The sequence below is a fragment of the Crocodylus siamensis genome, chromosome 5 (assembly GCF_052110815.1).
Source record: "Crocodylus siamensis isolate JL-2025a chromosome 5, ASM5211081v1, whole genome shotgun sequence".
NCBI classification, from domain to species: Eukaryota; Metazoa; Chordata; order Crocodylia; family Crocodylidae; genus Crocodylus; species Crocodylus siamensis.
Genome location: NC_143399.1, coordinates 38,254,872 through 38,529,634, shown reverse-complemented (window position 1 = coordinate 38,529,634; position 274,763 = coordinate 38,254,872). Strand labels below are relative to the sequence as shown.

The following is a 274,763-nucleotide window of genomic DNA, read 5'->3' as shown; positions in this document are numbered from 1 at the left end:
CAGACTTCTTTCATTATCTGTCCAGTAAAATGAGTTCCTCTATCAGAGTTTAGGGATAAAGGAATACCAAACCTTGGAATAAAGTCTCTGAGCAACTTTTTGCTTACAGTTATGGTGTCAGCTTTTGCACATGGGTAGGCTTCTAAACATACATACAATAACAAGAACATATTCATAAGAACAACATTTCTGCATTTGAATAAAATCTAATTGTAAATTTACAAACGGTCTCCAAGGTGGGGGATGTGCTGCCTTCTTTGTTTTTACAGGCTTTAAGGAGGTAGATGCCAAGAGCAAATCATCAACATATTGCACAAACACAAAATTTTCTTAAAATATTATGTCATCTAGATCTTTTTCAGAATTTGAGAAAAAAGAGAAGGGGATTCAGTATAGCCCTGGGGAAATCATGTCTAGGTATACTGAAGTCCTTGATAGGTAAATGCAAAGAGAAACTGGCTATCAGGGTGTATTGGGGTAGAAAAAAATGCAGAACACAAGTTAACAAGCATTAGGAAGATAGTAGCTGGATTTGGTGCAACAGGAAAAGTAGGTAAAACTGCAGAATTTACCGCAGGGAGGTCTTGTACAAAGCGATAGGTATTCTTTCCAGGTTTTTTACAGGAAGAATAGGCGTATTACAAGGGCTCTTAGTTTGGGACAATTATACCTTGCTTTAAAAGGGCAGTTATAACAGGGTGTATCCCTTCTTCAGCTTCTGGACGTAAAGGGTATTGAGCAACTTTGGGTAAAGGTTTAGCTGGGTTTAATCTAATTTTTACAGGCTGGGCAGTATAGATTTGTCCTACTTCATTAGCATGCTGGGACCAGAGAAACAGAGGGACAGCTTTTATGATTTCTTCTTGCAACATAGAAAGATCAGGGAACTCAGGTTCAGGAGGTGAGCTAGCTAAAGTGGCAAGTACTGCTATCTCGTTATCACAAGGGACATCTAAATAAACACCATTAAGAGAACAATAGATAGTACAGCCGAGTTTACAAAGCAAATCTTTGCCTAACAAATTAACAGGCGAACAAGGACTAAGGAGAAAGGCATGTTGATCAGAAGCAGGACCAAGAGAAACATGTAATGGTTGGGAAACAGGATGAGGAACTATTTGATTTGAAATTCCCACAGCATTTACAACAGCAGAAGTGAGGGGAGTTGTGGAAAATTCTTCAGCTTGAAGAGTAGAGCAGCTTGCACCAGTGTCTACTAAACATTTTGTAGAGATGCCATTTATCACACAGGAAACAAAGGGATCATCTTGATTAAGTGGGAGAAGCGGGGCTGTGATGATGTTACTATTTTTCAGGCTGGCCTAACAGGAGGCTCCCTGATTCAGGACAGAGAACTGAGTGAGTGGAGGTGGTGGAGGTTTAAACATCATCCCCGGCTGTCCATGCTGGTGAGGACATTGAGCCTTCCAGTGTCCTGGATGGCCACAATAATGACAACTGTCATTATTTTGGGACTGAAATCCTCCTCATCCCATCCCATGACCACGTCCCCTGCCTCTGAACTGTCCTTGATGGAAACCTCGGCTTCTGCCCCTGCCTAAAGTCTGTAATTGTAATGACATTAGCTTAGTTTCTGTGGATTCCTTTTCTTTTCCTGGCAGGTTGTACAATGATTTGCAATGGTGACTAGTTCTGCAAGTGGCTTAGTCTGCCAACCTACAGCAGTTGTGCACAACTGTTCCTGGACTGTAGAAAGAAGTCCATGGACAAAAGCAGAAGCAACTGCTTCTGAAGCAGTTTCAGCTGCATTTTCAATACCAGAATGTCTTTCAAATACTAGTTTCAAGCAGTCCATGTAGTCTGCTGGGGATTCTCCTTTATTTTGTTTACAGTTATGTATTTTGGCCTAGTCAGTTTTCCTGGGGCAAATTTTAAGCACAGCCTCAAGAAGCCATCTTTGGGCATCTGCTAAGTGATCTCCAATTCTGGGGTCTTGAGTAGGCCAAGTAGCCTGTGTGATGAGGCGGTTGCAGACTTCAGAGGGCAGAACACTTCTCATTAATTGGTTCAAATCTGCCCATGTTGGATCATAACAATGGATTACAGTTTCCAATTCGTCTTTAAATTCCTGGGGCTCCTCTCTGATGTTGGGAAATTGTTTAACAAGGTTTAGGAGATCTCCTGGGGTCCAGGGGACAGGGACTCTGATTGTAGTTTCCCCATTTGGACCTTGCCCTGGAAGTTGGCGTAAAGGCAAAAGCTGAGCCTTCTTAGATTTTAAAGAAGGGGCTGGACCATACTGGGTACCAGACCTTAAACAAGAGAAGGGAGTTGAGATTTCAGGAGACAGACGCCATGTCTTCGGTGGGCATGGGCATGCCCTGGGGGCAGGTGACGATTGTTGAGTGATAGTTTCTTGGTGAGGTGGGATATTCCTGCCAGAAGGGTCTATTTGGTTATTTTGGACTTCTTCAGGTTCAGATTGTGCCTGGACCTGATATGGGGGTGGCACATTAAGAAAATCAGCTATATCTTCTGCAGATTCATTCGCAGTTATTTGTGGATAAAGTTATTTTGGTGCTGATGGTACTATTGATGGGGGGCCCCCTTTTGGTGCACCTTTTTGTTTAATTCCTTTATCTGCAATTTTAGTTTCTCTTGGGAGTCCTTAAGACTCCGAACTTGAGATTCTTGATGTCTTTTGAAAGCTTCTTCATACCAATCAAAAAATGTGTCCCACTGAGTCTGTGGTATATTTCTACCTCTTAACTCAAGGTCTCTGTGGGGATGAACAATTTTACTTAAATCAAATGTTCCCTCCAGGGGAAACTGCCAGCTAAAATCATCTCTGGTATACCAGTTCCATTTGTCTAGAAACTTACAACTTTTATGGCCATAGTGTGTGTACATTTACAATGCTGGAGTCCCTTTTGGCAGAGCCGGTATGTCTTTTAGACTCTCCGCTCCCCATATCTTTAAACTCAATTCACACAGGTCTTTCATACAGGAATGGCTTATTCAGGGTGTCCGGTCAGGTTGTGAGATTTGCTAGCGACACAGAGATGCTGTGGCTGATGTCCAAAGACAAGACTCCACTGCAATAACAGCACACAATGCAGTTACTCACGGTTAGACACAGCTCATTTCTGAGGGTGAGGAAAGGGTAAACCTATCCACTGGGTCACGAGGTTCCAGTTGGGCCCTCTTGCATTCAAAACTGCCCTTCCGGACAGCCTTGGGGCGGCTGAACCCAACCTTAGTCTCAGACCTGGTCAGTGGCTCATATTTCTCAATTCACACTAGGGAATTTCTGCGTTGAGGCACGAGGTTCAAGAGCATTTCTTTAGTCTCAGCCTTGGTCAATGCTTATCGTGGAAAAACATTCACACTCTAAGAGTTTCCACCTTGCACCCTTGCCTTCAAAGAGCGCACAGAACAAATCTGGTGTCTTCAGGGTGGCTGCACAAGGTTTCTACTTCTGGCTTCAGAGAGACCTCACAGTTCTTTACAGAACTTAACTCAATTCATACAGGGAAATACTTTCACTGACAACAGCAACACAGAGTCTTAACTCTTAACCTTGACTCTTAATGTTGACTCTTTCTACTTACAGTTAATACTTACACAGTGGGTCTGACAGTTCTGGCAGCAAAAGTTCGGATAGAGTGAGCCTCAAGCAGTGAATCAGGAAGACACAGAGACAGCCTCTCACTGAAAAGCCCCAATAGAGATTTCAAAAGGTCTCTTACCTTGGTTTGGCGCCAGGGCTTCAGTGCAGAGATGCCTGTGTCCCAACTGATCACTCCGGGTGTCTATCCGAGTCACGGCACAAAGTTGTGGAAGAAATCAAACTTCGCGTTGTGGTTGAATCAGAACTGACAGAGCCAGCTTTTCTTTATTTAAGGCTACACTGTGATCACAGGGAGAATTCCACACAGCAAGGGGAATCACCCACTTGTCTGTTTCAAAGGATTTCTCAGACTTTCTAAGGTTACAAGCTTAAACAACTATCTATGCATAGGGCTATCCCAAGGCATGCAGGAATGTGGATTCCTTATCTCAGAACATTTGAATTAAGCAGTATCAGTACTTCTGGTCTTTGTCTGTTTTTCTAGTCAAGTAAGCCAATTACTTCTACAGTATGTTAATATGTGTCTATAAGTACAGTAATTCAAACAATAAAAATATAATGGCTTAATAGTTTGTGTTATCAATAAACACAGCATACTGCCTTGTTCCCCTGAAAAAGATTCTGCTTATTGTTCTTTATAAAGTGTATGTCCTAGGTGTATAACACCATGGGTGGGAACCCAGGCAGCTGGGGATGCCCTGCAACTTCTGCCTACAGGCATGTGGAAGTGGGAGCCTCCACCTGGAAGGTGGGAGATACCGTTTACACCAGGAAGGTGGCAACAGGGCAGCTCCCTCCCTCCTGCATCTAGATGACAGGGCACAGTGGCCCCCCAGTGCCCCCTGGCCTGTTGCCCCCCTTAGCAAGACACCCTTCTTTTGTCTCCTACCCTGCTGCCTCAACCCCATCTGTGTCCCCACCCCCTCCACCCCAGTCCAGCACTCCCCAGGGGCATCAGCAGGGATCCAGGCAGGTCAGGGTGTTCTGGAGCTGGTGCCAGGCCCCCCACCCAGAACCATGTACTTGCTGCGCCTCATTAACAAAGCAGCTAATTGCAGGTGCTGCCTACTCAGCTCAGGGCTGGGCTCCATCATATTTCACCTGGACGGGCAGGAACATCTTGGAGGCAGCAGGCCTTGCTCTCTGGTACTGGTACCTTTTGGGGAGCTGGAAGGGAGGGGTCATGCTGTGAGGCATACAGTGGGGAGTGTGGTGCTGTGGGGACCCTAGAGCATGTCATGCCATGGGGAGCAGGGTGGAGGGCACTACAGGTGTTGTGCTGTGGGGGCAGGGTGGGGGCACTGGGGGACTGTGCTGTGGGGCAGGGTGGGGGGGAATGCAGACACTACTCTGTGTGGGGCAAGGTGGTGGGCACTCGGTGGATCTGTGCTGTGTGGGGAAGGGTGGGGGCACTAGGGGTGCTGTGCTGTGTGGGGCAGGGTGGAGGGCAGTAGGTGGATCTGTTCTGTGTGGGGCAGGGCAGTGGGCACTAGGGGGCACTGTGCTGTTTGGGGCAGGTTGGGGGGCTCTAGGGGCACTCTCCTGTGTGGGGCATTATGAGGCGCTGTGCTGTGTGGGGCAGGGTGATCTGCTCAGGGTCGGACCAATCACCAAATTTGGGATGAGGAGTGAATTTTCCCCTTTAGTCAGACTGGTATGGACTGTGAGGGTTTTTGTCTTCGTCTATAGTGGGGGACATGGCCTCTACAATGGATCTCTCAGGCATATTTTAACAATCTTGCAGCAGCAGGACATTGACTGCCGTGGTCCCTCTGCTTTATCAGTTCCTCATCCAACTCACAGTTGACATCCCTAATGGAAATTGGGGTGGGAGCTGGTGGATTGGCACTGGTGAGAGCTGGAATATGGGGTCTGGTACCAGTCTCCTAGAACTGGTATTCCAGCTGGAGCAGGCAAAAGAGAGCTGATCTCCTGGGAGGAGCAGGGCTGGGTTGGCTTGGTGAGAGGCAGGAAGAGAGGGGCTCTAAGGCCACCTAGAAACACCCCAGTGAAATGGAGAAGAGGTTCTGGAGCAAAAGGACAACATCAGCTTAGGGATAAATGAGCAAGAGCGCACCGAGCCCAGACAAGCTGAAAGATGAACTTTGCTTCTGAATTGGGATTAGCTGATGGGGACTGGGGGGGGAACAGGGGGCTGGTTGCAATGGCCTTAGGACAGGGGTGCTCAATGCTCAGCACACAGGCTAGATCTGGCCCATGGTACTGTGTCATCTGGCCCACTGGATTCCCCATGGGTCTGGAAATTTGGTAGCAGGACAACTGCCCCAGTTGCCAAATTTCCAGACCAATGGGGAAGCCCAGGCCCTGTGCACTGGATGGGGTACCCAACTCTAGCACACGGGGCTGGAAGAGGATGGCACCAGGCCCCTGAGGCCCAATCCTGGTAGGACAGGGCAGCACTGGACTCTCACACTACAGTGGAAGGCAAAGCCCCTACAGACCGTGCCAGTCTGACTTGGGGGAACAACTGCTTCCTGACCCCCAGGCTGCGACCAGCATGAGCCTCCAGCCAGGAATCTCTAGGATTTCTTAGCACTGGCAGGGACATCAGTGTCCCCCAGTCAAACCTCTTCAGCATGAGCTGCAGCCCGGGTCCTGCTGCTCTGGGGGAAAAGGAAGTTCTTCTCAAAGCCAGCCAGAGCCTCCAGGGAGGGGATCAGCAAGTGCCTACCATGCTATAAAGAAGTGTTCAGACAGGGAAAATCCTAGAAAACAAACCACACTTGAGATTTGAAGGCAATCATATAATCACACCCTCAGCAGTTAGGGGAGGTAAGAGGGAGAGATAAGCACAGGTGCGGACGTGGTGACAGGGAGGGTAGGGATGGGGGCGGGGTGGTGTTTGCAGTGGTGTACTTGTACCAACCTTTGATCCCTGCTCCATGCAAATTCTAAAACCAACTGCCTGGCAGCAGCAGCAGTATGTTCAGTCAGGCAGTGCTGAGGGGGTCAATTGACTTCATGGCTCATTTTCATTTCCCCCTCCAGTCTGCCGTCATTCCACAGGTGTTAATGACCCTCTCTCTTTTCTAATAGTCTTGATAAATCAAGCTACCCTTTGTTTTGCAATGCCACAGTCTTTTTGCTGCTCCTGGAGTAGCTCCCATCTCACAGCACTGCAGATTGTTTTTAAGCCATTCCAATGAAGTTATATTTGTTTTTACTTCAATCTTAAACTGAAAAATAAAGCCCTAGGCCCGTAGCATATTAGTAAAGCTTCTGGTTTATTTTTAACTGGAGAAGAATATGTGCTGTTATATGTGATGAGGCACCTCACTATCTGCAGCCCGCTTTTCAAAATCCTACCTTTGCCCATGGACAAGTGGCGCTCACAGGATAAACTACAAATTCTTCAAAAATACCCCCAGGCCAGCAGACCCATGTCCCAGCCCTGCCCAGTCCTTTTGTTGACATCCTCTCCATTTTCCATCCTTTCTTTCTCATTCCCAGTATGGGCAGTGTCAACAAAGCCTGTAGGCTGTCTTCTCCACCTCCCGACTTTGTGAACAAAGCAGCAGCATTACCACAAGAGCAGGAAGTGCGACTCTGGTCAAGAACACTGGAGGATGTTTCCACAAAAAAACTTCTAAATCAACACAACAGGAGGTTGGGTTGGGCTGGGTGCAGCATCCTGCAGGGAACTGCACCAGTGGAGCTAAATCACTGAGACACACAGGTTGGACTTAAGCTTCTGTATTTGGTGTAACAACTCTCATCTCTGGTGGAGGAACATAGAGAAGGACCCCGGTGGTGGGATACAGCTGCTTCTAGTTTACATATGCAAGGCAGAAAATACATTTAGGATTTTTAAAAAGGCATTCATGTAGGGTTAAGGTTGTGCTAGGTGGTATCTCAGCTCCTTCCCAGATCTCCAGTGCAGCCACACTCAAATCTTTGAGCACCAGGAAGCAAGGGCTAGTTAGGGGGTCCAGAGCAGAGTGCTATAGCTGTTAGGGATCAGAACATGGGTGACTGCTGATCCAAAGCCATGAGCTAGGAGCTGGCTGTGAAAACACAGCGTCTGACTGGATTTTTTTAAAAATTAAATTGTGGAACTTTTTATTTATCCTTTAAAGTTTGGAACTCATTGCCACCAGATGCTGTGGGAGCTGACTGTTTAGCCAGATCCAGAAAAGGGATTAGACAAATTCTTGGACGAAAGGGGCATCAATAGTGATTGAGCATGGGAGTGAGGGGCACAGTCTCTGAATCAGAACTTCCTAGACCTTAAATGCTGGAAGCTGCAAGTGAGAGAGGAACAGTGGGAATGAGAAAAATCCTAGTCACACCCTGTCTGCTCTCTACCCCTGTGTGATGCAGGAGACTGGGCACGATGGACCTATGGTAACGGTTCCCAGCCCCAGGCTGTGACCGAAATGAGGGTGGTGGGGGTGATGCCGGCGGCGCCACACAGAAAAGACAAGCCAATCTGTGTGCTGGGACCTCCCCTGCCCCTGGGCTGTTGCTGCCACTGTACTCCGCTCCCAGCAGCAGAGCATGGAAAAAAAAGGTTGGGAACCACTAACCTATAGGCTGACCCAGTAAATAGTAGTTCTTATGTTCATTGCTCCCGCCAAAGAAGAGCTGGGTAATAGCTAAGGCCACATGGGCTCCTGAGATACCCCCAGCATATGGGGTTGGGGGCAAGTGCCTGGATGCTCCATGGATGAAGGGCTTCAGCGAGCAAGTGAAGCGCAAAGGGGTCAGGACTATATACATGACAGTGGGTTTAGGACTACCAGAAATCGCCCTCAATGCCTGTAGGGGGGCCACTAAGTGCACAGTGACAAATGTCACAAGACCAACACAAGACAAAGCAGGAAAGGGAACAAAGTTTACAAGTTAATAACCAGGGGTTAAGGGACAGCACCCAGGTGAGAAGCAAAGAGATAAAAAACCATAAACCAAACGACAGAAATGAGCAATCAGGATAAAGCCAGAAATGAATAAACAGGACCCAAGGAACATGGAACAAGGAACTGGAACAAGGAACCAGGATCAAGCCTGCTAGGCACTGAAAGAGCTGCCTATAAGCATGCAGTCATGTATGCGCAGGTATCTGCGGGGAGCCAGGTGTCCAAGGAGAGTGGTTGCTCCTCAAGGAGATGATCCTCCAAGCCCAAAGGGAGGTAATCCTAACGAGGATCAAAGGGAGCAGGAGGGCACACAAGCCCTCATGGCTCACCAAAAGCATCCGGGAATGTCTCCTAGCTAAAAGGGAGGCGTACACCCAATGGAAAGGAGGGGACATCACCAGGGATGACTATACTGCAGTTACTCAGGGGTGCAGGGGGGCAGTCAGGAAGGCCAAGGCAGAGCTGGAACTGGGACTAGCTTCCCGGATTAAGGACAATAAGAAGTCCTTCTTTAAATACATAGGGGGTAAAAAGAAGGTTCCGGGTAATGTGAGGCCCCTTGCAGGACACGTTAGGAAATTTGGTCGTCACACCAGACGACAAAGCCAATATATTTAACAATTTCTTTGCCTCCATCTTCTTAAGCAGGGACCGGAACAGCCACCCCCCCGACCCCCCCTCAGGCCCCAGGGGAGGCACACCTGGGCCAAGGGTTAGTGAGGAACTAGTTAGGGAGTTTCTAGAGGGACTGGACGTATTCAAGTCAGCCGGTCCGGACGATCTCCACCCTAGAGTACTAAAGGAATTGGCTGAGGTCATTGCAGGGCCCCTGGCATGGCTTTACAAGCACTCCTGGTGCTCTGGTGTGGTGCCAGAGGACTGGAAGAGGGCCAACGTGGTTCCCATCTTCAAAAAGGGGAAGAAGGAGGACCCAGGAAACTATAGGCCAGTTAGTCTTACTTCGATCCTAGGCAAGCTCTTTGAGAAAATTATGCTGGCACACATCCATGAGGGGCCAGCAGGGAATTTCATGCTTAGGGACAACCAACATGGGTTCATCAGTGGCAGGTCCTGTCAGACCAACCTGGTGGCCTTCTATGATCAGATCACCAAATCATTAGATGCAGGGGTAGCAGTGGACATAGTCTTCCTGGACTTTTGGAAGGCCTTCGACACTGTCTCTCACCCTGTTCTCATTAAGAAACTGGGGGACTGTGGTGTCGACATCCACACAGTCAATTGGGTCGCCAACTGGCTGGAGGGCCGCACCCAGACAGTGGTGGTGGGTAGGTCGTTTTCAGCCTGGAGGGACGTGGGCAGTGGGGTCCCCCAGGGCTCAGTCCTCGGGCCTGCACTGTTCAACATCTTCATCAGCGACTTGGACGAGGGGGTAAACACCCTGTTCAAATTTGCTGATGACACTAAGATGTGGGGGGACGTGGGCACACTGGAAGGGAGCAATAGGCTGCAGTCGGACCTAGACAGGTTACAAGGGTGGGCGGATGAGAACAGGATGGGTTTCAACACTGACAAGTGCAAGGTGATGCACCTGGGGAGGAACAACTGGCTCCATACCTACAGGTTGGGGAACTCCCTTCTTGTCATTGCAGAGGCAGAAAAGGATCTTGGAGTCATCATTGACTCCAAGATGAACATGGGCCGGCAGTGTGGGGATGCAGTCAGGAAGGCCAACTGTACCTTGTCATGCATCCACAGATGCATCTCGAGCAGATCCAAGGAGGTGATACTCCCCCTCTTGCCGCACTGGTCAGGCCACAGCTGGAGTACTGCGTCCAGTTCTGGGTGCCGCACTTCAAGAGGGATGTGGTCAGCATCAAGAGGGTCCAGAAGAGGCCACTCGCATGATCAAGGTGCAGCAGGGCAGGCCCTACGAGGAGAGGCTATGGGACCTGAACCTGTTTAGCCTCCACAAGAGAAGGCTGAGGGGGGATTTAGTGGCCTGTTACAAACTAGTCAGGGGGATCAACAGGCACTGGGGGAGTCCCTGTTCCCCCGAGCACTGCCAGGAGTGACCAGAAATAACGGTCACAAGCTGGCAGAGGGTAGGTTTAGGCTAGATATCAGGAGGCGCTACTTCACTGTCAGGGTGGCTAGGATCTGGAACCAGCTTCCAAGAGAAGTGGTGCTGGCTCCTACCCTGGGGGTGTTTAAGAGGTTAGATGAACACCTTGCTGGGGTCGTTTGACCCCAGTACTCTTTCCTGCCATGGCAGGGGGTCGGACTAGATGATCTACTCAGGTCCCTTCCGACCCTAGAAACTATGAAACTATCTAGGATCAGGCTATTGGCGTCCTAATGATTATTCAGGCCCACCAGGCAGCTTGGGGCAAAGTAGCTTGATTGTTGCTCTCGCTCCTGACAACTTCACCAGGTTATGATTTTGTTACAACAACTATGGAATTCCAGAAACTCCATGGCAACCATGACACACCTGACCACTTGGGGGCATGGGGGAGGATGCTGCACTGTATCATGTGAGACATAGGCAACTGGTAGGAGGGGCACAGGGGGGGCATGTTTCCCCCATAACAGGGCCATCCCCTGCCACTGATGCTGCCGGTGGTTTCTGCAGGTGTTCACCAGACCCATCCCTGATACCAATGCCACTGGTGGCTTCTGCAGGTGCCCCCCAGACTCAGGCGTCACCAGTCACCCATAATGGGAGAGGTAATTCACCCAGAGGGGTTGGACCATAGGAACTAGCAGAGGCCTTTCCTGACTACAGCTTCCTTCAGGCCAAGCTCTGCCACAAGAAATACACTGGAAAAGGTGATTGTTGACCTGTGTAATGAGCATGCTTCTGTTACCTAGATGACAGTTATGGGTAATTGATATAAGAGGCAGAAACAAGTTTACAGTCCAACCTTTAATTTGCTTGCACTTTAAAACATAAAACCAAACATTTATCCCAAAGTCTACCTAGCCACTTGTGACAGCACAACGTTGATTTTCACTTATAGTGGCTGGGGAGAGTCAAGAGGGGAGGAGGGTGGCATGCAGATAGGCAGCAGGTTTTCTTGAATTTTCTAAGTTCTCCAAATTTCCCTCCAGCTTACACCCGATATTTAATAATAACTCCATGTAATACTAACACTGGAAGTTTAGTTCAACCCATAATTAAAGCACATTTTAACAGGTCTCTGTTAGGCTTTGCATTGGCTTTTTGGCTCTACAGGCACTTGTACATGTGATGCCATTACCATGTACACATGATGAAAATGTCACTTTGTGTGGCCTAATGGCATCACACTGTACACATCCAGGAGTTTGGGGGGGTTTAAATGAGTTTGCATTATTGCAAACTAAACCACATCCTGATGTAACTTAGTTTGCAACAATGTGTTCCTTCTCCCTAGCTCCACTGGCTGTCATATATATGATGAAGCTCTGCTTAAATTCCTTTCAGTTTTCTGCAGTGTTCCTAGACAGCTTTAACTCCTCTGGAATTCTGAGATGCTCCATTTTTCTGTCTTTCTTCACACCCACTCCTGGTACCATGTGTTGCTCTCAAAAGGCCAAGGAGTTAAGCTTATAGAACAATAAAGTTTTTTTTTATTCAGAGAGCAGTGCTCAGCCTACAGGTCTGCTGTTCCCTTCAGTTCCCTCCTGCAATTCCTGGGCAAATGTAACAGGTTTATACATAACACTTTTAAAGGTATCCACACAGAGGGTTGGCAACCCTAGGAAAGGCTCTTCTGCTTAGCCACATTTTTGCAGCTTAGCCTAGGCTTCTTGAAAATGGTCAAGGCTGGCAACACTCCAAACATCAATTTTTATTTTTTCAACTAGGAAGTTTACCAGGATGGAACTGTCACTCTGCCACTAGCCCCTCAGAGATTTTCCTGTGCCGTCTTTAATGGTACTCACTATAGGCGGAGTAAGTGGTGAAGCGATTAACTGCTAAATCAGGGGAGCTGGGACAGCAATACAAACAGATTTGGAGCTGAGGTTTTCCCATCCTTCTTTCAGGGGGAAGCCTGAGCACCCCTCCTTCTCTTTCCACTCGTATATGAGCCAAGAAAAGAGGCGTATGTCACCAGGAGGGTGGGCAGGTGGATTGTAGCTGTGTGTACGCAGACTCTCCCTTCCAAAATGCAACTGGGTGTGACTTGAAAGGGGCAAAAAGGTCAGTGAGGGGACAAGTGAGCAGTGGGGTGGCCTTCAGTTCTAGCACAGGGATAGAAACTATGAAGAATGAGACTCCAGATGAGGTCATCAACTCTTGACTAAGATCAAGCTTCATGGCGGGGGAGGGGGAGGCTGTGAATTCCCAGGCCTGTGAGCCCAGGGGTAGATCCAGGGGGATTCAGTGGTGCAGTTGCATTCCTCTTTGATTCCTGTTCCACCCAAGCTTTAAAACCATTTGCTTGGGAGGGGAAGTGGCATTTGTATTCAGGCAGCACTGAGGGAGTCAATTGATTTCATGGCTTATTAGCATCTCTCTGGGTCTTGCTTATCTTTCTACTTCACAGGTGTTAACAACCCCCTTTTCTTTTTAATACTCTTGAGGTCCCACTACTAGGAATGATCCTTTTTCCAGTTTTGTTATCTGTTAGCCATTCCTGGCAATGTCTCTCCTCTGTTTCACAGCTCTGCAGACTGCTTCTTAGTTCAAGCCAAATCCTTAACTCAGGTGTGATCATCCAGCTCTGGTGTAGAAAACACTGACAGTGAAGTATCGGAGGCATGGTCAAGATGCTCAAAAAGACTAGGTTTTGTTTTATGAATTTGAAAGAGAGACGTATGTTCTAATATTATAAACATGAGACACTGATGCCTCCCGAGACTGGGGGGCACCATTTGTAGGTGGCATCATCAGCGGTGAGCGGGGACTGCCTGCAGACACTGGAGGTGGTGTCAGCAGGGGGGGGATAGGGATGGAGAGTGGGGACTGCCTGCAGACGCCAGCAGCAGTGGCAGCAGTAGGGGTAGTGGGGGGTGGCCCCCCCCACATGTCACCTATGATTATATAAAGCCTTAGTTCCTCTGTCTGTAATGCTTTATTTACACTCTGATTGGTTGTCTGAAACAACCAATCAGAGTGCTCCAAGAGCATTCTGGACAGGAGGTGGTGGCAGAGAACCACGATGACAGTGGGGATAGAGCAGCTCCCTCCCGACCCGCCGTACCGGCCCTGAACCTGGAGGTGATGGTGACGGCGGGTAGAGTGGGCCCAGACCCCAAGTTGTGGCGGAGGGTGGTAGGGGAGTGGCTCTTGGCCTGATGCGGTGTGGTAGGGAGGAGAAGGGAGGAGTGGGCCTGGGCCCAACGCAACAGGGGATTGGGGGAGCAAGGCCGAACTCCAAATGGCAGTGGCATAGGCGGGGACGGGGTCCCGATGAGGGGGAGGGAGGGTGTGGACACGGGCTGTCCCTGCCCACCCTACCCACCCCAATCATTCTTGACAGGCAATTTGCTAGTTTAACTATAATGATGACAGGACTTGTGATATAATATCCTTTGACTATTTTTGCCCAGTTTGTTGTGTTAGATATACACGCGCATACTCCAGCAAATTAGTGCACATTCCAATATATTGGCTTTTTTTGTTTTGATCTTAAACTGAATAATATAGTGGTAGCCCCCTAGCCTATTTGTAAAACTTCTAGTTTCTCTTTAATAGGAGAAAAATGTGTTGTGCTATATGTATCCACCATCTGAGCTCCTCTTTCCAAAATCCTAGATCCACCCATGTGTGAACTTGGGGACTTGCATGTAGGACTCCAGCTTAGGAGGACATATATAAGCAGTCGTCAGATTTATGACACAATTGGTTCCTGGAAACTGCCTCTTAAGTTGAAATGTTATAACTTGGAACCAATTTTCCCATAGGAAACAATGTTATAAATGGGGAAATGGTTCCTGCACCAAGGCCTGATACCCAAGTTTCACCAAAAATAACCCAGAATTTTGTACGCCATCAATTATAGATGAGTAATATAGCTACATTAATGTATTTATATTGTAAATAGCAATCATATTGATTAGGAATGACTTCTTTGAGGTGACTTTGCTTGACTTTTTGAAGGGTTCTTGGCTAGAGTCTTCTCAGGAGTCTTGGTTGCAGTTTTTTTCTGGAGTCTTGTCTGTGTTCTTGAAGAAAGTGTTCAAGAAAGTTTGGACAGATGTTCTCCAGGGAGATGGGTAATACAGTGAATTTGTTCGCTGGCCTGGCATCAGATCAAGCATTGTAAAACTGAAACTGATGTCAGAAAGTTGAAACAGGGTGTCAATTTATAAACATTGTAAGTGCAAAATGTTGTAACTCAAAATGTTGTAAGTCAAGGACTGCCTGTATTGAACTTGGATATTGATCTATATGGATATTGACTTTACATATTTTGGTTCTGGAATTCAGTTGGCCATGGTATGTATGTTTTGGATTTAGCACATGGTTGGCTTTGGATTGAAATATACAGATTTAAAAAATCAACTTCTCAAAGGGAAAGTGCGTGTGAGTACAAATCTCTATAGTCAATGCCAGTAGAAGGCTGTTACTCTTTGTAACCAGAAGAGCTTAGTCAGAGTAGCTTAGGATCTAAACCAGTGGTACTCAAGCTTTTGCCCCTGTGGCAGATGAGTGGTGCCAGGCTAGTTTGTGGGCTGGATCGGGCCTTGTGCACTTGGATTGGGTCCCGTGGAGCTTCAACTGGCCCCTATGTGCTGGGATCAGGCCTTGGGGCCTGGCACTGCTCCTGCCCAGCCTCATATGACAGGATTTGGCCCCAGAGCCTTGCACTTCCCCCTTCTAGCTCTGTGCACCAGGGTTAGGCTCTGGGGCCACCCTCACCCAGCTCTATGCCCTGGGATCAGGCTCCTGATTAAGCATGCAGGGCTGGGGGCTCCCCATGGGCAGCAGGAGAGCAAGTCAATCTGGGGAGTTTCACCGTCCTGTGACTCTTGGCCATTCTGAGACACTGGTTTGTGGCTAGAAGTGTGGAGAGTCTGACTCCTCCCTGTACAGCAAACTGGGTGTTGCTTTGCAACTGATGCTGGACCCGATGATCTGTTAGGTCCCTCCCAGCTTCTAACAACTATGAAACCAGCACACATCCCCTTGAGTCCCTGCCCCAACTTGAGCTGCTGCAGAATCCCCTTGTAGAGCCTCTGCCTGTAGGTGCTGCAGTAGGAGTCCCTTGTGGTTCAGTGGTAGACTCCTTGTCTACCACATAGGAGATCTGGGCTTGATTCCCAGACACATATACATACAACTACAGCCATGGAGGCACCAAACATCTGAAGTCAATCTGGTCTCTGGATTCTGTCTCAGTGCCCTAAAGGGAGGATGGAAGGTCTGGGCAGCCTCCACTTCTCCAAAAATTCCTCCCCAGGCATATGCATTGAAGGTCTGGGTGGCCCTCATGCATACACCCTAATCCAGGAGGATTGACAGTTGCCACATCAGGTACTGCAGTGGATATTTCAGGCATGGCAAAACATAGATGCCATGGTTCCTCTTAATAATGCTTCCCATGCTGACTTCCACACTGGGGCAGTGATTAGCTGTGGAGAATAGTGAGCAAGGGAGATGAACCTGGGAACAATCCCAAAGCTGATTTGAGCCCTTGCTGTCTGCAAGAAAACCCAACATCAGTGGAACCTACTGAACTCTGGAAGAGCTGTTTTCCCACCCTCCGGAGGGACCTGTATTTCAGAAACCTCTTTCTCCAGTTACTCCCACATCTAATCCACAAACACCACCCCATGTCCTAAAGGGCAGTATTTTTTTCAAGCTGTACAGATAAGGATGTGGATTTCCTAGCACAGTAGAAGAGTTGAGAAATCACCAAAAAGGTCTTCTCTGCCTTGATCATAGCAGATCTGATGCCCAACTTGCAGCCTCCAATATGTAGACCTTAAAAGATAGGGGCTGCAGGTAAGAGAGGAACAGTGGAAAAAACCCTGGTCATACCCTGCTCACTCTCCCTTCCAGCATCTGCTGTCTGCCCTCCCGAGACACAGGAGACTGGGCAAAATGTATAGTCTGACCCTGTTGATATGGTGCGAGTTCAGCAACAATACTCTGGATTCTGCTGTGTTGAATTAACAGTCGTCTATTTATTATAACTCTCTGGAATCACAGCCATGGTGGATCTTAACAGTTGCATCAGTAGATGTATGCAGATCTTATACCTGCTCTGGCTCTTGACCCAGTCCAGTTCTGTGGAGGGAGAGGAACCAAGAAAGCCTCTGGCTCCCCATGGCAGAAAGCAGTGAGTCCCCAGAGCAGCAAAACTGCCACAAGCAACTGAATGTGCAGTGCTGAGCAGGAGGGCTTTGGCCTTAAAGGGACAGTACTAGGAAAACGCAATAAGACACAACACCAGTTGTGGTGGGCCAGTAGGGAGCGCTCTTGCATTGAACCTCCCACCTCACTGCGCCCAACCACCTTCCGGACTCCAAGTGTCTCTTCAGGGGCGCCTAAGCCCGGGCAGACCCGCTCTCGAGCCCCACCGCAGAGTCCAGGGGTAACGTAAGCTGCCACCACCCCAGGAAGGGACTCTCTTGGCCCTGTGTCCTCGGGGAAACACAGGCCTAATAGTCCTACGGTTACTCGACCCAGTACAGGCACTTGGGGCACTTCCTCAAACTGGGGGCCAAAAAGGAAAGTCTCCCTTAGTCCGCAGACCTAAGGGGCCTCTTAGGCATAATTTAGACCTACCCCTCAAGAAGTCTCCTTCTAGAGGACCCTGGCTTGGAGGACCTCCAGCAGATGACTCAGGAGCAAGAGACTGAGTTCACCCAGAGAAGAGGGAACAGGTGGTCTGGGATAAAGGACTTCTCTATTGGTTGTGGGTACCAAAGAACCATGCCAAGACCTGGGAACCCCATCACCAGATCATAGTACCTCATAAATACAGACAACAATTGCTTTCCATGGCTCATGATTTACCATGTGCTGGTCCCATGGGCAGGGAACAGACACGCCGGTGGCTGTAGGTGAACTTTTATTGGCCCAGAATTGCCCAGAATGTGATGGACTACTGCTGATCTTGCGAGACATGCCAGCGGACAGGCAAAAGTAGGGACAAGAGAAAGGCTCCCCTACAGCCCCTCCCTATCATTGATCAACCCTTCCAAAGAGTGGAAATAGACATTGTGGGCCCTTTGAGGCATAAGACCCATAGAGGGAAGAAATACATCCTGACTCTAGCAGATTTTGCAACTTGGTACTGAGAGGCAGTTGCCTTGACCTCCACCGAGGCACATGTGGTTGCTGATGCCCTAACCTAGATCTTCTTTCAGCTGGTCTTTCCTTCCAAGAACCTGACTGACCGGGGTGGAAACTTCCTGGTGGAGGTGATGAAGTGCCTGTGGGAGTGCTGTGGGTAAAACACCTTAAGACCACAGCCTAGCATCCTCAGACAAATGGGCTAGTAGAGAGGTTCAGTGGGACCTTGAAAGGTATGCTAAAGGCCTATGTGGACTCTAACCCCAATAACTGGGATGAGAAACTTCTGCATTTGCTCTTTGCGTACTGGGAGGCGCCCCAGGAGTCCACGGGGTTCTTGCCATTCGAGTTGATATTTGGGAGGCGAGTTTGAGGTCCTCTCAATTTGGTGAGAGAGGAGTGGGAAGGGAAAATCCCTTCCACAAAAACCTCCGTGGTGGAGTATGTGCTGAACTTTCGTCAGAAACTGACTGACATGTTATCCTGGACAAGCTGAATGATGTGACCTATGCAGTGGCCAGGAGTGGGAAAAAGCCTAAGACTGTTCATGTGAACATGCTTAAACCATACTTTGATAGAGGTGATGCGATGTTCTGGATTTCCTCAGTAGAAGGATCACCTGAGGACCCAGAGGAGCCGGTCTTGTATGGTGACTGGGATGGAGAGGCAGGAATAGAGGAACTCTGCCTGCCGGACCATCTGCCCTCCCAGGACAAGGACAAGCTGCTCGCAGCACTCAAAGACTTTGGGACAGTGTTCTCAAACAAACCAGGTGAAACGGACCTGGCAGTACACTCTATAGACATGGGCAGCTATCACCCTATACACTCCAGACCTTACCCAGTTAACGAGAAGGTAAAGCAAGAAATAATGCGAGAGATCTCAGAGATGGAAGGGTTAGGGGTAATCCGGCCTTCAGTGAGTCCCTGGGCCAGCCTGGTGGTACTCATCCGGAAGCAGGATGGGTCCATCCGGTTCTGTGTGGACTACCGGAAGCTGAACGCTATTACCACTCCTGTCCATCCTGATGCATACCCTATGCCCAGGATGGACGCTTTGCTTGATCGCCTGAGCCCAGCCAAGATTATCTCTACTTCGATTTGTCCAAAGGATTCTGGCAAATGGCACTGGATCCAGATACCATAGCCGAGTCCACCTTTACCACACCTGTGGGACTGTATGAGATTACGGTTTTACCTTTCAGTATGTGCAACTCTCCTGCATCTTTTCAAAGACTGATTAATAACCTGCTACAAGGATGTGAACAGTTTGCCATGGCTTACATCAGTGACATCACCATCTTCAGTCAGGACTCTGAATCACACCTGATTCATCTGGCCACCGTGTTAAGCAAGATCAAGCAAGCTGGTCTTACAATGAAAGCCAAAAAGTGCCAGTGGGCACTATCCAAAGTGGTATATTTGGGACATTGTGTGGGTGGAGGTCATATTGCTCCCTTGTGGGACAAGATCAAGGCCATTAAAGACTGGCCGCCTCCACAAACCAAGAAGCAAATCAGACCCTTCCTTGGCCTGGCTGGATATTACAGATGGTTTGTCCTGGGATTTGGAGTCACGGCAGCTCTCCTACATGAGCTGACCAAGAAGGGCAGCCCTGATCCAGTGGTCTGGAAGCAGGGGTGCCAAGAAGCATTTGACACCCTAAAGGCTGCCCTGGTCAAATAACCGATTCTGAAGGCACTGCTCTATGATAAACCCTTCTATGTAGCCACAGATGCCTCTGACTCAGGGCTAGGAGCTGTACTCTTAAAAGAGCACCAAAAGACACGGCACCCTGTGATGTACATAAGCCAGAAGTTAATCCCTCAGGAGCGGAACTTGTCATCTATCGAGAAGGAGTGTTTGGCAATTATCTGGGAACTGAACAAGCTGAGGCCCTATTTATGGGGGCAGCAGTTCACCGTCCTATCGGACCATGCCCCACTGCAGTGGTTGCAGACAATGCAAAACACCAATGCCAAGCATCAGTGATGGGCCTGGCAGCTTCAAGAGTTCAACTTTACAGTTGAACACATCACGGGAAGCCAGAATGTGATAGCAGATGCCCTGTCATGAAAGGACTTTGGGTAGTGGATTAGTGTGGCAGAAAGCCACCTTGTTTCTCCCCAAAATCTCTGCCCTGTGACACTGTGACTAAAATCTCTGAGCTGCAACCATTTGATTAGGATGGGCCCAGCACACTGGGGACTGCACCCTCGGCCTGTCTATTTAGGTAACCTGAGCTGGCTGCATTCCTGAGGGAGGGGGGAAACCTGCTCCCTCTGCCTACGTGACTGGTAGCAGCTACCTGGGTGAAGGGCATCTACCTAGTGGGCTAGAGTCCACCCAGCAACTAGTGATGTATTTCAAATTGGTTGGCTGACAGCCAACAGGTGCTGGCCTCCATTGGACCAACTGAATGAGATCACAGGGGCTATATAAGTTAACACTGCTCAGGAGGAGGGGGCAGCAGCCATGCGGAGGATTCAGACTTAGAGAGGAGCTTTAGCATTTGAAATGTGCTCTCTCCCCCATAACTCATGAGCTAGGAACAGCCTGCCTCCAGAGGGAATCTCCAACAGCCTCTGGATGATACCTGTGAGTAAGCTACTCAAGAGATCTGGTTAGATATATAGCTGGCAGTAACTCAGATGCGTGATCAAAAGGCTACCTCAGCCAGACTGTTTTGCTCTATGGGATTTCTATGGTATTGCTCTATCCTGTACCCTATTTTCACCCTACCCCCTGTAATCAATAAAGTTCTCCTTTGTGACCGGTGCTTGAACTCCTCTTGCCCAGCTAAGCAACCAGCAGAGAGTTTGGCGGCTCCTGCAGGGAGTGCACCTTCATCCTCAGGGACTTCCTTGGACTCCTCCCTGAGAGTCTCGCCTCCCTCTGCCACTGACAGACTAGACACCTCTCTGGGATTGTCACTGAACCCACCCTCAGGGTCGCTAGTTCCTTCAGGGACTGGTGTGCGATCGCCCTCTGCAGGGGTCTCTCCCACTGCAGGCAATGGTGTGGCTGTCTCTTGGGGAGTTTCTAACCCCTGCGTCTAGCCTTTCTGCTCTGTTGACGAGTCACCTCATTAACACGGTAGGGCTCTAGGTCTAGGACCTGGTCCACCTCCCAGTGCAGGAGTTCTAGATCAATAATATTCCATCCCACCAGGATGGGGACCGGAGCCCCTTCCGGCACACCCAGTTCTATGCACATCGCGCAGCCTCTCCACTCAATGGGTGGACGGGTTACCTATACCTCAAATGGTGGCCCCTTGAATGGTAAGGGTCCTCCCCAAGATTATATCTGCAGGTGAAACAAGGTTGGCATTGATTAATGTCACACTGGACCCCCATGTCCAGTTCCCTAATAAGGGTTCTCCTGTTTACTGTTATCTTGGTCTGGTGGGAGGCCATCACCTTCTCTGGGTTTGTAATCCTGTAGCAACAGGCACACCCCTCAAAGGGGCTCGGGTCTTCTCCCTCACTGCTTACAGCTGTTGCATGTCTGACCAGCTTGGGTTTGTTGCTTAGCTTTGGGCAGTTGGGCTTGATGTGGCCTGGCTCCCCGCAGTTATAGCACCCCCTCTTTTCCAAATTGGGTGTTGTAGTCAAATCAGGGGTCTCCTTACATTCGGTCTGAGATGGCCCCTTTTCACCTTTTGGACCTGGCCCTCCCTTCCTCCCTCTTTGGAACCCTTTCTGTTCCTTCCCAAAGTAGGGAGGTTTTTTGTCTGGCCCCTCATGATTTAGCAACAGCTGACCTGAAATTTCAGTGGCCTCTTGAATGGTTTTCAGGGCCCTGTCCTTGACTAGGGTTTTAATCTCCTTCAGACAGCATTAATAAAATTGGTCCAGCGCCATGAGATGGAGCAGCTTCTTTCTATTGTCAGCCTTGGCTCCATCTGCCCATTTAAGGAGTGCATCCCACACCAGGGCCACAAAATCAGCCATTGTCTTCTTTGGTGGTGGGCGGATATTCTGAAATTTTTTCCCGGAAATAATCTGGTCCTAACTTGAAACTTGAAGACATGGCTTTTTTAAAGGCATCATAGTCATCAGCTGCATCTGAGGGCAGGCTGTTCAGGACCACTGTCATGTTGCCTTCTACCAGAGCAGCCATATGCATCATGAACTCCTTGGGCACCTTCCACCGTTGGGCTTGCCTTTCAAAGATCCTGAGGAATGCGTCAGGATCGTCTCCGACTGGGTAGCGAGAGAAGGCTGGGGAGTTTGGTTTGGGGTGTCCCCCGGGCACTCGCAGAAGGCTTGCCTCTCTCTCTTTGGGCTGCAGATGGAGTACCTCTAGTTCATGCTTGCGCCTGGCCTCTTCACGCTGGGCCTCCAGCTCCATCTTTTTCAACTCCAGCTCATACCTGCACTTGCAGCTAGAAGCTGAGGAATGGGAGAGCATCTGGTACCTCCAGCGCTCCTCTGTAGGGGGTGATCCCTCAGAGGGCTGCAGACTTGGTGTGCAGGGATGTGATTCTGGGGAGGGCTCAGGAGTTGGCGTGCATGGAGGGGGGCTCTGCGGCTGAGTCATTGTCGCACAGGAGTTTAATCAGCTCTTCCTTCTTTAGTCCTTTCTTCACCTGAAGGCCTTTCCCTTTTGCCAACTCTTTTAGTTTGGGCACGGTCATTTGGACAAACTCGTTCACCATCCTGGCTATCTACACTATCCAGTTGACCCGATGCTAAATTAGAAATTGTCTGCTCAAGAGATTTCAGTGATTCTATTCCTCTTCCCAAATTATGCCTCTAATACAGAAGGGTATTCATATCCCACCGCTTCCATCACATGTGGCGGGCCAGTAGGGTGCGCTCCTGTGTTGAGGCTCCCACCTCACTGTGCCCTACCACCTTCCAGACTCCACGTGTCTCTCCAGGGGCGCCTAAGCCTGGGCAGACCCGCTCTCGAGCCCCACTGCAGAGTCCAGGGGTAACGTAAGCTGCCACCACACCAAGAAGGGACTCTTTTGGCCCTGTGTCCTTGGGGAAACCCAGGCCTAATAGTCCTATGGGTACACGACCCAGTACAGGCACTTCGGGTGCTTCCCCAAATCAGGGGCCAAAAAGAAAAGTCTCCCTTAGTCCGCAGACTAAGGGGCTTCTTAGGCATATTTTAGACCCACCACTCAAGAAGTCTCCTACACCGGTCACAAAAGAGAATTTTATTGATTACAGGGGGTAGGGTGAAAATAGGGTACAAAATAGAGCAATATCATAGAAATCCTATAGAGCAAAACAGTCTGGCTGAGGTAGCCTTTTGATCACGCATCTGAGTTACTGCCAGCTATATAGCTAACCAGATCTCTTGAGTAGCTTACTCACAAGTGTCATCCAGAAGCTGTTGGAGATTCCCTCTGGAGGCAGGCTGTTCCTAGCTCGTGAGTTATGGGGGAGAGAGCACATTTCAGATGCTAAAGCTCCTCTCTAAGTCTGAATCCTCCGCATGGCTGCTCCCCCTTCCTCCTGGGCAGTCTTAACTTATATAGCCCCTGTGATCTCATTCACCTGGTCCAATGGAGGCCAGCACCTGTTGACTGTCGGCCAACCAATTGGAAATACATCACTAGTTGCCGGGAAGACTCTAGCCCACGAGGTAGAAGCCCCTCACCCAAGTAGCTGCTACCAGTCACGTAGGCAGAGGGAGCAGGTTTCCCTCCTCCCTCAGGAATGTAGCCAGCTCAGGTTACCGAAAAAGATAGGGTAAAGGTGTGTCTCCTCTGCTGGGCCCATCCTAATCACATTGTCACAGAGCAGAGATTTTTGGGGAGGAACAAAGGTGGCTTCCTGCCACACCAGTAAGCAGCAATTCTTATGTTTTTATGTTCTTAACATCAGGTTGAACATGATGGCTTTGAGGTTTCATAGATTTCATAGACATTAGGGCTGGAAGGAACCTCGGAAGATCATAGAGCCCAGCCCACCACCCAAAGGGCAGGAAATCAGCTGGGGTCATAGGATCCCAGCAAGGTAAGCATCCAGTTTGCTCTTGAAGGTGTTCAATGTAGGTGCTTGAACCACCTCCGGCAGGCTGTTCCAGACCTTGGAGGCTTGGACAGTAAAGAAATTCTTCCTTATGTCCAGCCTGAAATGGTCTCGCAGTAGTTTATGACCGTTCAACCTCGTCATCCCTTGGGGTGCTCTGGTGAACAAACATTTCCCCAGATCCTGGTGGTCACCCTGATAAACTTATAGGTGGCCATCAGATCACCCCTGACCCTGTGCTTTTCCTGGCTAAAGAGTCCCATGACTCTCAGCCAGTCGTTGTAAGGTCTGTTTTCCTGACCTCTGATCAAGCATGTGGCTCTTCTCTGGACTCTCTCAAGCTTCTCCACATCCTTTTTGAATTGTGGAGCCCAAAACTGAACGCAGTACTCCAGCTGCAGCCTCACCAAGGCCGAGTACAAGGGGAGAATGACGTCCCGGGATTTGCTTGAGAAGCATCTATGGATGCAAGCCAGCGTTTTGGTTGTTTTACTAGCCACAGCATCGCATTGCAGGCTCATGTTCATCTTGTGGTCAGTGATGACCCCCAAGTCTCTTTCTTCCGTAGCACTAGCCAGCGTAGCACTGCCGAGCCTATAAGGATGCTGCAGGTTTTTCTTCCCAAGGTGGAGAACCTTGCATTTTTTGGTATTAAACACCATCAGGTTTTCATCCGCCCATTTGCTGAGCTTGTCCAGGTCAGCCTAGATCACCCGCCTTTCATCTGGTGTGGATGCTTTGCCCCAAACTTTGGTGTCATCGGCGAACTTGGCCAGTCTGCTTCTGATTCCAATGTCCACATCATTAATGAAGGTGTTGAACAATATGGGTCCAAGGACAGAGCCTTGGGGGACCCCACTGGTCACAGGACACCATGATGAGTGACTGCCATCAATTACAACCCTCTGGGTCTGACCACGGAGCCAATTTCCCAGCCAGCAGATTGTGGTGGAGCCAAGGCCACAACTGGCCAGTTCCGCCAAGAGGTGATCATGGGATACCAGATCGAAGGCTTTTCTGAAGTCAAGATATATGACATCAAGCTCTTCTCCCTTGTCCAGGTGATAGGTCACCTGATCGTAGAAGGAAATGAGATTGGTCAAGCAAGACCTACCCACAACAAACCTGTGCTGGCTATCCCTCAGGATGTTGGCGTTGGCCAGTCCATTAAGGATGGCCTCTTTAATAAACTTTTCTAAGACCTTCCCCGGGATAGAAGTCAGGCTGATGGGCCTGTAGTTTGCTGGATCCACTTTCCTCCCTTTCTTGAAGACAGGCACCACATTGGCCTTCTTCCAGTCTTGGGGCACTGTGCCAGAGTGCCAGGAGGTCTCAAAGATCTGTGCCAGGGGCTGGGCTATGACGCTCGCCAGCTCCTTGAGTACTGTGGGGTGTATATCATCAGGGCCAGCTGACTTGAAGGTATCCAGCTTCTCAAGATGTTCCTTCATGAGGTCAGTATCTATGGAGGGCAGGGGATCTTCCCCACCTGGACCTCCCTGTCCTGTAGCAGGCATGGGCGTCCCATGGGACACATGAAAGACTGATGCAAAGTACCCATTTAATAGGTTAGCTTTTTCTTGGGCATCAGTTGTCATTTGCCCCATCTGGTTCAGCAGGGGTCCAATGTTGCTCTTGCTTTTCCTCTGGTTCCCCACATATCTGAAAAAGGACTTTTTGTTGTCCTTGATGCTCGAAGCTAGTTGAAGTTCAGTTGCAGCCTTGGCTTTCCTGGTTTTCTCCCTGCAGGACCAGACCAGTGCAGAATAATCCTCCTTGGAGATTAATCCCATCTTCCATCCTTTGTAGGCTTTTCTTTTTAGCCTTAGGAGGCCTGCTAGATCCCTGGAAAGCCAGGGGGGCTGCTGTGCCCTCTTGCTGCCTTTCCTTCAAGATAGAATAGACTTAGCTTGTGCATTAAGGATCGCTCCCTTGAGAAGCAACCACTCTTCTTGAACTCCCCTCCCCCTGGGTTCGTGGTCCCTTAGGGCCAGACTGACAAGCCTCCTGAACTTGTCAAAGTCGGCTTTTCTGAAGTCAAGGACTTCTGTGTTGCTGACTGACTTGCCAGCTTTACGGTGGATGGTGAAGGTGATCAGCTCATGGTCGCTGTCACCCAGCTTCCCATCGATTTACTAGGTCACTGATTAGGTCATCCCCTGTAGCCAGTACCAGGTCGAGCAGTGCTTTGCCTCTTGTTGGCCCATAGACTTCTTGAGTCAGGTAGCGGTCACCCACGCATGAGAGGAAGCTTTGTGACCGCCCGGATTTTGCTGAGTGAACCTCCCACGAGATGTCCGGGTAATTGAAGTCACCCATGACAACCATTGTCCTGGAGCATGCGGCTTCAGCCAGCTCCTGGGCGAACTCCTGGTCAAGCTCAGGACTTTGGGTGGGAGGTCTGTAGTAGACTCCCACTGTTGTGTCCCCTGTGCCTTGTTCCCCACGAATTTTAACCCAGAGGGGACATGTAGCTTTCCTTAACATAGAGAGCTACACCTCCATCACTTTTATCTACATGATCCCTCCTGTACAGAGTATAGCCATCTATACCTGTGGTCCAGTCATGGGTGGAGTCCCACCAGGTCTCCGTTATCCCAGTGACATCATAATTCTTTGCACTGAGCAGGAGGACGAGCTCCTCCTGCTTGTTCCCCAAGCTCCTGGCATTTGTGTACAGGCAGGCAAGTGTCCCCTTGGGGGCTCTTGCCTTGCCCACAGATTGTACCAAGGCTGGGGCAAGGGTGGGCTCCCTTAAGTGCCTTGGTCTGCTGGCTTTGCAAGGGTTGCTCAGTGGGCCAGCAGTGGCAGTATTCCCCCCCATCCCCCAGCGGGCTTAGTTTAAAGCCTGGTGGAGCAGGTCAGCCAGTCTGACTGAGAAGAGCCTCCTCCCCAGTGGAGAGGGATGGAGGCCATTTCTTCCCAGCAGCTCGCTTCCTGTCTTGCCAAAGAGCAGGCTGTGGTCATGGAAGCCGGAGCCTTCCCGGTGACACCAGCGCCGCAGTCTTTGGTTCATTGCGTGGATCCTCCTCTCCCTCCTCAGCTCATATCCTGGTGGCTCCTTCGAACTTCTTAGAACAGCATGGGTGTTGGCAGTTAGATCCAGCATCTAAAATCAGTTGTTTTGTGAGTTCTTTGCATTGGATGTGAGACTGAAAGCCTGGAATTGTCAAAGACACATGCTGGACATAACAGGCCAATGGGATAAGCAGATCATCTAGTCTGACCCCCTGCCATGGCAGGAAAGAGTACTGGGGTCAAATGACCCCAGCAAGATGTTCATCTAACCTCCTCTTAAACACCCCCAGGGTAGAAGCCTGCACCACTTCTCTTGGAAGCTGGTTCCAGATCCTAGCTGCCCTGACCGTGAAGTAGCGCCTCCTGATATCTAACCTAAACCTACCATCTGCCAGCTTGTGACCGTTATTCCTGGTCACTCCTGGCGGTGTTCGGGGGAACAGTGACTCCCCCAATGCCTGCTGACTGGTTTATAACAGGCCACAAGATCCCCCCTCAGCCTTCTCTTTTGGAGGCTGAACAGGTTCAGGTCCTGTAGCCTCTCCTCATAGGGCCTTCCCTGTTGTCCCTTGATCATATGAGTGGCCCTCCTCTGGACCTTCTCCATGCTGTCGACATCCCTCTTGAAGTGTGGCGCCCAGAACTGGGAACAGTACTCCAGCTGCGGCCTGACCAGTGCCGCATAGAGGGGGAGGATCACCTGCCTGAGATGCATCTGTGGATGCATGACAAGGTGCGGTTGGCCTTCCTAACTGCCTCTCCACACTGCCGGCCCATGTTCATCTTGGAGTCAATGATGACCCCCAGATCCCTTTCCGCCTCTGTGCTGACAAGAAGGGAGTTCCCTAACCTGTAGGTATGGTGCCGGTTGTTCCTCCCGAGGTGCATTACCTTGCACTTGTCTGTGTTGAAACTCATCCTATTCTCGTCCGCCCACCCTTGTAACCTGTCTAGGTCTGATTGTAGCCTGTTGCATCCTTCCAGAATGCCCACGTCCCCCCACATCTTAGTGTCATCAGCAAATTTGAACAGGGTGCTTTTTACCCCCTCGTCCAAGTCACTGATGAAGATGTTGAACAGTGTGGGCCCGAGGACCGAGCCCTGCTGAACCCCACTGCCCACGTCCTTCCAGGTTGAGAAGGACCCATCCACTACCACCCTCTGGGTGCGGCCCTCCAGCCAGTTGGCGACCCATTTGACTGTGTGGGTGTCTACACCACAGTCCCCCAGTTTCTTATTGAGAATGGGGTGAGAGACAGTGTCAAAAGCCTTCCGGAAGTCCAGGAAGACTATATCCACTGCTACCCCTGCATCTAATAATCTGGTGATCTGACTGTAAAAGGCCATGAGGTTGATCTGACAGGACCTGCCACTGATGAACCCATGTTGGTTGCCCCTAAGCATGCAGTCCCCTGCTGGCCCCTCCTGGATGTGTGCCAGCATAATTTTCTCAAACAGCTTGTCTAGGTTCGAGGTAAGACTAACCGGCCTATAGTTTTCTGGGTCCTCCTTCCTCCCTTTTTTTGAAGATGGGGACCATGTTGGCCCTCTTCCAGTCCTCCGGTACCTGGAGCATCTGACAACTGACACCCAGGAAAAAGCCAGCCTATTAAATGGGTACTTTGTGTTGGTCTTTTATCAGTCCCATGGGATGCCCATGTCCACCATGGGACAGGGCGGTCCGGGTGAGGGAGATCCCTTGCCCTCCATTAATGCTTAACTTGTGAAGGAACACCTTGAGAAGCTGGATACCTTCAAGTCAGCCAGCCCTGACAATCTACACCACAGGGTACTCAAGGAGCTGGCGAGCGTCATAGCCCAGTCCCTGGCATGGATATTTGAAAACTCCTGGCGCTCTGGTGTAGTGCCCGAAGACTGGAAGAAGGCCAATGTGGTGCCTATCTTCAAGAAAGGGAGGAAAGTGGATCCAGCAAACTACAGGCCCATCAGCCTGACTTCTATCCCGGGGAAGATCTTAGAAAAATTTATTAAAGAGGCCATCCTTAATGGACTGGCCAACGCCAACATCCTGAGGGATAGCCAGCATGAGTTTGTTGTGGGTAGGTCTTGCTTGACCAATCTCATTTCCTTCTACGATCAGGTGACCTATCACCTGGACAAGGGAGAAGAGCTTGATGTCATATATCTTGACTTCAGAAAAGCCTTCGATCTGGTATCCCATGATCACCTCTTGGCGGAACTGGCCAGTTGTGGCCTTGGCTCCACCACAATCTGCTGGCTGGGAAATTGGCTCCGTGGTCAGACCCAGAGGGTTGTAATTGATGGAAGTCACTCATCATGGTGCCCTGTGACCAGTGGGGTCCCCCAAGGCTCTGTCCTTGGACCCATATTGTTCAACACCTTCATTAATGATGTGGACATTGGAATCAGAAGCAGACTGGCCAAGTTTGCCAATGACACCAAACTTTGGGGCAAAGCATCCATACCAGAAGACAGGAGGGCGATCCAGGCTGACCTGGACAGGCTCAGCAAATAGGCGGATGAGAACCTGACAATGTTTAACACTGAAAAATGCAAGGTTCTCCACCTTGGGAAGAAAAACCTGCAGCATCCTTATAGGCTCGGCAGTGCTACGCTGGCTAGTGCTACGGAAGAAAGAGACTTGGGGGTCATCACTGACCACAAGATGAACATGAGCCTGCAATGCGATGCTGTGGCTAGTAAAACAACCAGAACACTGGCTTGCATCCATAGATGTTTCTCAAGCAAATCCCGGGACGTCATTCTCCCCTTGTACTCGGCCTTGGTGAGGCTGCAGCTGGAGTGCTGCGTTCAGTTTTGGGCTCTACAATTCAAAAAGGATGTGGAGAAGCTTGAGAGAGTCCAGAGAAGAGTCACATGCATGATCAGAGATCAGGAAAACAGATCTTACGACGACAGGCTGAGTGCCATGGGGCTCTTTAGCCTGGAAAAGCGCAGGCTCAGGGGTGATCTGATGGCCACCTACAAGTTTATCATGGGTGACCACCAGGATCTGGGGGAACGTTTGTTCACCAGAGCGCCCCAAGAGATGATGAGGTCGAACGGTCATAAACTACTACAAGATCCTTTCAGGCTGGACATAAGGAAGAATTTCTTTACTGTCCGAGCCCCCAAAGTCTGGAACAGTCTGCCATCGGAGGTGGTTCAAGCACCTACATTGAACACCTTCAAGAGCAAATTGCTTATCTTGCTGGGATCCTATGACCCCAGATGACTTCCTGCTCTTTGGGCAGGGGGCTGGACTTGATGATCTTCCAAGGTCCCTTCCAGCCCTAATGTCTATGAAATCTATGAATTACTACCATAGTGGTGGTGAAACAGAGTCAAGGTATCCCGTAAGGTAAAAGTGCCTATGCCATAACTTTTCTGTGGGGGCTGCAGGATTCCATGTTACGGTGAAATCTGATTCCTTGGTGAAACTCCTGGACATGGTTGACTTGCATGAGATTATAGTATAGTCGTGTTCCCCTCCTCTCCCCCATCCCTCTATTGTTAGTCCCTCGCTTGGGCCCTTTGTATTTCCATATCAGCTTTGTCATCTTTTTTCTGGATTCCCAATCCTAAACATCTACTAATAAAAGTCAATCTTTCCTTACCTACAAAGCCAGAACAGCCTCATGTGCTTCAGGAGAAAAGAATTCGGGTGGAGGTGAGGACAGAGGGCAGTTAGAGGGAAACAGGGCATGTACTCCACACCTCTCTCTGCACACAAGGTTTCACAAAGCAGAATGAGTGTCATTTACAGTTCTTTATGCCAAACCAGTCAGGGTGGCCTTCCATGTGGAACAAGAGCATTCAGGCAAAGAAGTAGCTGGGAGAACTCATTATGGTTTCAATTTACACCCAAGCTTTTGTTTGGGCAGTAGCTTGTAATTCAGTGATAAGTTGTTATTGGAATGCAGGTGTTTAATGGGACCAGCTGTAATCTTTCTGCAAACCCTGAGCTAGAGTTTATGATCTGGGATGCATCTTTTAGGGAGGGCTTTCGTGGCATTGATCCAGCCTTGAGGTGTAAGGAGGGGTAAGATGGCTTCTTGAGGTACAGTTTCCAACCTTATTTTCTGTGTTTGAGGATCTTGGTTCTGCCCCTTTGTTCTTTCTTGCATTGTTCTTCATTCTTGCTTGCCATAGCTAGGGTCAAGAAGGAATTTTATCCCCTGGTCAGATTGGTGCAGACTATGGGGGGTTTGCCTTCCTCTGTAGTGGGGGCATGGCCTCTATCTAGGATCTCTTGAGTATATAGTAATAACCTTTTGCAGCAGCAGGACAATGGCTGCTGTGGTCTCCCTGCTTTATCTGTGGCAGGTTTGGGTATGATGTCTTGTGTTGTGTCAGGATTGACTGTACTGTTTGTCTAAGGGTGGTGACAGACGTGCACTCCCCGCTGTAACTCATGGCACTTCGCAGGAAGTGTCATGGGTTACTGCGATCCTCTGGACCCAATGGACATTCACTGTTGGGTCCATGGGGATGGAGGATTGAGCTCCAGTCTGGAGCAGCTGCCTGTCTGCAGTCACTTTCCCCTAGCTCCCTGCCTCACCCTCTCAGCTCTGGTGCTGTCTTCAGACTAGGAGGTGAGGAAGGGAGTGGAGAGAGCTCCATCTGGGGTTTGCCCACCTCCAGCGCAGGCTGGGCAAACCCCAGACAAAACTCTCTCCTCTTCCTTGTCCCCCTTCCATTCTAAAGGTAGCACATGGGAATGGCTGGGTTGTATCAGCTCAGTCCTGTTCCCAGCATGCACTGACACTCTGCTTTGTAGCACCTTCATCTGAACCCTCATGCAATGGGGGTTCAGATTGTTGCATGATTGAGCACTTTTAAAGTTCTCTGGAGCCATCCTCTTTTGTCAGGGTAGGGCTGTAGAGCGCTTCAGGGGCCTGATCGTGTGACAAACTCTCACCTATTTCTGTGCCCTAAGGTGGTGCCCACCCTTTTCATCCCATGGGTAGTGCCAGGTTCATCTGCAGGTTGGATCCGGCCAGTGGGCTAGATGACCTCTGGAGGTCCCTTCCAGCCCTGCTTCTATGTGATGATTCTGTGATGATTCAATGGGAAGAGAAACTATTTGTGTTACATAGATCTCAAAGGCTCATAGTGAGAACTGAGGCCTTCAGCCGTATTCTCTCCTCTCTTTCAGCAAAAAGCCACACTTCCTTTGTCTGACATTTAGTCATGTTTTCTGTCATCTGTTCTAAAATCTCCACATTTTGGAGGGAAGGGACAGATATTTGGAGAAAGTGGGGAGAAGCAGTTCACTTCCAAGAGAGGGGTGCACCATGGTTGAGAACCACTGTTGTGTTGTCTCAGTGTACCACAGTGGCTGTCTGCTAGGAGATGTGGTAGACAGGTTGACCTATCCTGTATGCCACTATTTCTGGGAAGAACATGGGGGGACTGCACCAGGAAGGGCTGTGGCAAGAGCAGGTACTCCTAACTGCTTCTGGTTTGTCAGATAATCCTAATACAGGCAGCAGCATGGGCATATCTCAGCCCATCCCAGTCTGGCTGTTTATAAGGTGCCCAGGGCAGTTTTATCAGGCTGTAGGGGCAGTACCAATGCTGTGGCACTCCTGACAGGGTGCTGTAGTCACCCCAGTTGAGAACCGCTGGTCAAGAGCCAGCTTCTCTCTGGAGTTTGGGGTCAAGACCAAGCTTGTGAGAGTCACCAGTGAAGGCCTGTTAACAGATCAAAGCCAGAGAGTTATTAGCACAACAGGTAAACCCTCAACAGCGTCTGTCATGGCTGAACATAGTCAACCCAGTCCTCCTTGAAGAATCAGAGTCCGTCAGCAGTGATGGGGAAAGCCACAGCTTTGATGCAGCTCTCAGAGCTTTGAAGAGTGACTCTCGTAAGATAGGCTGCCCCTGAAAGGACAGGTCCAGGTCTAATCCATGTTTTAACTCTTGCTTCTTCCTGTGCCCCTAGGCCTCCTCGTCCTTGCCAGCCATACCTCCCTAACCTGAGATGTGCTGTCACCCTTCTCAGCTTAGAACAAAGCTCAGGAATGTTCCCACTACTGCAACAGGTGGCCTGGAGGTCGGGGCAGGGGTGACATCAGGGACCCAGGAATAAGTCCTACCCCCCTCCCCTCTCCCCCCAGGCCTCTTTCACCCACCAGACCTGACTTGCCTCCTGAAGCTGGGGATAAAACCTAGGTGTCCTGGCTCACACTCTGCCCCCTGCTCTAACCCACATATCCTGCTCCTTTCCAGAGCTGGGATGGAACCCAGGAGTCCTGGTTCATGCTGTCCCTGGCAATAATGGAGTCTTGCTAGAAAAGTGTCCCCTGCCAGCCAAGTCCTGGGCTCCCCACTGCTCTGAGGGTGCCCCTCACTCTTGACCCCCTGGGCTATGTTTATCTCCCCTCCAACAGCTGCAGAGTGTCTGGTTTCTCTGACATTTCAGGGCAGGCATCCCAGGAACAATGGGATCTGAGCCCGGCAGTATCTATTCTTTCTCCCTGCCTGCATTCCACCTCCTACCATCCCTGTTACGGATGTCAGATTAGAAGCACTCTTATGGGGAAAGTCCCAGTGTTACAGGGCTGGGGGCACTGCTCTGGGATAGCTCACAGCACATGTGGGATTCCAGATGGGGGTACTGGTAGGGGGAGGTTTGCAAAGTTAGGGGAATCCCTGGCTGGGGGCACTGCTGTGTGGGAAGCTCAGTGTTGAGGGACACTGCTGTAGGGGAAGCTTGCAGCATTGCCCCTCCTTTGCTTCATCTATCCAGCCATCTCCCTCTATGCCTATTAATACGAATATCCCCCATTGGAAGATGCTGTCAGCACCACCCATGTCATACCTCATTTGGCCAATCATACTGGACCGAGTGGGGACAGTATCTGGTTACCCCATAATAAAGACCCTGTCAGAGATAGCAACTCTGCACAGCCCAAGCACCCGGGAGCGGTCTGTCTGGCCACAGGTAGGGGAGTTGGAGTCAGTGCTGGGGAACCTCGGGCAAGGGAGAGGGATGGGGTCGGGGGAGCTGCAGGGCTGGGGTACTTGGGATACTTGGGAGTGGCTGGGGGGCACAGGAGGGATATGGGAGTCCAGCATGGATCTGCCACTGCCTCCCCCTACACTTGCACCTCCATATGGCCTGAGGGCCCTCTAAGCTCACAGAGCCCTCCAGGACTGGTAGGTGATTGAAGCTGGGGAAGTGGGGGAATTCTCTAGCACCAGGCTGGAGAGACAGGGCACAGTGCAGGTGGGGGAGGGATCAGAGGGCAGTGCCAGGCCAGATCTCATTTGGGTCTTCACGAGCTTGCAAAATTCAACCTTGTGGCCCCCAGTGCGGGTGGGGAGAAGTGAGGGGAAGGCTGGAGGGGGGGGGCGGGATTTAGCTGTCATCAGTGGGGGGGACCTGACCCCAGCTGGGGGCATCCATCGCCCGTCACTCTTATTTAGGGACTTGCTAAGAGACAAATGCTGGAGAAGACAATAGCAGCCAGACCCCAAAATAGCTGTGACCTTCCAGCAGCTGCTGGGCAACACCCTGCCTTTCCCCACCACCAACGGCAACTCAGCACCCCCAGCCCTGATCTGGGGCTCCCAGCCATGCTGTTGCCCCTTACTCCTGACCTGCAGCCCCACTGCCAGCCCAAATCTTAAACCAGGTCTAATAGTGCAATGGGATCATGAGGATGCTACTGTAATGCATATAATAAAAGGTGCCTAAAAATTCACCTGACAGCTGAAACCTGTCTCGAGCCCTTTCTCAGTGTAACCCCTCACTCCCCTCATGGCCCCCTGCCACATGGTGATATAGGCCTCTGAAAATAGCCTGTGACAGAAATATTGTCCTAGGAGAATCCCAGCCCCACCCCAAAGTCTTTGTCTTCAGTCATGTCATGACTGGAATCTATGCCCTAAACAGGACAAGGCATGGGGCCTGGACCTGTTCCCAGCTAGGATTTGGGCCCTGGGGGGGTAGAGCTAGGCTGGCAGAGGGCTGTGGGATGGGAGCAAGGGGCACCCACAGGGCTGAGGGAGCTAAGGGGTGGGTTGGTACAGCTGAGGGTCAGGATGAAGGGGTTTTGGGCACCATTATGAATTTTCCCCTTGCAGGAGCAGGAGGGGCTGCTAGAGACTCAAGTGAGTGGGTTAGCATATCTGGGACCTAATTCATTCTTTACTGTTGGCGCCAACTGTGTGTCCTTCCTTCCCAGAATGCTTTAGTCCTGAACCTGCCCCAGCAGCCCCCCAAAGGGCTCACCGCCATGTGTTTTTCCCTCTGCAGGTGACCCCTGCCCACTGCCACCATGTCTGAAGAAGTGGAATATGAGTAAGTAAATGTCTGCCCTCGCCCTGAGCCAGCCAGTGCCCCTGCCTGGGGGTTGTAGTGGGACTTTCACCCCCTAGAGGGGAAAGTTCCAGCTCCATTCCTACCCCCTGAACCAGCCAGTGCTTCCACCATGGGCTGGGTGGTCTGGGCAGCCCTTGGGATCCTAGTCATGGGAAGACTATGGAATGATCCTGCCTCAGGCAGAGGTTGGACTAGATGACCTCTGGAGGTCCCTTCCAGCCAGACTTCTTTATGATTTCTATGAAGATAGGCAACACCTTTGGAATCCAGGCCCTGTGGAGACAGGAGCTAGCTATACTAATGTGCAACAATGACTTCTCTCTCTCACCTTCTCCATGTTGCAGGGAACAGCAGGAAGGTAGGAGACTCTCTCCTCTTTTTGCGTCCTTCTTTGTCCCTCTTTATTAACAAGTCATGATTATCAGTCATTGGGTTTCCATCTCTAACCCCACGGGGAGCATGTCTCTGATGAGAGAAGATCCTCCAGCCCTTTCTTTGCAGGCATTACACATTAATGCTTGACCACAGGTTGCTGTTCTTGAGCAATTAGACTGTAACTGTGTTTTATTCATTGACTAAGAACTGATTAACAAGTTTTAATTGCTCTTTACTCAATGTTGCGTGACAGTTGTGCTGATTATGAAGGAGCCTATTGGGTTATTATGGTGGGCACTTCATGCCAGAGTTCATCACTACGAGTGAGCCACAAGCCCTTTTATTAACAAACCACCTTTAGTAGATATCAGTACATGTTGCTAATCAAGAATCACCCCTCAGTACCCAGGGAGATGGTTTCCTGGAAAGCCATATCTCAGAATTACTGCCTACTGGTTCAGCTCAGACAGCCTGTCATCAGGCACAATGGAAGTGCAGGACAGCTGCATGAAGGGCCCACTTGTGATGGCTATTTGTTAGCTGTTGGCCATTAATCACTGATGGCTAATTACCCACTAGTAGGATGCATGATGGGGAAGGAAGGGTCAGTGCTTTCATCTCCAATAATGTAATTAGCAAGATGATACTAATGATAATAATTATAGTGATAATCTATGATATAATGCAATATGTACTATACCTTACATAGTCACATACTGCATGCACTTTTTTCCTCCCCTAAAATTAGTGATAAAAAATTAGGGTCTATGTCTTACATGAGGAAACTGATTCTGGGCAGTTTGGCTAAAAGGAAATTTTTTTTTCTTCATTCTACCTTCCCAACACTGCATGCTTCTCTTATTTGAGGGTACATGGCATGCGAATAATTATGGTATATGTTATATGCAATATATTACATGACATTTAGAATATAGCATAATAATGCTGTGTGTCATTTAATGTTAGAATATAGCATAATAATGCTGTGTGTCATTTAACGTTGACTAATACTACCTATACACTGTGTTTAAATATTACTTAAATTTGTCTAAAATATTTCTAAGAAATAAAAAAGTGAATGGGATGAAATTATCAATAATAACTGCAAAAATAACAACAGCAACAATAATAATGTTGTTGATGATAATGTAGTAGTAGTAGGATCTGTCTTGTGAGACAGCAGAATTACTTTGAGTGAGACATCAGCTCACTGAACGTAATCCTTGCTTGAAAATAAAGTGAAGCTTGAGTGACCTCTCCAGGGCACAAAAGCCTGGGCAGTACATATGAAGACATTGAACTACATACACACAAGTGTCGCCCTCTTGGCCTTGCTGGTTTAATCCAAAGGAAAGGCAGGTGCTGGTAAGTTTGGAACCACCCTGACTGCAGGAGCTGCTGGAGCAAAGGAGATCATCCAGTATAAAAGAAACCCATGAGTGTCTACTCCAAACCCATGAGCGTCTGCTGCAAACCCAAAGGTTCCCCCCCGTGATTAATCTTGCCCCATGGAAGCCCTGGCCCAAAGGGCCCAAAGCACAGTGATGATGATAATAATACAGTTATGATTGTGAAGATGACAACGACAGCTACTTTGCAGTTTCAGAATATACAGAAAAATAGCTATAATGTGAACCATAAGCAATATTTAAATTTACTTTAATAGCTGCTAAATAGTACTAATGCATTCTTCTTATCATTACAATTATTACCACTATTATTTAGCAACTATTAAAACCAAATTCAGAATTGCTAAAGGTTCAGATTATAATTTTGTTCCCACATATTCTGGAAATGTAGAGCAGTTGTTGCTGGTGATAAGAGAAGATGCAGGCTGGAATCTGCATTTAAGCTATTTTGATAAATACAATCATTTGTTCAATGCATGTTAGGAGGTCTGAAGTGTGGAAGGAGTGGTGGGTCTTCTGTGGGTCCCACCTCACTCTGCTTTGGCCTTGCTTTGAATAATGGTGATGATAATAACTATTAATCCATAACTAATGAACTGGTTTGCTCTGGTTTAACACCCCCCATACCCAATCATCATTTAGGGATCATATTACAGCTGCCTAAGAAGGAGGAGATGATGGAACCATGGGCCGTTGCCTCATGAACTTAAAATGAGATTGTTCCTCACTGTCCATGGGGATGTGTTCAGTCAAGACAAGTTCTCATTCCAAAAGATCAGCTCTCACTCCAACCCTGGGCTGATTTAAAGCAAGGCTGAGGCAGGGTTAGGTGGGAAATGGGAGGGCCCCCACCCCACTTCTGCCCTTCAGACCTGTGGCTCTCCTAACATGTATTTAACAAACAATCATATTTATCAAAATAGCTTAAATACAGAGATTCTAGTCCAGGTCCTCTCTTATCACCACAGATAACTATTCTGCACTTATCCAGAGTACGGGGGAACATAGTTACAATGTGAACCTTAAGCAATTTTTAATTTGGATTTAATACCTGCTAAATAGTAGTAGTAGTAGTAATGCATTAGTAAGGTTCACATTCTAACTATGTTTCTGTATATTCTGAAAATGCAAAGTAGTTATCATCATCATCATCGTAATTATCATCATCATCCCACCCTATCCAGAAAGACTCGGAGGAGCTTTCAAGAGCAAACAACACAAATACATACCAACAGTAGCCTCCCCTAATGACAACCCAAACTTCAAAACTCCATGCCCACACCACGCCCACTTTCCTGCTTATCACCCATGAGAACATTGGCCCAGTCCATCCCAACCATGCTTCCCAACCTTCTCAACTCCATTCACATTTCAGTATGAGAAACATCTTCCTGCTCTGCCCCACGCCCACCCACTCCCACTCACCTGCCTATATACAGCACAATGCAATGCAACACAACACAATGTAATTTAATGTGTGTGTGTGTGTGTGTATGCGTGTGTGTGTGTATATATATATGTGTGTGTATGTATGTATATGTATGTGTGTATGTGTATGTATATGTATAGGTATGTGTATATGTATGTGTATATGTATATGTGTGTATATGTATGTGTGTATATGTATGTATATGTATGTGTATATGTATGTATATATGCACACACACAACACCCCCCCCCACATATATGGGTATATATATGGGGTGTGTGCGTGTATGTGTGTGTGTGTATATATATATATAATATTTGTTTTACAAATATAAGATACAATTATTTTGGATGAAGATATTTATCATACATTGATATTAATGTGCTATTAGTAAATCAGTAATTAAAATAATGGAAATATTATTTTGCATCTGGTATTTTAATAATATTTACTCTATTTGCTACTTGACTATTGTTCATAATTACCTGTCCACCTTGTTTGATATATATATATCAATCAATTATTATCTCACTGGCTATTATTCATTATTGATTCATTGGCTTTTGGATACTAATCGGTATTCACTAATTCAGTATTCAGTCCTTATTGATAACAAGCATGTGCATATTTAATGATCAATTATATAACTATGGGGATTGATCATTCTTAGCAATAATAGGTGGTTAATAAGCATCTGCATCATTTAGCCAATCATTTTCTCCTCCCCCAGTTCCCCTGTAAATGGTCCATTTTGTGTCTTCAGATAAATATTTATAGTCGGACCCCAGGATGATGGGTATATGGGGGCATGTGGGAATGGAGATATATGGGGGTGGAGGGATGGAAGGTGGGATGGATAGGTAATGGTCAGTGTGGGGCTGGCTGGCAGGCTGGACGCATAGGTCTGTGTGGAGGTGGATTATAGATATATGGGTGGATGGAAATTGGTATAGATGGACACAGAGACAGATAGACAGGTGAATGCCGTATGTGTGAGTGGGTGGGCAGATGAATAGGTCAGTGTGAGGCTGGCTGGCTTCTCCATACTGGGCACATCTACATATTTAACTAATGCTATTTGGCCTTACTGTGCAGTACATTTACTGCACAGTAAAGCCAAATAGTATTAAATGCAAATGCGAGTTTAAAATGCAAATTTACTGCACACTAGACTAATTTACTGTGCATTAAGCTCCTGCACATGTTGATGGTGACACTTAACTGAACAGTAGATTAGTCTACTTACAGGAAATCATCCTGTATAGACACGGCCACTGCTTAGACCAACCCCCCATCCCATGATTCCTATGGTCACTGCTGGGGGAAACCAAGCTAGTGATGCTTCTCACCTGTCCATTTGTCTGTCTCTAACATTTTCTTTTTCCCCCCAGAAGAGGAAGCCGGAGGGGAAGGTACAGAACCGCTTAATTCGCTTCCCAGGGCTACTGGCATGTCAGGGCAGTTACCACCTTTAGACCCCATCAGCTGATACCCTGGGTCCTTGAACTCACCCCATACCTCAATCTCCCAACTGACCCCAGTCAGTAAAAATCCCCTCAAAACACCCCCAAATTCACTGACCTCCTGAAACACATTCAGACCCACTGTATGACCCCCCAGAACTCACCCTAGCCCTGGCAAATGACCTCCCCACACTCCCTCCTTCTCCCCCACTCTATGGTCCAATCCCCCATACTACTGCCCCCCAAGATGGTCACTGGACAGTCTTGGCACTCACCCACCTTGTTCTCTCTCTCTCTCTCTCTCTCTCTCTCTCTCTCTCTCTCTCTCTCTCTCCCCCCTGCTCTCTCTGAAGAAGAGGAACAGGCTGAAGAGGAAGGTGAGACAGCAGCATCCCAGCACCCCAAAAGCGGGGACTTCTTCTTTCCTTTAGGTGGTCAGGAACTGAGAGGGCTCTGCCCAGCTGGAATCCAGAAGAACATGATGGGAACAGGGTCTAGTGGGGTAGGAGGGGATGGAGACCTGAAGCCTTGATGGCTGGGTTCTGCCCAGCTTTGGGAAGGGAGTGGAGTCTGGTGAGGTAGACCGGGGGTGGGGAGCCTGGGCACCTGGGTTCTGTCTTCTTTGTGGCTGCTGTCTTGTCCATCCTTGTGTTCTACTCACAGGCTTTCTCCTTTCCAGTTTGTAGATCTTTGGGGCTCTGGCTGCTGGGAAGGGGGCAGGACAGGGACTTCACATGTCCCTCACCTGGATCCCCTACCACAGAGTCACTGTAGGGTCCTGTCTTGCTAGCACCCCACCACCACCACACACACCTCCCTGCCTATTTGGGGTCCCCTTGAGATTCTCTGGGGGTGATGGGTGTGGAGGTGTTGCATCTCTTTTGGGGGGGCTGGGAAGGGAAGGGGGGGGGGCTTCCTCCTCCACTAACCAGACTTAACAGCCCCTAAACTGCCTTGGTCTTACTGCCTCTCCGTTTCTCTCCCGCACTTGCTCCCTGACCTGCCCCTCCTACCCTCCCTCATCAACCCCCTCCCTGCCCATCTCTCCACACCACACACCACCCCATATCTACCCCCTCCCCCACCAACACCTTCCCTGGCCCCTTCAATTTTCCTTCCTCCTTTCCCTCCACCCTTTCCGTGACTCCCTGATCCCTGGCTGTGTGCAGCCCCTGAGGAACCCAAGCCTGTTGAAGAGCCAGGTATTTCCTGCTTCCCTTCCTCCTTGAAGAAATAGCTTGGGAGGGGGGTGGGATTGTACCCCCACTTTCACATGGCTGGATAGGACCCCCCAGGGCAAAGTGCCTTGAAGAAGAAGGCATCCTCTGTCCCAGGTTTCCCAGTACAATCACTTCCCCTTCTAGGCATGCAGATAGAGGGGGAAAAAGAGGGAGAGGGAGAGGGAGAGGGCTAGGGTGCCACGAGATCCTTTGAAGGGTGCCAGGAGGTGTGAGATCAGCAGATAAGCACAAGCTTAGATTTATCCCTGCTTGGCCATTCCTCCACCCCCACTGCTCAACCCCTCTTCAAAGAAGTAGGCACTGTAATACATAAGTTAGTTTTTGAAATTGGGTGTCACTCCATTCCCAAAAGTGATGGACCAGGGAGGGAGACCTTGAATCCAGAACTCAAGCCCAGAAATGTTAAAAACCACTGGGATAGATGGTAGAAGAGAGTTAGAGAGAGGTGTATATAGGGTGGCTGGGTGGATAGGGTTGGATGGATGAATGAATGGTTGAGGTAAATGGGGATGGATAGACAGACAGACAGAGGGGGCCTATAGGGATGGATGGCCAGAGGTTCAGATGGACAGACAGACATTGCTGGTTCTCAACAGGGATTATGGTGTCTTGGGGGCCTGTGGGTGGCAATGCGCTCCCTAGGGCACCTCCTGTTCTGGGAGCACCCTGCTCTGCCAGCCTAGGGCATCCCATGGTGTCTCAGTAGAGCCTGGCAGGGTCCCTGCCTTCCCCTCCACCTTACCCCCAGCTGGGACATACACTGGCTCCCATGACTCCTGTGTGTGGCCTGCGTGTCACATGTCCCGATACATGTGTGGCATGGTGTGTGCTCCCCATGTATCCACAGCTGGGTCATGTGACAGCTCAGGGCCTAGAGGGGCAGAACGTATCTATACGCTCAGCGTATGGGATACCGTTCGGTACCTCCCTGCATGGCTGTGAACTGATATACATTCAACGGGGGCTGAGGGGGCAGTCCAGATCTCAGCCTCCCTACCCCACATCCAAGGACAGGCCAGAGCCACCCCCAACTATGGAGTGAGTAAAGGGGGGGCTCCTATGGGTGCTGAATGTATATGAGCTCTATGCGATCTGTACGTATAGAGGAACCGACTGCCCAGCTTGAACCGCCTAAAACCACTCACAAGCAGCCCAGGGGCAGGGAGCTTGGAGGGGGCAGGGAGGTCTGCTGGCTGTGGGTGGTGGCACTGCAGGGACACACACACACACACACACACACACACACACACACACACACACACACACACACTGTCCCTACAAGGGGCACATATACACTTATACACACACATGCTCACTGTGTCCCTGCAGGATCTCTTACACGTTACGTAAGAGCAAAATCACACTCAAGTACAAGTTGCATAACTGCAAGATGAAACAAGCACACACTGCATTACTCTATCATTGCAGATTTAAATGCACATACTGCAGAGTCACACACATGGATATGGCAGCACTGCAGTATGAAACATGCACACCCTACCTCCTTGCAAAATGGGTAGGTGGTTACATCTCACACATTGAGTTACTGCAGAATTGCGTGCGTGTGCATGCACATACACACATACTGCGTCCTTACAGAATTAAACATCCACACACTGCATAACTTGCCCTTGCACTGAGAGCGCATCCCTGACAAATCACAGGCGTGCACACACACCCACAGTCTCACTGCCAGACCTCCCCCCACACAGTGTGTCATTGGGGGATCACACATACAGTCTCATTGCCAGGCCTCCCCACTACACACATGCAGCCAGTGCAGGATCAGGATCACACACACACAATCTCACTGCCATACTTCCCTCTCTCACAGATGCACACACACATCATTACAGGATCACACACACAGTTTCACTGTCAGGCCTCCCCCCAAAACACACAATCACTGCAGCATCACACAAACACACAAGCTCACTGCCAGACCTCTCCTCACATACACACTGACATGATTAGACATGATCTCTCTCTCTCCCCCACCACAGCCCCTTTCTGGGAGATTTCCTCAACTCCACCCCTCTCTAATCCAGTGTCACCAAGCCTCCCCTCCTGGGACAGGGTCTTTTACTCCCATTATGCCCTCCAAAATCCTCCCGCCCCCCCGCTTTTTATTTCCATCCCCTTCTCTGCCAAACTCCATGAGATGCCAGGGGCACCTGCTTCTGGTGCCCCTCCTCCTCTGGGGCCACCTGACATCCAAGCCTGACGCTTTTCTTTTCTCTTTTTAGGAAAACAATTTATTCTGTTTTTCCCTTTTCCCCTATTTTTTCAGCAGCCAGGACTGGCCCCCCTGAGCCCACGCTGAGGAGGAGCAGAGCCATCCATGGACTCTCTGAGGCCCTCCAAATTCTGCCCCCCCACCCCCCCAGCATGAACATCTGGATTGGGCACAGTGGACAGCTTGGCAGGGGGAGGGGGGGGGTCTTACTACAAGCCAGGTCCTAGGGGGTAGAACTCCATGTGTTTTCCAGCCCCCCCCCCCCCGCAACATGTCTGAGCTACTACTCTCTTTGCATCTGTTAATGGCTTCTCTCTTTTCTTCCTTTTGCAGAGGAAGAGCGCCCCAAGCCCAGGTAAGATGGGGATAGGGAAATCCCACCTTCCAGTCCTCCCACACAGGACGTATCGAGACAGGGCAGGGGCGGGGGCAGCTGTGGCGGGAGCTGGCCCCCCCAGCCCAGGGCTGATTCCACCACAGTGAGGGTCCCTGTATAAATAGCCCCTAACACACTCTACCCCAGAAGCGGTCGCATATCAGGGGCAGGCAAGGAGGCTCTGTGTAACCAGCCCTCAGCAGGGCCCACCCCAGAGATGACTGCAGCTCAGCATGTGGCAAGGACGCCTTATATAAGCTGCTCCTCCAGAATGCTCCACTCCAGACATAGCCACATCTCAGTGCCAGACAAAGGTTTTGAGCCTGTAACAGTCCTCAGCATTTCAAGCTTTGTGGGTATTAAGCCAGCTTCTCTCCCCTGACAGACCAGTGGTACCCCAGCTGGCCCCTCCAAAGATCCCAGAAGGTGAAAGGGTTGATTTTGATGTGAGTTCCTTGTGGGATGTCCTGCTGGTCTGTTGGGGTGGGGGGAGTGGGGCAGGGGCTAAGTGTGGGGGCTCCATGCTGCATGGCTTAGGATGGGGCTGGGCAGGGGGCACTGGACTGCCAGCAGCTAGATTGTGGAGAGCAGGGCAAGAGACACTATCCTGCGGGCAGTGGGGTGGGAGCTGAGCAGGGGGTACTCTTCTGGGAGGTGCAGACTGGATGGGGGGGACAGTCTCCCTGGGTGGGGTTGGCCCCAGTATAATGATGAGTCCCTCCCCTTTGTGGGGGGCTCTTGCTCCAGTGCTCCCTCCCTCCTGCCAAAGCTGCTGGGGTGGCTGCTGGCTGATAGCAGGACATTCTGCAGGACATTCACCGCAAGCGCATGGAGAAAGACCTGCTGGAGCTGCAGGGCCTCATCGATGCCCACTTTGAGCAGCGGAAGAAGGAGGAGGAAGAGCTCGTTGCCCTGATGGAGAGGATCGTGGGTGCCTGGGGCAGAGGATTGTGGGAGGGTCTGTGGGGCAGGTCGTATTGGAGGGGGCAGAGGAGTCAGGGGGTATTTGGGCAGGGAGCACAGGGGGCCTGGATGAGCACAGGAGATGGGGGGCAAATGACCCAGATGCATTGGGGGGGGAGGGGGTGGCAACATGAAGGCTGAGAAATGTAGGGAATTGTGGGAAATAGGGAGCACAGACCTGGGAAAGGTCTTGGGTGTGCAGGGGCAGCAGGGGACTATGGTGCAGCTGGTACCACAGACATGAGGACTGGGGCTGTGGGAAGCAAGGAGGGCTGGGGACCTGGGAAGGCAGAGGGTTGTGGCAAGCAGGAGGCAGGGGGTCATGAGGCACATGGGGGGGATTGTAGGGACCCAGGTAAGTGTGAGGGTGGTGAGAGGTGGCTGGGACTAACTGAGCTGTGAGGCATGGCAGGGCTGGTGGGGGAGGGTGGCAGTCCTTGGCAAGGTTGGGAGCTGGGTTCTGCAGGGATGGGGGTATGGTGCCCACCCCCACCCCCTGCCCTATAGGACCGACGCCGTTCGGAAAGGAACGAGCAGGTGCGAACCCGGACGGAGAAGGAGCGTGAGCGCCAGGCCCGGCTAGCGGTACAGGCCACCCCACCCCCCCTGTCTGTTGCCCCATATCTCAGGCTGGGGGAGGAGGGCAGGATGCTTCCCTGTGCACTGTTCCCCCCCACCTTGTACTTGGAGGCTGATGGATCTGCTTCCCCTGGTGCAGGAGGAGAAGATGCGCAAGGAGGAAGAGGAGGCCAAGAAGCGGGCTGAAGATGATGCCAAGAAGAAGAAGGTGCTCTCCAACATGCCCCACTTTGGGGGCTACCTTGCAAAGGTAAGGGAGGCACAGGAGCTGGGAAGACACCCCCTGGCCTTGCTGAGGGGTATAAACAGCTCCTGATGTGCTCTACCCCAGAGGTGGTTGCATCTCAGCACTGGTCCAGATGAGCAGTCCCTGTATAACCAGCCTCCCAACCAGCTCTACCTCAGAGGTGGCCGCATCCCAGCAGCTCCAGTATTGCTATGAGCCTCCTGTCCTCCTTTTCCCAGGCCGAGCAGAAGCGGGGCAAGCGCCAGACAGGCCGGGAGATGAAGATTCGCATCCTGTCTGAGAGACGGAAACCCCTGAGCATTGAGCACATGAGGGAGGATGAGCTCAGGTGCCTGGGGGTTGGAGGGGGCGGGGTGTGGCATTGAGTGGACTTTGCTTCCCATGATGCTCTACACTGTCATGGGCTCATTGACCACTGCACCCTATTTCCCATCATGCTCTAGGCTTGGCTTCCATTATTCATGATTCCCCAGGCGTAGTGGTGGCTGTTACATTGCACTGCCTCTGCTGCGATGTCCCATGAGGTTCATCGCTGGGATCCCAATGACCAACGGGGCTTAATAGACACCACTACCTAGGACCAGGCCCACACTTCCAGTTCCCACAGTCCTTTGGGCTTCCTTGCACTCTCTCTCTCGGGCTGCCTTGGGTACAGTAGTCACTGCTCCCTCATGCCATCCATGGCTCCATTCCCATTATGTTTTGGGGTCAACAGTCCTTGACTGGATATGGTGTGAAAGGGGAGCAGTGTTAGTCAGCCAGCACCATGACCCTTACAGCATCCCTGTCTGTCCACACAGGACAAAAGCCAAGGAGATGCATGACTGGATTTACCAGCTGGAATCAGAGAAGTTTGACCTCATGGAAAAACTCAGGCGCCAGAAATATGAGGTGAAGGGGATGGGGAATGGGCATGGGGCCTTGCCCCCTTTAGGGGGCACTGGCTCTAATCTGGCCCTGTGAGAAGGGACTGGCTCTGGAGATGGGGCAGGCTCTGTGAGGCAATCCCACGCATCTTGCATTTTTCCCCACTCTGCAGATAAATGTCCTGTACAACCGCATCAGCCATGCTCAGAAATTGTGAGTAGTTGCAATGTAGCTGTTCCCTCTCTATGGGAGAGTATAGAATCATAGAAAATGAGGGTTGGAAAGGACCTCAGGAGCTCATCTAGTCCAACCTCCTGCTCAAAGCAGGACCATCCCCAACTAGATCACCCCAGTAAAGGCTTTGTCTAGCCGGGTCTTAAAAACCTCCAAGTATGGAGTCCACAACCTCTCTGGGTAATCTGTTCCAGTGTTTTACTACCCTCCTAGTGGAAAGTTCTTCCTAATATCTAACCTAAACTTCCCTTGCTACAACTTGAGCCCATTGCTCCTTTTTCTGTCATCTGCCATCACTGAGAACAGTCCAGCTCCATCCTCTTTTGATCCCCCCCTTCAGGTAGTTGAAGGCTACTATTAAATCCCCACTCAGTCTTCTCTTCTCCAGACTAAATAAACACAGTTCCCTCAACCTCTCCTCATATACATGATTTCCCTCAGTCCCTTCACCATTTTTGTCACCCTCCACTGGACTCCCTCCAGTTTGTCCACATCCTTTCTGTAGTAGGGGGCACAAAACTGGACACAGTACTCCAGATGTGGCCTCACCAGTGCTGAACAGAAGGGAAGAATCGCTTCCCTTGATCTCTTGGCTGCTCTTCTCCTAATGCAGCCCAGCATGCTCACAACAAGGACACACTGTTGTGTGTGGGACCACCCAAGCCAGAGACCAACCCCCCCACAAACCCTTTCTCCCATGAGGGAAGGAGGAGATGGGCTGATACTGATGAGCTTGGTGAGGCCAGAGGGTTTAGACAACCAAAACCAGCTTGCTCTGGGGAAGATGCTGAGATCAGCTGGGCCCAGGGTTGGGCTGGGGCAATGGTGTGCTTGGGGAACAGGAATCTGGGGGCCTTGAGGTCTGTTCTAACCCTCCCCTTTCTCTCCATAGCAAAAAGGTGCCTGGCAAGGGTCGTTTTGGAGGCCGCTGGAAATAAATGCCAGACCCTCTGGCAGACCGTCCCTGCCACCCTTCCCTCCTGCATCCAACCAGATGATCCCCTCCTTGACTTTCACCCACCCTGGCCCCTGCTGGCATGGAGATCCTGCCCTGTGTGATCTGGAAAATCAGGCAACTGGTGTGAGCTGTGTCCTGTGTCCAACTACCTGGGCCATGTAATAAAACATCTCCCTTGCCCTTGGTTCATGGATGGAGCCTCGGTCTGGTTTGTGGAGCAAGGGAGGGAGCTGCGTATGCATATTGAGGGGGGAGGTGTGTGTGTGTGTGGCTTCACACAAAACCCCCCTAGGCAGACGGGCCCCTGACACTTAATTCTCTTCTAGGTCGTCGTCCCCCCCCAAAAAATAATTCCCCTCCAAGCCTCTTCTCTGCCACAGGCACATCTTCCCCGCTGTCCATCACACACACATTTCTGCCCCCACACAGACGTAAGCTGCTTCCAGCTGCCCACCTCCCATTGCTCCCCTCCTCCCACTACGCAGCAGGGCCTGTCACCCTAAAATAAGCCCCACCCACTTGGGAGCTGACTGCAGCTTAGTGGCAGATCTCTAGGCTCTAACAACAGGCTAGGAGGGATCAGGTGGGCTCCACAGCCACCCCTCCCTTAGTACATGGAAGTCTGATGCTGTTAGGCAGTTCCTAGGGTCACTAGTTGGAGGGTGGAAGGAAACAAAGGCTTGTGCTGTCCCCAGGGATCCCATAATTGCCACCAGAAGGCAGTGTCAGAGTAAAGGCAGCTCTTCACAGGTCAGCCTCACCTGCCCTCTCCAGCATACTGGCACCGCAGTAACATACAGAGGGATCAGGACTTTGAATAAGCCCCTTGTAAAAATGCACAGGGCTTGACCCAGCTTGCTCAGCAATGGGCCCAGGCTCCCTGTAGATTCAGGCAGGCACTGCATGTCTGTCACCCCCAGGAAGTGGGAAAGGAGTTTTGCTTTGTTTCCCATGAATGCTAAGATCTGGGGGCCAAGGCTGCTGGCAGTAAGAGATGCTGGAAGGGGACAGGAGAGAATGCAGGCTGCTGCCAGTGGGACAGGGATGGTGCACTAGGAATCAGCCTAAAGCAATGTGGAGCCACAAAGCTGCAGCCCACTAAGGTGCCCAAGGATGGGAGGTTTCCTAGGCTCAGACTCCCAGGATGCACTGCAGGAGCTAGCTCAGGGGAGGCTAATTATTTCAGGCGGAGGGCCGCTTACTGAGTTTTGGCAAGCCATTGAGGACCACATGACAGGCAGTCAGGGGCAGATAAATATTAATTTTCTAAATTTTTTAGGGGCCCCGCAAGCCAGATAGAATGGCTTGGTGAGCCACATGTGGCCCATGGGCTGCATTTTGCCCACCTCTGAACTAGCTGGACTCTATTTCCCATGATAATTCTGGGGCGGGGGCCTCTGTTCTCCTGATGCAACAAGCCAGCACACTCCATTCCCCAGGTTGCTTCTGGGTTGGGGGCTCTACACCCACAATACAATGGGGCATCAGAGTGAGGAGAAGTGGCAGTGGACAGTGCTCTGCTACCCTAAGGCCCCATGGCCAAATTGCCTGGGGACTATTTCCAGCATGCTTTGCAAAAGCAAGGGCAGCTCCTGGGGCAGGGGGAAGAGGTAAACTCCATTTTCCAAGATGCCCCATGGGCAGGGTGAGAGAATCCATAACCCATGCCATGCATCTCCTGCACACCCTCTCCTGTGATGCCCCAACAGGTGTGGGGGGGGGGAAGGGATTCCATTTCCCATAATGCCCCACAGTGGTGGGCAAGAAGGGACTCCCTTTCCCATGGTATACAGCTGTGACGTCCAGCTGCTCATTCTCCCATGATGCTCTGGGCAAGTCCCACGCAGTGGATGGACGAGGGGGTAGGACTCTCTTTCCTATCTTGCACAAGTGACTCCCCACACCAATGATGCTCGGTAGCTAGGCAATTACGGACTCCATTTCCCAAGATGCACTGCGTCACACCCCTACTCCCCCTACCCCAGAATTTCACGGATGGGGGGGGCAACTGCATTGCCCATGATGCCCTGAAGCAGGTTGGAAGAGAAGAGAAAGAGAAGTGACTCCCTTTCCCATGATGCACTGCGACGGCGGAATTCATAACTATGGTTACCACATTTCCAGGTCCAAAAATAAAAAAATAGAGCACCTGGGGGAGTGGGGGTATGATGCTGGGGTGGGGGGCAATCCTCCCAACCCCCCGGGCTCTGCCGATGCCCCTCCCTCCCGACTCATATCCCCTGCCAGTACCCTTCACTCCCGACCCGCAGGCCCCTGCCCCCCAGCTGCCCCCGTCCTGACCAGGCCGGAGCGCTGCAGCTGCGGCAGCTCCAACTCTTGCGGGCGATGCGAGGGAGGGGACGCCTGTGGCACCCCGGGCTCAGGCTCCCAAGCGGCGCGGCCGCCCCTGAGCAGCATCTCCTGGCTGTCCCGCTCCTGCGAGCGGGGCCACGCTAACCCCAACCCCCCTGCCCTGCTGTAAACCCAGCGCCCGAAGCCTGCGCCTCACACCCCGTTTCCTCTTTGACCCGCGTTTTTCCGCGGCGAACGAAAACGCTGCTCCGCGGGGGCCGCTGGGAAATGCATTATTTTGTTTGTTTATTGCACCGCTCCTGGAAGTACTGCTATACCAGGCCGATGCATGGAGGGGATGGAGCAAGCTCCAGTTCCACCTCAGTCCCAGCGGCAGAGCCCAGACGTCCGCTTCCAGAGCCTGGACACAGCCCCTGCCCCCTGGGCGGGGCTCTCTGAAGGGCCCCCTCCTGCTGTTCCTGGTCCTTCTTCCTTCCCCAGCCTTAACCCCCACACCGCACCCAGCAACCTCGCACCCTCCCCAGAGCTGGGCCTCCCCACGGGGATCCCACTTGTCACACCACCAATGGCTCACACCTCCACTCCCGTTCTCCCAGCATGCCCCGCGACAGCGGCGCTGTGCAATAGAGAGCAACACCTCCCCTTCCCGTGACGCACTCCTCTCTCCCCCGCTTTCCTAGCATGCCCAGACAGGGACTCGCTTTCCCGTGATGCCCCGCATCTCCCAGCATGCCTCGCGGTCACTTTTCCCGGCCTGCCCCACGCCGGGGGTGGGCCCGCCCGTTTCCATGGCGCTCCGCCCCCCGCTTCCGGCGCCCCCGCTGGCTGCCGAGGCAGGAAGCCGGGCGGGGGCCGGGGGGCGATGGCGGCCGAGGCGGCGGCCGCGGCCCAGGCCCGGCGGCGCGAGCAGCTGCGGCATTGGGAGGCGGCGGCGCCGGCCGGCCCCCCGCGTCCTCCCCGCGCCCGCGCCGTCCGCTTCGAGCGCGCCGCCGAGTTCCTGGCCGCCTGCGCCGCGGGGGAGCTGGCCGAGGCGGCCGCCATGCTGCGTGGGGGGCCCGAGCCCCAGCCCGACGGCCCCGGGCCTGGCCTCATCGACGGCACTAACGCCGACGGCATCAGCGCCCTGCACCAGGTGTGAGGGCGAGGGCAGCTCCCAGGGGCGGGGGGCAGTGGGATTGTTGCTTCCCAGGGAGAGGAAGGCCTAGGGAGGGGGATGAGGTCGTTGCTGGAGGTGGGGGCAAGTCCTAGGGGCTGGGGTAAGTAGGGTTGGAGATGGAAGCATTGGTGGCAGTGGATGGGTGGGGGATTGTGGGATTTCTGCCCTGCAGAGAGAGGAAGGCCTGGGGAGGGGGGCCATTGCTGGGGGTGGGGGCAATTCCTAGAGGACCTGGTGGCAGGGGGGGATGCTGGAGGCAGGGGTGGGGGGAAGCAGCTGGTGCTTTGAGCAGTGGGATACCCGTGGGGAGGGCCAGCTCTGGGGAGGGGTGGGGTAGTTGTTGGCTGGGGTGTGGGGTTGAGGCTGGGAACGGAAGAAGGGCCAGGAGGGGGAGGAGGTCGTTGCTTTGGGGGTTGGGGTCATTGCAGGTGGGTAGGGTGGGAGGAGAGGGTAGTTACTAGAGGATCTGGGGACAGTGGGGTGAGCTGGTGGTGTGAGCAGTGGGATCTTTCTGGTGAGGTCAAGTTATGTGGGTATCATTGCTGGGAGGTTAGGAAGAGGACACAGTTACTAGGAAAGCATGGGACAGTCGTGGTAGGAGGCGGGGTCCTTGGGGTTAGGGTAAGGGGTGTTGGAGGCAGGAGGGGGTGGAAGTAACTGGCGGTGTTAGAACTGGGATTTCCTCTGTGTGATCAAGGCCTGGGAAGGGCAGTGGAGTAGCTACCTGAGGGAGGAAGAGGGAGCTGCTGGGGCAGAAGGGGGATTGGGGGGGCAGTACTGGGGCTAGGAGGAAGAGGCCATTGCTGGGGGTTGAAGGAAGGCTCCTTGGGGTAGGAAGAGGTGACAGTTATTAGGGGAGCTGAGAGCAGTTGGGGTAGGAAGAGGGGGTAGTGCGGGAGCGAAGTGGCTGCTGCTGTCAGCAGTGGGATCCCCTCTGGCGAGCTCAAGCCCTGGAGAGGGGGTTGGGATAGCTGCTGGGGAGGGAGGAGGTGAGGGGCAACAAGGAGGAGGAACAGGCAGTTTTTGGTGGGGGGTGGTAGGAGAAGAAGGGTGTGGAGGGGTAGCTGAGGGCTAGAGGGACAGTACTGGGTTATAGGAGGAGGAGGAGGGGTGGTTGCAGAAGGGGTCCTTGTGGTTGTGGGGGGTAGGGAGCAAGTGGCTGCTGTTGTGAATGGTGGCACCCCACTGCCAAGCTCAAGTCCTGAGGGGAGGGGGATGAGTAGTTGTAGGGAGCTGTTGGGGCAGGGGGTGAGGAGGAGGGGGTAGCCACTTAAGGGGTGGGGAGCATAGGAGGAGGGAGTTGTTGGGGTTGGGGCAGTGGGAGGGAACACCTGACTGCCGCTCCTTGGCAAGCTGAAGCTCTGGTTGTCTCTTGTCCTCTAATCCCTCCAGCTCAGGGGCTGGCAATTGGGTCTAGGCAGAGGGGAGCCTTGGGGGAGGAGTGGAAGGTAGAAAGAGCCCCTGTGGAAAGGGTGCATCTGGGAAGCAAGGGGGTAGGGTTTGGCAGGCTCTTGTCATGCTGGTAGGGAGTCAGGAGCAGGGGGGTGAAGGGGCTACGGTTAGGCAGTTGATGACCAGAGGCAGGGATGGGGAGTTCCAGGTGCTGGAGGGGAGCTATCCTCAGGAGCTGGGAGGTGTGGAGCAGGAGCGGGGCACTTGGAAGGAGGGGTAGTTACAGAAGAGGGTGTATGCTGTGGGTGGTGGGGTGGGAATAAGGAGGGGGAATTGGGTGCCAGGGGCAGGTGCAGATGGAGGGTGGGCAAGGAAGGCTGAGGGGGGCAACTAAGTGGCAGCAGAACTGGGGAGGGAGTCCTGGCGCTGAGGCTTCTGGCAAAGGAAGCAGGGGGGTGAGTATGGTGGGGGCAAGGAGGAGGGAAAGGTAGCGGTGCTGTCTGAGCTGAGGGCACCAAGGCAGCTGGGGCCATTATGCTCTGTATGGGCATGCCCAGCCCTGCACCCTGCTGAGGGGCAGCAGCAGCTCCCCCAGGGTCTGTGCTCCTCAATTCCTCACATCACTAGGGCAGCCTTTGTTTTTGTCTGCCAGAGTCCACCCAGGTGGAACTTGGGGATCAGAGCAGCAGTGGGGAAAACCAGCCAGCAGGTCTGCCTACTGAGAGGGTCAGGATGCCTGGGTTCAAAGCCCAGCTCTGAAAGCGGAGGGGAATCTGCAGTCAGGGTAGACAGCTCATGGAACTGGATGCATTCCTCTTCCAGAGCGGGGATAGAACCCAGGTGTCCTGGCTGCCAGCCTCCCCCATGCAAGGGAAATTTGTTGGAAAGCAGAACCCATCAGTTGCATGCCTGGCATGGCCTGTTAGGGGCAGCTTCTGGCAGGGGCTTTCTCTTCTTCTGGGCACTGACCCCAGGGCTGGGGGCAGGCTTGCTCAGGGGTTAGGGAGTGGGACACGGCTCCTCTTGTGTCAAGCAGTGGAGGGGGGAGTGCCAGCATCAGCTGGCCCCAGCTCAGCCCCATCTCGTGCTCATTTGCTGCTGCATAATGAGGTGGTCAGGTCTCAGTCTGTGGTGGGTGGGTGTGAGGGAGGGGAGTTGTCCCTGTTTTGTACCTGCTATGGGGACACCCCCAAGGTTCAGGTCACCATCTTCCACTGTGTACCTCTGTTGTCCCTTGTCTGGCCTGACTCCAGAGGATGGATTTTCAGGCTGAGGGGCAGGGGGCGGTGGGAGTGCCTGGCAGCTCTGAGCTTTGCTGTCTGGTGTGTTCTGGTGCCAGCCCCCTTCCCAGTCATGCAGAGCTGGCAATAAACAGACCACACTGAGCCTGGCTTGGGTATCCCCTCGCTTCCCCCACACAGCCCTCTGCCCCCACAGGTTTCCTGGTGCCTCTCTCTCACAGTCCCCATCCCACCAGCTCTCCTGGTACCCCTCACTCCCACCCCACAGTCCCCTGTTTCCCTGTAGGTCTGATTCTGTGTGGCACCAATTCAGTGCCCCATGGCAGGAGCCTGGGACTGTGAGGCGGGGGCCGGGCTGCTTTGGTTCCTCTGCTCTTCCCTCCTGCTGCCTTTCCCGTGGCTGAGCCAGGGAATGCCGTAGAGTTTACTCAAGGCCAAAGCTATCTCCAGGCCCTTCTCTGGGATTCTCATCAGAGAATCCAGCTCTCAACACTTTCCCCCCCCACAACTTTCCATGACTTCATTCCCTTCACAGCCTTGGCTTTCTTCCCTGGACCCCAGCCTCCCTCCACCCCCATCTCCTCCCAGCATCAGCTTCCGAGGAGCTGGGAGACAATGAGCCAGGCTCTAATATGGAGATGGCTGAAGTGTGGAGCCTTTTTCTTCAAGGGGGCACCAGCCCCTATCCAGCCCCATGGCAGAGAAAGAGCAGGGGTCTTTCACTCCCCCTCTTACCTTCCGCCACTCAGGAAGCTGCCCAGCTCAGTCCCAATTCACTTTGCCGAGGGCACACCCCCAAACCAGCCAGAGCAACCCTCGCAGGGGGGGAAACAAAGGTGGGCTGAGGGTGGGGAGAGAGTCTGAGTGAATGGGGAGTGGCAGAAGGAGGCTTTTGGGGGTTAAGTGAGGGTGTGAAGCAGGTGAATCGGGGAGGGGGTGGTCTCTGGCAGACTACCCAGGAGCTTTGTGAGCCCACCAATCCCACCTGCCCTGTACTTCCTGGGGTGTGTGCCCTGAGAGAGAGAATTCTGGGATACCTCTGCCTCCTTCCATTCCCAGGAAGAAATGTCAGGACTTGCACACTTCTTAGTGTGAACCTGGAGTTCCAGCATCTCTCTATTATCTGGGGTGTGCTGCATCCATCAACATACATTCCCTCTTGTTCCTGCAGCTTTTGGTTGCATGTGCCCCTGACCCCAGGTTTCAGGGATTCCCCTCTAAGGTGAATGCTGGAATTGCTGTTAATCCTTTCCCTGTGGTGGTTGGCTGTGGGTCTGGGAGGCCCCCAAGGCTCCTTGGGCTTTCTGGGGGAGCCCAGACCTGAGGGGGCATGGCCCCATTTTTCCACCAATTTAAGTCCACCAGGGACCAGTTTACTGCGTCCTTGCAAACAAACTGGAATGATTCAAGTGCTGTTGACTTGGTCCCTGATTCTCCTATCGGCTCTTTTTGGGGCCAGTATAATGCCAGCCCCCAAGCGTCAGCCCCACTCCCCTTGCTTTCCAGCAGGGATGAGTGTGAACAGTGTGTGCACCAGCTGAGAGCTCAGCCCAGGCCATCCTGGAGTCTCCCCTCTGTGGCTTCTCAGTTGCTTCTGGCTTCAGCCTTAGCTCAGCTTTTTCCCTGCTGGGTTCTCCCTGGCTCCTCTTCCTCTAAAGTTGGAATAGGGGAACTCACTGCTTGGTTCTCAGTGTCCTCAACATAGGCAAGGGGCTTCCATGGTGGTAGTTGCACAGCCCAGCCAACTTTGGGGGTGAGGGGGTCAGGCTCTGGCCTGGGTCTCCTTGGTGTTGGGAACCTCCCATTATTCCAGACACTATCCTGGAGGGTCTGAAATTGAAATAGAGGACACATCTGTTATTCAGTGGGATCCCCGCACAGCCCTGCCAGTACCTCTCATTCCTGACCTGTGTTCCCCGCACAAAACCCAGCCTGCCACTGCTCTGCATTCCCAACCCGCAGCTCCCTTCCCCCTTCCAGCTCTACCAGTTCCCCCCACCTAACTCCCAGTCTGCAGGCTCCTTCCTACCAGCCCAGCTGTGGACTCCCGCTCACCCCTTCTGATGCCCCTCTCTCCCAAACTGCCGCATCTAGTTGTGGCTGCGGTGCACAAACACCTTTTTGTGCCCTCTTCTGCCCCCTCCCCCTCTTTGCTATTTATTTGTGGTTGCACCTTGGGAGCTGGTGCTGATGCCAGATCTCATGTTCCCTTTTCTTGTCCCAGAGGGCTGGAGGCCCCATTCCCAACCTGTTGCTTCCCAGACTTAGCCAGTCCCATGAACCCTGGGCCAGGCAGGGATACAGAAGGTTATGTAAAGTACTGGAGTTCAGGACACCTGGACACTTGTCCCTTCTACCCCCCACAGAAGGGAGCAGGGTTTCGTGCATTAGAAGTGGGGGACTGGAAGGCAGGACATATCTGTTCTATTCCTGCTCTAAGAGGGAGGTGGAGTTTGGGGTAGAGCAGCACCCTAGGGCCAGGATTCCTGGATTCTGTCCTGGCTCTGAGAGGGGAATGGGGTCTATCAGACTAGAGCATGTGGGGTGGAAGCCAGGATGCCTGGGTTCCATTCCCAGTTGTGGGGGGGTGGCATTTCTGGGGCCCCAGGCTTGCTGTGTGGGTCTTTGTACAGGGATGCAGCTCAGGAGATCTGCACTGTCATAGCAACTTTCTTGGAACCAGCTGTTATGGGAAAGGCAGAAGTCCTGCATTCCAAGCTTGGGTTATTTATAACAGCAAGTGCAGGGAGGGCAGAGTGGTGGTGGGGGAGGGGAGGGGAGTTGCTGGCTTGGTAGAGGCTGCGTGGGGGCTTGTCCCTCTCCCCCAACCCCCATTCCCTCAGTCTCCTTCCCTGTTGCACAAGCAGGGGGAAGCTGTTCACTCACCTCTGACCCAGCTGATTCATGCAGCAATGCCAGCAACACCTGGAGCACCTGGGTTCTGCCACAGCACAGGGTGGTGGGTGGGAGGCTCTGGGAGCCGGGATGCCTGGGTTCTACTTCCAGTCTGGGAAAATAAGGGGCTCTAGGGGTTGAGCTCCATTCTCCAGGTGCATCAGGGGGCCAATCACTGCCTCCCTGACCATCCCCCATGGCTCTCTTCTTTCCCCTCTTCCCCCACTCCTTAGGCCTGCATTGATGAGAACATGGAGGTGGTACAATTCCTGGTGGAGAACGGTGCCAATGTGAACCAGGCTGACAATGAGGGCTGGACCCCCCTGCATGTCGCTGCTTCCTGCAGCTACAAGGAGATCGCCCAGTGAGTGATCGGGGCTGGGCTCATATGGGCATGGAAGCAGGGCTTGCATTAGTGGGCCTCCAGCCTGGGGCCCTGCCCTTTCCTTCATGGCAGAGCCAGGGCTCTTCCAGCTTAGTGTTTGCCCCTGCCACAGCAAGTGAGGCTAGGCCCAGGTGCCAGGCGAGGGGACTTGTCTGACTGGGCAAGGGGCAGAGGTGCAGGCCCCACTGCTGTGATCAGGGTTACTGAGGTGGTGGTGCTGTATTTAAGGGACTGCTGCATTGGGGCCATGCCAGGGGTGCACTGCAGAGCAGGGGAGGGGCCCAGTGTGACTGTCCTCTGTGCTCCTCCTCACGTCATCAGCTCTGCTTTGCAGCCCCCGTAATCCCTGCTGCCATTAGCCCCATAATCCCCCCGGTGCTAATCCTACTGGGGCTCATGGTGTCTAATCTCCCATCTCCCTCCCTCAAGGGGCTTTGCAGACCTGTCTGCTTCCCGGCTGGGAACCCTGCTGCCCCACCACATCAGCTCTCCAAAACCCTGCTGCCCTACTCCACCCCCATCTGATCCTCCCCACCTCTCAGATAGTGGTAGGAAAGCCCCCCTGCCTTAGAGGATGGGATCATCTCCCAGGCATAATGCCACCCTGGTTCTCTCCTGCAGTTTTAGGGTGCCTTGACACCCTCCTCTACATCCTCCCCCCACAATCCTTGTTAGCCATTCCAATCACACCCCCTCCCTGCCCATCTTGGGCTCCTTTCCCTGCTGCAGCTCCTGGGTTTAGGGGCTTGTGTTCTCTAGTCCTGTCCCCCTTTGCCGATCCTTGTGTCAGGGCTCAGCCCAGAGCCTGGTTATTGTGGGAGGAAGGTTGGAAAGATGTGCAGAGAAATGGGACTGTCAGGATGGGGGGTGCTATTCAGAGTCAAGGGTGGGATGTGCTAATGGTTCCGTTCTGCATGGAAGAGAAATGAGTTAGGTACATTGGGCTAATAAATGGAGGCAAGGAAATACACTGGGCTAGTTTGGATCTTGGGTCTTGTTTGAGGGGGTGGGGAGTGATCAGGCTGGACTAATCCATGGGTCTGGGTTGTGGGGGAAGAGAGGGATGCTAGATTAGTTTGGCCCATGGGTCTGGGTTGGGGGTGGGGAGCCAGGGTGCTAGGCTGGACTGGCCCATGGGTCTGGGATATGGGGGTGGGAGTAGGGGTGTTTGGTTGGACTGGCCCATGGGTCTGGGTTTTGGGAGGGAGCAGGAATGTTGGGTTGGACTGGCCCATGAGTCCAGCCTTGGTGTAGCCCACTCCTCTCCCCAGGTACCTCCTGGACCATGGTGCCAACATCGCAGCGGTGAACAGTGATGGGGACGTGCCTCTGGACATTGCTGAGGACGATGGCATGGAGGCCATGCTGAGTGCCGAGATTGCCAAGCGAGGTGAGCGGGGGGTGGCAGAGGCAGGGCATCAAGGGGCAGGACCTGTAGTGTCTGGCTCACCCTGATGTCCCTGCTACCATTGCAGGGGTGGACGTGGAGGCTGCCAAGCGGGAGGAGGAGGAGATCATGCTGCAGGACACACGCCAGTGGCTGAATGCCGGCAAGATTGATGACACCCGGCACCCCAAGACTGGTGCCAGTGCCCTGCATGTGGCAGCAGCCAAAGGCTACATTGAGGTCATGAGGTGAGAGGGATATACTGAGTCAGCAAGGATCCTGCTTGGAGAAGATCCAAGCCAGTGCTCTTGGGGTGGGGTGGGGAGGGCCTCAGTTCCAGACAGCTCTATTCCATCAGCTTCACACAATATTGGGACATCAGGGCTCTTGGGGCATGAGTCCTTGTCTTGAAATCAGCCCTGCGCCTTTGAGCACCAGGGTAGTCAGGAGATGCCTGTCCCAGTCCCTGCTCCTCTATTCCCATGGGGAAGTGCTGGGACAGCCAGCTGACTCGGAGGCTCCTGGGATCTGTGGGGATAGCATTCCCCACACCCATGCCTGTGGGCTTTGTACTCTGCTCCCTAGCCTCTCCTGGAGAAGCAGGATCAGAACCTGCTCCATTCCCATTGCCAACCCTGGGGTGGAAGTCTCTTCCTTCCCTACTTGCCCAGGGTGGCTTCTCCCACCCATAATGCAAAGAGTTAATCTCAGGACTTTGTCCAGCCTTGGCAGCCCCAGTCCTGCTCTCAAGTAGTGGGTTTTAGGGCGGATGTCATCCCTCTTTCGTAGCCACACTAGTAATGGAACCCAGGAGTCCTGGCTTTTTTTGTCCTGCTCCCTACTCAGAGCTGGACTAGAACCCAGGAGTCCTGGCTTCCTGCTCAACCAGGTCCCACTCCCTTCCCAGAGCTAGGATAGATCTCGGGCATTCTGGTTCCCAAGACTGCCTTGCTCTAACCCATCAGCCTCTGTTCCTCTCCTAGGGCTGAGCTAAAACTCAGGAGTCCTGACTGTCTCCCTTTCTCCCCACCCCCCATCCATGCAGGCTGCTTCTGCAGGCTGGCTATGATCCCAATGTGCAGGACAAGGATGGTTGGACGCCCCTGCATGCTGCCGCGCACTGGGGAGTGGAAGAGGCTTGTCGTCTGCTGGCTGAGCACCTCTGTGACATGAACACTCTCAACAATGTGGTGAGTGGCCTCATAGCTGCATCCCTGGGGTGGAGGTGGCAGAGTTTAGCTGGGAGGGAGGGCCCCAGAGCTGGCATATGAGGGTGAGAGAAGTTGATTGGGGGTGGCAGCTGCTGACCCACAATGGAGAAATCCCAGCCTGGATGATCTTTACCTCCTCCTTGGGAAAGGAGGTGGCAGGGCTGGTGCTCATGGTAGTTAGCAGTGGGGGGATGGGCAGCCTTTCTTAGCCCCTGCCCCTTCCTGCCCCTCCCAGGGTCAGCGGCCATTTGACTTGGCTGATGAGTACACGCTTGGCCTGCTGGAGGAGCTGCAGAAGAAGCAGGAGGATGTGAGTGCCTGCATCCTGCCCCTTGTCACTGTTCCCTGCCTCTGAACCTACCTCCTCACATCCTGTTGATCTCTGTCCCTCCCCATGCCTCATAGCCTCCCCTTTTCCCCCCCAAACGCAGGGATGATGCCAAGCTGCCCTATATTGCATCACTGGGACAGGCAGTGTGCAGGACTGGGGGGGTCTGCTTGCCCCACACTGCCCTTGGCCATGATGAGGTCTGTTCTCCAGGCTTTGTGGAGTCAGGTCCTATCTGCTGTCCCCCATCCTACCACCCAGCTTTGCCATGCAAAGTGATTCCAGCTCTGCCCTCTTCCTCTACATATCTTGTGTTGTCCGGTGGATCCCAGCTGCCTTCCCAGTATTCTCCCTAATCTGGAGCTGCCCAAGGGGGAGGTGGGGAGTGCATAGGCCCAGTAAGAGCTTGCTTCCCTTCCACAGCTGCGCAGCAAAAAGGAAGCCAACCTGAAGCAAGCAGTAATTGACACCAGCATGGAGCAGCAGCCAGCCTACACCAGCAAGCACAGGAGGTGAGTGGGGGTCTGGCTGTATGTGGGGAGTGAGTGGGGGAAGAAGGGAGGGCTTGGGAATGCAGAGCAGAGAAAGTCTCAGAGCCTTTAGGCAACACCTCCTAACTGTGATCTGAGGAACCAGCTGCTGCAGACATAGAAGGTTTGGTGCAAAAGCCACTTGCTAGGCTCCACTCCCCCCTGAGCCAGGATGGAACCCAGGCATCCTGGCTCCCAGCCTCCACATCTCCAACCTGCCAGACCCCACCCTCTTCCCAGAAATGGTGATGGAACCCAGGCATCCTGGCTCAGCTGTAGCTGTAGCTGTAGCTTTCACGGTGGGCCAACTACTTCATCTGTCAGTCCTGGAAAGGGACATTGACTCATGAACAAGGGGCACTGACGGAGCTGTCTGTAGCGGAGGGATTGTAGGTTGGGAGTGGGAGGTGCTAGCAGGGGCTGGGGAGGTGGGGACAGACTGGGCTGGCAATGGGCTGCAGGTTGAGAGTGGGGGGCACCGACAAGGTTTAGGGTGGTGGGAAGACTAGGTGACATTTGCTGGTTCTGTGGTGCCCCCTAGTGGTACAGCCTGGCTGTTTTCCACCCCCATTCTGTCATCTGAGGCCCAGTGGTAGTCCCAAAGTGGGTGGATGACCTAAGGAGGCCAGCTCCCTTCACACACCTCTGCTAATCCCCTTCCCTCTCCCCCAGGAGCTCAGTCTGTCGCATGAGCAGCCGAGAGAAGATCTCAGTCCAGGACCAGTCCAAGGAGCGCAAGACCCTGGGCCCTATCTCTGTTGGGGATGAGGAGAGCGGCTCTGCTTCTGAAGGCGAAGAGCCTGACAAGCCCAGTGGTAGGGGGCAGAATACTAGGCTGGGGCACATGGGGGTTGGCCGGGTGAGTGGGCAGTGAAGAACCTGTGGGCTTGAGCTCATATGAATTCAGCTCCTGTCTCCTCGCTGCAGAGGTGAAGAAGGCAGCACCCTTGCAAGAGAAGAGCACCTTGAATGGGGTCACCATACCTCCCATTGCCTCCACGATATCTGGGCAGAAGGTAAGCCCCCTCTCAGCTGGTGGTGTGTGTAGGCAGGAGGCATCCATCTTTTCTCTGGGCTGGATAGGGCTGGGGCTGGGGAGGGTTCTGGGGCTTGTGAAGGCAGCTCTGGGCTTCTCTTGTTTTCTGCCTACATCCTTTTCAGAGACGCCCGATTCCCAAGTAGGATATAGCTACGCTGGGTTTGGGGCATGGAGCCTTACCATGAAGGCTCCGTCTCCTCTGTAGAGTAGTGCTTAGGGCAGTCCTTCTGGGTTACATCTTCAGTCATAGTTAACAGTGTGGTCTGGGGGCATGTGGAGCTGGGGTGGGGAGCAAGGACTCCTGGGTTCTCTCCCAGTCCTGGGAGGGGAGTGGGGACTTTCTGGTAACAGCAGAACTTATTGGGTCAGACCAATGATCCATCTAGCCCAGTATCCGGTCCTCGACAGTTGGAGCACTTGTTATTAATCTTTGACCTGCACTTCTGTTCCTGTTTTAACATTTGTTGTCTCTCAGAATCGGTTGTAGTGTCTTCAACAGCCTCTCTAAGGCAGGCTCAACATTTTCATGGTGGGCTTATGCTCACCAAATCATGGCACAACAAATATATGTGTCTCTGACAGTGGCAGAAATGGATGCTGTGGAGAGAGAGGTTTGAACCAGATAGGTTTAGCATGATGTAGCCACCTATTCAGTATCTTCCCTGGCCTGTACCAGAAGGGGCTGGGAACCAGGACTTCAGGAGTTCAATTCTAGCTCTGGGGAAGGATTTGGGTTCCTGGGGGGAGGTGAGAGCCAGGACTCCTGGGTTCTGTCCCCAGTCTAGCACACTCCGATGGAGTTGAGGCCTATTCTATGCCATGCTGATACTGACAGCACCATGGCCACCTCCTACCAATGATATCATCACCTGCCTCCCCTCCAGTACAGCTGTCTTTGCATGTTCTACCCATTTCTCCAAGGACTAGTCAGCCACACCCCCGAGAGATGGGGCAGAGCAGTTTGAAGGGGGACTTTGCTCCCAGAGCCCAGCACACCTTCTTTCTGGACCAGAAACTCTCTCCTGAACCCTAAAACTGGGCTAAGCATGAGGCTGGGGGATGGGGCTGAAGGTTGCCAAGCCAGGGGCAGCAGGGCCAGACTAGGACCCTTGCCTCTATCAGCCATGATTTGAGCTCGATGCACCCCCTGCACTCTCACCCCTGCCTGTGTATAACATGGCTGCATCCAGATTCTTTCTGTTCTTCTTTTTAACCCCTTCACCCCCAATTTGATCCTTTTGCTGCTTGGATGGCTTCCCCTCCATCTGCCAATCCCCTCCCCGCCCCCCCCATGCCATTCTGTGCCTCTCACCCTTCTCAGTCTGTGCTAGCATTCATCTCTTCCAACTGTGATCCCCTGGGGCCAACCTTGTGGCGACAGAGGCTGCGCAAAACAGGCATCATCCTGGTAGCACAGGGGGGTCAAAAAGCTGCGGTAAGCCCTGCCTTCCATGCAGGGCTTATTGGGAGTCCTACTACCCAGACCTTTCCTAGTTCCATCATCTTGCCTATGGTAGAGTCAGCTCTGCAAAGGCCACTGGGTTTGGAATCCTGCAGGATGAGTTGGCTAGAATCAGCCTGCTCTCTCAGCTTGGTCAGGAGTGAAAGGTGCTAGCGGAGCTCTGGGAGGTGGTAGGGAATCTCAAGTCTAGGGGAGCAAGGAAGCTGCAAGTCGGGGTTGAAAAACACTGGCAGGGCTGGGGCTATGTCAGCAAGGGGTTGTGGGTTGGGATTGAGGGGCACCAGCAGGGCTGGGGTAGTTTAGTACTTTGCCCATCATCAGCCCAAACTTCTGGCTTGGCTCCAGATGCTCCTAACTGTCTTCATCTATTCCTGGGGACCTTCTAGAAGATGGAGGAGGAAGAAAGGGGGAGGACATCTGTTGTGTTTGAGTGGGGGAAAGAGGATGGGGAATTGGGACTCCTTGGTTCTCTCCCAGCTGCAGGGAGAGGAGAGCTGGTGACTCATGGGAGCTCTGTTGGTGGGTAGACCTGCCTTTTGGCTCTTCTCCCTTCCCCTCTTCGCTCTCTACCTCCTGCATGCCACTCCATGTGCATCGGGGCTGCTGATTTGAAGGCCCCTCATGCTTGGTGCTGTGCTAAGCCAGCCGGGAGCCTGGTGGTGCTGGGTGCCCTGGTGTACGGGCCTTCAATGCTGGAACTGTTGGCTGCTCAGACCCTGTCCCCCTGCTCTAATGTGCCCCAAGCTTGGAACAACACACTGCCAGAACCCTGTTATTCTCATAACCTCTGCCTCAGCCTTGCCTGCTGCCTGCGTGGTCAGAGCCCCTTGCCTTGCCGACAGCTTGTCTTAGCTGTATCTGAAAGCCAAGGGCATCTTTTACCTAGCAGTGTCAGGCTGGGCCATTCTCTGCCTGTATTTTGGGAGATCTTGGAGGATAGTATCTCCCCCATCCCAGCTCCCAACAGTCCTATGCCTTGAAACACATCATGTCCTCTACTGTGAACACACACATATTCCCTCTGCTTGGGTTGGGGGCTTCCTGCCTGACCCAGACAGCCCCTCCAGCAACCTACTGGTTCTGGTCCCAGATTTCCCTACTCTTGAGGGGAGCAGGGGTCATAAGATAAATTTCTTGGGTTTTCTGCCTCTGTTCAGTGTCCTGTGATACTGTTCGAGCCATCAGCACTGCAAATAGCATCCCTGGCTCTGGCTCCTTCCCACGTTCTGTCCTGTCTTCTAGGCTAGGGCTGCTGTCACTCCCTTCTCATGGGGTTTGGGGTGGGAGTAGCACTGCAAATAGATCATCTCTTGCAGTAGTATGTAGATCCTGCAGGAGATATGATAGAACTATTTTTCCCCCTGTCACTGGCACTGGCTCCCAGCTGCTTGCTGGGGTAGGAGGGTGGGCCTGGTGGTGGGGGTGGGGTGTAGAAAAAATCTTCCTCTCAGGGTGATCACTTGCTGTTAAGTGACTTTTGCTTTTTACCTGCACTCAAGGCAGTTCCTTAAGGGTTCTTTCCAATTATAGTCTAAGTGACAGGACTCAGCAGAGACGCTAAAAGCTGGACAGACCCCTGAGGGGATGGGGAGCAGAGAGCTAGCTCTGGAGGCTTTTAAGCATTCCCCAGTCACTCACCCCTTCCATCCACCCCACCTTATGAGATGTTGGGTTTCTTGGGCAGGAGTAATGCTTTACATGATAATGACAGAGCTGAGTGAGGCTTCTCTGTGTTATGCAATCATAGAGAAGCAGGGCTGGATAGGACCTCCAGAGGGCATCTAATCCAACCCTCTGCCTGAGGCAGGATGAGCCCTAGCCAAACCACACTGCACTAATCCAGGACCTAAACTCTACATAGGACAACTCTCAACAGCTGTGGTTGTATGTGGGATGGCGGGGGGGGGGGGGGGGGGGGGCCTAAAACCAAGACAAACCCTGCTTGGTGATTTTTCCCTCCTTACCCCTACCCTATCCAATTCCTTCCAACCAGTCCCTGTCCCCCACCTTGTTTAATAATGTCCAGACCCCAAAGCTCTGTGGGGTGGGGGAGGGCTGTTATCTCCTCCTGCACCCCTGCCCTGCCCATGATCTTCTTCCTTGCCCCTTAATATGGCTCATGGGCATCAGAGGCTGCTGCACTACAAGGGGCTGAGGGTGGAGCTGAGTGGCAGTTGCTCCCATGTCCTGGGGTTGAGGGAGGAAAATGGGGATGGGATCTTGGAGAGGGGCAGATTTAAGTTTTATTGGCAGCTGGTTGAAAGTGAGAGGGTGGAAGAGCAAGGTGGTGGGGGCAGGGTTCAAGAGGTGGGAAATGGAGGTGGTGTGCCATAGGGGAGTGGGAGAGGTGAGGGCCAGGGGCACATGGGATTGGTGCAGAGGTACATGGGGATTGTCAGTGGAGGGTCCTGAGGTAGCAATGGAATTGGGGCCACACAGGCTGGCTGCCACCCCTGCATGGTGTTTGACAGCTTTCTGATCCCCTTCAGATCCTTCCCCCTTGGGGGTCAGTTCCCTTCACCCATCCTGACTCCGCTCCCTTTTCCTCCTCCCCCTTCCCAACTCCTCTCCTCTGTATTTCTGTCTCCCACCCCCACCTGCCACTTCCCCACAGTTCTCTGGAGGGCCCAGCCACACTGCAGAGCCTGAGAAGGTACCCACACCTGCCTGGAGGGCAGGGCTTCGCAAGACTGGCAGCTTTGGGGTCCTGCAGGATGCCCAGCTGGAGGAGGTTGCCCCGAAGGAGGGCGGGATCAAGCGCTCAGCATCCAGTCCCCGGCTGGACACCGATGAGAAGGTGAGATGGGAAGGAAGGGGAGGCAGGAGCAAAGCCTGGCACCCAGCTCCTCTACAGGCATGGGGCGGGGGGTGCATCCAGCTGTCCACATGTAGCAGTCTCCTGCATGTGGGACCCCAGTAGCAGACTGGAACCACTGCAAAACACTGGCCATGTGGGGCTGGCTCCACCAGTATGGGCAAGGCCTGGTTTGTGGGCCTGCCACACAGGATTCTGGGAATGGGCTTTCCCCTGCAAGGCAGGGTCTGTGCCCACTTAGCCTTTCCTTTTGCATCTCAGCAAAGAGGATAATGGGAGGTAAAGATTTCTCCTGTGATGCAAAGCATATGCCCAACTGATATTGCTTGTTATGCTTCAGCAGGGAGGATTATGGGAGGTGAAGACTTTTTCCATAGTACAAAGAGTCTGCCCAGCCAGTATTGCCTGGTATACCTTGGCAGAGAGGAATATGGGAAGTGAAGACTTCTCATAGTGCAAAGCAATTTTCCCATAATGCAAAGTGTGTGTCAAACTGATGCCTATTGTAGTTCAGCAAAGTTCTGGAAGGTAAAGATTTTTTTCCCATACTGCAAAGCACATACCCAGCCAATATAGTCTATTATACCTCAGCAGGGGGGATGAGGGGAGGTGAAGACTTTCCATAGTCCAGTTTTCCTATAATGCAAATTGTATGCCCAACTGCTGCCTATTATGTCTTAGCACAGAGTTCTGAGAAGTAAAGATTTTTCCCATAATGCAAAGCATGTGCGCAAGCAATATTGCCTGCTCTCTCAGCAGAGAGGATTGTGGGAAGTGAAAATTTTCCCACCATGCAAAGCGTGTGCGTTGGTGTATGCAACTGCCTTGCCTGTGTCTGTCTTCTCTCTCTTCCTTTTTCACTAACTTCTCCTGCTTTCCCTCACCCTCAGCCGCAGGACATCTGGGAGCTCCTGCAGAAGTGGAACAGGAATCTGGTTGGTCCAGGGTTAGCCAAAAAGTCCAGCATAGCCTCAGAGGTAGCCAGTCGGGAGGAAGGGAGTGCGCCAGGTGACCTGGTAGGAGACTCCGCCCATAGGGGGTGTGGTCTTTTCCCACCTCACCTTTATTAGCCCATGTGAAGGTAGCCCTAGTGTATTCTGGGAGGCTTGAGGGGCACTGATGCTCTCAGCCAGGGTTAGTTGCTTAGCTAGAGCCCCTTCTTGCCCCCGAGGTTTTGTGGGGGATCATTTAGGATCCCAGTGGACCACACTTTTTACCTTAACTCTGCTCTTACCAGTTTCTTTCTAATTAATGTTTCTTTGCTATTGAACCTCTGTGTTTTAGCCCAGGACTCCTGGGTTCTAGCACTGGGTGTGGGAAATCAGTGAGGACTAATTGTTAAGAGGTGGGGGTGGGGGTTGAGAGCCAGAATGCTTGTGTTCTTTCCCACTTGGAAATAACTTCATCTCTGTCTTAACTGCCCCCATGGCCACTATAAGTGGCTCCCCACCCTATTTGCTGCAGCAAAAACAAATCTCACCCCCTCCTGTATCCAGCTGTCTTGAGTAACCCCCTCTCTCAGTCAGAGCCAGTTGTAGCCCTGCCTGGGCCAGCAAGGGCAAATTCATTCGCGGGTCCGTCTCTTGCTTCCTTTTCAGAACAAGGAACCTCGCCTTGCTCGGGTCCCACCAACCCCCACCCGCCGGATCTTTGCCCTTCCCGAGTCAGAGCCCCACAGAACGTGAGTGTCCTCCTGTGCCCCTGACTGCAGTCACAGTGGTCAGGTGTGGGCAGGATGCCTGGATCTCATCCCCCAATCTGGGGTAGGGGATTTGGGGTTTATGGGGTCTGGGAGTAGAGGGGTCTGGGAGCCAGGATGCCTGGGCTCTGTCCCAGGCATGAACAGTATGTGCCTCCGGCGGCTGGGGGTGCGCAGCTGCACTGGTGGTGGTGGTAAGCTGGGAGCTCCTGCAGATGCCGCCAGCACTGTTGGCAATGGGGGTTGGGGGTGGAGCTGACCAGGGATCAGTGACCACCTGCAGGCGCAGCAGCCAGCAGTGATCATGGACTCCCCATAGATGTTGCTGGCAGTATTGGCAGCTGGGTGGCGAGCGGTGACCGCCTGCAGGCACCACCAATACTATTAGTGGTGTCTTTTTGCAGGGGATGCAGTGTTATGCAGGAGGTGCACGTGTACCTGTGTGCACTCCCTACACATTGCCTCTGATCCCGGTTCTGGGAAAGGAGTGGGGTCCAGCAAGGATGGTTATGCAGCAAGCAGATCATACCCCCTGGATTGATATCTTAATGGCTCTCTCTGCATTACTACTTCAGGAGCTCAGAAGGTGGCTTGCAGATGAAGATTGATGGGGGCTATGCCCCTCCCCAGCCTCCCCCTTCCAGCATCAGCAGTTCCAGCACAGACCCCCGGGACCGCCGACGGTAAGGGGGCAGCAGGGATCCAGCTTTGGTGGCTGCCACCATAGGAATCTGAGCATCCTGAAACTCCTGTGTCTGATTCACAGAGTATGGGCAGGACTCCTGGATTCTTTTTCTAGCTTTGTGAGGAGATGGGTATCTGGGTCACAGCAGGATAGTGCCCTTCTTGGTTGGAAAATAGCTCCTGCAACGATATTTTGTTGCTGTTGACTGTTAGACCCTTGCCCCCACCCCAGAGCTGGCTGCATCTCAGCACCAGGCTTGAAGTTCCTGTATAAACAGCTCCTGTGTTCCACTCCAGAAGTAGCTGCATCATGGTGCCAGGTACCTTACAAACCCCTGCTTCTACTCTTCCTGTTAACCTGCCCATCTTCCCCCCCCCAGGTCCTACCAGACCCCTGTGCGGGATGAGGAGTCTGAGTCCCAGCGCAAAGCCAGGTCACGGCTCATGAGGCAGTCCCGACGGTCCACTCAGGTACATGGAGTGGGGGTGGGGTCTGGTGGTTAGAGGTGGGGCTGGGAGGTAGGACAACTGAGTTCTTTCCTAGCTTTTGGAGGGTCTAGTGGGTTAGAGCTCCAGGGAGGGCTGGGAGTCTGGACTTCTGGGTTCTTTTCCCACCTGCTACTGACTGTATTAGCTCGGTGACACTATTCTGTGGTTTGGGCTGTCACCTCAGCAGTTGCACCCCAGCTGCCATCCACCCCTTTCCCAGGTTATAGTAGAAGCCTTGTTTGCTCTGCTTTGACCAGCTTCCCCCAACCCTCCTCCCTGCTTTCCAGGGTGTTACTCTCACTGACCTGAAGGAAGCAGAGAAGACCATTGGCCGAACTGTGGACACTAAGGTCTCAGAGCAGCGAATCAGGGAAGATGAGAAGCGGGACCGGGGAGAAGGGGAGCAGCCTCTGGAGACTGCGGTGAGTGAATGGGGGGGTTCATAGGTATGCAGGGAGAGAGCAGGATGCTAGGTTTAAATGGGACTGATCGGGAGTGGGGAGGAGGTGGGGATACCAGGCCAAGTGGGGCTGAACCAGTGGTCACTCCATCTTCAAGATTTGGAAGCTGTTCCCCAGGATGGGGTTGCAGGGTGCAGCCTGTAGTCTGTTCTCAGGGCATTGCTGGGCGTGCTGGCATGTTCAGCTTGCAGAAAAGGCACTTAGGAGGCCTGACATGATAGCAGCCTTCAAATACTTGAAGGGCTGCTGTTAAGAAGAGGAGGAGAGCACCTCTTTTCTCTTGCTGCAGAGTAGGACGCAGACCAATGTCTTGAAGTTGCAACAAAATAGGTTTAGATTGGATATCACGAAAACCTTTTTCATTGTTAGAGCTGTGAGGCAGTGGAACAGACTGCCTAGGGATGCTGTGCACTCTCCATCACTGGAGGGGTTCAAGAAAAGCTTTGACAGGCCTTGGTCAGGGATGATCTAGATGTAGCTCTGTGTTTGTTCTGCTGTGGGTATTTGCCAGGCTTCTGGGGTTTGTGGGTTGCTGCATGGGGCTGAGAGGGAATTCCCCCCCCCTTCTTTCTTTTTTAAGCCTTCCTTAGGGGTATTGGATGTTGGCCGCAGCTAAGGCTGGGGATTGGGACTGGGCTGTGCCAAGGCTTCTTCTGGGACTTAAACCTGGAGGTCCCTGGCTAGAGGATCTTGCCTCCTGCTTGGGGTCAGACTGATTGCCATATTGGGGTCAGGAAGGAATTTTCCCCCCTAGTCAGATTGGTGTAGACTGGGGGTATGGGGAGAATTGTCTTCCTCTGTAGCCACGGCATGGCCTTTACCTAAGATCTGTTGAACATATATTAATAACCTCTTACAGCAGCAGGACTTCAGCTGCTGTGTTCCCCCTGATTTACCTGTGGCAGGTTCAGGTGCGATGTCTCATGTTGTGTTAATGTTGACAGTTTTACAAAGATTAGTGCAGGATGGTTTGGATAGGGATGATCCTGCCTCAGGCAGGGGATTGGGCTAGATGTGACCTCTGGAGGTCCCTTCCAGTCCGACTCTATGATTCTATGCCAGCTGCTTACCTGCAGGACTCCGCCCGGCGCTCCCGCTTTCCTGCCTTGGAGGGCTCCTCAGTCTATACTGTGAATCCCATTGTGGTCAACTCTCAGGCAAAGAAAGGTAAGTGCCACCCTTCCTCCCCACAGGACAGTCCACTGGGGTCTCCTGGCAGCAAGAAAGACTGCAGGAGGAGGAAAGGATCTCTCCTGCCTAAGGGTCCAGGCTAGGATGTGGGCAGATGCTGCCTGTGAGGGGAGAGCAGTGAGCTCCAGTCACTGCCCAGCCAAGAAATTCTCAGTGCCGAGCAGTGCCAGGTTTGCCCAGCAGATGGCAGCACTGCAAGTAAAACCCCTTCTGGTATGAAGCAGTGGGCTGGGAGCCAGGACACCTGGGTTCTATCCCAGCTCTGTGGGGGTTGGGTAGTAAGGCTTGTGGTTTAGACCAGGGAGAGGCTGGGAGCTTGGCCTCCTGGGTTCTCTCCCAGCACTGGTAAGCCTCAAGATTCTTTATAGGTGATGAATTACCCCCTTGTGACTTGTTCTGCTCATCTGTCCCTCCCATTTTTGGGTGAAACGAGCCCAGCAGAGAGACTGAGTTCCAGGTGTGTGCCCAACTCTCACCGTAAGTTAAAGCAGTCACTTCTTACACACTAACTTCCCCCCACAATGTTGTCACAGGGCTGGAGCCTGAGGGGCCAGGGCCAGGCGTGGAGGCAGAGGTTGAGCTGCGGAACCGCCTGGCTATCCGTGACCGCCGAAAAGGCCGGCGGGAGCGCCGCTCCACAGGCATGGTGCAGGGTGGTGAGGTGAGTGGGGGCAGCAGGGGAGTGCATCTCTTCCACCTCCTCCCCCTACAAGATAGAAGGGTTGTTGGGGCTGATCTGGGATAGAGGGGGGGGGGGAAAAGGCTGGGAAGGCAGAGCAGAGCCTGGGGAGATATCAGAGGGGCTACAGCTCATCTGTGAGGGGGCTCAGCTCAGGGAGCCTGTCAGAGGAGGGAATATGTAGCTGATGTGTGTGCTTCTTTGGGGCCTTCCCCCCCACACCCCACCAAATTCTGGTGTCTCCCTAGGGCGATGAGAATGAGGAACCCGAGGCAAACAGCGAGGATGCTCCTGGATACAGGTACCTGTGGGAGACATGTAGGTTGGCCCTGGCTGTGCTGCCAATCATCTTCCTCACCCTACTAGTCTCAGGATGGGGGTTCATTGTACTTGTGCTAAGCAGGGGAGGGCTGATCCAGTCTTGGAGACTGGTGTAGGGCCAAGGGGCTCCACTAGTGCTGTAGCACTGCATGGAAGCTCTCTCTAAACTGAGACTGTGGACAGCTCACCCCAGAATTCAGCAGCATCTTGGCACTGTGTGAGGGGTCCCTGTGTAACCAGCCCCCAAAGTACCCCACCCCAGAGGCAGCTGCATCATAGCACCGGGACACCAGATCGTGGGGTGGGATGTTAGGAGACTTAGGACTTCCCAGTAATGTCTGTTTGCCTGTCTTAGCAGCATATCCGATCACTTGAATAGCCTCTTGCCAAACCGGACGGGTCCCTACAACTCTGCTAGGCACAACAGTATGGGCAGTTCCAGGGAGGATCTTGACTGTGACTACAAGAAGGTAAAAGGCCTGGCACTGAACTACTGCTTCCTGCCCTCCCAGCACTGGGGGTCCCGTATTGTCCAGGGGGAGAGGGAGCCAGCTCTTATCTTTACTCCAGTGGTTGGAACTCAGGGCACCTGGGTTCTAATTCTCAGTTGTGTGTGGGGATATGGGTCTCTTGGGTAGAGCAGGCTGCTCATTCTCTGGCCCGCAGGCCAAATCTGGCTTGTGGTGCAGTGCTCCTCTGGCCAGTGGGGCTTCCCATGGATTAAAAAATTTGGCAGCAGAGTAGTGGTGGCACTGCTGTTGGATCTCTGGGCCCTGCATGCTTGTTCTGGTGCCCAATCCCAGTGTACAGAGGCAGGCCAGGACAGCCCCAGGTCCCATGACCCAATCCAAGGGTAGGGAGCCAGGAGGGGGTAGTACCAGGCCCTCAGAAACCATTCCCCATGGGCAGGCCCCTTGGGTCTGGCCCTTGGACCCAATCCTGGCAATTGTTGGTCCCCTGAGATCTAATCTCAGTAGGAAGAGGCAGCGCCGGGCCCTCAGGATCTGGTCTTTGTGTGGGAGTGGGAGCAGGAGTGTGTGTGGTAGATGCCAGGCCTCCAGGACCCAATCCTGGTACACCAGAGGTGGGAGAGGATGGGGCTGTGCCCATGGGATCCAGTCCTGGCATATGGGGCCAGGAGGGGATGGTGCCAACCCCCCAGGATTCAATCCTGGCTTGAAGGAGTGGTGCCGGGCCCAGGCCTGATCCAGCCTGCAGACAGGCCCCTTGCCACTTATCTGCCCTAGGGGGCCAAAAGGTTAAGCACCAGTGAGTTAGAGAAGATGGCTGGGGGTCAGGATGTGTGCATTTCTCTGAGCAAGGAATGTGCTCTAATGGCTTGGTGGAGCCTGGGAGCTGGGACGCCTCTGTTCTTTCCCAGCTTAGCATGATACCTCCCATCTCTGCAGCTCTATGAGGACCTCCAGGTGGAGAATGAGAAGCTGAAGGAGCAGCTGCAGGAAACGCAGTTGAAGCTGACGCAGATCAAGCTGGAGCTGGAGCGGGTGACGCAGGTAAGGGGGCCAGAGTGAAGAGCTGGGGGCAGGTGGTTGGGGCAGGGGCCCCGGGCCCTCAAGCACTGTGGCCCTCCTGCTGTTAGAGTGAAGGGCCTCTTGCACTTAACAGAGCTTATGCCCAATAGATGCCTTGTTGCAAAGGATTCTGGGAGGGCTGGAGAGGGCAATAGTCTGAGTAGCAGAGAAATGATCACCAGTGATTTAGAGCCAGGAGCCAGGACTCCTGGGTTCTCTCCTGGCTCTGGTGGGTTAGAGCAGGGCCTAGGCTGCCAGGGTTCTGCTCCCCACTTTTCTCCCCTGCATCCCATCCCAAAGCTTCTTCACCTCAGGGGTGTGTCACTTGGGTCCTAGCTCTGACCTGAACCCCAGGCCTAAGGGGCAGCTGTAGTGAAGGATTCAGAGGGAGCTCTGCATGGGGTGCACTGCAGGGCAGACCTGGCAGAAGGGGACATTGGGTATCAGAGAACCTTGCTGCTCCACCTGCTGGCTACTCCGTAGCATTACACTGCATCCATAGCAATGCCAATCTGTTTGCCCAGGGGCAGTATTTGCTCAGTTAAACCCTGAATATTTGGGCTGGGGCATGATTGATCTTTGGTCTGAGTCAGGTGTTTCTGTTCTGCTCTGTTCCTGGTCAGGAGGTCAAGCTGGGTGGGGAGAACACTTCCAGGTAGCTCTGTGGTACCCATCCCAAGACAGGGATGGGAGTTCTTGCCCAGATGTGGCCCCTCCTTCAGGGATGGGTGTTGGTCTCTGGATGCTCATGGTTTCTCTGGCTAGTTGAGGAATGGGATGGGGGCCACTAGCACCCATCTGGCCCCAAGGCAGGGGGACTGGCTGGCTGCAGTTGTGGGGGTGGGCGATGGACATGGGCCTCTCCTCCTTGCACCATGTGCTTTCCTGTCCCTTTCAGCGGCAGGAGCGATTTGCAGAGCGGCCAGCACTGCTGGAGCTGGAAAGATTTGTAAGTTGCTGCCCTCCTGCTGGAGGCATCCTGAGCGCCCCCCTCCCAGCGTCCTCTCTCTACCCCTGCTGGGAAGCGTCTCCCGGCTTGGCTGGCAGGGGGTGGGGGAGAGCAGCTCTGTGGTGCTCTGCCTTGCTGAGACATTCCCCCTACCCCCCCATTCCCTCCCACATGCCCCAGACTCCCTCTGCCTTCCAGTGGGTGTTGACCCACCCACACCTATCTCTTTTTCCACCTTCCAGGAGCGTAGGGCCTTGGAGCGGAAAGCAGCTGAGCTGGAGGAGGAGCTCAAGGTAAATTCTGCCTGGGGTGCTCAGGGCTGGGCTGGGCTGTGTGGGGGCACAGGTCTGAAGGCAGGTGGGTTGCAGTGTGTGTGGTTACAGTTGAGTAGTGGGCTAGAGAGCTATGTTACAGGTGTAATCTGCAGAGGGATGTTAGATGGTGCTATGAATCTGATGTGTGTGGGGGTGATGCCAGGCTGGGTGGGCTTCTTATTTGGGTCTGAGGTCTGTTTAGTTTGTCGGAGGGGGAGTGGACCACAGCTGTGAGAGTCCCAGGGCTGTGATCAGTACTGAGCAAGAGAGCTCTGATCTGCAGGGTGGGAGGGCGAGAATCCTGCACTGGGTGACTCCAGGCCTCTGCTCTGGACGAATAACTGCCCCTGCTCCTTCTGCCAGGCTCTCTCAGACCTGAAAGCCGACAACCAGCGCCTGAAGGATGAGAATGCAGCTCTGATCAGAGTCATCAGCAAGCTCTCCAAGTGACCCCCTGCTTCCACCTGCCTCCTGACTGGGCCACAGCCTACACACACTGCAACTGCACTTCCCCAAAATGCGACCATACACACATGTGCACACCTGCCAAAACACGTGTGCACACCCTCCAAATGTGACCATACACAGATCCCTCCATAAGACAGCTGCACATCCTGCCCCCCATCAGTGCAACTGTATATACGCCCCCTACACACACACACACACACGCGCGCGCGCGCGCACACACACACACACACACCCCGCCCCCATCCATGGTGGGCTAGGACCACGTCAAATCAACCCCCAACCTAGGAGGCCTGTTCAGCCTGAATACCCCTACATACACACACACACACCCCCTCCCCCATCCATGGTGGGCTAGGACCACGTCAAATCAACCCCCAACCCAGGAGGCCTGTTCAGCCTGAATACCTCCTTACCTAGGACCATTGCTGAGAAACTCTCCCAAAATCTTCCATTTGGGGTAGTGGAGGGGGGACCCCTGCCACAGACTCCCAACAGAACTAGACCTGCTGTTTGGATACCACCCCTTTATTTATCCTGTGGCTCTTTACCTTTGTTCCTGCTCTTCGTTTAAGTGAAGCTGATTGTTTTTAGCTTTCAGGAGCCGGCACCAGCTCTGCTACCCTGCCCCCTCTCATCCTATGTTTGTGAGAGGGGTACCCCCTCCAGCGTCTCTGTGGGTGGCACCACCCCTTTACCTCTTCCTTAGTAATGGACATTTTGCTTGTGGGCTGCAAGGCGGGAAGAGGTCTTTGTTGGTGTAAAGGAGCCGTGAAAACTACTGCCACCGGAGCCAAGCTTGCGTCCGGCAGGATTGAAGTCATGCCAACTTTGGATCTCTGTTGTTGGGGAATAGCCACAGGCTAGGCAGGGAAAATAGGAGCCAAGCTGGGGGTGCTGTTGGTAGGTGCTAGTGGGGCAAGGTGGGGATTTGATGGTGCTAGGGGTGGGAGGTAAGGAAGAGGAGGGTGAAGGTGGGCTGAGAAAAAATTTGGGTAAGGTAGAGAGCAAGGCAGCTGGGAGGTCCTGTGGCAATGTTAGGGGTGGGGGCGAATACAGTGTTAGGGGACTGGGTATTAGGGGGCTCCCTGGATGCTGGGGGGGCATCTCACTGGGATCTGTTCCTGCTTGGCTCTGCCCCCTGCAGCTTGATGGAGCCCAACAGGGGTGGGTTTACTACACTACTCCCAGCAGCCTCTGCTGTACTTTGTGGGGGGTGGAGGATTCATGTCCTGTCCTGGCCCCATCTCCTTTGAGGTATCAAAGGGGATATGGCTTTTTTTCCCAGCAGCCTTGGAGCTGTACCTTGAGGTGGGGGGAGCTGGTGCCCCACTTTGCCCTAGCTTCTTTGAGGTGTCAAAAAGGGGCATGGGGGAAGATTCCTAGTTTCTTCCTGAAAGGGCCTGTGCATGTCCCCATGGTCTGGGCAATGAGTGTGGGGATCCCAGGTTAGTGCCACGCTGTGGTGGAAGTGGGGCAGCATCCCCTGGGACCAAACAATCACATGACCCCCCCCCCCAAAAAAAAAGTGTGGGGGGGGGCATGCGCAGGACTGGCTTTGACCTACTCACTTCCCTGCTGCCAGCAGCTTAGTCCCCCACTCCACCTGCTCCAGTTCCCCAGCAGAACTGGTCCAGATTCTTGGCTTAGCCGAAATCCCATCTTCTATGAGCCCAAGTGGGGGGTGGGGGAAACTCTGCTGTCCAGGGACTTTCAGATTCCCCCCCCACTCTCCTGACTTCAAAGGACGGTGGGGGCTGGGCACAGACCATAGCTTCCCTCTCTCTAAGTGCCACAGATAGCCCATGTGCCACACAGCAAAGGGCCTACTGGGCAAGGACCATTCCAAAATAAAAGGGGGTGGTGCACATACTTTTCTTAATATGAGGGCACTATGCACCACCCCCCACAAGCCAAATCATGTCAATTTGGCCACCAATCCTGGCTGCACCCCTCCCCCCACAAATCCCCTCCCCAAATATTCCATGCTATGCAACCCACCCACTGCAAAGCACTTCCCCAGCACCCGGTGCCATGCACTCCTCCCTTCCCAGCAGCCTCTCTGCTCACCGTTTACAGTGGCGCCTCCATGAAATTCCTTGCCATGTAACCTGTTGTCCCACTGCCACCTTCCTCCATTGAAACAGCTCCTTCACCCCCTTCAATGAACATATCTGTATATAAAGGAAAGTATTTTCTATAAAAGCCAAACCTCACTTGTGATCCAACTTGATCCCCTTCCCATCCCTTCCCCAGACAGAGAAAGTGTGCAATATTGCATGAGGATTATTTTTCAACAAAAAAAGAAAAAAAAAAGAAATTCTATATATTGTATTTGTTTATCTAGCAGCTTAGCTGCCAAACTTTAAAAGCACAGGGAGGAAAATGTCAAAAGGGCAAAAAAAGGAGGAAAAAAAAGCCAATGTTAAAAATAAAAGTTAAAAAAAATCAAAATGACTTTTGCCTGTCTTTTCTCTGCATGTATGTGCAACACAGCACTGTTCAGAGAGCAAGTGTCCCATGGAGGACCAGCAGGAGGTGTGTAAAAACCCTGGGAAAAATCTGAGGGTGTGTTAAGGCAGGAGGTAAGTGCTGGTTGGAGCAGGGTTAAAGTTGGAGCAGTTTTGTTGTGTACCCTTGCGTCAGGAAGTATAATTGCTGCCGCCCTTTGGGAAGGGCTGGAATGTGATTTGTGTCCATTGACTTTCTTTTTTTGTTACGGTCGGAAGGGCACGGTGAGCAGCAGGGCTGGAGCAGCACAGGTATAAATAGAAAATCGCTCATAGTAATGATTCCCCTTTTAAAAGGGGTGTGGGTTAGGGTAGAGGGTGGAGTGGGGTGGGGCTGGGAGCCAGGACTCCTGGGTTCTGCCAGTTGTGGGAGCAAGGTAAGCTGTGGGGGGCTGGAGTATGGGGCTGGAGGCAGGATTTGTAGGCTCTGGCCCTAGCTTTGGACAGTGGGTGGGAGTTGGGTCTGGTGGGTTACAGTAGGGGTGATGGAGCCCATAGGGGTGATGGAGCCCAGATCTCCTGGGTTCTGCCCCTGGCTTTGGGAGAGGAGTGGGGTAAGAAGGGTTAGAGTGGGGAGGAGTGGGGTATTGGAGCTGGGACTCCTGGGTTCTCTTCCTGCCTTGCTGTGGATTAAGTCTGTACCTGTATGCAACACCAGGGCCTTATTCTCTGCCTGGTTCCACCCAGATCCAGCTTAGCCACTAGTGACCTAAGTGTCTTCCTCAGGGTGGCATCAGCCCTGCCTGCAGCCCCCATGCCAGGGCCTTGTCCCACTGCCCTATTGCCTCCTTTCCCAAAGCTGCCTTCGCTACAGGGCTCTCATCTCTGGTTCTACCTTGCCCTGCCAGGCCCAGGAGCCTTGTAGTACTGTCTGCTTCCTCCCCCATCCCCTGGGGCCTGAAGTGGCCTCAACTCCCTGTTCAGTTCTTTTTTCCATGGACTGTGCTCCTCTTCGTTTCCAAGGGGTCTGCAGCCCACAAAAGGCAGTACCAGGCCTTTCTGTGCCCAATGTTCCCAGGATGCTGCCCCCACCTCCTCATCTCTGCTCCCGAGGAGATGGATCGGAAAGGTGGGGTTAGGAGCAGAAATAACGGTGCAGGGACTGAGGTTGGGTCTGCAGCAGGAAGAATCTCCTGGTCCAAGAGTTTCTTCCTCCAGCAATGAGCCCAGGGCTGGGGGAGCTGGGAAGGAGATGAGGCCCAAGAGGTGTCTCTCAGCCCTACATCCCTCAAGTCTCAGCAGAGGACCCCCTCCCCTCCCATGATGGGGGAAACTTGCCTTTCAGAAGCTGTTTGCACTGCAGAAACAACAATGTCCCTGAAGGCAGAGCTGCCTTCCTCTAACTGCCACTCAGGGAGAGAACTCGGGTGTCCTGGCTCCTAGCCCCACGGCTCTAACCCACCAGACCCCACTTTCTTCCCAGAGCTGGGTAGTACCAGGGAGTCTTGGTCTCCCGCTTCTGTCATCCCCTATGCTCTAATGGCTAGGTGTCTCAAGTTTATCTGGAGAGGGATATTGCTCTGGCCTTGCTCCCTCTGGGCTCAGCTGGAGGCCCCAGTTCCTTTTCTCCCTCACTCCTGTGGTACTACCCAGTCCCAGGGGGGCATTTCTGAGTGCTGCCCGTGCCCCCAAAGCAAGGTTCTTCTCCAGGTATGGCGCTGGGTGACTCAGACCTAGCCCTGGCTTGCCCAGAGGGAGCTGTGCTACCGGTCTGGCCAGCTCAGGGGTCACCTGTGCACCAGAGAGGGGGGTTGCCCTCACCCCTGGGCATTGGGCTCTTGTGTGTTAGAGCCAGAGAGTGGATAGGCAGGAACAGAACCTAGGCCCTGCCACAGAAGACCTCCCTCCCTTTTTCTAATTGGGGTGGCATCCAGACATCTTGGCTCCCGGCCATCCTTGCTTTATCCTACCAGACTCCCAGGACTAGGATAGAACCCAAGTGTCCTGGTTCACAGCCCCCAGCTCCAACCCACTAGACCCCGCTCCCCTCAGAGCTGGCCTGGATCCCAGGTGTCCTGGCACCTGCTGCTACCCCCCAGCTCTACCTCCCCAGAGCCCACTTTCCTTCCTGGCCTGAGGGTGGAACCCAGGTGTCCAAGGGGGGTATGGGGAAGGGGTCAGGCTGTTTTGGTTATGTGGGAGAGGAGAACCTGCCTTCCTCCCCCAGTGCTGGCTGAACCCCATTGTCCAGAGCAGGGTGCGTGGGGTCCTCTCTGGCCTGGGTGGGGAAGGTGAGAGGGAAGAGCCCAGCCTGGGAGATCTAGTGCTGCAAGTGCATTGTAAAGGGTTAAAGGGGCCAGGGTGTGCCCAATCTTGAGTCAGGCTAGTCAGACCAGGATCCCAGCCCCTCCCAGTCCCACACCTGCCTGTTGCCTGCCTGTTTGCATGCCAGGGAGGGGAGCGGCACCAGGGCCACAGCACCCTCCACCCCTCCCAGGGGAAGAGGAACAAAAGGTCAGGTATGGGACCCAGGAGTCCTGTTTCCCACCTGCCCCTCCCACAGCTGCAACAACTCAAACCCTGCTATAATCCACTAGACCCCCCACTTCCAGAACTGGGGTAGAACTGAGTAGTTTTGCCTCTTAGGCCTCCCTCCTGCCTCTAACCATTAGGAGCTACTTCAGTCTACCAAGGGCTGGACCTGGCTCTGTCTGGGCTTTGCTGGATGCTCTGGTTCACTTCCTTGTTCCCACCTGAGTCTGGCTTCTTGTGAGTTTGATCCAGGCCAAGCCAGACCTGGCCCTAGTTGGATACACTGGGTCACTGTCTTCCTGCAGCAGTGAGAAGAGTGAGGGCACCCCAATGTGTGGGTTGTGGGGTGCTGTGCTTCAGGGAGAGGTGGAGGAGCACAGCATGATGCTGCCTGCAAAGCCCTTTAGCACCAGAACTGCAAACCCTGATCTCCAGGCTGTGTCCCCTGCTCCCCATGTCTCCTAACAGCCCCCCTCCCCACAATCCCTGCTTGTTTTCCCCATCAGTATCAAGCATTGTTCCTGTCTGCTGTCTTTCCCCTACTGCGCCTCACCCCAGAGCCAGCTGCCTCCCAGTGCCAGGTGAAGGGGTCCCTGTATAAACCGCCCCATAGTGCCACACCCCAGAAGTGGCTGCATTCTTAGTGCTGGGTGGGACCAGCAGTGACTGTGCCTGCAGGTAAGTGTCTTGCTCTGGGGTTTGGAGGGGAATATGGCGTCAGCTCTGCTTTTGTACTATGCAATGCTATGACTTGACAGGGCCAGGAATGGCCTGTGAAACCCGCCTCTGCTGGGTGCACCTGGTATAGCCAAAGGGATGGAGACTTGAGGGCTCTTCCCCGCAACCCCCTCCGCTTCCCAAAGCTGGGAGACAACCCAGGTGTCCTAGCTCCCTGCTGTAACTCACCAGCCAGGCTCTGCCCCTCCAGACCATTAGGGTCAGGTTTATATTTACCCGTACCCTCTTTCCATCTGGGCTCAGGAGCTAGGAGTGGGGAGGGCTGAGCCCAGAGCTACCTGTGCAGGTATGCATGGGGGTGTGGCCTGGCCTGCCACTCACCGGCCAGGCAGCAGGGCACACCTGTTACCAGGTGACACTAGGGCTGGAACCACGTCCCCCCACCCGGACATGTTGCAGGTCTAAGCTGCATAGGGTTGGTGTGAGAACAGGTAAGTGTGGGGGGGATCTTACCTTTGTATAGCTTGGGAACAGAGAGGAGAGGTCCATCCTTGCCCCACCCCCCCTACCCCTGGGGGACCCTGGAGGCCAGGGATCATGTCCCTTAGGGGTCCAGCCTCCTGCAGCATGGAGGAAGAGGATGGGGGGCTGAGGGGCCCTAACCCAGCAGTTAGGGCTCAGGGACTATCATTTGGCTGGCGGCTCTCACTCTGGACAAACAGAGCAGCATGGTTAAGAAACAGAGGTCATGTAACATGAGGAACCACCCAGCCCCGGACTCCTGGGTTCTGCCCCGATTTTGGGGGAAAGAAGAGTTGGTGGATTAGAGCAGGGCAGTGGGAGCCCGGATGCCTGGGTTCTGTCCCAGCTCAGGGTAGCAGCTGGTTTTCTCCCCAACCCCACGCCCAGGTTCTTGCATGCCAGTTCCAGACTCTCCTGCACCATGAGCTCTCCCGACAAGTGAGTCCCGTCCCCCACCCCCTGCCTTCATTTTGGGGACAGTATGGGAAGAGGAGTGGGGTGGGGTGGGGTTAGAGCTGGAGGTCAGGACTGCTGGGTTGTTTCCCTGCTCTGGGAGGGGAATAGAGTCTAGAGCAGCTGGGGCTGGGAGCCAGGACTCCTGGGTTCTGTCTCAGATCTGGATGGAAAACCAGTCAAATCAGGGGCAGGTGGGCAGCCCGGAGTCCTGGGTGCTATTGCAGCTCCAGGAGGGGAATCGGGTCTGGTAGTTTAGACTGGGAGGGAGATGGGAAGAGCCAGGACACCTGGGTGCTATCCCAGGTCTGGACAGGGAATCCTCCCCCAACCCACCCTTAAATCTAGCCTGCTACAGAGCCCTGCCTCTGCTTTTTTAACCCTTTCCTCTGTGATCCCTTCTGTAGTGGGCTTGAGCTGCCCAAGCCGAGTGCAAGGGACATCTACGGTGAGTCCGTAAGCTGATGCCACCTCCCTCTGGGGATGATGGGGGGCAGGTCTTTTGGGGGCAAGGGAGGTATTGAAGGCAGGGATCTGGCACTGGAAGGCAGTTAAGGGGAGAGAGTAGGATTGGGAAGGGCTGGAGTTTCACTCCAGGGCTGCGATGCCCCAAATCGGGGTCCCAGCTGCCTGGAGCCCTTAATTGCTCCCATGCCTGCTGTCAGTTACCCTGCAGAGAGCACTAACTCAGGGCGGCTGGACCGCTGGGGTCGGTGCAGGATAGGAACTGGTCCCCAAACTGCAGGGACTGTACACGAGGAGTCCCCAGCATCCTGGGAGGAGGGGGGGGAGGGAGGAGGGGGTACCGGGGCGCTGTGTGTTATAAGGTCTCTGTGGAGCTGGGGCATCATTGTAGGGGCCTTGCACACTGCTGCACTCTACTGTCATAAGAGGTCTTAGCCGGGTAGTGAATCTGGGTATGGCCAGGCATTATTATAGGGTCACCCAGTGTGTTATTGTAGGGTCTCTGCACTGTTGCTTTGCTGCTGTAGGTAGGGTCTGAGGTCTCTCTCAGGCTGGGTGGGCATTGCTGTGGGGCTGCTTGTGGTGTCCTTGCAGGGCTGAGGAAGTGGTGGCAGGGTCACTGTGGGGCTGGGCAGTGGCTGCGGGGTCTCAGAGGGGTTTTGGGGTGGTTATGAGGTCACCAGGAGGTAGTAGCAGGGTGTCTGCAGGGCTGTGGGGTTGGAGACTGGCTGTGAGGTCTCCCCACCTGAAATATAGGAGACATCATCCTTAGTCCTCCTCCACCTCCCCTGGAGGAGGGTCCTCTGCCCTACATGCCCTCCCTGCTTGGCCGCCTCCCTCAGAACAGCCCCACAGGCCTTTGTCCCCTTCCCCTACCCCTGCCCAGAAAGGGAAAATGAAAGAAACCCAAAGCCCAGGTGGGTGTGGACTGGAGTGGTGTCCAGCTAATCCCCAGTCACCAAACTGATTCCTTCAGGGGATGCTGGGAAATCCCTTGAAACAGCCAGTGCCTTGCCCTGCTGCAGGACTGGACTTGGTGTCCCCTGGCAGGGAACAGGCCCCTGCCCCCTTCACCCCTGTCTCATTCCCTCCACCTTCTCTCTCCCCACAGAACAGAGGAAGAAGTACTCCAACATCATCATGGCTGATGTGTCCCAGTATACTGTCAATGTGAGAGGCTCCTGTCCTCCTGCCCTGGGCTTTGGAGGGATGGGGTGGGAGGGGGGTATGGGGAGCAGGGGGGGTAGATATGGAGGGGCAGGTATAAGGGCCCCAGTGCAGTGTCTGACTCAAGGGTGGGATGTCCCCTTCTCTGCTCAGGGGGGTGCTAGACACAGGCATGGTTCCTAGGCAGGGGGTGGAGATGGGCATGAGGCCTTTCCTCTCTAGGAAGCACTGATCCAGCCACAAGGGGGAGCTGGGTGGGGGGCCTTGGCTGTCACTCAAGGTGTGTGTGGGGCTCTGGGCTGGGTGTGGGGTGTATCTGGCTCACCCCCACCTGCCTACCCCCTGCCAGCACCTGGTGACTCTCTCCCTGGGGGAGGCCGAGGACCTGCACACAGTGGAGGATGCTGTGCGGAAGCTGGGGGAGATGGACACCCAGGGCCACCTCTGGGCCCAGGAGATGGTTCTGCAGGTCACCAGCTCCACCATCAAGCTCTCTGACATTGACTCCAAGGTGGCGGCTGGGTGGGGTGGGGCGGGGACTGGGGAGAGGTGGGGGGCAGAGGGAGCAGGTCCTGAGGGGGCTGGATCTAGGGCAGAGTCTGGGGATCCCTGGGGTGCAGAGCCTGGGGAGAGTGGTTCTGAAGGCAGGTGCCAGGGCCTGGGGTGCCCAGGGGGGGTTTAAAGGGGTGGTTCTGGGGGCGCTGGGTAAAGAGGCATCTCTGGGACAAGGGACCTGGCTCTGGGATGTCCTGGGGGCACCAGGTTTGGGAGTGCTGTTTTCAGGGGGGTCGTTCTAGGGGCATTGGGTCAAAGGGCTGTTCTGGGCAAGCCCCCTCGGTCTCTGGGTGCCCTGGGTGGTTATGGGGGACCCCCTGGCCCATGCATTACTGTCCTCCCCCCGCAGGAGGAGCTGGAGAACTATGGCCTGGCGAGGGTGCTGCGCTGTGAGACGGTGCTGGTTCCAGGCCGGCCCCGCTCCTTGCTGTTGCTCGTCTTCCAGGAGCCCCATCAGCCCAAGCCCAACGTCCACTTCTTCCAGTGTGACCAGACTGGGGTGAGGAGCACCCAGACGCCTGGGTTCCTACTCCCCTGTGGGGTACCATCTCGTTAACCAGCTTTTAGGGCTGTTGGCTCCACCTGTTAGATGACATCACTGGTGTACCCCCTCCTTTTGCTGCGCTGGAATTTCCCCAGACCCCTGGGCTCCCCCCTGCATTCTGAAGTCCTTCTTTAAATGCCCTTGAGCCATCCACAGCCCCACCCCCTTTTTCCCATCATGCTCCAGGGTACCAGCACCATCTGTGCAAAGCTAAATGGGATAGGAAAGACCCAGATCCTCATGGGCCAGTTAGGATATGGTGCCCATTGCAGGAAGTCTCTCCTTCCCAAGACTGGGTTAGCCAGTCAGCTTCCACAGCTTTGGTTTCCCATTGGAAGAAGTCATCCCCACCTCACCCCCTTGTAGATGGGGCACCTATGCAACCTCCACCAATGGGTTTCCAGTATCACGTGTTCCTGGTCCAGAATGTCCTAACTTCCAGTGCCTGGGACTTCCATCCCATCATCTTCCAGAGCCTTGATTTCCATTGCAGGAAGTCTCACCTTCAAATGGGAAGGACTTTTTACTCCATGAGCCAATCAGCTTCCAGAGCCCAGAGCAGGATCCCAGGAAGTCCCACCTCTTTTGGGATGTTGACCACCCCACCTACTGGTTGTTCGTCCCTAGAGGAAAATGCTGCCATGTTTCTTCCAGCTTTGTCCCAAGCAGGCCTGTTGCCCCATGGCATGCTGGGTAACAGATGGCCACAGGCCGGAGGGTCTGATCCGGTCAACAGTGGCCTGCCCACAGGAGTGGCTGCTGATACACGAACAACATGGGACCACAGTGGACCATCTCCCTCCCACCCCACCTCTCCAAATCAGCCCCATTTCCTACATAGCCTGGTCTCTCTACCCCTCCAGGCAGAGCTCCTTCAAGAGGACATCAACAGTGCCCTGATGGACTTCAAATCAGGGGGTAACACTCGGAGGAAAGAGGTGCTCAGGTGGGACCCTGGCATCTGAGAGACTCTGGCTGGAGAATGACTGTGGGGTGGGCTCTGAGGGTAGAAGGGGAGCCCTGTGTTCCCTTTGTGGGGTGCGGGGCAGAGGGTTCCTCAAAGTTGGGAGGGGGGAGATGGGGATCTTTCTTGGGGGCTGGGGTGTCTCCAGGGCATAGGGGACTGGGGGTCTTCAGGGAAGGGTATAGGGGAACAGAGGGGATGTGGGGTGGGGAGGAAGAGTTGGGGGGGGCCTTGAGGGAAGAGAGGTGCGTTTAGGCACAAGGCCATGAAGGTGGGGTCTAGCAGGCACTGGTGTGTCTCCTGTGGTCACCTCCATGCCTTGTGCCCATTGCAGAACCAACCAGGAAGAGATGAGGCAGCAGCAGGCGGCTCGCAGCCCCCACCCGCCTGGCCCCAGGAAGGTGATGATTACCCCCTCAGCAGCCCTGTCCCTGCAGGACAGCCTAAGAGGAGCAGGTGAGGGGAAAGAGCCCCGGCATTCTGGCTCTCCGCTCCCCCTTCCGTAACTCCCAGACTCTCCTCCTCTCCCAGAACAGGGGAGAACTCAGGTGCCCTGACTCCCAGCCCTCCCCGCTTTACCTCACCAGACCCCGCTGCTCTCCCAGAACTGAAGGGGAGAATCCCCTCCCCCACTCAAAGCCACTAACCCCAGTCCCCTTCCAGAACCAGTATAGAACCCAAGTGTCCTGGCTGCTGACCTTCCCCTTTCCCTCCCCACCAACTCCCCATCCCACCAGACCCCTCACAGTGCTCGGAGAGAACCCAGGCATCCTGGCTTGCAGCCCCCAACTTGTAAGCCACTAACCCCAGTCCCCTTCCAGAGCCAATATAGAACCCAAGCATCCCCCCATCCCTGCTCTACCCCACCAGAGAGAGAACCCAGGCATCCTGGCCTATTCCCTCCCCCCAGCTGTAACACAGCAGACCCCAACCCTCTCCCAGCCACCCCTATGGGAGAGAACCCAGGTGTCCTGACTTCCTGCACTTTCTGCCATCAGCCGACTCCTCTGAGCCCTCCCGTCTGGCCTTTCTGCGGGCTGAGCAGGACATGGTGAGTTCTGATGGGCCTGGGTGGGTGGGGGCAAATGAAGGGGAGGGGGCACACAACACGTGGCACATGAGGGGCCCTGTGCATACCTGAGGGACTTTGCATGCTGGTTTGCGCTGGCAGCTGCCCCTGAGCGAGCCATGGGCTCACAACCTCCCCACTCCTGTAGGAGCTGTTGAACCGGGTCTTTGATGATATCGAGTCTTTCATGGCCAAGCTGCAGAAATCAGCTGAGGCCTTTCGGATCCTGAATCAGCGCCGGCGCTCACCCCGGGGGCAGCACCGCCAGCAGCCGGGGGGTGAACACGACCTGCCTTTCTCCCCATCCTCAGCCCCTCCCCACCTGTACTGCCCCACATGGGAAGCCCCCTGTGCAAAAGGGGCACTACTGAGAACGCTCCCCACCTCCCTGTGGGCACTTCATGGCCCGCACTGCAGACTCCCCTACACTGGTGGGGTGCTGCTGATTTGTGTGGGGAGAGGATGACGGGGGACATTGTTCTCCGAGCTGCAGTCTTCCTGCCCTGTGGATGCCCTAAGTCCCCCTCTCCTGCTTTGTGAACACTACCTCTATCCCCCAACTGACCCATGTGCTCCCCCTTCACTCCTCACCCTACTAGGGACCCCCCTCTGGGATGCCCCCATGACTGCCCCCACCAGCCCCTGACTGCATCCTGTCCTCCCAATGGAGTGTTTAACCATTTCCTCCCCATGTAGAGGGGCTTCTGACCCTCCGGGCACGCCCCCCCTCCCTGGAGGAGTTTGCAGATGTCCTGGCCAAGATGAAGTATTCCTTCAGCCTGCTGGTGAGTGTGGGGTCACACCAGTGGGGGATCACACCAATGGGAACCCCTCCCCCAAAGGTTTAAGTCTCTCCCAGCCTCCGCTAGAACCCAGGCATCCTGGCTCCCCATTTTCCCCCATGCCCCACTCCAGGCTGGGACTAGGACCCAGGTATCTTGGTTTGCTGTTCCCCTGCCCTAACCCACCAGATCCCACTCCCCTCCGAGAGCTGGAGAGAGAACATGGGCGTCCTTCCCTCTCCTTTCCCCCAGCTGGAACTGGAGAGGTTTATTGATACTGAGTTGGGGTCCCCTCCCCACCCCACAGGCAAGACTGCGTTCAGACATCATGAACCCCAGCTCAGAGGAGCTTGTCCATTTCCTCTTTGGGCCCCTGAGGACGGTGAGTTGGGTGCACAAAGACAAGTCCTTGCATTAGCCTGGGGTGGTGCTAGGCCGGGGGTGAGTTTGGAGGGGCAGGGGCTGTGAAGGGTAGTGGTGGGGGTGGTGATACCAGCATGGAGGTGGTCTATAGGGATAGGAGGAGGGGGCTATAGGGATAGTGGGGAGCCATTTTAGAGGGAACTTGGGAGCCAGTTGCAGAGGGGAGTAGGTGGGGGCTGGCAGAGTGGAGCTGCAGGGTGTGTATCTCTGGGGGAGGCACAGAGGGGTTGTGGAGGGCACTGAAACTCCAGGGTCTCTCACCATTTATTGTGGGGGGTTGAAGGGGCTCCTGGGAGCAGGGGTGTAGCTGAGTGTCTCTCACTGCCCATTCTTGGAGGGCTGCTGTGGGCACTGGGGAGGGACCTTGGACCCCCACAGGTGGAGGGGTTGGGGGCAGGGCTCTGTCCCTGGCTGGTTTGTAGGGGGAAGAGTGGAGGGCTGTCTGGGCACCTCTGTGGTTTTGAGATCTGGGTCTTTGTCCCTGACTGAATTGAATGGGGCTGGGACCTGGCCCGTATCACTGACAGCTCCTGGGGTCTCTCCCCATCCCCATCCCAGGTGGTGGAGGCCTCGGGGGGGCCACTCTTTGCCAGCGAGATCCGCTCTCCCATGCTAACCCTGGAGGCCGTGACTCTGCTGCGTGGCTGCCTGAGGCCTGAGGAACTCGAGCTGTGGCATTTGCTGGGGGAGAACTGGACTCAGCCCCGGTACCTACTTACCTGATGGAGAGGTGCCATGCAGGAAGGGTTGGGGGGGAGTGCTAGGTCCAGCTCCCCGAACTAAGTCCCAGCTGTGGCCCTGAGTTTGCTTGTCCTCTGGGGTTTCCCCTGATGCACCTGTCCCCAGTTCTGTGAGTTCTCCTTAAGTTTTGCCTATGGTTCTGTGCTTTCACCCACAGCCCCTCGGTTCCACCCCAATTCTCCCTCAGGTCCCATGTTTTGGCCCATGATCCTTTGCCCTCAGAGGTGAGCCAGGCAGGGCTTATGCCTCGGGTCGCTGTGGGACAGGCCAGGGAGGTTCAGCCTCTCACCTTCCCTTACCCCCAGCAGCTGCCATATGCTGCATAAGGCTATAAGACCCTTACTTCAATGGCTGCAAGACCTAGAGCCTGGACAAAGCCTGATGCCTAGAGGAGTCAGAGCCTTGAGCCCCCTGGCCCCATTACAGCACCCCCATCCTTTATCAGCACCAGGGGCTTACACCCTCCTCACTCACCCATGGTTATTCTCCTGTTTGACCCCCTCCCCGGACTTCACTCTCCGAGCTTTGAACCTTCAGGATCCTTCCATGTCCCTCACGATCTCCCCACTGTCTCCACCTGCAGTCCTTGCTTCTACCCAGGGGGTGCCTCAGTTTTGCCCCCTGATTCTTTGTGACCTCGCCTGTGATCCTAGGCCTAATCCCTCCATGTTCCTTATAATTTTGACCCAGAATTCCTTGCTTTTCTCCCCAGGGTCTCTGGATTTCACCTGTGAACATGCCCGTAATCCCACGGCTGATGCTTTGATGTTCCCCAGGATTTCCATTCGCACCCCCTTCCTGTTTTTCCCTACTTGGCTTTGCCCACAAGCCTCCCCACAGCCTCTTAGGATCTCTCTGCAGTCTCTCCCATGGTCCTGTGGCCTGTGGTTTATTTCAGGACCCCCTGCTCTCTCCTGACCCTGCCAGGATCCCACCTGGTCTCCTTGCATTGGCCTGTGATATCCCACCACATCCCAATCTGTATAACTGCCCCCCCCCTCACCGCAGCTCCATTTTTGCCCCTCCCCAGGGTGGACTTCCCACAGGGCCGTGCTGCCACCTACACCCCAGCCTTCTGGAGTGGTTGGGAGCCGCCAAGCCGAGACCCCTCTGGACAGCCCTGGGAGGACCCTGTGGAGACACAGCACCGGCATGAGGAGCGCCGGGCACAGGTGAGGGAGGCCAGGGGAGCAACATCATGGCAGGGAGAGGCAGCCAGCAGCCCTCAGCACAGAGTGGGGAGGGCTGGGGGTCTGCAGAGAGGGAGAGAAGGGAGTGTGTGGCCCCCACGGTAGCAGAAGGGGCCATTGGGGGGAGGGGGTGAATATAGTGCCCAGGCCATGAGTCTTATCAGTTAGAGGTGGCACTGGACAGGGGAGAGTAGGTGTGTGTCTGGGGTGGCTTGCTGGGCACTGTGGAGAGGAGGCGGGGGGCAGACAGGCTCAAGGGAGGGGTGTCAGAAAAGGGAGATGGTAGAGGGGGGTCCCTAGATATAAGGGGAGCCCTCTGGGGGCAGGGAGGTCGCAGTTGGAGATGCAATTCCCCCCACCCCACACTCACTCTTCCTCCTGTCTCCCCTCTGCAGCAGTCAGCACCTTCCATCGAGGCCAACGGGTACGTACCACCCTCAGCAGGCCCCTCCTTGCCCCTCATCAGACACACCCTGGCAGGGGATAGGCTGCAGGCACTGGGGGGCTCACAGCGGGTGCTGGGGAGGGGTGGCAGGGGAGGGGGAATGGGGAAAAGCGCTGGGTTCAGAGCCCAGGAGCCCTAAAGATGCCTTTTCTCTGTGTGTGCGTGTATTTCCCTTTGTTCTGGGGGCAGGTGGGTTCGGTGGTGAGGGCAACCGGGAGGCAGAGGAAGAGATGGGGGCTTCTGGTAGACAGAGGGGGGGCTGGAGGGTGAGGGGTGGAACATGGAGGTGGGGGCAGGGTCTTAGGGACAGGGGGTGGGGTTTGGAGCCTGGATGGGGCTAGGGTTTAGGGACACGTGGGTGGAGTCTAGAGTTGTGGGTGGTCCTTAGGGTAAGGTGGGTGGGGTTTACAGCCTGGAGGTGCAGGGGGGGGGGTGGTCAGTGCCTGGAGGTGGGGGGTGCTTAGGGGGAGGTGGTGCGGTGGGGGGGTAAGAGGACTGGAAGAATGGGTGGGGTTTGGGCTTGAGGGCGGGGCTTCTTAAGGGAGCCAATTAGGGTGAGTTTGGAAGGGGCAGTGGTAACTTGGCACAGGCAGGGAGGGTGTTAAGGGATCTCAGGTGAGTGCAGGGGATGGGGCCCCGGCCAGGGACTGGGGGATGCAGATCAGGCCTCAGCGCTGAGGAAGCATGGGGGGATGGAGAGGAAGGAGGATCCCGGAGGAGAGCCTCGCCCTGCCCCGCCGCCCCCCCGGCTGGGCCCAGCACTTCGCCGAGCCCCCGGGTCAGAGCAGGAGGCTGAGGGGCAGCTCCACTCAGGTAGGGAGTGGGGGGCACCCGGTTCTCTCTCCCATCCCCCTAACCCTGCATGCACTCGGCTTCTGGGGTCTCCCCTGCTCTGCCCACATTGGGGCAGGCAGTTCAGTAGGGGGGAAGGAGGAACATGGGGTCCTTCCAGACCCCACTGCCCCCCTGAGCTGGGAGAGAACCCAGGTGTCATGACCGCCCTCCCCCCGCAGTGAACTCTAACCTGACAACCTCCACTCCCCTTCCCCACCTGGGATGGCATGCAGGTATCCTAAGGTGTCCTGGCTTCCAGCCTCTTCCCTGCTGTAACCCACCAGGTCCCACTCCCCTCTTGGAGACAGGCAGGAAACCCAGGTGTCCTGGGCCCCCTTTTACCCATATTTTCCTTTGCTTTTCCCCAGCCACAGGCACTCTGGAGATTGCAAGTTTGTGAGCTGCACATATGAATTTGTGGCCAGGAACAGCAGCGAGCTGTCAGTGCTGCAGGGGGAGCTCCTGGAGGTAAGCCTGCCTCATGGTCACCCTAGCTGGGGGCACTGCTGGGGGGGAAGCTTGCAGCAGCTGGGGGCACTGCCAAGAAGAGGCTCGCAGCAGCTGGGTACATTGCTGGGTTGGGGGGAAGATCTCAGCAGCTGGGGACACTGCTGGGGAGAAGCTCACAGCAGTCCCCAGGGCCTATTTCTTTCCCTCCCCAGGTCCTGGAAGACTCCAAGAGGTGGTGGAAGGTCCAGAACCATTATGGCCAGACGGGCTATGTCCCCTACAACATCCTGGCTCCAGCACTGGGACCCGGCTTCCCTGGCACCCACAACAACGGTGTTGCCCCAGCCAATGGGAACAGCAGCACTGGCTCCAGCTCTGGCCAGGGCATCTCTAGGTCCCAGGTGAGCAGGGGGTGCTGGTTGGGCTGGGCTGGGGCTAGGGGCTTGGTATGAGGTTCTGGGTTGCCAATGCTTCTTCTTTGCAACATCGTCCCCACCACTTCTGGATAGAAATCCCCTCCCCAGCTGGCTCCCAAGGCCAAGGTCCCAGCCTTGCACCAGGCCAGGTGGGACAGCACCGAGGGACTCGCTGTGGACCCCAGTGAGAAAGGTGAGGGGCCCTCGTGGGGGGGGGGGGCAGGTATTGGCATGGGGACCAGGCCCTGGCCTGTGTCTGAGCAGGGGAGGGCAGAGCCCCCCCATCGGGGGAAACCAGCCCCTTGCCCCTGTGGAGGAGATGGGGGAGGGGCCTCAGGGAACCCACCCCTTTGTTTGGGGGGTTTCCAGAATGCCCCACTCCTCTGTGGGGGGGAGCAAGGAGCCCCAGGAAGCCTCCCCCAATGGGCAGAGGAGGGAGGGATCCAAGAATGCCCTGCCTCTCTGGGGGAGGGGCCTCAGGGAGCCCTGCCCTTCTGTGGGGAGCTGGAGGGGTCCCAGGAAGACCGGCCCCTGTGTTTGGGGCAGGGGGAGTAGCGGGTTGTCCCCAGGAGGCTGCTTCTTGTGTGTGGGAAAAACGGGGCATGACCCCACCCCTCTTTAGGCCAGGGAGGGGCGGGGGCAGGAGGGTCGCCTCTCCCAGTGCACTGTGGGTAGCACTTCCTGTCCCGCAGACTGGCTCAGCCAGCTGAACAGCATGAATAAGGAGCTGCTGCAGCGTCTGGCCAACGGGCACTCAGGCCCCGCCAAACCCCTGCACGTCCCGCGGATCCCGGACACCTCCGTGCCCCTGGGCTACGACTCGGACCCGGCTCAAGTCCAGGCCTGGCTGCAGGCCAAAGGCTTCAGCCCCCAGTGAGTCACCATGGGTCATTCTCAGGCTCAGCAACCATTGACCTTTCCTGGCCCATGTGGCTCCATAATTGGCCGGCTTGATGCATCTCTGCTCTCTCATTGGCTGGTTTCCATCATTTTGTTTCACTTGTTCTCTGCTCTGATTGGCTGGCATCAGCATCTCTTAGCTGTTTGATTTGCTAGCTTGACTGCTTGGTGTACCCTGATTGGATCGACTTTGCCACCTTGGCACCCTCTCTGTGACTGGCTGGTGGGATCCTGGGACAGCTGCAACTGGGCAGAGCCTTGGTTTGGGATTCCTGTCAAATACGATTGGTTGGGTGGGGAGAAGGAAACCGATGCCATAGCGATTGGACCAATGCCTAGAAAGGCTGAGTCTGTGCTCACTGGTCATGTGACTGTGGAGGGGGGCCACTGTACAAAGCTGTGTTTTCCCCCAGTTCCCACCCACAGCATGGCTGGGGGCGCTGCTGTGAAGAAGCTTGAGGCATTTGTGTTTCCTCTCCCCTGCTGGGGGCACTATTGGTATCATTGAAGGAGGGTTCCCCTGCCTGGGGCACTGCTGGGGGGAAGCTTATGATGCTGGGCTCCTCTGGCCAAGGCACTGCTGCAGGGAAGCCCCCAGCCAGGGGATTTGGATGGGGGGAGTGGGCTGATTGAGGGGGCTCCATGGGGCAGCTGATTATGAGTGCTTCCTTCCCCTGCCCAGGACGGTGAGTGCCCTGGGGGTGCTGAATGGTTCACAGCTCTTCTCCCTGCACAAAAATGAGTTCAAGGCTGTGAGCCCCGAGGAAGGAGCCAGAGTCTACAGCCAGGTCACCGTGCACCATGCCATGTTGGAGGTATTAGCCCCTCTTGGGTCCCAGGGAGCTGAGAGCCAGGGCTTCTGGGTTCTATCCCAGCGCTGGGAGAGGAGTGAGGTCGGGGGTTAGCATGGGAAGTGGGGAGCCAGGACTCTGGGGTTCCATCCCAGCTCTGGGAGGGGAGCAGGGTCTAGTGGGTGAGGGTAGGCTGGGCTGGGAGCCCGGACATCTGGGTTCCACCCCAACTCTTTGCCCTGCCAGGACTCCAGGAAGATCTCTGAGTTGGAAGCTGTGATGGAAAGACAGAAGAAGAAAGTGGACAGCGAGACAGAAGCCTCCAGCCTGTGAGGAAGCCAACAGCAACACCTTTGCCCTCCCTTGGTACCATGCAGCTGGAAGCATGGGCCACTGGCCTGCTGTGCCTGGTGTGACTGCCACCCTGGCCCCCAGAACTGGCCCCCACCCCACAATTGTGCCTCCCTGAATGGACTCTCCTGCAAGTACATGCCTCCCTAGGAGGAGGTGGTTGCTGTCAGTTGCATCTGGACTTCCCCACACCCACAGGGGTGGTTCCCAGCACTTACTTGCTTTTCCAAGGTTTCTATCTCCTGGTGTGTGTGTGTGTATATATATATATGTATATATATGTGTGTATATATATATATATATTTTTTTTTTACTCCAATATTTATTTTATAAGGGCAAGGGGCAAGCTTTAAAATGTGGGGTCCCCCTCTCTTTTCTCCTCTAATGGTATATGAACCTTTTACTCCCCCACTTCCTCCAGAGTCGTACAGCCCTGACCCCTGCATTAATGGGGCCGCCCCCTAATTTCCATCCCCCTCCCCAGGGTATGCAGTGCCCTTTCTGGCCCCTGGAGGAGGGCAGCAGCACACCCAGGCACCTGCAATACCAGCTCTGAGCACTGGGGGCAGCACTCCAGCCACCTGCATCCATGCAGTGCCCCTTCCTAGCCATCAGAGTAGCACCCTGTCTGGGATGTGGTCTCTGGCTACTGGGGGCAGCAATTCCAATGTAATCCCCTATAGCTTCCCCTCCATAGAGGATCCTATGCAGCCTGGCCATGGGGCGGGGGGGTGGGTATTTGCTTGCAATGCCAGCTCTGGCCACCAGAAAAGGACCAAACTCTGAGAGTAGCAGTGATTTCAGGTTGTATAACCTGTTCCATTCTCATCCCTCTTTTTTCATTCCTCTCCCTCTGCCCAATGTTAAGTGTTCAGGCTGAAATTTTCCCAAGTTCCTTCTCTGCCGAGGGATGAACTTTTAGGGGAGGTTCTGCGGGGTATCAGTTCATTGAAAGTGAAGCTGGTGGGAGGGAAATTGCAGAGCAGTTGTTGCCCTTCCAGGCACCTTAGACATGAGCTGACGTTGCTGTTCCCTGTGGTTTGTGTTCCCTTTTGGTTTTTCCTTGTGTGAATGAACCCTGAAAAAGAGGGAAACACGGTTGGAGTGGTGGGCGTTACTCCCTTTTATGCAAGTGCAATATCTGTGGTGGGTAATTTAAATCTTGTAGAGGATTAGATTAGGTAAAGTGGGATGAATTAAAGTATTATGCATCAGATGTTTATATGCATTATCGTAAAATTGGAAAGATGTTGGGCTGGAAGGGGCTGTTCTTTTATGGTAGTTTGACTCATTGGGATGCATAGGCTTCCGTGCTCTCAGAAAAGGTCCCCCTCTGAAAAGGCGGGCAGTTGTGGAGCAAATTGGGTAATCTTTGAATCAGAGCATAGAATCATAGAGCAGTTGGGCAGGGAGGACCTTTGAGAGGGCATCTACTCCAACGCCCTGCCTGAGGCAGGATCAGCCCCAGCCAAACCACCCTGTACCAATCCAGCCACCTTGGCAGAACAAGGAGCAACAGTGTCAAGTTGCAGCAAGACAAGTTTAGTTTAGATATTAGGAAGAATTTTCTCACTAGGAGGGTATCATAGAATCAATGAGTCGGAAGGGACCTAGACAGATCATCTAGTCCGACCCCCTGCCATGGGCAGGAAGGAGCACTGGGGGTAGGAGGGGTCATAAGACCCCAGCCAGGTGCCTATCCAGTAAAGCAATGGAATAGCATACCCAGAGAGGTGGTGGAAGCTCCATCTATGGAGGTTTCTAAGGTCTGGCTTAACAAAGTCCTGGCTGGGATGATCTAGTTGAGGCTACTGCTGCTTTGAGAAGGGGGTTGGACTAGATCAGTGTTTCTCAACCTGTGGGTCATAACCCAAAAGTGGGTTGCAAGAATATATGAAAGGGTCATGAACAAATGTTGAAAATGGATTCTCCTTTAAAGGAGAAAAACATGAGAAATGGTGGCTTTTCTCTTGCAGGCTAGCAAACTTTCAGCTAGCAAATTGCTGCTTGGGGCCTACATGCCTCACACCCCACCCCCAGCCCCACACATCCACCCCTGCCCCACATACTGGAGGGCTGGGACGTGGGGACAGCAGGTTGGGAGTGAGGGGCACTGGTTTGGAACTGGCCATCAATGTTTACATATGGGTCCTGGCACAAAAAATGTTGAGAACCACAGGATTAGATGTCCTTCTGAGGTCCCTTCCAACCTTAATTTTCTATGATCCTTTAGCCTCTTGGCAAAGCTACTGTCAAATGTAACACAAGACATAATCCCCAAATTGCCACAGGTGAAGCAGAGGGACCACGGCAGCCACCCTCCTGCTGCTGGAAAAGGTTGTTTATATGTACACAAGAGATCCCAGGTAGAGGCCATATTTGCTGCTAGAGGAAAGCAAAACCCCTCCATAGTCCATACCATTCTGACCGTGGGCTAAAACTCCTTGCTGCCCCCAAAGGCTGGGAGCTGAGCGAATGGGCATAGCTGGTTCCTGCCCAGAGGGATTTCAGTCCATCAGGCCCAGTGGTTCTCAGCCATTTTAGACTTGAAAAATCCAGCTGTGAGCTTTTGCTCTGTTTTGACTACAGGGAAATAATAGAGCCATAGCACTTAAGCCCATGGCAGGTCAGGATGCTTTTAACATGATGGTTTCCTGTTTGAAAGCTCTGGGTCTATCTTGTGACTTGCGCTGGTGCACCCAGCAAGGGTCTCATGCACCCCAGGATGCCATCACACCCTGGTTGAGAACCACTGGGCTGGGCAAAAGCAGGTTTCTCCCTGACAAAGGGGAGGCCCCAGGCCCCAGGCCCCAGGCCTGCCTGAGCTGGGTCCATTCCTGACATTGGCCAGCAGGTGTCACGACTTGCTTGTGTCCTCTTTGTGGAGAGTGGAGTCCCCAGGGCTTGGAGCTGTAGCTGCTTGTATTTCGGGGGAGGGAGGGGCACCCAAGGCGGGGTGTTTTTGTGGGTTAAAAGTAGGGGCGGGGGAAGGCTGGGAGCCAGCTTGGGAATAGGAGGTTTCCCAAGGAGGGGTGGGGTAGGGGGCTGTGGACCTGGAGGGAGGGGCACTGGCATGGGGGGGCATGGCTGTGGGTTGAGAGTGAGGGGCACCAGCATGGCTGGTGGGGACGGAGTGGAGTGAGCAGAGGGCCATGGGGCAGGAGTGACTTTCTCTAGCTGGGGCTTGTCTGTCCTGTTGAGATGGGCCGAGGGAGTTCCCAGGGCTCAGATGCCATCCCTCTCTGTCCCCTGCCAACGTGAAGCCCTTGCCTGCCGTCAGCCATATGCCAGAGCCCTGGGGCCCTGGCTTCCACAGTTGATCTTGTGCTTCTGATGCAATTCCTCTCCTGTTGCTTCATGCCCCACTGAGCCAGTGCCAGGGTCTGGCCCTGTTGTGCTACCAACAGCAGCTCCTGAGCTCTGTGCAGCTCTGCTAGAAGTGGGGCAGGGGGAGGAGGGGAGTGGGGCAGACACCTGGGTTGCATCCTAGCTCTGGGAGCCTAATGGTGGGCTGTTGCATGACCAGTGGGGTTGGGAGCCAGGATGCCTGGGTTCTTTCTTGGCTTTGGGAGGAGAGTGGGGTCTAATGATTAGAGCTGGATGGGGGAGCTGGGAACCAGGACACCGGGGTTCTGTCTTGGCCGTGGAAGGGGTTGGGGGGGGGGGGTGCTGGTGCTGGTGCCCGTGCTGCTGTGGGTGGAATCAGAAGCATCCCAGAGCCCTACTGACCTTTCTGGGGCAACAGATAACTCTGGTGGCTGTTAACATGCTAGGGGACACATTCTCAACCCCCTCCCACACAGCTGGGGCTGGAATCACAGAAAATGAGGATTGGAAAGGACCTCAGGAAGTCATAAAGTCCAGCCCACTGCTAGGAGCAGGACCAGCCCCAGCTATCTCATCCTAGCCAAGGCTTTGTCTACCCCATCTAACAACTTCCTGCTTGCCCAGGCTGGCACCAAGATGCAGCCACCCCTGTGGTGGGGCCCAGGCCACTGCTGGGGTGGTGCACATTTGGGGTGGGCCCCTCATCCACAGCCTGGCCCAGCTCTTTTCCCTCTGTGTCCATGAGTATCTCTTGCCTGCTGCCCCCTCCCCCTTGCCTGGGAGCTACCAGTGGCCCATTAACACCCCCCATCCAGTCCCCTTTTCCTCTCCAGCCCTTCTTCCTGGCTCTTCCTTCCCAGGAATGAGGCCCCTTCTGTCTCCAGGGGCCTGATCCTCAGTGGGCTCAGCCTGTGTGTCCACCCCCACTGCCCTCCATCCACCCCTGCTCCTCTGCAGACATGCATGTGTATGCACATGGGGACATGAGCACATATGCACATGGACAGAGGGACACCCCACACTTGGACGTGTATGTGCACAGACACAGGCACGCACACATGCATTCCTCTGGATATCTGGTTCCAGGACCACCCCCCTCCCTCTATCCATCCTGGTACAGAAAGAGTGAGATGGGGGGATGCCTGGGTTCTCCCCCAGCCCCGGGAGAGGGAGCAAGGCTGGTGGGGTAGAGCAGGGGGCGAGAGACTGGAGGTCCGGGTTCTCTCCTACCTGGGGGGGAATCCCTCCTGTCTGACTCTACCCCCCACTCCTGGCTGCACCCCCTGGGCCGGGGAGAAGTCAGGTCGGGCGGGGGGAGAGGCCGGGGAGGGAGGGGCAGGGGCAAAGCCAGGGGGAAAGGAAGGAGGGCAAGGGCTGAGTGGGGTGGGGAGGGTGAGGCTGGAAAAGGAGACAGCGGGACAGTGGAAGTGATGGGGGGGCGAGAAATGGGTCCCAGCTGCTCTGTTTTGGGGAGGATGTGGCCGAGCCCCCCCCGCCCCCGCGCAGCGAGAGGGCCCAGGGGCCGGGCCGAGGCCCCCCCCGCCCGGGAAGTTCGCGCCTCGTTGCCGCCAGTCCCGGCCCGTCCCTGCCGGGCACCACCGCCCGGCCCTCCCCCCTCCCCCGGGGCGCTGGGACCCGGATCCCCTGTGCTGGGAGGCCTGGATCCAGCGCCCTTCCAGAGCCGGGAGCGAAGCCAGGGGCCCGGGCTGCGAGACACCGCCTGCGCCCCCCCGTCGGACGCGCTCTGCACCGCGGGGCTGGGCCAGGTGGGGGCGGTGCCCGCCGCCCCTCTTCCACTCCGCCCGGCCCGCCCCGCGCCGCCCCGATGTACCGCCTCCCTCCCCCCGGTCTAGCTATCTGCCCCCATCTCCCCTCCGGCTATGTGTTCATCCCCACATCCCCCTGTCCATCTGTCTATCCATCCGCTGAGTGGCCCCCACATACCATCTTCTTTCTGCCTATCTACTCCCATATGCCCGCTGTCTGTCTGTCCATCCCTCCATCCATCCCCACACACCCGCCTGCCTGTCTGTCTAGCCCAGTGATTCCCTGCCAGAGGCCACCCCACCCTGGGGTGCCCTGGGACCCTGTCCGGGGTGCCAGGCAAGGCTAGCGCCGTTCCCGTGCAGCAGGAGCAGGAGTTTCCGACGGGCGCCCCGGGGGCAAAAGCACGCCGAGCTGCGCCCGGCTCCCCGGCCCGGCGGGTCGCGCGGGCTGCCCTGGCGCGGGCGCTGCTCCCACGTGGCCGGGGGACGAAGGGGCTCTGCCCCGCTCCTGAGCTCTTCGCCACGCGCGAGTAGTGAGTGCCAGCGTGTGCCCGTGGGCAACCAGCAACCAGAGGGTGGCTCAGAGCCGGGGTTTTCTCAGGAGGCCCCGAGCCGAGGAGCGCTGGGCCGCTCCGGCTGCCCCTGCCCCTGCCCTGTCCTCCCCAGGCACCCCTCGCTGCTTCGCCCTCTGTCCATCACTGACAGCCCCACACGCCCGCCACCCCTCCCTACCCCGCCCCCCATCGCTCCATCTCTCGCCGCCCCCCGGGCAGGGATCCGCCCTGGAGCGGACACACTGTCCGGACAGTTCAGCCCCGGGGGGGTCTCCCTCCCGCGGACCCCGCTCTCGGTGGCGGGGAGGAGGTTGGGAGCTCCCCCCTGCCCCGCTCCCACTCATAATCCCAATTTTAACAACTTGGGGCATTGTCCCTTTAAAAATACATAGTGGGGGGAGTTTGGGTAGGGCGGGGCGGGGCTTCGCGAGAAGCCACGCCCTCTTAACCCTTCCCCGCCCGGAGGTGCGGAGCAGGAGCAGGCGGCTTCGGCGGGGATTGTGTCCCGATCACGGCGCGGTTGGAGGTGGGGGCCGGGGCCGGGGCCGGGGCCGGGGCCGGGGGCCGGGAGCAGCCCCCAGGGATGGAGAAGGGGAGCTTGAACGCGTGGTGTGTGTGCGGGGGGAGTACAGGGGTACGTGTAGCCCCTGGGGTGCAGTGTTTGCTGGGGGCGTAGGGCAGGGGCTCTGGGTCTAAGGGGTTGCAGAGCGGGGTGTATCTGTCTCTGTCTGTCCAGGACTGGGTGTGTGTGCGTCCAGGATTGGCGGGGGGGGGGGCAGTGTGTTGGAGTGTGTGTCCAGGGCTGAGTGTGTGTCTGTGTGTGTCAAGGCTTAGGGATTGGATGGTGGGGGTTGGGGGGAAGACGAGTGTGTCCGGGGATGGTGAGTGGACCTGCAGTGTCTGGAGGTTGTTTAGGGGTGTGTATGTGTGTGTCCACAGGGGTGCCTGAGTGTTGTCCAGGGGTATGTGTGGGGGGTGGTGTCCAGGTGGGTTTTGGGGGGTGGTGTCCAGGGAGGGTGGGGGGTATTGTCCAGGGGTGTGCACGTGTATGTGCCCAGGGGTGTGTGGGAGGGGGTGTCCAGGGGTCGGGATGTGTGAATGTAAATCCAAGGGGGTGTGTTTGTTGCGGGGGGTACATAGGGGTCTGTGTGTAAGGAGTTGCAATGTATATGTAGGCATGTGTGCATAGGGATATTTGTGCAGTGTGTTTGCTGGGGTTGCAGGGTGTGTATGTATATGTGTGTGTGTGGAATAGGGGGCAGGGGGACTGCAGGCTGTGCGTGTCCAGGGCGGTGAGGAACAACCATTTTGGTAGGCGTCCCATAAATTAGCCCCGTGCCCTTCCCAAGTGCCACTCTCATCCCCTTTCCCTGTCTGATCCATTGTTCTGCTTTCTCCTCACTGCCCTGTGCCCCCTGCCTGCTCTGCTGCTCTGCTTTCCTTTCCCTGCCTTATTTGCTGCTGTGCTGCCTGCCCCCTCCGTGATCTCCCATGTGCCACACACGGGCTGCCTGTGCCGCTACTGGCACCTGTGCTATAGGTGGACCCCTCTGGTGCGGGGCTGGAATCAGTGTGAGCATGGAGGAGTGTGGGTATGGGCCCCTGGGTCTGTGTACTAATGCAAGGGTGCGAGTGCGCCTGTATGTGGAGGTGTGTGTAATTGAGTATGCAGGGGTCCGAGTTCATGTATAATATTCTCTGTGTGTGTGTATTGGGTGTGGAGTGTGTGTATATTGAGTGTGTATTCAGGGTGGGGGATGATGTGTGTGCATTCAGGGTGTGTCAAGGTGTTTCTGTTCGGGTCCATCTCTACTCCAGCCTCAGCCGCCTCTCCCTCACCCACCCACCCTGTTAGGGGCCAAGTCTGGCTTGTGGCCACACCCCAAGTCACGTGTCCCCGGGCATGTTCTAAGCATGTTGTAAGTGTGTTCATTTCGCCGGAGCAGGCTTTGTCGCTTGGTGCATGTGGGCTCCTGCCCTTATCCTCACTAGTGACCGTCTTGGATGGCACAGCTCTATTTCTGGGCCACTTTGTCATTGGATTCCCTGATTGGTTGCTTAATTTGTGCCCGGTTCTGCTATGTGTTCCCTGGCTCCCTGCCTCCTGGAGCTGCTGGGGGAGGCTGTGTTTGCCCCCTTGCTCTCTTGAGGTTTTGGATTTGTAAGGTGAATGGATTGGCTGGGTAACTTGCTTCCTTCCGGACCAAATTGCCTTCTTCTTTGCTTGAGGGCACAACTGTTGCTTTTTCATGCTTTTGCTGTTCTTCTGGGTCTGATCTTCTGTTATGGTTACAGTGAAGACCAAGGGGGCTCAGCCTCCAGCCCACAGCTCAGATCTGATCCACAGAGCCATGGCATGCGGCCTGTGGGGATCCTCACGGTTTGGGAAATTTGGCAGCAGGGGAGTGGTGGAAGATCTGCATGGCCAGATCAAACCCTACCTGGGCATGGCCAGGCCCAACCCCCCTGCCCATTGCCTTGCATCTCTGAATCAGGACTGAGCTATGACCCCCTGTGCCCCCTAGACATCAGGATTGTGGCCAAGCTGCTCCCCAGCCCCCCCCCCCCCAATTGGGGCTGTGCCATGCCTACCCCTGCCCCTCCCACACGTCTAGATCAGGCCCCTGCCACGCTGGCCTCATGTGCTCAATCAGGCCCATCAACTGGATCTGGCCTGTGGATGGAGCTGGCACTGCCCATGAGGCCTGTGGGGTGAAAAGTTTGGGCCCAGCAGCATAGAACGATTCACTTATATTCTAGTAACACCAAGAGACCATGATGAAGAATGGGCTTTGCTGGGCACTGCCCAGACACCAGCTGAGATGAACTCCCTGCCATGAGCAGGCATTGCCCAGACAGGCTGAGATCAGGGCCCTTTTTGCACCAGGGGCCATCCAGACACTTCAGACTGACATCTGGTTCCCATTGTGTTGACTGGTTCCCAGATAGCAATTAAGATCAGGATGCAAGTGCTGCCCAGGGCTCTGAGTTTAGGGACCCCTGTCATACCAGGGACTGTACATGAAAAATACCCAAGAGCCCTTGCTCCAAAATCTAGAAGGAAAGGTTCTCTCCCCCCTTCTTAATCTCCCCTTTTATGCTGCCAACATATACTTACCCCAGTTACTCACATGTGTAGACTCTGCATGTGTCCCTGAGGCTGAATTCAGTAAAGCTAGACCAGCCACCTCCCATCCATCCATCTATCTCTCCCTTCTACCTACCTACCTATTCATCCATCCCCTCCATCCATTCATCCATCTCTGTACCCATCCATCCCTTCTATCTACCTATATATCCATCTGCCATCCACCCATCCATCCCTTGTATCTACCTATCCATCCACCCACTTATCCATCCCTTCTTATACCTACCTATCTATCCCTCTACATGCCCCCCCGCCAGTGTACCTCACTGAGATATATATTAGATCTCTCTTTATAGCTGTATTCCATACCCAGAGATTTGTGGGTGCATGTGTGATGCCCTGGGTAGAGTGTTGCCCAGGTGTTGCCCTTCCCCCTCTTCACCCTCACCCTTACCCCGTTCTGGTCTAGTTCAGGTGCTTTGGTCTGAGGCCATGACAGAGACTGGGGCTGCATGACCAGATCTTGGAGACTGGAGAGAGAGCGAGAGAGAGAGAGAGAGAGAGAGAGAGAGAGTGTGTGTGTGTGTGTGATGGACCCTTCATGCTGCATCTCCTCCTGGCTGGCATCTCTTGCCAGAAGTGCCTGCCTGGGAGTAAATTAGCACATGTATGTGGGTCCATCTATATACACATCCATCTTGCCAGCCCCCCCATATACACCCCACATTTCACCATCCAGCCCATAAATATTCCTCTGTCCTCCACACTCTGCATCTGTCCCCATAGGTACCTATTTATGCACCCATCTGTCCATTCCCCTACCTTTCCTTCCACACGTTCTTCTATCCATCCTTTCACCTACCCCTCCACCTCTCCATCCATCCATCTCTCCACCCACCCACCCATCCCATCCCATCATTCTGTCCATCCCTTTTATCTTCTAACCCAGTTTACTCATCCAACTCCAACTCCAGGCTTGCCCCTAATTTCATTCTACCCCCCCTCTCCCCCAGCACACACACACACACACACACATTTCTTTTCCCTCTGAACCTCCCTGTTTCCAGCTGCCCTCTGTGTTACTGCTGACTCTGCCCTGCCAGGGCCGGAAGCTCAGGAATGCAGTGAACTTTATAAGTTGGGCTGCACGATGGCTTTTTTCCCCCACTTTAGCACAATATTTGCTTTGGCTTCCAGAGGCTGGGAGACGGTGAACTGGGCTACCCATCAAACCACTGAGGCATTGAGTTCCTCTATGGAGGGGCTCTTCCAAGTGGCGCATCTTGATCTGGCACCTCATGACTCCTGTGTCTCTGATAAACGCAGGTAAATAAGAGTCCTGGAGCTCACGCCCCAGAGGGAGGAGAGAGAGTGCAGCTCCACGGAGGAGGAAAAAGAAAAAGAGGGGGAAGGAAGAAATACATGAGAAGAGGAGGAGAGTGGCCAGGGTCCTCATCGACTCGGGGGCTTCTGGGAGAAGAGGATGGCTGGATGAAGACGGGCTAAACGGGACGTGCTGTTGGATTTGGGACAAGTGTTGGCTTCTGTGGGCTCCCTGGGCTCAGTCGGTGTCGGGCGCCTCGCTGGATTACAAAACAGGAAGAGGGAGACTTTGGCTGGATCCCAGTAACTCGGATTTCTCCCAACATCAGATTGAGTTAGGGTGAGTGGAACTGAGGTGGTTCCCAGCTCGGATGGAGGGATTTGGGGGTGGGGGGAGGAAACAGGGTTCTCTGGAGAGAAAGTGTGTGGGGGGGGGGCAGCATGGATGGGGAAGGGGAAATGCCTGGGCTGGATGTCTGGGTTCTGCCGCTGGATCTGGGAGGGGAGTGAGGCAGAGCCGGGAGTCCAGAGTCTTAGGTCCTTGCTGTGGATCTGGGAGGGATTTGGGGTTGGGTGGGTTTGGGAGCCCGGACGCCTGGGTTCTTTCCCAGCTCTTGGAGGGAGTGAGGCCTGGTGGTTGAGCTTTGCTTCTCTGTTTCTTGCAGGACCCCATGGCCCCCTCACCTAGGGGGGAAACGAGGTATTTCCTACCCCCCATTCTCCCTCCTCAGGGGTTGTTGTATCAGCTCCTGAACACCCAACCTTTTCCTCACCCACCCAGCTCCCTGGAAACAGAGTTCCTGTCTCTCTTGCTGGGCCAGGGAGAGAACCCAGGCGTCCTGGCACCAGCCCCTTGCTCTAACCCCACAGATGCCTCTCCCCTCCCAGTGTGTGTGTGGGGGGAGCTGATTGGCCCCTGCTCTCCTGGGTTGTTTGCTCCGGGCCTTCCCTGGCTTTTCCCCTTCCCCAGCACCATGCGGCTCCCACTCCCTTCACCCACTGCCTGCAGGGGGAACTGAGAGGGTGGAGGGGCTGTGGAGTTGTGCCACAGTCACTGCAGATCCTACCCCTGGCTAGAGCCAGGATACAACCCAGGAGTCCAGGTTCCCAGGCCCCACACCCCTCCCGGAGCTGAGGACAGAACCCAGCGTCCTGCCTCTACCCTGAGGCTGGTACCCAGAGATCTCCCTTCCCTTGACACCGACACCGTTCCACCCGCCTCCCTGGGAAGATGAACCCCATCCGCCTTCTCCCTGCGGGGGTGAGGAGGTGGAGATGGGGCTTGCTTCCACAAAGCCTGGCAGGCAGGAGCCCAGGCTCCTACTATTCCCTGCTCTGCTCTGGGAGGGGATTAGAGCAGGGGGCCTGGCAGCTGGGATGCCTGGGGTCTTTTCTTGGCCCTGGGGGGAGAGTGGAGTCTGAGCTCAGGGGCTGGGAGCCAGGACACCTGGGCTTTGTGCCAGTTCCAAGGGAGGGAACTGGGCCCTGCACTTGCCAGTGTCTTCAGCAAGCTTTTCCCTGTGCAGTGCGGGGCCAGGCCTTCCTCTTCCTCCTCAGCCCCTTCATCCCAGCCCACTGGGCTCTTTCTCTTGCCATCTTGGTTTCTCTGGCCCTGACCCCTGCTCCTGCTATTCCTGCATTTATCTAATCCCCTTTCAGCCCCAACCCCTACTGCTTCTTCCTCGCACCATTTCTTTGGCTGATGCCAGTGGGTCCATCCCCTTCCCCAGGCCCATCTCCCCTCCTTCATGCTTGGTCTGGGTCATGTTTCCCTGGGACCAGCCCTCTTAGCCGTCTTCATTGCTGTGGAGAGTGCTAGGCCCTGGCTTGGCACAGGCATTTTAGCCTTGTCTGCTCCTTGCTGCTCTGAGGCTGTGGAGAGGCTGTGGCTCATCCAGCCTCTGCCTAAGGCTGGGCTCTTGGCTTGTCTGCCCAAAGCTTGATGCTCTCAATGGCCAAGGGAGAAAACTGCCCCGCTCTGAGGTGTGCCGGCAATGTCCTCCCCATTGTGTCCTTCTTGGACCTGCCACCCACTTCCTTTGCCAACCCAGTCACTTTGCCCGTGTCGCCGCTTCCCGCTGGCTCCCCTTTCCTGTCTTGGGGTTCTTCCCTTCAGGTCCATCTCAGCATGGGAGCCCAGACACCCGGGTTGTGTCCCGGCTCTGGGAGGGGCGTGGGGCCCGGGGGTAGCAGCGGGGATGGGAGCCCGGGTGCCTGGGTTCTGTCCCAGCCCAATCTGGCAGGGCTGATGGCAGGGGGGTGCCTCTATCCCAGGCCCTGGGGAGAGCGGAGATCTGTGCAGGGAGGGGCTCGGATGCCTGAGTGTGGCTGTGGGGGGTGGGGAGGCGATTTCCTGTCCCAGGGAAGTGAAGTCAGTTTCCTCTGGCCGACCCGCCCCTCCCCCATCTGCCAGCTGGCAGCCCTGGCCGGGGGCCTGCGGACGTGGGGTGTCCTGGGTGGGTGGGAAGGGTGGGCTTGGGGGGCCTCAAGGGGGCAGGATGGGGCTGGCACAGCGGGGTCACAAGGCAGAGGAATTGGCTTGGGGGGTTGGTCTGGGGGTTCTGGTGGAGGCTTCTGATGACAGTTTGGGAAGAGGATGGGGGTCTAGATGCCTCTCTCTTCTCTGGGTTCAGCCTCGAGGTCCTAGCCCTGAGCTACCCTGGGGGCTGGGATCCCCTGTCCCACAGCTGGATCCAAGTGATGGAGGAGAGGTGATTGCCTCCCTCTGTGGGCAGGTGGGAGGGGGCAGGGGATGCACCCCAATCCACCCCACATGGTTCCCCCCCCCCACACCCCACGCAGCCGCCTATCCCACAGGGCAGGGAACCCGTTGGACCGGATTCCAGCTCAGCATGGCTCTCCCAGTTGTTATAGGACTGAGTCTGGGGATGAAGCTGGTGCCAGAACAAATGGCAAGCAGAACTAGGAGCCCGGACATCTGGGTTGTATCCCAGCTTGGTGGAGGGGGCTGTGGGGTCTGGTTGGTTAGAGCAGGGGGGCTGGGGGCCAGGAACCTGGGTTCTCTCCCAGCTCAGGGGAGAGAGGGGTGGGGTCTGGTGGGTTAGAGTGGGGGGGCTGGGCTGCCAGATATCTGCATTCTCTCCCCACCCCTGGCAAGCGCCTTCCCAGAGGCCGGCCCTACCTCCTGCTCTCAGGCTGGAAGCAAGGCTGGGTCTGACACCCCCCCCAGCTCTGTTCTGGCTCCAGAATTACTGTTCCCAGGAGCATGAATCAATCCTGCTTATTAGCTCATTGCTTCAGGCCAGTGCTGGTGGCTGGGATCCCTCCTGCAGCCAGGAGAGAGGGGAAGCAATAGGTTGAGACTCATTCACAGGCAGCAGTGGAGCCCAGGTGTCCTGGCTCCCAACCCCACCCTCCCAACCTCACTCCCTTCTCTGAGCTGGGGTAGAACTGGAGCACTGGCTCCCAGCCTCCTCCGCCCTTGACGTCACTGCCCCCTCAGAGTCCTGGCTCCTAGGTCCTCTCCCCCCAGCCGTAACCCTCTAGACCAGTGGTCTCCGAAGTGGGGTACACGCACCCCAGGGGGTGCGCAAGACAATCCATTGGGGTGCGGGAAGAAAATATTAGAACTTCTATTTATATTTAAATAAATGTACATATATTGGGGGTGCATGCTCAAAAATTTTTTACTGGTAGGGGTGCACGATCAAAAAAGTTTGGAGACCACTACTCTAGACCTCACTCCCCTTCCAGAGCTGGGGTAGAACCTGCGTGTCCAGGCACCTGTTGCCCATTGATCTGGGGCTGGATCAACCCTGGGGCACCCAAAGTGCTTCATACCCTGCAACATCCAGGCCCCCCTGTCATGTGGGGGCTGGCACCCATAGGGTGCCACCCCTGACCCCCGTGCCTCTCTGTGCCCCCAGATGCCGATCCTGAAGCAGTCACCTGTGACCCAGTCAAAGAAGCGGCCCCGCATCGACCGGGACATGATCAGCGCCCCCCTGGGTGACTTCCGTCACACCATGCATGTGGGCCGTGGCGGCGATGCCTTCGGGGACACCTCCTTCCTAAGCAACCATGGGGGCCCCAAGCCCAATGGCCTCCCTGCTGCCACTGATGGCCTGGCTCAGGCTGAGCTCCCCCAGCTGCCTGCAGGAATGCCGGGCAGCCCCACTCCCTCGGGGGGCAGCTGCTTGGATGGCAGGGGTATTGCCTTGCCATCACCCCCTGGCAGCCTGGATGGGGAGCTGTGCTATGGCGAATCCCTCTTCTCCTTTGAGCTGGATCTGGGGCCCTCCATCTTGGAGGAGGTGCTAGGTGTGATGGACAAAGGGGGAAGGCCTCATGAGGACAGCCGGGGGACAAGGCCAGTGGTGGGGGAGGGGCTGAGTCGCAGCCCAGATCCGCGGCAAGGGGAGGAAGAGGAGGAGGAGGAAGAAGAAGCTGGCTCTGGGCATGGCTACTCATTTGACGATGAATTGGATGATGAGATTGGGCTATAGGGGAGGCATCTTGGGTCCCCCCCACTCCCCGGCCACATCCTGGACTCTGTCATTTCTGATTCTTCTCCCACTCCCCTTGCTCTCCTTCCTGTGTTCTTTTTACCTCTTCCACCGTCTTTCTCTCCCTCCTCCCCTCCCCAGCCTCGGTTCCTTCCAGGCATGTTCCCAGGAGGTGCCAGGCTTGGATCCTGTTCTCCCCTCCTCCTTGCTTCTGGGCTTCATGGAGATGACCCCCCACCGGCATCCAATTCACAGATCCTTTCACCAGTCCAGCCAGGGACCCATTGTCTGCCAATGCACCAGTTGACAGACCAGACTGCAAATGGATCACTCTGCGATTCCCTACCAGTTTGAGCAATCAACCCAACCTATGGACCAGTCAACCCTGTGGCCTAGTTCAGTCAACCCAGTGGCCAGTCAGCCATTGCCTCAGTCATCAGCATTCAATCTACCAACAGTTGCCCACTGACTTGGCATCCTGGCTGTTGATTACTCAGCCATCACCCCCCCGTGCCCACCCCCCCCATTAACAACTGATTCATTCATGGACAAGTCAATTGCCCACCTGCCCATTAATTGGTCAGTCATCTCTTCAATCAGGTAGCACAACAGTTAAACAATGGATCTGTCAACCCACCTATCAGCAGTCAACAGACCTGTCAGTGAGATGATCAACCAGCAGTCAACCTGCCAATCAGTAGACCAGTCAGCAGCCCCCATGTCTGCCCCTTAATGATCTACCCTTCTCTTGGGGGTCCAAGCTGATGAAGCAGAGATGTGGACAGGAGCCATGGAGCTATGGGCCCCCCACGGGGCTTGGGGGTGTTAATACATTAGCCTGGGGGGCATTGGGAACCAGGACACCAGGTTCTGTTCCAGCTCTGGGGAGGGGATGGAGCATCCAGCTGGTTATGAGGAGAGGTGGCCTCATGTTACTATGGCTTGGGTTGGGGATGGAGCCGGGATAAAGGGACGTTTATTCCAATGTTGGGAAGATGTGTTAGCATGTGGGAGGGCAGCATTGAAGCTGTGGAGGGAAGGGGTTGTTCAGCAGGGCCCATTAACGGAATTCCTGGGTGGTGTTTTGCTGAAGTGAAGTCCTGCTACCTCCCTATGGCTGGAGGTGGTGCGGTGGGGTGGCATAGGAGCTTAGGAGGGGCAGTAAACTCAGCCTCTGGTCCATGATCTCTTGTAAAAGTGCCTGCTCTGTGATCTCTGGGTTCAGTACCTGCTCCAGGGGGCCAGAGTTGGGGGGTTGTTCCTATGGGGTTTGACCCGGGCTGTGGTGGGACAGGAACATTGGTTGATGGGGAGATGAATGCACTGGAGAGGTAAGAGAATGGCTGAGGAAAGTTTAGGGAAATGGTCAAGGACAGGCTGGAGGTGGTGATTTGAGAGGAAGGCGAAAACGTGGCAGAAGTATGGATCAGGACCCCTGGGTTCTACCAGCACAGATGCGGTGGGGGGGAGCTGGGAGCCAGGTGCCTGGCTTCCATCCTTGCTACATTATCTATTTGCATGGGGGAACTCAGCCATATCCATTCTTGCTCTGTGCCAGTTTTTCCCTGTGATATGGAGCTGCTGTTGCTGCCCTAGAAGGGAAGGTAGGGCAGGCTCTGTGATTCTCCAATGAAAGCTGCTATTTAGATGCTAAGAATCAATGTATCTCTCAAGCCCTGGCTGCATGGGGGGGTCCAGGCTGAATCCTGATCTCAACTCCCCTGGGTCAAGCCCAGGTATCTCCTTTGCCTTTCATCATTCCCCTGTATGCCTCCACCCCACCCCCCCAGCCTGCCTCTCACCCTCTGAGTCTCCCCTACCCCTCAGTGAATCTCTGCATATATTTTTATATCTCTGTATATTGTTCCCTATGTATAAAGGCCTCTTATGCCCCTAGCCCCAGCCCCATAGCTGCATCCATTCTAAGGCAAATCTTTATATGGCGAGAGAAAGTTTGTATTTCATACAGTTGAATAAATGTGGTTCTGATCTCTGTGAGGTTTTCTAAGCCGGCTGCTCCTGGAATCTTTTCCCCTCTTCCAGCCTCCACCAAGCCAAGCGGAAGGAGGACGAATGAGCGGCAATTGCCGTCCACCCAGGGGGAAGGGAAATTCCAAAGAAAACCAAGGGAGTCAGGAAGGAAATATTTCCAGCTCTGGAAAGGGCGTGGGGTTGGCAGCCGGACATTTGGGGTCTGTCTCAGCTCTGGGAGAAGATGGAGACTGGAGAGGGGGAGAAGACAGGAGAGGAGGGATAGGACTGGAGCCAGGACTGCTGTGTTTTAGCCCAGTGCAGGAAGGGGAGCAGGGCCTGGTAGGTTAGAGCAGGGGGGCTGGGAGTCAGGGTTCAAGCTGCCCAGCTGGCTCCCATCTTTCTGAGCAAGGTGGATGGCTGGGCTGGGCCCTTAGCATTGCAGGAAAGCTGAGCATGCTGGGGCTGTTAGTGCACCAGCCTTTCACTTGAGCCTAAAAGGTCAGGGCCCTTGTCTAGTCCTCCTTCCAGCCCTCCCCCCCCACCCTGGGGGTGCCTGTAGGACAGTCTCTAGCCCTATCCCGTCATTCAGCTAGCTTATCCCACACCCCAAGGCTGTACTATACCCCAACACCAATGTAGCTGTCAGATCTCAGGCCCAGTTCCTTGTCCCTTCCCCTTGCCATGCCCTTCCTTGCAGCCCTTACACCCACCAGCCTGCCAGTCCTGTGGGGGTGTGGGCTGGGGCATATATACTCCAGGTCTTACCATGGAGCCAAGATCACCCCCAACGCTGCCTGGGCAGGCTCCCCCACCCTGCCCCACTCTCCCCAGCAGGCAGCCTGGGCTGTGGTCTCGACTGCAACATCTGGCTGGCTGCAGGACACAGACCTCTCCCCCCCCTCCCCCCTCAAACTAGCCCCCTGGGTTGCAATTGTTTAAATTTCCTGGCACTGGGCTATTTCCCCTGTAAACAGAGAGTGTGTGTGGGGGGAGGAGGGACCAGCTTGAAATACTGCAGGAGCCAGCACCAAGCCTGACAGGCCCAGGGGGCAAAGGTAGCCGCTGATGCAGACCAGATGTGAGCCTGAGGCACCAGCAGCTGAGCTGGCTGCATTGGAAGGGCCCGGGGAGCCGGGGCTGTGTCCTCTTAGGCGGGGCAGGCCATAGGGACTAGCTCTGATCCAGCCCCGGGGTTGTGTGTGTGTGTGTTGAGGTGGGGGTCCCTGAATTGATAAAGGAGGTGTCCTCAATCCTGCCTAATGTCTTTGGGCTTTAGGATTTAGAGCTGGGGGCCAGGATGTGAGCGCGCAGATGCCTGGGTTTGCTCCCAGCTCCAAGAGGGACATGGGGTCTGAGTTGGGGTGGGGGTGGCAGGAAACAGCTAGGAGCTAGGACAGCTGGGATCCCTCAGGTCTGGGAGATGGGGGGAGGAGCACGCACTGGATTCAGGACGTGTGGCCCTTATCTCACCCTTTCCTTCTGCCAGGGTGATGATGACAGCAGTAGGTGACGCAGCAGTACCATGCGGCTGACAGCGTGCGCGTGTTGGGGAGTGGGGAGCCCAGGCGCCTGGGTCCAAGCCCAACTCTGGGCAGGGGTGGGGTTGTGGGCTGGAACAGGGCAGGGGCTGACAGCCAGGCTGCTCTGGTCCTGCCCCACACTGGGGAGCAGGGCAGGGGGCGAGAGTTAGGGGACAGGTCACCTGGGTTCCCAGCCAGCCCTGGGTGTGGCTAATGGCCGCTGGGCCTCGCTGAGCAGGGGACACTTGCCCTCTGCTGGCAGCATGGCAGTACAGCAGCTCCATTCCCACAATCCTTTGCAGCATCTTATATTGCCAGGGTGTGGTGGTGGGGGTTGGTATCCAGGGAGAGGAGCAGTGGTGGACAGGGCAGGGCAGGGCAGGCCTGTGGCTGCTGGCAACACTTCTGTGAGGCTGAGCACACCGGGGCTGGGGGACACTGGCCCCAGCCTGTCTGAACACCAGAGCTGGGATCTGGCAGAGGTAATGCTGGGGCTGGATCCTGGCTTGGTTTTGCTGGCTAAGAACCAGGGGAGGAGTTGGGTTATACTTACCTGGCAGGGGAAGCAGCGTGACCACGTAGGCCGGGCAGGCCCTGCAGCCTGTCCCTGCATTCCGCTCATGTGGGGCTTTTGGCCTGCTGATATGTCCTCCCCAGGAGGTTTATACTGAGCAGATTCTTTTTGGTATTGGGTGGTGGAACCGGAGCGTGCTCCATCCACTCCATGCATTGACCTGGTATTGCTTCCAGGACCGGTGCAAAAAAAAAAAAAAAATTGACCCCCCAGGGGCTGGCCAGTGTCCTGGTGTGGGGCTGGAGCAGGGCTGGTGTCACCCCGGGGCACAGGCCCTGTGTTCTGCTCTCTCTTTCTCTTACAGGCAGTCAATGGAGGAAGGAGCTCCCGCCTCTGGGAAGGACCCCGTGCCCCCTGCAGCCGATGCCCTGGTTCCTGATGCTGTGGCCCAGGCAGTTGCTGACCCCTCTCTGGAGCCTAGAGCCCCCTGCCGCTTCTTCCTGGGGGGCCGGTGCCGCTTTGGCAGCCGCTGCAGGAACCCCCACCCCACCAAGCCAGCTGACTCCCCCCAGCCCCCACTGCAACCTTCAGCCCCCAGCAAGAAGCCCCCCATGAAGACAGCTGAAGACGTCATCTCCCGCATCCTCTGGGACCCCCTGCTGGACCCCAGCAGCTTCTCTGTGGGCTACCTCGATCGCTTCCTGGGTGTCCTAGAGGAGCCCTTCACAGCCTTCTCCTGGGAGGACCTGGCATCAGCTGGGCCTGGGGTGCTGGCCGTGCCCCAGCACCGCATCCGATACTTCAAGTACTGCGGCCGCATGGTGTGGGACAGGGCTACCCGTACCGATGATGTCTTTGGCTCCACCGGGAGCAGGCGCACCATCCTGGAGGTGATGGAGGAGGTGGCTGAGGCCCAGCAGATAGGCTCAGGGGCAAAGGACCCTGAGTTAGCTGTGGATGAGAACCACGCCTCAGATGGGAAGGATGGAGGTCTGGGTCATGGCTGCGAGGAGACAGCTTTGGAAAGCCATGAGAAGGAGGATGAAGATTGGCTCCTGGACCCATACAGCAGCCCACCAGACCAGTGGAGACTGCGCCCCAGCCACTTTGTAGCTGTCCGTATCACCAGCCCAGAGCTCTGTGGAGCCATGGGAAAGGTGCAGGAGATCCTGTCCTGCCACTGCCCAGCCTTGGCAGGGTTCTGCGTGCCTTTGGGCAGCCTCCACCTCACACTGTGCCTGCTGCAGCTGGACGCCCCCTCCGAGATCCATGCAGCTGTTGTTGCCCTTCAGGAGCTCCAGGCTGAGCACCGGCGTCTCCTGCCTCCTGCCCCTGTGCTGGTCTTCCAGGGCCTGGCTGCCTTCAGCTCCCATGTGCTGTATGCTGCTCCTGAGCCCTCCCCTGAGCTGGGAGCTCTGGCCCAGGCCCTGGAGCAGGCGTTCAGACGGAAGGGGGCAACGGTGATCCAACCCCAGGGGCACCCCTGCTTCCATGTTACCGTGGCCAAGATTCCACCCCAGGCAGAACCGAGCTTGAGCTTGCCCACAGAGCTGCCAGGGGTGCTCAGCCATGGGGAGCTGGGGGCCCAGGCAGTGGAATCGCTGTGCCTGTGCCAGGTGGGGCCAGGGAGACGGACTGATGGGTTCTATACCACTGTCTTGGAGCTGGATCTGTACTGAGGGCCCAGGGGCAGCCCCTGCCCTCCTCCCAGTCCCATGGAGCTCATCCCCTCTTGGATCTGAGGCTCTGCATCTGAACCAGCACCCTTGCCCCCAGCCAGGACTCCTGGGTTTTGTCCCAGCTCTGGTGGGGATCCAAGTGTTTCACTGCACTCCTAGCTTTTGTTCTTTCCAGAGACTCATGACAACTGGTTTCACTCCCCTCCATGCATGCTGCTGTTTTGAATTGCCAGCCCAGAGCCCTGCAGTCTCCATTTCCAGCTTGCAGGTTTGGCTTTTCACCATGGTGCACTAAGACACTTGGGTTCCTCTGACCCATGCACTGCCCTCCTCCCCAGGCTATCAGAAACAGCAAAGTTAACTGAATCTCCTCAACTTAGGGCTCTTGCCATCAAAGTTGAAGGAGTCTGATATATGCCACAGGTTCTCCAGCCCCTTCCTGCTGTAGCTTGACCTTGGCCAGTAAATAGAGGACCTTGTCTAGGGGGCACCAATTTGGGATAGCCACCCTGCAGGGCAGAAGTCTGGCCTTCAACTACTCTACACCTGTCTTTCTCCAGCCAGTGATGCTGCTACTGGATGAGAAAACTGAGGCACAGGCAGTCTATGCCTCCCTGGTGTGCCAGGACCAAGAAGCAGAGGGTGCTTATTCCACTAACACCAGCCTAGATTGAAGTCACATCCTACAAATCCTTTCAAGGTGCTGGCTGATCATGTAAAAGCCAACTGCAAGGAGCCTGGGGCAGAGGTGGGGTACAAACCCTTACTCCCTAGGTAGCCCCTGAACCATGCTGCAGAGACAATAAATGTAGTGAGAAGCCTTTTTTTTTCCCCTAGAGTCTTTTTTTTTTATTTGTAATTTGAGGAAAAAAAAAATCACCCTCAAAAAGGGGGAAGGAAAAATTTCTGGAAAGGAAAAAAAAGAGCATTTGAAATCCAGCTACTTGTGCACATCAACAAGTTACATATTTTCAAAAGAGAAGGGGAGAGGGAGGAGAGCAGAGTACTAAAGAAACTAAAGATAAAAGAAAGGAAAATAAAAAAAAAAAGGACAAACAGAGGAGACAAGGTTGGGGGAGGGAACGGGTTGTTACCAAGTTACCTGCAAAGAAATGGGGGGGTGGGGGGAGGGAATAAATAAATAAAAATTAAACAAAAAACTGAGCAGCAAAACCAAAATCATAATTAAAAAAAAAAAAAATCAAAACAAATGAACTAAAAAGCCCCCCTCCAGGAACACAGAAAAAAAGGTAAAACACTTAGACATGAGCTGAGGCTTGGCTTGGGTCAATCCCAGGGAGATGGCAGCGGCGGCTGTAGCCTTTTTCCTGTAGCATCTTGCTGCGGTTTGCATCATCCCCCTTTGCTTTTTCTCTCTGCTGTGGTGGATCCCTGATACGATTTGATTATTACTTTCAGTCTCTGAACAAGAGTCTCTGGTGAGGGGGTTGTGGAAGGGATGGCAGCTCAACCTTTTTCATGGGGTGATTTTATTTTTTTGCCTTCTCCTCTGCTGCTGGTTTCTGCAGGTTGCTTTGTTTTTTGCCCAGATGTGCCTCTTGTATACAGATTTTTGGCTTTCTTTCCAAGGCTGGACAAAAAGCTCCAAGGCAGGAAGGAGAAAGAGAGAGAGAGAAAACTGAGACAGTGTTAGTTTCGGCTCAAAGTGCATCCACGACTCAAAACAAGTCATTTGCTCTTTAAAATTCCCCCCAATGGTTTCAACAGCAAAAAAACCCAAAACAAAACAAAAAAACCCAACCCCCCCACTTGCCCTGCTAAAGTTGATCCTTAAAAAAGAAAAAAGTAGAAAATAGGTACTTTACAAAATACAATCAATTTTCTCTCCGTATTTACAGCATCAAAGAAAAAGGTTCCTGTACAGAATCCTGAACAATATATACAGAGAAGTGGGGGGTCTCCACAAATCATCAGGTCAGCTCTGTGCAAGAGGGAGTAGTTTCCTTGGCCGTGAAAAGGGGAACAGAGGGGAGAGAGTTCAGGGCAATAACCCTGGGAGGTTTCCTGAGGGCTCGGCTCTAGAAAGTATCGGCTCCCTGCTCCTGAGGGGTGCTCTAAGGAAGCCGGAAGCTGAGTTCAGGGTGGGGCTGTGTGGTCCCCTCTAGGCAGCCTCTGGATTTCCTTTCCCTCCGGAGGTTGAGTCTGATCTCTCCAGGAGTGCGCTGCCCCGGCTGGGAAGGAGCTACCTGCTTCTTCTCATGCACTGAGATCCGGGAGCCAGACATGTGCATGTGTTTCGCTGGGCACAGATGGCATGGCCCTGCCCAGCCCCGGAGAACGTCTGGGAAGGCCTCTCCTTGTGACCGCCATCCAAGGCACCCCGCTCCCCACCACAACACCCCATTCCCCCCTGCAGAAGTCATCTGCTGGCAAGAGACCAAAGGAAAAGCATTAACACTGCACATGGCCCTGCCCTCCTGCTCTTCACACCACGGAGGGACGTGCTGTCTGTCGGCTGGCCATCTTACCCTCTTCTATGCGTCAGAGGTGCATGAGGGTGGGGGGTTGGGGAGTGCAGGGAGCAGCTCCTCCGTGCCAGCACTCGGAGGCTACCAGAGCCTGGTCCCTCCAGAGCCTGCCATGTGCTCCCCTTGGATTTGATTTAAGTGAGGGGGCCACATGCCAGGGGAGGTTTAGAAGTTGGACAGGACCGCTAAGCTCTGCTTGCAGTCAATCTTGGTGGTGTCGGCGCCTGCATACGCAAGGGACAGAGGGGCCAAAAAGAGTTGGCACTCTTCCTCTGACTCGAAGGCCAGCTCTGACTGAACGTAGGAGACTGGGAGCAGTGGGCGGAAGCTGAAGGAAACAAAATAAAACAAAATCAAGCACACACGCAAAGGAGAAGAGGGAAAACATGGAGGAAGAGGGCTGGGAGGGCCAACAATGAGATGCCTAAGGCAAGCGGTGCTGGTAAGCTGGCCTGGCACCAGACCTCAACCTGGCACTCAGTGCGAATCAGAGCTAGATGGTCCCTCTCCCCAGACAACTCAATAGCCCTCTGCTGATGGATAGAATAGTCAAGTACTCCATGCATACCCAGAGCTAACTATGGGATGACTGAAAACACCTTCCCTAAGCATACCCCCCACAGCAGGGCTGTATCCTGGGCCCTGCATGGATACTCCCCCTCCCCTCCCCACCAAGGTTGAAGATGCCTGGAAGAAGCTGGGCAGTGTCTGTGACCTGCCTCCCCCTGGGACAGCACAGATTCATTGTAGCCTCTCACAGAAGCCCCTGCTACAGGGGCTCCTTTGGGCCCATTTCATTCTGTATTTTCTCTCCAACTCTGCCCGCAGCTGGAGGGGATCTCTTGCCCTGTTAAGGCAAGTAGGCTGACAGAACTGGCTTGGAAGTGGGTGTGGGGAAGAGGGCAGAAGCAGCACGAATATGTTCTCTTGTTAGACTGGGAGAGGTCCTGGTACCTGGCTGAGCACTGGTCAGTGTACGGCCCTCTTGAGGAGGGGAAATGGTTTAATGCAGAGGTTCCCAGGCTGTGGCAGGTTGCTTGTGGGGTTGTGGCACAAACCCTCTGCCCAGACAAGTGGCTTCTGGGGTCACAGCTGAGCTTCTGGGGTTAAAGCCGGGTGGTGGGAGAGCCCCAGGATGGAGACAGTCGGCTCCATGGTAAAAAAAAAAAGGTTGGGAACTACTGGTCTAATGTGTAGCAGGAGAGAATGTGCAGTGCACTGCAGAGGGGTGGGGGTGTATACAGAGATCTACTGCCAGGGGAATGCTAGAGAAATAGGCAGAACGGGATCACCCAAAAATCACTGGTCTGGGAGTGCTGATCCACCCCTTTGCCTCCCGGTGGGGTAGTGGGCCATGAATCCCACCACTCAGCTCCTTTATGGAGCCCCTGGAGGGATTCATGTGCAGACCTGGCAATGGATACTTGCTCAGAATCAGGGGCTGTATAAGACCAGAGAACGGCCTGCCGCTGTTTGGATGGCAGTTGGGACACTGCCACAAGTACTAGCCACTTCCTACTTACCTGCCAGGGCAGACTGCTCCCGAGCCTCCTTGGAAGTCTTTGAGGCTAGCCTCTATCTGGCCTAAGAGGGACTGTGGGCAGGCCGCAGCCCAGCCCCAGCAGCAGCTGGGCATGGGAAGGTGGAGTGGGTACTGGGCACCCAGATCTCCCACCAGCTTTAGCCAGGAAGCACTTGGCACCCCCAGCAGAGAGTATCGGGCCAGGGATCCAGGTGTTGGGTAAAGGGAAGGCTGGGCAGGGGGTAGGTTAGCTGGCAGGTCGCTCATGCAGCCTCACATACGTTTTGATCATGGCTTTAAGAGCTGTTTTCCTCTCCCGCTCAGCGAATTTGTCGATGAGGTAGCCGGACATACAGGGCGCCTCATGGTAGAGCTGGAAGAAGCGGTGGTAGTTCGACAGGGCCCAAGCAGCACGCAGGGCTAGGGCGTGGGCTACGCAGGGGTCTGATTTCAGCTCCTTGGTCAGGTATGCCAGCTCTGTGGTGATATCTGAAGGGGAAGAGAGGCAAGGCCCAAGCTTATTATGGCCGACAGGGGGGACCCCCACCACCTTCCCAGCCTTGGGGGTGGCTGCAGAGGAGAGAAGCACCCTGGCAGGGCTGGGAGGTTCCCCAGTGTCCTGGGTCTGCCCTTTTTATTGGTGAAACAGGGGAGGTGCTCTAGGTTGTCTCTGTAGTCCTGTGGGGATTCCTGGAGGACTCCTCTACAACTCCATGGTTAGAGTCTACAAGAACTATAGGTCCTCCAAGTCAAGACATGGCTAGAGTTACACAATGTAGGTGGGTACCACAGGCATCTCTATGGCAGACCTTCCCCAGACATGGAGGCAGGGCTGTCAGGAAGGACGGATATAGACCAGGGTTAAAAGAGTCATACCGTCAAGGAAGGACCCCCCCAGCTCTGCAGTTAACACAACTGGATGCAGCTCACTCACCCCCAGAGTTCTTAGTGAAGATGTAGTAAAGGATGCGGTAGGCAGTGAATTCCCCCACATTGCCCGGTAGGTTCTCAGCGTAGAGAGACTTGAGCTGCGTCTGGCACTGGTTAAACTCCTCATGATCCCCCTGGAGGACAGATTCCCTTTTACTGGGGCTGGGTGGAAGCCAGCTTGCTCAAGGAAACTGTGATCAGTGACACAGCCAGGAAGAGAACACAATAATCTTGGCCCGCAATCCTGGCTCTGCTTTAGCCTACAGATCCCATCTCCCTTCCAGAAACAAGGCTGCAGGATCCTGAATCTCAGCCTCTTCTGCTCTAAACCAAAATGCACCCCCCCACTCCCTGCCCATAACTGGGGATATAAATTAGGAGTCCTGATTCCTACTTCTAAACCCCCTAGACCTCTCTCCTGTTCTTATCAGAACCAGGGACAGAACCCATGAGTTCCAGCCATTGGGTCCAACCTAGCATCCCTTCCTGCTTTGGCAAATTTCAAGGCATGCCCAAAACAAGGGTTCAATTTCTTCTGACAGATGCTGACAAATCAGCAAGATGCTGATGTTGCCCTACCCCTGGGCAGGGCCATTCCCACTGACAGACCTCACAATGATGACTGGCTTCTCTCCCCCACACTCACCTTCTCTAGTGCTATCCGGGCATGGGTCTCGTACACCTCCACTGTGAACTCTGTGCGAATACCCTGAACCTAAAATCAGGGGTTGGGAAAGAGGGGAGAAGAGAGGGGCAGTGTTACCAGACATGCCCTTGTTCAGCCACAAGCATTGGCTGAAAGCAGCCACAAAGAGGCCCCTGAGCTGGGGCAGAAGGCCTAGGCTCTTGATAAACAGGCCAAAAGGGAGTGGCCAGTTTGGATTAGCTGTTGCCCTGACAGCTAGCCACAGCTGCCAGCAACACAGTTAGCATATGGGATACAGCTGGGAGACATTAACCCTTGATACTGAGGAGTTGGCTCTGCAGCAGCTGAGGGGAAGCAACAGAAAGATGGCAGGTGCCATAGGCAGCCACCAGATCCAGTGAAGCAGACAGTCTTCTTAAAGGTTATGAGTTCTTATCTGGGGGCAGGCTCCTAGTGCCAACCCTGACTGAGGTTACACAGCAAACCAGTGGCAGAACACTGTGGAGAACAGAGGAGCCCCAGTTCCCCTGCTCTAAGCCACCAGATCCTATTTCCCCTCTCAGAGCCCAATGTTCAAACAAAACAAAATCACACCAAAGAGAAAAGTGCTGATACTGCTGTACAAGACCCTAGCAAGGTCTCACATGGAATAATCAGGTGCAATTCTGGCCACCCATGCCTAAGACACAAGGATTGACTGGGGAACAGATGCAGAGAAGAGCTACCAGGCTGAGCAGCTCTTATGAGAGACCAGCTGGACAAAGCACAGGCAGAGAAGAAATTTAACTCATCTATAAATACATCCATGGAGGAATACCAAGCAGGGAGAAGAGCTACTGGAGCCAAAAGCAGCACCAGACCGTATGTCAACTGGATGGGAATAAACTTGGGCTAGAAATTACATTTCTAACCAGCACAGCACTGAAGCTCAGGAAGAGCCTGCCAGTAAGAGTGGTGGGATCACCAAAATCCCAGAGATATTTAAGGTATTTAGATCAGCAAGTAAATGGGACTGCCTTACACAATTACCTACAAGAGCAGGGGGCTGGACTCACTGCCCTAGGAAGACCCTGCCAGCCTGCTGTTTGGGCTGTTCAGGGTTTGTCCAAATAGGAAAGCTGACTGCAGTAGCAGCAGGATTAGTTTTCTTCAGGTGCAACACTGTGCAGATACCCTCTTTATGCTGCAGTCATTGCTCCATTTTTGTGGAGGCCAGTGTCCCACAGCAGTTAGGCTCAAGATATTTGCAGGCAGGCCTCAGCTGACCCTCGCATGGCTCCCAGTGCCCAGGAGAGGGATGGAGTGGGGCTCACCGTGAGGTCCTGTCGGATGGATTTCATCTGCTCACAAGCAAAGACATAGTCCTGCTTCTCCTTCCAGTGCGACTTCACCATGGAGAGAGATTTCTTCAGTACCTGCAGGACAGAGGTATCCTTGGTGAGTGAAGGGATGGACAGATCAGTGACAGTATCTTTATTAGGGGTTTCTCTCTGGGGACAGATCATTCACCCCTCCCCTGGCAGTTGAGGAGGCACTGGGTCTTGAAGCCAAGCTGGATCCTAGGCTACAAGACACCCTATGACTGCCTTGCAGATGGCTGTAATGCCACACGCTGTTCAGACTCCCAAGCTGAAAGGAGCTCTTCCATATGCCCCAACCCCAGCCAAGATTTGGGGCTCCTAGGGATGTTGCCTAAACTCCAGCCATGACCCCCCCTTCTCCCTCCACAAGTAAATCCTCTACAAATCTACAGGGACAAAAGGTGGGGAAACTGAGACACTAGGAAGAGGAAGTGAGCTAAAGGTCACACAGCAGACTGTAATGCTGACAGAAGCCATGCTTCCTGGGTCCTGGACTGGTGCTCTCTCCAGTTAAGCTGCACTGACACCAGAGAACTGTGGCTGTCAGCTTTCATGTGGCACTTGAAATCTTTGGTCTCTGCCTTTGGTGGCTCATGTTGTATCTCTGTACCCATGACAGCGTTTCCATCTCCCTTCATCTTAGCTTGGGGAAACCAGCCAGGCTCATGTGTGTGACAGAGCCAGCGACAGGGAGCATCAGTTCTCACCGAGACAGGCCGGACGGTGGAGGGGTCAGGGGCGCAGGTGAGTCGCAGGTAGTGCTTGGTGATCTCCTGGCTGGTGCCCATGATCTTGAGCTCGTTCCAGTCAGGGCCCTCAGAACTAGCTGTGTCCAGGCTGTTGATCTGCAGGATCAGGGGCTCCAGCCTCAGCTTCTTGGAGTGGCCATGCTGGAAGCGGGCTGCCCGCCGCTGCTTCTTGAACTCCTTCTCAGGGTCCTCGTAGTCCATGGTGGCCCTCTTGCGGTTACGCTTAGAGGGGCCCTGGTCATGCCTGCACATCACATGGAAGTCATGACAGGGCCAAGGGTCTGAGGCACAGCTAGGGATATAACCTATGTGTCCTGCTCCCCAACCCTTTGGGTCCAACCCACCAGCCCCTGCTTCCCCCCCTGACCTGGAGTGAGAATCCAGGCATCCTGCTCCAACCCACCAGCCCCCACTCCCTTCACCAGTGCTGGGAAAGAACTGGTATCATGTCTCCCAGCCCCACTGCTCTAACCCATCAGACTCCCCTCCTTTGCCAGACTTGGACATTGAATCCAGGAGTCCCAGCTCCTAAGCTTGGCTGCTTGCACAGTAAAGCCAGCTCCTACATGGACACTGAGGTTAGACAGAGCTTGTTCCTTCTCTGGCACAACCAGGACTCCCCACCATACCTTTTACCCCTCTGCATCCTCATGCGACCCCTCTCTATGTGTCCCCCTCTGCCACGGTTCTTCTGTGCACCCCTGCGGGGCCCCAGGCGGGTCTCGCCGCCAGAGTAGGAGCTGTCTGAGTCTGAGTGGGAATCACTGTCAAGGGAGACATAAGTATTAGAGTGGTGCAGCTTAGCCATGATTCGAGGGCAAAGCTGGAGCCATCAGGGGGCTTCCAGAACTGGTTCCAGAAGAACTAGGGAAGGGCAACAAGGATGATCAGTGGTATGGAGAAGCTTCCATTTGAGGAGAAACTAGAGAGCCTAGGCTTATTCAGTTTAGAAAAGAGATGCTTGAGTGGGAACAGGAGAAAGATTTACAGATTAGTGAACAGTGAAGAGAAAGTCCCAGGGATTTATTATTTACCGTCTCTCATGAGACAAGAACTAAGAGTCATAAAATGAGACTAGTAGGTCATTAGTTTAAAACTAACAAATGGAAGCTCTTTTTTGTACAGCATGCAATTGAAGTGGGGAACTCATTGCCACCAGATGTTGTGGAAGCTGACTGTTTAACCTGATTCAAAAAGGGATTGGATAAATCCTTGGGAGGAAAGAGACATCAATAACTATTGAGCACAGGAGTGATGGGCACAGCCTCCAAATCAGAACTTCCTGGACCTTAAATGCTTGAAGCTGCAAGTGACAGAGGGACAGCAGGAAAAACTGTGGTCATGCCCTGTTCATTCTCCCTTTCAGCATCCTCTCTGCCCCTGTGTGACAGGAGACTTGGCAAGACAGACCTATGGGCTGGCTCATTAAATGGCACTTCTTAAGCCTGAAATAGCGCAGCTGTGGACATAACTGGGCTTCCAGTACAGGCCCGGCCCTACCTGCGCCTGAAGTGGCGGCTGGGCGAGCGCGACGAGGAGCGGGAGCGAGAGCCAGCACTGGAGGATGAACTGTTCTCCTTCATGAAGACATTGCGGTTCCCAAACTTGGTGGGGAAGCCATTCCCACGGGTGCGGCCAGCCCCAGCCCCAACACCTGCCCCACCAACCCCGCCACGTGCGGCCGGGGGGCCCAAGGTGCTGGCCCCAACCCGCTGCTGTGAGGGCTGTTGCTGCTGCTGCGATGCCAGGCCTGAGGGCATAGAAGCCCGTGGAGAGTGGAGCGAGGACACTTCCCACCGCTTTTTCTTGGGGCTCTCAGAGATGCTGTCCCTGCCCAGACTGGAAAGGAGAGTGTGTGTGTTACTGGGGAGGAGAGGAGCAGCTGACGAAGGCCCACCTTGACAGACCCTACAAGACAGAGGCCCCAGGAATCCTAGCCCACACCCCCTCCTGAAGCTGGGATAAGAGCCAGGGGTCCTGGCACTCTACAGCACCTAGTTTCCTTAGCCTTCCTAGAGCCAAGAACAGAACCCCGGTGTCCTGAACCTTGGTACTTCCTGCTCTAACCCATACCCCACTCCCCTCAGGGCTGGAACAGAACTGAGTTCTGGCTCCTAGACTCCACTGCTCTAACATGCTAGCACTACTTCCCTGGCCCCAGACAACCACTCACCCTGGCAGTGGCTCCTGGCTCCAGTCAATGGTGTAGGCTGTGCCATCTTGCAGCCTGGCCTGCAGGACCTCCTTCAGCAGCTTCTCTGTTCTGTCCTTGTCCTCCTCGGACTCACAGGCAGTGAAGCAGCGCTGGACGTATTCCTTCATGTCCTGGGGCCAGTCCTCAGGTTTGCCAGCCGATGAACTGGGGGAAGGGGATACAGAAGCCAGATGTCAGAGAATCAAGCCTATAATTGTGGCCTCATCTAGGGATCATGAGAAGACCCTTAGCTGGGGGAAGGGTTTGGGAAGAGGTATTTATCCCTTTGATAGAGGGCATGGACCACTTGCTACAGACAGAGTTTACAGAGAGGTTAAACTCCCATCTTCAGCATTAGCTCAAACTACATATCTGGGAGAAGGGGTATTTAGATCCAGTCATGTTTGCTGACTGGTGATTTTTCAGCTGTTTCCCTGCTTATGGCCATTTACATGCTCTTCTGACTTGGAGAGGGAGAGAATTCATCTGACAACTGCATCTCCTACCACCAAAGCCAGCATGTGCAGTCAGGAAACTGCCCTGCACATGTGACATAGCTTCAACCTGCACTGCTTGGTCTGCATTGGACTTGACTGCTCCTTGGGTCATATGAAGGCTCTCTCTGAAAAAGGCTGGCTGGGGAGGAAAATACAGCGGAGGTGGGATTTGAAAATAAACAGGGCCTTGGGTCTGTACCACCTCCTCCCATCCCAGCTGCTTGGCCATGGGCCAAGAGGATACACACCCATGGTTATGATGCTTCTCCGAGTTCTGCTGCGAGCCAAAGTTACCATGCTGTTCTGCGCCCCCAAAGTTCTGGTTTGTTAGCACAAAAGGGCGTTTCTGAATGTTGAATTTCAGGCCCCCTGCACCAGGGGCTTCTGTGAGAGAGAAGTGGGAAAAATGGATGTTACCCAATAGCTAAAAGAAAGGAGAGCTTTGATTTCAGAGGCCTTTGGAATGGATTGACTCAAGACCCTGTGATGTGTCACCCATCAGCAACTTGAGTGTGGAGAGAGCTATTCAAACTCAAGTGGAACATGAGCAACCAGTGGAGCTGAGCCTGATAGAGGCACTAAAAATCCATCCTGTAATTCTAACTGCACTCTCATGCATGCCCTGTCCTAAACTGGAGTGACATGGATTGAGGGCAGGGACACACCCTCCATCCCAGAGGCAGTTGCATCTCACCACCAGCTGACAGGTTCATGTATAAAGAGAACTCCCACATACCCTACACCACAGGTGGCTGCATCAGCACTGAGTGAGGTCCCTGCATAAGCAGCTCCACAGTGCACCCCTACCCCAGAGGCAGCCACATCTCAGCACCAGAAGAATCAACCTGGTATAAATGCCCTCTGAGCTCTACCTGAGGCAGCTGCATCTTGTCACTAAGCAGCCATGCTGAAAGTGACAGTAATGAAAATGTTAGGAGATGGCTAAATACTTTAATATGGTGCTCTGGAAAAAAGTCTCCATTGCCGGGAGGCAGGAAGGAGTTAAGTTCTGTAGGTTCACAGAGTGGGACACAGATCAAACCGCAGAGAGAATGGGAGAAGGGGGGAGGAGGTTGTTTGCATAAGCAAAGCATGCCGATGTCATGGTGAGGACACAGGAACACAGCTGTCTGGTTACATGACAGCTACAGTCACTAATAGCAGCTTGCCTTTGAGGGCCTGCCCAAGTTCATACAGACTAAAAGACTAAAGACTGCTAACAAGCCAGGAACCCTGATTCCCAGCCCACCCCACAACCCCTTAATGTTCCACAGTCTGGAACAAAACCCAGGAGTCCTGGCTCTCCACTTCAAGCTCCAGCTCCCCAGAACTCTTCATACCCTCCCGGAGCTGGGAGAGAACCCAGGTGTCCTGTCTCCCAGCCTCCCAGCCCCACCCCTTTCAGAGCCAGCCTGAGTAGGGACTCACGTTTCATACGGTTCCAGATTTGCTGCCCTTTCTTGGGCTTGGGCCCCTCTGAGTATGAGTGCTGGCTGTAGGAAGGGCCAGATGAGGTCTGCTGTGGGTGCTGGGGTGCGGAGGAATTGCTCTGCTGTTGGCCTGCACCCCCCATGGGGTGTGCATTGTGCTGTGGAGGAGGCTGTGGGGGTGTTGAGGTGGCAAGCTGCTGCTGCTGGCTGGGATAGGGCATGCTGTCATCAAGGCCAGGGACTGGTGGCTGGGAAGGAGAGACACTGTGAACCAGAAGCCACCTTGGGTCATACCCAGGGATAGAATCATAGGAAAAAAAAAAAAAAATGAGGGTTGGAAGGGACCTCAGGAGGTCATCTAGTCCAATCCCCTGCTCAAAGCAGGGCCAGTCCCAACTAGATCATCCCAGTAAAAGCTTTGTCTAGCTGGGTCTTGAAAACCTCCAAGGATGGAGATTCTACAACCTCTCTGGGTAACCTGTGTCAGCGTTTTACTACCTTCCTAGTCAGAAAATTCTTCCTAATATCTAACCTAAATTTCCCTTGCTGCAACTTAAGACCATTGCTCCTAGTTCTATCATATGCCAGCACTGAGAACAGTTCAGCTCCATCCTCTTTCAAACCACCCTTCAGGTACTTAAAGACTACTATTAAATCCCCACTCAGTCGCCTCTTCTTCAGACTGAATAAGCACAGTTCCCTTAGCCTATTCCTGCAAGTCATGTGCCCCAGCCCCTGAACCATTTTTTGTTGTCCTCCACTGGACTCTCTCCAATTTGTCCACATTCTTTCTGTAGTGGGGGGCCCAAAACTGAACACAGTACTCCAGATGTGGCCTCACCAGTGCTGAACAGAGGGGACTAATCACTTCCCTTGACCTGCTGGCAACACACCTACCAATGCAGCCCAGTATACCATTAGCTTTCTTGGCAACAAGGACACACCGCTGGTTCATATTCAGCTTACTGCCCACTGTAATCCTCACGTCCTTTTCTGCAGAGCTGCTGCCCAGTCAGTCAGCCCCCAGCCTGTAGGTACATGGGACTGTTCCATCCTAAATGCAGGACTTTGCGTTTCTCCTTGTTGAACCTCATGAGATTCCTTTCAGTTCAATCCTCCAATTTGTCTAGGTCACTCTGAATCCTAGCCCTACCCTCCAGCATATTTACTACTCTCCACAGCTTGCTGTCATCTGCAAACTTGCTGGGGGTGTATTCTATGGCATCTTCCAGGTCACTGATGAAGACACTGAACAAAACCAGCCCCAGGACCGACCTCTGGGGCACTCCACTTGATACTGGCTGCCAACTAGACATCGACTCATTGCTTATTATCCTCCAAGCCTGGTGCTCCAGCCAGTTTTCTATCCACCTTACACTCCATTCATCCAGTCCATACTTCCTTAGCTTGCCTGTGAGAATGTTGTGGGAGACCATCAAAAGCCTTGCTAAAAAAAACCAAAAAACAAGGTACACCACATCCACCCATCTCCCCACATCCACAGAGCCAGTCATCTCATCATAGAAGGCAATCAAGTTAGTCAGGCATGACTTGCTCTTGGTGAATCCATTCTCACTCTTCCCAATTACCTTCTCCTCCAAGTGCTTAGACATGGATTCCCTGAAGATCTGCTCCGTGATTTTGTAGGGACTGAGGTGAGGCTGACTGGTCTGTAGTTCCCTTTTTTCCCCTTTCTTAAGCATGGGAACTATGTTTGCTCTTTTCCAATTATCCGGGGCCTCTGATCGCCATGAGTTTTCAAAGATGATGGCCAGGGGCTCTACAATCTCATCAGCCAATTCCATCAGCACCTTTGGGTGCATCCCATCCAGCACCATGGACTTGTGTATGTCCAGCTTTTCTATACGGTCCCTAACCTGTTCTTTCATCACTGTTGGCTGCTCACCTCCTCCCCAAACTGTGCTGCCTGGTGCAGTAGTGTGGAAGCTGACCTTGCCTGTGATGACTGAGGCGAAAAAGGCTCTTCAGCCTTTTCTGCATTGTCTGTCTTTATGTTGCCTCCCCCCCATTCAAGTAAGTGACCCACACTTCCCCTGATCCTCCTCTTGTTACCAACATACTTGTAGAAACCTTTCTTGTTACCCTTCACATCCCATGCTAGCTGCAACTCCAACTGTGCTTTGGCCTTCCTGACTTCATTCCTGCATGCCCGAGAAATGCTGTTATAGTCTTCCCTAGTTATTTGTCCAAATTTCCACTTCTTATAAGCTTTCTTTTTGTGATTTAGTTTACTGAAGAGTTCCCTGCTAAAGCCATACATAGCAGAACGATAAACACACAGCAGAATGGTGGGGGACCTTGGATAGACTGCCTGATCCCCTGCAGCCTTACTGAATTCCCTGGGGTAGAGTAGGTAGTCTTCAGCCCCTTGTCCTAAGACCTGACAAACAACAAGGGGTAACAGTCCCTGGTTACAGGTAGAAAAGTGTATTTTGCCACTGCAACTCAGGAGCTCTTGAGGTCATACAACCAACTGATAGCATTCTTTAGAGGTGCACTGATACATCGGCCTCATGTTGGATCGTCACTGACGTGGAAAATTGCAAGTACTGGCAATCATCGTTTTTTGTCTGACATGGCCAATAAATAATGTGGCCAATAAATGTTGTGTGCATGCACACAGCCACAGCTGCAGCATGCATGCAGCCAAGAGTGCAGCCCTATGACATGGAGAGCAGCCAGGTCTAGCTGGGGGAAGTGATAAGTGGGTAGGGCATGAGTGTGGGGGGCAGATCAAGGCCCCTGTGTGGAGGAATGGAGTAGGGCTGGCACTAGTGTTGGGACAGGGACTGCCCAGCTGGGAAGGGTGGGACATAGGACGGAGTCAGGTCTTGTCTGGGGGCACCCCCAGATCTGCGTGTGGGGCGAGGGCAGGCTATGCTCAGGGTAGGCGGTGCTGGAAGGAGGGTTTGGGGGGCTGGAGTCCCCCCCAAATTTGCTGTAGTTCCCCACTGCTTCCCTCCCAGCATTGCCACTGCCTGCCACAAAGCAGCCCGGCCCAGCCCCCCTGCTGTGAAGAGTCCAGCAGCAGCCCACCCTGCCCTGCATGCAGATCTGGGGGCACATGCCCCCACCCCGTATGCCCTCCCAGGGTATGTGCAACAATGGGAGCTGCCACCCCCGCTACCCCCAGATAAGCCATGGCTGTCCTGTGCCCCATCCTAGCTGGGCATCAGCTGCCTCTGCACAAGCCCCAGTGCCAGCCCCACTTCCTCCCTCAGTGCAGGGGCCTTGGTCCCCCCCACTTCCCTCACAACATACTTACTAGTTGGATGCTGCTCTCCAGGCTGTGGGGCTGCATATCAGAATTGGATTGGTACCGGCTGATATGGCTCCTTAAAAATGGCTAGTGGCATCAGCCCCAAAAATCTCTGTTGCTGCACCCCTAGCATTCTTGGCTCCCAGCATTCCCTGCTTTAACCCATCAGACCCATTCCCTTCCCAAGGCTGGGGGAAGAAGCCCAGCATCTTGGCTCCCAGCCACCCTGCTCCAACTAACAGGTCAATCTCCTGCAAGAAGCTTGGAGTCAAACCCTAGGGAAACTGCCAAGCCAGGAGTGTCCACTCATCCCACGTGCTCTTGCTTTTAGACCACCAGGCCACAACCCTAACACCATTCCTGGTTCATGAAGGAAGGGAACAACTGCCCACACGCTGCTGAAGTGGGGAATCAGAGGCCATGATAACTAGGAAGTGGGGGTGGGGATCAGTCTATATCTCACCTGGTTCATGTTCCCTTGGTGCTGGCCTGGAGCTGGTGGCTGCTGGGGTGCTGATGAGGAATATGAGCCCGCAACCCCATACTGATTGGGAGAGTTGTAGCCAGGATAGACATTCTGTAGAGAACAACCCACAACACAGAATGGTGTCAGAGAGCTGGTGGCATCTTCAGAGTGCTCGATAAATTCTCTATCATTCCCACTCCCCCCACCATCTCTGGAAATGCTGGAAGCCTACCTCCCATCCATGACTCAGCAACTCTTGAGGAGCAGACTCCTTTGCTTTGGAAAAACCATTTAAGCTGGGAGGGGAGCTCAGGTTTTCCAATTACACCCTGAGGGGTGTCAACCACTTGGCTGTGCTACCTTGCTGACAGCAAGCTCCCCCCTTTGGATCCTAGTCCCCAAGATGCTGACAGTAGGAGACCTTAATGGCCATGTCCTTACTCACCATTGGATAGTAGTAGTTGTAGGGATATGTGTAACCATATGGTTGGTACCACTGGTAATACTGTTGCTGCTGCATGGCATTTGGGTCTCCTTGCTGGGATGAATACTAGAGACAGGAGGAAGAATCAGTAGGAATGACAGGCACCTCACTCAGTAACCACAGGCCCCTGCTGCAGCCTGGACTTCCCAGGTTGCACTGCTGCAGGCACCTCTCTGGCAACCAGGCCATGCAGAAAGGCTACCTAGATTTTCTCCATAGCCAGGAGGCAGCATGGACACACAACAGCCAAGAGAGTGCATGCATCTTGCACACGTGCCTGACAACCCAACCAAGGCAAGAGACAGGTGAGATGTGCTTATGGGGCTGCATTGGTAGCAGTGTGGCATGGTGGGGGTCTAAGTCCTCGTTTGGGGTTGTGGTACTACTACCAGTAGTTACCATGGCAAACAGGCAAGGCATGACTGTCATTTTAAGTGGGGGTGGGGTGGTGCTAAAAATTGATTTATTTTTTTTTAAATCATACTTGCATCATTTTTTTTCAAATTATAATCTTTTTTTTTTTTAAAAAGCACAGCATTTAAAGCATAATGAAAATAAATTCTACAGGCTGTTGCACGTATTTAAATTCTAGTCACCAGTTTAAAGCAGCTGTCCAAGGCAAATCATGAGCAAGAAGTTAATTATCTAACATGTGTGCAATGTATCATTGGCTTGTTCCTAATGTACTAAGACTGTAAAGTTAATAAGAATCAGAAAATAGCATGTAATTGCTTCAACAAGCATGTGCCTAAGGTGACCTCCTATGCTGCAAAATGAGACACTACATTCAAGGTCCTGTTCGGGGTGCTGACAGTACATTTATAACAGTAAATGGGCTGTACTACATAGTAGGGTTGGGTATTTGACTGGTCGAATAAAGTTGGGTAAACTGGCCAGTCAAATACCAGCCAGAAATTAAAAAACTGCTAATAGGTCCAAATAACACACAGAAAAGTACAAATTTTCCATTAAATGCATCAAAAAACAATTAAGAATTCATATTTCCATCAAGAAAACTATAAAAAGGTGCAGTTTTGGGGGTTTTTTTTGGGTAAAATTGCTATAATCTTTGGCCAGTCAAAAAAATGCAGTCAGCTGACCAATCAACTGATGTTTGACGTGTCAATTGACCGCCTTGCCAACCCTACTAGAGATGCACATCATGCACAGCCAAAGCAACTCACTGAAATCCAAGGTGAAGTTACTTCCAAAAAAAGCCATGTAGTAACTTTACTACAAGAGAAAGGTAGTTCACCAGGTCAGTTGCATCATGGAGAAGGCAGGGCAAAGTGGTACTGTATAGTCTAATAAATTCAGAGGGGCATAATAATCTTTTCTAAGCAGCAGCTTGCTTTGTCGCATGCCATGAATCTTACAAAGCAAGCTGTTGCTTATGAAAGCTTATGCCCTTCTGAAATAATAAGTCTATAAGATGCCACTATCCCCTGCCTCTGCTTTACTACACAAGTGGAGAGCCAATCTATTTGCATTAAGCAAAGGCTAATTCCAGGATGAAATCAGATGTCTTGCCACCTACTGGCAGGACTCTAACAGTGGCAGGCTCTGCAACAGCACTAATTGTAGGCAGCCAGCTTGCTAGAACTGGTCATGCATTCGCTCTTTACTATGGAATAAAGTCTGAGGTAAATGATTCCACAGTAATTGCGGTGACTGCTGTCATTATCAGTTGTAAATTCAGATTGGTATAACCCTTGGGATCAGTGAGAATGCACTCTGCTTTAGACAATGAGTGAAGGACAAATGGAATATGTAAAATTAAACAACAAAAACAACTATTTAAATTGAGGATTTTCCACTTGGGGATTTTAAACAGATCCATCTAATTTAAAGGAGCCCTTAGTTACTCCCTGTAGAGACTGGGGACCCTACTCACTGTCAAGAAACAGCTGAAGGGCAGGAGAGCTTGGGAAGTAGACAAAGGTGAGAAACCCAGAGCTTTATCCAGCAGACTAGAGCTAGAAGTAGAACCCACATCTGCCCAGCTTAGGTCCTGTGCTCCATCCGCTAGGCTACAATACCTCAGGGTAGCTCAGCTCATGTGGAGAGATGTGTGATAAAACTGATAAAGGGCTTGGAAAGAAAGTCATAAGAGAGGCTGAAGGAGCTAGGCATCTTCACCTCACAGAAAAGGCACTTAAGAGGGGACGTGATGAAGAGTTTTCAAATAGTTGAAGGAATGCCATAAAAAAAAAAAAAAGAGAGAGAGAAAACACCTTTTATCTCTTAGTGCAGAGCAGGATGCAGACCAATGGCCTGAAGTTGCAGCAAAGTAGGTTTAGATTGGATACAAGGAAAACCTTCTTCACCATTAAAACAGCAAGGCAGTAGAACAGACATCTAGGAAAGTTGTGAACTCTCCATCACTGGAAGGTTTCCAGGAAAGGGCTGGACAGCCCCTGGTCAGGGACAATATAGGTGTAGCTATGCTTATGTTCTACTATGGGGATTTCCCACATTTATGGGCTTTACTGGTAGCAGAAAGGGTGGGGGGGGGCAATATGGGTCAGGGTGTTTTTAAGCCTTCCTCAGAGGCATTGGGTGCTGGCTGCAGCCAAAGGTGAGGATTTTGATTGGATTCACAGAGGTTTAAGGCTGGAAGGGACCTTATGAGATTATCGGGTCCAGCCCTGCTACTCTGGGCAGGAAAGACAGCTGGGTTGTGCCATTGCTGGGACTTAAACCAGAAGGTTCCTGGCTAGAGGATCTTGCCCTTCCACCCAGGGTCAGACTGATCACCATGGCTGGGGTCAGAAAGGAATTTTACCCAATGGCCAGTGGGCTTACTGTGGGCTGTAGTGCATTTTGTTTTCTCTGTAGTGGGGCACATAGCCCTCTACCTGGGATCTCCCGAGTGTATATTAACAATCTTTCACAGAAGCAGGATGTCGGCTGCTGTGCGTCCCTGCTTTACTGGCGGCAGGTTTGGATGTTATTGCTTGTGTTGCGTGAGGGACGACGGTAGTTTTACTAAGAGGATAGATTACAGATCTGTACAGGATGGTTTGGATGGGGATGACCCTGCCTCAGGCAGGGGGTTAGACTAGATGACCTATGGAAGTCCCTTCCAGGCCTGCTTCTCTTTGATTCTATGATTGAAACCCAAAACCTGGCAGCTTGGGTCAGGTGGGGCCTCCCTCCTTGGGTCTTCTTTACCTGGGCATTTGCTGGTGCGCTGCTGGAGCTCTTGCTGCTCCCAGAGGCAGCGTTGGCTTTACTAATGCTGGCCAGTGCTTGCCTGGCTTTCTCCCACTCGGGGTTCTCATGCATTGGCCCTTCCATGGTGTTCTCCCGGGTGCTGCTGTTTCCCATGTTGTACTGCGGGGCCCTGGAGAGGTTAGAGAAAAAGACTAAAGTTACATTAGGAGCCTCTGCCCATAGCATCTGCTACCCTGCTGCCCCCCCCCTCCAGTACAGGCTTGGGAATCACTCCAAAGGAGGGCACTGAAGCTTCTACAACAGGGAAGATTCAAGGTCCCCAGCTGACACAGTAAAGCAGAAAAGGTTAAAAGGGAAGCAAGCTGCACTGTAACAGAAAAGCATATACTGAGGCAGAAGCTCCATCTATAGAAGAATAACTGCAGCCCTTCTCTCCAGACTGTGGCAGGTCACCTTGCCCCATACACCCATGTTCTGCCCTCTTGGGCCTAGGCTGTGCCAACTCTTCCCCCTACATCCACCCAAGCACCTCTGCACTCCCTTTGCACGCACCCTGAGAAATACAGAAGTGCTGACCCCCTTCATTATGGGAAAGCGGCACAGAGGGCAGGTCACAGGGCTCTCTTCTCCAACCCCAGGGCTGCAGCTGACAAAAAAATCTCAGTGGACTTGCTCCTGGTGGATGTATCAGGCCTGCAAGTAGGCTCTAAGCCTATGCTTGGGTATCCCAAGAAAAGGGCTAGTTATTGAAGGCTCGGAAGGGGTTTTATATTAGATTCTCAGGTCTTGTCTTTTCACTCCTCCCTGGAAAATGAGAGCCGACTGGAGACCTGGCCACATTTGGGTGTCATGGGTGGGTAGGTATGTACCCCTGCAGAGGATTTGTACGGTCCTCAGCAAGGTACAGACAATGGAATAAAGTAGACTGGGGGAGGGGAGTGAGTTTGCTGTGTGGCAAGAGTGTCTAAGGGGAGCTGATGGAATTGTCTCACCACAGGGTTACGAATGTGCCAAAATCTCGCAGGACTGAAGCCAAGGGCTGGGAAGTTATTTTTGTTGGTTTGTTTTATTAACCCTGGTTCGAATCAAACAGAAGGAGAGATTGCCACTAAAGGCTCTTTTCTTTCTTTAAACATATTTTTGAACCATGTCCCATATGAGGCACAACAACTTGTGGCTGAGAGTTTAAAGACAGACAAACTGAAATTCCAAGTAAAACACACATTTTTAGCAGCAAGAGGGAAATCAGTAAATCCCTGGAACAAACTCCCAGAAGCAGGGAAGTCTCCATGGCCTGATGTTTACAAACTGAAACTCAATGCCTTGCTGAAAACTCTTTTTAGTCAAAAACAAGTGACTGGACCCAAGACAGGGGAAAGCTGGTGAACTCTAACAGCCTGTGACAGACAGAAGGCCAGGCCAAGACAAAAAGAACTGTTAGATCAGCAGGGTCAACCATCCAGCCTGTGTAGCCTTGCCATCCAGCCCCCCAGTGCTGCCCCTGTGTCTGATCTGATCCACATGGAGTAGGGCACATGCACATGGCTGATTCATGAGCTGCCCATGGATCCTTCCCTTTTTCCCTCCCCAGAGTACCTGAACCAGTGGTCACTCCAGTCAGCCTGAAATTTGTACTGCATAAGGCACAGATCACAGTGTGGCCAGAAGGCACTGGATCAAGTACTCTGGGGGATGGGGAGGAGGTCCAAGAACTCAATCTGCCCTGTGGACTGAACCCATGCCACTCATGTAGATCACAGAATCATAGAAGTAGGGTTGGAAGGGACCTTGTAGTCCGACCCCTGCCTGGGCAGGAGAAAAAACTGGGCTCAAATGATTCCAGCCAGGTAGGCATTGAGCCTCCTCTTAAAGACCCCCAGGGTAGCAGCCAGCACTACTTCCCTTGGAAGTTGGTTCCAGATCCTAGCCACCTTGACCTGTGAAGTACTTCTTATGGATGTCTAATCTAAACCTACTTATGGCTCCAACAACTTATGGCTGTTATTCCTTGTTATGCCAGGGTGCGCTAGGGGAAACGAGGTCTCTCCCAAACGCTTTCGGTCCCTAGTGAGTTTATAGACGGTCACCAGGTCCCCCCTCAGCCTTCTCTTGTGAAGGCTGAACAGGTTCAGGTCCCACAGTCTCTCACTGTAGGGTCTGCCCTGTTGTCCTCGGATCATGCACATGGCCCTCCTTTGGACCCTCTCACTGTCGTCCACATCTCTCCTGAAGTGGGACGAACAGAACTGGACATAGTACTCCAACTGTGGCCTGACCAGTGTTACATAGAGGGGGAAAAACACAACGGCCCCTTTTCACTGCAAAAAGATTTGCTTCTTGTTAGCTCACTCAACCCAATTCTACCATCCTACATCATCTAGACACCAATCTTCTTGTCTTACAAACAATTCTCTACTGAAATGGTTACCAAGCAAGGGTGAAAGGGAAAGAAAAAGCAAAAAAGGTTTGGGGATGTCTTTACAGGTCATAACATGGGAAAACAGAGTATTTTTTTCATAAGAAGCAACCTTTACAATTCTCAATAATCTGTCACAGGGGAGAACTCATTTCAGAGGCTTTTAAAAAGAAAACTCAAAGTTCTAAGGTTGCTGCTCTCCAAGGGGCCATGGGCATGATGTTGACAGCTGCTGACACTGATAGGCAGACCCCTGGGAACGAGCATGGGTCTATATGGATGAAAGGGACTCACCTGCACAGAAGTCATGGCAAGATCAGGGCTTAGAATAACACTGTGCTAAGCAAACTGGTATGTGCAATAAAAAGCAAAGGGGTTTATTTTGGTGATATCTGTTACTGGACCAACTTTTTGGGAGAAATGCTGGACCATTTTTCAGGCACTAAGTACCCTTCTTCAAGCCTGGGAAAGATCCATGCTTCTTTCCCACTTGGTTTTCCCATGTTTCCTGGACCACCATAGCTACAACACTCCAAACCTACATGCATTTTCAACAAGATAGTTACAAAGCTGCTCAAATTATTTACTTGCTCAGCTGTATCCCAGTTTCTCTAAGCAGGGCAGCTGGGCTTGGAAACAACCCCCCCACACCTTCTAAATTTGTTTTCTAAAAACAACGTGGAACAGGTTTGGCCACCTCCCTTCAAGTGAGATATTTCACTCAGACTCCTTTGCCTGCTTTAGGGTACAGACAAGGGAACAAAGTACATGGAGTTAAAGCGAGGTGGGGGGTGGAATTTACTGCCCATTAGCTGACATAAGGTAACTCTCTCAGGTGTTTGCTCTATCCCACAGTAAGTATAAATTAAACGAGGGCCATTTACCTCTGAATGGAACCAAGCTAAATTAGCAGTTTAATTTCCACTTACTGCAGGATAGGTTTGGACATACAAGTTACTACAGAAGAACCAACACACGGTAACCATGTGTTACCGTAAGTAACAGCCTCCTTAATTCAGCATCGCTTCATCATAAATCCAGCTCCACATTTGACTGGGGATTCCTTAGCTGTTTTACAAGTGCAGTCCTCAGACTGATGCATTTATCCTACACCCTTTGCACTATTAGACATTAATATTTATTTCCTTCCAATTTACTAAAATGCTTAAAGGTTATGCATCCACATACACTGGACATGCTTGATGTGAGCAATACCAAGGGCAATAATTTAAGGGCTTGTTTGTTGTACTGGGTGTAATTACCATGGCACGCCCTACCCATAACATACCCACACTTATAGCTGAACAAATGTACTTGAACCATAACACCCCATTCTCTCAGAGCAGCAATTCTCAACCAGGGTGCCACACAATGCTAATGCTGTTAAGGTGTGCAAGTGCGATTCATACAATAAGCCCAGAGATTTCAAATAGGAACCCATATGCCAAATTCATTCTGACTTGTTGTGGGCTCTCTGAGTTCTTTCCAACAGAAGACCTGCTTTAATAGTTTTCCGTAGTCAAAATGTGTGAAAACTAAGAGCTGACACTTTTCCAAGGGAGACCCTGAGTCTATGGAATTTAAGAACTGCTGCCTTAAAGGGGAATAAGCTATGTGATGATATTTGGATTACTGGTTGCCTATGAACACGAAGGCCCAAAGACTACTTCCAGTCCTATAAATGTGACAGCATAAACTGGGCCAGCAGTAGATGACTGCCTGGAGTTATCATTTCAGCAGTACATCATGCCCTCATTGAAAGAGTTATATCACTGCACCACCACTGTACAGGCTAGGCTTTCAATAACCTGCCACAATCTCCCTTCAGTGCTTCCTAGCTCCATTTTCAAATGCCTTGGGCTTACAGCGCACAACAGCAACCGAAACAAAACTTCCCCAAGGTCAGGGCTGGGGCGCACCAGGCACAAGACATGAATAAACAAGCAGCAACCCCTGCCTTAAGGGTAAAATATGCTGAATCCACCCAGGTCATTTTAAAATTAACTATGCTGGATGAGAAGTGGCCTGAAGGCTGCCACTAACTCCAGTTTCACAGACACGCAGGCAGACAAACGATGCGTTTGTCTGGCTGCAGGACATTCCTTTCTTTTCCTTCCCTGATCTGTATAAGTCATGAGCTTGTGCTCTGAAATAGTATACCTTTGTGGCTGCTCAGTAACAGGATTGCTACCGACAAGGACACATGGCAACTGGGAACATAAGAGGAGATTTTAATTCGGTTTGATATAAAGGCTCCCTCTAACCCAGGACTTCTTTGGCAATCCCTACCTCTATAAAAAGTATGTGTGTGGGGGGGGGGGAGGGGGGGAAGAGATATGTCTACATGTACACACACACACATGTCCCCTCATATACAGATATAGACAGCTCTCCCCTTGTGCGTGTGTGAATGTGTGCACACATGGGTAGATCTATCTACATCTATATACAAGGGGAGATGTATATAATCTCTCCCCTCGTATATAGATAGACAGGCAGACATTGCCAAAGAAGCCCTGGTTTAAAGGGAGCCTTTATTTCAAACCAAATTAAAATCTCCCCTTGCGACACACATAATCCCAGTCTCTACGGCTGGAGCAGTGGCTCTCAGCCTTTTTGGACTCGAGACACTGCTCATAAGACTCGAGACCCCCTCTGTAATTTTTGCAAATGAAGCAGCACTCAATTTCAAGCAACAAACTGATCCCTGACAGCACTTTCCTCCTTGCAGATGATCCCCACGGTGGAGATAGGGCTCATGCTGGCAGGCGCAAACCTGAGCCTGCCTCTAACTACTCAGCTTCCCTCCTCACACCTCAGGCACCCTTCAAAGGAGCTGGCAGCACCCCTGGCATCTCTGTACCTGTGTCCCCAAGTCCCATTATCAGAACGGATCAAACCCTCACTCCCCACCCCTGCAAACCAGTAGTCACCATTCAGCGGCCCGCTGGTCTCCCAGGTTGGTGGCCATTGCTTGGGGCCCACTCAGGAGGATGCAGACGGATGCCCTAGATGCTCCCGGGGCTGCTCCTCCCTCGCGGCGGCGGCGGGACAACGCTCCCCGGCCGGGCCAGTGGCCGCCCAGGCCCCGGGGCGCCCGCGGCTCTACACTGCGGGAAACCCTTAGCCCCTGTCCCAGCTCCGCCCCGGCCGGGTGTCTCCGGCTGCCCCCGCAGCGAGTCCTTCGGGCCGCAGCCCCCTGCCCCAGCCCCTCCTCGGGCCTCGGCGCTGCCCCCGCCCGGCCCCCCGCCCTCGCCAGGCCCCTGCTGCCGTCGCCCGGCCCCGCCTCCCTCTCCTGCCCCCGCTACAGCCGGGCCCGGGGCCCAAGTGCAGGGCGCTGGTCGGGACGCGCGGGGAGCGGTGCGGAGCGGTGTGGGGGGGGGACAGTCTCTCGCTTCCCCAAGATGGCGGTGGCGCCTTCCTGCTCCCCCCGCCCTGCCCAAGAGGAGCGTCTGCTTCCGGTGCCTCAGGAAGGAGAAGCGAACGTGCGTATGCGTATGCGTATGCGTATGCGTGTGCGCGCGATGACATCACGCGCCGACGCTCTCCCAAAGCCAGGGGACGGGAGGATGGGAAAGGAGCGGCAGGCTGCACCAATCAAGGAGGGGGAACGAGCCCTGCGTGCGCGATGACATCGCCGCGCAGGTGCAGTCCCAGCCGTTTCCCCCTCCCTCCAGACTGGGGGTGGGCGTAGGGGGGTGGGGAGCGGCCGGTTTGACCAATCGGGAATGAGGAAGGCCAGCTGTGGGGAGTCATTGGTAGGAACTGGGAAGAAACTGGGGGTGGGGTTAGGGAAGCAGGCGCGTGGGTACGGTATCCCAGGAGGGACAGTTTCTGTCAAAAGAAGTAGGGCTTATAAAGTGGGTGGGGTGGGCACCTGGATTCCGTTTTGGGAGGGGGCGTAGAGCGGGGCTGGGAGTCTGAACGCCTGGGCTCTCCCAGTTCGCGCAGGCTGCTGGCTGTAGTGGTTAGAGCAGCCCGGCAGGGGGCCCTCGCCTGCTACACCTCCGACCCCCGGGGAGCGGGAGCGGGCCCAGGAGCGGCGGGGGAAGAGCACGGGCCGGGGCAGTAGCCTGGGGACCTCCCCTGCAGGCTGCGGTGGCCTGGGGCGTGCGTGCCTGGACCTCCTGGCCTGCCTGGGTCTGAGCTGGAGCTGCCCCTGGATTGAGTGCCCTGGGGCCGGATATACGTGTACCCTGCTCTGCCCAGTGCTGAAATGCAGCTGCCTCTAGGTGGGGTGCACCACCCACTTGCCTGGCACTGAAATGCAGCTACCTCTGGAATGGGGCATAGTGAGGGCAGCATATATGTGGGTCCACTTCTTGCCCAGTCCTGAGATGTAGCTGCTTCTGGGGTGTGTGTTGGAGCTGCCTCTGGTTCAATGTATTAGGGGAGGGGCTATGTGCAGACCTGGACACAGATGTCTCTGGGATGGGAATATCCACCCTTGATGCCTGAACTTTTTAAAGGAATTTTTCGTGTCCCAAGTCCAATCAGCCAAATCGATTCCAAATCTGTGAATTGTTCAAGAACCATGTATGGCCATACTATTAGCAAACATCCTGTACCCTCACCTTGAGTTCAGATGTTTCAAAATCATGTGGCAGGTGTCCTACATGCAAGCCCAAGCCCAGAAGCTGCTTGGGGGTTTGGATACCCCCAGGTTTTGCTTGCCCTCAGCCATATGGATGCAGGAGCAAGCTAAGGAGGAGTGTCCTGGTACCATAAAGAGGGTGTAAAGCCAAGATCTTCCCTCTGGAAATGAACCTGGGGATAATAACTATACACTACCTCCACCTGGGTACTAACCCATGCCAGAACAGTGGTTATCTCCTGTTGCTGGGAAAACCACTGTGGTGACTGAACTGGGGGAAGATGCACTGCACCCATCCCAGCAGATTTGTTGTTGGAGCATCTTCTGTGAGATTGGACATTGCTTGCCACTGGTGTGGCCTAAAGCCACGGTCGTGCAGCCACTGGAATGTGGCAAGGCCCCTGCCCCTTCCCCACCCTGTAAACCAGCCAGTCTTGTGCCCTGGGGCTGGATGGGGCCAGTCTCCCCCCATCCTCCCCAGAAAGGACTGAATGCGCCACAACAACTCCATTTAAAAGAACATTTCTCTTTTATTTCTCCATCTGGTTGAGCAAGTGCTCGTTAGTGGCCCAGGCTCTAATTAGGGCTGTGGGCAGGCAGGTGGGGGACATCTCCTGGGCTCATATTAATCTCCTCCCTCCTCTCCCTGTGGGTCCTTGCTCTACAGCCCAGGGTAGGCATTGCAGGCAACAGCTGTCTGGCTGCGGGGCTTGGGTTCCCAGTTAATAGGCTAGGGCCACAGGCCTGGTCTGCCCTATCCCCCAGCCTGGCTTGCTCAGCTCTCTTCCAGCCCTGTGCTCTGTCTTGTCACCTCCTTGTCTCTGCCTTGAGCCCTTCTTCAGGTTTTCTTTCCCGTTCACTCTTTTTCACACTTGCCCATTCTCTTCCACTTGTTCATTTCTCCTCATTCATATTCTCCCCCACTTAGCCCCTTTCTCATTCACTCATTTCCCATTCTTTCGCTCTCATTCATTTCTGGTTCATTCACATTCTTCCTTTTGCTCAATCTTTACATTCATCCCTTTTTTTCTTGTGTTGTCTTAGGCTTTTACTCTCATTTTTCAGTCTTTTCCCCATTCATTCTTTCATCTTCTCATCATTTCCCTATTGCTCTCTTCAGTCACTTCATCCATTTCATTCATTCATTCATTTACTCATTCCCTCTTCCCCGCATCCATTCTCTCATTCCACAGTTGCTCTTCTCCAGTTATCCCTCTCCTATGCAGTCATGTTTATTCCTCTAATCTTTCTTTTTTTCTTTGTTCCTCTGAACACGCTCTTTCTCCTTCTCCCCTGTGTAGTTTCTCTCACTGACTTTTCATCAGGGATATTTAATTTGTCTTTCTCTTCCACATTCATCCATTCATTCACCCACCCACCCTTCCAGTCTCTCCCATTTGCCCTTTCTCTCCTTCCATCCCTTCATTAGCTGCCCCACTCCCCCAATTCTTTCCTGCCCTCCTCTTCCAAACAACCCCCCTGCCCCCCAAAGGTGCTTGGCCAGCTGAACAGACAGACAGACAGACATGGCAATGGGGGAGGGGCAGTCCCAGGCTCTCCTTGTCCTCCCCCCCATGGCCCCCAGTGGGTCAGTTTGGGGTGTGTCAGGCCCAGCAGAGCTGGCGGGGCAGAAGCTAGTCCATGTGTTAGTTGTGGTGGGGAGGGGTGGGATCCAGGGGTCAGGATCTAGGTCAGGAATTCGGTTCGGTACTGTATGTCCAGTTCTTCATGGGCAGTGCCAGCGTAGGATGCCCGCATGCTCGGTGAGTACTGGGGAGAGAAAAACATGGGCATTAAATTCACCAGTGTAGATGGGACGATTCTGACCTTGCCCCCTAAACCCAGGGAGAAGGAACAGGCCAGAGGGGGATGATCCTGACCACTTCACCCTGGGGGCATGAGGGCAACAGGGACTTACCGAGGGGGGCGGGGAGCGCCGGTCAATGAGGGGCATGTTCTCATATCGACGACTGCCACTGAACAAAGCGCTTTGACTCCTGCAAATGACAGCGAGATGGGCGCTAGGGGGTGCATAGTCTTCTCCTTTGCCCTCAATACTCCACAGGGTGCCCTCAGATCCCCCTCCCAAGGAGATCCCCATTGCCTGGGTCCTATTGCCACCTGGGCTTTGTCCACTGGAGGTGGGTGAATTAATAGGCGTTATTATACAAACACCAGTAATAAATCCTCAGGACTGATGGTGGTCATTTGGGGAAAAGATGGTAGGTAGTCTTTCCCACCCACTGTCCATGCCCATAAAGCACCAGCTGTTAGAGTCATGGAATTCTGGGTGGTGACAAAGCTGCTGGCTGAGAAAGGCTCACAGCCCACAGTGACATTCAAGGGTCTCTGCAGGCTTTGTAAAACTATGATGATGATTTTATGGGTTTAAGGTTTTTTTTAAGCAAATCTTGTGATTTTTTTACCCTTATATTGAGCTTTTTGTAGCACTCGGGGGGGGGGGGATGTGTGTATTGGGGATGGATGGAGAGGTGTGCATACATGTGTGTGTTGAGGATGGATGGTGTGTGTTGGGGGGGTGCTGGGGATGGATGATGCAAGTGTACGCATGTGTGTGTTGGGAATGGCTGGATTATACATGTGTGTTCATGTGGCCATGTATACATGGACCCACCACTTGTCTGGTGTTAAGATGCAGCTGCCTTTGGGGTGGGGTGCGTTAGGGGCCATGTGTGAGTGAGAGCATGTGAGTGAGTTTACCCCTGCTGGAGGGGACAGACCCTGTTCTGCTCTCCACTTTGGAGTCGATCTTGTGGCTTTTTGGCTTCTCAGCAAACTTGGGCTTATTTTTTTCAAGTCTGTCATGTGGTTTCCACACCATGCCTGTGGTGAGCTTCTGAGCTGGTTTCCCTCTTCTGAGGCTGGGCTGAAAGCATCTGGTACGGGGGTTGGGGAGGGGCAGGGGGAATTGCAGGGGATCTTTTGGATTGCCATTTGGAAAGATGCATGACTAGCTGGCAGGGGGCAACATACAAATGGGAATGGGATTGGGGGGGAGAGGGGACAAAGCTGCCATGGGGTGAGGTGGGGAGAGTCACTTCTGGGGAAACCTGGCTTTCCTTTGACAGCAGCTGAGATTGTTTCTTTTCTGTCAGAGACGGGACTTCAGCCTGGATGGGCCTATTGCTGTGACTGGAAGTGCCAGCTGGGATGCCTGACTAGAGGGTTCCACTGCCATGATACAGGACAGCAGCCAGGATGCTGGGATAGAGGGGTCCATAGATCTGGACAGGGGCAGTATCTGGAATGCCAGGCTAGACTGGCACATGGCTGTGACCCAGGGCAGGGAGGACTGAATGGGTGGATGGACATGCATGCATTTTGCAGGGGGGCTGGACAGACAGGTGGAACCAGAAAGGCCCTCCCCAGGGTCTTGCCTTTTGCTGGCCTCTTACCCTGGCCTCAGCCTGGGCTGTGCAAGCTCCTTGGCCCATGGCTCACGCTAGTAAACAAAGGGGAGCAGGACAGGGGCATGGAGGGGAGCTCCAGCGTGGCCAGTGGCTACTCACATGTACTGTGAGACGGGGGCGTTGGATATGGGCGGGGCGGTGCGGCACCCGCCGGGGCTATGGTAGCGGGGCAGGGGCGGCGGTCTACGTGCCTGGGGGCTGAAGGGGTCGTCATCCTCCATGTCATCGTAGTCCGAGTCCCTGTGGCACCGGGGGGGTGAGAGCAGAAGAGAAACATGATGGTTGGCAGGTCTGCTGTCCCCTCAGCTCTGGCCTGGATCCTCTGACACCTAGACCCCCCCTACTCTACACGAGGCCTGGGCCCCTACCTGGTCTCCAGATGATGCCCCTGCCTCTCTCTGGACTCTGACCCCCAGACACTCCCCACAAACTTGACTGGGACTCCCTGATGCCTAGATATGCCCCCACCTCCACACCAGGCCTAGGCTCCCACTTGGTCCCCAGATGATGTCCCTGCCTCTCCCTGGCCCCCAGACACTTCCACCAAGCCTCATCTGGACCCTCTTGACTCCCAGACTCCTGTCTCCTGGAGCAGACACTGGCCCCCCAGGTGATGTCCCTGCCTGCCCACCCAAGCTGCAGGCATCCACTCACCGGCTCTGGAAGCGTGCCCAGGCCTGGGGCAAGCTGCAGACAGCTGTGGTGAAGGCCAATGCTGAGAGTATGGAGAAGAGCAACAGGAAGAGCAGCCCTTCCAGGCCATCCTGGCACAGTCCCTTCAGCACGTCTACGTAGTCCTATGGGGAGACAGCCATGCCAGTAGAGAGCAGGCACAGGGGAGATGGGGTGGCCAATGCCTAGGTCAGGGGCGTAGAAAGCGCTGGAGGGAGCAGCCAGTGCTCAGGTGGTGTGGACCAGGATCAAGATCCTGGTAGGAGGATGGGGACTGCTGTGACCAGTGGGGTTTGAGGGTCCCAGGAAGGGAGAGGAGGGGGTGGTAATAGCTTGGGGTGGGAAGGGCTCCCCTGGGAGAATAGGGGACCTCAAGAGGACAGGGGAGGAGTGGCCTCACCTTGTGCAGCCCCCTGCAGTTGAGGAGGGCGACCAGGTGGTGGAAGTTGCCCTCCGTGGTGTTCAGCGTCCCCCGGAGCGAGAGCAGGGTCCTCTGGAAGAGAGAGAGGTGGAGACAGTCATCAGCACTGGGGGGAACCCAGGCATCCAGGCTCCCGTGCCCTATCCCAGCAGACCCTACTCCCTGCTCACACTGACCTCAGCTGCAGGGAATTGTGGGACAGCCTCTCTCTCCAGCCCGTGGAGCTGGGAGTGGATGTTGGACAGCGCCCGCTGAGACAGGGTCAGCCTCTGTGGAATGGTGCAGGGGAGTCATAAGAGCAGAAAGGCATTATGGGTAGCAGAGAGGATTGTGGGTAAAAGGCTGAACAGGAGTGACGTGGCTGTACGGTAACATTTGTCTCCCTCTAGTTAGTGGTGGCCTGAGGAGCAGTGCGAGATACCATGCATCCCCAGATCCTGTCCTGGCTCCTGGTTATCTCTGCGGGGGAAGGACTGGAGCAGCTTGGCCATGGGTTCCAATCCTGTTCCTGGCATATTGCCCACCAGGGAAATAGCGGCAGCCACAGCTTGACTGTGTGGAAGGCAAGTTCAGCTAGAGAGAGTGGATAAAAACTATTCCCCCTCCCCCTTTGGCTCTGCCAATGCCCTCCGCTCCTGATCTGCAGCCCTGTCCTGGGCACCTTGCCCTCCCCCAGAACAAGTTGAAGGGGGAAGTAGGGACAGCTGGAGTCTGTGATCTATTCCAGCCTCCCTGAGATGCTTTTTGGGTCCCATCCCACTCACTGGGTAGAGGCCCAGACAGTTTGATTCACAGATGACTCAGTGGGTGCTTACCTGCTGGAAGGGGTTGGGGACATCCTGGCTGCAGACGAGGTAATACTGCAGGATTTCTGCCATGGGAGGGGGAAAAAGAGGTTAATAATTGGCCCATCAACCACAGTATATCCCTGAGATCAGCTCCAGAGGCCCATCCAGTCTAGCACACCCCACCTGTCTTTCCCCAGATCAGCCACGCGACCCCACACAGGATTCCTACCTGGGCTGAGTTCAGTCTGGGCCTGGGTTGTGTTTATGACATAGCCATCAGGATCAGAACAGAAGTCGCTCAGTCCCTGCAGGCAGGGATGGAGCAGAAATTCATACGAGTTACTGATCTTTGGTGCAAGGGGTGAAGGGATACATTAAAGACTGGGCTGAGTAAAGAGACGGGCCAGGGCTGGGCTGGCAGGGGGCCAAGAGTCATAGAATCACAGAGTGGGCTAGAAGGGACCCCAGAGCAACTCCAACCCCTGCCTGAGCCAGGATCAGCCCTATCCTAACCACCCTGTACAAACCCATTGTCTGACCTCTTAGCAATACAACAGTCAACCCAGCACAAGACATAATGGGAATGAGGGGCACTGGGAATAACAGTGTCATCCCTGGAGGGAGCAGATAAGGAGGAGTTAATTTTGGGAGCAGGGAGACAGACAGGCCCCCCATTATATGCCCTCCCCAATTTGTTCCTTCCCTGCTAATTAAAGGTGACAGGAACAAGCCCAGATCCCAGCCTGGAAGGGAACCATTAAATTATCTTGCCTGAGAGAGAGTGGAGTGTGTGGAGGGGGATGGACACTCCCAGGCATGCTGGTGCCCCATGCTCCTACCCACAGCCCATCCTGCCCTCTTCCAGCCCCACCAGTGCCTCTCACTCCAGAACCACAGCCCTTGAATGTCCTGAAGTGCCCCTACTCCTGACCCACAGCTGTTGCAGCCTGGCTGAGCAGAGGGGGCTGAGACCCTCTGACTCACTCTCCACGCTGTTACTCACCACGGCTGCTGCCGTCTCCAGCCCCATGGATCCCCAGCTCAGGAGGAGAACCAGGAAACTCATCACAGTCATTCTGAGGGGAGAGAAGAGATGCTGGGGTCAGCCCTTACGAAAGGCCTGACTACCCTGCAACCACTCCAGGGGTGGGAGGTCCTACCCCAGGCTAAGCATCAGACCTCACTCTATCTCAGAGCTGGGATAGAGCCCAGGAGTCCTGGTGCACCCCTGCTCACCCAGCTCTGATAGTTGTCTATCATTGACTGTCCTAACCAAGTGGCCCTTGGAGGTGTGATGTGGTCCTTTTTCAGGGGAGATAAAACTCAGCACCCAGCAGTGTGTGGGCCACCACACCCACCGCCTCTGGGACCTGGGAACGAAGGCTCTGCGCTTCCCAGCAGAGCCAGTTGTTCCCCTCCACAAGGCAGCTCCACCCCCGCAACAAGATGTCCTTGCTCTGGCCCCGCACCCACGCACACGATCACCAGCCACTTGATCTGCTTGGCCAGGCCCAGCAGGGTGAAGAGGCAGATGCCCAGGTCCAGAAGCAGCAGCAGGATATATGCCAGCCATCTGGGTGGGGGGCAGAGAGAGAAAGAGAAAAAGACAAAAGGTGAGCTGGGGACCCCCACTGCCAGCCACCTTGAGGGGCAGAGAGACATAGGGGAGCTGAGCCCTCCTTATGAGCATGACAGTCCCCCATGCCATCCCAGGCCCTGTGCTGCATCTCCCTTCCCACTGTCTCCCCTCTGCACCCCTCCCTCTTCCAGCTGCCTGCCCTCTCATCTCCCAGCCCATCAGTCCTTTCACACCCTAGCTGCCTCCTGCGTTGTCCCTGCTGACCTGTACTCTTCCAGGAAGGCAAGGTGCTCGGCCAGCTGGCTGGGGTTTCTCCCTGTGTCCTCCCAAAATGGGAGACCTCCCAGGGTGTGGGCCACGGCCTCAGCCTGGCGCCGTGTGTTCCTCACCACGGCCAGAAGCTCAGTGCGCGGAGCCAGTGTCTCCTCCAGCCGTGTTAGGTCCCCCCGCACAGCTGCTGACAACAGCCCCACTGTCTGCCAGACCTGGTAGGATGCAGGTAAAAGGTGCAGTCATATGCCTTGTGCACACCACTGACATGCATGAGCACTACTGTGTGTCAGCAGTTTGCCTCCCACAGGTGGGTGAGCTGGGCTGCAGTACATGCAACAGCATGCAACCCATACGTGTGTGCACCTCCACTAATATATCTTCCATACATGGATTTATAGTGCCTCCTTCTTCTGCCCTGTGCTCCTGGAAAAAGGAGCTCCTTTGGTGGCGTGTGGGGACAGGCACGGCTGGGATGGGATGGGTGGCTCCCTGCATGATGCCAGAGGCTGGGTAGGGAGTGGACTGTCCCTAGGCTGCAGGACATGGGGGTGCATAGGGGTTGGAGTCTGTGGGAGTCCATGGGGCCCCCAAGGAGTGGAATAGAGACTCTGGGGGGCTGTGAGGGGCCACAGAGGAGTGTGGGATCCATAGGGGGGTTGGCAGGTGCTGTGTGGATCCATAAGGTCTGCAGGGAGCTGGGTGGGAGCTGTGAAGAGCTCACTAAGCCATCAGTGTCCCTGGGGGCAGTTCTTTGCCAGCAGTGGGGTGCCAGGGCACCGTGAGGGCCATTGGGCACCATGAGCATGCTTCTGGGGTCATGGCAGCCGTAAGGTGCTGGGGGCCGCACTGGATATCAATGGTGCATAGACTGGCTAGCAATGTGAGGAGTTCCCCTAGGTGATGGAGGGACTGTGGGAACATGAGGGCAGCAGAGGTAAATAAGACACTGTGAGGCACTGCAGTGGGGCACTGAGGTCATATGGTGTGTGGCTGAGATGGTGGGGCTCCTCCCCATGATATGGGCGGCTGTGGGGTGTGGCAGGGTCTCACCAGGGTGTCGATGGCACGTAGTGTGTGGTTCGCGTTCAGCAGTGCGTACATGGCCTGGTTCGCCCCATCGTTGGCTTCGCTGTTTCCATAGAAGCCGATCCCGATCCCTGCACTTTGTGGGCAGGGGCAAGAAGACGACATGAGCCTCTCAAGCGGGGCAGAGACCTGGGCCGTCAACCTCAGCTCCACCCCATCCCACCACAGGTCACATACAGTTCTACCTTCTGACCCAGGGCATTCACTCCAGCCCCCTCCCAAAGCCTCCACTCAAGGGGGCATAGAGAGGGACCCCCATCCCCTGGCCCAGCTCTGAGGGATCCAATCTGGGGGGGGCATGTTTGTGCAGGATATTCTGGGGGGGAATTGTTACTGGGGGCAGGAACAAAAGTAGGCAAGAGAGGGCAGAGAGAGAGACTGAATAGAGATGAACAAAGGACCCCATAAGCTCCTTACCGCAGCTGGACAGGGATTGGGAGATATGGGTGGGGGGAGTACAGTGGGTGACCCTAAGCCTGACATCCCACCCCTTCCCTGCACTGTAGGTCAGGCCCCTGGGACCATCTAGCCCAGTGTCTCAACCCCTCCTTGCCACCCTGGATGGGCTGGTGGGTGTTGCTGGAACAGCTCCCCCACCTACAGGAAGCAGCTGGCTCCTGATAGCCAGGCCTGCCACCCACAAAATTACCCCTTTGCACAGCAATTAAGGCACCTCCTGGGTGGTTAATTACAGCCCTGCTGCAGATAGGGAGAGACATGCGCAGAACATGGCAGGATTAACTCCTGCCGTCCCAGAGGCAGCAGCCTTCGTGGGAACCCTCCAACCGTCTGCCCGTCTGTCCATCCCCACATGAACCCACCATCCATCTCCACACAGATACTGCATCCATCTACCCCTATCCATGTGCTCCCCTCCTCTATCCATCCATCCATCTGCCCCTTTCCACAGCTTCCTCCCTGCATCGACTCCTTCATCCACCCTTTCCATCCATTCTAATGTGACACATCCACCCAACCCTCCACCTCCAGGCTCCATCCCCATCCTGCTCTCTGGGACCCCCCACCTGACTATTTGCATCTGAAGCCCCTTCCTCACCCAAGCCCATTCCTATGGCAACCTCCTCCTTCCCACGGAAGGCAGCCACATTGTCATGCTAATGAGACCCCTTCTTTTCAGGGGAGGCCATTTCTTCCCAGAGTGGGGGAAGGGAGTAGCACAGAGGGAGGGGGTGGTGAGATGCAACTAACAGCCCCTTTCCTCGGAGCCAGGTTGCTGGTGGAGTCCTCCTCCCTCCCTGTCCCTCCATTCTCCCCCCAGAGCTGAGATGCAACCCAGGCGTCCTGGCTCCCAGCCTCCCTTGTTCTAACCCAGTTCCATTCCCCTCCCAGAGCTGCAGCTAACCAGCATCCCAACACCGGGAGGGACCAGTGTCTTTTAGCAAAGGCTGCTTCTGTATGGGGCATAATACCATGGTACTCAACCCCTTCCATGTAGCAACCATGAAGCCAACAGGTAACTGCAGGCCCTCAGATGCACTCGGCTGCCCATCCCAGGGGAGTTAGGAGCCTAAATACTACCCCCGAGGGCTCAGAAACTTCTATACCATAGGGGCAGCAAACTCAGCAGTGAGGGCCTGCTGGCAAGGAGAAGAATTGCATGGGTCCATTCCCTACAGATTAAGGGACGTCTCAGCAGCTAGCAGGCAGGAAAAGCTGAAGAGCTTTGTAATAACCTAGGAGTAACCCTGTGATGACCTGGGAGCCAGAGCAGCCCCTGCCATGATGCTCTTGTGTGGTGAGGCTGGGGGCGGTGTGGGGGGAGCAGGCTGTCCAGTGTGGGCAGGTGGGGAGGGAGCTGTCATTCGTCTGGTCTCCTAGTGAGAGGGAATGTCACTGTGAGGCGGCTGTGCAGCAGGGATAGCGGCACAGAGGGCTCATTGTTTGCTCCCTGAATGCCCCGCAGTCTGGCACTCAAAGGGGCTCTTCTTCAGCTCCCGGGTTCTCAGAGGGGCTGGGAATGACCTGGAGTGACCTTGGCAGAGTGGGACGGGGAGGAGAGGGGATGGGTGGGTCACCCATCCCATTGGGAAGGAGGAAGAAGGTCGGGGGAAGGAAGTTGACGGCTCCAACCTGCACAGTGCAGTCCTATGTGAGACATGGCAGAGCAATGGCAGTGGAGTCTAGTGGTTAGAATCGGGGCTAGGAACTAGGACCGCTGCGCTCTAGCCCAGCTTTTGCATAGAATCATAGAGAAGTCTGGCTGAAAGGGATCTTCAGAGGTCATGGAGTTCAACCCCTGCCTGAGGCAGGACCCTGACCCTATGCAAACCACCTATACAAATCCATTGTCCAGCCACTTAGCAAAGCTACTATCACCCCTCACACAACTGAAGCATCACACCCCAACCTGCCACAGGGAAAGCAGGGGGACCATGGCAGGCAGCATCCTGCTTCTGTAAAAAGTTGTTAATATATACTCAAGAGATCCCAGGTAGAGGCCATGCCTCTGCCCCAGAGGAAATGTAGTGTAGTGGGTTAATGCAAGAGCTTGGGGAACCAGGACTCCTGTTCTATCCCTGTTTTGGGGAGGCAATTGGGTTCAGTGGGTTAGAGTGAAGGAAGCTGAGAAACAGGGTTTTGAGAGGGGAACTGAGTTTGTATCCATGAACTTGGCCTTCTGCCATGACAGTGTTTGGGAATGGCTTCCTCCCCCTCCCTGTGTAGCAGCAGAGCTGGTGTTGGAGGGGGGCTGGGATTGGGGAGGTGGAGCTGGAATAACAGACAAAGGAGCTGGAGAAACCATGGCTGGGCCCAGGAGAGGAGAGAAAAGCAACACAGTTTCCTATTCTACCAAGGGGAACAAGGGGCTCTTTGTGGTCACAGGCCTGTGGTGGGGGGAGGGAAATGGGGGGGGGCACAAACACCCCGTGCCAGATAAAGGGGAGACAATTGGGACTTTGATGCAGCCAAGGAGGCTGGTGCTGGGGTGGGGGGAATGGGAGGGGACAAACGAAATGGTGGAGGAGGGGAAGTGGGGAAGGAGGGACGGACCCCCCATTGAGCCTGAGAACAAGAAGAGTGGGAAGGGCCTACTGGATGTCAGCCCCAGGCCTTGATCCAGCCCTGGGCTGGGGGCACTGGCTGGGGTAGGGGATGGGAAGGAGGAAAGGCCCTCTCCCTCCAGAGGGTGCCAGGTTGGATCCAGCCCTAGATTCATGTGCGTGGTTTCCCCCACCCCCTACCAGCAGACAATGACGGCTGCTACACAGCTCCAGGTGACACAGCAAACCCTCTGTGCCTTGGGCTCCTCCTCCTCCTCTGGGTCGCAGCAGCAGAACCGGATCAGGTAGACGCAGATGAGGACCAGGCTGATGGCCAGGCAGAGCCCGGCGGTGCTAGCCAGGAACAGGAGGGCCTGTGGGACAGATGAACAGGCAGGCATCAAAAGATGGACAGATGCCCCAGTCCCCCCTGCTTGCACCTGGCCGTGCCCTATCTACCCAGTGCATATGCATGTCCCTGGCTATTGGACCCTCTCCTCCCATCCACACAGCTCCCCTGCCAGCCGGCCCGAGGATTCCTGGGGTCTCTGGACGGGGCTGGGGCCTCAAGGGCTGAGGAGGGAAGCCTGGGTTCTATCCTGTTCTGGACAGATGAGGGGTCATAGCTGGGTGCTGTGTGCTGAGGCTGTCTCCTGAGCCCAGGGAGTGTGGATCAGGGCTGTGGTGGGGGCACCCCACTTTGGGGTGCTTCCTGCTCCTTCTCTCTCCTTGTCTCTGTAGCAAATAGACAAGCAGATTAGAGGCAATCCCACAATTTGCTCCAGGCTCAGACAGTTAAACCTCCCTCCTGCGCTGGCCGCCCCAGGCATGCATCTGCGGCAGCTGTCAGAGTGTGGGAGCAGGGGGAGGACTGGGGTGGGAGACTTGGTTAGTCACAGTTTGTGGCTGTGCAGGGCCAGGTGGGCTGCTTGGCAGGTGGAAAATTTCACCACAAGCTCCCCCTTCAGCCACATACACCCCCCGTCCCATCCATTCAATACCCCCCTTGCACCCATCCATTCCTTCATCTTCACACATACCCTTCCATTCATCTATCCCCTCATCCCAACCCCCATCAATCCAGCCCTCTAATTCCCCACACATCCTTCCCTCCATTCATTCCCCCACTCCCCAGACACCTCCTGTTGCTCCTGCTCTCCCTTCCTGTATGCCCCATCCATTCAACCCCCCACACCTTATCCATAATCCTTTCTTTGCCCCCATATGCACCCCCACTTTTACCCTTCCATCTTTCCCTCCATCTGTCTAGCTCAAGACACCCCTCTGACCATCTTTATAAATACACCTCTATCTATTCTAGCTACCCTGACACCTAGATGGACAAATGGAAAGACAGACAGACAGGTAAAGGGCTGTGTACAGATGCAGACAGACAAATAGACAGATAAGAGTGATGCCTGAGAACAGACAGAGAGAGGGATGTATGTATATATGGAGAGATGGAGGGGTGCGTATGGAAATGGGCCAGTGCAGGGGTGTGTGCAGGAGCAGGGGTAGGGTACCCGTGTGTGGCTGCATGTGCCATCTCTACTATTTGTCCATCCAGCCAGCCATCTACCTGGCACCCCAAGCAAATCAGACAGCGTGGCTGGGCTAGCGCTGGAGGCTGAGGCTGAGGCTGACCTACATTGTTGCTCATCAAATGCTCTGCTCAATTGTCCTCACTGCCAAGGGAGTTGCTAGAAAGCCTGGCTTCCACCCTGGCCCTGCCCCACTCCAGACCTGGCCGCCAGCCCTTGCCTGGGTGTGGCAGACTGCTGCAGGTCCTCAAATGACTGGCCACCCCAGACTACCCTGACACCTGCTATAAAAAACAGCCAGGGAGTCCCAGAGCTGAGGGCTTCACTATACAGTCCCCAAAACACAGCCCCTCACCATACACACACCCACACCCACACAGAGTTATTAACAACCTCTACAGGACAACCACACTGCTACATACAGTCCTTCCCACCATGCATGGCTCTGGCATGTAGCTACAGACAGATTGACACTCTATCTCTCTCACCCCCACTTCCCACCCAATTTGATCTGGCACCATGCACCCCGCACCCCCATTCACTCTGATACAACCCTCCTACAACCCAGCTATGCCACGGCGCTCCCTCTGCCTCACAGTGCCCTCCTCAGCATGGATAGGGCCTCAGGCTCGCTGGGAGCTTTGCTGCAGGTTGAGGCCAAAGGAAGGGTAGGGAAGAGGTGATGTGGGGGACTGGCAACACCATCTAGTATACCCAGGACATCTGATAGGGAAGTCCTAATGTGTTCCAGGGATCTGGGGCCAGAGCAGAGCCAGTACCCCCTGGAAGGGATGGGTCCCTGCCCCAGCCGCAATTTGGCAAGAGTGACCTCTCCACACATGAGAATTATTCCAAGGGTCTAATTAGGAAGGAAGCCACAATTAACGATAGGGGAATGAGTCATATTAAAGCCCTTCTGGGGAGAAGTTATGTTTGGTTCAGTTGCCTTGTCCCACTCCAGCTCTTCTGAGGCCTCACACAGGCCCCTGCGACCTGACATCATTGATCTATTCAGTCCACGCCCTTGGCTGTGGCAGTAGCTAACCCTCCACCCCCCAAGCTCTGGCTTTGTCCATCAATTTGTCTTTCTCATTTGGTGGCCTCTTTATGCAACAAGTTGATTGGGGCTCGGACCAGCTCATCTCATGTACTGCCCATCAACAGGGGGAGGGGCGCTTGGCAGTGTCAGGGACACCCCCCCGCCCCGCATGTACTGACAGGGCCTGGATGATCCCATGTCTACAGTGCAGGAGCAGGACCCCAAAGTCTTGGTGCCAGCAGCTGGCATCTACCCCAGTGTTTGGAGCCTGCACATGGGGTCCAGCTCCCCCATGCCTAGTACCTGTACACTGGGAGTGGAGGCCTGCAGGTAGGGCCAGACTTCCCAAACCACAGTTGGGACATTCTGGGGTCTGAATGCTTGGGACATCTCTTTTTGAGGTGCCTCTCCCAGGTACTCAGGGCAGCAGGTTACATTTTTTCTGGGGAATGGGGTGGAAGTTAACTGAATCCTGAACAGGAACTCCACCCACCAGGGGCTGGTAAAGACAGAAGGGAATGTAAATTAAAATGAGAGAGAGGGAAAGAAGGGAGGATGTGATAGGGCCAGACAGAGGGAGGCAGGATGAATGGATGCATAGATGGAGTGGGTGGGATATGGAATGAGGCTGAGGGATGGGCATGACAATAGGTAGACGTCGAGGGGTAAACATGGGGATGGATGAGGAGATAGATATAAAGAGGTGAACATGGGAAGGATAGAGAGTTGAATAGGGGCCTCAAACCAGCCCCAAGCAGGACATGAGTCCACACAACAAACTGCCTATAATCAGGACCTAGGAGCCGGTGCCCTGCACCTGATGTTCAGATCTGCCTTGGCCTACCTGTAGGTGGGGCCTGGATGCCCCCAGGTTTAATTCAAAAGGATTTAATTTAAAATGAGAGTAGACAAGAGAGAGGAGTGGGGCTGGATGAATAGCTAGGGAGGGAGGTGGAGAGAGGTAGGGGGAGTGTGTGGGGGGGGAAGGTGAGGGGAAGGGTCACAGGCTGTTTAAGGGAAAGATGGATGGATAGACAGGATTTAAGAAAGCAAGCTAGCAGCCTTCCCTCTTGTCATCCCACTCAGACTCCTGAGATGTATTAATCCCCAGTGAATTTGCTTTTATTTATTTATTTATTTTTGGAAAAACCACTTTCCATATTCGCATGTGTTAATCCTTCATCCCCAGAGGCTGAGCTGGGACAGTGGGGGAGGGAATGGAATTTTCTGGAAGCTGTCCACAAAAGACAGATGTAAATCAGCAATGCTCCTTTGGAGCCAAAGGGGCCAAGTCCCCAGTGGGTGTATATTTGTTGTGGCTCCAGCCGAGGAACTGATACTAAGTTCTTTTAATGCCAGGATCAGCGACTGAGGGCTCATAGGATCTGCTCCCCCACCCCCAACAAATTTCCCCTGGCCTGTGATGCCTGGATATCAGTGGCATTTTAACAGTGGGGCAACCTGGGGGGTTTTGCAGTGGTCAGGAGTGGTTAGGTCATGAGTGTTGGCAGCAGTTTGGTTCTGGGGAGAAAAGGCGGTGGTGGTGCTTTGGGTTGGTTGTGCTCCCAAGAGTTTAGAAACCAAAACCAAATTGGAGAGAGACCTCCATTGCTCAAGAGTCAGCATACAGGCAGCGGTCATCTCTGTAACCAGATAGAGTTACTTATGGGGTCTAGATGTAATCGGCCAGAGTGCTCATTACTCCATGTTGTCTGACCTTTCGTGTAACATGAGCCATAAGATCTCACCCTGTTTCCTTTGGATGGAGGCCAAGAACTTATGTTTGACTAAACAGAAGTTCGATGAGTTCAGGGTTAGACAAACATGCCTCGGGTGGCTGCCCCTGCCCTGAGCCAGGGGCTGACCTAAATGACCTCCTGATGTCCCTTCCAGCTCTATTTTTTAGGATTATCAGGTATTTTCCACAATGAAAAGGCAACCAGTCTTAATCTGATAGCATCTAGGCTATGGGGAAACCAGCACTTCGCTGGGGTGATTGTTCTAATGGTTTATTGCCTTTGCTGTAAAAAATTTTTAATTTCCATCTCTGAGCCCTTGGTCTGCCTTTTCCCTGCTGGGCTGAAAAGCACTTTAATATTCAATATTTTCTCTCCACAACTCCCTAGTCATATCACCTCTTGTTCTTGATAAGCCTCTTTTTTTTTTAATCCATACCTTTGGTCACTATAGCTTTCTCCCAGCTGCCCCAGGCATGGTGAAGTATGATTTTTCATCAATATTATATTGGCAGAAGCCTCAAAAATGGGCACAGTTTCAGTGGCAAATTCATGCTTCCCTGGTGGGTAGACGAGTACACAGCTCTAGTCTAGCAGTATCTGTATTTATGGGGGCTTCACCAGTGCTTCTCTCCCAAGAGATCCCTCCTTGCGTAGATCCAGCATTAGTTACTTCGCTTTGTGTGTGGACAGAGATGCTAACAGTAAGGTCTTTCAGAGCAGTAAATGAGGCAGTATATCTTGGAGGGATAGGTAGCAAATTTCCAGCTTGGTGGCAACTGGTATATGACCTTCTTGTTGTCCTTTATGCAATGTAATATTGAAAAAAAGATAGTTTGGAGAATTTCTTTCTGCAAGGAGCTATGGGGGGTAAGAAGATTGTAACTGTAACTCCAGAGCTGCAGCATAAGCCTTGCTGCCTTGGACTACTTGACAATAAATCAACCAACTGCAGGTATTCAGAGAGGCCTCATCTGCAGGCAATTTTCATAGGAAAAACTATTGCACCCTTTAGTCTTGACGTGCTGGCTGTCATAGACCATTAAGATTCACTCAAATGCCTCCTCCCAAGCCCAGACACGGTGGAATTTTGTTCTAACAGATGTCATTTTTTAAAACCATTTATAATTATTTCAGCCAAAACTCACTGTGTTTTCCTGGCACAAAGGTTCCATATGCCAGTGTAAGCAAGTGTGGTGGTAGAGTGGGGAAGGGGTCTTGCTACATCTTCATCAGCATGTGTGCTAGCCCTGCTGTTGGGCTTGTGCCAAAGGCTGCCCCCAGTTGACCCAGCTATAAATGGGCATCTGGTCATTGGGACTGGGAAGTCAAAGGTAGCTGAGTGTGTCTCTGGCCTCATCATTCTCTTATGTGTTGTTGGCTACAGAAAGCGGTGGGCCTTAACCACATCAGCTTGTGAGGACCTATGATAACAGTTTAATGCATTCCCTTCCTGTATAGTAGTAGCTATACCAGTATAAGCAATGTTATACCCTTATTCACATATTATTTTATACCCATAGAAATACAATTAAGCCTCATATAAGAAACCATGCTTAGCACAACCCCCTTGGCTTTTAAAAATCCCAAAGGCAGGAGAAGATTTTTTTTTTCATTCTTATGATGCAGCAAATTGACTAATGCTATTATAGGGAACATCTTCTTTTCATGAACTTTCCTCCTGGTCCCATCGGGGTCCATTATAATGTGGATGGACTGAAAATTCATGCTGGGAAATAAAGGCAGTGAAGACAATTCTGGTCTATGGACAAGGCCTAAAATGCATTTTTTAAGGAACATCAAACCTGCTCTATGGTTTAGGTTGAAAGGTAATTCAGTCAGGCTAACCTGGTAGGAGGATATACCCTTTTCACCCGCCAAACTAGGCCTCTGAGCAATGACAAATCCATCTCAGTTCACTCGCTTGAGTCAGTGATGACCTTCCCCATTAAAAAATGCGCGTCTTCTTTTCTGCCGAGACTGATCTTGCTTCAGGTTCTTGTGTAAGGAACTTTCTCCTATTGGAAATCTTGTTTGCATGCAAAGATTTGCAGATGCTTTCAGATGCTTTAGAAGATGGGAGCAGATGGAAGACAAATTGTCTCCCATCCCCAGGTTTCTAATGGAGATTGGGGTATGCCCTGTAGCAGGAGGGTTTAATATTTCTCTCTCCATATTTTATCACCATTAATGCTAACTCTGGATATTCTGGGTGTCTGCCTGCTCCTCTGATTTCCCTCTGTGGCTTGCTTTTTGCCTCAGTGCCATGCAGTGGTGGTGAGTCCCAAAGGTTAACCATCCATCTGGAATTTGCTCCATTTGTTCAGCTGGGCAGGCAGGGATGTTCCTGGAGTTTGGGAGTTGATGTGGCATCATCTGTCCCACTCTCTGTGCTGTGGAGGTAATTTTATAGTATAGCAATGCTAGAACCAGTCAGTGAGATATGAAAGCTAGAAAGCTCCTGTTGTCTGTGTGAGACACAGATCAGTCCAGATGATCAAGATTAGAGCTGGGGGAACAATGGACTTTCAGTTCAGTGGATGAACTGAAAAAAAAAAAGAACCAGAAAAAAAAATCAGTTTAGGTCAAGCCCAAGTGAAAATGTTGGGGTATTTTAGCAAAACAGAGAAATCAAAAAAAGTTTGTATCTGGTTGACCTGAAACATTGCATTTGACCATTTCATTTTTTAGCTATTTAATGTCTTTAATTTTATTTATTTAAATCTAGGTCAGTTTGGAAATGAAAATTCAAAATGTGTAATTTAGAAATGTTCAACTATTCTGATATTTAAAAAATTCTCTCATCCCTCCACTTGTTTTTTTCTCCTCTATTTCATTCCCTTGGAAATTATACTTTTCAGGGAAAGTCCATTACTTGCTGAATTTTTTTCAACCAGTTCCAGGCTCAATGGTCACGTTCCTCCTCCAGATCTGCATTTTAGCTTCCATTTTATTGAGTGTCCCAAGTGGAATGAACATATCTCTACCCTCGAATATTTCCATGACTCTTTTTCACAAGTGCAGATGACACATCTGGGAGCCATAGGGTCTCAGTTGTGGTTCCATCAGTTCCACAGGGAAAGCAGACTTTGCCTCTTCTCTAGGAACTTTCTGGGGCCTCCCACTGGGATCTTGGCATGAAATCTCCCATTTCAGCCCAGTTCTGCAGCAGGTCAGATTTGGTGACCTGGATGGTCCCATCTGGCTTTAAAACCCTTAGATCTAGGACCTGTTGCAAGTGGGATCTGACCTTAATACCAAAGACTGAAAAATTGTGACACTCAGATTGTGGACCAAGTTTTCCTCCTAGGACTCAGAGAGGGATGAAGGGGGACTTTCCCCTTTGGGTATAAATATGTAGGTAGTAGGTTTCCCTCAATAGCTTCCAGATGGATGGCACAGATGGAAGCCAGGGGCGGCGGGGCTGACAGATACCAGGTGGTCCTGAAGTGGGGTAAGAGTTTAAAAAGCTTCTTAGCTGATATTTGAAATTACGGGCTGAGATGTTTTGTTTGAAAAGGGAGTGGAAACATCAATAGAAAGAAGGGTGATGCGAAGGGTGGCTGGTTGGCATATAAGTAGATGGGTGAGTATGAGGGTGGATGGATGAATTTATAGGTAGAGAGATGGCTATGGGAGCAGGGTGGATGGGTGTGTATGGGGGAGGATAGAGAGAGAGAGGCATATGTGTGGAGATGAGTGGGTAGTTGGATGGATAATTGTGTGCATCTGGGTCAGAAAGACAGATCTAGGGCAGCCAGGCAGGTCCCATACTGACCAGGCATGCTTCCCTTAGAGAGGCAGTATTTGCACACACCACCCCCCTGGGCTGATGTCTCACCCTGCAAGGTTCGAAGCAGGCTACAACTCCCTCCATCCTCTCAGCTCCATACATCAAATACCAGTGGAATGAACACACACACACACACACACACACACACACACACACACACACACACACACACACACACACACACACACACACACACACACACACACACACACACACACACACACCTTCCGTGGCCACACACACACACACCTTCCGTTGCCACTGCTGCAGGGCAGAACTTCCCTCCCCGGTTCACCCCATCATCCCAACCCCTCCAAACCTCCATCTGTCTGCTGTCTCTCACCCCTTCATCTTTCTCTCTCTGTCCAGCAGTCTTCTCACATTTGCCTCCTGTCCATCTCCACCCCCCTGCCTTTTTCTATATCCTCTCCTTTCCCCCATCTCTTTCCTCATTTCTGTTTCTCCATTGCTCCTTCCATCTGTCTGTCTTTTTCTTTCCTTTCATTCTGTCTATCCAGCTCTCACTCTTCTCCTCTCCCACATTCCCTCCTTTCCCCCATCCCTCTCTTTCTCTCTCGCCATCACTCCTTCCCTTCCTTTTTCCTATCCATATCTTTCTATCTAGCCCTTTCACTCTGCCTGCCCATCTCTCCCTAGCTCTTTTCTCCCTCCATCTCTCTCTCTCTCTCTCCATCACTTGTTTCCTTTCCTTCTCTTCATGTCCATCTCTTTCCCTCCAACAATCTCCCTGCCTCTATCCCTCCACCTGCTCGCGCTCACTCACCTGCTGGTAGTCCCAGTCCTGCGGGGCGAAGTCGTTTCTCACCACCTCGAACTGGAAATTGGTGTGTGGTGCCTGGTGGAGCAAGTAGACCCACCACGATGCCTGGTAGCCCTGGGAGGTCCCCATAGCTACAGCTGCCTTCTGCCTGGGGTGGTCACCCTCTTCACTGCTGCCCTGGGCACTGGATCACTGGATGCCAGGATGCCTGGGTTCCCCTGGCTCACCAGCTGGGGTCAGCCATGGCGATGGGGTTCAGGGAGGGTGTGGAGGGGGGACGCAACTGGGGGATGGTGTTTGGGGTGAGGGAAGGAGATAGGCAGAGAGATGGAGGGTGAATGTGTGTGACCAGGAGCAGCGGTGACATGGGGTTTCTTATGAGCCAGGGAGATTGGAGGGGGGGGGGGTCAGGGCTATGGGGGGGGGAGTTGGGGGGGGCAGCGCCATCTGGTGCTGGCATGCTGTAATTTCTCAGCCAGTGATGATACTACACTTGATTTTAGAGCCAGGAAGTAATTTTAATTTAACCCTTTGCTCCCCACCTCAGGGAGGGTGGGGTGCCATCTGGTGGCAGCATCATGTCATTCCCAGCTGTCAATCAATGCAGTACCTGGGGTGGGACACCCCCTCCCCCCATTCTACCCACACAGCCTTTCATTTAACCCAGCAGTGCCCAGGCTGATGGTGGAGGGGCCTGCAGAGCCACCTGCTGGACACATCATCTAAAGGCCCAGTTCTCAAATCATACAATCTGGAGATGAGAAGGCTCAGGTGGGACTTGATCGCAGGCTTCAAAAACCTGAATTGAAATTACAGTGAGGATATAGATGGGCTTTTCTCTGCAGCCGTAAGGGACAGAACTAGGAGCAACAGCCTTTTCTCTGCTGCTGTAGCAGACCAGACAAGGAACAGTGGCCTTGAGCTGCAGCAGGGGGGGTTCAGGTTGAAAATAAGGAGGAACTTTCTGACCCTGAGGGTGGTCAAGCATTAGGACAGGCTGCCTAGAGAAGCTGAGATCTCCATCCTTGGAAGTTTTCAAGAGCAGGTTGGACAGACACTTTGCTAGGATGGTTAGTCAGGATGATTCTGCCTTGAGGGAGGGCCCATGGGTCTGATCTGGAACAAGGACTGGTATGATGGGCCCATGGGTCTCATCATCTGTGGCAGGGGTGGGTATGGGGATGATGGGCTGGCTGGGAGTATGAAGGTTTCCTATGGGGGTGGGTAGGGACATTCCAGGTTTCGGGGCTGGGTCAGTTTGGGCCCAGGCACAGGGGAAGATCTGGACCCTTGGGGAAAAGCCTTTGGAGGAATCTCTCTCTGACCCTTCTTTTTGCTCCAGCACTGACAGTCTTTGGCACAGCCATGGTGGCATGGCAGTGCTGGAATCTCTATCTCACCACCATTTCTCTCCTACTGCAGAGTTGTACCCCAAACCTGGCACTTCTATGGCACCCAGCTAGGACGTGGCCCTGGGAATAGATGTGATCATCCAGTGTCAGAGTCAGTACTGAAACATGAAGCTCCTGCTCTACAAAGTGGGAAACTCAGCCCCAATGCAAAGCAAGGACCCTGCTGTGGAAGTGGTTGAGGTTCACATCAAGGAAGTGACACAAGGAGATGTGGGGAGCTACCACTGCCAGTATCACAGCAAATCAGTACCAGAAATCTGGTGGTATCACAGTGACTCCGTGGAGCTAATGGTGAGAGGTGAGGGGCCCAGCAGAGCATTCTCACTTACAGCTGCACCCACCTGCCAGGGGTCTCCATGTGGAGGCCCAGGCTTTGCCCTGAGCTCTGGGATCCAGCAAAGGGGCTGCTGTCTGGACAGACCATAGGCAGGAGCTGCTGTAGCTTGTGGGCAGAGTGACAGGGGGGGTCCCTGCCCCAAGGGAAAGCTGCAGCCCAGCATGATGCCCACATACAGGCCCAGCCTGTCACCTCCAGGGGAACACAGTTGCCTTGGCCAGTCTGTGAGCAGGGCGCAGTGCCCACCTGGGGATGGGGAGGAAGTAGACAGAATATGAGATGGCCCATCCCAGCCAGGCAACATGCTGCCATTACAGAGAAGGGATCCCAGTGAGAAACCTGACCCCACAGAGCCCAAGAGACATCCAGCCTCACCCTGCTGCCAGTGGCCTGGTGCAGAACTAAGGACCCTGATCTGAGAAATAAGAGACCTGGGAACCCCCGTATAAAAGAGACTTGCCTGCCCAGAGTGGGGCAGAGAACAGACAGAGGGAGTCTGCCCCCACACTGTCTGCCCCCATCCTCTGCCCCCCACCCAATGCTGCCTGGCTTCCCTTGAATAGAGCATTCAGCCTTCAGTATTCACAGGAATCTGTCCTCTTTAATGCCCCCCTTAATCTCCTCCCCACCCATCCCATGGGTCTGTCCTGGCATTTCTCCCTCTTCCTTCTCTCTGTGTCAGCTCTATTCATTTCAAAACACACACAGGGAAGCCCAGTTTCCCTGTCTGCCAGGGGAGTTGTCATTTTACCCCCAGAACTGCCATAGTCCAGCTTCCACCCACCCTCTCCCAATCTTTCTTCTCACCCCTGCCCACTAGCTTCATCTTCCCTTTAAATTCACCTTTCTTGCTCTGACCCTGAGCAGGGAATGGTCTGCTCTGCTCCCTGTTTAGTTTCTCAGACTCTTTTTTCAGGCGTGGCTTTTCATAGATTCATAGATTGTTAGGGGCTGGAAGGGATCTTGCGGATCATCAGATCCAGCCCCCCTGCTCTAGGCAGGAAGACAACTGGGGTCAAGTGACCCCAGCAAGGTGACTGTCCTCAGGATCCAGAGCCTCATATGGCAAATTCAACTTTGTCAACTTGAGGGGATGAAATATCAGGCATTCAGTGTTCATACAGAAAACCCCAGATTGGCCTAGAAAGCAGGAGCAGGTAAATATGACAGTGTGATTCCTACTGGAGAAAAAAAAAGATTGGGCCCCCTGGAAACCAAGCAGGGCCTGGTAGCTTGTTCCCCCTTCACTGCCACTGGCTGGGTTGCTGGCTGCCCGGGCACTGCTTGAGCTTCAAGGGCTCTGATTCTTTTTGGAACTTATGCCGTCTCTAGCTGGCTGGCAGCCCAGGCAGGGATAGTGCATTTTTTTTTTTTTTTTTTTTTTTTATTAAAAACATTTTATTAGTAAAAGCTGTCACTATGAAACACATTAAGAAAAACTACAAGTAAACAAAACGCACCTGAGGTTTCACAAAGTTAATAGAAACTCACTTTTACAAATTTTCCTAACATTCACAGAACAAATAAAATCACTTGTGACTTCCTGAAAACCCATTTAGAAATCATTTAACTTGTTTCTTATATAATTGCAAGTACCCTCACCCACTCTTGGAGCCCCTTCTCCATTTTATCACAGGGGAAAAAACAAAAACAGGCACTATTAAACACATTGTTGAACCAGAATCCCACCTTATTACATAATATTCACATATTCAACGTCGCAATCGACCTGCTGAAGGCCCCCCCCACCCTTTCTGGCAAATATGCTGTCCCTTAAACTATCCTATGCCTACACGGGGCTGAAACAAACCTCTGAAGTCCAGCCCTTCCCAGGGCGTTGTATCCCCTCCTTGCGTTCTCTGCTTTCCTCTTCCTCTATAGAAATACAACTCGTGCATCGCTAATTGCAGACACTCTATCGTTGAAAAGCACGAGCCCTTTAGTGCTAGGAGGGAACGCACTTTCCAAATTGCTACTTTAATACATGTGACAAGCACCCTCACACCCCATGACCCATCCGTCCCCTCTGTCAAACCATAGAGCACGTTTTCACTCGTGATCCCCGTTGCCTTCCCTGTCTCCTTCAAGAAAGCCCCTGCCCTCCCCCACACCTTCTGTGCATAAAAACAACCCCACAAAACATGCGCCACGGACTCAGGTTCGTCACAAAGTTCTCTTGGGCACTTGGGGGACCGTGTGAGTCCCCATCGATATAGTACTTGTCGCACTGGCAGTGCGTTTCTCACGGCCCTCCAGGCCAGCTCCTCGTGCAGGGGAGTGAGCTGCCAGCTGTCCAGGCACTGCCTAAGTTCCAAGGGGCCCAATGCTTTTTTTCTCGAGATCTCGCTCCCACCCATGCCACCACCAGTGGGAGCAGTAAGCCAGTCTGGGTGGCAGTGGGAGGCACCATTGTCACTGATCACTGCCACTTTGGGGCTGCAGCACTCACTCTGTCTGACATTCCCAAGGAACAAGGTGCCATGCCCAACCCTGCTGCACTGTGGAGTCTCCACTTGCCCTGACTCACCAGGGGCCATTGTATTCTGGAGGACTTCAAGTTGGGAGGAATAGCTGTAGGGAGTGGCCACACCTTAATGGAGCAGGAGCAAAATTAGGCAGTTTAGAGATAATCCTGCCCTGGAGTGGTATAACTTTAAGACAAATAGCAAGTGCTTTAAGCCACTGAAAAGTGTTAACATGCAGCCAATCCAGGGGTTAAGAGCTCCAGAAACCACTTAAATTTACTGTGTAACAAGGCCCTCATTCACAAGATAAACCCAAGGATTTTAAATAGAAACCTGCAGTGTTAAGAACATCATGACCTGTTGTGGTCTTTCTGGGTTTTTGCAATTGAAATATTTTATTATTATTATTCTGTAGTAAAAAAAATGGAGTTAAAACTAAGATCCGGCATGTTTCAAGTGGTGCCTTGAGTCTACCAGGGGGTACCTTGAGTCTAAAACTGTTGAGAATCACTGGTGTAGGCCCTTAGGGAAAGGCATCCAGAAGAATCTCTCTACTGTCCCCTCTCTCTGCTCCATCACTGACACTGCAGCATGACCAGGGTAGAATGATGGTGATGGGGTCTGTCTCTCACTGCTCATCTTCTCCCCACTGCAGAAACCAAATACCCTGAGGAGAGGAGAGGCTACAGGACCTGAACCTGTTCAGCCTGCATAAGGGAAGGCTGAGGGGGGATCCAGTGGCCTGTTACAAACTAGTTACAGGGGACCAGCAGGCACTGGGGGAGTCCCTGTTCTCCCGAGCACTACCAGGGGTGACTAGAAATAACGGTCACAAGCTGGCAGAGGGTAAATTCAGATTAGACATCAGGAGGCGCTACTTCACTGTCAGGGTGGCTAGGATTTGGAACCAACTTCCAACCAACTTCTACCCTGGGGGTCTTTAAGACAAGGCTTGACAATTACCTTGCTGGGGTCGTTTGACCTCAGTATTCCTTCCTACCTTGGCAGGGGGTCAGACTTGATGATCTGGTCAGGTCCCTTCCGACCCTACTAACTATGAAACTATGAAACTGTGAAACCCCAAGCCCAGCATCTCAGCGATCCCCAGCACAATGGTCAGTGTGGGGAGAAAAGTGACCATCCAGTGTCAGGGTCACCATCAGAAAGTGATGTTCCATCTGTACAGAAATGGAACCATGACCCCAGTGGAAACCATGGACCCTGCTGGGACATTGGCTGAATTTCACCTCCATAATGTGAGACCTGCAAATGGAGGGAGCTACAGATTCCAGTATTACAAAAAATCAGCTCCAACTGGCTTGTCAGAAGAAAGTGACCCCTTGGAGCTGGTGGTGAAAGGTGAGGGCCCCAGGGTTGGCTTCCCTATTCCCAGCCTCACCCTCAGGGGTTCTCCATGCTGATGACTTATGCTCAGAGCCAGGCTCTTCCCTCAGCCCTTGTCTGTAGCAGAAGAGACATCCAGCTATACCAGGAGCTGATATGCCTTTTTGGGCAAACTGGGCATGTCTACACATACATTTACATGGGCTTACATTTACTGCCCAGTAAGTTACTACACAGTAAGCAGGAATAGGCCAGTGTCTACATGTGCAGGAGTTAAAGTGCATTAACACTAAAGGGCATACAGTAAAGTTAGTCCTATGTTAGTTCATATATACAGTGCTACTGTGCAGTAAGGCATCTACAAGGCATTACTTTGCAATAACTAATTGGGCATAAATTTGATACCTGCATGATGCAGGTATCAAATTTATGTTCAATTTGGCATAAGTAGCCATATTTACTGCACTGTATGGGCATGCATGTATAGATGCACACCCGTACTGTGCAGTAATTTTGGTTACTGTGCAGTAAATGTGCACGTGTAGATGCACCCGCTGATGAGAGGGATCCCCCTCAGGGGTTGTCAGGAATGGGAGATTTCCAGAGTGAGGGAGGGGAGACACAACCCTGGTTGTTATGGAACAACTCCTATAACCAATGGCTCAGGTGCATATAGAACTCAGAAATCCTGATTCCCAACCCATTAGCGATAACTCTGTAGACACCACTTCCATCCCTGAGCTGGGATAGAACCCAGGAGTCCTGAACTGCTTTTTGTGCTTTTAACAAAATCCAAGCCATCTATGAAGATACAGGGCCGTGCCTCTGATATGCTTTTGGCACAGCTTGGCACAGCCATGTACCAGCCTGAATGTGCCAGGTTTCTAGTATTTTCCCCAAAGCAGCAAGTCCTGGCTTCTCTGTGGGCAGGATGGTGGGTTGCGAGGGCCCATGGTCTTGATTTGGAACAGGCGTGGTACTGGGCTAGATGCAGCAATGGGTCTGATTATCTATGCCAGGGCTGGATAGGGGGAGCATGGGTAGGCTGGTCCCATTAGCTGTGAACAGGATACCTACAGTAGTAGAGGATATCTATGGCAGCAGACAGGGATGGTCCAGGTTTTCAGGGTTGGGCCAGTTTGGGTCCAAGCACAGGGAAGCTCTAGGGCCTTGAGGAGAAGCATCCAGCAGAACCTCTCCCCCAGCCCTTCTCTGCCCTGTCACAGACACCCTGCATCCTGGTCAAGGTGGAGTGATAGTGCCAGGGTCTGTGTCTCACTGCCTGTCTCCCTTCCACCACAGAGCTATACCCCAAACCCAACATCTGTATGACTCAGTGAAGAGGTTACCCTGGGGGGAAGATGTGACCATCAGGTGTTGGGATCAGCATGAGGACATGACACTCCTTCTGTTCAAAGATAGAAAGCAAACTGGGTTGCAACCACAGCCAGAGGTCTCTTTTGGGAAGGTGGCTGAGTTTCACATTCACAGTGTGACAAAAAAAAGGGAAGGAAAATACAGCTGCTATTACCAGAGTAAATCATACCAAGAAGTTTGGTCCCATTCCAGCAACTCTGTGAATCTGGTGGTAGAAGGTGAGGGGTCCAGCATGGTATCTCAGCCAGAAACTGATCAGGGATGATCTGGATGCTCAGAGCCACACTCTGCCCTAAGCCCTGGGACCTAGTGGAGGGGATGTCTGGTTGGGAAGCTAGCTCTGAAGCAGAGATTTCTCCAGTCAGGGGGAAACAGAGGTTGGTAAAGTTTCAGTGGGGGGGTGCCTCAAAAAACCTTTCCCAGGATGTTGCTGTTAAGGCAAACATCTTCCCCAGACACTGAACCCCCAAGGCAGCCCTGGAAATACCAGTGGCAGTAATTAAATTCTGGGTTATAGGGAATGGGGGAAGGGCTGAGATGCCCCTGTTCGTTCCCCCTCCACTTCCTGGAGAGATGCTTTCCTGGTTCCATCCTACAAAGGGAGTGCAGCCAACTCTGCTTGGAATGATGCACAGAGAGAAATACCACGGTCAGGAGGAGTCTCCAGCCTGTAGAGAAACCTTAGGGCCCTGCTAGGGTGGGAGAAGGCAGGAGCGAGTACCACAGTGCTTCTTACCTGGCTTGTATCTTAGGGGCCCAGATGTCCCAATGATGGAACTTCCTTCATCCTGACTGGCAGTTGGGGAAACCTGCAGAGGGTAGAGGGGTGAGGATGGGTGAGCAATGGGGTATGTCTGGGGTAGGGACCTATGCTGTTTTCCTGTTCTGAGGTGATGGGGAGGTTGGGAGCCCTGTGGTTCTGGCTGGACCAATCTTCCTGCCTCACTCTTGGGAGGTGCTGGATTGCTCCAGGAACAGTTTTAGTCCCCAGTCCCCCTTCACTGGGGAAGCTGAGACTTAGTTTCCCAGGTCTTTTCATGGAGTTCATTCCCCAGGACAACACCTCCCCTGAGGGACCCGGAGGGATCTCAGCACCTGCTGCGCCTAGGACACCCCAATACAGGAGTGATACAGGAGGGATCTGCTTTGTAGGGAGATGAGGCCTCTGCTCCCAGGGCAGCCCCAGTGGCTCATCTCCCCACCTGAGCAGCTGTGACTCTCCTCTTTGCTCCTCTGCAGCTGCAACCCCAGGAGAACCCAGAATCCTTCACCCAGACTGGCCTGGGTGCTGCAGTGTTGTTTCTCCTGGAGCTGGTCATGGCTGAGGACTATCACAGCAGCTGGTGGGGAGTGCTTCAGGTGAGGCAACCCCTCCCCCTATGGGGATTTTTATTTCCCAAGACTCCTCGGGACTTTTCCATTGAATGTAGCAGGTGACACAGCTGCACCACACTCTCAAGGGGAGGGGAGGGGAGGGGAGGGGGGGGGAGGGAAGTATCTGTATGCCCCCTCCCCAACACAGTAACTGTTGCTGTGATGGGCCAGGGTCACATCCTCCTCATCTCATGGGGAGATACCATCATGGACATCCCAGTGTTACCAAGTCATTTTTGTGCCAGCAGCTCCCAGCCCTTTGGCACCTCTTTGCCCTGAGTATCCCAGCTGACTCATCCCTACCTCTATCCATCCTCTGAGCCCACCCTAGTGAGGAGGGCTCAGGCTCCTGGCATGACATTGGCCCCTTTAACCTGGCATTTGTCTCTGTTCACAGGGTTGCTGGGATCAGGCCACGTAGAGATGAGCAAGAGCTTCTCCCCTGTGGGGGATTCTGGGGGTCTCTGGAGGGACAGAGTTGTCTACACAGACCCCTTAGTTGCCCCTGAAATATCCCTCTGGAGAGAATCCCCACAGCTGCTTCCAACTTCCTGCTGAAGGAGCTGCCCATGGTACTGGCACATGTGCTCTTAGCCAGAAATTTGCCCTGTTAGTTTATGCTGTAGGCCACTGGTTTTCAATCTGTGATCCTCAGACTCCTGGATGTCCATAGACTATGTATAAGGGGTCTGCAAAAGCTGACATTGACTATGATCAATCTAAAGTATGTGACTACCCACACTTACACTTCAAAGGAGTCTCCATTCAAAATTTCCAAAGGGATCTGCAAATGAAAAAAGGTTGAAAACCACTGCTTAGGCTAAGGAGCCTAAATACTTTGCCTGTATGCCGAGTTAGGACTGGCATTTTTTGATACTATGACAGAAATATGTCACATAAGACATGATAGATGAACAGGTTCCTTATTATCTAGTTAACATACTCGTATACTCATGTACAGGTCTGGATGAGCAAAAGGCTTTGCTGAGCTTCAGAGTAGTTTGATATAAAGGTAGGAACATCCAGAATTCTGAACACTCCAGCCCCCTGTATAACCACAAAAGTGCTAGTGCCCACTCCTGTGGGATGTTACATAGCAGTCAAGCTTGTTAGGAGGCTATTGTCTAGTTAAGGCTGAGCAGGAAGCTGCTACTTTTGTCAAGGCATAAGCATGGTCAAGGACAGTGTGAGGAGGATGTACAGGAAAGGAGAAAGTGTAAGAAGAAAAGTATGCAAGTGCGGGTGTGCTTCTGCATATATATTTTTAGAAAATAGTGAAAAGTCAATGCTGCATGTAGCCAATTGTAGCAATGGTAATAGTAGGAATAATAAATATGCAAGTAACACAAGGTGTAAAAAGTTTGGAAACAAAGGGTCATTGGACTTCTGGACTGCTGGAGACTGGACTGCTCCCTTGAACATCCCAGCAAGACCCTGGACTGTCTGATAAGTAGGATAGGGAACAAAACTTGCTAGCAAGGTAACTAGTGCATTTCTTAGTAGAAGGGTATGTGTGCAATCTGCTAAATAAACCTACATTAGTGGAATGGAAACTCCTGTCTCTTGTGCATTCTTTGTCTCAGCACCCCATTGGTTCCCAGATCTAAAATTCTGGGGTAACACCTGTGCTGACCAAAAAGGCCAATTCATGGCATTGTCTGGCAGAACAGGCAGATGAGGAGAGCCTTGAGGAAGTCCTTGTAACTTTGCTTCCAGTGAAGTATGCATGGAGGGTGAGAGTAAAGGAAGCATTTAATGTGAGATAGAACTCAGAAACATTGTCTAGAAGCTAAGGAAAGGCATAGGTGGGGTTAATAACTAGAACAAACTTTTCTGGTGAAGTGCTGCAGACATTGCACCAAAGCTTTCCTGCAGGGTGGGCAAGACGTGGCTTTATGTCATACTGGCTGATGATCATTTGTTAAAGGCCCAATCAGTAAACTATTTGAGCTTGGTCAGTTTGGTTTCTCAGATCCTTCTTCAAGGGAATAAACAGTTAATAACAGAGAGGAGGCTCTCAGCAGGACTGGAAGCACATTCTATGGCCTGGTGTCTTCCCAGGACTATCAGGAGGAATTGGGATTTTAGAAGGACCGGGGTGGGATGGGCAGCCTAGCCCTCCCCCCTGCCGTTTCTATCCCACAAACTAACATAGACATGGACTTTAGGGCTGGAAGGGACCTTGCAAACTCATTGGTTCCTGCCCCCTGCCCAAAGGGCAGTCAGTCAGCAGGGCTCATATGATCCCAGCAAGATAGGCATCCAAGTATATCTTAAAGGAATCCAGATTAGGTGCCTGCTCCACCTCTGGGGGAGTCTATTCCAGGCCCTGGGAACTTGGATAGTAAAGAAGTTTTTTCTTATGTCCAGCCTAAAACAGTCTTCCAAGAGCTTGTGACTGTTGGACCTAGTCTTCCCATGGGGTGCCCTGGTGAGCAGACATTCTCCCAGTTCCTGGTGCACACTCCTTATATACTTATGGGCTGTCACCAAGTCACCCCTGAGCCTACGCTTTTTCAGGCTGAAAAGCCTCATGTCTCTCAGCCTCACCTCATAAGGCCTGCACTCTTGTCCTCTAATCATTTGCGTAGCTCTCCTCTGGACTCTCTTGAGTTTCTCCACATCTTTTCTGAATTGCACAGCCCAGAACCGACACAGCACTCCAGCTGTGGTCTCACCAAGGCCGAGTAAAGTGGGATGATGACTTCCAGGATCTTGTTTGAGACGCATCAGAAGATGCAGGCCAGAGTTTTGTTTGCTTTGCCAGCTGTGGCATTGCATTGGTGGCTCATATTTATCTTGCGGTCAATCATGACCCCCAAGTCTGTTTCAAGTCTGTTTCAAGCCAAGCCTATAAGTATGGTGTGGGTTGTTTCTCCCAGGGTGAAGCACCTTGCATTTCTCAGCATTGAATGCCATCAGGTTTTGCTCTGTCCACCTGTAAGCCTGTCGACATCAGCCTGGATTGCCAGCCTATACTCTAGGATGGCTGCACTTCCCCATAGTTTGGTGTCATCAGCAAACTTAGCCAGTTCGCTTATAACGCCCGAGCTCACTGTCCTCATAGATTTAATAGATTTCATAGACATTTGGGCTGGAGGGGACCTCACAAGATCATTGGGTCTAGCCCCCTGCCCAAAGGGCAAGAAGTCAGCTGGGGTCAGATCACCCCAGAAAGACAAGCATCCAAGCTTTTCCAATCTTGCACCACTTCTGCAGAGAGTCTATTTTAGACGGTAGAGACTTGGAAAGTAAAGAAGTTTTTCCTATGTCCAGTCTAAAATGGTCTTCCAGAAGTTTGTGACCATTAGATCATGTCTTTCCATGGGGTGCCCTGGTGAGCAGATATTCTCCAAGTTCCTGCTGCACACTCCTTATATACTTATAGGCTGCCACCAAGTCACCCCTGAGCCTTTGCCTCTCTAGGCTGAAGAGTCCCATGCCTCTCAGCCTCTCCTCATAAGGCCTGTTCTCTTGACCTCTAATCATGCATGTGGCTCTCCTCTGGACTCTCTCAAGCTTCTCCATGTCCTTTCTAAAGTGTGGAGTCCAGAACTGGATACAGTACTCCAGCTGCATGTCTCACCAAGGCCAAGTAAAGCAGGAGGATGACTTTTTGGGTCTTACTTGAGATGCATCAGTAAATGCAAGCCAGAGTTTTACTTGCTTTGCCAGCTGCAGCATCATGTTGGTGGCTCATAGTCATCTTGTGATCAGTCATGACCCTCAAGTCTCTTTCAGTCATAGTGCTAGTGAGTGTAGCACTACCAATCCTATGAATATGATGTGGTCTCCTGAGGTGGATCACCTTGCATTTCTCCGTGTTGAATGTCACCAGGTTTTGATCTGCCCACCTTGTGATCCTGTCCAGGTTGGCCTGAATCACCAGCCTCTCCTCTAATGTGACTGCACTTCCCCATAATTTGGTGTGATCTGTGAATTTAGCCAGTCTGCTTCTGACACCAGAATCCAGATCCTTTCCTGCATTCAACTTACTACCCCCTGCCTAACCTCTCCCAGATAAGGGCCCCTCAAGATACACCCACAAGCTTGTCTATTCTTTTACAACTCCTGGAGTTGGAAGGGAGTCAGTCTAGGAATGGATGGTAGTCTGGAGGGAGAGAGGTGTCAGGGAGTATTGTCATGGGATATGGAGTTTGAGGGGAGTTGCTTTAAGTGATGGCGTGAGGAGCTCAGGGGAAAGGTGAGTGTGGGTACAGTAGTTTCAGGAGAAACAGACTCCCTCTCCAAGAGTCAGAGCTGGATGATAGGGGGCCATTTTCCCACCAAAATCCTGCTGAGCAGAGGTAGAGTGGGGAATCATAATTTGCTGGAGGAAGAACTCTGGGCAATGTGGGGACCTGTAGCTTCAGAGGAGGGAAGGAGAGAGTCACTCACAGCTGCCCAGATGGGGAGATCAGCAACTGGAGCTGCCCTGGCAGAACAGGCCCTTTCTCCCTAGTTGGGAGGTCCCTCCCATAGCGTTTCTCTGTAGTAGGGGTGCACCAATAAAGAGTTTCTGGGCTGATACTGATGGCCAATTATTGACCAGCCATAACCACCAATACTGATCCAATTGCTGATCCACAGCCTGGCAGCATGGAAAGTAGCATCTAGCTGGTAAGTCTGTTGGGGAGGAAGGGGCATGGGGGAGCAGATTGAGGCCCCTGCAGTGAGGGAGAGAGTGGGGCTGGGGCAAGCACTGCCCAGCTGGGGCAGGGTGGGGTGCAGGATGGAGCCAGTCGCCCATCTGGGGGGCACAGGGGGCAGCTGCTGCCATTGTGTGCAAGCCCAGAGGAGGCATGGGGGGCACGTGCCCCCCAGATATGTGCACGGGATGAGGATGGGTTGCCTGCTGGGGATGGAGCTGCTTCAGCCTCTTTCTGGTGGCTACTTGGGGTGGAGGGGGACAGGGCAGGCAGTGGTGATACTGGGAGGGGGGCTTCAAGGGTGAATTTCCAATTAATTCACGTGAACAGAAACCCTGGCAGAACTGTAAGGTGATGTCTCTTTTTCAGATATCACTGCCCTTGCTAGAATAGGGGCTGTAAGTGTTTCCTAGCACTCTCCTGCTGCTTTGCTCTGGACCTTGTTTAATTCCTCAGACTCTTTTCATAATGCAGATGCCAGAACAAGATACAGTAAGTCCAGTTTTGACAGCCCTGTCGGAATTAAATACCTGGCATTAAATCCTCATCTACAAATCCTGAGGTGTGAAATCAGGACCTTATGAAAGCAACATTATGTTTCCCAAAGCTAAACTCCCTGGCCCTGGTGGAGTGTCTTGCCTATGTATCTCCTCCCCTGCTCCAGCTCAGGGTTGGGCTGGGAGGGCATTGTCAACCATGGATGTTGTACAATGCAGACAGGGCCTGCAGGCAGATGAGATATGTCATGTGTTTTCCTGGACATGGCAGGGGCCTCAGTGGATGTTGCTTAGAGACTGGATGTACTCAAGGACAGATAAAGACATTGTTGGTTCCAAGAAATCCCTCCCCAGCCTCATTTCCATTTTTGTGGTTTCCTGGGTCATCAGGCTCAGTGGGACTGCTGGTCTGGGTTAGACAGAGAGCCTGAGTGGCCCTCACTGTCCTCAGCATGTCTGCTTTCACCAGCCTTTTCTTTGGTGAGTATGGGATAAGGACATAGCATGTGCCCATGGGGATCTGACACCAGGGTATGTATCTGTCGGGGCTCTGAGACTAGACTGCATGCCTATGTTGGGGTCTAAGACTAGAGTTTTGCCTGTGGAAGGATCTGAAATGAGGATGCTTACTGTGTGGAAAGAGGTTCAAGATGTCAGGTCAGGGTGTGGGATCCCATTGTTGGAGGGCTGTTCCAGGCAGTGCTGGGCTCAGACTTCACAGTTCCCTGGCAGGAGCCCCTCAATTGTATTCCCATACCACTTAGAACAGGATCCATGCAGCAGCATTAGGGATCTGGGGATTAGATGAGAAAGGGAATCGTTTGCTCTGGTTATTAACAAGCTATCTTCTTTCCAGGCTTCTGGCTGGCCAGGGTGGGTGGAGTGCTGGGACGTGAGTATCATCAGGGTGCACTGGGGGAGGGAGGCTTTGAGGAGGGGAGAAAAGGAAAAAGTTCACCCAAACCTTGAATTTTGACCCATGGACTGACCCCACATGAGTTGAGATCAGGATTTGGTGCCTGGGTTCCCTGTAGTCCCAGGGATAGGCTTGTTTTCTCCGCTCAGTGCTCATCTGGGAGCTAAAGAATGGGTTAGAAGTTAAATAGGGCTGGGTCTGTGTCTTCCTCATCTGACTCTTGTTTCTCTGTGATGCAGAGTCCCCATTACCCAAACCTTTCATCTCTGTGAGACCCAGCAGGGTGATAACCCTGGGAGGAAATGCCACCATCCGGTGTGACTGTCAGTGCTTCGGAAAGAGTATACAGCTGTTTAAAAATGATATCCCCTTCCGGGAGCTGCAGCCCCATAGGGATAAGCATGAATTCAACTTCAGAAATGTTGACCGGCAGGATGGAGGGAACTACAGCTGTCAAGACTGGCATAAAAAAAACAAAGGATCCTTGGTTGTTGAAAGTGAGCACTTGAAGATCCTTGTGGCAGGTGAGGGAGCTGGCTTGACATCCCTACTCCCAACCTAATACCAGCCAGGCCCACAGAGGTCCTTGCACTGGCCGGCCAGTGCTCAGAACCAGGCTTTGTTCTCAACCCTAGGACACAGCTGAGGGGCCGTGCAGCTGAGGGGCAGGGATGGAGGCAGTGGGAATTTCCCCAGCCAGGGGAGAAGAGCACACCCTGTTGATTTTCCAGTGCAGCACAGAGGGGCTTCTTGGGTACAGTTCTGGTGGTCAGAGATTAGAGCAGAACCCAGCACAATGATTCACTTCCTGACTCCAGCACAGACTCCAGGGATAATCTTGGGCAAGTCATACAACCATGTTGTGCCTCAGTTTCCTTGTGCAATTGGTTCCAACCCTCCCTGTGTCCTAATCAGCCAGACTCCACATCCCACCAAGAACCAGACATGGACCGGGAGGGTTGAGCTGCTCTCCCCTGCTGTGCCCTTCTACACCTCCAGTTTTGCCATTGCTGAACTGTGATGACAATTCAGGTCTGTCTGTAAACAAAGAGCACAGGCCTGTCCCACTGGCCAGACTGTGTGAGGTGTTGTGTACCTGCCCTTGGAACAGCAACTTCAGGCCCCTTTGTGAACAGGCCAGTGTGGTAGGTGGATCTGTGGGCCGGAGGCAGGGGAAAAGGGTGCCACCAGGCTAGACGGGCCCGAGGGTCTGGTCCCTGGCAGCAGAGCAGGCTAGAGGGATGTTGGGCTAGCTAGCCCCATTAGATGCATGAAAGGTTCCTATGGTAGTAGGTATGGAAGTTCCGGGTTGGGGGTGGGTCAGTTTTGGGGCAAGCTCAGGGGAAGCTCAAGGCCCTTGGGAAAAGTATGTGGAGAATCTCTTCCCTGGCCCCTCTCTCTGTTCCGTCACTGACATCCTGGCCCTGGGGTCTGTGTCTGAGGCAGATAAAGACATGATGGGATCTAATACATGATTCATTTAATTGTGCTTCCTGCTATGCCACATATGCATGGCAGGAGGTGTGACTGTGGGATCATGCATCAGGTTCCATTGTACCTTTTTGCTGGTGCGGGGAGACCATAATCCCAGGCTCCCTCTGTATTGGCAAAAATCAGGTTCTCACAGCTGGGAGCCCCACAGGCCCCAGTTGAGGGGCTCCCAGCTGCAGGGGCACCCCCCCCCGAGATGGCTGCTGCAGCAATCCCCCCTGCACTGGGGATGCAGGAAGCTCCCAGGTCTGGAGGATTACCACAGGGTGACCCCTCCCATCCTAGGGCTTTTCCTGCATCCTAGGGGCAAGGGATCACCATGCTGTGATACTCTGGCAGAGCCCTAGGGATCACAGCAGCCATGATCCCCAGGGCCTGGAGGGTTTCAACACATGCAAGCCCTAGCAGTCATGACAGCCACCCTCAACCTTTGGGGACTGTGGCTGTGTCAATCCCCAGGGCCCAAGGCTTAATGCTGGGCATGGTACACCCCTGTGGTAGGGAGCCCTGTCAGCTGATGGAGCTCCCAGCTTCAGGGGAAACCCTGCTACATGTGCAAATTATGGCCTGATAACAACCAGCTATAAAATTAGTGAACATAGTTGAAGTCTGACTTTATAGCTGGTTGGAGCTTTTATTGTGTGATAGCTATGTTGCATATGTAACTGGCCTCTAGGTAATTGATCAATTAACTAGCTAATTTGTGCAATACCTGTAATGTGCAGAGGGGGCCTCACTGTCTGTCTGTGTTCCACTGTAGACCCCAAGTATCCGAAACCCAGCCTCAATCTGAGCCCAAGCAAGAAGCTCACCTTGGGGGAAAACGTGACCATCCAGTGCCTGGGTGGGCTCCACGATGTGGAGTTTTTTCTCTACAAGGATGGAAACATGACCCTGCTTCAACCCATGGCACCAGCTAGGAACATGGCTGAGCTGTTTATCAGGAGCGTGCAGCAAGCAGATGGAGGGAGATACCAGTGCTTTTATCAAAAGAAATCAGAACCATTTGTCTGTTCATATCACAGTTATCCCATGCAGCTGGTGGTGATAGGTGAGGGGTTCTGTGTTCCTTTCCCCAGCTTCACCCACAGCCGGGCCCTCAAGGGACATTCATGATGATGGGAAGAGGCTCAGAACCAGGCTCTGGAGCCCAGCAGAGGGGCCGTGTCACTGAGGACTGGGGTATAAGTCACGGCTGGAGTTGGGCATTTCCTATCGAGATAGTGCAGGAGCTCTTTTAGCTCCAGCCTGGGTGTGGTCCAGAACAGGGGGCTTTCTCAGGGGCATGCTCCATGGGGCTGATCTAGGGGTGCAGTCAGTTCTCAGGGGCTGCCAGGCTGGGATTTCCCCCAGACTTACTGGTGACAATATGTGCAGAGTCATGGAGGGGCTCAATCACCAAGTCCGCATTTCAATCCCTTCACTCTGCTTGCTGGCAGTGGAAGATGCTGGGGCTCCTTTTTTCCCAGAAAGATAAAGATGAATGAATGAGTGCCTGGAGAGGGATAGGAGGGGCTGGAGGCTTGTGGGAGGACAAATGCTGGGGGGAAGGGGAAGTGCATGGTGACTGGAGAAAGACCCAGAGAGGCTCAAACTAGAGGGGACCATTGTTCCTTCAGTTTGACCCTGTTTGTTAGTGGTGCAGTCTGATCTTTACAGAGACCAGGACTGCAATCATCATGTTGGGTATAGCTTACCCTGCAGGTCTCTGGGTGCTGATCTGCACATGGACTTGGGAAGTTCAGTAGTGCTGACCTTTGAACACAGTAAATTGGTGACAAAGAGCATCCAGTTATTCTGAAATCAGACATTTTATGCTGGAATTGGAGCCTTTTCTTTCTTTTTAGACTTACTTTGAAACAACACCATGTACAGGCAATCCCCACTTAGCGCTCATAATTGGTTCCTGAACAACTGAGTATTAAGCGAAACAAGTGTTAAGCGAAACCGAAAGTATTTGATGACCCAAGATGGCAACCACAATTATTTTTAATGACCCAAAACTGCAGCTGCAAGCGTTATAATGAAACTCGGTGAGCGCTAAAGTGAAATCAGGTATCAATTTCAAATGAGCGTTATGGGGAAATAACACAAAGTAAAACAGCATTAAGCAGAAGTTGCTTATATAGACATCCCAACACTTCATGGTTTGTTCCCTGTTTCCCAGCAGAGAGTACTGACAAAGAGTCTCTGTATGCAGAACTAGGATCCATGGGCAGCTCTGCTCTGTCTGTGGTCCTGGAGAAAATGAGTCAAGCCCGGGTCACTGGGTTATATTCTGTCCCCAGGGAGGCAGGCACAGTGTATGGCAGAGCAGCTGCTGCCAATGCAGGGCAGATGAAGGACTCCTATGTTACTGTCACTGACTGCAGATACCAGCTTGGCATCCTCCTTTCCCCTGTTCAGCCCTGGCAGACACTTTTATTCCCATGGGGGGAACTAATCTGGCTCAACGTGGAACTGGTCCAGGTAGCATGTGGATAGGTCCTATGGGTGCTCTTCTCCTTCTCCTTCTCTCCAACATTTGTCCTGCCACAGGCCTCTAGCCCCCTCTATCTCTCTCCAGTTTACATACCACCAGTCATGGGAACAGGGTGGAATGACCAGGGGTGGGACACAGATACTGGTACATTATATTGGATCGTGTATGAGCTGGGCTGAGACCCAGAAAATTCATTTTATACACTGAAGAGCATTCTTGATTGGGTATCAGTTTGGTTTGATTAATGGGCCTGCCAGAAATTAGCCCCTCTGAGTATCCATTGAGTATGGTCAGTGCCAGGGATAACTCCCTGCAGCACACAAGCCACCCTGCCAAAAATAATGTGTAGGGTTGAGGAATGGGTTATGGACAGTGTTTGGGAAAGTGCGCACTGCCTGTAGACTCCAATAGAAAAATGGGCATCACAAAGTCCATGGACCAGGTCCAGCAGGTGCAGGGCATTCTCCTGGGAGAACAGGTGATTGCACAGAGACCCCAGGAGAACAGCCTGGGGGACCTCTGCAAGGCAAGGCCCCCCTCTCTGTGCCCCAAGTCCCCCTGGCTGTATGGGGAAATAGCTGCATGGGTGGGGGTCCACCATGGATGGAAGATACAGTAATATGCTTTTTGGGTATGTTGTTTTGGATAGGAGGTTTGGTAGGAGCTCTGTCATGCAGGGACAGAGGGGCCAGGTGTTCTCATTCTGGGGTGGCCAGAGGGAAATGGGAGGCCCTCTGGTCCTAACTGTACTCATTCCCCCGCCCTGCCCCATGGGAGCAGCTGCTGAGTTAACTCTCCCCTCCCAACTCTCTCGCCCCTAGATTACACCCTGGACAACATCATCCGCCTGGGCTTCGGTGCGGGGGGCCTGCTCCTCCTGGTGTTTATTGCAGTACAGGCCATGTATGACTGGCAGAGAGGAGAGTTCTAGACAAGCTCACACCTTTCCAGGAGCAACCACTCACCCTGACCCTGCTACACCCTGATGGAGCCAGCACTTGGGAAGAGCATTGGTGTAACCATAACCTGCAGCACTGTGACATCGAGTAGTAAGGCACAGCCAGAAGGACTGGTGCATTTGTGTAACTTCCCCTACCTCTTCTCCACTGCCCCTGGATGTAAGAGGCGTGGGGATGGACATGGGCTCTTTGGATGGGTTTTGCCAATGGGAGCAGGACAGAAGCTGTGTGCCAACCAGATGCTCTATGGAGAGAGGTCTAGGTACCCCCATGGGGGCTCAGACTCCAGGACATGGGGCAACCTGGGTGCTGCGCTCCAGCACAGGTTCACCTGCCCCTGTGCCCTCTGGAAAAGTGTCAGTACAGCCAGATCACAGAAGATGTGGGAATGTAGTGCAGCAGCCTGAAGGCTCTCAGGGATCATTCATGCTGTCTTCAGCACAGACCACGGCACCACCTGTTCTAATGTCCATTCCTGGCCTGGCTCCCTCCACAGCTTCTGCCCCCATGGGCTGCACTCGGTCAGAGCAGCCGAGTGCAGCCACACTGCCAGCTCTCCCAGGAGTTTCCCCAGTCTCAGGATATCTGTTGCTTCCAGTAAAGACCCAAATCTTGGAGTCCTGAGAGTCTAGGTAAACCTAGGCTCTGGTTTCAAATCCAGAGTCTGTTTCAAGTCCACATGCTGAGAAGAAACCTCCCCAGAGGCTTCCTTCCCTTCCCCCACACAGCTCAGAGAGCAAGCATGGAAATATATATAATTAAAATTAAAGGAATTAGAGTTCAGTCTCATGGTTTTGATGGCTCCAGATCAGCAGTGCTGGGGGGGGGGCAGGATTGTGGGGAAAGCACCAGGGTTGGGCTCAGGGCTCTGGGGTTTACTCTCTGGCTCAGCCACAGACTTGCTGTGCAACTGTGGGCAGGACTTTGCATCCTTCTAGGCCTCCACTTCCCCTCTGTGATATGGAGAGAAGAGCACCTCCTCAATACATTCAGGTCAGGTGCTCCTCGGACATGGAACTGGCCCAGGCCTCTGTGCATGTGTGTGCTCCCAGCTCTAGTCCGTATTCCCTCCTCAGCCCACTGGCATCATTGCTTCCCTAGTCACCTGCCACATTTAGTGGGGAAATTCTTGATGAATCTTGGGAGACCAAAGGCCCCAGGAGTGCAGCGGTCACTGTGAAATATGTGAATGTGTTGAATTGGCACATGTGAATCTAAAGTTGTGTGTATACCTTTACTTTATGTCTACACTACATTATAGTCTGTGCCTGATAGCTTGGCAGCCCTTTTTCCTGATTTTGTGGCTGGAGTCTATTATTTGTGAATGCCTTGGACAAGCATAACAACCAGGTATGAGGATGGGATCCCATGAGTTGGGCATGTATTAAATCACCTAGAATTTGCTTTAATTTTGAGTGCTTCAAATCTGTTGGAACCCAAAATGGCTGCTTATATTGAAACACCTGGAGCTTATGACAGCACCCTGGAGGATTGGCCTATATATATAGAGTAGCTGGAGCACAGAGGGTTTTTTTGTTTGTTTTTGAAGTAAATGAGATTGCCCCACAGAAGCTTTCAGCTCCTTTGGTGAGTCTAATGGGAAGAAAAATGCATTGTTTACTGTGCAGCCTGCTCATCCTAGAAAAGACAGCAAGCAAAACGTTTGAGGAATTAATGAAAATTATGCAAGAGCAGCTGGCACCTAAGTCGCTGGTTATTGCAGAAAGGTTCAGGTTCCATAAAAGAAATCAACTAGAAGGTGAATCTATTTCCTCTTTTGCCACACATTTACAAAAATGGCCAGAACTTTGCAATTTTAAAGATGGACCTAATGAGGACCTGAGAAATAGGTCTGTGTATGGGTTACTTAATGAATGGTTGAATGTGACAGTAATGCACCTCACAAGTATTTGTGGAAGCTGTCTCTCTCACTTGTTTGTTTCTCTCTCTACAAAATACCAGGTGCTGCCACTGATGGGTCAGTGATGTCCAGGGTCACCCTGTCCCCATGCCATCAGGAGTGATTCCAATGTTCAGCCCACAGGTACTAGGTTCTGTGTGTGCCAGTGGGTCCCAGCCCCGACCCTTTGTTACTTTGTTCCAAGTGTCCCAGAAACTCATCCCAAACTCCATTTGCTTACTGTGTCCACCCCAGTGTAAAGAACTCAGGCTCCTGGCATGACGTTGACCCCTCTAATCTGCAGTTTGTCTCCACTCACAGGGTTGCTAGGATCAGACCATGCAGAGAAGAGACTCTCCCCAGAGCAGGAGCCATTCCCCTTGGAGGCATCTGGAAGGGCAGAGATGCCTGCACAATGCCCTGTGTTGCCCCTTCCTGAGAATTCCCCAGATGCTTCCAAATCTGCCTGCTGAAGGAACTGCCAATGGTGCTGGGGTCTGCCCTGTTAGCTACAGCTTTGGACTGTTCTTGCTGTGTCCCTAAGCAAAGCTGGATCATTAGACGGCATAGTGCTTTGTCCTTATGCAGACTTAGCATTGCATCTATAATTCTTCTTGATGCTAATAGTGGAAGTATGTTGAAAAGGACATGCTAGATAGTTTTTTCCATGCCTAGCCAATGTATAGTGGTATGTGGAGTCCTGTAACTTGACTCACACTGGAGCATGCACAGAGGGTGAGAGAAAAGAAAATGTGCAATGTGAGAGGTAGAAATCAGAAGCATTGTCCCAGTTTGGAGACAAGGTTGGGTGGTGGTAATACATGGGCTTGAGTTTGCTAGATAAAGTGCTTCAGCCACCACACTGAACTTTTCCTGCAGAGCAGGTAAGCTTTGACTTTATGTCTTACTGGTTGTGGATAGTCTGTTAAAATCACAATGAAAAGAACTACCTAAGGTCAGTTATTTTGGTCCCTTGGACCCTCTTTCAAAAGAAGCAACAGTTAATAACAGAGAGCAATAACTTGGCTGAAGTAGGCCTTTGTCTCTCCCCAGAGCTCTTAGGGGAAACTGGAACTGTAGACGAGCTAAGGGTGGGAAGGGGGACGCCTTTATCTGTGGGTAACCTAATCCCCTGCATTTCTATCATCTATACCCCAAAGCATCCTCCAGCTGCCTCGGCCCACTACCTCCTGCTTGAGTCCCCACAGATAAGGGGCCTTCAAGATTCACTCACATCTACAGGAGTAGATTCACTCACATCTACAGGCTTAGCTATTCCCTTCACATCTACAGGAGTTTTAGGGATGTCAATTGGGAAATGGAAGGATAGTTTGAGGGGAGAGTGTTGTAGGGGAATATAGTCATGGTAGCTGAAGTTAGAGGCAAGATGGATTGGGGGGTGGCATGAGGAGCTTAGGAGAAGGGAGAGTGTGGGGACAGGAGGAGTTTAAAGAAAAACTAGCTCCCTCCCTCCCCGAGAGTCATAGTTGGATGATGGCGGGGGTGTATTTTACCACCAACCGCTACTGAGCTGAGATAGGATGGAGCTTGAACAGGACAGACTGAAGGGGAAGAAATCAGCGGTTGAAGTAAGTGTGTGTGGGAAGTCTTTTCTATGTTTCCCCCCCTCAGAAAATTGAAGGGGGCAGAGATTGTCTTCCCATCAAACCTCTTGGCTTAGTCCTGGCCAAGGAGAGGATGGGTGAGCTTGAGTGGGGAGCAAAACAGATGGGCATTATTTGTTGGAAGAAGGTAAGAGGGAATCTGAGGGGAGAGAGGCTGGGCTTGGGGGAGTTCTGCCATGTGATGCCTGCCCACAGTCAGAGTACATTGGTTTTCCCACCTAAGACCAACACCAGCTGGGGCCAGGAAATGAGGAAGGGAGCCACACTGGCAAACAGTACATATGGCCACAGAGTGGGATTCACCTTGGGAGGCACACTCGGGAGGGACTCCATGATCTCTTCCCAGCTCCTGAGGGGAGCTGCCATTGTAGTCCATCAGCTCCCCATTTCAGCATCCAGCCTCACCTGTCCCCTGCCCCCAGCCCCTGCACTCTGAGTCCCAGCTTCCCTCTGCCTCACATTCTTCCTCCCTCCCCCTCCTCCATCCCAGCCCTACAGCTCCCCACATCTCCTTTCTATCCCTTGGACCTCACTCTTCTTGCTGCTCAGTGCTTGTTCCCATTCCTCCATATTCCACTTTTCCCTGTGGATCCTGGTTTCCTCACAACCTGTGTGGCCATAGCCTGGTCCCAACTTGATTGGGAGCAGTGGGATGTGACAACCACCTTTACAAAAGGAAGCCCTGAGAAAAGGATATGGAGTGGGACATTACTCCATGCTCTGTAATGTCAGTTATATTTACAGGGTTGATTCATTCATACGGGGAAGCCCACTCTCCCCACTTGCTGGGGGAGCTGTCACTGGCCCCATAGACCACCCTCCACCCACCCTCTCACAATTATTCTCTTCAGCTCCTAACCCTTCAGGTAGGGGGATGTCTCTGCCCACCGGGGTCATCTTCCCTTTATATTTTACCCTTTGCTCACTGACCCTAAGTAGGAAGGGAATGGGGCAGAGATGTGGAAGGATGGAAATATGGGGAGAAAAACCTGTAGCAAGATTTTGGGCCTGGACTTGTTCTTTTCACCAGCTGGGGAAGAGGCTGGCCAATGCTTGTGAGTGTGTTTTTCTTTTGCACGTCAACATCTTCCTTTCCTAAAAAACAACTACCTCCACTCACTCCACTCCAGGGGCTCAGGTTGCCTAGAACAAAATCACACAAAAAGTCAATGACTAAGTCCGGATCCACACAGGACTGGGGGTCTGATGGAGTCCTGACTCCCTCCATCTCCATTTCCCTAACCATGCTCCATTTCCTTAACATGTTGGTTGTTGTCACCATCTTCCTCCTTCATGAGTATGGCTAGAAGGCCAGGATGTGCACACATGGGGATAACAGAGATGAGGGGTGTGTACCCATGAGGGGCTCTGAGGTTAAGGTGTGTGCCCGGGGGTTCGTAAAATGCAGGGTTTCACCCTTGGGAAAGAAAGGGGAATGTCTAAGGCCAGGGAGTAGGATGTCATTACTTGAGGTTTGTTCCAGGAAGTGCTGGCCACATATCCCACAATCCACAGATGGAAACCCTTAGATCCTGTTCCCTTCTCAATTAGAAATAGATTCACTTGGCACCCTCAGGGATCTGGGGACTCAGAAGGGAAAGGGAAACTTTTGCTGTTTGTTTGGTCACTATCAAGTTGTCTTCTTTCAAGGCTGCTGGCTGGGCAGGGGTGGCATGGTGCTTGGATGTGAGTATCAGCAGAATGAAGGTCTTGGGAGAGGCCAGGCTTTGAAGAGGTGATGGGGCCAGGGAAAATTTTACCCCAGATTATAGGGAAAAAAGCAGTTCACTGATGAACCTTGCTCCATGGTCTGACCCCAAGGGAACTATGGTCAGGATCTGGTGCTGGGGTTCTCTGTAGTACCAGGGATCTCTCTGTTCTTCTTTCTTGGTCCCCCTAGAGCTGGAAGCTAAGGGGCAAGGGCTGATTTTGGGTTTGATTTTCCCTCATATCTAACTCTTGTTTCTCTGGAACGCAGAGTGAGTGTCACTTCCTGAGAAACAGGATACAACTGTATAAAAATGATATCCCCCTCTGGGATGAATTCACCACCCACAATGCTGACTTGCAGGACAGGGGAAACTACAGCTGTCAATATTGGCCCGGAAAGAATCCTTGTTTGTTGAAAGTGAACACGTGGAGATTGTTGTGATAGGTGAAGGGCCCAACCTGGCACCCCCACTCGCAGTATCACACCAGCGAGGTCCAGAATCGGTCTGTGCACTGATGGCCTGATGCTCAGAGTCAGTCTTGGCCCTGAGCCCTGAACACAGCAGAGGGGCCATGCAGCTGAAAAGCAGAGATAGAGCCAGTGTGGGATTCTCCAGTCTACAGCATCCTTTGTAGATTTTCTAGCATAGCACAGAGGGGCTCCCTTGATACAGCCTGTTCTGTGGGGTCAGCATCTAGAGAAGGACCAGGCACCTGCATTTACTTCCTAGTTCCATAACAGAAACCAGAAATGACCATGGGCAATGTATGTAACTGCCTCAGTTTCTCTGTCTGTGCAACTGGGTCCAAGTCCCCTCTGCCCTAATCAGCCAAAACTGAGACCCCAGCAGGGGGCAGGCATATACCATGATGTGGAGCTCCTGTCCACTGCTATGCCCCTCTAGATCCCTGAGTTGTCACTCCTGAGCTGTGCTGACACTTCAAGACAGGCTGGAGACAGCATGGTGCAGCCCTGCCACACCACCCTGCATGTGCCGTGTATTCAGGACCTGCCTCTAGATCTGGGCTCCTTGGGGGCAGGAGTGTGGGCTGGGGGTTTGATGTGAAGCAGGGTAAGGGGTGATAGCAGGCTAGGTGGGCCCATGGGTCCAATCGTCTGTGTCAGGGCAAAGAGAGGAATAATGGGCTGGCTGCCCCCATGGGGTGCATGGGGATAGCTGGAAAATCCAGGTTCCAGTGTTGAGTCACAGTGGGTCCAAGCTTGGAGAAAGCTCACTCTCTCCCTGGAACGAGTTGATGCCTCCTGCCATACAGCAGCAAATCTAAAAGTGATATGCACAGGGGTACCAGGGCAGCTGTAGGTGGGAGCGGCCCATGTCTCCTGATGGGGCATCCTGTGAGGAAACATCCTGAATAGGGCATGATGCCTATGTCCTTTTGGGACATGGAGTCTTTGCAGTGACTTGGGTGCTCTTGGGATGTCCCTTTATTTCAATTTCTCTTGGGGCTAAGAACTCTGCCCCCTGGGTGTGGTGGGGACAGGTGGGCTAGCCAGTGGTGGGCTCCAAGCTCCCAGGATGTGGTGGGTGGGATCTAAGCCTGGGCCCTGGTCTGAACCAGCTGGGGCCGAGCACTTCTCATCTCACTAGGTTGCCTCTGTCCCACAGACAGTAAACAGCTGGACACCCTGAGAAGTGCTCCCCTGCCCTATACCCCCCACAGACCCAATGTCCTATTGGCTTCAGTCTAACCCAACCTCTTATACCCCCTGAGGTCCCAGGCAAGCTCTGATAGTCCCCCCGTCCCAAATTTCCCACCACTGAGCACTGCCTAAGACATGCTCCTGTATCCCTGTTAGGGTACTATAATGCCCACCCCCCACTCCAACATCCCAGAGATGACAGGGCAGAACTGCCTTCAAAATTGGGGTTCCCCAAGGATCAGATGTATCCCTTTGCCCATACTCACCCCCACCACTTATCTGAGGCTTGCAGAGGGTGGGTGGTACTAGAAGGGAACTGGCCTTTAGTTCTGTGCTTTGGGGGTTGGGTGTCAGGCCATGGTGTGATAGCTACCTATCCTGGTTATGAGTTGATCCTCAATGGCCAGTTGGGGTCTTCTCCAGCAAGGTGTTGTCCAGACAGGGGGTCACTGGCAGGGCTTCTGGGTGGATAGGTGATGTTTTTTGTTGTTTTTTTTTCCATTTTTTTGCACCGGTCCTGGAAGCACTGCAATACCAGGTCAATGCATGGAGTGGATGGAGCACGCTCCGGTTCCACCACCCAATACCAAAAAGAATCTGCTCAATATAGACCTCCTATGGAGGACATATTAGAGACAATTACCCTGGGGAGCTCGCCTACATGGTCACACTGCTTCCCCTGCCAGGTAAGTTGTGATGTGGTGTAGTGCTAGTCCAGATAGAGAGGGCGTCCCAAGGAGGTCACACTCTACCACCCCTTTTATAGGGGTGGGCTACCTGTGTCTCCTATGGGAAGGACATGTCCAGGCAAGGGCCAGTCCTGCTCAGATGCATACCTGCAGATCCAGGTGTCTTCATTGTCTGGTGGGATACAATGGTGGGGTTGCCAGTTTCTGTAGGGTCTTTGTCTTCTAAATGTTGGGTTTCTGTAGGTTCTTTATCTTTTAAATGCTGGGTTTCTGTCTCTGTTTCTAGGTGAAGTCTGTGGTTCTTGGGTGAGTGGATGCAAGGCAATGATTGGGTCATTGAGTTGATGGTCTCGTTGTTACTGGTCATTCAGTAGAGGCCTGCTACCATTATGCCTCAAGCACCCTCATACATTCCCAGTCATTCAGGAACCGATTTACATAGGAGGGGTAGGTATGAGTCACAGTTACAACATACTATACAATAGGGTGTGTCCAGGCAGGGGACACAAGATAGAGGCTTGACATTACAAAATGAAAACTTGACATTACTTGACATTACTTTGGTTAACTTTATAGACACAGGCCTAAACATAACAGAACACTATTTACAATATAAAAGGGGCTTATTACGATAATAGCATACAAGAACTTAGCTTACCTATGACTATTTATAACTACTTATAAGGGATAAAGAGGGCAGAATGAAAACTCAGAAATGGTTGGGGACGGGGAGGGAATGTATTTTTAAGTTAAAAAAAAGAGAAAAACCTGGGGGTTTTGCTACACCCTAAGGACTGGCAGGGCCTGAGTGAGACAGGAAGGGCTGAGGCACCATAGACCAAGGAGTGTGGCCTCTGACTCACCTCAGCTGGTTCTCAGTGGTCAAACAGCAGAGGGCAGGGAGGGGTTTGGGGCAGAAGGGTAACCAATATGTGAAAGCACTCCAGGAGTGTGTCTCCAGATGTCTTTTTCAAATGTGGATACCCAAATTAGATACAGCAAATCCAATTTTGCCATCCCCACAGGATTTAAATATCCAGCATTAGATTCTCGTGTATGAATCTCAAGATGAGTTTAGACATCAGGAGCTGGTTGAAATGACAGGGTGGGTCCCAGAGCTCAACTCCCTGGCCCTAACAGTGTGTGTTGTCACTACCTAACTACACTTCTTCCCTGCTGGGAAGTTCAGGGTGAGGCTGGAAGCTCCTTACCAGCCCTGGCTGCTGAATGGGCAGCAGGGGGGGTGTCAGCTGTATGAGAGGAAGTGGTTTGCTGACCCTTGCTTGCTTGCCTGGAGATAAGATGCATGCAGGGGGAGAAATAGTCATGAATAGTTCCTGGAAGCCACTCCCCAACCTCACTTCTTCCTTTGAAGTTCACTGGAGAATCCAACTCAGTGGATTTCTGGATATTGGTGAGAGGGAGAGCCTGAGAGGCCCCTCACTGTCCTCAACATGTCATCTGCTGCCACCATCTTCCTGCTTGGTGAGTACAAGGGAGGACCATGGTGCGTGACCAAGGGGATATCAGACACCAGGATGTGTATACAAGGTGGGGAGCTATGTCCAGGGCATGTGCCTATGGGGGAACTGAGACCTGGGGCATGTACCCATGAGGGAATCTGTGGTCAAAGCATGTGTCCAAGGGGGATGTGAAATGAGGAGTTCTGCCCTCATTGGGAAAGGAAGGGGAAAGTCTGAGGCCAGGGTGTGGGATCCCTTTACTTGCAGGCTGTTCCAGGGAGTGCTGGGTCTGACCCCACAATCCCTAGACAGGAGCTTCTGGAACCTGCTGCATTTCCGGTTAGTGGCACCATCTTGGGCTTGGGGTTTCAGGAGGGAAGGGGAATCATTTGCTTCTGATCTAGTCACTAATAAGATGTCTCCTTTCCAGGATATTGGCTGGCTGGACAGGATGGGGCATTGGGATGTGAGTAGCAGGCAGACAGGGATGCTGGGGAAGGGCAGGCTTTAAGATGGGGTGGGGATGGGGGGCAGGGAAAACCTGAAACAAGGGAGCTGGGATCTGTATCCGGTGCTCAAGTTCCTTGTAGTCCCAGATGTCCTCCTATGTTGATGCCCATGGGCCTGTGTGAAGGAGTAGACTTGCAGCTTAGAAGCCCTGACACTCCCAGCCCCTGTGCCAAACCACTGGAAGCCACCTGGCTTGCAGAATCCCATGGGACCCCTGTGGCAATACATAGGGATGCTCCAGGTCTTGGGACTTGGGTCAGTTTTGGTCTAAGCTCAGGGGAATGTCTTGGGCAGTGATTATCAGTGTGGCACCCTCAGTTGTTTTGACATCCTTTCAGGGGTGTTGCAGGGTGCCATGCAATGTTAGCACTGTTAGATGTGCAAATATAATTCATAAGATCAACCCAAAGATTTCAAATAGGAATCCACAGTATAAAAAGCATTTTGACCAGGCATGGTCCTTCTCAGTTCTTTGCAACAGAAGAATTGCTCCTTTATTTTTTTATAGTAACAAAAATGAACAAACACTTAGAGCTGGCATTTTCCAGAGGATACCTTGAGCTTACTGAGGGGTGCCTTGAGTCTGAAATGGTTGAAAAATCACTGGTCTAGGTGCTTAGGGAAAGGCATCCAGAGGAATTTCCACTCCAACACCAACACTGCAGCATGGCTGGAGTAGTGTGAGAGTACCAGGGTCTGTGTCCCACCGATTGTCTTCTTCCTTCTGCAGAGACCAAATACCCCAAGCCCAGCATCTTGATGATCCCCAACAGTGTAATCAGTGTGGGGAGAAATGTGACCATCCAGTGTCAGAGTCAGCATGAGAATGTGACGTCCTGTCTGTACAGAAATTGGGTCATGACCCCCATGAAAGCCACAGATGATAATGGGATATTGGCTGAGTTTCACCTCTATGACATGAGACCTGAAAACAGAGGAAGCTACAGATGCCAATATCACAAAAAATTGAATCCACCCAGATGGTCAAAATATAGCAAACCCTTGGAGCTCCTAGTGAGAGGTGAGGGGTTCCTGTTGGCTTCCTCATTCCCAGCCTCACCCTCAGGGGTTCTCCATGCTGATGGCCTATGCTGAGTCAGGCTCTACCATGAGCCCTTGTCTGTAGCAGAGGGGACATCCAGCTAGTCCAGGAGCTGCTATGATTTTTGGACAGAGTGATGGGGGGTGATCCTTGCCCCAGGTATTGTATAGAACAGGGTGTCCAGAATGGGAGAAATCCAGAGTGAGAGAGGAGGGAGACAATCCTGGATGTTACGGGACAACTCTCATAATCAGTGAGAAAGCTGCAGATAGAACCCAGGAGTCCTGACTGCCCACCCAGCAGCAATAACACAGTAGGCACTACTTCCATCCCAGAACCCACAAGTCCTGAGCTGCTTTTCCTGCTTTTGACAATATTCACACCATCCACAAAGATACCGGATTGGCCAAACACCCTCTGGTATGCGAAAGGCAAAGCCTGGCACAGCCCGATGCTAGCCAGGTATTCAGCATCTGCATCTCAAGTAGCAAGTTTGCGGACAACACCAAGCTATGGGGAAGTGTGGTCATGCTTGAAGATAGCTGCAGATATAGGCAGACTCAGACAGACTATCAAGTTGGGCAGATCGGAATCAAATGAAGTTCAACATTGAGAAATGTAAAGTGCTCCACCTAGGGACAAAACCTCTTCTACACAACTACAGGCTTGGCAATGCCAAACTGACCAGCACCACAAATGAAAGGAACCTGGGGGTAATAATAAATCACAGTATGAATATGAGTCGACAGTCTAGCCAGCAGAGCAAATAATACCCTGGCAAGCATCAATCGATGCATCTCCAGCAAAACAAGGGAAGTGATTCTTCCACTCTGCTTGGCATTGGTGAGACTGCAGCTGGAGTACTGCATCCAGTACCGGGTGCTGCACTTCAACAAAGATGTAGTAAAGCTCAAGAGAGTCCAGAGAAGGACACCTGTATGATCAGAGATTTGCATGGCAAGTCATATGAGGAAAGGCTGAGGGACCTGGGACTCTTTAGCTTGAAAAAGAGAAGGTTGACCAGGGCACTGTTCACCAGGGCACCCTTGGGGAAAACCAGGAGTAATGGTCACAAACTCCTGGAAGACTGTTTCAGGCTCAACATTAGGAAAAACTTCTTCACATTTAGGGTGTCCAGACTGTGGAAAAGGCTCCCTCCAGAGGTGGTGCAATCACCTACCCTGGAAATCTTCAAGAGGAGACTGGATGGTCACCTTGCTGGGGGGGGCTCTTGACTCCTAGTTGCCTTTTCTGCCTGCTGACCCAATGACCTCCCGAGGTCTCTTCTAGCCTCACAATCTATGAATCTATCAATTGAAGTTTTTGCTTGTTTTTGGTAAGGACAGTGGGCTGGGAGGGCCCATGCATCTGGTGTGGAGCAGGGGTGATACTGGATGTGTCAATGGGTCTGATAGCCTTTGTCAGGGCTGGATAGGAGGAGGAAGGGTGGGCTGTCCCCATTAGATGTAAAGAGGATGCTCTGTTTTCAGGACTGGGTCAGTTTGGGTCCAAGCTCAGGGGAAGCCCTGGGCCCTTTGGGAACAGCAGGACTGCTCCCTGTGACCTTTCTTCCTGCCAATCACTGGTAGAGTTTCAGTGACAGATTCTGTGTCTCACTGCCTGTCTCCATCCCACTACAGAGCCATACTCCAAACCCAACATCTCTGTGATCCACATGCGAGAAATTGGTCTTGGGGGGTGTGGCAGGCCAGTAGTGGGCATTCCTGTGTTGAGCCGCCCACCTCCCTGCGCCTTACCACCTTCCAGGCCCCAAGTACCTCCCTAGGGGTGCCTCACGTCTGGCTGACCGCCTTCTGGAGCACACTCGCTAGCCTGGGGGGTAAGCGAGCCACCACCCCAAGAAGGGACTCACTCTCGGCACTGTGTCCTTGGGGAAACACAGGCCTAAAGTCCTATGGGTACTCGACCCAGAACAGGCACTTGGGGCACTTCCTCAAGTTGGGGGCAGAAAGGAAAGTCTCCCTTAGTTCGCAAACCTAAGGGGTCTCTTAGGAATAATTTATACCCACCCCTCAATAAGTCTCCCACACCGGTCACAAAGGAGAATTTATTGATTACAGGAGTAGGGTGAAAATAGGGTACAAGATTGAGCAATATCCTAGAAATCCTAAAGAGCAAACAGTCTGGCTGAGGTAGCCTTTTGATCACGCATCTGAGTTATTGCCAGGTAGATATCTAATCAGATCCTGAGTAGCTTACTCACAAGCATCTTCCAAAGGCTGGTGAGGTTTCCCTCTGGAGGCAGGCTGTTTCTAGCTCGTGAGTTTTGGGGGAGAGAGCCAGTTTCAGATGGTAAAGCTCCTCTGAATCCACCCCCCGCCCCATGGCTGCTGCTCCCTCCTCCTGGGCAGTCTTAACTTATATAGCCCCTCTGACCTCATTCACCTGGTCCAGCGGAGGCCAGCACCTGTTGGCTGTCGGCCAACCAATTTGAAATACATCACTAGTTGCCGGGCAGACTCTAGCCCACCAGGTAGATGCCCCTCACCCAGGTAGCTGATACCAGTCACGTAGGCAGAGGGAGCAGGTTTCCCCCTCCCTCAGGAATGTAGCCAGCTCAGGTTACCTAAAGAGACAGGGTAAAGGTGTGTCTCCTCTGCTGGGCCCATCCTAATCACATTGTCACAGGGCAGAGATTTTGGGGAGAAACCAAGGTGGCTATCTGCCACAGGGGGAACATGACCATCAGGTGTTCTGTTCAGCTTGAACACATGATGTTGTTTCTGTACAGAGATAGAACCCAAACCTGGCTGCTACCATAAGTCTCCTCTGGGAAAGTGGCTAAGTTTCACACTCACAATGTGACAAAAGAAGATGAAGGAAAATACACCTGCCGTCACTACTCTGAATCAAACGAAGAAGGTTGATCACATCTCAGCAGCCCTTTGGACCTAGTGGGAGAAGGTGAGGGGCTCAGTATGCTGTCCCAGCAGACACTCAGGGACTCATCAGGCTCATACATTGGATGCTCAGATCCAGGCTCTGCTGTGAGCCCTGAGGCCCAGTAGATGCTTGTCTGGGAAGCTGGCTCTGAAGCAGAGGGGATTCCTCCAGCAGAGGAAAGCAGCAGCTGCTTCAGATTCGCGCTGACCAGGTGCGCAAGGGTGGAAGTGTGCTTCATCTTTCCTAGGAGGGAGTTCCTTGGTGCTGCTGTGGATAGCACCTTCCCAAGACAGTGAATCCCTTTGATGTCCTGGATATGGCAGTGTCAATAACCAAATGCTGAGCCATAAGGAAGGAGGCACGTGCTGAATTGTGACAGATGGTTTGGAGGGACATGTAGGGGTGGAGATTGGAGGGAAGGAGGGCATGTCAGGGGGTAGAGAGCTGGGTAGCCCTCCTGTTTGAAGGTGGTTTAGGGACTGAAAGTCCTGTGGTTCTGACCAATCTCCCTGCCCCACTCTTGGGAAGCCCTGGATTGCTGTGAGAGTTTTTTCACTCCTCAGTTGTCCCTTTCATTGGGAAGCTAGGTCTCAGCCCCCTGGGGCTCCATGTGGACTTCAGTCCCCAGGATGAACCCTGCACTGGGGGCCACAAAGACATCCCAGTACTTGCTGTCCCTAGGAAACTCCATAATAGGAGTGGTAGAGAATAGAGCTGCCTGGGTCCATGCTCCCAGGGCAGCCCCTGTACCTCATCTCCCCATCTGTGCAACTGTGAGTGACTCTCTCTCCCCTTCGCTCCTCTGCATCTTCAATCTCAGCAACACCCAAAATCCTTCATCTGAACTGGTCTGGGTGCCATGGGGTTGTTCCTCCGGGAGTAGGCCATGACTAACATGTTGCACAACAGCTGGCAGGGGATGCTCCAGGTGAGGTGACCCCTTCCCCCTCTGGCCCACTTGCTCCTCATGAGATCTCCCCCCCTCGGTGAATTCCCCATTGAAATTGGCAGGTGACACAGCTGCAGCCCCTCTCTCAGGGTGGGAGGTATTTGAGTGCCCCTGCCCAGCACAGTAGGGGCTTCCATGGTAGGTCAGTGATGGCCAGAGTCACCCTCTCCCCAAGCTACTGGCAGTGACCCCTAAGTCTAGACCACAGATATTGAGTCCCTTCTGTGCCAGCAGATCACAGCCCCAGCATCTTGGTACTTCTTTGCACTTCTTAGTGTCCCACCTGACTCATCCCACCCCACCCCCTCTTTCAGTCTATCTCAGGGAGGGGGGCTTAGACTCCTGGCATGGCTGTGGCCCCTTTAACCTCCTGTCCGTTTCCACTCACAGGGTAACTGGGAAGAGACCATGCAGAGAAGAGAAAGAGCTTCTCCCGGCTGAGGCACCCGCCCAAAATCCTTTGTTGCCTCTAAAATATCCCTTTCCAAGATAATTCCTCCAACTGCTTCCAACTGTGCCGGCTAAAGGAACTTCCTTTGTGCTGTGGTATGTGCTGTTAGCTGCAGCTTTGCACTGTTAGTTCGTGATTTGCCTTTAAGCTAAATTGGATCATTAGGAGCCAAAGACCTTTGACTTGCAATGAGCTAACATGCATGCACTTTTTGATACTATTGTAGAAATAGGTAAAAAAAAAAGATGCAATAGATGAATGATTTCCGTAATAACTACTAACCACAGCTTGTATATGGGAACTGGATGAGACTGGGTGAGCAAAAGATATTTTCAGTTTTTGCTGAGATTTGGAATATTTTGATATAGGAGAAAGCAGCCCAGACCACTCTGGTCATTACAGGACATAGCAAAAAGTTAAATTCATGTCCTTGCTTGTGCAAATGAGGCAGATAGGGAGATCCCTGAGGAAGTACTTGTAATTTTGCTTACATTGGAGTATGCACAAAGGGTGAGGGAAAAAGAACTGTGTAATGTGTGAGGTAGAACTCAGTAGTGTTGTACACAAGTCAGGGAGAAGGACAGGTGGGGTTTAAAACTAGGTTTGAGTTTGCTGCAGCCACTGCACCAGAGATTTCCTTCAGGGTAGGTAAGCTATGACTTTATGTCTTGCTAATTGTTGATAGTCCATTAATGCCACAATTAATAAATGACCTGACTTCAGTCAGTTTGGTCTCTTGGCCCATTCTTCATGGGAACACACAGTTAACATAGAGGAGCCACCCGAGGAGGCTGGGAGCAATAACTTTGCCCAGGTAGGCCTGGTCTGTCCCCAGGGCTCTCAGGAAAAATTGGTAATGTAGAAGAGTCCAGGGTGGGGAGGATAGCCTAGGCCCCTCTTTCTATCCCACAGATCTCCAGAGCATCTCTCTGCCCTTGTTTCTCTGTATCCAACCCAGTACTCCCTGCCTGAATTCACCCAGACAAGGGGATCTCAAGATTCACGCACAGACTTGCCATTCCCTTCACAACTATTAGAATTGAAGCAGAGTCAGGCTGGAAATGGGAAGAACCTGAGAAGAGAGTATTGTGTGGGAGTGTTGTCATGATAAATGGAGTTGAGGGGAGCTGGGGGGGAGTTGGGGAGGGGACCAGGGAAGGGGAGCAGGTGGGGGGGGGGGCAACAAGAATTTCAAGAGAAACAGACTTCCATCCCCAACACACAGTGCCAGACAATGCAGGGTCACTTTCCTACCAAAACCCTGCTGAGTAGAGGCCGGATTGGGCTTGAAGGGGGAAGGACTGAGTGGAGAAAAGAGAGTGGGTCTTTCCTATATTTCCTCCTTCACAGAGGCATTGTGGCAGGGGTTGTTTTCTCTCCCAAACCTCCTGGCTGAATGGATCTGCTGTGACCAAAGAGGCCTGAACTTGGCAGGAGGGCGGGAATTATTTGTTGGAGGAAGCTGAAGTGAAAATGTGAGGGAAGGGAGGCTGGGCTTGAGGGATTTTTGTCATGTCCAGTATCATACCACTAGAGCTCCCTAAACCTCCTCTCTGCCCCTCAAACCCCACGCGTTTTTCTTCTGTACCTTTTCTCCCTCACTGCCTTTCCTCACCCCACCATGTTCCCCTTTCTCCTGCAGACTGGTCCCCTTACAAGCCATGTGGCTATGTGCCAGAGGGCAGCCTGGCACTGGCCTGATTGGAAACACTGGGATTCAGCGGCCACCTTTACAAAAAGTTGCCCGGAGAAAAGACTACAGAGAGGAGCAAGTGAGCCTTTACTAACTATGGCTGGGGGGAACCAGACTGAAGAAGGAGGAAGGGATTTGGGGGCAAACACTGCGAAGGACTGGACTTGGATGGGGGTACTCCAGGAAGAGAGTTTGAAGGGACACGGGCTGCCCCAGTCCTCCTTGGAGAGACCAGGCCAGGAGGGCAAGACAGTATCCCGCTAAAACCCCTGCTGAGTGTGGGAAGCATTGTGGGGGTTGTGGAGCCATGGAGAGGGGACTCCATGCCCTCTAATGTCAGTGATGGGTTGATTCACTCAGAAACATACAGGGGGAAGCCCACTTTCGTAGGGGAACTGTTGTTGCACCCCAAAACCTGGCCACAATCCAGCCTCTAGCCACCCTCATCCAGTCTTTCCCCGCAGCTTTTAATCCCTCAGATGCCCACTGGTTTCAGCTTCCTTTTATGTTTCACTTTGCTTTCCAACCCTGAGCAGGAAGGGAATGGGACCAGATGTCAGGGGCTTGGAATGAGGGGAGCAACAGGTATGGCAAGAGCTGCGCATCCCAAGGTGTGGAAGCAGTCTAGGAGTGTGTCTTCAGGGCCAGGGCACCATCACAATGCCATTCCACCATTTCTAGGGTGGGTTTCCAATCCATTGACATGCCCAGAAACCCTAGCATAGTTGGAAGGTGGGGTCTCTTTTCTTCAAATCTCACTGCGCTCGTTAGAACAAGGCCTGTAAATATTTTCCAACACTCTCCTGCTGCTCTGCTCAGGACCTTGTTTAATTTCATAGACTGTTTTTCACATGTGGACACCAGAACTAGTTATACCAAGTCCATTTTTGCCAGCCTGGTGGGATTTAAATATCCAGCATTAGACCCTTAGATACAAATCTCAAGAGGAGTTTAGAAATCAAGAGCTGGTTAAAATGAAGGTGTGAGTCCCAGAGCTAAACTCCCTGGCCCTAGCAGAGTGCCTCTTGTGACTTCCTAGCTATCTCCTCCCCCCTGCAGAATGGGGCTGGCAGATCATTGTCAGCATGGGTTTGTGCACAGTGGTCAGAGCCTATAGGAAGCTGCATGATGGCATATGATTTCCTGGACGTTGCAGAGATGTTTTTGGATATTGCCTGGAGATTAGATGTACTCACCAAGTGATAAAGACAGTGCTGGTTCCAAGAAGTGCCTCTGCAGCCATACTCCTTTCTGGTGCCCTGGGGTATCACACTTGGTGGAGCTGTGGACCTGGGTGGCAGTGACAGCCCCTCACTGCCCTCGGTATGTTGTCTGCTATCACCAACCTCCTCCTTGGTGAGTATGAGAGAAGGCCATGACATGCGTCCATGGGAATCTGACACCAGGGCATGTGTCCGTAGGGGTTTTGAGATTAAAATACACACCCATGGGGGAATCTAAGACTGGGGTGTTGCCTGTGGTTTGAAATGAGGATGCTTACTGTGTGGAGGGAGGTTGAAGATGTGAGGCTAGGGTGTGTAATCTCATTACTGGAGGGCTGTTCTAGGCAGTGCTGGGCTCAGACTTCATAGTCACCTGCAGGAGCCCCTGTATTGTGTTCCCATACCTCTTAGAACAGTATCCATGCAGCACCATCAGGCAACTGGTGATTCAGAAGGGAAAGGGAATATTTTTCTTTTAGTCTGGTCACTAACAAGCTGTCTTTTTTCCAGGATGCTGGGTTGCCAAGGAAAGCGGAGTGTTTAGAGGTAAACAACAGCAGGATGGGGGTATTGGGGAGGGCAGTCTTTGGGAAGGGCACATGGACCGGTACAGGGGCAGGAAAACATTCACCCAAATCTTGAATCTTAACCTATGGACTGACCCCACAGGAGGTGAGATCAGGATCTGGTGCCTGGATTCCCTGTAGTCCCAGGGATCTTTTTTTCCTTCTTTCTCAATGTTTATCCAAATGTGGATTTAATCTACCTTGACTTTAGCAAGGCTTTTGACACTGTCTCTCACAAAATGCTCATTGACAAGCTAAGGAACTACAGACAAGATGAAAGTTCTGTAAGGTGGATACATAACTTGTTGTAGTGTTGTGCTTAATGACTAGTCACCAATGGCTTAATGTCTAGTTAGGAGGACGTATCAAGTGGGGCTCCTCAGGGGTCTGTCCTGGGTCTGCTATTGTTTAATATCTTCATTATTGATTTGGATGATGGGATTCAGTGCACATCTAGTGAATCTGTGCATGACCCTAGGTGGGTGGAGTTGCTGATACTCTGGAGAGTTGGACTAGGATCCAGAATGAATAGACTAGATACATGGTCCACAATCAGTCAGGTGAGATTCAGCAAGGATAAGTGCAAATACCTGCACTTGGAATGGAATAACTGCATTCATAAATACAGACTGGGGAATGAGTGGTTAGTCTGCAGTACTGCAGAGAAGGACTTGGGGCTTACAATGGATCATAAACTGAATGTGAGCCAATAGTATGGTCAAAAAGCCAACAGTGTACTGGGTTGTACTAATAGGAGTGTCACTTCTAAATCAAGGGAAGTGACTCTTCTGCTTTGTTCAGCACTGGTAAAGCCTCACTTGAAGTACTGTGCCAAGTTTTGGGCCCCACACTTCAAGAAGGATGTGGACAATTTGGGAAAGAATCTAGCACAGAGTAACAAAAATGATTAGAGGCAAGGGAGGCAAGACATGAAGAAAGGCTGGAAGTCAGTTATTTAGTCTGGAAAAGAGAAGACTGATGGGAGATTTGATAACAGTCTTCATATACCTGAAGGGCAATGACAGAAAGGAGGGAGATGGGCTTTTCTTTGTGGCTGAAGGGACCAGGACTAGGAGCAATGGCTTCAAGCTGCAGCAGGGGACATTTAGGCTGGAGATTAGGAGGAACTTTCTGATTATCAAGGTAGTCAAGAATTGAGACAGGCTGCCTAGGGAAACTGTGAAATCTTCATCTTTGGAAGTTTTCCAGAGGCACGTGGCTACAATGGTTCAGTCAGGGATGATACTACCTTGAGCGAGGGGCTGGGCTAGATGACCTTGTGAGGTCCCCTCCAGCCCCATTTTCTTATGAACCTATTATCTGGGAGCTAAGGAATGGGTTAACAGTCAAATGGGGCTAGACCCATGTCTTCCCCATCTAACTTCTGTGTCTTTGTGATGCAGAGCTCCCGGCACCCAAAATCTCCATCTCTGTGAACCCCAGCAAGGTGATAACTGTGGGAGGAAATGCCACCATCCGGTGTGAATGTCAGTGCCCAAGAAAAAAGTTAATTCTTTGCAAGAATGATATCCCCCTCCGGGAGCTGTGGCTTAAGAATACGAATGAATTCAACATCAGCAATGCTGACCTGGTGGACGGAGGGAACTATAACTGTCAATACTGGCCTAAAACTAAACAAGGAACCCTGGTGAAAAGTGAGGACTTGAAGATCTTTGTGGCAGGTGAGTCATTCCCACTCCCATCCACACACCAGCCAAGCCCACAGGGTCCTTGCACTGATGGGCTGATGCTCAGAGCCAGGCTTTTTCCTGAGCCCTGGGACACAGAAGAGGAGCTGTGCAGCTGAGGGGCAGGGATAGAGGCAGTGGTGGGGTTCCCCAGCCAGAGGAGAGTGGCAACCCCTGTAGAGTTTCCAGTACAAAACAGAGGAGCTCCCTGGGTACAGCCTGGTTCTGGTGGTCAGAGACTAGAGCAGGACCAGGCACCTTGATTCACATCCTGACTCCAGCACAGACTATAGGGGTGACCGTGGGCAAGTCATATAACCATGTTGTGCATCAGTTTCCCTATCTGTGCAACTGACTCCAAGCTCCCTGTGTGCTAATCACCCAGACCCCAAATCCCACCAGAGGCTAGACATGGACCACGAGTGTTGAATTGCTCTCCCCTGCTATGCCCCTCTACACCTCTAGTTTCCCTACTCCTGAGCTGTGCTGACATTTCAGGTCCTGCTGTATACATGTAGCACAGCCCTGCCCCACTGGCCAGCCTGTGTGAGGTTTTGTATACCTGCTCTTGGAGCAGCAACTCCTGGCCCCTTTGTGGACAGGTCAGTGGGCTGGGTGAGTGTATGGGCCTGACCTGGAGCAGGGGAAAAAGGGTGCCACCAGACTAGATGGACCCATGGGTCTGATCCCTGGTGGCAGACCAGGCTAGAGTGATACTGGACTAGCTAGGCCCATTTGGTACATGGAGTGTTCCTATGTTAGTAGGTATGAATGCTCCATGTTGGGGATGGGTCAGTTTTGGGCCAAGCTCAGGGGAAGCTCGAGGCCCTTGGGAAAAGTATGTGGAAGATTTTTTCCTCTGGCCCCTCTCTCTGTTCTGTCACTGAAACCCAACTTGTTGGGGGAGAATGGGGTGGGGGCAGAGGGAGGGGAGGGCTGAGGTCTGTGTTTCACTGCTTGTCTGCTTCCCACTGCAGACCCCAGGTATCCGATACCCAGCATCAATTTGAGTCCAAAAAGGAAGCTCACCATAGGGGAAAACGTGACCATCCAGTGCCTGGGTGGGCTCCAGGATATGGAGTTTTTCCTCTACAAGGATGGAAACATGGCCCTGCTTCAACCCATGGTGCCAGCTAGGAGCATGGCTGAGCTGTTTATCAGGAGTGCGCAGCAAGCAGATGGAGGGAGATACCAGTGCTTTTATCAAAAGAAATTAGAACCATTTGTCTGTTCATATCACAGTTATCCCATGCAGCTGGTGGTGATAGGTGAGTGGTTCTGTGTTCCTTCCCCCAGCTTCACCCACAGCCGGGCCCCCAAGGGACGCCCATGCTGATGGGAAGAGGTTCAGAACCAGGCTCTGGAGACCAGCAGAGGGGCTGTGTCACTGAGGACTCGGGTATAAGTCATGGCTGGAGTTGGGCATTTCTTATTGAGATGGTGCAGGAGCTCCTAGAGCTCCAGCCTGGGTGTGGTCCAGAGCAGGGGGCTTTCTCAGGGGCATGCTCCATGGGGCTGCTCTAGGGGTGCAGTCAGTTCTCAGGGGCTGCTGAGCTAGGATCTCCTTCAGACTTACTGGTGACAATATATGTGGAGTCATGGAAGAGCTCAATCGTCAAGTCAGCATTTCAATCCCTTCACTCTGCTTGCTGACTGTGTGGGATACTGGGGCTCCTTGAGCCTTTTGCTACTGGCCTGGAGCTAAGGCCTTTTACTATCCCATAAAGATAAAGATGAATGAATGAATGAGCGCCTGGACAGAGAGAGATAGGGGCTGGAAGCCTATGAGAGGACACAGGTCAGGGAGAGTTGGGAGTGCTTGGTGACTGCAGAAAGACTGAGGGAGGCTCAGACTAGAGGGGACCATTGTTCTCCCAGTCTCTGTTTGTTACCAGCCATAAAATGTCTCCTAGGTCCAGATGTGGCCTGGTGTATATGGAAACCGGGACTGAAATCACCATGTTGAGTATAAGTCGCTTTGCAGGTGTCTGGGTGCTGATCTGTGCTTGGACATGAGGAGTTCAGGATGGGAGCACTTGCCTTTGAGCCCTGTAAATATGGTGACAAAGAACATCCTGTTATTTAGAAATCAGACATTTTATTTGGAATTGGAGCCTTCTTTCCTGTCTAAACTTACTTTGAAATGACCCTGTTTATAGATATCCCTACACTTCATGGGTCTGTTCCCTGTTTCCCAGCAGGGAGAGCTGGACACACAGTCTATGTCTGCAGCACTGGGTTGCATAGGTAGCCTGTGGCCCCGGAGGCACTGAGCAAGACGTGGGTCACTGGGTTGTGTCCTGTTCCCAGGGAGGCAGGCTGGAAGCCCCTATGGGCCTGACCATGCTCATGCCCCCTCACAGCCCCATCGGAGCAGCTGCTGAGTGATTATGTCCTCCCCGCTCTGTTACTCCCAGATTACACCTACGGTAACATCATCCGACTGACCCTGAGCGCCTTGATCCTGCTTTTCCTGGTACTGATCATAGCTGAGGCCATGTACAGCTGGTAGAAGGGAGGGCTGTATCCAAGCTCACATCTGTCTATAAGCATCTACTCACACTGACCCTGCTACACCCTGATGGAGCCAGCACTTGGGAAGGGCAATGGAGCTACCATAAGCCACAGCACTGTGACACCAAGTTGTAAGGCAGAGCCAGAAGAACTAGTGAACTGAGCCTGTTTGACCATATCCCTCACTGGCCTCCAGATATCCGCTGGGGGCTGTGATGGCACAGGGATGGTGACAGGGATGGAGATGGGCTCTGTCAAGACCTTTGTGAATGGGTTACACCAATGGGAGCTGTGTGCCATCAGGATGTCCTGTGGGGAGAGGTCTGAGTGCCCCCATGAGGGCTCAGACTTCCAGGACATGGGGCACCCTGGGTGCTGCACTCCAGCACAGGTTCACCTGCCCCTGTGCCCTCTGGAAAAGCATCAGTACAGCCAGATCACAGAAGATGTGGGAATGTAGTGCAACAGCCTGAAGGCTCTCAGGGATCATTCATGCTGCCTTCAGCACAGACCACGGCACCACCTGTTCTAATGTCCGTTCCTGGCCTGGCTCCCTCCACAGCTTCTGCCCCCATGGGCTGCACTTGGTCAGAGCAGCCGAGTGCAGCCGCACTGCCAGCTCTCCCAATTCCCCCAGTCTTGTGATATCTGTTGCTTCCAGTAAAGACCCAAATCTTGGAGTCCTGAGAGTCCAGGAAAACCTAGGCTCTGGTTTCAAATCCAAATTCTGTTTTAAGTCCACATGGCTGAGAAGAAACCTCTCCAAAGGTTTCCTTCCCTTCCCTCAAAGGACTATGAGAGCAGGCAGGGAAATATCTAATTAAAATAACAGGAATTAGAGTTCAGTCTCATGATTTTTGATGGCTTCAGAATTGCAGCACTGTACTGGGAGGATATGATCATGAGGAAATCACTGGGGTTGGGCTCAGGACTCTGGGATTCACTGTCTGGCTCAGCAACAGACTTGCTGTGTGACTGTGGGCAGAACTTTTCATTTCCCTGGGTCTCCATTTCCCCTGTGTGCAATGGGGAGAAGAGTCCCTCCTCAATGTGTTCAGGTTGGGAGTACCTCAGAGCAGGGGCTCTTTGTGTGCGTGCAGTAAGTTCTAGTCTGTATTTCCCAGCTGTTGCTTCTAATGCCATGGAAGAGTCATTGCTTCCCCTCCAGGAGCCTGTCTCCCCAGTCCCCAGAGGCTGGCCATACTTCTTCCAGGCAGCAGGATGTCCTCCCTGGAGGATGACATACATGAGTGGAAGGAACCTCCAGGGTGCTTGGTGTGCCTGTCACTTAAAGAGGTAAAGAGGCTCTGTGAAGAGCAGCCTGCAGGTGTGTAATTAGAGTCACCTGATTAGAGGGACTTGAAGATATAAGCCTGTGGCCTGAGCTAATCATGCAGTCTAGGTCTGAGAGCTATGGAGAGAGGAGCTTCTGGGTAATAGCTGAGCTGGGGTAAGCAACTCTGGAGCTTTGAAGAAAGCTAAGGGGGGGAGGAGGAGCTAGCTCCCAATAGACCTGGGAAGAGGGCCTGGAAGGACAGAGAGGCCTGGGAGGTAGGGCTAGCAAGCCTGGAGAGGTGTAGGAGAGAATAGAAGGCTGGGAAGCAAGGAGGGCCAGCATATGCAACAAGTAGCGGTGCATACGTACTCCCTGAGAGCACTGGTGCCCCCTGACAGTGAGTGCTCTCAGCTTAGGCAATGGGGGGGGGGGGGGGCAGAGAGAGCACTAGTGCACTCCCTGAGAAGTACTGGTGGTACTTCCAGGCTTGGCATCCAGCCATGGGGGACCCCTGGTTTGCAAGTGGCTGTGGGGAGCCCTTCCTCCCACCACCAACACTGCCTGCAAATGGACCCTGCTTGGCTTGCCCTTTCTGTGGATCTCAGTGTGGCTGCCTGTGAGTGGTCCCTACTTGCTGCTGCCATGCCCCTGCTGTTGCCACTGCAGCTGTTGCCTGCAGGTGGTCACCGTACCGCCCCCTGCCCCCAGCCTCGGGAGACATGCGTCACCTATGAGAGCCAGGGTGCTCATGATTTCAAGTGGCCTGGGAGTGGAGCTAGGCTCTAGGGATACTGAAGGTTGGGGACCACTGCTGATGAACAAGGGGGGTCAGCAGACCTATGCCTAGAGAGGGGCATAGATGGGGCAAGGGAGCCCAGAGATTAGGAGCAGGGTCCCTAATACCAGTATGGGTGGAGATAGGAGCCTGAGAGGGCAGGATGTGGTGCCCAGGAGAAGCCCTCAGAGCTGGAGTGAGGAGGAGCCCCCTGGATGGGGAGTGAGGACTGAAATGCTGTGCTCAGGAGTAGCTGGGGGAGGCCAAGTGCCCTGGGGGAGAAGGCAGGCCAGGGACTTACACTTGGGAATAGCTGAGCTAGGTGAAGTGCCTGGCAGGGAGGGCTACTCACAGGGACTGAGGCCATGGCTCGAGGGGGCTGATGATAGATAACATCTGTGATGCCTAGGCAGGGTGGTATCAGGGGTGCTTGGAGCCATGTTAGAAGCCCTTAAGGCAAAGTAGAGACACGTGAATACCAATGTGGGATTGGGGATCCCTGGGGCAGCCTCTTCAAAAGACCTAAGAACAACAAGTTGTGGCAGGGGAGGAGAGGGGGAGCAAACCAGAAGACTGAGGACAGAGCAAGGGGCTGAGTAGCCATCAGGGTGAGCTGTGGGCCACCCCTGGATTGAGTGTTTGTTAATGGCCATCTAGCTCAGTCCCCTGTAATGGCCTCCTTGACCATCTAGCCCCCAGGGACATTAGTTCCTGTTCCCCTCACCACAGTGCAGCCATTCTGGGTGCCCATAGCTGGGGACAGGGGATACACCTTCTGCATCCCAAGAAACAAGGTGACCTAGGGGCAGATGCATGAACTCCTGCGCCAGCTCTGTGTCCCCATCCCTCAAGTCTTGGAATATTCCTGCCTTGGAGAGCTCCCCACCTTGCCCCCCAGCTGCTCCTGAATTGAGGGTGCTGCCTGCATCTATGAGGAGCCCAGAGCCTGTGAGGATCCAGGTTCTGTACAGAAACTCCCTCAGTAAGTAACCACTTCCCTGCACACTCCTACCTCCCCCCTACCCCATACCCTATATCCAGCCTCCTGTGCACATGAACAGAGCCTCCACCCCTTGGAAAGCAAGTAATGGCACTACTTACCCTCACTGTGCCCCAATTCCCCACAACCCTCTAGAACATTTCAGCAGCCCCTCATCTCCTATATCCCCACACACTCCCCTCTAACCTCACTGCATGTCCCCAGAGTCAACCAGGCTTTTCCACCTCCATTCTCATGGCTTCCCATCCATCATGTCCCAGGGTTGGAGGATCCTGTAGTTCCTCAGCTTCTCCTACCAGAGAGGCAGACCTTGGGCTGGGTATGTTTAGGGCCCCAGTGAGTCTGAATGTGGAACAGAGCTATGGCTGCAGCTGCAGACTGATATGGCAACCTCAGCGTGTTTCTTCTTAGTGGAGATAAGTTTCTCAGTAATCTTCTGATCTATTGTGGTCAGAACAAATTCAGGCTTTTGCACACTCCAGCAAACTGCATTTCCTTTCAAAGCTACTTTCCACACCCACAACTGTATGCCAGAGTGAGAGAAGGAAGGGTAGCCCCAGTCCCATATTTATGTTGTCCAGTGACACCTTCAGAGGTAACTGAGAATGTGTCCCAGCCTGACCTCTTCCCACAGACCCACTGCCTGCAGGATCCCTGCCTACTTGGAGCACTAGATGAGCCCAGGGAAAGGCATCAGTCCCCCTTAAGACCATGGATTGGATGGCGGTTTCCCATGCACTAAAAAGAATTTATCTTTCTTATGCAGCTCTTCCCTGGAGCATGACGGTCAAGTGGCCTGGGAAAGCGTATTCTTGGGTAGTGACAGTGGAGAGATTGTGTCTAGCTGCCAGCTAAGAAATGAGACTGAGAGTTGGAGGGATGATTAGAAACAGGGTGAAAATGTAAAAGTGGAATGGAGGCCTTTTGTATCTGATGCCTGGCTCTTTACCTGGGCACAGATCATAATTCCTTTGCCTCTGGGAGAAGTTCCCTATCTAGTGGGCTAAAGCAGAGGGCAGGGAGTCAGGATTCATGGGTTCTGGGCCATCTCCTAAAGAGGAGTAGCTTTTCAAGTCAGAGCAGAAGAAAGGGCTCAGAGCAGAGCCAGAACCCCCAGAGCATCATCACCTCATTGCTAATTACCCCTCCTGTTCCCTGGGGAGCAGGTCTCAAAACTTGGATGCAGGGTGTCCTCCATGTTCCCCTCATGCCCCCCCTTGGCCTTTGCCCTATTCTTTCCCTTCACACTTGCATCCTCCTCCTTGCCCAGCTTGTGCCCAAGGTCTGTCTATCTTTTTTTCCTCTCCTCCAGTAGACCTGGTCTCTAGCCTTTGGCTGCCCTTCACTCCCATGGCATCTTCTTACCCTCACATCTTGAGCAGGTGTCTTCCCCTGGCAAAGGTACATGATGTTCCTTCTGCACAAAGTTGGAAACTCATTCTCAATACAAGATGCAGATCCTGCTGGGGAAGTGGCTGAATTTCATATCAATAAGGTGACACGAAGAGACAGAGGAAACTACAGCTGCCAGTATCACAACAGATTGGCACCATTCATCCAATAGCATCCCAGTGACCCTGTGCAATTGATGGTGAGAGGTGAGGGGTCTAGCTCAGCAGTTCTGCTTCCAGACCCACCTAAAGACATCCTTTGTGAGGCATCGGTACTCTGAACTAGGCTCTGCTTCCCTTGAGAAGTGGGATTCTGATGAGGAGTTGTCTGGCCAGACTGAGGACAGGGACTGCCATAGTGCTGGGGCAAAATAATGGGGGTAATCTTTGCTCTAATCCACTAGAGCCCATGATCCCTGAGAGCTGGTGATTGAACCCAGGTGCCCTGAGCTTGTTTCCTCTGCATTAACCACTCTCATTAACCAAATTTCTGAGCTGTGCCAACACCCCTGGCCGTACTGTAGACAGAGTGTAGTATAGCCCTGAATATGCCAGATGTTCAGTACCTGGCCTGGAAGCAAGAAGTTGTCAAAGGCATCTGTGTTGGTAGGTAGGATCTGGGGCAGAATCAGTTTGGGTCTAAGGTCCAGACAAGATCTGGGCCCTGGGCAAAAGCATCTGATATTTTTCCCCCAAACCTGCTCTGTACTTTGTCACTCTGGCATGGCTGGGGCAGAATGATGTTGCCTACCAAGGTTTGGATCTTGCTGAATATCTCTCATTGCAGAGTTGACCTATGACAAACCCAACATCTCAGCTATTCCCAGCTGGATGATTCCCCTTGGCACAGCTGTGACCATCCAGTGTTGGGCCTGGAAGCAGAATATACACTTTTTTTCTGTACAAAGATACAGATCCAATTCCATTGCAACAAATGGACAGTGCTAAAAGCCATGGGGTGGCCATGTTCTCCATTGGCAGTGTGAGGCAAATAGATGAAGGCAGCTAGTGGTGCTTTTATCACAAGAAGTCTGAAGTGTTCATCTGGTCGTGTCCCAGCAGTTCCAAGGAGCTGGTGGTAAGAGATGAGGGGCCCTATTTAGCATCCATGCTTCCAGCCCAGCCCTAGGGGCCCTCAAGAAATCAGTGGCAGACATGGGGTAAAACCCAGGAGTCTCAACTTGCAGCTCCTCTGCCTTAGCTCACTAGACAACAATCTCTTTCCGTACAACCCTGAAATCCTTCACCCTCTCAGCTGTAGCCAACAGCTTCCCACTGCTACATGTTCCTCAGGTCTGCTACCTTCTGACATGCTACTGACACAGTATGGCAAAGCCCAGCCCCACCCCCAGATTCAGTGCCCCACTGGTGCTCTTCCCTGGAGCAGCAGGTTGGGAAGTGGCTTGGGAGAGCAGGGGAAGGACTTACTGGGCTAGATAACCTTACAGGTTTGAATGACCATGGGAAGGCAGGGTAGGGAGGTAAAGAGCTGGAAGTCATGCAGGGCACCTAAGATGGTACATAGCACTGCTTCAGGTTGTGGGGCTGAGCCAGTTTTCATTCAAGTTTAGGGGAAGCTCTGGGGACTTGGCAAAAAGCATCTGGAACAAAGTTTGTCTCGGCCCCTCTCTCTCTCTGCCCCGTCACTGACAGTCTGTTGTGATTGGGGTGGAGTAACTGGCCCGAGTTCTGTGTCTTGCTGCTCATCTCCCTTCCACTGCAGAGCCCGTACTCCCCAAAGTCAGCATCTCTGAGCTCAAACAGGATGGGGGCCCTGGGGCAATCTTTGGGGTGTCTGGGTGGGCCCCAGGACTTGATGTTCTTCTTGTACAAAGATGGAAACCCAACCCTGCTGCATCCCATCAAGTCTGCTGGGGAGGTAGCAGAGTTTCACATCCCAAGTGTGAGAGAAGCAGACAGAGGGAACTACCGGTGCCTGTATCAATGGAAATAAGAACTGTTCACCTGGTCTTATCTTAGGTGATCCCATGGAGTTGGTGAGAGGTCAGAGGCACAGCTCAGTGTCCCAGTTCATAGCTGGCATCAGCTGGGCCCTTGAGGGCCCTCTGCACTGATGGTCTGGACACTTAGAGCACAGCAGAGGGAGTTCTTGGCTGAGGACTGAGTCTCCTGGAGGATCAGCAGTTTCCATAGGTTTGAGGAAGAAGAGCTCCTGCCTCAAGGGGAGTCACCCAGGGAGAAGCCTTTCCCATGGGGCTGCTTCCCAGACCTGTGGCTGATTTGTGGATGGGATGCATAGAGGAGTCATGACCCAGTGACTCCTCCTTTGGGATATGAATTCTGAAAAGCAGGCTGACTCACTCAGGGAGCTGATGGGCAGGATTCCCTGGGAGGCAAGTTTTGGGGGGAAAAGAGTCCAGGAGAGCTGGCTGTACTCTAAAGAAACCATACTGAGGGCACAGGAATCATGATGTGCAGGAAGACTAGCAAGTATGGTAGAATACCAGCTTAGGTTCACAGGGAACTCTTCAGTGAGCTAAAACACGAAAAGGAAGCTTATAAGAAGTGGAAACATGGACAAACAACTAGGGAAGAATATAAAAGTATTGTTCAGGCATGCAGGGATGAAATCAGGAAGGTCAAAGTGTAAGTGGAGTTGCAGCTACCAAGGGATATGAAAGGTAACAAAAAAGTTCTTACAAATATGTCAGCAACAAGAGGAAGGTCAGGGAAATGTGGGTCCTTTATTAAATGGGAGACGCAACCTAGTGACAGGATGCAGAAAAGGCCAAAGTACTTGTGATGGGCTAGCTTGTAGTGATTTAGCCCAGGGGTTTTGAAAGGGTAAAAGTTGATTGGAGGGCTTGGGATTCCCTTTCCTTACTAATCAGGCCCCAGAGACTCACCTTCCATGTCTCCTGATTGGCCCCTTGGGTCATCTGGAGGGGGATAAAAGGGGCACCACAGCTGACTCAGGAGAGACAGCAAGGGATCACAAGGAAGGAGTTTCAAAGAGCTGGGCCAGTGAGGTGGGAGCAGTTGCTCCAGAAGCACCTGAAGGAGTGGGACCTGCAGACAACAGTTGAACTCTCAGCAGTGCAGTGTGCTGCTAGCAGGAGAGGCTCCTTGCTGGGTTCAGGATCCCCTACAAGAGGCTGTGACCAGCAGAAGAGAGTCCCCAGCTCCAGCAAGGATCTGAGCAGTGACATGAGAGGTTTCCAGCTCTGCTTCCAACTCCTTCAACTGGAGACCAAGAAGCTTGATGTGAGGCCAGGGCTCTGGGAAGGTCAAGACCCCTAGCAGCTTTGAGTAGTACTAGCACTGGTGGCTGTGGGGTAGCGTTCCTACCCAGCATGTGGGAGATATGAATTCAAGTCCCAGCTGTGGTTGAACCCAACTGAGTGAAGTAGTAATAGGGAGAAATTCTTGCTGCAGTGGAAAGGGGTCATTGTGATCCCCCCACCTCCAAGTACCCAGGCCCTATTTTTCTTGTTATTTGACTTTTTGTATTTTGTGCCTTTTATATTTCACCAACCAGTATTGTTTGTTCCGCTGTTTGTGTTTTATATTTTGTTAACCCTGTCTTTTGTCAACTGGATGAATATGTCTATGATGGTAAGTGTCTAACCTTTATTGAATCCTGCCCCCTCAAGGCGTTGTCGTGTCCCCCAAACCCCCTGGTTTATACTGGTTATGTTCCCAGTACTGTTCTCTCATTAAAAGATATATGGTTACGTCCCCATTAGTGATCTGGCTCTGCTCTATAGGGGGAGGAGGGTCCCTACACCTCCGACAGCACTTGTGCACCTGCTCTGATCCCTTCAATTGGAGAGGGGGTACCTCTTGGAGTACCGCCTGGGTTACATACTCAATGCCTTTTTCTCCTCAATCTTCACAGGCACAGTCAGCTCCCAGACTACTACATCTGAAAGCACAGTTTTGGGAGGAGGTAACCACTAAGCACCCCACAGTGGCAAAAGAACAGGTTAGGAATTATTTAAAGCTGGGTGTGTGCAAGTCTATGGGGCCAGATGTGATGCACCGGAGGGTACTGAGGGAGTTATTAGATTTGACTGTAGAACCACTGGCCATCATCTTTTGAAAGCTCATGGATATTGGGAGAGGTCCCAGATGATTAGCAAAGGGCCTACACAGTGCCCATATTTAAGAAAGGGAAGAAGGAGGATCTGGGTAACTACAAACTGGTCAGCCTCACCTCATTCTCTGGAAATATCATGAAGAAGGTCCTCAGCGATTTCGTTTCTAAGCACTTAAAGGAGAAGGTGATTAGGAACAGTCAGCGTGGATTCACCAAGGGCTAGATATGCCTGACTAACCTGATTGGCTCTGTGCATGTGGGAAGAGCAGTGGATGTGATATACCTTGACTTTAGCAAGGCTTTTTATATGATCTCCCACAACATTCTTGCAAGCAAATTAAGGAAGTACAGCTTGGATGGATGGTCTGTAGGGTGGCTAGAAAACTGGCTGGATCATCAGCCTCTAAGAGTAGTAGTCCATGGCTCAATTTCAGGTTGGCACCTGATACCAGGTGGAGTGCCTCGGGTCATTCTGGGGCCAGTTTTGTTCAATATCTTCAGCAACAACCTGAAAGATAGGATGGAGTGCACCTTCAGCAAATTTACAGATGACAACAAGCTGGGGAGAGTAGTAGATACACTGGAGGTTAGGGCTAAGATTCAGAGACATCTCAACAAATTGGAGGACTGGATCAAAAGAAATCTCATGAGGTTCAGTTAGGACAGAACAATCCCATGCACTGGGGGCCAACTGGCTAAGCAGCAACTCTGCAGAAAATGGTTACAGTGGACAATAAACTGAATATGAGCCAATAATGTGCCCTTCTTGCAAAGAAGGCTAACAGCATACTGGGCTGTATTGGTAGGTGTGTTACCAGCAGATTGAGGGAAGTGATTGTTCCCCTCTATTCAGCACTGGTGAGGCCACATCTGGAGTATTGTGCTGAGTTTTGGGCCGCAACCACAGGGTGGATGTAGACAAATTAGAGAGAGTCCAGCAGAGGAGGGATTTAATGTCAGCGTTCAACTCCCTGAAGGGTGGTTCCAGAGAGGGTGGAGCTGGGCTGTTCTCAGTTGAAACCATTGCTCCTTGTTCTGTCATCTGTCACAAGTTGCAGCAAGGGAAGTTTAGGTTAGATATTAGAAAAACTTTCTCATGTGAAGGGTAGTAAAGCACTAGACAGGTAATCCAGAAAGGTTGTGGAATTTCCACAGAATCACAGAAAATTAAGGTTGGAAGGGACCTTAGACCCCGTGCTCAAAGCAGGACTATCTCCAACTATATCATTGCAGCCAAGACTTTATCTAGCCTGGTTTTAAAAACCTCCAAGGACACAGATTTTTAAAACATCCCTGGAGGTTTTTAAGACCAGGCTAGACAAAGCCTTGCCTGCTATGATATAGTTGGGGATGGTCCTGCTTTGAGCAGGGGGTTAGATTTGGTGACTTTCTGAGTTCCCTTCCAACCCTAATTTTCCATGATTCTATGATAAATGACAGGAGCACTTGGGGAGACCTGTGCTAGGTCTATGACTCACTGTAGCCAGATGCCAGTTACCCTCGACCCAGGCTCTGCCAGAAACTCAGCCCTGTGGGAAACCCCATCTTCCTGTCTGCCTCCTCACTCATATTTCCAGTTAGGAGAACCCTTTTTCATCCTCCTGGGCTAGTCCTGGTTTAGCACCTTGGGTGGAAGCACCCATTAGACAATACCAATTTCAAAGCCAAAGTGGTATGCTTGCACCCTCTGAGCCAGGAGCAGCAGGCTGGACACTCATTGGCTTTAACAAGGCCTGTGAATGTTGTTGGAGCACTACCCCCAAGGCTGCCATCAGCACCTCACAGTGCATGCAGCACCTAGACACCATAGTTATAAGCAGGTTTAAATGTTGGCATTATAGAAGACTTCTTGGGATGCCTGTACAGCCTCAGTAAGAGGAGGCTGAGGGGGGGACCTGGTGGCTGCCTACAAACTCATCAGGGGAGATCAACAACCAATAGGTAGAGCCCTTTTCTCCCCAGCACCACCTGGGGTGACGAGGAAAAATGGTAATAAGCTGATGGAGAATAGGTTTAGGTTAGAGATCAGAAGGCAATATTTTACAGTTAGGGTGGCCAGAATCTGGAACCAACTTCCCAGGGAAGTGGTCCTTGTCCCTACCCTGGGCAAATTCAAGAGGAAGTTGGATGATCACCTGTCTTGGGTCTTGCGAACCCAGCATTTATTCCTGCCTGTGGCAGGGAGTCAGGCTAGATGATCTGTTCAGGTCCCTCCTGACCCTAGCTACTATGAAACTATGTGTCTGGTGAGGAGGATAGGAAGTGAGATTCTGGGTTTTGTCCACGTAGGTCAGAAGCACCAAACTTTGAATTTCATTGAACTCCCCTGACATCAAGCATGAAATGAGTCATCTGGAGCTCAGTCCAGGCCCCACTAGATGAGTATCTTGGGCCCACATCAGGTCACTGGCTGTGATTCCAGTAACAGGCAGGTAAATGATCTGAGGCAACTGGGGAATTCCTAGGGGAATGGCAGGACCTAGGAGTCCAAGCTGTGGGCTTCAGGCCAAGCTGGGTGAAGGGAGTTCTCAGGCCCTTGGTGCCACTTCTAAGTGCTCCATCATACCCTTTTGGCACTGGGTGCAATCCCTGCTGACCACAGTTACCTAGAATTCCCTCTGCTTCTGCTCCCGATACAATGTTTTAGAGCTGCCTGCACACCTCCCTGTACATTGTGTTTCTGTGTCCACGGGTCTCCAGCTCCACTAGGCATCCTGTGGGCTTTGGGCAGTTGCTTCTAAAACTCATGCCCAGTTCTTGTTTCTCAGAACCAACAGCAGCACCAATTTTGACAAGAATTGTTGTCATCACAGTGGTGTGCCTGGTTGTCCTCCTACTTGTTGCCTTCATCTGCTACATAAAAGCCCAAGGAAGTAAGTATCCCTGTCCAGCAAAAGAAGGACTAAATCTGCTGCTAAGCAGGCCCAAGACGGGTACGGCTTGAATGGCAACTGACAAACAAACCTGGGTGGGATGTGCCTTGCCCTTTCCCTCCTCTCCCCCACCAAACCAGTCTTGATGCCAATATGTTTCTGGTGGTACTTTATTACAGTAAGTGTTGAGGGTGACTACTGACTAGTGGCTACTGGGTGGCAGGAGTCCCTGTATAACCAGCTGCTGGCACTGTGTACCCAAGGCCTGTGAGTTCCATGGGAGTGACTGGCCTGTGGATCAAGTTCATTATAACAATCATCACCTAATGGGTCCCTCAGGGATGGGAGAAGCATCCTGGAGTTTTCCAGCTCATCCCCAGCTGTTGTTGTCCTGTGCTGCTGTCTCTTCCTGGACATTCCTGGGGGCAGCATGTTCCAGCCCAGCCACCCTGTGGAGATCCAGGCCCAGCACCTGAAAGTGCGAGGGCTATTCTCTCCCTGCACCATCATCTCTCTTGCTCTCTCTGGGGCACAGGTATCTGGAGCAGATTGACTCATGGAGGATTCTCTGTCTTTGCAGGGAAAAATCAGGCACTAACAGGAGGAGGTACGGATCCTGGCTACGCTCTCCTCCTCTCTTCCATCACCCTTAGATTTGCCCTTGTTCTATGGGAAGGCAGTAGAGTCTAGTGGGTTACAGCAGAGATGCTGGGACCCAGGACACTTGGATTCTCTCGGGTCTCTTGGAGAGGAGAGTGGGATCTAGTGGATTAGAGCTGGGGGCCTGGGAGCTGGGACTCCTGGGCTCTGTTATTTACAGTCTCTCTCTCTTTCTCTCTCCCTCTCACTGTAGTGAGTTGATGCCTCCTGCCACACAGGACCACATCTGTGAGTTACATGTACTGGGGAGCTGTAGGTGGGAGTGGCCCATGTCTCCTGATGGGGCAGTATCCCATGGGGCAACATCCTCAACAGGTGTTACCTAAATCCTTTTAACTTGGGTGCTGTTGAGGCCCATGTCCCCCTGCCTCAGTTTCTTCCTTTGGAAACTTCAGCTAATAACTCTGCCCCATGGGGGAAGGTTGGTTAATCAAAGGTTGACTCCAGGCTCCCAGGATGGGGCTGGCGAGACCTGGACCTGAGCCTTGATCTAAACTGGCTGGGACCAACCACCTCCCACCTCATCAGAGTGTCTCTGTCCCACAGACTCCTTGGGCAATGTCAGGAACTGGACGGATTCCCTGGTAAGTGTCCCCCGCCCTATACCCCCAGCCCCCATGGACCCAATGTCCTTTTGCCTCTAGCCTCTTCCCTCAGCTTCCAGTGTTCCCAGCTGCCCCAGGCAGGCTCTGATAGTCCCCACCTGTCCTTGGGCTCTATACCCAACAGAGCACAGAGTCCTAATACATGCTCACTTATCTCTATCAGGGTGCTAATGCCTCTCTCCACCCCCCTCCTATCAGCAACCTAGAAATGAGAAGCCAGAGCTGGGGTCAGAAGTGGGGTTCCCCAGGGATCACACTCATCACAGCCACTTGTCTGAGGCTTGCAGAAAGCTGGTGGCAAGGGGAGGGGGACGGGGGAGGGAAGGGCTGGCCCTTAATTCTGTGCTTTGGGGGTTGGGGACTGGACCAAACTGTCCTCCTGGGATTCCCACCTGCCAGTCCGTCAGAATATGGCTGTGTGGGCATGCACAGGACAGCACCCAGCAATCATCTCTCCCTTGTCACATGCAGAAGCCTGAGAGTCCCAGCGCCGATGGAATCATATACACTGAAATGAACAGCAAGGTGTTCAATGCCCAGCAGAGGATCCCACCTTTCAGCCAGTCTGTCATATACACTGCAGTCAGGGTAATACAGGAGCCTCACAAGGAGAGCTCCTCTGCACAATAACCCACAAGTACCCCTGCACAGTAACCCCAGAATGTCTCTGCTCTCTCACAGTGAAAGCTTGTCCAGGACTATAATAAAGGGGTCACCATGGGTTTATGTGGGTTACCATCCTTCCTGCTCTATCTGTGGAAGGAGCTCCCCACTCCTGTGTGACACAGGTGAATAAAGCAGCATACTCTCTCCTTCCAGCCTGGCTGGCAACTGTTATTTTTACTGAGCAGTGTGGCCCCTTCACAAAGGCAGTGGCAAGGATGGGGTGAGACATGCTGGAGCTCCCCTGTGTCAACCAGCCTCTCCTGGAAGGATCAGGGATAGTCACAGATGGACAGGAAAGAGGACAAATGGGAGTCCAATGGCAGAGCTGGCTCCATTTCTTCTGATGTATGGAGCCAGCAACATGTGGGAGACTGCCCTGGCATCAGGCAGGAGGGGAGAGTAAAGCTTGTTTGGGCCAAAGCCATCCCTTCTAGGCTGGGATGGATAAGTAAGATGCTCACACACAAAGCCAGGACTTTCCTGGCACAGCCAGACAGCTGAGTCCAAAGGATGTGGGCTGTGCCAGGTATCTCTATACCTCCAGGTCCCAGTCTCCACTGAACTGGGCCCTTTTAAGGGTCTGTCTGCACCATGGCAGCAGAGAGCTTGGTTTTACCACAGAGGCAGTATACCCTAAGTGCTTGCTTCTGCTCTGTCCACATCCACCCTGAAAATGAGGCAATGTGGACACCCTGGGACCTTCCCAAGCAGCTTCCCTTGAGCATACTGAAAGCCCAGGGTTCAGGCTGGCACCATGATTTGTGTTTTGTAATATTTCTACAACAAAGATGCATGCTTCAATTTCCCTAACTTCAATAGTATATTGTTACAGAATGGGGAAGAATGGGTTAACTTCTGCCCTGGACTACTGGGAATGAAGGTGGGTCTCTGCACATAACTGTCACAGCTGCTCAGAGTGGACTGGTATCTGGATGAAGACACATGGGAGTCCCACTGAATTCAGGCCCCAGCACCTGGAGATACCCTGCCACCTGTGGCACCTGAGAGAGACCCTGGAGAAGCTCCAAGATGAGAACAGCTTGAAAAACAGACTTGCAGATACCCAAGGGGGGACACAGACCAGGTCTCTAGCAAAGGCAGCCTGGCCTCTGACTGATTTGAAATCTGCTTTAAGATTTGACCTAGGGCTTCTGACACAAGGACTCTGTCTCCTTAGTGGTAATAAATGTTGGTTAGGAAGGGCTGCCTGTCTCACTGCACGTGACTTTTGAGAATCTTCTTTCCCCTTAAGAAGGTGAAGTCCTTCCCCAGATGTTGAGTCAGCTCATAAAGTGGGGGAGAAGGGGGCTCTGTAGTCCAACAGGTGAAGGGACTTGAAGGCCACAGTTCCCCTGTAGAGTTACATAAAAGCCCAGAACCTCAAGCAGAAACCACCTGGAGAAGCTGAACCCAGAAGACGACATAATTTTTATAGGAATGTCCCAGTTGAGAGATCCTACAAAACTTCCAGACCAGGAGATTTGGGAATATTGGGCCACTAGTTTCACCAGTAACTCCAGACTCCCAGGCACACTGGCTCAGCCCTCCCCAAATAGTCTTCTGTCTTCAAATCCTAAACCATCCACATGAAGAACTGAGTCTGGTTTATATACAACCCCCGCCCCCCCGCCTTCTCATACCTCTGAGAGAATTAATGGCTAATAGAAGTCAGTTGCTTAAAGGTTGCCCTCTGTGACCATTCAATGTTGGACTTTTGAGAATCTCCATTATCTTCCCCTTCCTGAACACTCCAGCCCCACTGAGCCCTGAAGACCAGCCCCGGTGACCAGTCCCAGAGGAAGGGTCATCACTGCTCCACAGTGGATCCCTGGGGAGGGCTGTCTCCCCAGTCCCCAGGGGCTGTGTTCCCTTTCCAGGCAGCTAATACACAAGACTGGAAGGGACACTCCTGTGCTGTGGAGTGCAGTCCTCTGCAATGACTCAATGCCCTCATCCCCTGTGCAGCAGGGTCTGGGTGTCCACAGCTGGGAGGAGGGAATTCTGTGCTCCTCTGGATGTGGTCTCTGGAGAGCTGTGGGGAGCTGGTTTCCTATTGCCAAAACCCACTAACCAGGTATGCTTCAATGCAGGGAAATTAGCTCCTGTGCTACCTTGCAGTATCTCCCAGTACCAGAGCCCTTGAAAAAGTAGGGAATGAGGGCCTGCCGTTTTAGCTGGGGTCAGCCTTAGTTCCCTTTGAGAACAACATGAGATGGTGGCTATGTTTTTTAGGGGCAGCTGTGTTGAGGGGCTAGGGGATGCAGGGAGGGGACACAACAGTGGATGGGACAGTGGGCGTGAGGGGACATAGGCCTAGAGAGAGACAGGGGAAAGGGATAGGATTTTATTTTAGAGCTCATTCTCTATGTGGTCCCTTGGGAGTGCTAGTCTGTGCCCTCCCCTAAATCTCCCCTCTGCTTCTTTTGTGTCTTATTCTCAATATCCTGTTGGTGAAGGGAGCTCAGCTTCTTGTGAGCTCCATACAGGGCAGCTGAACTAAGAGACTTTCTTTCTGGGGAGTGGGCATTATGCGGGGTGGGATAAAGTGTTTCCTTTGGGGTGCTGGCTCCCATTCCCCTCCTGAAGCCAGGTAGAGAACACAAGAGTTCTAGATCCCAGTTTCACATTTTCTTTCAGCCTTTTCCTTTTTTTTCAAACACATTGCTTTCATGTTTAGAAATCAGATTCTAAATATATCCTTCCCCTTTCTAGTCCTTGTCAGGGAGAGGTGTATCCACAGCCCCTCAGCCCTGCCTCTGCCATATGGCCTTGAGCTAAATGTAGAGTTGCTATTTGTGAATGATGTACCCCAGGTCTTTCAATCCTTATGCTTCAGGGTGGGAGCTGGGCCAAGCTGGAGTGAAAAAGGAAACTCCCTACACCTCCAGGGGAAAGTACTGTTCAGTGTAGTGCATTAATGGGAACTGATGCCCTGCTCTGGGTTGCTGTGATGTGCTAGGCAGACAGGGATCCTGGGCTAGGGCAGATCATGGGGGAAAGGCCAGATCATCACAGATGTGGGGCTGAGGACTCCCCACTTCCCCTGACCCTCACATGCAGAGAGGAGGGTTGTAAGCTGCTACATAAGGTGAGGTGGCTTGCTGGGTGTGAGACAGAGCATTAGATCCATACCATAAGGCTTTCAATCCCCACCTTCAAACTCAGGCTGATATTCCTCACAGACCTCTGCTCCCTTCCCAACCAGACAAGGGCAAACAGAGTCATTCTCCTGTTTATCACTGGGGTGGACACCATGACAACACAGAACAAAAATGTACAGCCCCTCAAAATTTCTTACCCCAGAACAGGGGCTTGTCTACAACAGGAATTTTCCTGGTAAAATTACTAGTATATCAGTGTTATTTCCACTAGTTGCACTCCATGCAGGGGTCACTCATAGTCAGGAATGAGTGCACCTTATTCTGGTTTAGCTCTATTGCTTTCAGGACATAAAATATGAAACAAAGTTAACGCTTCAGAAGGGATCATCCAGGCAAGGGCTGATAAAGTGAAACCTGTGGCTGGTTAGGATGTGTTGTTTCAGGGTTGATGGTAGTTTTACTAAGAGGTTAGATCATGAACGGTGCATGCTCCCGGCGGCTGGGGGGGCACAGTGGTGGCGGGAGCACAGAGGCAGCAAGCGGGAGCTCTCGCAGATGCCATCGGCGCTGTTGGCGGTGGGGGTGGCGAGTACTGACCAAGGGGCAGTGACCACCCACAGCCACCACTGGCAGCAGCCATTGGGAATCATGGACCAGCGGTGTCGGCGGCAGGGTGTCGAGCGGGTTGGCAATGCCTTTTTACAGGGGGTGCACTACCACACTCGGGGTGTGTGTGCACCCCCTATGCATCGTCTCTGGGTTCGATCATGGATTTGTATAAGGTTTGGGTAGCGATGATCGTGCTTCAGGCAATGGCTTGGGCTAGATGACCTACGGAGGTCCCTTTCAGCTCTGCTTCTCTATGTTTTCTATGATTTCTATGATATGAAGGGGGATGTCTGTGGAAAGGCCCGGTGTCTGAGTGGAGACTGTCTGAGTGCTGTGTCCCCTTTCACTGCTGAAAGAAGGCTGTCTTATGAATATACTGTCTGATTTGCTGTCTCTGCACTGTCTGATTTGCAAGGGTTTCAGCATAGCTGAGTGTGATGTTCCTGAAGGGTGTAATGCAAGGAGCTTGGACAGTGTTAATCACATTTTTAAACAGTTAATTTCTGTTTCTTTTTTTAAGTACTCTCTCAACATCTCCATCTGCAGCCCAGCTCTCCTCTTCCGTTGCTTCCAGCTCCTTGACAATGTCTATCAACTACAGAAGACCCTGGCTGCATGCAACAGAACTTTGTTATAACAAAGCCCCACAGAAATGGGGAGGAAAAGTTCATTACAGGAGGGTATTGGTTACAATAGAGATAGGCAATTTGCTGTAACATAATAATGAAGAAAATGATTCCTGCTACTGGGCTTGTTAAAAGCAGTGGTTGGTTATGATGAGGTTGCATTGCAGTTTTTTGGTTGCCCTTCATTATCGTCCTTTCTTCTGCCCTTGCCTGCTAAGCACAGTCATCCTTCCCACAGAGAGGCAGATGGTCTGATTCTGTTTCTGTGCCCCCAGAGAGATCTCTTTGAAGATGAGCCCTTATTCATTGAAGGATCCTAGGAGAGCTACATTTGAGGAACCCAGTTCTTCTTCAAAATAGTGGTTATAAAACTACGTTTACAGAATGTTGGAGCTTGGCTAAAGTCCTACAATTAAAAGACTCCATTCGTTAGTGGTGTGCTGGCTTCCCAACAGCAGTGCTACAGTACAGCTACTGCAGGAAATGTTAGCAAAATAGCAGAGCCCTAGCCTGCTCTCTGCCAACCTCACATCCCCTGTACTGCTCCATGGCACACTTGCCTGAGCGTTGATGTGGGGTTCAGACTCATAGTACATGGTACTTGCTTAGGAGCTCATCACCTTGAGTCATCACATTATTTAGACAAAACCCTCCTGCAAACCTTCTGTCCTAAACAGAGCTCTGCTGTTTGTGGATTTCCTCCTTTCTGTCTTTGGCACAACAGCTCATCTCAACAGCTCTTTCCACTTTACTCTTATGAGATTTGGAAATATCCCTCCCAGAAGGGATCAGCTAAGATAAATCCCAAGCAGCTGAGATCAGTCTGGGGCAGACTGGAACTATTGTTTCCACCCCAGGCATGCATAGAAAAAAGAACTAGGAGATAGTAGGACCACATTTTTTTAGATGTTTTATCTCAGGAACAAATTAACCAAATCTGGGATCATTGTCCCTACCCTGCACCATCATGAGGTAGATTGCACTTCAAGATAATGTGTGTAAATGTGTGTTGTTAGGAGAATCAGCGCAGCAATCCGTCCTAGAGTAAGCAGTGCCTGGCCTGAATTCTCTTTTCCACCCTCCTGGAATATCACTTTGGCGCTAGGAGCCAAGAGGAAATGCCTTCATGCCCCAGATATACTGTTAACTCTAGCCAGTTTATCCCTAGCCTTATAAGCTTGATGTTCATCTTAAAGCCCGGCTCCTGGAGTGCTGGGAGACTCTAATAAGGCCACCCTAGCAGCTCTGACAGCAAAAGCAAAAATGTCAGATGGTATTAAAATTTCATGACCAGTTTCATATAGGCCAGTTTCATGACTTTTTTGATGACTCCAGGGTGGCAGTGTAAATCATGGTTAAAGCCCCAGGCTGTGGCTTGAGACTCCAGGGTTTGCTCACAGTAACACAGACACAGGCAGTCTGCGCTACTGTGAGCATATTCCCCCCTGTTTCTTTGGATCTTGGATTTCCACCACATAAAATAGTGAGATCAGTTCAGCTGCTGTCCCCCCCACCCCACAAAAAAGTAAGTTCTAGTGTATGGACTAGGCATCTCATCTCGCTAGGTGTCAGGCCTTGATTGGTGAACGCGACTGCCCCCCCACATCATAGTTTCATACATGCTAGGGTTGGAAGGGACCTCAACAAGTCATCGAGTCCAACCCCCTGCCTTGGCAGAAAAGAGTGCTGGGGTCAGGTGACCCCAGCCAGATGCCTATCCAGCCTTCTCTTAAAGACCCCAACGTAGAGGAGAGCTCCACCTCCCTTGGGAACCCATTCCAAATTTTGGCTACCATTACCGTGAAGAAGCTCTTCCTGTTGTCCAATCTAAATCTGCTCTCTGTCACCTCTCAGCTTTCTCTTGCGGAGGCTGAAGAGATCCAGGTTCCTTAATCTCTCCTCATAGGGCTTGGCCTGCAAACCCTTAACTATATGAATGGCTCTCCTCTGGACACTCTTGAGATTACCCACATCCTTCTTAAAGTACGGCACCCAGAACTGGACGCAGTACTCCAACAGTGGACTGACCAATGCCGCATAGAGGGGAAATATCATCTCCTTGGCTCTATTTGCCAGGCATCTGCTGATGCATGATAAAGTATGGTTAGCTTTGCTGATGTTTTCATCACACTGACAACTCACATTCATCTTGGAGTCCACTATGACTCTGAGATCCCTTTCTGCTTCCGTGCTGCTGAGAGGGTCATTCCCCAGCCAGGAGGTGTGCTGTATATTTTTGGTCATGGTTCTGGTAAAGCACTGTCCCCATACCTTCAAGACTAGCATCTGTGTGCAACTTATAGGATTTAGCAGGATCAGCATAGGCACTTGAGTGAGCCATGCTGTCAAAGTTTGGAACACTTTTTTACACTGGTCAGTCCAGTGAGACCCAAAAGGCTCCAACAGGCGGTGCAGAGTGGCCTGAGTAGGTGCTGCCACCCTGGTGCAGGGGCCTTGCCAGGGCATTTATGTCTCCCTGTCTGACAACCCCGTGTTAACTTGTTTATCAGTTTAGCTATCACAATGTAGTTTTGGACAAAACTTCTATAATATCCTGTAAATCTGAGGAACCTCTTCAGATCCCAATAGTTTTGGGGCTGCAGTCATGTAGTCATGGCTTCCATTTTCTCAGGGTCAGTACTGATTCTGTCCTGGGAAACTACATGTCCGACATACTTAACAGAAGTTTGACAAAATTTACATTTGTCCAGTGCTAGCTTGAGCCCCACAGCTTCAAGCCTATTTAAGACTTTCAAACTCCCTTCCTGTTCCTCAAGGGTTCTGCCAAACACTATAAGATTGTCAAAATAAATGAGAACTTGCATCATGTTCATATCTCTCTATCAACTGCTGAAAGGTGGATGGGGTTCCTGAAATTCCCTGTGGCATCCTTTCCAATTGGTAGAACCTTAGAGGGCAAATAAAAGCTGTTTTTTCCTTATCCTCTTGCCATAGGGGAATTAGATTTATGCAGCTGCTATTATCAAACACTGAGAACTACTGGCTCCCAATTAGACAATCCAGGGCATCTTGTACACGCAGCACAGTGTATTGATCAGTAATTGTCCTATGATAGTCTATTCACACCCTGATTTTTCCAGTTTTCTCTTTCACAATTACTAATTGGGGAGGCATACAGGCTCCTTGATTCTTTAATGATTCTATTGTCCATCAAATCTTGTAGATATTTCCTCACATCTTCCATTTCAGTGAGCACAATCCTCCTTGATTGTTCACAAAATGGTCTAGTATCTTGTAGCTGTATGTGGTGCTCTGTTCCTTTGGCCAATCCCATGTCCCATTTGTGGAGTGAGAAGACTTTGGGCCTAGCACTAAGTTTCTGCTGTAACCAGGCCTTCTACTCCGGAGGCACCAGGCAGTACCAGCACAGTGTAATGCTCCAATAGAGGAGTTGCCTTTCTTCAGAGGCTGGCTCTCAATCTTTTGGTATGCCATGGCACATAGGGCGTGCATCTTAAGGGTTGCTAAATAATCGTTTCCCAGCTTTCCGCTTACAATACCCCTCCAGGATCTGAAATAGGCTGGAGTTAGTCCCCACTATGATCGAGGTCCCCTGCATCCAGTTGGGATCCGGACATACCAATGCCATGGTGGCCACTTCTCTTTTAACACCCACGACACCTTCAGAGAACTCAAGTTGAACTATTACACTATAGGGGCAGGCTCCATTACTCAGACCGCAGAGGCCTAACCCTGTCAACGGTTGCAGGGGCAGATGTTTTAGATGTTGATCATAAAAGGAATGAAATATAATTGTCACCTCTGATCCGCTGTCCAAGACAGCAGTGCACTGGTGCCCCTCCACCATCATGGGTACCTCTGCTTTGGGACTGACTAGTCCTGGGGGAAATTTATGGGGTAACTCAGGGACCTGAGAGATGAAGCATCTTGGGGTAGCTGGCAGCTCCCATGCTGTACCCCACTGGCATTTCCCAATGGGGCCCACAAGTCCCTCCATCTCATCTTTGCATTACCTGCTTGGGGTTATCCTTGCTGGAGCACTCTCTCCCAAAGTGTCCATCTTCTTCACATCTAAAACAAAAGATGATTCGCCCCCGTTTCTTCTGGGGCCTTTGAATACTAGAGTTAAGTGGCTGCAGAGTTATTGCTCATCCCCGTGGCAGCAGATCTAGGAGCTCCCACCCATCCAGAGAAGACACCCTCTGACTCTATAACATCCTCTTTCCCTGCTGAAATGCCAACTGTCTCAGTCAGCACGACCCTGGGAAATGGCCTATCATGTGGCACACTCTGCTGTGCAGATCTGAATGACTTTAATAGTTTGAAGTCCCTCCTGTTCTCAAACCTTTTGGATGAGCTGACTGAAACGAGGGGCCATACCCATTTGTCCAGCAAGCTGCAGGCTGCTCAGTATTTGCTGATGGTACAGTACCCCCACTAGTATTTGTTGCAGCCTTGCAAGGTTTGCAGCTGCCAGGGTGAAAACTCCGTGCACTATTAGCTGCTGAAGCATCTTCTCTAACCTGAGATGAAAAAAAAAAAAAGAGGATACAGCCTCGCCTTTATTCTGGCAGGCACTGTGGAACTCCAACTGCAGAGTGCTTGTTTGTGCTGAACTTCCAAAAAACACTGACCGACCGGGGTCTTTAAACACAGCTCAGCAGTAGCATTGGCATTTTCATCTCTAATCATACGAGCCACCCCAGATGCAAGCTCCTGGAGGCTCTAAAGTAGATACTGGTGCTTTTCAAGGCTAGATACCTTCCAGGACTCAAGGATCTCTGTGGCATGGGTGTGCCAAGAGTCAAAAACCTCTTTGCCTGGTGGAGGAGGATCAGCACCTGCGAACACTTGGAGTTTTTTTGTAAGAGCCTAAATCAGGCTGCGGTTGTGCAATTTCTGTCAGGATTTGTTTCAGTACTCCTACCCACTCAGGATTCCCCCACTCCAACCCCCCTGAGTGACCCCATCACCCTCTCGCCCTGTCTCTGGGACCAGAGTAGCAGCAGCAACACTATTCACCAGAGTTAGACCCCAGACCTCACAGTCTGTAGAGGCCAACACTCTAGGTATTTGGTTAGGCATCTCACACAGGGCAAACTGATTATTCCCAGGGCCCCTGGGATGCATTTTGTGCACCCAACAGGCCCAAAACTCTGCTGAGGCGCCTCGCAGCAATGTCTGCACCTTCTCTTGGGACAGATCCTTTGAAATACCTGAGACCACAATAGCCCTCTCAGAACCCAGCAATACCTCCTTGCACCATCCCTCAAAACCAGCCATAGCCATGGTGCATGCTAGTTGTCTAGGCAGGGCACAAAGAAAGCACACTGCCATTGACACAAAGGCACTCCACTAAAGGGAGGGTGCCCCCAGGAATCCCAGATGAGCTCCCAAATGTAACCCTGGTGGCAGTGCTACCCGCAGCCATGTCCAAATTTTCAGCAGCCTGAGGTGCCAATAGGCCTTGATCAACTCCCACCCTGTCTACAGGCTGGGAGCCACCACTCAGCGGAGTGCTCTCCTGTGGTTCTCCCTGCACCAGGTGACTATTTACAATAATTTATTATTTACAATAACAACTGAGAAGTTAACAGGCTCGCCATCACATAAGTAACAACAAAATATTTTCAATAAGCTCAATAATAAATTGACACTAACATTTATTATATAGGAAAAAAATAATGATGTTAACAACTTTAACACTCAGGCAGCTTATATGAAGTATATGCTGTCCACCCAGTCAGCCAGAACCCCACAGACTCACTGCCAACTGCAACGTAATCCACTGTGTAATGGCTACGGCTGAACACGGGGCAGAGCTGTGCTCCCACACCTCAGAACAGGTGTTGCAATGCAGTCATCTGGTCAGCAGATAGGGGCTCTGTCTGGGCCTCAGTAGCTGCAGTCTTTCCTTGGTGCCTGCAAACAACCGCACCACCCTTAAATGCTTGCCCAAAGCAGCACCCCTGTGTTTGGCATCTGGAGTGTCCCTTCTTGGCTGTGCTTTACTTAAAAGCTCTCTGCTGGAGCTCCCACAAAGCTGCGATTTCCCTTTACTTTCTTTAGCTCTCCCAGAGAACCTGTCCTAGCTCCTTTCCCTGATACCCTCCCAGTGGATTTCTGCACCCTGGGAACTAAGGAGGGGGCCAGTTTGCACAAGCTCTGTTTCATTAGCAAAGGATACCAGGTGATCCTGGGCACTTAGCAGCTTACAGCTCCTTTGCCCTCTGCAGCACCTCTCATAGAAGCAGTTCAATCAGCAGCAACCCCTTTCTGGCAGCTCTTTTATCAGCAAACCTTTTAGCTGCAGTTCTCGGCTCCCTTGTCCAGCCCTTTCCTCAGCTGCTCCCCTTGTTTTCCTGGCTTCCGTCTGGAGTTGCAGCTGTCCGATCGCCTGCGTGCATTCTGTGGCTTCAGCTCCAAGCTTGAGCTGATATATCTGTATGCACAGCCTGCTGCAAATCCACATCCCAAGGGTGCAAGCACCCTGATTGGGTTTGCAGCATCATGGAGTGACTCCACTGTGCTCCTGCTGTACCAGCTCCATCACTCTGCATGGAACTAGGAGAGGGAAGGTGGGGAGTCAGTTGAGGCCTTCCCTTCCTCCAGCTGTATGCTAGTTCAGTCACAATCAGTGCCAGGAGGAGCAGACCCTCCCTGCCCAGGCAAAGGTAGATGGTGTTATCCAGGATGTAATCTGGGGATGACAAGAGAGAAGGGAGAGTCAGTCAGCAGCTGGTCCTAGGGGGCATGGAGGACAGGATTAGTACAGGCAGATCCACAGGGGTCCCAGCTCCCACTAACCACAGCAGAATATGAATCCCCTTGCCCTGCAGGGTCATAACCACCCACTCCCTCCCCCACCCAGCCACCAACCCATTCCTACACATGCTTACCCACTGCCCATTCGTCCCCACAGGCTCTCAGAGCTTTCCTTCTCTGGGGACAGGGGGGCAGCCCATCCATATCCAGTGAGGATGAGAGGGGGATCTATGTCCACTGGGACATATGAAGCACAGTGGCCTTTCCCAGGGGATATTGTCTGAACTCCCTGAGTCCTGGAGGCATGCAGAAGAGTCAGGATGAGGGGCTGCTAAGCCAGCACCTGCCATTTACTAAAGGTCCCAGCTCCTCTTTGTGTCCCCAGGACAGGAGCAGCCTATTAAGAAAGGCCTCCCTGTTCTGTTGTTCCTCTAGGGGCTGTGGTCTTTCTTCCCTTGGCTTTCAAACTACAGGAGCCCCAAGACATAATCATAAACTTAGCTCTGCAGGGGCCAGGTCAGAGGGTTGCTTTGGGGTCTAAGGTACAGTTCTCTCAGGCTCCATTCCAGGCTGAGGAAAGGTTCAGGGGATCTGTTGTGTTTAGGGGTGAGGGATCAGGACTCCAACCCCCTTTACTCTTGTCTGTCTCGATGTGCTTATTGCCAATCACTGGTGATGTGTAGGGCTGCACGCAGGTATATCGAGATCGACTGTACACCCCCTGGAAACACAAGCTGTGAAACCGGAAGTGCCAGTGGAAGGCACCAGTTGCCCATGTCAATGTTCCCACCACCTTCAGCCTACAATATTCATGTCCCCATGACCCGCTCTGCTTGGCCAGCTAGCATCCTGGAAAGGACATGGCTCATTAGTGCCAAGATCCCAGGTCCCACAGCTATCACTTTTCTGCTGCATTTATGGGGATCCTGTCCTAACTGGGAGTGGAGGGGGATCTAGAGGTTTCCTTCTGTAAGAACAGTGATACCAGAGCCCAACACCGCCCAGAACAGCCCCCAGCAATGGGGATTCAAATCGTTGTCTCCACAGATGTAGGCACATGCCCTGGTTTCAGATCCACCCCACAGACATGCATCTTCGTCTTATATCCCACCATGGGAGCATGCCTTGATTCTCATTTCACCCATCAATACACACTCTGGATGTCTCTAGTACTCGCCAAGAAAGAGGACAGAGAGAACAAATACCATGATGGCAGCAAGGGGGTCCCTTCTCAGTGCTGTTACTCACACTCTGGCCCCCAGCTCCAGTGAGAACTGGCCCCTCACCTATGACATTGATCCAAACAGCGTCACTGAGATCCTACCAAGAGACTGGTTCCAACCCGACAGCAGGCCCACTGTGCATGCGCGCAGTTTACAAGGGCCTGCCAAACAGGGAAAAAAAGCTCAGTTAGGCTCTGGAGCGGTGAGAGACGCACGGGTGAAGCCCGCTGCGCCCCCGCTCCTCCGAAGCCCCCCAGATACCCCCTCAGCAGCCGCAGAGCCCCCTGCCGACCCCCCGCCCAGCTGGAGGTAAGCAGGCTCATGGTGGGAAGGGGTTAACTCCTCGCTCCCTGGGAGGAGGCGGCTGCGTGGAGCCCTGCCGGGTCAACCCACCGCCCAGGCCCCTACTTGGCCCAGCCCCCCAGGAAGCCACGCGACCGGAGCCGCGCAAACAGGCTGCGCAAACAGGCGCTCGAGTTAGCGCGGAGTTCGCGCAGGGGAGGGCGTGGGAGGGCACGAGACCCTGCCTGCGACCCCCCCAGAGTAGTCAGTCCCAGCCGTAGCCAGCCTACCAGAGGCATGACACGGATGGGCACGCGCCGCACCCCTTGGGTCCCCTCGGGGTTTGTGGCTCCCCCATTGGGCACCTCAGAGACGGCCACCCAGACGGAGCCCATGGTCCTGGGCTCCACGCAGACGGAGCCCCTGGCTCTTGGCTGCGGGGGCTGCCTGTCCCTTTTTCAGGCTCTGGGGCCCGGGAGCATGGCCACCTCCCCTTGCGGGGTCTGCTCCCTACTGGGGTCTCTGGCGCGCCAGCTGGAGGAGCTCCAGGCCACAGTCCAGAGACTGCGTGCCATCAGGGACTGCAAGCAGGAGATAGACTCCTACTGCCAGGCCCTTCTCCCCCGGGAGCCGCAGGGTAGAGCACCGTCTCCCTCCAGGACTAAGGAGGACTCTGGGACCTCCCGCTCTGCCCAGTCAGGGGCATGGACCAAGGTGGTCAAGGGCCTGAAGGCCCGGCGCACCAAGGCCCCTCCTTCGCCGGAGCTTAGCAACAGGTTCGACCTCTTGCAGCCTCAGCAGAGCCTGCGCAGTTGCCGGCTCCCGCAGGCAACCCAGGCTCAACCACAGCTACTGTCCCCACGCTCCCCAAGTCAAAATGAAAGGTGTTTGTTGTGGGAGACTCCATCCTGCGGGGGACTGAGGGGCCAATCTGCCGCCCCGACCCCTTAGCCCGGGAAGTCTGCTGCTTCCCGGGGGCCCGCATCCGAGACATTGCGGAGAGGATCCCACAGCTCCTCCGGCCCACAGACCACTACCCCATGCTCCTTATTCACGTGGGCACCAATGACACGGCTCGGAGCACCCCCAGCCAGGTCATGAGGCGCTACAGGGATTTGGGAGCGGGGCTTAGGTGTCTGGGAGCTCAGGTGGTGTTTTCGTCGATCCTCCCAGTCTCGGACTATGGGCTGAGGAGGGAGAGGAGGATCCACACAGTGAACCAAAGACTGCAGAGCTGGTGTCATCGGGAAGGCTTTGGCTTTCACGACCACAGCCCGCTCTTTGGAGAGAGAGGCAGTGAGCTGCTGGGAAGAGATGGCCTCCACCTCTCTCCCCTGGGGAGGAGGCTCTTCTCAGCCAGGCTGGCTGACCTGCCCCACCGGGCTTTAAACTAAGCCCGCTGGGGGATGGGGGGAATACTGCCACTGCTGGCCCGCTGAGCAACCCTTGCAAAGCCAGAGGACCAAGGTACTTAAGGGAGCCCACCCCTGCCCCAGCCCTGGCACAATCTGTGGGCAAGGCAAGAGCCCCCAAGGGGACACTTGCCTGCCTGTACACTAATGCCAGGAGCCTGGGCAACAAGCAGGACGAGCTCGTCCTCCTGCTCAGTGCAAAGAATTATGACGTCATTAGGATAACGGAGACCTGATGGGACTCCACCCATGACTGGACCACGGGTATAGAGGGCTATACCCTGTACAGGAGGGATCGTGTTGACAGAAGGGGCGGGGGTGTAGCTCTCTATGTGACGGAAAGCTACATGTCCCTGCAAGCTGATGTTGGCGACCAGCATGGACAGCTAGAGACCCTCTGGGTAAAAATACATGGGGAATACGGCACAAAGGACACAATGGTAGGAGTCTACTACAGACCTCCCACTCAAAGTCCTGAGCTTGACCAGGAGTTTGCCCGGGAACTGACTGAGGCCACTTGCTCCAGGACCTTCGTTGTCATGGGTGACTTCAATTACCCGGACATCATAGTATCATAGTATCATAGTAGCTAGAGTCGGAAGGGACCTAGGTAGATCATCTAGTCCGACCCCCTGCCTTGGCAGGAAAGAGCACCGGGGTCAGATGACCCCGGCAAGGTGCTTATCTAACTTCCTTTTAAAAATCCCCAGGCTAGGAGCCTGCACCACTTCCCCTGGAAGCTGGTTCCAGGCCCTAGCCGCCCTGACTGTGAAGTAGCGCCTCCTAATATCTAATCTAAACTTACCCTCCGCCAGCTTGTGACCGTTATTCCTGGTCACTCCTGGCAGCGCACGGGGGAACAGGGACTCCCCCAATACCCGCTGATCCCCCCTGACCAGTTTGTAGCAGGCCACAAGGTCCCCCCTTAACCTTCTCTTGTGGAGGCTAAACAGGTTCAGGTCCCGTAGCCTCTCCTCATAAGACCTGCCCTGCTGACCCCTGATCATACGAGTGGCCCTCCTCTGGACTCTTTCCATATCATCCACGTCCCTCTTGAAGTGTGGTGCCCAGAACTGGACGCAGTACTCCAGCTGCGGCCTGACCAGTGCCGCATAGAGGGGGAGGATCACCTCCCTGGACCTGCTCGAGATGCATCTGTGGATGCATGACAGGGTACGGTTGGCCTTCTTGACTGCCTCCCCACACTGCCGGCCCATGTTCATCGTGGAGTCAGTGACGACTCCAAGATCCTTTTCCGTCTCCGTGCTGGCAAGAGGGGAGTTCCCCAACCTGTAAGTGTGGTGCCGGTTCTTCCTCCCCATGTGCAACACCTTGCACTTATCAGTGTTAAACCCCATCCTATTCTCATCCGCCCACTGTTGCAACCTGTCAAGGTCAGCTTGTAGCCTATTGCACCCTTCTAGTGCACCCACATCCCCCCACATCTTAGTGTCATCAGCAAACTTGAACAGGGTGCTTTCTACCCCCTCCTCCAAGTCACTGATGAAGATGTTGAACAGTGCGGGCCCGAGGACCGAGCCCTGCGGAACCCCACTGCCCACGTCCTTCCAGGTCGAGAAGAACCCATCCACTACCACCCTCTGGGTGCGGCCCTCTAACCAGTTGGCGACCCATTTGACCGTGTGGGCATCGACACCACAGTCTCCCAGCTTTTTGATGAGGACAGGGTGAGAGACAGTGTCGAAAGCCTTCCGGAAGTCCAGAAAGACTACATCCACAGCAACCCCTGCGTCTAATGATTTGGTGACCTAATCGTAAAAGGCCACCAGGTTGGTCTGACAAGACCTGCCACTGATGAACCCATGTTGGTTGCCCCTGAGCATGCATTCCCCCGCAAGGCCCTCCTGGATGTGTGCCAGGATAATTTTTTCAAAGAGCTTACCCGGGATTGAGGTAAGACTAACTGGCCTGTAATTTCCCGGGTCCTCTTTTTTTCCCTTTTTGAAGATAGGGACCACATTGGCCCTCTTCCAGTCCTCCGGCACCTCACCAGAGCACCACGAGTGCTCATAGAGCCGCGCCGGGGTCCCGCAATGACCTCAGCCAGTTCCTGTAGAACCCTAGGGTGAAGATCGTCCGGACCAGCGGACTTGAACACATCCAGCCTCTCCAGAAGTACCCTAACTAACTCCTCGCTAACCCCTGGCCCAGGCGTGTCTCTCCCGGGGCCCGAGGGGGGCCCAGCAGGGAGGTGGCTCGTAGGAAGATCACTCAGCAAAATCCAAGCGGTCGCAAAGCTTTCTCTCATGCGTGGATGACCTCTACCTGACTCAAGAAGTCTATGGGCCAACGAGAGGCAAAGCGCTGCTTGACCTGGTACTGGCTATGGGGGATGACCTAATCGGCGACCTAGTGATCGATGGGAAGCTGGGTGACAGCGACCACGAGCTGATCACCTTCACCATCCGCCGTAAAGCTGGCAAGTCAGTCAGCAACACAGAAGTCCTTGACTTCAGAAAAGCCGACTTTGACAAGCTCAAGAGGCTTGTCGGTCAGGCCCTCAGGGACCGTGACCCCAGGGAGATGGGAGTTCAAGAAGAGTGGTTGCTTCTCAAGGAAGTGATCCTCAACGCACAAGCGAAATCTATTCCAACACGGAGGAAAGGCAGCAAGAAGGCACAGCAGCCTTCCTGGCTCTCCAGGGACCTAGCGGACCTCCTGTGGCTAAAAAGGAAAGCCTACAAAGGATGGAGGATGGGATTCACCTCCAAGGAGGATTATTCTGCGCTGGTCCGGTCCTGCAGGGAGCAAACCAGGAAAGGCAAGGCTGCAACTGAACCCCAACTAGCTTTAAGCATCAAGGACAACAAAAAGTTCTTTTTCAGATATGTGGGGAGCCGGAGAAAAAGCAAGGGCAACGTTGGACCCCTGCTAAACCAGATGGGGCAACTGGCAACTGATGCCCAGGAAAAAGCCAACCTATTAAATAGGTACTTTGTGTCAGTCTTTCATCAGTCCCATGGGACGCCCATGCCTGCTATGGGACAGGGAGATCCGGGTGATGGGGATCCCCTACCATCCATAAATGCTGACCTCGTGAAGGAACACCTTGAGAAGCTGGATACCTTCAAGTCAGCCGGCCCTGACAATCTGCACCCCAGGGTACTCAAGGAGCTGGCGAGAGTCATAGCCCAGCCCCTGGCACGGATCTTTGAAAACTCCTGGCGCTCTGGTGTAGTGCCCGAAGACTGGAAGAAGGCCAATGAGGTGCCGATCTTCAAGAAAGGGAGGAGAGTGGATCCGACTAACTACAGGCCCATTAGCCTGACTTCTATCCTGGGGAAGATCTTAGAAAAGTTTATTAAGGAGGCCATGCTTGATGGACTGGCCCAGGCTAACATCCTAAGGGATAGCCAGCATGGGTTTGTTGCGGGTAGGTCTTGTTTGACCAATCTCATTTCCTTCTATGACCAGGTGACCTATCACCTGGACGAGGGAGAAGAGATTGATGTCATATGTCTTGACTTCAAAAAAGCTTTTGATCTGGTATCCCATGATCACCTCTTGGTGAAACTGGCCAGTTGTGGCCTTGGCTCCACCACGATCCGCTGGCTGGGAAACTGGCTCCGTGGTCAGACCCAGAGGGTTGTAATTGATGGCAGTCACTCATCGTGGTGCCCTGTGACCAGTGGGGTCCTTGGACCCATATTGTTCAACATCTTCATTAATGATGTGGACATTGGAGTCAGGAGTGGACTGGCCAAGTTCACCGATGACACCAAACTTTGGGGCAAAGCATCCACGCCAGAAGATAGGCGGGTGATCCAGGCTGACCTGGACAAGCTCAGCAAACGGGCAGATGAGAACCTGATGGTGTTTAACACCGAAAAATGCAAGGTTCTCCACCTTGGGAGGAAAAACCTGCAGCTTCCTTATAGGCTCGGCAGTGCTACGTTGGATAGCACTACAGAAGAAAGAGACTTGGGGGTCATCACTGACCACAAGATGAACATGAGCCTGCAATGCGATGCTGCAGCTAATAAAGTGACCAAAACACTGGCTTGCATCCATAGATGCTTCTCGAGCAAATCCCGGGACATCATTCTCCCCTTGTACTCAGCCTTGGTGAGGCCGCAGCTGGAGTACTGTGTCCAGTTTTGGGCTCCACAATTCAAAAAGGATGTGGAGAAGCTTGAGAGAGTCCAGAGGAGAGCCACGCGCATGATCAGAGGTCAGGAAAACAGATCTTACGATGATAGGCTGAGAGACATGGGACTCTTTAGCCTGGAAAAATGTAGGCTCAGGGTTGATTTGATGGCCACTTATAAGTTTATCAGGGGTGACCACCAGGATCTGGGGGAACGTTTGTTCACCAGAGCGCCCCAAGGGATGACTAGGTCGAATGGTCACAAACTCCTGCAAGACCGTTTCAGGCTGGACATAAGGAAGAATTTCTTTACTGTCCGAGCCCCCAAGGTCTGGAACAGTCTGCCAGCAGAGGTGGTTCAAGCACCTACACTGAACACCTTCAAGAGTAAATTGGATGCTTATCTTGCTGGGATCCTATGACCCCAGCTGACTTCCTGCCCTTTGGGCAGGGGGCTGGACTCGATGATCTCCCGAGGTCCCTTCCAGCCCTGATGTCTATGAAATCTATGAAATCTATGAAACTTGGACCAGTATTGGCAGTGGTAGCTCCCTCCATCTTCCCATCTGGCACTGTGGATAGTGAATTTCCCCCCATCTATATGAGACAACAGGTCTGAGATTTCACTTTTGTCTTTATACACATAGAACTGCACATCTTGGCACTGACACACTGGATGATGACAGATCCCCACAGGGGGATCACCCCTCTTGGGCTCCTGGAGATGAAGGGTTTAGGTAATGGGTAAACAGAAAAACCAGAATTAAATAAGGGACTGCAAATTTGCTCCTTAGTGCAGTCTCAAGGACACAGAGGGGAGGACAGACAGGCCCTGGGACTACGCGGGACCTGGGCCCTGTGGCAAAATACCATCTGTCTCTCCCTAAACTCTGCTCTCTGGCAATTTGGTTACCATGGTCACTGCAAAGGGCAGACTCCTCTGATCCCATCTGCTTCAGGTAACTCTAAGTTGTAACCTGAGCTGGATACATTCATTGAGCTGGTCTTCATTGAATCAGGTAAATGAGGCCATAAGTTCTACAGAAGTTAAGGACTGCCCAGGAGGGGGGGCAGTAGCCTTGATGAACTCACAGAGAAGCTGGACCATCTGAAACTCGCTCTCTCTCTCTCAACTCATGATCAATGAACTGCGTGCCTCCAGAGGGACTCTCCACCTGCCTCTGGATGATACTTGTGAGTAAGCTACCCGACATCTAACTAGATATATAGCTTGCAGTAACTCAGATGTGTGATCAGAGGCTACCCAGCCACTGTTTGCTCTAATTTCTCTGATATTGCTCTACCCTGTACCCTATTCCAAATCTACTCCTTGTAACCAATAAAGTTCTACTTTGTACCTGGCCTGGTTGACTTATTGGGAGAAGGTCTAGATTATGCCTTGGGGTCCCCTTGGTTCGGCTGACTAAGGGAGACCACTATTTGTGCTTTAGATTGAAAGAAGCACCTCAAGTTCTTGCAGTGGATCAAGTACCCTCAAGGACTACTAGGCCTGTGTTTCCCAAAGGGCACAGGTCTCAGATCAGCCCAGACTCTGGTTGGTGGTGGCGTTACGCCCAGGCTTGCGGTGTGCTCTAGGAAGGGGGTTGGCAAGATGTGAGGCGCCCCCAGAGAAGCACTCAGAGCCAGGAAGGTGATTAGGTGCAGTGAGGTGGATGGCTCAACGCAGGAGCACCCCTTACTGGCCCACCACAGGCCTGAAGTCACAAACTTAACTCTGCAGGGGTCAATTCAGAGGGTTACTCTGGGGTCTGAGGTACAGTTCTCCCAGGCTCCATTCGAGTTGGAGGAAAGGTTCAAGGGACTCTTGTTTTTAGGGGTGAGAGATCAAGACTCTATCCCCCTTTACTCTTGTTTGTCTCTCCTGTGCCTATCACCAATTTACTCAGTCATCAGCCCACAGTACTCGTGTTCCCAGGACTCGCTCTGCCTGGCCAGCCAGCAGCCTGGAAAGGACATTTCATTGGTGACAAGATCCCTGGTCTCACGGCTGTCATTTCCCTCCTGAATTTATGGGGATCATGTTGTAACTGGGAGAAGACAGGGATCTAGGGGCTCCTCTCCATAAGGTCAGTGGTGTCAGAGCCCAGCACTGCCCAGAACGTCCCCAAGCAATGAGGGTTCAAAATACTGTCTTCACAGACACCTTTGTCTCACATCTACCCCATGGTCATACACTCATCTCATATCCCCCCATTGGAGCATGCCTTGGGTCTCATATCCCTGCATGGACATACACTCTGGCGGTCTCCAGTACTTACCAAGAAAGAGGACAAAGAGAGCAAATACCATGATGATGGCAAGGGGGGTCCCCTCTCAGTGCTGCTACCTACACTTTGGTCCCCAGCCCCACTGAGCTTGATGACCCTGTAGGTGCTGCAGCAAGAACTGAGCTAGGGCAGCAGTGGAAGCTGTAGGAAGGTAGTGAAGATCTCAATCCAGTTCTTCAACAGGAGAAAAAAATAGTTCTCATCTATCATTGATAGTCTGGTGTGGTCAGAGCTAACCCAGACCCCCTGTGTAGCCAGCAAACCACATTGCCTTATTCAAAAACCTCCACCAATCACATCTATGGGTCTAAGGGGGAGGGAACTTTTCGCCCAGCCCCACCTAGCTGAGGATCCCTGCCTGCTTGGCCCTTCTGATCAGCCCAAGGGACACATCAGTCCTCATAAAACACTGAACCAAGCTGACTCCCATGGAGTCAGCAGAGTTATTCTTCTTTGACCCTAGCTGTGCCCAGCTCCCGCTTTGCAATGTGAAGATCGGGGGGGCTTGGGAAAGAGCAGTCGCTGGTGGCAACGCAACAAGTGACAGGAACAAAATGAGTAATATGGGTCTGCAGGTTCTGCAGATTGCAGTTCCCATCAGCAGGAGATATACAGAGCCACAGATCAAAGGCACTAGGGAGCTTCTCCAGAATCAACTCCAACTTGCAATGTTTCCAACTATTGAAGATAATCTTAGCTGGCTCCAGGTTGCAGATTCCCACTCCAGAGTGCCTGGAATACCACCTGGCAGGCAAGGTTCTTTGAGTAGAAGGGATATCAAGATGTATATTTGGGACTTCCTGTGAATTCCATTTGGTTTGCCAAGCGTCATCAAGTTTGAGTTCTGTGAGTCCCGTCCCGAAGAGGTTTCTGGGAGGAGGCCAAGCTGACATCCCGAAGGGGGGGGTGGTCAGCTTTGCAGAACCTGGAAGCCACGGGATAATGACTTAATGCATCTGCTGCTGTTTGCTGATATGCAAAGACAAAAATAAGAAAAAAAAAGGGAACTGTCCTTGCCTGACCAAGGAACTTAAAGATCACAGCTTTTGCTTAAAAAATAACAGCTATGCAAAATGAGATAATAGCTTGGCTCTGATCCCAGAAAGGCAGTGAGACCAAAACTGAACCCACTTTTGGAAGAGATAGTTAACAAGAAGGAGGGTATAAACGTTAGAAGAACTGGGCCCCGGGTGGAACTGCTTCGGGGAGGACAAGGCTGAGGACCTGATAAAGAAGGTCTTGCTACCCTGGATGCAGAGTCGGGTTCCCGAGACCTATGAGTTAATAACTTGGAACAGGGTGGGGAGTGCCTTTCCTCCAGCCCAACGCGCTAGGGGCTTCTAAGCTTACAGTATTGATTTGGTGTGTGTCCTTTTTTTTGCAATAAAGAAAGTTACACTTGCTGTTTTACCTTGGTATGTGACCTGTGGGTTACTCACCTTCCCCTTGGGAAGGGAGGGAGCCCTAACAAGGTCACATTGTTGAAGGTTAAGTGCATGGATCCAGAAGGGTTTGCATCACTTTAGTCAATGGTGAAGGGTACTGTTGAGGTCCTTGTGGATTGGGAGATGTTTTGTTTCCTTAATTTGCTGCTTTACAATGAATGGGTGGAGCAGCAATGTGTGACAGAGTGACAGAGTCAGCTCATTCTGGTTCCTCAGCAATGGACTGCTACAACATTCAGTACTTGCACCAACACTCTTTAAAGTATAAAGAAGCCACGTGCCATCAACAAAATTATGCAAATTAGTATATACAAATGACCTTACCTTGGCAACGCAAATAGCCAACTTCAGTGACATCAGGGTCACCTTGAATGTGGACCTCAATACCATGGAGGTAAATTGTCAAGGCTGTGGTAGAATGGTACCTTTCGGATCAGTCTCTGGGATTTACGCATAATTTTGCTCTCTGGCGTGCAACAAAGGGGACGGTCTGATAAATAGCTTTCTGAGGGGAGATGATACAGGTTTTGCATGTCTAGGAAGGTGGAGAAGCCCATTTTCAGAGAGACTGATGCAAGAGGATGGTGCATGTGGAGGCAGGAACACAACCTGGATGTGGTGCTGCCTGTCTTTGCTCTCCTTTTCTGCTTGAACAATGAATGGTAGGGGAGTAGGGGGATGGCAGGTATGGGGAAAACAGAATCCATACATAGGCTTGTATGAACAACTGTCACTATAAAGAATGAATACAAAGAAAAGGCTTTGGGTCTGTCCACCTGCAAGAAGGAGTTCTGAGCATGTCCAACAAGACCTGACTCCATTCCTCGTGGTTGGTCTGACTGGCCACCAGACTGACCTGAGTAACTTTAGAACTTGATAACACCTTAACCTCTGCAGGACTGTCTAACTATCTGTGTGTGTGCTTGTTTCTTTGTATGAATGAATGAGTGTGCATGGGAATGAGTGAAGCAGATAACCTCACTGTTCTTTATTTTTTTTCATGTTGCATGTTTTATGTTTCAGTAAATGCGGCATTGTGCCCTATCCCCTGATAAATTTCTTGCTTGTTTTTAATTCACACTGTACACCCTGTGTGGACAACAATGGAAGGATCTTGGAGGGGAAACCAGGACCTTTGAGGAATTCAGTGGAGGAGTGGCCGGAGTGGGGGAGGGAAGTATAAGTAGAGGGAATATGGAGGGGACATCTGTTACAGCTGAGGAGTGAAGGCAAGATCCTTTTCCTGCCAAAACCCGTGCTGAGCTAGGTCAGCATGGGCACTGCAGGGATGAGATGAAATAGAGTGGGGCAGAGCCCACACTACCCTGGGAAGGATTCAGCCTGAAATGCCTCCTCCCCCAGCTCTGGTGGGACTGGGAGCAGTAGGATATGAGAGAGTAGGATGGACATGAGAGGACATTGGTTGGGGGTAGAATGGGGGATGGACAGGGTGACGGGGGCAAAAGCACAGTGTGGAGTCAGGGGGAAGGCTGAGGGTGGCTCGTAGGCGACAAGGTGAGGCAGAGTGGGGGAGAGGCAGGCAGTGTGAGGGGCAATGGGATGGGACTGGTGAAGGGAGGTGGCATGAGGGGACACAAGGCAGCGTGCAAAATGTCAGAGTTGTTCCTGGCTAAAGGGTCTTTCCCCACTGCTCAGAATCAGAGCAATCACCATATTTCGGGTCAGGAAGAAATTTTCCCCATGATCAGATTAGTGCAATATAGGGGGTTGTTGACTTCCTCTGTAGCAGGAGTCATGGCCTCTACCTCGCATCTCTTGAGCGTATATTAACAACCTTTTATAGAAGCAGCATGTTGGCTGCTGCAGTTTCCCCGATTTCCCTGCGGGAGGATGGGGTGTCACGTGTTGTGTTGTGTTAGGGTTGAGGGTAGTTTTACGAATAATTCAGATTCTAGATTTGAACTGGATGGTTTGGATAGGGCTGATCCTGCCTCAGGCAGGTGCTTGGACTAGATGACCTGTGGGGTCCCTTCCAACCCTGCTTGCCTGTGAATCTGTAACTTCTGGTCCCTCTATCTCTAGCCTTAGTCCTCCTCAGGCCCCTCTTTCCTCCAAGAGAACAGAGATATCATTGCTACTGCGGAAGCTGATGACATCTCAGTTGTGTAATTTGCATAATTAGACAAAACCAGAACCAAAGAGTCAGCTCAAAGAAGACTTCCCCTTTCCCTGAATCACTGGCTTCCCTGCTGGAGTTTGCCAACTTCTAACTGTATCCTGACACCAGAACGGCAATCCACAATGCTCCCAGTTGTGTGTCTCTCACCTGGCCCCAGGTAATAATAGTCTCTGCAGTGTCACTACCTGAGAAGGACCTGTTCCAGGCCCGTTAGCCCTTGTGCTCCAGGCAGCTGCGGAGCCCAGCTGGGGTCAGAAAAGCAATTCCCTCCATGGCTGGGGACAGCATTGCTCATTGTGCTGCATTATCGGAGGCTGAGGCCACCTTTAAGCACGTGATATGCCAGGCAGACAGTTATTCTGGGCAAAGTGGGGCCATGGGACAATATTGCAGTACCTACAGCTCCTTCTAGGAAGTGCTGAAATTGGCCCAGGACAGGTGGTCTCTGTATTGGCAGCCTAGGTGTGGGGCTGGTGGAAACTCACCATTGCTGCCAATATTGGTGAAGGGGAGGGGCCATGTCTATTTGCAAAAGCAGATGTGGTTGGCTGCTGGTTACAGACATTTGGATTCCCTCTGAGAGAATACCATGTGAGGGGGTGAGAAATGGGCTGAGAGCACTGCTGGCTTCCTCTGGCCACTGCCCCAGCTCACTTCCTTCTTTGGGCTCACTGGGACATCATTCTCCATGAAACTGGGGATCAGGGCGATGGTAGTAGCACCGAGGGACTGCTCAGCGGATTCAGCATGGCGCCAGCTCGCACAGTCCTCCTCCTGGGTGAGTTCTAGCAACATCCAGGCTACGTGCCTGTGGGACAGAGAGTGACATGACACCAGGGCCTGTGCCCATGCTCAATTTTGAGATGAGGTCATGTATCCATGATCAGAGACCAGGATCTGTGTTTATGGGTTGGGAGCAGGGACCGAGGCATGTGCCCTAGGGAGGGGCAGGAATTATAGAATCAATGAGTGGGAAGGGACCTAGACAGATCATCTAGTCCGACCCCCTGCCAGGGGCAGGAAGGAGCACTGGGGTGGCGGGCGGCATAAGAAGGAAGGAAGGGTCTGAAGGTCTGATACCATTTTCATGTGCCCTTGCAGGGCGTGAATCCCTGAGACCAGTATTTGAGGGAAGGTGGGCACTGGAAGACAGCAGTTCCTGTGGGTGTGAGTCCTGGAGCCTCTTCCCTCTTAGTTAAACTAGTTTGGGGATCCCAAATTGGGAAACAACATAGGGGGGCAAGTGCTTCATTTGTTGGGATCTAGTCATAGATGAGCTGTTTGCTTCCCAGGTTGTTGGCTGGCTCTTCACAGCAGGGTGTGGGGAGGTGAGTAACACCCATTCCCCATCCTACATCACACAAGAATTTCTCCCCAGACCTCAGGCCACATCTCCTGCCTCCCCCTTGTACCCACGGGACAAATGGAGTCATTGAAGCAGGGCCTGGTTCGCAGCTTGAAAAGCAGCAGAGATTCCTGCTCTCACTTGTCTATGTCTCTTGCCAAGCAGGCATGGGAGTGGGGACCTGAATATCCCAGTCTGTACTAGGGCTGAGAGGGCCCTTTCCTGTGCTCTGGGCACCTCTGATGTAGTCCAACAGTGATCTGGGTTTGTGCTGGTTTTGTACCATAGCTGGCATGGTCAGGGCTGGGCCGGGACTAACAGGCTATTTTGCACTACAAACCATAGGTAACAAAACCCTGCAGCACAGCGGTTGGTCACCCACCATGGAGTTGACTCCATTTATCCCAAACCCCGAGCTGTGGGGTCCTCTCAGCTCAGGCTTCTCTGCTGGTTTGACTGTGCCCGCAGAGCCAAGCAACAAGGCGACCTGTGCAGCAGCCAGGACCTGAGCTGAACCAAAACAGCCGCTGGTCAGGCACAGCTCTGGGAGGGCAAGGGCTGGAGTCCGAGGGAGGCAGATACAGACAGAGGGCTGGAGCAGGAGAGTTGGGCTCATGTCTGCCCATGTAATTGTTGTCCCTCTTTCAAATTAGAGTACCCCAAACCCCTCATCTCTGTGCTCCCCAGCTGGGTGGTGGCACTTGGGGGCAACATCACTATCCGCTGTGAGGGTTTGTACCTAGGCATGAAGTTCTATCTGCACAAACCTGGATGCACAGACCAGCTGCAGCAGGAGGTGCCTGGGGGGAACGTGTCTGGGTTTCCCATCACCAAGGTGAGCAGGGAAGATGGAGGAAATTACACCTGCATGTATCACCCCATAACGGATAGGAACCGCTGGTCGGATCTCAGTGACCCTGTGGAGCTGGTGGTGAGAGGTGAGAGGCCAACTCAGCATCCCCACGTGTCTGTCTCACCCCCACCAGACCCTCTGCAGGTTTCCATGCTGAAGGCTGATGCTGGGAGCGCGACTCCACCCTAAGTCCCGAGGGCCTGGAAAGGGATGTCACTTATCCAGGGCTCTGCCTGCTCCACAATTCCCACCTATACCCTAGGGGCAGGGGCCAGGCCAGGTGGGCGTTACAGGGCAGGAAGACCTTTCTCCGGCTATACGGTGGTTACAGAGAGAGGAGATGAGGTGTGGTATTATACAGCACACGTATGTACCACAGGGCAGAGCCGCACAGCCCTGCCCACAAGCCCGGGTGGAAATCTGAACCCAGGTGTGCTGACTCCCGCCCCGTCCTGCTCCGAGCTGGGAGCGGAGAACAGGAGTCCTGCAATTTGGCCTCCTTATTGTCCTCCCTGGGCACCAGAGCCGTAGGCAGCGCACATCGGGAGCTTAGATGAGCTGTCGGGGGCCAGGGCGCCCCAGCAACTGGCCAAAACTGCCTGCGGGCGGGGCTGGATGGGGCTGGCCCCCAGCGCGAGACCAGGGCCCCCGCAGCCGGCAGAAATGCCTGTTCAGCGCGGGGAAAACGGCGTCCGCCCGTCGCGGCCCGGCGCCGTTTGCTGCAGCCGCCCGGAGCCCGCGCTGCCGCCCCCCCGTGTACGTGGAACCGCCCGTGTCCGGCCGGCCGCGTGAGCCCTGCCCGGGGGCGGGGCGGCCGCTGTCCTGCTCCCGCCGCACCGGGCGGCGCGTGCCCAGCGGGGCCGCGGCGGCGCCCCGGCCCGGCCCGTGCGCCGCGGCCAGCGAGCCTCTTCCCGGCGGGCGCTGCTCTGCGGGCGGCAGGGAGCGGAGCGGCGGCTGCGCGGGGCCGGCCGGGGCGCGGGTGGGTCTCACTCGGGCCCGCGCTGAGCCCCCCGGGGGCGGCCGCGGCCCGGATCCATCTACTTGGGAGCCGGGATTGGCCCGCGGCCGGATTTTGCCCCCCTGCTCTAGCCCCTCAGGGCAGCGCCCAGGGGTTGCGCCCAGGGGCTGGTCAGAGAGCGGGGGCTGAGCACTGCCTCGGTGTCTCACAGCTGATTTCCTTCTCCCCGCAGAGCCCAGCCACCCGAAACCCAGCATCTCCCTGCGCCCCAGCAGAGCGGCGAGCCCAGGGGAAGCTGTGACCATCCGGTGCTGGGGCACACACCTACGGATGAGGTTTGCTCTGATCAGAGTGGGAAGCAGGTTCCCACCCCAGGACGGCCGCGAGTTTCAGGCTGAGTTTGTCATCCCCAGCGTGAGCACTGAGCACAGCGGGAGCTACAGCTGCTACTACCACAGCAAATCTGACCCATTCACTGTGTCTGAGGCCAGCGACCCCGTGGAGCTGGTGGTGAGAGGTGAGGGGCACAATTCAGCATCCTGCTCCCAGCCTCACCCACAGCCAGACCCTGGGAGGGTGGTGGTGATGGGCGGGATGTTTCAAGCCAGGCTCTGCCCTGGGGCCCAGGGTGGGGGACGCCCAGTCAGGGAGCAGGGACTGAGACACTGGGAGGGTTACCATGCCCCAGCGAGCAGCCGGTGCTGGAGGTTGAGGGCAGCTGTTTGCTCAGCCTTTGGTCTGCCCCTTTGTGCAAGCACATTCAGCAACCGGGATCACATCCCACTTGCTGCAGTTCCTGGCTCCATCGCAGACTGCCTTGGAGAGGGAAGCGAATCCCAGCTTCCAGCGGTGCGCTTTAACTCCAGGGGCCTCAGTGTAGGGGCATCGTTGGTCACCTCCCTGAACTGAGGTATCTGCAGTTGGTGGAGACTGTGTGAATGCTGCCTTGACGTCGTAACTTGTTTTGTAACAGCTGTGAGCAGGCTCACGGCCTCACCATACAAGGTGCTGCATAAACACACAGTGAACTCCCAGTCCTTGTCCCTCAGAGGCAAAGGACAGTTCATCTCCCTGTGCCTGTTCCCCCATTGTAGGGGGGAGCTGGGGTTTCCTGCACTGAGTGCCAGAAAGAGCCCCCAGGTCAGTGAGTCGTTTCCTGAACAGGGCATCCCCAGTGTCATCCCCAGAGATGTCTGCTAGGCAGAGACAACCCATGTGCTGGTAAGGATGGATAGAAACTTTGGGCAGGGGTCTGGTCTCTGCGCCCCATTCTAGGGCCAATTTTGGGCCCCCAGGTAAGTTGTGCAATCTCGGGGAGAGTCTTTTCCCAGAGGGCCCTGTCTTTGCCCTGTGGCTCAGCCTGGCAGGTGAGGTTGGGACTCGGTAACTGTGTAGATCCATGTCTCGCTGCCTCTCCCCCACACACAGATCGCAGCTACCCCAGACCCAAAATCTCTCTCAGCAACAGTGGACTGATTGCTCCAGGACAAAATGTCACCATCCGCTGTGCCTGTCAGTGTCAGCACCGGGACCTGAAGTTCTTCCTGCACAAGGCTGGAGCTCAGGAAATGCTGCAGCCTGTGAAAACTATGGGGTATGTGGCTGAGTTCTTCATCCTCTGGGTGACCTGGGAGCACGGAGGGAACTACAGCTGCAGCTACCGCCCCCAGGGAAAACGATATGTCTTGTCATATCCCAGCAACACTGTGGAGATTGTGGTGACTGGTGAGTGTCCTTCCTATTTGCAGCAGGGTGTTTGAGCCAGGCTCTGCCCTGAGACCTGAGGCCTTGCAGAGTTGACATTTGTCCAGGGAAGAGTGCGTGAGTCACAAGAAGGTCCACCTCTAGGGGGAAGAGCCACAGCTCCTGCAGATTCAGGTTGGAGGGAGCAAGGGGGTCTCTTGTCCTCAGGAGAACTGCAAAGTAGGGGATGATTCCCAGAGGGCTGTTCCCTAGGGCTGCCTCTGTTTTTGGATTATATGCAGCGATCTGGGTTTTCCATTTCCCATGAAACCAGGAAAAACTCAGATTCCCCTGTTCAGCATCCCCTGCCTCCAATGGCTCCTCCTCCTGCCCTTCTTGCACTGCTCCAGCTGCCTTCCACCCACTTGACCATCTGCAGGTGGGTACTCGGTGTGCCAGGTCTGTGGAGAGGGTGGAAGGCAGCCAGGACCTAGAGCTGAAGCTTCAGCCCTTCATGCTGGGGCCACACAACTGAAGCTTCTTTGCCCACAGTGGTGTAGCACGGGCAGGAGAAGGGGGAGGAGATGCTGAAGGTTGGTGGAGCTGAGCAGCACCTTGGTGGTGGAGGTGCTGTGCACATTGTTGCGGAAGTGCTGCCTGCATCCTAGATTCTGGGGCCTGGCTGGGGGTGGGGGGAGGGTGGGGCAGAAGGCATGTGCAGCAGAGCTCCCCAGGTGCTGCAGGTACAATCCAGGCCCCTCGCCCCAGCAGCTAACTGCATAGTGCTTGTTGGGGGCTGAGCCCTACCTACTCCCTCCCGGAAGCAGCCTTCTGCCCCACCCCTGGCCGAGCCCCAGAATCTAGGATGCAGGCAGCACCTCCTCAATGAAGTGCACATTACCCCCATGCCAAGTACACACACCACACACAATATATAGGAGTAAGACTTTAGTTTGAGCTATGATACAGTTGCCTCTATATACACTACTCAAAAAACGTGAAACAGGGCAAAAATTATTTTTTGAAATTTAAATTAAGATGTGTTACAGTAGATGTTTGATTTTTAGTATATGATTTGTTTTTATCTCTAATTTGTTAAAATGATATCTGCTGAAAGATTTTGTGTGTGTGATGCTCAACAGCTCACCAAAACTCATTAAGTGGCTGAGCTGATATAACTGCCCACCCCGAGGCTAGAGGCTGAATTCTAGTCCCCAGCTCAGGCACTGATTTTCTCTCCTCCCGCCTCACACCAGTTGCGCTAATCACCCTTTGCCTGTGTCCCTGGTCTCCCTGCGCATGCACACACGTACACACACACACACACGGAATAGCAGTCTCTGGCGGCAACAAGAACAATATGAATAATACGGGGCTACAGCTTTTGCATATCGCAGTCCCTGCAAGAGGAAGAAATATAGAGCCACAGATCTAGAGCACTAGGGAGCTTCTCCAAAGCCAGCTCCCACTTGCTGTCATTTCTAACTTTTTTTGAATCTGGTGCCCTGTCACCTACCCCAGCACTTGCCCACATGTCCCCTTCTGTGGGGGAAGGATGGGGTCTAGTGGGTTGTAGCTGGGGCTGGCAGCCAGGACTCCTGGGTTATACCTCTGGGTCTGACCCAGGAACCGGTGTTCTGTTAGAGCCCAGGGGAAGGGTTCAGATCAGAGCCAACATGTCCTGAGGGAAAGGGCCCCATCTCCCACTGCCCCCCTGTTCCCTGGGGAGCAACTCAAGGGCCTAGGGCAGAGCTGAGCTGCTGAACTTCTCTGCCTACAGGATGTAGCTAAAGGGCCACAACAAAGGTGAAGGCAGAAGCAAGAAGAAGGGGACAGAAATAGCTCACCACCCTCACAGCAACCAGGGGCAAGGCACACAGGTTCCTTCTTGCATTCCCCACCCAGCCAGCAGTGCTATGGAAGTAACAGATTATAATTTAGTGACAGTCCCTTACAGTGGGTGGGGGTGTGCTATATTCTGAAGAAGCTCCCTATTCTGCTTGGTCTGTGGCTCTTCATTTCTCCCTCCTGGAGTCACTGCAATCTGCAGCCCCATATTATTCATGAAGTTCTTGTCACCTGCTATATACCTGCCAGAGACTGCTCTTTCCCAAGCCCCCCTGACCTTCACACTACAAAGTGGGAGCCTGGCAGAGCTAGGGTCAGGAAGGAATATCCCTGCTGACTCCATGGCAGAACATCTCTTGGTTAGTGCTTTCTGTAGACTAATGGCTCACCTGGATTGATCAGATGGCCCAAGTAGGCAGACATCCTCAGCTAGGTGGGCTCAGGTGACAAGTTTCTCCCCCTTAGACTCACTGATGTGAGCACTGGAGGTTTCTGAATAAGGCAATGTGGATCACTGGCTACATAGGAGGTCTGTGTTAGCTCTGACCACACCGGAGTATCAAAGATAATTGAAGACTATTTTTTCTCATATTGAGGAAATGAACTGTAATCATCACCTTCCTACAGCTGCCCCTGCTGCCAATGCTCAGTTCTTTCTTCAGCACCTGCAGGGACACCAGGCTCAGTGAAGCTGGGGACCAGAGTGTGAGTAGCAGCACTGAGAGGGGACCCCCTTGCTGTCATCATGGTGTTTGCTTTCTCTCCTCTTTCTTTGCCAGTACTGGAGATAGCCAGAATGTGTCCATGGAGGGATATGAGGACGAAGGCATCCTGCTATGGAGGGATATAAGGGGAGGGTGTATTCCTGCAGAGTGGATCTGAGACCAGGGCATGTACCTATATGTGTGGAGACAGTGATTTGAGCCCCACATTGTTAATGTTACCCTGGATCTCTTCCAGATGCTAGCAATAGGTAAGGGTCCAGTCCAGCTTGACTCCTAAATATGTAGCAGTGTAAAAGAGTTCAAGTGTCCAATTGCCAATCTTAACTGTTATTTCTTTCTTTGCCTGGTTGTTAATTAAGTGGAAGGCTTTTGCTGCTGTGTTAGCAAGACTGAGCTGGAGATGCCATTTGTGAAAGTATTTGGCAAGCGCATTCATATGTGATGTCAAAGTGGCTTCCCATGGCTTGCTCGATTTGGTGAGAGCCAGGTTGTCAGCACAGCCATTCTGCTTGGTCTGGCTGTGAAGCAGATCAACACTGTACACTTTGAAAAGCGATGCAGAAAATACTGAGCTTTGTGGGATGCCATTCACAAGACTGCTAAGGTGATTTTCCTGTCCATCAATGGTCTTGAGAGTGAAACTGCAGTTCTGAAGCATGAGCGTAATAAAGCTGATCATTTTGTCAAGAAATTCATCATGTATGGCATCAGGAACTGGCGACCTGTTGGTCTTTAAAAGCTTAAGGGCTGCCTTCATTTCCTCAGTACTAATTTCTCCAGATAGGTGAGCATTGGGATCATGAGTCTTCCAGAGCTGTTAACTTCTTTCTTTATCTGCCTAATGCATTCCTTGTCAGGTTTAATATAGTGGCCAATATAAGCAAGCTGAGCTGCAATGTCATCAGCTTAAACTTCACACTTGCTTATACTTTGTTTCTTTCCTGTGAGATGGTTTATCTTCTGCCAAGCCTTCCAACTGGAATGGGAGAAGTTACTTGACTCCAGTGTTTCTTCCCATCAGGCTTTTCTGACTTTGTCTAGATGGTTGATGAGCTGTGTGGCATCATCATTGGCTTGCTCTGGCTCAGCTGAGATGAAATGTTTATATATCTGTTGGCATTCATCATCCCAGCCAGGGATATAAATTTCCCTATACCCTAAGGGGATACTATTCTTGGCACATGTAAGAATTGTGTCACACAATGCACCCTAAGAGGCATTCATGTCCATGGGTTTGTTTGGCAGTGACTCAGCAACAGAGTTTGTATCAGTTTTGAATTTTTACCAGCTGATATTGCACAAACTCCACCTAAGTGATGGTCTGCTGTTTGTTGTTGCTACAAAGCTTAGGTGTAGGATTAGTGATGGCTGACATTGTGACCACAGGAACTTGTCCAGCACTCGTCTGGTAGGCTGATAGCTGACATGTATACTTGAGAAATCCAGGTCAGGGTCGTTAGTTGCTTGCCATCTTTGTGATTCAAAGCGGTTAGGTTCTTTGGAGACAAATAGCAGGTACAAATTGTTTGTTGATGCCCAGGTAGCCAAGAACTCTCCATCAAGATTTATGTTCCTATAGCCCCAGCCTTTGTGCTGTGAGCTGAAATCACCAGATACAAGGCATGGGTGTTGGATTGGTGGCACCTGGGCAGAAGACAGAGGAATTCCTAGAGGCTTGTAGACATTCAGGCTGGAAGTGTCACCAGTCTTGACAGTGAGCCATTCAGTTTTGTCGTTGTCTAGTGAGGAAGCAACTTGGCACCACTCAGTGTCTGTTCTGACAAAGGCTGCAAGGCCACAAGTCTTGCTGAGGGAGAAGGCAGCCAAACTAAAGCCTTGCATTTTGAGTCTGTTAGGTGATTTACAGTGTGTTTCCTACAGCAGGATGACAACTGCATTGTGTTCAGCAGCAATCTGATTAATGACAGAGAGCTTAGCTGTGCTGCTTCTTTCGATGTTGAATTGTAGGATGGGAGATGGAGATTTGTTACCTAGTAGTGGTGTGGGCCCAGAGGTTGTAACCATGCACCCTAAAAAGGGTGCGATGCTAGGTGTGTGAACCCTGCTAGCAGTCCCATGAACTACTCATCTGGTAACAATCCAAATACAGGGGCAGTGACAGAAGTGCGGCGTTAGCTTCTCTCAGAGACGTACTGATGGAGTAGACCACAAGAAGGTTGCCACAATCTACCCCAGTGGTCTGGGTTGTGGGAGCTGGGTGGAGTGAGCACCAGGGACAAGAGCTTCATCCCCACTGTATCCCATCGTACCTCTGTCCCCTGAAGTGACCCCTGATGACCACTGTCACCTAGAATCCCCTCTGCTCCTGGTCCCCCAACGTGATGTTCTGCAGCCCCTACACTCACCCCAGTCCATTGCAGTCCTGGATCCAGGGGTCTCCCAGTCCATGAGCATTGTCTGCAGTGGGAAGCACTGGAGCAGCCCCCCCCCAGCACTCACTGTCTGTTCTGCTGTCTCACACATACCAGAACCAAAAGCCCCACAGAACCATGCCATCCCCATTGCCATTGCTGTGGTGTGTGCCATCCTCCTTCTCCTCCTTGTGGCCTTCCTCTGCTACAGAAGACTGCTAGGAGGTAGGTGCCTGTGCCCAAGGAGGGAAGGGCTCTATCAGCTGCTTACCAGGGCTGGGAAAAGTCAGTGCATGGATGAGAGACTAGGAAGGATACTCAGGGTGATGGGTGGGGGCTCAGTAGCAGGCCCTGGCCCCTCACAGCCTGTGCTGCCCTCGGGTGGTGCTAGAGGGCCCTTCCCTGCAAGGAGCACTGAGTGTGACTAGTGGATGCTGGGGGAGGAGTCCCTGTAGACACAGCCTCTGACCCCCACCCCAGAGGCAGCTGCACCTCAGTGCCAGTAAGCTGCCAGCACCAGGCCCCTGGTTCACTTGGGTCCCAGGGAAGTGCCTGGCCTATGGGTCTAGTTCATTGTAGCCAGCATCAGTAACGGACCATGCAGGGATCCAGTTTCCCTGCTAGCTCCAGCAGTTCCTGTGCTGTGATACTGGCCCTGCTGGACCATGCTACAGGCAGCACCCCTTGACCCAGCCTAGCCCTCCAAGGGGATTCAGCTCAGCACCTGGAGGAGAGGGAGCACTTCTGCCCCTGCCCCTTTATCCACAGTGCCCTGGGTGGGGGAAGTGGTAGGGGCCCAGGCACGGGACTTGGTGCAGATCAACTCACGGAGAATTCTGTCTCTCTCTGCAGGGAAACGTTGGGCACCAATACGGAGCAGGTAGGGATCCCAGCCACACTCTCATTCTGTGCACCCCCACCCCCACTCCTGCCCCATGAGCTGCTAGGGTTGTAACCCAGTTGTAGGAGGAGAGTAGATTTTGTGTGTTAAAACGGGAGGGCAGGGGCAGGGAACCAGGATGCCTCAGTTTTCTTCTGGTGTTTGGGGAGGACTAGGGTTTGGGAGTGGGACAGAGACACAGGACTTTTGGGTTCTCTCCCCAGCTTTGAGAGGGAGTGTGGTCTAGTGAGTTAGAGCAGAGGGGCTGAGAGCCAGGACATCTGTTATCTGGCCCAGGCAGAAGTGAGAGGTAATGGTTAGAGGAGGGGACTGGGAGGCCTGGACTGAGGTGTAAGGCTGGGCTGGCTCTCACTGCATGTTTGGGGGAATCTCCCTGTGTATGAGGACAAGTAAAAGTGGCTTTTTTCTCTCTCACACCTACAGGGATATGAGGGCTCCAGAGGACCCAGAACCTGTCTGTAAGTGGCACATAAGGGGAGCATGGGATTATGGGGACTGAGCTTGGGGTGGTTCACTCACATAGGGCAGGGCAGGCCTGATCCATTGGGCCTGCTGGCAAGGTGCAGAGTGGAGAACCTTTCCATGAATAAAACAGCTGATATCTTCATCTTCTGGCCTCCATGAACCATCCCAGGCTGGAGGGGAAAGAGAGACGGAAAAGTCCCCATCTACTGTAGACTCCTTGCCTGTTGCTTTAGCCCACCAGCCTCTACTTCCATCCCAGAGCCGGGGATGGTTTGCAGGAATCCTGGCTCACAGCACCCAGGCTTCAACATGCAAGATCCCATCCCTGTCTTTGTGCTTTCCTTCTGTGCCTCTGTTTATTCCTATGTAACTGAGATCTAAGGACCTGCCCCAGTTATAGTGGGGGAGGTGGCTGTCAAAGGTTCAGGATCCCCTAGATGGGCAGGTGGATGGGAGAGATGGAGGGTCAGAGCTAGCCGGGGTGTGAGCCAGTGTAAGATGAGGCCTCTTGGATTCATCTGCTGTTTCTGTTGTAGATTCTTCTGTCACTGAAGGAAATCAGGCAGAGACCCTGGTAAGCACCTTCCAACCCACCCCACACTGGGCCTGTGTGACCCCAGACTCTGACTGCTCCTCCAGCTCCTTGCTTTTTGCTTGGGGCTGTTTGATTTGAGATGGGGATGGGGTTGCTGTGTGGTGGTGGACACATAGCATCACCTGATAGGAGTCCAGACTGCTCCATGCATGCACATGTCTATGTGCTGGCCTCACTGCTGTGTCTGGGGGACTTGCTCCTGCATTTGTTCTCTGCTGTGTTTGTGTATCCATGTGCGTTTGCAGTGCACCACTGAACAAGTGCATATAGGCTGTGTGTAGAGTGATGCTCACCTCTCCCAGCCCTCCCTCCACCTCCACCAGTGGCACAGCTGCAGCAGAGCTGTGCAACATGGGTGTGGAATTGGGCTGCCCGCTGCATGCTTGAGGCTCCCCACCCTGATACCTTTCCCTCAAGAGCCCTGCACAAGCTGCATACCCCCTACCCACCCAGCAGCACCAGGGGACACAACACATGCCTCAATGACTGTCTTCCCATCTGCTCTTCCCTTCGCCTCTCAGCCCCAGGATGAGCTCGGTGCCAATGCTGATGGCATCACCTATGCCGAACTGAACCATGAAGGTCTGAACAGGAAGCAGGGGAACCCTGCCCCCACCCCTACTGAGCCCATCTTGTACACCATGCTCAAGGTGACCCAGGGGTCCTACAGTGGCAGCCCCTCCCCACCCATGCACTCCTAGCATGAACCCAGCTGGATTAGCCCAACTGCGAGGGGCAGGGAGTTATCAGCCCAGCAAAGGGGTGACAGTCATTCACTTGCAATGGCAGCACCGTAGTGTGGATTCTGCTTACGGGGAAGATGTACTGGGATCCTCGCATCCTTGCTTCCCCACTGTATCCCCCATGTCCCTGCCTCAGCACAGGCTGGTGTGGGAGAGCCAAGTGGGGGATTCAGTGCAGGGAGGAGGAGGGGATGCCCCCAGGCAGCTCTTTTCATTAACTGACATCCTGCTTCATCTCTAGATTTGTTATCAGTGCTAAACCCCATGCTCTGACTGGTCCCTGCCCCCAGGATATCAATCTATGTTCATCAGGACAATGTAGGGTCACTCTGGGGTGGGACGCAGGGCGCTGCCTATACTAGGATGCCTTGCTCAGTGCTGAACTTCTGCGACTGCAGTAAATAGCTTCCCAGCAGAGGGGGCTGCACAGTAATTACATGGAGGACCTGTGATAATAGAAGTCATGTGATGAGAAGGAAAGCAATAAAGCCACACAGTGCTGCCCTGTCTGGACTCTCATGCTTTGTTGTCATCCATGTGATGTGGTGTCAGGAGGGAGGGGGCTTCGACAAGGGAGTGAATGAAAAGGCAAGACCATTTCCAGAGAAGAAAAACCTTCCAGAAACAAAAAGAAAACAGTAATCCCGGTGCTGTGGCCTGTCGTTGAGTAGGAGGAAATGGGAGGGGATGAGTCTTTCCCCGCACCCGCCTCAGATTATATTGGGAAAACTATGACTTTGCAATGGGAAGCAAAGCAAGAGCAGCTGCACTGCTCACTGTAACAGGCAAAGGCTTGCCATATGCTCCAGCAGACTCTGGACAGACCAGCAGCCCCTTGGAGGGCCCAGGTGACCTCCTAAAAGTGCTCTGGAAGCATTTTCAACCAACACAAAATGTGTCAGAGGCAAGAGATTTTTTTTTTACTGAGGCCCCCTCTACATGTTACATTTATTGCTCTATTCCCTGATTAACTGCTCAATTAATTTAGACTAGCTACACATGTGGATCGACTATGGTGCTTTTAAAAGGACCAACCAGTAGTAAGGGAGTTGTTCAAAAATGTGTAATGACTTTATAGCTGGTTTCTATCCAAATTTAATCTGCATTTGTAGCCTGTTCCCCTTATACCTGGGAGATCCCAGTTGCTGTGATCTCCCAGTGAGGGTGCCCCATGGCTGCCAGGGCTGAGAGTCCCATCAGCTGACGGTTTCTCCCCCCAGCTGTGACCAACAAACAGCTGAGGCTGCGAGTCTGGAAGATGATGGCCTTTAAGCCCTGGAAACTGTAGGGCAGCCCTGAGGCTGGGGAACCTGGTAGGTAGGAGCCCTGTCAGCATAGTGGGCTCCCAGCTACAAGTGCCTGCTTCTGGCTGGGGTTTGATCTCCCCCTGCACCGGCAATAAGGCATGATGGTACCTAATGTGTAATCCCACAAGTCTGTTCCCAAGTGGTTTATCTCCAGCGCATTGTGGAACAAAAAAGTATACGTATAAATGCCCTTAGACTCCAGGAGCAGTGAACAAACCAGCAACCAGGAGAGTTGGAGAGCTTGCCCAGCCACTTTCTTGCCTTGTAGCTTGCTGAGAGGAAGCAGGTGAAGTAGGAAGAGGGAATTTTGCCCGGAAGACAACAGCAGAAGAAGAAATGAACAGGTGGCTGGAAAATGTCACAGTGCCAAAGCCTCTGCCACTGCCAGCTGTTCCTGTGCTGGTTCTGTCTGGGCACGGCCCCTAACCTCCAAGGTTCTGGCCAGGTTCTGGCCTGGCTTTGCTGTGACCCCAGCTTGCACATGCACATGCTTGCGATGTAAGAGGTGCCTTCTGCTGGGATCTCTCAAGAATCATGTAAGGGAGCTCTAGGAGGAGGCAGATAGGTTCAGTAGCATCAGTGACCATGAGTCCTTTATTGACTTGATGCAGAGACCTCCAGCATCATGGAAGAAGGACAGCCAGAGACAGCACTGGAAGACACACCTTCTTTGTGAGGTGGAAGATGGGAGCTTACCCCCTCTAGCAACAGACAGCACTTCTCTTTCAGACCTGTGGCTGTCTAGCTGGAGGGCAGGTATGAAGCCCTCACACTGGATGAGAAGGAGCCCACTCCATTGACAGGGGAAACCAAACCATGCACCCTGAAGGGAGGGAGGATTGAGACCATTGCTACCAAGAACAAACAGAGAAGGAGTTCCCTAGGGAGTTAACCCTATGGGAGATCCAGGGAGCAGGAGGCTATGTGTGTGCGTGCAGGGGCCCAGGTTTGTGTGCTTGGTGTGTGGGTTTTTGTGGGGTGGTTTTCTTTTTCCCTTACAGCTTGCTTCTCCTCCAGGGAGCAAAGGTGGCACAAACGGAGGCTGCGTCAGCAGCTGTGACCTGTGTGGGATGTGCTATGTTTTTCTAGTCAAGTAGGCCAGAAGCCAACTAAATTTACTTCTACATTCCCTAATTTTTTTTTTCAACAAGTTAGATATTTATAGCCAGTAGCCTTTTAACTTCTAGGTTTTTTTCCTCTTTACTTTCTGCTATTTTAACATACAAATTATATACTTCGTTTCTGGTTGATGGGCTATTCCTCATTTGCTTGGCAACACAGCTTAAGCAACATTGAATTATCATAAACACTAGGCATACTCCAATAAAAACAACAAAGAATATCAACAAACTATGAATGACAGTAGAACCTAAGGAACTGAAAGTAGAGCTAAACCAAGAATTCAAATTCCAACTAAATGACTCATGCAATTTAGCTGCTTCTTTTCGAATATGTTTACTTAAATCCTGGATTTCTTCTGAATTATCAGGAATATAAGTACAATATTTTTTACCTATTAAAGCACAGACTCCTCCTTTGCTGGCTAGTACATAATCTAATGCAAATTGGTTTTGCAATGTCATTTGCCTTATTTCTTTCATTTCTGTATTTATTTTATTAAAATTATCAGCAGTAGCATTAGCAATCTTTTTCAGAGATGCTGCAACTTTCTTTATCTCGGACATAGCTGAGCCTGCGCCATAGCTGGGGAACATTATACCCCAAAATCTTTGATTTTCCATAATTCTACGAACATTGTGAATTCTTTCTTTTAGGTAAGTGAGATTTAATAGTAAAGACAGGATACGCTGCGGAGACATAGCACATTCCTCTCCAACCAGAGGGAAGATTTGTATAGGCCTTATCTCCACACACAAAATAGTGACCAGCTAGTACAGTATATCCACCTGTATTACAGTGTGGGGACATCATTCACTGTAAATAATAGCCTGAAAATTGACCTGCAGGGGAGTAGTTAGATATCCAGGAACCAATAGAAAACCAAGCACTATTTAGCTTAAATTCTACTTTGCACTTACTGACTCCTACTACAACACAAGATCCTTTACAGGTCCAACAGAACTTTCCAAGGGTAGCATAAGCTAATCGTACATAGTCAGACCAGTTGCAACTTACATTCTGCCAAGTTTCGTTTCCATGAAAATCTGAATAGTAAGGGGCTAACATTTAAGTTGCATTCAAGGGTACCAGTATCATGGGTATTCCTCTGGTAGAATAGATAGGGACATGACTACATATCTAACAACGAGAGACATTTAAATTTATCCCAATTTGATTAACTAAAGACAAGAACATATTGTCATGAAATGATCTTCTTTGTTGGTGCGGAAGTGTAGTTTGGTTTACAGAGTTTCTTACAACTGATGAGTCAAGTTCATATAAGATGGCCCAAAAAGAAATACTGAGAACTACCCAAATCACAACTAACTAACTCCACCTCGGAAACCAGAAACTAGGTAGAGGCCTTCTTGTCCCAAAGGGCATAGTGGTGTCGTTGGGGCACATCCTCTTCGCTCTGTAGTGGCAAATACTTTTCGCCAGTAGGTGCTTGGCTCACTACTGGTCTTGAGCTCTCCTGCTGGCAGGCGCTAGGCTCACTACTAGTCTGTGGAAGCTGATTACAAGATTGATATGGAGGAGACTCTAACGGGGCTGATGTTTTCTTACTGTGTGAAGTGTGGATCCGTGTCTGGAGTCCTTGACACTTTATTGCAGTGTTGGTGGTCAGGAGTACTTGGAATGGGCCTTTCCAGCAAGTTTCCAGCGATGACTTTCATTGATGGACTTTAATATGGACCCAATCTCCAGGCAGGATAGTATGGCATGGCTCATCTGGTTCTTTGGGGAGAGCTACCTGTACCTGTGAATGAAAAGCCTTAACACACTTCATTAGTGCCTTACAATAGTCTAGAATGGTATTGTCAAGTGAATGTATATCGCAAAAGTGGGAGGCAACAGGTGGCGAGGCAGGGAGCCTCATGGGTCTTCCCATTAGAATTTCATGTGGGCTAAGCCCAGTCTTTCAGTTAGCAGTAGATCTCATAATCATAAGGGCTATGGGAAGTGCATCTGGCCATTTTAGGTGAGTCTCAGCACAAATTTTGGCCAGTTTATTTTTCAGAATGCCATTGTGGCCTTCCACTTGGCCCGAGGCCTGCAGATGGTATGGGCAATGAAAGTTCTGTTGGATCTGCAGGACTTTGCAGACTTCTTTCATTATCTGTCCAGTAAAATGAGTTCCTCTATCAGAGTTTAAGGATAAAGGAATACCAAACCTTGTAATAAAGTTTTTGCTTACAGTGATGGTTTCAGCTTTTGCATATGGGTAGGCTTCTACCCATCCAGAAAAAATACATACAATAACAAGAACATATTCATAAGACCAACATTTCTGTATTTGAATAAAATCTAATTGTAAATTTACAAACAGTCCCCAAGGTGGGGGATGTGCTGCCTTCTTTGTTCTTACAGGCTTTCCCACATTATGGGCTTGGCAAATAGGACAGGTGTGGCAGTACTGTTGAGTCACAAATGGAAAAGTTGGAGCAAACCAATCAAGCTTAGCAGCTTCTATTATTCCCCCTTTGCTCACATGTGCCATGCCATGTTGTATGCGAGCAAGATGAGGAAGAAAGACCATTGGGGCCACTAGGCCACCATCCGGGGAGCACCACAAATGGTCAGGGCGTAACAAACACCCAGCTAGTCTCCATGTATGTTTCTCTGGTTTTGGAGCCTGATCTTGGAGGAGGGCAATGTCATGAAGACTTGCCAATGGAGACTGGTTAGTTGGAATAGACAAAAACACAGGCGTAGCCTGAGGAGTGGAAATAGCCGCAGCTTTGGCAGCAGAATCTGCCAGAGCATTCCCATGTGTAACATCATCATAAGGTTTCTGATGAGCTTGGCATTTAATAATAGCAACAGCAGAAGCTAATTGTAAAACATTCAACAAGGCATTTATGTATGAACCATTACTAATCTTGGCATCTCCTGAAGTGAGGAAGCCTCTTTGCTTCCAAAGTTAACCATAATTGTGTACAATACCAAAAGCATAGTGAAAATCAGTATAAATATTAACAGAGGCACCAGAGGCTAGGGTGCAAGCCCTGGTGAGGGCCACAAGCTCAGCAGCTTGAGCTGACTACACATTAGGTAAGTAATGGCTTTCTGTAACCTGGGAACATACTGCATATCCTGCAAACAAGGGAACCTTTTGAGTTTCTTTGACACGATCCATCAACACAGAATACTAGATCTGGGTTTTGCAAGGGGTTGTCCTTTAGATCAGTGCAGGGCATTGTTAGGTGAGCAGTAACAAAAATGCAATCATGGGTTCACCATCTGAAGAGGTAGGTAACAGGGAAGCAGGGTATAAAACAGGACATCTAGTTAGGGTGACATTTCTAGCAGAGAGAAGCAAGATTTCATACTTAGTTAATCTAGCATTTGAAAGGTGTTGGGTTTTTGTTTTTAGTACAGCATGTGGGACAGCAACAGTAAGGGGAGAACCTAATACAAGGGTGGAAGAAAGTTCAACAGTGATGGTGGCTGCAGCTACAGCATGGAGACATGGAGGAAATCCAGCTGCAACAGGGTCAAGAGCAGAACTATAATAAGCAATAGGATGGTGCTTGTTTCCATGTGTCTGAGTAAGTACTGCAAGTGCAAATCTGTCCTTTTCATGACAAAAAAGAATAAAAGGTTTAGTATAATCAGGAAGACCTAAAGCAGAAGCTTGCAACAGAGCTTGTTTAATAGAGGCAAAAGTGGCTTCAATCTCTGAAGTCCAAGGTAAAGGCTCAGGGGTATTAACAAGAGCCAGATTTTGCAACAGCTTAACTATAGAGGCATAGCCGAGTATCCACTGACAGCAGTAGCCAGCCTGCCTAGGAAGGTATGCATTTGGGACACAGTAGGTGGTCTAGAGATTTTAAGAATAGCTTCTATTTTGGAAGAGGAAAGCAGTCATTTTCCAGCAGAAATATCATGACCTAAATAGTGGACACATGGAAGACAAAGCTGTAGCTTTTCTTCAGATGCCTTATGGCCTTTTAGGGCAAGAGAGGTGAGGAGAGTTAAAGAATCAGTTTTACAGGGTTCAGGGGAGGTAGATGCCAAGAGCAAATCATCAACATATTGCACAAGCACAGAATTTTCTTTAAATATAGGTAGGCGGACCTCCTCTGGCAGGTTTAAACTAGGCTCGTCGGGGGAAGGGGAAGATGAGGACGGAGGAAACATCAGACTGCCAGACCAAACAGCACCCACAACTACATCCCAGCCCAGATCAGCGAGCGAAGCGAATAAACAGGTAAGAGATAGGGGCCAGGGTAACTCTGGGACTAGGGGGTCAGTACACACATCCACAGGAGGCCTCAAATGCCTCTACAGAAATGCTCGTAGTATGGGTAACAAGCAGGAGGAACTCACCCTCCTGCTGGCTGACACCAGCCTAGACATAGTGGGGATTATGGAAACGTGGTGGGACGCAACGCATGATTGGGCGGTGAATGTCAAGGGCTATAGGCTGTACAGGAGGGACAGGATAGGAAAGAGGTGGGGGTGTGGCACTCTAAATTAAAGAGGAATACACATCTTCGTCAATTAGCAAGGAGTCAGGGGAGGGACACTCTGAAGTGCTTTGGGTTAGAGTACAAGGCAGTTGAGGGGAAAGAGACTTAGCGGTGGGAGTCTACTACAGACCTCCCAACCAGGGAGAAGAGCTCGACCAGGAATTCTTGGGTCTCACAGAGGTAGTGAAGGCTAAGGATGTGGTAGTCATGGGGGACCTGAATTTCCCGGACATCTGCTGGGAAGAGCAGTCAGCCAGGTCTGACCACTCACGTAGGTCCCTAGCCCAAATGCAGGACCCCATCAAACCCAGGAGGTGCACAGCCCCACCAGGGGAGACACCTTGTTGGACCTAGTGCTGGCCACGGGTGATGACCTGGTGAGGGGGCTGCAGGTGCTTGACCACCTGGGTGACAGCGATCATCGCCTGCTGGAATTCACCATCCAGCGCAAGGTGGCAAAGGCATGCAGCAAGGCAGTGGCCCTAGATTTTAGGAGGGCAGACTTCAACGAGCTAAGGAGGATAGTTGGAGAAGCACTGAGGTCCCGGAGGGGAGGGGAGCCAGGTGTCCAAGGAGAGTGGTCGCTCCTTAAGGAGACGATCCTCCAAGCCCAAAGGAAGGTAATCCCAACGAGGATCAAAGGGAGCAGGAGAGCACACAAGCCTCCATGGCTCACCAAAAGCATCAGGGAATGTCTCCTTGCTAAAAAGGAGGCTTACACCCAATGGAAAGAAGGGGTCATCACCAGGGAGGACTATTCTGTAGTTGCTTGGGTATCTAGGGGGGTAGTTAGGAAGGCCAAGGCAGAGATGGAACTGGGACTAGCTTCCCAGATTAAGGACAATAAGAAGTCCTTTTTTAAATACATAGTGGGTAAAAAGAAGGTCCCGGGTAATGTGGGGCCCTTGCAGGACATGATGGGAAACTTGGTCATCACACAGGACAGCAAAGCTAACATGTTTAACGATTTCTTTGCCTCCGGCTTCCTAAGTAGGGACCAGAACAGCCACCTCCCTGCTGGGCCCCTCTCGAGCCCGGGGAAGGCACACCTGGGCCACGGGTTAGCGAGGATTTAGTTAGGGAGCTTCTGGAGGGGTTGGACGTATTCAAGTCAGCCGCCCCAGATGATCTCCACCCTAGAGTTCTAAAGGACCTGGCCGAGGTCATTGCAAGTCCCCTGGCACAACTTTACGAGCACTCGTGGTGCTCTGGTGAGGTACCGGAGGACTGGAAGGGGGCCAACGTGGTCCCCATCTTCAAAAAAGGCAGGAAGGAGGACCCAGGAAACTATAGGCCAGTTAGTCTTACCTCGATCCTAGGCAAGCTGTTCGAGAAAATTATGCTGGCACACATCCAGGAGGGGCCAGCAGGGGACTGCATGCTTAGGGGCGACCAGCACAGGTTCATCAGTGGCAGGTCCTGTCAGACCAACCTGGTGGCCTTTTATGATCAGATCACCAGATCATTAGATGCAGGGGTAGCAGTGGATATCGTCTTCCTGGACTTCCGGAAGGCTTTTGACACTGTCTCTCACCCCGTTCTCATTAAGAAACTGGGGGGCTGTGGTGTAGACACCCACACAGTCAAATGGGTCGCCAACTGGCTGGAGGGCCGCACCCAGAGGGTGGTAGTGGATGGGTCCTTCTCAACCTGGGGGGACGTGGGCAGTGGGGTTCTGCAGGGCTTGGTCCTTGGGCCCGCACTGTTCAACATCTTCATCAGTGATTTGGACGAGGGGGTAAAAAGCACCCTGTTCAAATTTGCTGATGACATTAAGATGTGGGGGTTGTGGGCACACTGGAAGGATGCAACAGGCTACAATCAGACCTCGACAGGTTACAAGGGTGGGCGGACGAGAATAGGATGGGTTTCAACACTGACAAGTGCAAGGTGATGCACCTGGGGAGGAACAACTGGCTCCATACCTACAGGTTGGGGAACTCCCTTCTTGTCATTGCAGAGGCAGAAAAGGATCTTGGAGTCATCATTGACTCCAAGATGAACATGGGCCGGCAGAGTGGGGATGCAGTCAGGAAGGCCAACTGCACCTTGGCATGCATCCACAGATGCATCTCGAGCAGGTCCAAGGAGGTGATCCTCCCCCTCTATGCGGCACTGGTCAGGCCGCAGTTGGAGTACTGCGTCCAGTTCTGGGCACCACACTTCAAGAGGGATGTCAACAGCATGGAGAGGGTCCAGAGGAGGGCCACTCGTATGATCAGGGGACAACAGGGCAGGCCCTATGAGGAGAGGCTACGGGACCTGAACCTGTTCAGCCTCCAAAAGAGAAGGCTGAGGGGGGATCTTGTGGCCTGTTATAAACTAGTCAGGGGGGATCAGCAGGCACTGGGGGAGTCATTGTTCCCCCAAGCACCGCCAGGAGTGACCAGTGTTGGTGTCACTGGGCATAACCCTAGGTAACTCAGAGGGATGGAAGACCACGAGTGTCGATGAAGCCCCTCTGGTCTAGGCCCAGGCGAGCCAGGGCCCTCCCTTGCCCAACATTTGTAACCCTTTCTTTGGCACCTGTAATCTCCTGTCCTTCTGGAAAACAGGCAAGCTAAAACTTCTCTGTGGAATGCAAGGGCACCGCTCGGAGACAGAAGGGAGGAGGGAAAGGGGAGGAAGAGGGGGGCCAACTAGTGGAAAATCACTGCAGAAAATTGACCAAGGTATAAGAATACACTGTTGCAGGGCTAGGAGCGCAGGATTTGAGACTATACAGTCTCCCTGCGCCTTTTACTTGAGCTCAAATAAACTCTGTCTACTTCTCCCCCCAGTGTGTTTATTTGGCGTGACGCACACCAGGCAACGAACCCAATTGTTGCCTCCCTCGGGCACCTTGTGCCGGCAACAGTTTTTGGCGCCCAATGTGGGGCTCGAGGCTAACATTTTGCCTTGCCCGGATCCCTCCTGGGGTCAACAACTTGCGGCAACAACCGACGCCCAGCGCGCACCGGTGGTTTCATCGGGGGCCTCGGCAGAGACGTGGTTTGATCGACCCCGGAGGGCACAACGGTGCAACACGCTCTAATAGCGGAGAAGCGATCGTGGGTGACGGTGTGAAACCGGTCCCTCGGACAAGGTAGGATAAGCTCAGCAGTCTGAGCATTGCCCTGTAAGACCTGGGGACGCCCAGTGTCTCCCTGGAGTATGGGGCAGGGACAGAGTATGGTTGGCAGGGCACGGTGTACACCCTTAGAATGCATTCTGACAAATTGGAAACTGTTTAAGTGAGATCTAATGACTAAAAATAATCTTAAAAGGTTCTGTACAGTGGAATGGCCTCACTATCAACTGGAGGATCAGGAAAGGTGGCCTCTGGAAGGGTCAATTAACTATAATACAATCCTCCAATTACTCCTGTTTTGTCAGCGGACGGGTAAGTGGAATGAACATTTGTATGCGCAATTGTTTATGGCTTTACGAAATAAGACAGATATTTTGCGGAAGTGTAATTTGACTCTGACAGGATCGGTAGTTGTCAGTGTTGAGTCTCAGCATTCCCCCCCCAACCACTGTAATGCTAGAGTTGGTGTCCCCTTCGGCTTTAACACCTCCACCATATAAAGATCAGATGCTCCTGGTTCCAGAGATCCCTCCCTCAGTGGGATTTTATCCTTTACTTACTGAAACTGTAATAGCCCGGCCTGGGGCAGATGGGCGTCCAGCCCAGACCATGCAAGTATACACCCATGTACCTTTTAATCCGATGGACCTGGCGGCTTTTAAGGCACAGGCTGGAGAATTTTCAACTAGCCTGAGTAAGTTTATCTCTGTCTTTGAGGGATGTTTAGCTAGTCACAAGCCTGATTGGGATGATTTTAATATCCTTATGCGAACCTTATTATCTGAAGTAGAGCGGAATCAAGTTATTTCCAAAGCAAGGGAGGAAGCACAGCGGAGGCATGAAAGGGATCCTGTCAATGTTCTGGGTCCAGCAGACATGGTTCCCCTAGCAGACCCTAGATGGGACCCTAACAACCCTGTGGATCATACCCGTCTTACCTCTTACAAAAAAAAAAGGAAGACTTAATGGGTATGTCTGTAGCACAAATCCTGGAGACTGCAGACAGGGCGTATACCCTCAGAAAGGAAGAAGAGGAAAAGAGACAAGTTAGAATGCTAGTAGCAGCAGTACAGGCTGGAGTCAGAGAAAGGCCACAAGAAGGTGGGAGAGGCAGAGGTATAAGGGGTTGTGGGCGCGGGCGCCCTGGTCCACAAGAAAGATGCCTGGGACGGAACCAGTGTGCCTTATGCCGGCAAGAGGGACACTGGAAGAATGAATGCCCAGAGAAAGGGAGAGACTGTACTCCTGTAATGGCAGCGGAAGGACAGGAGTAGGGGTGTCAGGAGAAACGGACCACCCCACCCCCAGAACCCCGAGTAAAAATGCGGGTGGGGAACTCAGAAATTGATTTTTTGGTAGACTCCGGGGCAGCACGGACCGCTGTAAATCAACCTCTTCAACTTCCCGTAGCAGACTCTCTCACCGTGGTCAGTGCCACGGGAAAAAAGACTCAGTGCCCAGTGTATGCTCCTACAGAATGTGCTTTGGGAGACCGGGCTCTTTCTCACAAATTGGTCTACTTTCCAGATTGCCCAACACCCCTGCTAGGATGAGACCTGCTTTGTCTATCAGGTGCATCACTGCATTTTACCCAGGATGAAATAACCCTCGCATTGTCCCCTGAAAATGCATGGATAATGACCCTTGCTATTGAACCCTCGGCTATGAACGCTCCCCAGAGTGGAACCAGTGGGAAGACCAGGTATACCCTTTGGTGTGGGCAAGGGGGGTCCCCGGAAAGGCTACACATCAAACCCCCATTAATATCCAACTACTGCAGGGAAAAGGTCTGGTACGAATCAAGCAGTACCCAATCAAAAAGGAAGCCAGAGAGGGACTGCAGGAGACTATAGACTGTTCCCTAAAGTACGGCATACTGCAAGAGTGTCAGTCAGCCTGGAACACTCCTATCTTGCCTGTACTAAAGCCTGATGGCACATATCGACTGGTGCAGGACCTAAGGGCGGTTAACGAACGGGTTAAAACTATTCATCCCCTCGTCCCAAACCGGTATACCTTGCTGGCCTCCGTAGGGGGGCAGTATACTCATTTCTCAGTTCTTGATTTGAAAGACGCTTTCTTTACGATTCCAGTTGACACCCCCTCTCAGGAGATATTCTCTTTTGAATGGGAGGACAGAAAAAGGGTTAAAAAACAACTTTGTTAGACAGTATTAGCCCAGGGATTTAAGAACGCTCCTACCCCTTTTCAGCCAGTCCTTAGCTAAAGACTTGGAGGAGTGGAATAATGAGCGTGAAGTTCTCTTGTTACAATATGTGGATGATTTATTAATTGCTGCTGTAGATTTAAACTCTTGCCTTAACGCCACTGTAAGCCTCCTGAACTTTATTGGACTTCGAGGATATCGGGTGGCTCGAAATAAAGCTCAAATTGCTCTCCCCGAAGTACGATACCTGGGATCTCACATAAGACAGGGGGAGCGCCAGCTTTCAAGTGAGCGAAAGGAGGCTATATGCCAGGTTCCCACCCCAAGCAACCGTAAGCGGCTCAGGGCGTTTCTCGGCATGGCAGGTTTTTGCAGAATATGGATCCCTGAATTTGGACTATGGGCAAAACCACTATATGACTGTGTAAAAGGGGCAGACCATGACCCCTTTTATTGGACTCCAGAAACCGACAAGGCATTTAAAATACTAAAAAGGAAACTAATGGAAGCCCCCGCCCTGGGTTTACCAGACCTTTCTAAACCTTTCCAATTGTATGTGCATGAACGAAAAGGGATGGCTCTGGGAGTGCTTACTCAATTGTTGGGGGCGTGGAAATGTCCTGTTGCTTATTTCTCCAAACAGCCTGATCCAGTTGCCAAGGGATGGCCAGCGTGTTTACGAGCAGTTGCGGCAACTGCCCTAGTACTTGAGGAAGCTGAAAAGTTAACGCTGGGAGGAGTCGTGCAAGTGTATACCCCTCATATGGTCCAGGCTCTGCTAGACGCGAAGGGGGTTCTCTGGCTCACCCAGGCTCGGGTGGCTCGGTACCAAGCTAAGCTGTTGGAGAACCCTGAAGTGACTCTGCAGCCCTGCCCCTCCCTCAACCCGGCTACTCTCTTACCTGAAACGGAAGAACAAGAGCATGATTGTTTAGACATCATAGATGCACAGTACTCCAGCCATCCAGACCTACAGGATCAGCCACTTTTGAATGCTGATTGTGAGTGGTACACTGATGGCAGTAGCATTGTTGTAGAAGGGCAAAGGAGGGCAGGTTATGCTGTTGTGACCTTCTATGATGTTGTTGAGGCCAAGGGTTTGCCCGCCAGAACATCTGCTCAACTTGCTGAACTGGTAGCCCTGACCCGGGCACTAGAACTGTCAAAAGGGAAAAGGGTCAACATCTATACTGACTCTAGGTATGCTTTTGGAGTACTGCATGCCCATGCTGGCCTATGGAAACAAAGGGGACTGCTGACAGCCCAAGGCTCCCCAGTGAAGTATGGACCCCAAATTCTCCGACTCCTGGAAGCTGTTCAACTTCCCTCGGCAGTGGCAGTAATGTACTGTAAGGCGCATCAGAAAGAAGATTAAGACGTAGCCAGGGGTAACGCCTGAGCGGACAGAGAAGCTAAAAATGCTGCCACCCTGAGGACACCGAGACCTGCTGACACCCACGTGCATGCCCTCATTCCATCAGTGGGGGAGCTCCCGGATCCCCAGTACTTGTACAAATCAGACCCTCAAGCGTCATCTATCAAAGATCTTCCAGAAGGCCTCTCTGCGATGGCCCAATGCTTTGCCCCTTGCTTTGCTTCATGTCCATGCCCTCCCCAAGGGAAGATTAGGGCTTAGCTCCTTTGAGATTATGTTTGGAAGGGCATAGCCTATGAATGGGACGCCGGTTCTAGCAGGGGAGTGGGAAATAGGATGTAATATTTTGTCACAGTATATGTGCTCTCTGTCTGCTGTTCTTTCTTCTCTCTATAGGTACACTAAAGACTTGCAGCCTTTTCCGCTGGTTGCTCCAGTCCACTCATTACAGCCAGGGGATTCCGTGCTCGTTCGTAGCTGGAAGGATGAGCCCCTCCAAGAGAAGTGGAAAGGACCTCACACTGTCCTACTAGTTTCCCACACAGCAGCAAAGGTCGACAGACACAAGAACTGGATTCATCACGAGACAGATTTGCCATGATCTTTCTCCCGTCGTATGGAGTGGGCCGGTTAGCCAAGCTGTATCGTCAACTTTCTGTGTTTCTTACAAAATTTGCCAATGACACTTTAGCTATTGAAAAGAGCCTTAACTCTGAGATTTATCAACTTCGTTTATTATCTCTTCAAAACTGTCAGGCTCTAGATTATGTTTTAGCATCTCAGGGGGGCATGTGCTCTAATTGGGAACGAATGTTGTGCTTATATCCCAGAAAATTCCCAAGATATTAACAAAAACATTTTGTCAGCTGAACAGGCTTTTGAGCAGTGGAAAAGTCAGGAACGTGAACCCACTGTTTTTGATTCTCTCTGGAGCTGGTTGCCCAACCTCGGAGGCCTAGGAACGGGCATCCTTCACCTCCTGGTCACCGGTGTTGTGTTGTGTTTAATTACCCTCCTCTTATTGGTGTGCTGTAATGCCCTCCTGCGCAAAGTCTGTGTATCCCCCCCCCCGAGCGCTTCACTATACCCCTGCATTGAAGATCCCAGTTCCCAAACACAATCGCTTTTTATCTTCAGAATATGAGAAAACTCAGCCAAAACTTTGTTGAGTATTCTCAAAGGGGGGAGTTGTTGGTGTCACTGTGCATAACCCTAGGTAACTCAAAGGGATGGAAGACCACGAGTGTCGATGAAGCCCCTCTGGTCTAGGCCCAGGCGAGCCAGGGCCCCCCCTTGCCCAACCTTTGTAACCCTTTCTTTGGCGCCTGTAATCTCCTGTCCTTCTGGAAAACAGGCAAGCTAAAACTGTTCTCTGTTGAATGCAAGGGCACCGCTCGGAGACAGAAGGGAGGAGGGAAAGGGGAGGAAGAGGGGGGCCAACTAGTGGAAAATCACTGCAGAAAACTGACCAGGGTATAAGAATACACTGTTGCAGGGCTAGGTGCGCAGGATTTGAGACAATACAGTCTCCCTACGCCTTTAACTTGAGCTCAAATAAACTCTGTCTACTTCTCCCCCCAGTGTGTTTATTCGGCGTGACGCACACCAGGCAACGAACCCAATTGTTGCCTCCCTTGGGCACCTTGTGCTGGCAACACCAGGAATAACAGTCACAAGCTGGCAGAGGGTAGGTTTAGGTTAGATGTCAGGAGGCACTACTTCACGGTCAGGGTGGCTAGGATCTGGAACCAACTTCCAAGAGAAGTGGTGCAGGCTCCTACCCTGGGGGTGTTTAAGAGGAGGTTAGATGAACATCTTGCTGGGGTCATTTGACCCCAGTACTCTGTCCTGCCATGGCAGGGGGTCGGACTAGATGATCTGCTTAGGTCCCTTCCGACCCTAGAAACTATGAAACTATGACACTATTATGTCATCTAGATCTTTCTTCAGAACTTGAGAAAAAAGAGAAGGGGATTCAGTATAGCCCTGGGGCAATCGTGTCCAGGTATACTGAAGTCCTTGATAGGTAAATGCAAAGAGAAACTGGCTATCAGGGTGTATAAGAATAGAGAAAAATGTAGAACACAAGTCAACAACAGTAAAATAACAAGCATTAGGAGGAATACAGGACAAGATAGTAGCTGGATTTGGTACAACAGGAAAAGTAGGTAAAACTGCAGAATTTACCGCAGGGAGGTCTTGTACAAAGCAATAGGTATTCTTTCCGGTTTTTTTACAGGACGAATAGGCGTATTACAAGGGCTTCTAGTTTGGGACAATGATACCTTGCTTTAAAAAGGCAGTTACAACAGGGCATATCCCTTCTTCAGCTTCTGGACGTAAAGGGTATTGAGCAACTTTGGGTAAAGGCTTAGCTGGGTTTAATCTAATTTTTACAGGCTGGGCAGTATGGATTTGTCCTACTACATTAGCATGCTGGGACCAGAGAAACAGAGGGACAGCTTTTATGATTTCTTCTTGCAACACAGAAAGATCAAGGAACTCAGGCTCAGGAGGTGAGCTACCTAAAGCAGCAAGTACTGCTGTCTCATTATCACAGGGAATATCTAAATAAACACCATTAGGAGAGCAATAGATAGTACAGCTGAGTTTACAAAGCAAATCCCTGCCTAATAAATTAACAGGAGAACAAGGACTAAGGAGAAAGGCATGTTGATCAGAAACAGGACCAAAAGTAAACATGTAATGGTTGGGAAACAGGATGAGGAACTATTTGATTTGAAATTCCTACAGCATTTACAACAGCAGAGGGAGGGGAGTTGTGGAAAATTCTTCAGCTCAAGGACTAGTGCAACTTGCGCCGGTGTCTACTAAACTTTTTGTAGAGATGCCATTTATCATGCAGAAAACGAAGGGATCATCTTGATTAAGTGGGAGAAGCAGGGCTGTGATGATGTTACCATTCCTCAGGCTGGCCTAACAGGAGGCTCCCTGATTCAGGACAGAGAATTGAGTGAATGGAGGTGGTGGAGGTTTAAACATCATCCCCGGCTGGCCAGGCTGGTGAGGACATTGAGCCTTCCAGTGTCCTGGATGGCCACAATAATGACAACTGTCATTATTTTGGGACTAAAATCCTCCTCGTCCCATCCCATGACCATGTCCCCTGCCTCTGAACTGTCCTTGATGAAAACCTTGGCTTCTGCCCCTGCCTAAAGTCTGTAATTGTAATGACATTAGCTTAGTTTCTGTGGATTCCTTTTCTTTTCCTGGCAGGTTGTACAACGATTTGCAATGGTGACTAGTTCTGCAAGTGGCTTAGTCTGCCAACCTACAGCAATTGTGCACAACTGTTCCTGGACTGTAGAAAGAAGTCCATGGACAAAAGCAGAAGCAACTGCTTCTGAAGCAGTTTCAGCTGCATTTTCAATACCAGAATGTCTTTCAAATACTAGTTTCAAGCAGTCCATGTAGTCTGCTGGGGATTCTCCTTTATTTTGTTTACAGTTATGTATTTTGGCCTAGTCAGTTTTCCTGGGGCAAATTTTAAGCACAGCCTCAAGAAGGCATCTTTGGGCATCTGCTAAGTGATCTCCAATTCTGGGGTCTTGAGTAGGCCAAGTAGCCTGTGCGATGAGGGGGTTGCAGACTTCAGAGGGCAGAACACTTCTCATTAATTAGTTCAAATCTGCCCATGTTGGATCATAACAATGGATTACAGTTTCCAATTCGTCTTTAAATTTCTGGGGTTCCTCCCTGATATTGGGAAATTGTTTAACAAGGTTTAGGAGATCTCCTGGGGTCCAGGGGATAGGTACTGTGATTTCCCCATTTGGATCTTGCCCTGGGAGTTGGTGTAAAGGCACAAGCTGAGCTTTTTTAGATTTTAAAGAAGGGGCTGGACCATACTGGGTACCAGACCTTAAACAAGAGGAGGGGGTTAAGATTTCAGGAGACAGCTGCCATGCCTGGGCCTGCCCTGGAAGCAGGTGACAGTTATTGAGTGATAGTTTCCTGGTGAGGTGGGCTAATCCTGCCTGAAGAGTCTATTTGGTTACTTTGGACTTCTTCAGGTTCAGATTGTGCCTGGGACTGATATGGGGGTGGTGCATTAAGAAAATCTGTTATATCTTCTGCAGATTCATTCTCAATTATTTGTGGATAAAGTTGTTTTGGTGCTGATGGTACTATTGATGGGAGGCCCCTTTTGGTGCACTTTTCTGTTTTAATTCTTTTATCTGAGATTTCAGTTTCTCTTGGGAGTCCTTAAGACTCCAAACTTGAGATTCCTGATGTCTTTTCAAAGCTTCTTCATACCAATCAAAAAATGTGTCCCACTGAGTCTGTGGTATATTACTACCTCTTAACTCAAGGTCTCTGCAGAGATGAACAATTTTACTTAAATCAAATGTTCCCTCCAGGGGAAACTGCTGGCTAAAATCTTCTCTGGTATAACAGTTCCATTTGTCTAGAAACTTACAACTTTTATGGCCATAGTGTGTGTACATGTACAATGCTAGAGTCCCTTTTGGTGGAGCCAGTATGTCTTTAGACTCTCCGCTCCCCATATCTTTAAACTCAATTTATACAGGTCTTTCATGCAGGAATGGCTTATTCAGGGTGTCCAGTCAGGTTGTGAGATTTGCTAGCAGCACAGAGATGCTGTGGCTAATGTCCAAAGACAAGACTCCACTACAATAACAGTACACAATGCAGTTACTCACGGTTAGACACGGCTCATTATGAGAGTGGGGAAAGGGTAAACCTGTCCACTGGGTCACGAGGTTCCAGTTGGGCCCTCTTGCATTCAAAACTGCCCTTCTGGACGGACAGTCTTGGGGCAGCTGAGCTCAACTTTAGTCTCAGACCTGGTCAGTGGCTCATATTTCTCAATTCATATTCGCAATTCACACAAGGGAATTTCTGCGTTGAGGCATGAGGTTCAAGAACATTTCTTTAGTCACTTGGTCAACACTTATCGTGGAAAACAGTCACACTCTAAGAGTTTCCACCTTGCACCCTTGCTTTCAAAGAGCAGACAACAAATCTGTTGTCTTTGGGGTGGCTGCACAAGGTTTCCACTCCTGGCCTTAGAGAGACCTCATAGTTCTTTACAGAACTAAACTCAATTCACACGGTCAAATATTTTCATTGACAACAGCAACACAGAGTCTTTAACCTTAACTCTTTCTACTCACAGTTACTACCTACACAGAGGGTCTGACAGTTCTGGCAGAAAAAAAGTTTGGATAGGGTGAGCCCCAGGCAGTGAATCAGGAAGACACAGAGACAGCCTCTCACTGAAAAGCCCTAGTAGAGATTTCAAAAGGTCTCTTACCTTGGGCTGGCGCCAGGGCTTCAATGAAGAGATGTCTGTGTCTCAACTGATCACTCCGGGGCATCTCTATCTGAGTCATGGCACCAAATTGTGGAAGAAATCAGACTTTGCGTTGTGGTTGAATCAGAACTGACAGAGCCAGCTTTTCTTTATTGAGGGCTATACTGTGGTCACAGGGAGGATTTCATACAGCAAGGGGAATCACCCACTTGTCTGTTTCAAAGGAATCCTCCTCCTTTCTAAGTTTTCAAGCATTTTTATACTTAAGACAGTTAAAGAGAGAAAAAAAAAATACAACCTTGGAGAAACTAAAACCAGTTTACTTAATTGGGCATCTGTGCACGGGGTAATAAGACATGCAGGATTTCTTATCTCAAAACATATCACTGAAATAAGCAGTATCAGCACTTCCGGTCTCTGTCTGTTTTTCTAGTCAAGTAGGCCAGAAGCCGACTAAATTTACTCCTACAGAAGGCTTTGGCTTCCATGACCACAGTCCGCTCATTGGCAAGAGAGGCAGTGAGCTGCTGGGAAGAGATGGCCTCCACCTCTCTCCGCTGGGGAGGAGGCTCTTCTCAGCCAAACTGGCTGACCTGCTCCACCAGGCTTTAAACTGAGCCCGCCGGGGGATGCAGGGACTACCGCCGCTGCAAAGCAAACAACCCTTGCAAAGCCAGCAGGCCAAGGCACTTAAGGGAGCCCACCCCTGCCCCAGCCCTGGAACAAGCTGTGGGCAAGGCAGGGGCCCCCAAAGGGATGCTTGCCTGCCTGTACACACATGCCAGGATCTTGGGGGGAATAAACAGGAGGAACTTGTCCTCCTGCTTAACACAAATAATTACGATGTCATAGGGATAATGGGACCCAGTGGGACTCCACCCATGACTGGGCTACAGGTATAGACGGTTATACCTTGTACAGGAGGGATCGAGTGGACAAAAGGGGTCTGGGTGTAGCTGTCTATGTCAAGGAAAGCTACGTGCCCCTGAAAGCTGACATTGGCACCCAGGGTAGATGACTGGAGATCCTCTGGGTTAAAACCTTGTGGGGGGACACAGCACAGGGGACACAATGGTGGGAGTCTGTTACAGACCTCCTAACCAGGATCAAGAACTTGACCAGGAGTTCACCAGGGAATTGGCTGAGGCTGCACACTCCCGGTGCATGGTTGTCATGGGAGACTTCAACTACCCTGACATCTAGTGGGAGGAGCGTTCAGCCAAATCGGAGTGGTCACAAAGCTTTCTCTCATGCATGGATGAGCTCTATCCAATGCAAGAAGACTACGGGCTGACGAGAGGTAAAGTGCTGCTCAACCTGGTACTGGTAATGGGGGACAACCTAATCAGTGACCTAATGATCTATGGGAAGCTGGGTGACAGTGACCACGAGTTGATCACCTTCACCATCCACCGTAAAGTTAGCAAGCCAGTCAGTGATACAGAAGTCCTCGACTTCAGGAAAGCTGACTTTGACAAGCTCAGGTACCTTGTCAGTAAGGCCCTAAGGGACCACAACCCAAAGGGGAGGGGAGTTCAGGATGAGTGTTTACTCAAGGGAGCAATCCTGGATGCACAAGCAAAGTCTATTCTGTCTCGAAAGAAAGGCAGCAAAAGGGCACAGCAGCCCCCTTGGCTCTCCAGGGAACTAGTGGACCTTCTGCATCTAAAAAGAAAGACCTACAAAGGATGGAGGACTGGATCCACCTCCAAGGAGGAATACACTGCAATGGTCCAGACCTGCAGGGAGCGAATCAGGAAAGCCAAGGCTGTGACAGAACTCCAAATAGCTACAGGCATCAGGGACAATAAAAAGTCCTTTTTTAGATTTCTGGGCAGCCAGAGGAAAAGCAAGGGCAACACTGGACCCCTGCTGAACCAGATGGGACAACCGACAACCAATGCCCAGGAAAAAGCCAACTTACTAAATGGGTACTTTGCATCGGTCTTTCACCAGTCCCAAGGGGCACCCCTCCCCATTACGGGATGAGAACACCTGGGTGAGGGAGATTCCTTGCCCTCCATCAGTGCTGACCTTGTGAAGGAACACCTTGAGATGCTGGACACCTTCAAGTCAGCTACACCTGAGTGTAGTCAAGGAGCTGGCAAGCATCATAGCTCAGACCCTGGAACGGATCTTCGAGAGCTTCTGGCGCTCTGGTGTTGTGCCCGAAGATTGGAAGAAGGCCAATGTGGTGCCGATCTTTAAGAAAGGGAGGAAAGTGGATCCGGCAAACTACAGGCCCATCAGCCTGACCTATCTTGGGGAAAGTCTTAGAAAAGATTATCAAAGAGGCCATTCTTAACAGACTGGCCAATGGCAACATCCTGACGGAAAGCCAACATTGGTTTGTTGTGGGTAGGTCTTGCCTGTTCAATCTTATTTCCTTTTACAACCAGGTGACCTATCACCTAGACAAGGGAGAAGAAATTGATGTTGTATATCTTGACTTTAAAAAAGCCTTCAGTCTGGTATCCCATGATCACCTCTTGGCAAAACTGGCCAACTGCAGCCTCGGCCTCACCACAATCCACTGGCTGGGGAATTGGCTCCGTAGTTGGACCCAGAGGGCAGTAGTTGACGCAAGTCAATTGTCGTGCTGCCCTGTGATCAGTGGGGTCCCCCAAAGCTCTGTCCTTGGGCCCACACTATTCAATATCTTCATTAATGATGTGGACATTGGAGTCAGAAGTGGACTGGCCAAGGTTGCTGATGACACCAAACTTTGGGGTAAAGCATCCACACCGGAAGACAGGAGGGTGATCCAGGCAGACCTTGACAGGCTCAGGAAATGGGCGGACAAGAATCTGATGGTGTTTGACACCGAAAAATGCAAGGTTGTCCACCTTGGGAAGAAAAACCTGCAGCATGCTTATAGGCTTGGCAGTGCTACACTTGTTAGCACTATGGACGAAAATGACTTGGGGGTCATGATTGACAGCAAGATGAACATGAGCCTGCAATGTGATGCTGCAGCTAGTAAAGTGACCAAAACGCTGACTTGCATCCATAGATGCTTCTCAAGCAAATCCCAGGACATCATTCTCTCATTGTACTCGGCCTTGGTGAGGCCACAGCTGGAGTACTGCATCCAGTTTTGGGCTCCACAATTCAAAAAGGATGTGGAGAAGCTTGAGAGAGTCCAGGGGAGAGCCACGCGCATGATCAGAGGTCAGGAAAGCAGACCTTATGATGAGAGGCTGAGAGCCATGGGGCTCTTTAGCCTGGAAAAGCGCAGGCTCAGGGGTGATCTGATGGCTACCTGTAAGTTTAGAAGGGGTGACCACCAGTATCTGGGGGAACATCTGTTCACCAAAGCACCCCAAGGAGTGACAAGGTGAAATGGTCACAAACTCCTCCATGACCATTTCAGGCTGGACATAAGGAAGAACTTCTTTACTGTCCGAGCCCCCAGTGCCTGGAATAGACTGCTGCCATAGGTGGTTCAAGCCCCTACTCTGAATGCCTTCAAGAGAAATTAGGATGTTTATCTTGCTGGGACCCTATGACCCTTGCTGACTTCTTCCCCCTGGGGCAAGGGGCTGGACTCGATGATCTTCCAAGGTCCCTTCCAGCCCTAATGTCCATGAAATCTATGAAAGTACCAGTGTTGTAAGGAGGGTTGGGGGGATATGAGCAGGGTGACCATCCATGGCGCTGAAGCAAAGGGAGTGCCAACAGATGCTGCCCAGCTGGATCGGGGTGCAGGACGGAGCCGTTAGCGGGTCATTTGTGTGGTGCGGGACTAGGGGAAGTGTTGCCCCTGCCATGCTTCAAATGGGGCTGAGCCCTACTCCCTCGTGCCCATTCCCACACTGAGCTCCTGCCCCCTGGCCTGGCCCCACTCTGTGCACACAACTTCCCAGCAGGGCAGCTCCCAGTGCAGCTGCCTGGGTGCTGTTCAGCATCCCCTGCCTCCAGTGGCTCCTCCTCCTGCCCTTCTTGCACTGCTTCAGCTACCTTCCACCCATTTAGCCATCTGCAGGTGGCTACTCGGAGGTCTGTGGAGAGGGTGGAAGGCAGCCAGGACCTAGAGCTAAAGCTTCAGCCCTTCATGCTGGGGCCACACAACTGAAGCTTCTCCCTTTACCCACAGTGGAGCAAGGTGGGCAGGAGAAGGAGGAGGAGCTGCTGAAGGTTGGGGGAGCTGAGCAGCACCTTGGCGGTTGCAGCTAGACCAGGAGCAGCCCTGCTGGGAAGCTCTGTGCACTGGCTAGGGCCAGCGGGTTAGGACAGGACATGACACAGGCTACAGGAGGGAAAAGGCAGGGCTCAGCCCCCCAACAACTATGGAGTTAGCTGTCCTGGGTGGTGTGGATTGTACCTGCACCACCTGGGGAGCTCTGCTGCACATGTCTTTTGCCCTACCCCGCCCCCACCCCCAGCCAGGCCCCAGAATCTAGGATGCAGACAGCACCTCCACAACGATGTGCACAGCACCCCCACCCCAAATACACACACCACGCACAATACGTAGGAGTAAGGCTTTATTTTAAGCTATGATGCAATCGCCTCTATATACACTACTCAAGAAACATGAAACAGGGCAAAGATTCTTTTTTGAAAATAAATTAAGATGTGTTACAGTAGATATATGATTTTTAGTATATGATTTTTTCTTATCTCTAATTTGTTAAAATGATATCTGCTGAAAGATTTTATGTGTGTGGCA

General features: G+C 52.6%; 9 protein-coding genes, 2 long non-coding RNA genes and 1 pseudogene across 23 annotated transcripts; 9 read left to right on the top strand and 3 right to left on the bottom strand.

The window, feature by feature from the left end:
- Nucleotides 1-33,584: 33,584 nt before the first annotated feature.
- On the top strand, nucleotides 33,585-47,551 carry TNNT1 (troponin T1, slow skeletal type). 2 transcript variants are annotated; one of them, XM_090048600.1, is made up of 15 exons: nucleotides 33,585-33,600; nucleotides 34,918-34,962; nucleotides 35,230-35,341; nucleotides 39,588-39,608; nucleotides 40,013-40,036; nucleotides 40,829-40,861; nucleotides 43,470-43,491; nucleotides 43,898-43,958; nucleotides 44,323-44,439; nucleotides 44,983-45,060; nucleotides 45,194-45,304; nucleotides 45,520-45,629; nucleotides 46,102-46,192; nucleotides 46,341-46,381; nucleotides 47,295-47,551. In XM_090048600.1, exons 3-15 carry the CDS (start codon nucleotides 35,284-35,286, stop codon nucleotides 47,338-47,340), a joined length of 813 nt encoding a protein of 270 aa, XP_089904726.1. In that variant the 5' UTR covers nucleotides 33,585-33,600; nucleotides 34,918-34,962; nucleotides 35,230-35,283; the 3' UTR covers nucleotides 47,341-47,551. The 2 variants fall into 2 exon arrangements, with proteins under 2 accessions (XP_089904726.1, XP_089904727.1); XM_090048601.1 differs by lacking the exon at nucleotides 40,829-40,861.
- A 2,916-nt stretch (nucleotides 47,552-50,467) lies between these two features.
- PPP1R12C (protein phosphatase 1 regulatory subunit 12C) lies at nucleotides 50,468-74,707 on the top strand. Of its 3 annotated transcripts, XM_090046873.1 has the most exons (23): nucleotides 50,468-50,805; nucleotides 56,591-56,721; nucleotides 58,014-58,132; nucleotides 58,218-58,377; nucleotides 59,175-59,319; nucleotides 59,576-59,650; nucleotides 60,092-60,180; nucleotides 60,871-61,013; nucleotides 61,126-61,214; nucleotides 65,314-65,496; nucleotides 66,405-66,530; nucleotides 67,113-67,195; nucleotides 67,789-67,896; nucleotides 68,278-68,368; nucleotides 68,674-68,808; nucleotides 69,924-70,014; nucleotides 70,572-70,699; nucleotides 70,966-71,018; nucleotides 71,397-71,508; nucleotides 72,448-72,552; nucleotides 73,469-73,519; nucleotides 73,762-73,812; nucleotides 74,197-74,707. In XM_090046873.1, the coding sequence occupies exons 1-23, from the start codon at nucleotides 50,536-50,538 to the stop codon at nucleotides 74,281-74,283; spliced, it is 2,625 nt and encodes an 874-aa protein (XP_089902999.1). In that variant the 5' UTR covers nucleotides 50,468-50,535; the 3' UTR covers nucleotides 74,284-74,707. The 3 variants fall into 3 exon arrangements, with proteins under 3 accessions (XP_089902999.1, XP_089902998.1, XP_089902997.1); XM_090046872.1 differs by lacking the exon at nucleotides 66,405-66,530; XM_090046871.1 differs by lacking the exon at nucleotides 66,405-66,530 and having other exon boundaries at nucleotides 71,394-71,508.
- Nucleotides 74,708-74,852: 145 nt separating this feature from the next.
- Nucleotides 74,853-94,234, top strand: EPS8L1 (EPS8 signaling adaptor L1). 4 transcript variants are annotated; one of them, XM_090046877.1, is made up of 22 exons: nucleotides 74,853-77,060; nucleotides 79,787-79,958; nucleotides 80,868-80,918; nucleotides 81,341-81,381; nucleotides 82,510-82,568; nucleotides 82,915-83,076; nucleotides 83,470-83,619; nucleotides 84,528-84,610; nucleotides 84,963-85,084; nucleotides 85,627-85,679; nucleotides 85,846-85,975; nucleotides 86,394-86,482; nucleotides 86,787-86,861; nucleotides 87,461-87,609; nucleotides 88,674-88,815; nucleotides 89,229-89,257; nucleotides 90,481-90,580; nucleotides 90,775-90,963; nucleotides 91,072-91,171; nucleotides 91,671-91,851; nucleotides 92,561-92,693; nucleotides 92,916-94,234. In XM_090046877.1, exons 3-22 carry the CDS (start codon nucleotides 80,902-80,904, stop codon nucleotides 93,000-93,002), a joined length of 2,091 nt encoding a protein of 696 aa, XP_089903003.1. In that variant the 5' UTR covers nucleotides 74,853-77,060; nucleotides 79,787-79,958; nucleotides 80,868-80,901; the 3' UTR covers nucleotides 93,003-94,234. The 4 variants fall into 4 exon arrangements, with proteins under 4 accessions (XP_089903003.1, XP_089903004.1, XP_089903000.1 ...); XM_090046878.1 differs by having other exon boundaries at nucleotides 79,787-80,449; nucleotides 82,915-83,034; XM_090046874.1 differs by having other exon boundaries at nucleotides 79,787-80,449.
- A 9,042-nt stretch (nucleotides 94,235-103,276) lies between these two features.
- Nucleotides 103,277-109,535, top strand: CDC42EP5 (CDC42 effector protein 5). The gene is made up of 2 exons (XM_090050006.1): nucleotides 103,277-103,418; nucleotides 106,966-109,535. The coding sequence occupies exon 2, from the start codon at nucleotides 106,966-106,968 to the stop codon at nucleotides 107,542-107,544; it is 579 nt and encodes a 192-aa protein (XP_089906132.1). The 5' UTR covers nucleotides 103,277-103,418; the 3' UTR covers nucleotides 107,545-109,535.
- Nucleotides 103,289-114,054, top strand: LENG9 (leukocyte receptor cluster member 9). 3 transcript variants are annotated; one of them, XM_090050005.1, is made up of 2 exons: nucleotides 103,289-103,418; nucleotides 111,917-114,054. In XM_090050005.1, exon 2 carries the CDS (start codon nucleotides 111,924-111,926, stop codon nucleotides 113,229-113,231), a length of 1,308 nt encoding a protein of 435 aa, XP_089906131.1. In that variant the 5' UTR covers nucleotides 103,289-103,418; nucleotides 111,917-111,923; the 3' UTR covers nucleotides 113,232-114,054. The 3 variants fall into 3 exon arrangements, with proteins under 3 accessions (XP_089906131.1, XP_089906129.1, XP_089906130.1); XM_090050003.1 differs by lacking the exon at nucleotides 103,289-103,418 and adding an exon at nucleotides 108,015-108,144; XM_090050004.1 differs by lacking the exon at nucleotides 103,289-103,418 and adding an exon at nucleotides 109,673-111,520.
- A 76-nt stretch (nucleotides 114,055-114,130) lies between these two features.
- Nucleotides 114,131-138,308, bottom strand: LENG8 (leukocyte receptor cluster member 8). Of its 2 annotated transcripts, XM_090050001.1 has the most exons (15): nucleotides 137,806-138,307; nucleotides 132,454-132,625; nucleotides 129,241-129,345; nucleotides 128,793-128,906; nucleotides 125,048-125,297; nucleotides 123,868-124,003; nucleotides 123,102-123,287; nucleotides 122,429-122,767; nucleotides 121,558-121,692; nucleotides 120,887-121,172; nucleotides 120,132-120,233; nucleotides 118,819-118,887; nucleotides 118,177-118,306; nucleotides 117,524-117,731; nucleotides 114,131-116,048 (listed from the first exon to the last, which is right to left on the bottom strand). In XM_090050001.1, exons 1-15 carry the CDS (start codon nucleotides 137,841-137,843, stop codon nucleotides 115,886-115,888), a joined length of 2,433 nt encoding a protein of 810 aa, XP_089906127.1. In that variant the 5' UTR covers nucleotides 137,844-138,307; the 3' UTR covers nucleotides 114,131-115,885. The 2 variants fall into 2 exon arrangements, with proteins under 2 accessions (XP_089906127.1, XP_089906128.1); XM_090050002.1 differs by lacking the exon at nucleotides 122,429-122,767 and having other exon boundaries at nucleotides 137,806-138,308.
- Nucleotides 138,309-138,580: 272 nt separating this feature from the next.
- On the top strand, nucleotides 138,581-169,574 carry LOC149863786 (uncharacterized). Its single transcript, XR_016442723.1, has 3 exons — nucleotides 138,581-138,630; nucleotides 167,783-167,902; nucleotides 168,315-169,574. It is a non-coding gene; the product is annotated as an uncharacterized LOC149863786 (long non-coding RNA).
- Nucleotides 139,979-159,996, bottom strand: TTYH1 (tweety family member 1). Of its 3 annotated transcripts, none has more exons than XM_090048814.1 (14): nucleotides 159,612-159,996; nucleotides 150,920-151,092; nucleotides 147,681-147,792; nucleotides 146,622-146,842; nucleotides 146,256-146,351; nucleotides 145,782-145,854; nucleotides 145,008-145,083; nucleotides 144,806-144,861; nucleotides 144,167-144,259; nucleotides 143,970-144,062; nucleotides 143,552-143,694; nucleotides 142,997-143,137; nucleotides 141,385-141,463; nucleotides 139,979-141,236 (listed from the first exon to the last, which is right to left on the bottom strand). In XM_090048814.1, exons 1-14 carry the CDS (start codon nucleotides 159,735-159,737, stop codon nucleotides 141,153-141,155), a joined length of 1,566 nt encoding a protein of 521 aa, XP_089904940.1. In that variant the 5' UTR covers nucleotides 159,738-159,996; the 3' UTR covers nucleotides 139,979-141,152. The 3 variants fall into 3 exon arrangements, with proteins under 3 accessions (XP_089904940.1, XP_089904942.1, XP_089904941.1); XM_090048816.1 differs by having other exon boundaries at nucleotides 143,089-143,137; XM_090048815.1 differs by having other exon boundaries at nucleotides 145,008-145,029.
- Nucleotides 169,575-173,466: 3,892 nt separating the features above from the next.
- LOC149863784 (immunoglobulin superfamily member 1-like) lies at nucleotides 173,467-202,296 on the top strand. The gene is made up of 9 exons (XM_090049722.1): nucleotides 173,467-173,543; nucleotides 173,920-173,955; nucleotides 174,219-174,503; nucleotides 176,231-176,521; nucleotides 178,774-178,809; nucleotides 197,244-197,279; nucleotides 198,703-198,981; nucleotides 199,965-200,255; nucleotides 201,405-202,296. The coding sequence occupies exons 1-9, from the start codon at nucleotides 173,516-173,518 to the stop codon at nucleotides 201,497-201,499; spliced, it is 1,377 nt and encodes a 458-aa protein (XP_089905848.1). The 5' UTR covers nucleotides 173,467-173,515; the 3' UTR covers nucleotides 201,500-202,296.
- LOC149863785 (U2 spliceosomal RNA) lies at nucleotides 186,311-186,465 on the bottom strand (annotated as a pseudogene).
- A 10,479-nt stretch (nucleotides 202,297-212,775) lies between the features above and the next one.
- Nucleotides 212,776-216,005, top strand: LOC149863783 (uncharacterized). The gene is made up of 5 exons (XR_016442722.1): nucleotides 212,776-212,876; nucleotides 213,457-213,483; nucleotides 213,730-213,764; nucleotides 214,083-214,120; nucleotides 214,613-216,005. It is a non-coding gene; the product is annotated as an uncharacterized LOC149863783 (long non-coding RNA).
- A 23,413-nt stretch (nucleotides 216,006-239,418) lies between these two features.
- On the top strand, nucleotides 239,419-251,783 carry LOC149863782 (T-cell-interacting, activating receptor on myeloid cells protein 1-like). 2 transcript variants are annotated; one of them, XM_090049949.1, is made up of 10 exons: nucleotides 239,419-239,566; nucleotides 240,081-240,116; nucleotides 240,787-241,071; nucleotides 242,177-242,461; nucleotides 243,373-243,669; nucleotides 248,690-248,797; nucleotides 249,425-249,452; nucleotides 249,897-249,931; nucleotides 250,475-250,512; nucleotides 251,055-251,783. In XM_090049949.1, exons 1-10 carry the CDS (start codon nucleotides 239,536-239,538, stop codon nucleotides 251,232-251,234), a joined length of 1,323 nt encoding a protein of 440 aa, XP_089906075.1. In that variant the 5' UTR covers nucleotides 239,419-239,535; the 3' UTR covers nucleotides 251,235-251,783. The 2 variants fall into 2 exon arrangements, with proteins under 2 accessions (XP_089906075.1, XP_089906076.1); XM_090049950.1 differs by lacking the exon at nucleotides 240,787-241,071 and having other exon boundaries at nucleotides 239,431-239,566.
- The last annotated feature ends 22,980 nt before the right edge of the window (nucleotides 251,784-274,763 follow it).

Coding starts and splice junctions, on each gene's coding strand:
- TNNT1 (XM_090048600.1), top strand. CDS start 35,284: ATGTGCAACAATGACTTCTCTCTCTCACCTTCTCCATGTTGCAGGGAA. Junction 40,037..40,828: donor GGAACAGGCTGAAGAGGAAG/GTGAGACAGCAG, acceptor GGCTGTGTGCAG/CCCCTGAGGAACCCAAGCCT. Junction 46,193..46,340: donor TCAGGCGCCAGAAATATGAG/GTGAAGGGGATG, acceptor CCCACTCTGCAG/ATAAATGTCCTGTACAACCG.
- PPP1R12C (XM_090046873.1), top strand. CDS start 50,536: ATGGCGGCCGAGGCGGCGGCCGCGGCCCAGGCCCGGCGGCGCGAGCAG. Junction 58,378..59,174: donor GGCTACATTGAGGTCATGAG/GTGAGAGGGATA, acceptor CCATCCATGCAG/GCTGCTTCTGCAGGCTGGCT. Junction 67,897..68,277: donor GACCCCCGGGACCGCCGACG/GTAAGGGGGCAG, acceptor TCCCCCCCCCAG/GTCCTACCAGACCCCTGTGC.
- EPS8L1 (XM_090046877.1), top strand. Junction 85,680..85,845: donor TGCGGGCTGAGCAGGACATG/GTGAGTTCTGAT, acceptor CCACTCCTGTAG/GAGCTGTTGAACCGGGTCTT. Junction 91,852..92,560: donor GCCAAAGGCTTCAGCCCCCA/GTGAGTCACCAT, acceptor TCCCCTGCCCAG/GACGGTGAGTGCCCTGGGGG.
- CDC42EP5 (XM_090050006.1), top strand. CDS start 106,966: ATGCCGATCCTGAAGCAGTCACCTGTGACCCAGTCAAAGAAGCGGCCC.
- LENG9 (XM_090050003.1), top strand. CDS start 108,089: ATGGACAAGTCAATTGCCCACCTGCCCATTAATTGGTCAGTCATCTCT. Junction 108,145..111,916: donor TCAGTCATCTCTTCAATCAG/GTAGCACAACAG, acceptor TTTCTCTTACAG/GCAGTCAATGGAGGAAGGAG.
- LENG8 (XM_090050001.1), bottom strand. CDS start 137,843: ATGGCCACCAACCTGGGAGACCAGCGGGCCGCTGAATG. Junction 125,298..128,792: donor ACCAAGGGAACATGAACCAG/GTGAGATATAGA, acceptor TCTCCTTCCCAG/CCACCAGTCCCTGGCCTTGA. Junction 124,004..125,047: donor AATCTGGAACCGTATGAAAC/GTGAGTCCCTAC, acceptor TCTCTCTCACAG/AAGCCCCTGGTGCAGGGGGC.
- TTYH1 (XM_090048814.1), bottom strand. CDS start 159,737: ATGGGGACCTCCCAGGGCTACCAGGCATCGTGGTGGGTCTACTTGCTC. Junction 151,093..159,611: donor AGGACTGGGACTACCAGCAG/GTGAGTGAGCGC, acceptor TCTGTCCCACAG/GCCCTCCTGTTCCTGGCTAG. Junction 144,862..145,007: donor CCAGACTGAACTCAGCCCAG/GTAGGAATCCTG, acceptor CTCCCATGGCAG/AAATCCTGCAGTATTACCTC.
- LOC149863784 (XM_090049722.1), top strand. CDS start 173,516: ATGTCTGCTTTCACCAGCCTTTTCTTTG. Junction 197,280..198,702: donor GGAAAGCGGAGTGTTTAGAG/GTAAACAACAGC, acceptor TTTGTGATGCAG/AGCTCCCGGCACCCAAAATC. Junction 198,982..199,964: donor CTTGAAGATCTTTGTGGCAG/GTGAGTCATTCC, acceptor TTCCCACTGCAG/ACCCCAGGTATCCGATACCC.
- LOC149863782 (XM_090049949.1), top strand. CDS start 239,536: ATGGCGCCAGCTCGCACAGTCCTCCTCCTGG. Junction 243,670..248,689: donor TGTGGAGATTGTGGTGACTG/GTGAGTGTCCTT, acceptor CACACATACCAG/AACCAAAAGCCCCACAGAAC. Junction 250,513..251,054: donor GAAATCAGGCAGAGACCCTG/GTAAGCACCTTC, acceptor TTCGCCTCTCAG/CCCCAGGATGAGCTCGGTGC.